This window comes from Pristis pectinata, chromosome 4 (assembly GCF_009764475.1).
Source record: "Pristis pectinata isolate sPriPec2 chromosome 4, sPriPec2.1.pri, whole genome shotgun sequence".
In the NCBI taxonomy this organism is placed as follows: domain Eukaryota; kingdom Metazoa; phylum Chordata; class Chondrichthyes; order Rhinopristiformes; family Pristidae; genus Pristis; species Pristis pectinata.
Window position 1 is genome coordinate 94,083,153 of NC_067408.1, and position 232,965 is coordinate 94,316,117.

At 40.4% G+C, this 232,965-nt stretch overlaps 3 protein-coding genes and 1 non-coding gene across 5 annotated transcripts; all 4 read right to left on the reverse strand.

Moving 5' to 3' along the window:
• Positions 1–1,008: 1,008 nt before the first annotated feature.
• lrrc58b (leucine rich repeat containing 58b) lies at positions 1,009–40,553 on the reverse strand. Of its 2 annotated transcripts, XR_007956157.1 has the most exons (5): positions 39,853–40,553; positions 9,431–9,559; positions 8,244–8,521; positions 4,292–6,697; positions 1,009–3,597 (listed from the first exon to the last, which is right to left on the reverse strand). XR_007956157.1 is itself a non-coding variant. In XM_052013486.1 (4 exons), exons 1-4 carry the CDS (start codon positions 40,326–40,328, stop codon positions 6,504–6,506), a joined length of 1,077 nt encoding a protein of 358 aa, XP_051869446.1. In that variant the 5' UTR covers positions 40,329–40,553; the 3' UTR covers positions 1,009–6,503. The 2 variants fall into 2 exon arrangements, 1 of the variants encoding a protein (XP_051869446.1); XM_052013486.1 differs by having other exon boundaries at positions 1,009–6,697.
• A 12,064-nt stretch (positions 40,554–52,617) lies between these two features.
• fstl1b (follistatin-like 1b) lies at positions 52,618–150,775 on the reverse strand. The gene is made up of 11 exons (XM_052014024.1): positions 150,471–150,775; positions 150,320–150,376; positions 84,195–84,296; positions 70,857–70,986; positions 70,737–70,772; positions 69,005–69,135; positions 62,345–62,463; positions 59,937–60,049; positions 57,495–57,605; positions 56,197–56,300; positions 52,618–55,233 (listed from the first exon to the last, which is right to left on the reverse strand). Exons 1-11 carry the CDS (start codon positions 150,471–150,473, stop codon positions 55,189–55,191), a joined length of 951 nt encoding a protein of 316 aa, XP_051869984.1. The 5' UTR covers positions 150,474–150,775; the 3' UTR covers positions 52,618–55,188.
• Positions 150,776–178,139: 27,364 nt separating this feature from the next.
• On the reverse strand, positions 178,140–209,513 carry pla1a (phospholipase A1 member A). Its single transcript, XM_052014467.1, is given in 13 exon segments — positions 178,140–178,572; positions 186,333–186,500; positions 188,141–188,255; positions 194,262–194,351; positions 197,273–197,440; positions 200,209–200,301; positions 200,801–200,902; positions 202,170–202,214; positions 202,217–202,277; positions 203,276–203,419; positions 203,811–203,865; positions 205,713–205,917; positions 209,379–209,513. Coding segments are annotated over 13 exon segments (1,386 nt in total). The 5' UTR covers positions 209,446–209,513; the 3' UTR covers positions 178,140–178,499.
• On the reverse strand, positions 189,515–189,620 carry LOC127570098 (U6 spliceosomal RNA). Its single transcript, XR_007956301.1, has one exon. It is a non-coding gene; the product is annotated as a U6 spliceosomal RNA (small nuclear RNA).
• Positions 209,514–232,965: the final 23,452 nt, after the last annotated feature.

Here is a 232,965-nt window from a genome sequence, read left to right on the forward strand (position 1 = left end):
GGTGTGCAGGTTGGTTGATTAGTTGGCCACTGTGAATGGCCTCTGGTGCGTAGATAGAATCTGGGGGAGTTGATGGGAATGTGGGAGAGTAATCAAAAGGGATTAATGTGGGATTGATGGTTGATAATTGGCATGGTCTTGGTGGGCCTGTTTCTGTGCTGAATCTCTATAATAGGTGGAGAGAAGGAGGGTGAGGAATGTTGGGCAGACGGAGCCTGGGGAGGTGGGGGAAGGGTGGAATTGGGAGACAGATAGGTGGAAGCAGACAAAGGAGAAAAAAAAAGAGAACAGCAGATGGAACCAGTGGGAGAAGAGGGTGGTGAAGGTGGAGACAGAGGCTGGAGGGTGATGAGCGGGGACACAAAGGCTACAAGTGCTGGAATCTGATAATTAAGGAAGGTGATAAAGGGAACCATTTAAGGGAAAGATGAAAGGCAGATGGAACCAGATGGGGGAGGGATCTGGTGGGTGAATTGTATGGGGAGTAGGTGGATGGAACCAGGGTGGGGAGAGGGGTGCAAAAGGGTGAAGGGGGGGGGGGGTGCTGGAGGACGTGGTATGGAAAAGGGAACAAAAATGGGAGGACTAGGGGTGGATCAGAAGGAGAGTGGAAAATAGGGGTTAAGGGTTACCTGAAACTGTAAAATACAATGTTCATACCACTGGGTTGTAGACTACCCTGGTGGAATATGAGATGTTGTTCATCTTGTTTGTGTCTGGCCTCACCCTGGCGGTGAAGAAGGCCGAGGATGGACAGATTGGCGTGGGGAGTGGGAAGGCGAGATGAAATGGCTTGCAACTGGGAGCTCAGGATGGCCATTCAGGAACACTCAATGCAGCAGGTGAGGTTGATGGAGGTGCAATTGAATCTTTGTCTCACCTGGAAGGGCTGTATAGGTACCTGGATGGTAGTGAGGGAAATGGCATAGGAACAAATATTGCACATTCTACAGTTTAATGATACAATTCATAACAAATTACAGTGGTCATTTAGGTTTACAACTTGCATTTAAACTTGCTGGCCCTGTTTTAGACATCTTGAGGGTAAATGGAAAACTCTAGAAAAGAAACTTCGATATAGCAAATTGCACCTACCATGCTAAAAAAAACCTGCCACTTTATCTGTGGATGTATCATGAAATGAAAGTTGAATAAAAATTTGTTGTTTCATTCGCCCTTATTGATTTAATTCTTCTCCCCCCACCACCACCCCCCATAAATTCCATAAGATCAAATTTTATTCTGTATTTTAGATTTTTGGGTAGTGATATGTAAATTTGATAAGGCTGAATTTCTGTAACCCGAATTGCCGTAACGGGGGGGGGGGGGGGGGGGGGGGGGTCACCTGTAATGATGCAGCACTGGGGTAGGCAAAAGATCCAGTTTGAGCTGATGACTTGCCTGCTAGGTGTCCCTAGTCTTGTGCTGCAATAGAAAAACCTGATATTCCTGGGAGTGTAGACTGATGATTGCTTTTGATCAATTACTGACCAAGTCCTGTGCAACACACCAAACACACAGTGCTGATCTGATAGGCAGCTGCATTCAAGGAAGCTAGTTTGGCAATTTTGATGGATTGTTTGGTGATTATGAGCTGGGTAGGGAATTGCTTGAGCGAGAATGGTTTTAAGGGTTAAGTGTTTATTTAATGAAGCTGATTCTCAGTGCTGGTCCACACAGGCTGGGACATGCACTGGGGACAAGTGTTACTAAAGTGGCATATAGATGAATGTTATACATTGTTAAACCCTAATATGCTTGTCTGGATGCCTGTGCATTAGTATTCCATACACCAAGAGGACCCAGAGGAAAATCATAGACTTTGGTGACAGAATTCAGGGATTTGGTGGAGTATTCCAAAGAAACAGAATATATAAATATATGTAAACACAAATATTTGACTTACATATGTTCTATATCTAATGTTGGTTTGCAGTTCAAATTGCACCTTGTGCCTGCAGGCAAGTGATAGAATCTGAAGAGGAGTTGATGGGGATACAGGGAGATTAAAGTTAATGGATGGGTGCCTTGTGGCTGGTGCAGATTTGGTATGATGAAGAGCCTCTTTCATGCTATATGACTGACTTTATTACAAATTCCCTCCCAATGAAAACAACAATTACATTCTGTAGAAAATGTGGTAATACAATCCATTAAAATTAAAGTTTGTTTACCTGCAAAATACTTATTTCTAATACCTAACACATGAACCGAAACCCGAGAGATATGTAGAAGAAAATTGGAAGTTTCTTGCAATAATGTTAAAATGCCAGTCCATGAAAATCTACTCAACTTGTTCAATACAACTAGGATATTCCATACCTAGAAATAAGACCCTGTTGCCTGATTGATTGGTTTCCAGACCTCATATGCGACTGTAGTCTTGAAGAGGATTCGTTGGATGGCTATGTAATTGTGAATTTCTCGCATTAACTCTATTCCAGTTCCTAAATGCCCACTTTCAGATTTAATTAAATGGTATTTGAATGTTTTAATAAACTTGAAATTAGTGCAGGAAGGTGGTTATTGATTGCCATGTATTAAGGAGAATTTTACAGAGAATATTATTTACATTTATTCTGTCTATTATGGGTTTCCTGTAAAAGTCACATTCCTTGTCTTCTTCCTGAAAATACTGGTGTGCTGGGGTATTTTGTTGTAGGCAGAAGCAATCATGCCAGAGGTCAAAAGTAGTTATTGATCACAAAAAAACATGGCATGCAGCCAGTAATTTTTTACCCCAAAATGCATCTTTAGCAAGCATTAGTTCTCACGAAGAGGCTCAAGCATTGGATTAACCTTTAAAATTTAATCGATAATAAAGTTGCCCAATTTTGCAGACACTTTGACCTGTATTGAAATATGGAGATTTTATAAATATACACGAAGCCCAGGGATCTGATTATCTAGCAGAGTAGCACAATAAAATTACTGGCAAGACCAAAGCAGAAATCCCAAACGTAACAGGATTAATTCATCACTAACAGGAAAGGTTTGTTTTCCTAATTTTGATTAAACAGCTGCCTACTCATCAGATTTTTGGATATTCAGGAACCAAGGGATATGGGACAGTACAGGAAAGAGGTGCTGAGCTAAAAGGTTAACCATGACTAAAGTGACTGGCAGAGCAGACACAGGAGGACAATGGCCTCCTCCTGTTTTTTCATACATTTTGTGCTCAATTGCCCACATATGCATAGCTGAATGCTCCAAATTCTTCTATACCTAGTAAAAACAAAACATTGTGTTGTACAATAGCAATTATAATGTTGGATTATAATTTGGTGATGCCAGTCAGAAACGTAAATCATGGTGATAATCAAGGTGATGTAATTTTCCATTTGAAAAAACTGCAACAATGCTGCAGGCTTCTTTATTATTAGGCAATTGAATTGTTCAATGGAAAATGATTCATTAGGTTTACATCACTGATACTTGTGTAGAATAAACACCAACATAATAGAATGTTCCAGAGATAATTCAACAATCCTGTAATCCCATTTTAGTTAAATGCTGACAAACAGCCAAACCAGTGAGATAAAAACCACAGTACAGGAGCTCTTTTTCCAACTTCCAGTTTCTGAGACTATCTCCCTGCTGAGAGAAAAAAGATCAGAGAATTACCCCATTATGGATTAAAAAGTATTATTCATGATTTTTATTCAGGTCTACAATGAACAACACAAAAAACTATTAGTGATCCTTCCAAATGCAGAGCTTGCAGTCAAACAGATTTCTGTTCAATAATACTTTTTACTTTGCTGATTCACAGCTAAAAATATGGTGATGAATCTCTTGAGTCCTTTCAGCTCATTCACATTTTCAATGCACATATGGTTAGTATTTTCTTGTTGGTGTTTTCAATCAAACAGAATAAAAGAATTAGTATCAAAGAAGCCCCTGAATTCCCAATAAATTTGTCTATACTGTGCAATTTACTGAAGGTTTCACCCTCCTAAAATTTGACTAATGAATAGCTTGCATTAGTATCCAGTGTTACTTAATAAACTGGCTTTACATTAGAATAAACCTGTTTAATATCTCATTTACATATACTTTGCTGATGTAGATTGTTCCATCACAAAGTCCCATTTATTCCTTTCAATAGCATAATTCTAGCATAAAAATAATGAAACATCAGCCTATACAAAACTAGGGGACAGGATGCAATTCATTTTAACAGCACTGGATGAAATGAAAGGTAAGTATCCTGTTTTTGAAAGAAAGAAGCTCCAAATGTTCCAAGTAAAACTATAATACACAATAAATTCCACAAGATATTTGAGCTCACAGTGGGGAACATTCTTCTTCCAGTTTTGCATGTAAAATGGGATGCCTGTCTCTTCCCCAACATCCAGCCATCCATCAATAGAAGTATTCAGGGATTGTCAGACATAAAATCAGTGTAATTGTAGGGATCCATGAAACATTCCTGCTTCCTGTAACTTAACTAAACTGCACAAAACAATACAAATTCTCCACATGAATAAATAATGAACATCAGGAAAGGAAGCTTAAGATGTACACTGACAAATGTGCAATACCTCCTAAGTGGATTGTAATCATTTCCTTTAGCCTAAGGATTTCATTGCAGACATTTTTTTTTATATATACTACCATGTCATTTAATTTGTGACTATTTGTATTTTTTTTAAATTTTGGTCTGGTTTATTCAATAGCAAATAGAGATAAAAATGAGCAGAAATTGACTACAAGGCCCCTCAAGCCTGCCCCACCAGTCAATATGATCATGGCTGATCTATGTTGGCCTCAACTTCTCTTCTGCACCAGTTCCCCATAACCCTCACTTCCTTAATCTTTCAACTATTTATCCATCTCCACCTCAAATATATCTGACCTCTACCATCCTCTGGGGCATAGAATTCCAGAGTTTCATTACCCTCAGAGAAGAAAATTTCTGGACATCACATTTTAAAATATCCAGCCCCTTATTTTGCAGCTGTGTCCCCTTCTTCGTGACTCGCCTATTAGTGAGAACATCAACATCTACCCTAACTAGCTGCCTTAGAATTTTATATGTTTGTACAAGGTCATCCCTCATTCTTCTAAACTCCAAAGAATACACATTCAAACTGTTTCGTCTCTCTTGATAGGACAACTCTCTCATCCCAAGAATTAGTCTGGTAAATCTCATTTGGACTGCTTCCAATACTACTATATCCTTTTTTTAGGCAAGGGGACCATAACTGTGCACAGTATTCTGGGTGTGGCCTTGCCAACCTGTACAGCTCTCTATTCTTAAACTCCAACCCCTTTGCAATAAAGTCCAAAATACCATTTGCCTGCTTAAGTACATGTTGGATCTGCCTGCTAATGCAATAGCACACTTCAATCTCTCTGAATTTCACTCATTTGCAGTCTCTCTCCATTTAGATAATAATCTACCTTTTAATTCCTCTTAGTGAAGTGCATGACCTTGCACTTCTCATTAAAACTCTATTGGTCAGGTTTTCACCCAATTACTGAATCTATTTTCCATTGGAGAATCACAATGTCCTCATCACAACATACCCTCCCACCTATTTTCACACAGTGACACACCTAGTATAGCTGCTTCCTCACAGCTCTTGTGACCTGGGGTCAATCCTGACCTTCAATGCTGTCCATGTTAAACTCGCTGTTGAGTCCCTTGTGACTATACAAGTTTCCTGCAGGCAATCTGGTTTCATCAAACAAAACAAAGACGAGCAGGTTGCTAGCTTAATTGGTCACAGTAAACTGCCCCTAATGTGCAGATGAGTGGCAAAATCTGGGGGTGGCGTATTGATGGGAATGTGGAGAGAGAAGGTTACAGGGAAAATTAGAAGGGAATGAGATCGGTCTGTGAGCTGCCATTGAATTGATTGGCCAAAATGGCCTCCTTTTATGACAGAAGAAAATGGCACATGATAGAAGTGTGGAAGGGTGGGCGTCCTTTATCCAAATAATCAAGGATCTCTATTCATCCATAGGCTGCCACTGAAGCAATAATTCCAGCAAAGAACATGACTCCACTATCTAATCCAGTCCGTCAATAATCAAAAAAAATGAATTGCTGCTTGGTATATTCTAACTTTACAAACAGGATCTCCTTATAAGGAAAACTGGTTATAAGGAAAAATGTAAAGGTTAGCATTTCAAATGGAAGATTACAAGTTTGATAATTTTTTTTACATATTAAAGCTGTGCTTCACATAATATTTTAGACTATTGTTATTTAAAATAGCTCTTTGCATGTCCATTAAAGAATACCAGAACATTTCAAAATTACTGGCATAAAAATATAATCCTTTAATACAAATACTTAAAGAGTCTGTGATAATACTTCAAAGATTAAGAATACTGTGCAAACCAATGAACTACAAATCTGATGTGAAGTTTTGAATGTTAGTGTAGTTGTTTTCATGATTGGATTCAACAAAACCCTGACACATTGCATTAGATGGGTTCAAGTCATCCAGGACTACAGAAATCCAAATCTTCACGTCTCTATAAATGAGCAGTTAACCAAGGAGAACTTTCTGCATCCGGTGTTGGGGGACGTTGAATTCATCATCAGAATCACAGTCGCTCTGAGAGTTTGAGCTGCAGGGCGAGTAGCATTGTGGTGAACACAGGTAGTGCATGAGTGGCAGGCGGTACTTGCCACAGAAGTCGACAAACTTGATATGACGAACACAAGAGTCAAAGTAAACTCCTAGGAAGGAAGAAAATATGTAAAACAGTATTACTGAATGAAGATAATTTTCATTTCTGCCACTGAGATCTCACTTCCTTCTTCAGTGAAGGGGCCCAAGGTTGTGAAAAATCGCTGAAAGTACTACCTTAAAACTGACTGATTTGTGATTCATTCTTTCCAAAACTAAGGTCTTAAATATAAACAATGGAAAATACAAAAGGTACAAGAAGTGTGTTGGTTAGGATACTATCCTACCTCATTCATTGGTTCTCCATTATTGATTCTGCAATTACATCCTCAAAAACTTTCAGTAGGTTCACAGATCCACATTGACTATTTTCTGAAGGCAGATATTGGGACTGAGCACTATCTCCTCAACAATCAACTAGTCACATGAGACAAGTGGTTGAAACAAGTATAGAAATATGGACTTGGGAGGCTGCAGAGGGTATTGACTGGAAATTACAGGGACCCATCTCTCAATTGTTTATTCTATGGGACTCGGGGTTCTTGCGGATTACAACTTCAGTCTGGATGCAGTCCTTTGAAAGAGGAATTTTAGTCTCTCATGTTCATTGACAGAGAACCAATGTCAGTTATGCTTGTAGTTTTCAAAATGTCCAAATGGTTTTCCTTCATGCTTCAGAATTCCTCAACATGCAGTAGAGGAGGCTTTCACCATCTCACATCTGATGGATTTATGACGAGAAGGGAAACAGCTCCAGGGACGAGCGCTTTAGTCCACACTATTAACATGCAGGATAGGGAGTCATCCCCTGAACGTGTATCCCTTTTGTCAAAATTTTCATGCAAGACCCTATTAGGTATTTGGCCTCTCCATCTGTCAAATATGATACAGCTGAGGCTGGAGATGAAAGATGTCATAAGGTATTATTCAACAGCCAGATATGCCAGCATGCAATCATTTGGTTCAATGGGCTTCAAGGAGAATAATTTGCAGAAGTGAAGTAGAATGTGTGCCTGTGTGTGTGTGTGTGCCTGTGTGTGTGTGTGTGTGACTGAGGGTAAATTTCTAGATGTCAAAGTTAAAACTAACTTCTAAATTACAGCAAACATTGGGATGTGAATGTTTTCCACCAGGGAGCAATGTTTGGAGGTTTTTGTATATTGTCAAGTGTCAATAAAGAAACTGTCCATTGCAGCTCAACATTGCTCACTGTTCTAGGGCACTCAAAGCAGGGGAAAATCTAGTAATTGGTAAATTATTGTCACAGACAGTGAAAAACTTTGTTTTGCATGCCATCCATACAGATAGCTTAACAACATCAGAATATCAAGGTAGTACAAGTCAATAGCACTAACAGAATGCAGAATATAGTTTTACAGTTACAGAGAAAGTGCAGTGCAGGCAGACAATAAGGTGCAAGGCCATGGGGAAGTAGATTGTGAGGTCAAGAGTCCATCTTATCAATAGACAGCCATACTGATCCCAATAAGAAAACATTTTCCTGAAAGATATGAATAAAAATTAATTGCAACCCAAGCATTATTCTTCCTCCCTTTCCACTGCCCTCTAAAAGCTATGTGAACCACAAGTTATTACCTGCGCACTTGGGATTTGGGCACTTGCTGGCTGAATCCAAGTAGCTGACCAAGTTTCCAGGCATGTCTTTGTGAGTATACTGAAAGTTGCGGGATTTCACAATCCGACCAGCCAGTTCAAGTAGTGATGGGGGGTTGTAGATTAGATCTTTTACAAACCGCACAACAAGAGGGTTGCCACGTAGACTGAGCTCCTGCAGGTGGACCAGGTTGAGGATTTCTTGAGGAAGATATGTAAGTAAATTATTGTGAAGACTGAGTGACCGTAGGGAATTCAGCCTGGAAGGTCAGAAATGACTGCAGTCAGTAGTTTGGAAGGGCAATTTTTGTCATTATTAAATGAAGCCTGTTAAATAGAACATTCTGGCAAGCTAAAGTAGCATTTCTTTTTATTTAGACATAAACTTTCAAGCCTTTTCTACCATTCAATATTATGACTGATTGGAATCCCACTCCATATCCTTTAATACTAATAGTTACCACGAATCTTTTAACCTCAGATTTAACACTACCTTGTTATTCCTCTTTTGCACTATTTATTTTTGAAACTTATTTGTTATCTTTATGTCTTTATGTCTTGCACTGTACTGCTGCCACAAAACAAATTTCACGACATATGTCAATGATAATCAACCTGATTCTGAGTCAAAAAGACAGATTCACAACCCTGAGTGAAAGTGCTGCATAACTTCACTCCTGGAAGGCCTAACTATATACTGCAGTCCTAGTTCCCCCAAATGCGTGAAGATCTCTTCATCTAATTTATAAGTCCCCCTTAGTATCTTGAAAACATCAATCCAAATCATCCTAAATTTTCTGAATTCCAGGGAATGCAATATGTGTAATGCATCCTCATAATTTAGTCCTTAGAGTGAGATGTCATTACAGTCAATCTTTGTTGCACACTCTGTCCATGGACACACACCTTCTTGACGTTTGGTGCTCAGAATGGCTTCCAGGTGTGGTCTAAATAGAGTTTTGATTAGCTGTGGCATAACTTTCTTACAGCCAGCCTTCTATAGCTATAAAAGCCTAGATATAAATATACATCTAGAGACACAAAAAGCCAGAGGAAATCAGCAGGTCAGACAGCATCTATGGAGGGAAATGGACAGTTGACGTTTCAGGTTGAAACCCTTCATCTCGACTCACTTACAAATGTAAGTATACATTTATTCTATTACTTACTGTGCAAGCTGTGGTGGAAGACCTTGAATGCGGTTGTCACACAGTCCCAGATAGCTTAGGTATGGTAGGTTTGCAAGTTCTGGAGGGATTGATAGAATTCCATTTCCACCTAGGTACAACAGTTCTAAGCTGAAGAGGGATAGAAAGCAAACATGTTAAATACTACACAGCTAAGTAGTAAAACATGCAGCAGAATTGTTACAGCACAGAAGGTTGCTGATCAGATCGTTGAGCCCAGCTTGGTACTCTGCGGAACAGTCCAGTCAGTCCCATGCCCTAGTTGTTCTCCAATAGCCCTGCAGCTTTTTTTTCTCCCTAACGTATCAATGCTTTCAAAAGTGACGACTGAATCCCTCTCTGCCACCCTTTCAGGCAGAGAGTTCCAGATCATTTCCAGTTATTGTGTGCGAGTTTTCTTTATGTCACCTCTGGTTCTTCTACTAATCACATTAAAATGTTTCTGATTTGCAATGTTCACTGGTAGATATAAAGTGATCAAAATAAATTGATTCTTGAAACATTTCCATAATTTGAACATTTTGATGGGGGTTTCAGTATTTCTAGTAATTTTTAATTACATACTTTCAAAAGCATTCACAGTATTTTGACAACTGGCTAAACCAGAGGCAAGGCCTAGCCATCCAGCAATTTTATTCCTCAGCTGTTTGAGAGTGTGGCTTTTTCTGACAGCAACACTCTCATCACATGATGCAGCAATGTCACCAGGACTTCATGGCTGAGGATTTTGGATGGCTTGGGGAAGAAAATTCTCAGTAGGGTCTCCACACAAGTCAAGTGAACACATGATGCAGGCAGCTTGTTGCTGACTGGAAAATCTAGGCCAAATGTGTTTTTCTGTTTACTAATGTGCATGATTTGTTAAAAACAAAACTTGGATTTGCCTGTTAATCATGCAAGTTAAATGCAATTAATCAGCAATTCTACTGCAGCCATTATATCACAGACCAGTTTTGTCTTCACTCAATAGTTACAAATGCAAACTCTTTTTTGCACAGATCGTTGGATCAAGAGGACAATTCACCAAATGATAATGCTACATCAAGTGGGAATGGAATAAATTATCACCTACCCAACATAGTAGGCTATGACATAACAAGCCTGAAAAATAACATTAATACAATCATTGCATCATAGAGTGATTACTGCACAGGAGGAGACCATTCATCACATCATATCTGTGCTAGCTCTCTACCAGAGCAACTCCCTCACTCCAGCAAGCAGCCCTTTTCTCCATTACATATTTCCTCTTGAAGGACACAATGGAACCTGCCTTTATCACATCTGCATACAGTGCATTCCAGATTCCAAATACACACTGTGTACAAATGTTTTTTTCCTCATATCACTTGTAATTCTCTTCCCCTCTAAATTATACCCTACTTTATTTCTGAACAAGTGAGTAATATTTTCAACTTTGCATGCAGCAGTCGTACCAGAGGAATGTAAAGAGGTCAGAAAGACTATGGTCAACATCTGTGATTTCCTCCCGTGCTCTCCTCAAATTACAAGGAAGCAGCCCATCCAGCCCTGGTGATTTACCTATTCTAAGTTTAGACAATCTTTCACGCGCCTCAGTGTTATCAATTTTTAACATATCTGGTGTCTCATCCATCTCCTCTTCTACTCTTCTCTCCTCTTCCATCAGGTAGAAGATACAGGTGCCTGAGGGCATGTACCACCAGACTTAAGGACAGCTTCTACCCCACTGCGATAAGGCTATTGAACGGTTCCCTTATATAATATGGACTATGACCTCACGATCTACCTTGTTCTGACCTTGCACCTTATTGCACTGCACTCTCTCTGTAGCTGTGACACTTTACTCTGTACTGTTATTGTTTTTACCTGTACTACATCAATGCACTCTGTACTAACTCAATGTAACTGCACTGTGCAATGAATTGACCTGTACGATCGGTTTGTAAGACAAGCTTTTCACTGTACCTCAATACAAGTGACAATAATAAACCAATACCAATTACTTTGGAAGCACCATCTTCCCTGGCAAAGATGGAGGCAAAGTGGTTATTGAGGCCTTAACAGTGCCCTCAACAGCCATGTGCAAGTTCCCATTTTCATCCTTATAGGCCCATCTTCCACGTACAGGTTTTCCCAAGTTTGCGAATGTCCAACTTGTGTACAGGCTATTTATATGAATGAGTGTTTGGGAGATCAGCGGGATGGATCTGCCATCTGCTGTGGGTCTGCAGGCACCTCCTGCCAGGTGGGAACTTGGTTTGCAGCTGTATTTCCAACCTGCGAACTGTCCGGGTTACAATCAGTTCTCGGAAATGGAACCCTGCCGTAGCATGGGGAGAACATGTACAACAATGATTAATGCTCCTTCCCTCCACCTTTATAAATAAATTGAACTATAAACCGACAAATTCTACTTTCTCTTTGACATTTAGGAGATACCCAAGTAAAAGATTTGCTGAATCTCAACCAGATACTTGGCGAATTTGGTTCAATGGCAAAAAAAAAATTGATCCCACAACAATGAAAGGCACAAAAATGGCCTCACTCACTAATGAGAGGCACAAAACTGGCACAAGCATAAAGGCAGTTGTTCCACAGTGATTGACTATGGTGTTCTAACTTTTTTCTCCATCTCGAAACAGAAGTAGAAACCGTCTCAGCCAACTCACAAACACAATTGTTGACAGAAGTAACCTCAATGACCTGGGTTCTTCCAAGTCGCACCCAAGATTGTGGATGATAAGCGGGCAATTTCTATGGGCATCATACATTTCAAATTGGTCCAAGATCATTAAATCAATAAAATAGTTTCTTCCAAATCCAGTAATAGAGTATCTTGACATATGTCCATTCTAATATACAGATAATATTGCCAAAATAGAATTTATATTCATTAATCAAGACATTAAATGTGTTTAAAAAGTCATGCTGACATGTACTCAATGTGATCTAAATTAATTAATAGGGATCTAATCAGCAACGACCATAATAGCTTAATGAAATTTGAAGTTGTTGCTCTTTTCTGGCCAAACTGCTGGTTCCACTCCAAGACCATTCTAACATGCAAGGCTAACTACCACTCCCAGCTTCTCCAACCCCACCCCTACCTTTAGAAACATAGAAAACCTGCAGCACAATTCAAGCCCTTCAGCCCACAAAGCTGTGCCGAACATGTCCCTACCTTAGGAATTACTCGGCTTACCCATAGCCCTCTACTTTTCTCAGCTCCATGTACCTATCCAAAAGTCTCTTAAAAGACCCTATCGTATCCGCCTCCACCACCATTGCCGGCAGCCCATTCCACGCACTCACCACTCTGAGTAAAAAACTTACCCCTGACATCTCCTCTATACCTACTCCCCAGCACCTAAACCTATGTCCTCTTGTGGCAACCATTTCAGCCCTGGGGAAAAGCCTCTGACTATCCACACGATCAATGCCTCTCATCATCTTATACACCTCTATCAGGTCCCCCCTCATCCTCCGTTGCTCCAAGGAGAAAAGGCAGAGTTCTCTCAACCTGTTTTCACAAGGCATGCTCCCCAATCCAGGCAGCATCCTTGTAAATCTCCTTTGCACCTGTTCTATGGCTTCCATATCCTTCCTGTAGTGAGGCGACCAGAACTGAGCACAGTACTCTAAGTGGGGTCTGACCAGGGTCCTAAAAAATCCTTTGATCTCTCACTGCCAGCAAGTGCATGGAGTTGATGGACAAACTTGACATTTGAGCCCACTGGTTTAATTACATCTGCTACTTACTTATCCAAAATTGTAATCCCTCCTTATCCCCGACTTTCTCTAGCTTCTCTTGTATCACCTCACACTCTCTTAAAGGTCATCTTTTCTACAAAGTCCACCTCCTTCCTCCATTCCACTAAATTACCTGTTAGTTTAATGGGAATTTTCACTTCCTCGCCCCATGCCAGTGATATTATAAATGGTTTCCCCTCCCTTGATAACGTTCCCCTCATTTCAAATCAGATGTCATCACGTACTCAAGACACCCATCTTGACCCCTTTGTCGATGTAAACTTCCACCCACATCCAACATCCCTTTCCTCCCAAAGTCACCTTCATTGACCTACTTTAAAGTCCAGGTCCATAAAGAAATCAAATTTAAAATTCACCTCATGTTTAAATTCCTTATTGGGTTCAGCCCTCTGCAATCTCTGTAACTCACAGCTGACGAATCAGGTTGAAGTTCTGTAATCCTACCACATCTAGTCATTCATGGTGGTGAACAATTAAACAGCTAGCTAGAGAGGGAGGCAACAAGAACGTCCCCATCCTCAGTGATGGAAGACCCAGAATGTGAATGTTAAAGATGTATCTGGAACCTTATTCAGTCAGTTTTCAATGGATAATCCATCTTGGCTTCCTCCTGAGAACCCTGACATCACAAAAGCCAACTTCTAGCTAAATCGATTCGCTCTATGTAATATTAAGAAATGGCAAAGAGCACCAGATACACGAAAGGTGACCAGGCAACATCCCAATTTTCATAATAAAGGCCTGTGCTCCAAAACTAGCTACACCTCTAGTCGAGCTGTTCCTGTACAGCTGAAACATTGGAACCTAACTAATTACCTAGATTTGTTCTTTCACAGAAAGCACAACTAATCCAATCTGACTAATGATCACCAAATCGCAATCAGCTAAATGCTGGAAACCATTGTTGACAGTGCTCTCAAGCGGCACTTCCTCACAAATAATCTGCTCACCAATGCCCATTTTGGATTTTGCCAGGACCACTCAGCTTCAGGTGTCATCATGTTTGGCTCAAACATAGATCAAAGAGCTGAAATCCAGAGGTGAGGCGAGAGTGACTGTCCTTGATGTTTAGATAGCAATTGCCCGAGTGTGGCATCAATGAGGCCTGGTAAAAAGTGAAGGGCATCAAACAGAGAATGATCCAATAACTGGAGTTATACCAGAGGAAGATGGTTGTGCTTGTTGGAGGTCAATCATTCCAACTCCATCACTGCAGGAGCTCCTCAAAGCACTGTCCTAGGCACAACCATCTTCAGCTGTTCCATCAATGATCATCCTTCTATCCCAAGGTCAGAAGTGGGAATATTTGCTGATGATTGCACAATGTTCAATTTCATTAGCAACACTTCAGCCAATAAACCAGTCTCTGCCTGCATGCAGCAAGACCGGGACAACATTCAAGAACAGCAGGAATAGGCAAATCAGACCCTCAAGCCTGCTCCACCTTTCCGTAAGATCATGTTTGATCCAATATTTGCCTCAACAACGTTTTCCCACTCTCTCTCCATACCATATTGCCCTTCTTCTGATCCTTTCCACAGAGGGTTCACATTGGGAGTTATGCTTAACTAAATTAAACACAAATCCTTAACCAAAAAGAGAAAATACAAAGCATAGTGCTCCATTTTATTGATTAGCAACAGTCACTGGACCCCACAGATGCCAATGTACAGTTTACATTGGTCACACTATCTTGTTGCTTGTACTTTGCTATGTAACTTGGCTCTGCATAACCTGCTCTTTGGTCCATTGGAGAATTCTTTGCAATATGCATAAAGGTCTTCCAGCTGGCAACAGGAATTCCAAAAGACCAACTGTGCTCTTTATAAATTAGACTTGATATTGAACTTGAGCAATGCAATCTGGCCTCAATTTTCTCAAGCTAAACTGGGATCTTACTCTAAAGAATAAATGCTGCACCTTTCACTGACAACAGAGTGACTGCTTAACTTTTCCAGCAATTAACCCTAAATAAGTGGGGGAAATGAACAAAACACACTAATATTGGAAATGCAGCAGCTGACAAACACATTGGAAAGGAGAGTACAAGAACAGGAGCATCAACAACATGCTCCTATTCAATAAGGTTTTGGCTGATCTGATCTTTGGCCTCCACTTCGCTGCTTGATCCTTACAACTCTCAATTTCTTTTACTCAAACAAAAATCTACCTCAACCTTAAATATTCAGCATTCACAGTCCTCCAAGGTACAGAATTCCAAAGATTCACAGCCTCAGAGAAGATATTCCTCTTATCCAAAAAATAAATACCACTGTGTTTGATTGTCTCATGAGGGGAAACACCCTCACAGCACTTATCCTGTCAGGCCCCTTCAAAATCTTGTATGATTCAATAAGATTGCTTCTCATTCTTTGAAGTCCTGAGAGTATAGGCCCAATTTAACTTAAACATTCCTTTTAAGACCCACATTCCAGGAATCAATTTTATAAACTAGCTCTGCACTGCCTCCAAGTACATTATTCCTTAAAGAGGGAGACCAAATCTGTATGCAATGCTCCAAATGTGAGCTCAACAAAACCCTGTACAACAGTGGACTTTCTTCTCTTTTACAAAAGCAGAAAATGCTCAAGCAGCATTTGTGGAAAGAGAAACCAATAAATGTTTTGGGACAGGGACCCTTCCTCCAAACTTCTTTCTGAAGATCCTGCTTGACTGGCTGAGTTCTTTCAGCATTTCCTGTTTCTGTTTCAGATTCCAGCCTCTGCTGTTTTATTTGTTTTCCTTGTCTTGTGTTGTTCCCCATGCAATAATGGACAACGTTCCATCTGACCTCATCATTCCTCCTTGTACCTGTATGCTAACTTGTTTCTTTTCTGAGGATACCCAGATTTCTCTAAACACCAGCATTCATTTATCCTGCACCCATTAAAATAATTTTATCATTTTCTTCTCTTCCTACCGAAGTGGGCAACCTCACATCTTGCCATACCTCTACCCCCAGAGGAAAATCTCTATCAAACACCCCTCAGTCTTTTTTGCTCCAGAGTAAACAATCCTAGCCTATCCATTCTCTCCCCATAATTAGTCCTCTAAACCAGACAACATCCTGATCAATCTCTTCTACAATCTCTCCAGTGCAACCACACCCTTCCTGTGGTGACCAGAACAGCACACAGTAGTTCAAGTGCAGACTAACCAATGTTTTGCTGACCTGAAAACGATCTCACTTCTGTTTTCAGTCACTTAACTAATCTATGCTAACGTATCACTCTTAACACCATTATGCCTCACCTAGTGCACTAATCTTTTTGGTGGCACCCTTTCAAAGCAAACTGCAGGTTGAAATTGGAATTGGTTTATTATTGTCACATGTACTGAGCTACAGTGAAAAACTTGTCTTACATACCGTTCATACAGATCAATTCATTACACAGTGCATTGAGGCAGTACGAGGTTAAATAACAGGATGCAGAATAAAGTGTAACAGCTACAGAGAAAGTGCAGTGCAGGTAGACAATAAAGTGCAAGGTCATAACGAGGTAGATTGAGAGGTCAAGAGTCCATTTTATCATACTAGGAACATTAAAAGACAAAGCAATTCACCAAAACTACACATCATTAAAAGGAATATAACTTCATCTCATGGACTGAGCAAAAAAAAATGAAACAATACCCATCTCCTCCTCAGACTCACCAGGGAATGAGTGTACCATAGTTCATCAATTTTTTTTTGAGTATTGTCACGTATGGATGTTCTTGTGGGTATGTAAGATTAAGACAGGAGGTTGGCTAGGTTTGGAAGTTGAAATGGCAGCACAGCATCAAGTCAGTGTGACATGATGCTGAGGGCCTTTGGTGCCCCACACCTGTAGAAAAACACTAAAACAAGAATGCACCCTGTATAACTCCTGTAAGAAGCATGTGCATACATATCAGTCTCCATTTTCAATCTTTGTGTGGTCACATAGCACATTAATTAAAAAGAACTGTTATCAATTTGCCTTCTAGTAACTCGGTTAATCATTCATACTGAAACCTATACATGAGGCCTTAGCTGCTCTGTAGTTGCAAATAAATATAGTTGGAATAGAATGATAAATATTTTGGGCAAAATTCAGATTGTGTTTAGGGAGAAACCTTGTGTCATATTAACATTGAGTCAATGTATTGCATTGGGGTTTTATATTTTTGAAATAAAACACTAACCGAGGGAGCTGTGTTGCTCGAAATTAAGTGCATGACTCCTACGTAAAATGCAGAAGGTTTATTTGTTTTATAATCTAGAATTTCCAGAGGCCTAAAATGCTGTGTGTGTTAGAACAAACAGTTCGTGGAACTGGAATACAAGAAACTACTGGCTCATGTCCATTGCATTTAACATGCATGGAACTGTGAACTTTTTTGGCACCTGACATCTTTGGCAGTATTTGCCTTGATATCTGCCAGTCACTCCCTGGATTCTATTGCCTTGGAATGCTAACTGACTCCAGCAGGCTTCATGTGATGTAATAAAAAAATTAATTTTTGCTCTAACTTTGAGTGCCTACAACCACTTCTGTCTGATTCAAGCAACTAGAAGTTTAGGTGTTCACAAATGGTATCCTCCCACATCCCAAAGATATGCTGGTTAATAGTTTAATTGGCGACTATAAATGCCCCTGGTGTGTAGATGAGTGGTAGAATCTGGGGGATTTGATGAGAATGTGGGAAGAATAGAAAAGCGTTAGATTACAGATAGAATATACAGAATAGAAAACAGATGCCACAATGCAGGACGCTCATTGTTATTTTGTCTGTATTTTTTTTGTGTGTTGAGTTGTGATGTATTTTTCTGTCAGCTAAGACACTTGGTCATGCAGACTTGGTGGCCAATATTCCTTTCATTAAATCTTTACACATTCATTGCAGTATTTGTTCTAACGACTAAACTAAATGTATTACAATTAAACAAAAGGATATATAATTTTGGCATTGTAGCAATTTTTAACAGAATTTAAACCTTAAAGTTCCAATTGTAATAACAAACAATGTAATTTGACTTAATTATTACTTTGACTTAAATATGAAATTAGTGAAAACAAATAAGCCTGCAGATGCTGGAATCTGGAACAAAAAACTGAAATGCTGGAAGAACTCAGCCAGTCGAGCAGCATTTGCGGAGAGAGAAACCAGTTAATAGTTCAGGTCAATGAGCCTTCTTCAGAACTGAGAGGAGAGTGGTGAGTTTACAGTTTTCAAAGCAGAGCCGGGGGAAGGAGTGATATACAAGGCAAAAGACGATATGAAGCTAGGTTAAGACAGATCAGGTAACAAGAACAGCATTAAATTACAGATAGAATATACAAAATAGAAAACAGATGCCATAATGCAGGATGCTCATTGTTATTTTGTCTGTAATTTTTTTTTGTGTTGAGTTGTGATGTATTTTTCTGTCAGCTAACGGTCACTACTCATGTTCTCGGTTAAAGCAAACACATGGACAGGGACGGGGAGATGAAGGTTTTCGGGGAATCTGGATCAAACACAGGGAAATGGAATTGGTGTTCATGGCCACCTTGGTCAGCATGGACAGATGCTGACTGACCTGCTAATGTTATTGGCAAATTTTGTTTTATCTCATGCCATTAGATTCTGCACACTTATCAAGGACATAAGGACCTTAGTGCTTATGAGGTCAATATCACTGCTGGTCAAGGTGCATCGTTAGTTCCTGAAATCATTTTTCTGTTTCTTCTAGCATACAGCTTTAAGGAAATGTGCTGTATTTTGCGCATTGGAATCATAAATGCATTTATCATTTTTGCAATATTCAGTATCCAGAGACATCATGCAAAAAAAATGGGCACATTGTAAGTTCAATGCTCAGAATTTGTGGGTTATGTATTTACCTTTTTGAAAAACTTTACAAAGTATGTTAGATTATTTTCTTTGCTCCACTCCTAACATTGTTTATTTTCCTTGAAGTCTGACTTCTTTATAAATGTGTCCATTTTTCTTTGCTTGCCCTTTCTCCTTTTAGGGTCTCTCATCAGATCTCTGCAGATTACATTTTACAACAAGTACCAAACTGGTATCATAATTGCTGTTCTCCATTTCTTCCTTATGGAAGAAGGTTGGAAAGCAGGCCAGCCACTGAAAAAATCTTAGTTTGGAGATACAGTCACCAGAACTGAGCTAATTGATAAATGGTGGGGATACAATACCACTGTTCCCTTGATCTCACCTTGTGCTTTTTAAAGGGAACATGGGATCATGGAGTACTTGCATGTTAGTTTCCAGATTAACCTCTTCATGGACTTGTGTGCCTTTCTGATGCTTTCTTGCTCTTGGCTGAAGTTTCAGGACTACACAGGGAGTAGCTGTTGATAGTGATTTGTCACTTAAGTTCTCGTGCTGAAACAAGTTGCTTCCAGAGTGGTCTGGAAGGCTTTGATCAGGCAATTGAACACAACTGGGAGAATAAAGAGGACAAACTGCTTAAAGAATGAGGATAATTGCAGCATGAAAGTGGGTCAACATTGTCTGTGCCTGTCACATTGCTAATTGCTCTTAACTTTTAAGTGTTTCTGGTTTCTTCCAGGGTGTTGCTGAAGATAATTGCAACAGATAAACTGCTGCATAAATGAGGTCACTAAGGCCCTGTACACGTAGAAACAGCTTCATCTTATTCCCTCTTACCAGAGACATGCAGGCAAGGATTTACATAGAACATGGATTTACATTGTACAAGGATTTACATAGAACACAGACTTCCCTTTGAAGGTTTACTTCATTGATTAAAGAGATTTGCTGCATCTCTTGTGAGAACCGAGTAAGTCCATTCTTTCAATGTTCGACTGTTGTGTGGTGATGTTGCAGAAGGCTACTATCAGAGCAGGGGCTACAAACCCTTCATGTTGCAGCAGTCCCATCGGTTAACTTTGCTTCTGTAAATTATCTGGATTTTGTACATACTGTGTCTCAGAACTGCAGTTCACAACTTGTGCACTTGTTCACAGTATTGCAACAATCACTGCACAACACATGATCAACACACTCGAGCAATGCTCCCACTAACTGGGCCACACTGGACGAGCCCTGCAGTTCTCAGCTGAACAGAGATCAAACATCCTACTAACCAGCTGAGGTTTTTTTGTTGCCATCACCCCTCAGGTGAGAAACTAGAATTACAAGGAATGGGAATTAAAAGAATAAGGACTATAACATAGACAGCTCCTTTCTGAGGGATCAAGTAATTCATTAGCAATACCAGAAACTTCAGGCATACTTATACGTCTACCCACAGTCCAGCACTCTGACAGACAAGCAGACCTAAATTTAAAACAACTCAGAATAAAAACAGAAAATGCAGGTCTGGGACCCTTCAAGAGAACTCAAACATTAACTCCATTTCTCATTCCACAGATGTTGCCTAGCCAGTTGGGTGTTTCCACTATTTTCTGTTTTTATTTCAGATTTTCAGCTCCTGCATTTTTTTTTGAGTTTTCACTTAAAAATCATGATCATGCAGCAACAGTCCTGACATTGACTTCCACTATTTCTTCCCACTGCCTCCTAAACATTTATCCAGTGGGTCTCCCAGCTTCTCGGGGGACAAATGTCTTTTCTTTGTACACCTTGCATGGAATTCCAGCCCTCCTCCCAATTCTTGAAACTTCCTTTTAATGAGTCATGGCCGATTAAATTACCATAGCTATTCAAAATACTGTGTCCCCTGCTAATACATGATCAGGAAACATGGCACTGCCTCTAGGCAGCAATCATTCAAACAGCAAACAGCACAAATTCAACAAACTGCATCACAGCAAACAGGCACAGGTTAATCAAATACCATGTTACCCAAGCCCATTTGCAATGATTATCTCATTTAATCTTCACTACTTAGGAACACCACTCAAATTGACCAGCTCAGTGGATTTCTATTTGGAAATGGTAACACACTTGAGCAGAAGAACAAAATTTATGGTTGTTTCAACAAAAAGTGCAATGGGATTTTTTGTTTTGCATAAAAATTGACCATTTGGTATATTTAACCATTTTTACCCCCATGGCAAGATAATTGCTGCAGCCACGTCAATAACGACCTAGAGTGGGGTGTCTGTTGTAGTGGGGAGGGATAGAGGGAGGGAAGGAACAACTGGGCCCACTGGTCTCAGTATGAGTTGAGAAGAACCATGGTGAGTGGTCTATGAGCATGGGATGGGGTGGGGGAAAATCTAGCCACTTCCTTGGATTTTGAGTAGAAGGGAAATTAGAAGAGGGTCACAGTCAAGAACCAAGGACAGGGTGCCAAAATTGGTAAGGGTGTGGTAATACATGGTGATGATGCTGGGGAGATGAGTGTGGTGTTGGGAAAGTGACATTTTTGGAGACTGAGGCACTCATAGGACTCTGGGTGGGAAGGTTGGGTGGAAGGAGGAGTCTGGAGATCAGCGACACCAGGAGCAGTGGATAGGTTCAAAGATTTGTTAGGATGTTCTTGTATCAGGAGAAACCAATGGTAATCATTCCTGGTACAATTTGGTCCAAATTCCCCATACTTCTACAAAAAAAAAGTAAAATATGGGAAATTACATCAGGAAAACATATGACACACAGACAGAAGTGCCCAGGTGAATTCTCTTCTCCACCGACAAAATAACCTGGAAATGGTTATCACATTGCCCTCCAGAAAAAGAATCAAATTTCATATACATTAACAGAAAAAAAATAACAATAATACAATTTCTAGGCCAGAACATTTTGTGTAGAAAGTAACAGTACTGAACTGAAAATCATTCCTCTGTGCATTTGTGGCAATTGATGGGTGAGAGACAATAGAGAACATTGGCTGAATTGATGTGAGGTTCAAGGAAACTGGGTACATATGACAAAGTCAAGTTCAGCAAATATGCAGAAAGAGTCAGTAAGTATTTTGTTTTAAAACAGCCAAAGTTTATAAGTGGGAAGAATGCCACCGGAGTAAGAGTTAAATTCAAACTACCATCAAAGAACTTGGCTTAAAATCTGCTGACTGGAATATCTTGTGCCAATAATCCAGCACGGCAAGTCAGGTCACACCACCCAACCCACTTATTGGCAGATTTTACTGGCTCACTTAGTTTCCACTGACAGATAAGCTTTATGTTAAAGAAGAAAAAAATGCATCTGAGTGCAAAATTTCTTTAAACTTAGGACAGCTGGATTTTTGAAGAAATTGGGATAAAAGCATCTTTACAAACTTAACTTTGATCCAGTTTGCTGAACACTTGTCTAGAAATAATGATTTTAAAGTTTACGTAAAAGACAAAGTTAATACAGACTTTTAAAGTAGACACAATTACAACATCAGTACATTAAAATTCAAATAAACTAGTTAGTGCCCCCACCTCTGTCTTAATGATACCCAAATATGATGAAATGATCAAGTGACATCACGGAAACAATATGTAAGATCTATGGGAAACATAAGAAATCCAGATAGCAAGTTTCACAATGAAGTCCATGCGCAAGAAAATAGAACAGAGTTGATAACATGCAGATAATCTGCTTGTGCCAATTGGCAGCCATAGCCAAAATGAAAATGCACGCCCATCCATAGGAAATTCTTGTAGACAATGAGTTCCCAACTCATCAATGAGTAACAGCAATGCAACAGTGGCAGTAGGATGCTGCTTAGAAATCACAGATCAAAATAGATGAACTACATAAGTGAACCAATCTAATACAGACAAGTGTAAATAATTGTATAGATGAAGGAAAATTGAACATCACACATATTCCATAAATAGTTATCAAAAGGCTGTTGGAGACGAAGAAGAGATTTAATGAAGAATTTTTTAAAAAATTGTTTTTAAATGGGCTTCCCTCCACAAGGCACCTCCACTAGTTGGGGAATAAGTAGAAAGAGACCGAGTGCAGAGCAATTTCAGTGAAACCAACAATATAATGAATTATAAATAAAATTACAGAATTCACTTCAGAAGAAGTCATGATCAAGCTGCACTGATTAAAAGAAATAAAATGGAACATGATATGAAAACAGCAAAGAATGTGTAAGTATTACTGTTAATTGGTGAACAGCGCAATATTCGAGTTGGAAACAGGAACATAAAATGCTGGAGTAATTGGTAAAATATTGGAGTAAGATGCTCTTGTAGAATATGAAAGCAGGCCACGTACCTTCTACCTTAAATTAATCCTATTTCAAAAATCATCCATATATTTATACTCTCATCAATACACTAAATTGTATTTCTTTTGTCTTTCTGATCATGTAAATTGGGCTGCTTATTTATATTTTCAAATATTGTTCACTGTTTAATTAAAATCTACTGCATCACACTGAAATCTACACTTGTCAATACATTTCTTTACCAGGTTAAAATACATTCCATATTTCATATTTCTGGAACTTTGTGCTTTAAAATATTTCACATCAAGTTGATGTTTGCCAGGTTGGTAATCCTAATCCCGAAAAGAAAATCAAAATCAACAGGTTCCAAAAAAAAGAGAAACAAGATAAATTGATTCGCGAGTAACTTTGCAAACTTGGTAAATGGTTAAATTCATTTATTATTGTCACATACACCAAGGTACAGTGAAAAACTTTGTTTTGCATGCCACCCACATAGATCATTCCATTAAAACAGTGCGTTGAGGTAGTACAAGGGAAAGGAATAATTGAATGCAGAATAAAGTGTTACAGTTGCAGATAAAGTACAATGCAGGCAGACAAGGTGCAAGGTAGATTGCAAGGTCAGGAGTCCATCTTATCCTACTAGGGGAATAGAGGCTGACAAGTACTTTGGAAAATTCTAAGGTTGTAAAAGACAATATGGAAGTGCACATTCTTCAGCCTTTAGTTACACTTCATGTAGGAACCTTCCCTTCATTTCTTCTATTGTGCATATACTATGAACTTTTATTACTATGAACTTTTCATTAAAGTAAGTTGTTTTCATTATTTACTCTGACGAACTGTCCTTTGTATGTACACAAACTGGTTATTGTATCCTAAGAGAGAAAAGCTCTGACCTTGATTCAAGTATGAACAAATATTTGTTAAATCATGAAGTTTGTGAGATAAACAGTGCAAGGGTGTTTAACTGTGTGTGGGGGAGGTGGTAGCTGAGTACAGGTCCTCCCCAGGTTACAAATGCCTAACTTATGGACAGCCCATAAATACTAACAAGCACTTGGGAGACTGGCAGGATGGATGGGGAGCATGGATGTGCCAGCTGCTGGAGGCATCTTCTGCGGAGTGGAAATGGGACATTTCTGCATGTCTTCTCTCTCCCCAACATCCCCCTCCCCTTACCCGGGGCTGCAACAGTGGGGGGCTGGGTCAGGCTCTGCAGAGTCTGGGAACAGTGACCAGACTCACTTGTTCACTCGGTGATGCTGGCTGATGGCCATTTTCCTGTCACAGCTGTTTCTACAATCCTCTCCCACACACTGCTGTTCCTTTCCAACTTACAAACAGTTCTCACGAAAGGTACCCTGTCCTAACCTGGGGGCTCATTGTATTCTTAATTTTTTTCCAGAAAACAATTACTTAGCTTACCTGTGAGGATTAGAGGAATAGCTACATATATATTTCATTTTTTAGATATCCAATAACTAGTTAGCCCATTAAAATTCTTGTCATAAAGTTCAAAATCAGGAACTATTTCCCAGTATGCAGCAAAAAAAAAATGAGAAAAGGGAACTGGCTGATCAATGGGATCTCTCATGCATTTGTGCATGATCATTGATACATCTTAAAGAGCACCAAAATGAAAGGATTCGCAAGGCAAAGCCTACCAGGCTGAGCTGATGAAAGAGCGCTAATATTGATTATCCCCAGGCTGAACCTGCCGTTTCTTTCATCTATACCTCGATGTTGATAAATGTCAAAATTTACTTTCAGAAATATCTTAAGACTTACATTTGTGTTTCACCCTTCAATGAATAAACTGCCTTGTAATAATTTTGAAGTTGTAATGCTTCATTCAACTCCAATATTATTGCCTGTGGAGAGTGATAATATCAAGCAGCAAGTAATAAAATTTACATTACCATTTGAAGCAAATTCTATTTAATAGTACATACTCCCAAATGCTGTGCATTTTTTTTCCCCCCAGAAACAGCTTATTTTCAGTTTTGGCAGGAGGTGATGACACCTTCTTAGGCAGTCCCTTTCGGCAAGCATAATTTGCATCTGCCTCTTGTTCTGTGGGTAACACGGAACTACAGACACTGCCACAGACGCGGCAGAAGTTGCTTGATGAGAAAAGAGAGCGGGTGGTTTGTACTCATCTCTCTAACAAATGTTGGTTATGATAAGACCACTGTGTAAGAAGAACTCCATTGAAGTTAGCTTTCCCAACTCCCTCCTTGTTAATTAAGCTTTTCCAAAGACATGTGGCCTTTCCAACTCTGGCATCAAAATCACTCAGGATGATCAGTTTTGTCTCTCTCTCGCTGAGAAAGGGACAGGAATTTAAAATAAAATGGTTGAAGTATGCCTTCCTTGGCCTCATCTGAGATGGGGAATGTACACTGAGGCGCATTCACTGATGACTGTTTCATGCTTGTTCCACATTACAGTGAGTCAGTGGGTCATGAGATATTCACATATCTCACATGTGAAGTCTCCGAGATACCGCACTAGTTTATTCTTGATGGTAAGACCCACTCCATGAAGGTGGCTTTCAGTTTTCCTCAGTCAGTGCTTATCGTATTCTACATTCACCCCTCCCCTCCCATAGTTCTCAAGTAAATGCAGGACAAAATGTTGGGATATGACTATGGACAGCAGTAGCCATCAGAAATGCCACTCCTGTCAGGCTAGATAGCAAGTAACAGATTAATATATTGCACAATTAAGGCCAGCTTTAACTGAAAATACATTAATAACTCACATAGGAATAGTGATTAGGAGTGCAAACTGGGGCTGATTATTTTCTACCTTTTAGACTTGGCATCCCAAGACCTGTTGAGATCAACAAATCAGGAATTAAATTTGGAATGTTTCTGAGCAAGAAGCACTGTTTATTTGGGATGTCTCAGGTTCCACAATTTAAACCCATTGCTTAAGTAACCTGAAAGCAGACATTTTACACAAACAATTTCTGGAATGATACCATAAAAGTCTGTACCACTTCTACAATGGGAGATCCTGGGCTCAGTTACATCTTTCATATTTTTACTGAAAAAATAATTTGCTGCCTTATTTAAGGATGAAATTGATTCTGAATTGATCCTAAACCTTTAAAGCCAGTTAAAAGGGAGGAAGCAAAAGTTACAAGTCCTTTGCAAGTTTTAGGATTGTAAAGGAAAACTAATTTACAAGTGCTACTCAATAGTAAGATTCATGGGGAAGAGAAAATCATCACTGATCCCACATAAGCATGTTTGAGAGTACCAGCTGGTTATTCAGTTTCACTGAGGTCAGCAGAAATGGCATGGATTCAATTCGGTGAACAATCCGATCACAGAGTTCTTTTGTCAAACACCTGTTCTAAGTCCACACACAGTATCAACTCCATTACTGTCATCCACTCTCTCTGACTTTTCTTCAAAGTCGTTCAAATTAGTCAAACATAATAGGATTTCAAGAATACTTAATACAAAAAGACAACACATTAGTGTACTTCTAATCAATGGCCTTTGCATTAAAGGAACTAAAATTCAAGTGAGAAAGTGCTGTTTTCATTATACAGGGGTGAAATCAGCAAAAACATCTTCACAAAATATTTGTAAGTATGCGATGGATGCTGATTTAAATACATTTTAAGACAAGAGGTTAATGCTCTTTTGTTTAGCAGGATAATCAAGAAATTAGGAATAAAAGTGGGCAAATAAAACTGAACAAGAGTTGGTAATATTTAATAATGACCACAAATGATAGAAGGGCTTAATCACCTGTTCCTGGGAATTTAGGAGGGGTCGTTATCAAATTAGACAGACAGATGATTTTGCTCTTAGAAGGGACAGGGTGGGACAAAACAGGCGAATCATCAATTTAACAAGAAAAATGACACTGTAGGCAGCTGGAGAAAAGCAAAGACCCTGGCTTTTTTGTTAAAGAAAAGCATACAGGTAATCTACAAGAAGGAAACTGCAGGGAACTGATATTCATTTATGGGCCACAAATCAGAGAATGCCAAAGATCTCTAGTGGTTCAAGAAGGTGGCTCACCAAACCTTCTCAAGGTCAATTAGAGACAGGCAATGAATGCTGGTCTTGTGACCAACAGCCATATCCCAAAAATGAATAAACTGCTCACTTGGCATGGGATAATATATTTTGTTAGTTTCCATTTTTAAACAAAAGTTAATACAGTTCAGCTAAATAAACCTGTCCATATTCTATGCACCATCATTGTCCTTACAGTGAACTATTTATTGATGAAGCAGAAACTACTTCCTTGATGCTAATTCAGCAATAAAAAGCTCTCAACAGAAATCAATCTAATTGCGTAGAATTATATTGAATTTTACAACCAAACAAAAATGGGCCATTCGAACCAATTGGCCATGCCTATGTTCATGTTGCCTACAAGCTCCCATTAAAACTACATCCAATCTATCTATACATCTTTACATAGAACATTACAGCACAGTAAAGGTCCTTCGGCTCACAACATTGTGCCAATATTTTATCCTGCTTCAAGATCTATCTAACCCTTCCCTCCCACATAACCCTCCATTTCTCTGTCATTCATGTGTCTACCTGAGTCTCTCTTAAATGTCCCTAATGTACCTGCCCCCACAACCTCTGCTGGCAGTGCGTTCCATGTACCCACCACTCTCTGTGTAAAAAACTTACCCCTGACATCCCCCTTATATCTTCCTCAAATCACCTTAAAATTATGCCCCCCGTGTTAGCCATTGTCACCCTGGGAAAAAGTGTCTGACTGTCCACTCGATCTGTGCTTCTAATCATCTTGTACACCTCTATCAAGTCACCTCTCATCCTCCTTCTCTCCAAAGAGAAAAGCCCTAGCTCATTCAACCGATCTTTCTATAGCTTTCTTCCATGTGAACTCATCTAGTTTAAATTTAGTTCCTTTATTTGCCAAATATGGTTCAGATATTGTGCATCAGCAGCCGACAAATAACACGCAACCCTGTGTTATGGGAAGGGGGTTGTGTTCTTAGAAAATGGTCTGCATCGCGATTTTCTGTAACACAAAGCTATGTCAGCTGTGCATGCATGAAGAAATGAGTTGAAAAGAAATAATTTTGTATTTGTTTATTTACCTTTTATCTCCATATAAATTCCATGAGAACAAACAGTCACAAACTGGGTGCCTGTAATGCTCTGTCATTAGAGATATATTAGTGGTTCAAGAAGGTGGCTCACAAAACCTTCTTAAGGCCAATTAGAGATGGGCGACAAATGCTGGTCTTGTAACTGACAGTCACATCTCAAAATGTATTAAAGTGATTTAATATGATTATGAGCATTTAGAGAATCATGGACTGATTAGGGATATGGCTTTGTGAAGGGAAGATCATGTCTCACGCCTGATAGGGTTCTTTGAGGAGGTGACCAGGAAGATTGATGAGGGTAGTGTGGTAGATGTGGTCTACATGGATTTTAGCAAAGCCTTTGACAAGGTTCCACATGGTAGGCTTCTTCAGAAGGTCAGAGGGCATGGGATCCAGGGAAGCTTGGCCGTGTGGATTCAGAATTGGCTTGCTTGTAGAAAGCAGAGGGTTATGGTGGAGGGACTGCATTCGGATTGGAGGGCTGTGACTAGTGGTTTCCCACAAGGATCGGTTCTGGGACCTCTACTTTTCATGATTTTTATTAATGACTTGGGTGAGGGGGTAGAAGGGTGGGTTAGCAAGTTTGCAGATGACACAAAGATCGGTGGTGTTGTGGATACTGTGGAGGACTGTCGAAGCTTGCAGAGGGATATTGATAGGATGCAGAGCTGGGCTGACAAGTGGCAGATGGAGTTCAATCTGGAGAAGTGTGAGGTGGTACACTTTGGAAGGACAAACTCCAAGGCAGAGTACAAGGTTAATGGCAGGATTCTGGGTAGTGTGGAGGAGCAGAGGGATCTGGGGGTTCATACCCACAGATCACTGAAAGTCGCCTCACAGGTGGATAGGGTAGTTAAGAAAGCTTATGGGAGGTTAGCTTTCATAAGTCGTGGGATCGAGTTTAAGAGCCGTGAGGTAATGATGCAGCTCTACAAAACTCTGGTTAGACCACACTTGGAGTACTGTGTCTGGTTCTGGTCACCTCATTATAGGAAGCATGTGGAAGCATTGGAAAGGGTGCAGAGAAGATGTACCAGGATGCTGCCTGGATTGGAGTGTATGGATTATGAGGAGGGAATAAAGGAGCTAGGGTTTTACTCATTGGAGAGAAGAAGGAGGATGAGGGGAGACATGATAGAGGTATACAAAATATTAAGAGGAATAGATAGCATAGACAGCCGGCGCCTCTTTCCCAGGGCACCAATGCTAAATACAAGAGGGCATGGCTTTAAAGTAATGGGTGGAAAGTTCAAGGCAGATATCAGAGGGAGGTTTTTTTTTTGCCCAGAGTCGTTGGTGCATGGAATGTGCTGCCTGGGGTAGTGGTGGAGACAGATACGTTGGTCAAGTTCAAGAGATTGTTAGATAAGCATACAGAGGAATTTAAAATAGGGGGATATGTGGGAGGCAGGGGTTTGATAGTCTTAGGCGTGGTTTAAAGGTTGGCATAACATGGTGGGCCAAAGGGCCTGTATTGTTCTATGGTTCTGTTTTTTTTAAAAGCAGTTTTCAACACATGGGAATATAATGCTGTCAACCTGCACTAAAAGGCATTTGCTGGCTTGTTTTACTGAGGCAGGCCAGCTGACTAAAACAGCTGACACTTGCAAGTCCAAAGTTTAACACTAACTGGATGGAGCTGGGATAGAATGGGATTGTGCAGACTTCTGTTGCTTTGTTTGCTGGAGGTTAAAAAAAAATCAGGATTAAGAGGGAATGATTGGGTTGTTACTAAGCTTTTGTTTGTCTGTCCCAAAATCTTTATGTGACTTTGTATCAAATATTAATTAAAACAGAAAATACTGGAAACCATCAGAGGAAGGTCAGACAGCATCCATGAAAAAAGAAACAATTGACAAATGGAAACAAGTAGACAGGAGTTGGGGAGCATTTTTTTTTAAAAACTGAACTTTTAAAGTTACTTACATCACTATAATTTCAATTGATTTGTATTATTTTATAAAATATTTCAAACCTCAATTTATATTCAGTAAAGAATGCACCTATTTCATTGGCTCCTGGTCACCTACTGAAGTGAAAATATAGAGCAAAGTTCGAAGTCGCTTACAAGGAAAAGGATTTAGAGCAGTGGTCAGGAGTCACAACAATGTCAGTTACTAAAAGACAACCAGATCATTAAAATGAACTGAGGTACACAGATATAGAGCTGAGTGAAGAATTCAGAACAAAGATCATGGAGATAATGCCATATGCAAGACAACATCAACATTAAAGACAATAAAATTTGTATTGATGCAGGTGAAGCTTTTAATAGTGAAAAGAAAATTAATAATATGTAGAATCTACAAGGACAATCTCAGTAGAACAATAAATTGAAAGCACTCAAATGATTTGTGTATATGTTATTCATTCATTCATCAGGATGTGGTCATTATGTGGTCATTTGCTGATTCCAAATTGCCCAAGAAATTATCGGTGAGGCATCTACTTGATAAGGCTGCAGTCCTCCTGGTAATATTACTCCTATAATTCTGAATTTTCCAGGATTTAGACCAGTAATGATGAAGGAACAGCAGTTTCACATGGAACTTAGAGGGGAACTGGTCACACATTTGGAAGGCGATTTGAGAGTTGCTTAGCTGAGTAACTGCATATATTATCAAAGCTTGAAGTTACACTCATTCAGGTAAATGGAGGGTATTCCACACAATCCTGGTTTATGCGTTGTAGATGGTGAAAAGGCTTTGTACTGTTTGGAAGTAAATCAGTCATTGCAGGATATCCAGCATCTGACTATAGTATTTTTCTGGCTGGACCACTTGAGTTTTTTTAGTTAAGAGTTACCCTATCCTTGTATGATGATGATGATGACGACAGAGGCATAGTGTAATTACATGGTAATATACACATCAAGCTTTTGCAAGGTGCTTTTTACAAGAAGACATGTCTAGAAATTCGACTGCATGATATTTACTTAGCACTATGCAGTTTCCTCCCGAGTGAAGTACAACAATGACCATTTCCAAGTTATTTTGTGTTATGATGATAACTGCGCACTTCCTGGTGGATGTTAGCCATATGCTCCTGAAATAATTTTGGAGCACTGCCAGGGAATTTGACCACATTGTCCCAAGAATGACCATCGTTGGACACTGCCAGCACAACATTGTTACCAGTGCAGTGCTGGACTACAATGCATCCATCAGGTACCTGCAATGAACTGCACCATTCAATCTGCATCTTCCTGTACCAGAGTACCAATCTCTGATCTATTGTTCCCTGGTCCTGCAAGTACAACCACCGAGGCTGCTGGTCCTAATTCTGCATCACACCTCCATGAATTTGGTAGTCCCAAAATCCAACTACTGGTTTCAATTCACTCACATTGCCCACTCAACTGATGGCCCCAACTCCACTTCCAATCCTCAAACACTGAATCTTGATTCATCTACCACTCCTGCCAATCAACATGGTGGCACTCCAATGAACCAATCACTGCTCACATCTAGTGGGCTCCCCCTCCCTCCATTCCTCAAACATCCAAATTACCATTCCCAATTCATTTCCACCTCCCAATTAAAACTGTGGCGCTCCAATGCCCCACACCCACCCACCACTTCACGAAAGAACAGCCACAATTGACCCTATAGCACAGATCATCCAGCTCCTAGCAGTGCATCAGAGTGCATTTCACAGTGCCTTGGTAGCTACTAGTTTCTACACTCAGTCCTGTGATCAAAAGAGTCATTGGCACGCCGCTCTTCCAGCCTTCCAGTGCACTTTCTAAAGAGTGCTAGAATTTCTAAACAGCAATTTCTCTATTTCTACATATTTACTTTGATCCTAACTGAAGAATAAATCTAATAATAACACTTGTGAACATAGACTTGCAGAAATTCACAGCCATCTCCAAGTGAATAAGCAACTACAAGGATGATGCAATATACTCTCCATTGCATGAGACTTCTGGCTTTCACCCAATTATCTGAGTGAAAACTTGGCACTCCTAAGAGCAGGTTAAATGTAGCCTTCTGCTCAGCCTATTTAGAACTTCTTATGGGGCCTAACTGGGCAGTGCAGACACTGCAAACTTTTCAGTACTTTTGCTGGGTAGTAGCTCAACCTGCTGCAATATAATGTGGCATTTCCATCAGACCAATTGAAAGGAATAGGAAAAAAGCAGCTATGGAGACAATAGGAAGCTGAAGTTAATTTCCTTTCTGTTTGATTTCACTCAGTTGATTTGAACAGTTTATGTTTATAACTATGTGCAAGTGATATTTTACTGATTTCATTTTTTAAAAATAATTTTTAATTGCTTTAACAGTAATTTTGTTTTTCCATTGTGCCCGAGTACAATTGGAGGTTTGTGATGGTTAAGTTAATCAACAGCTTTGACAGCCAGTAAAGTTGAGAGAAGGGCCTGCCACTGACACTCAGAGAGAGCCAGCATTGCGCTGGGCCTCTCTGATCAGTTGGAATCTTGGCCACACCGTGGAATTCTGACCCCGGGGGTCATACTGCAAGAAGGAGTGTACTCCAAGGGAAAGCAGCTGGCGAGGTTAGGCAGCTCACCAGGCAGTGGCAGATCCTTCCCTTTAGATTAAGAAATTTGCTTGCTGTACCAGATATTACATCTGAAAGTTTTACTTACTCGGCTAGTAAAGTTGAACTTTCCAAATGAGGTGAAGCTGTCAAATTATCAGGCCTACTGGATGTTGTCATCATTTATTACTTGCTGGTTTTTCAATAATAAATTATTCAAGTCATCCTGTTCAAATGCAAAAGCAGATCGTTTCCCTATTTACAAAGCCCAATATCCCATACACTTCTCAAAAACCTGCTCGGCCACCTTCAAAGATACATGAAGATACACCCCAGCTTGCTGATTGTGTACGATTGCCAAAGTATCATTTAAATTAGATTGCTTCTCAATGCTTTTTCTTTCAATTTGCATCGCTTTACACATTTGTATTAAATACATTCAGCATGTGTCTACCATTTCCTTCCGAACTTTGATACTTTCATGTTCAGTATTTACTTCACGTATTCCCCTTCTCTAACTTGAGACTGTAACAGAATGCCTTCTTTAAAAAGAAGTAGTGATGAAGAGAAACAGCTGGTTAAGCTTGAACACTTGTTGAAAAACTCTTACAACAGGTGTGAGGTGTCACAACAGGCACTTTGCACGTCATATTGCTAAATGATAAATTTACAAGAGTTTCAGATACAGCAACATATACTACATGGTCAAAAACCAGAAGCAATCCTAATGTTCATGAGTTCATCTATTATCAACAGAATAAATAAATTAGTTTTGAAATGATGCCTATGAAAGAATGCATGCACATCAGCATTCTGCAATAATCTCAATCTACTTTAAGCTTTAACTACAATTGACTGCAACTATCGTCTTTCACAAATACATGCTGTTCTGACATTCATTAACATGCAATGCAATAATATGTACTATTGAACAAATCTTAAGACATTGTTGAAGCAAATGTAAAGCATGGCTCTTCCCCCTCCCCAAAAAGTTTCAGATGGTTTCTGAAAGTAAAATTGGTAATATTTAAATCCCTCAAATTGTAGAAGAGAGCTTGAGAAAAATAAGGTTTGCTATTCACTCTCAAGGCAAGAGGGATCTTGATTTTGACCAGCCACACACAGAAACCTATCATAAGTTTTTCCCAAACATGATATTAGGAAATACACACTCATAATATTCCTGCCTGTGTGATAGTGAATACATGATCTTGTGGTTATCTCATGCTTACTTAAGTCTAGGCAGTATATTTGCTGCCTGGTAGAGCTTAGGGATCCTCTTGATGTGTGCAAGGCTATTACTGGAATCTAACCACTAAAACCATGCAACTTACCAGAAGAGAGTACAGGTAGGCTTCCTGCTGCTTGTCCAGCCAAGATCACCAAACAAGTTAGGATACTTGCTTGCTGGTTATCTGGAGCTGAGATTCCAGCCCCAGTAATGGGTCTACTTGTGTCATGCTGACTGGTCAATCAGGAGCAGCGTCCTCGAGTACTGCAGACCTATGTGCGTACTGAGTACTGAGTCTGCCATGGAGGGTTGACATGGTTCTGAACTGCTATAACCAGGCATGTCATCTTGGAGCCATCTTGACCCTAAGGAGGCCTGTTTGACAAAGAAACACAAACAATTCTGATTCTATGGTTTACATAGAATTTTATTTTGAACGGCTCTCACATATTTAGTGTCTTGTAATTATTATAGGCAAATAGGCTACATCTTTCTTTTCTTTTCACTCATGGAATGTTGGAATACTGGCAAGACCAGCTTTTACAGCCCAGCCCCATCTTCGTTTAGAAGTTGAGTTAAGACGCCTTCTTGAACAGCTGCAGCTTTTGTGATGAAAATACTCCCACAGTTCTGTTGTATAAGGACACAGAATTCTGTTCTAACAACGTTCAAGTAAAGATAACGCATTTCCAAACCAGATTAGAAAGGAATCTGGAGGTGGTGAAATTACCACGTGACTGACGCACTTGTCCTTGACGGTATAGATCAGAAGATTAATAGGTTTTATTGAAGAGGCCTTGCCAAGTTGTTGCAGTGCATCTTGCAACTGGTACACACTGTAACCAGGATGTATTGGTGGGGAATGCAGTGAATGTTTAGGCTGTTGGCTTATCCCGGATGGTACTGAATTCCTTAAGTGTTGTTGGAGATCCACGCATCCAGTCAAGATGATGGAAAGAATTTGGGTGGCGCGTAGCAGGTTACTTGATGCAGAATACCCAGCCTCTACTCTTATTGCCACTATATATATTTGATATCATGCTTACTTTTTGGTTAACTGTTGTCAGAATGTTGATGATGGAGGACTCAAAGAGGGCAATACTATTGAATGTCAAGGGGTGGTGGTTAAACTCACTCTAGTTGAAGTTATTCACAACTTGATATATGTACAATGTGAATGTTTCTTGATAGTACCTAGTCAAGCCTGAACAGTCAAGCTCTTGACGCATACAGGCTGCTTCATTGTCTGAGGAGTTGCAAATGAAAATGACCACTGAAATCATCAGCAAACATCCCCACTTCTGACTTTACAATAGAATGAAGGCCAATGTTGAAACAACTACCCTGAGCAAATGCCACAGCAACACAGCAATCCTGCAGCTGGGATTGTAATCTGTAATAACTACAACCATTTTCCTTTGTGTTAGATATGACTCCAGCCACTGTAAGGGTTTGTCACTGATTTGCATTGATATCAATTTTACCAAGGCTCCTCGATGCAACACTTGCTTAACTGCCGTCTCAAGGGCAGTCCATCTCATTGCACCTCTGGACTCATGTCTCTTTGTCCATGTCTGACCCAAGGCCATTAAGAGGTTGGGACCAGAGTGATCCCACAAAACCCAAACTAAATGCAACTTGACCAAAAGTTTGATGACTTCTTCCATCACTTTATTGATAGTTGATGGAACAATTAGCCAGATTGGATTTGCCTTACTTTTTTTTAAAAATGGGAAGAATTAAACTGTACTTATATCTCAATTATACTGCAATGAAGCAGTTTGACTGGAGGTGAACCTGTGCCTCCAATCTTCATTGGTACTTGGATGCTTTTGGGGCCCATAGACTCTGCTGTATCCAGTTAATTCAATCATCTCTAGATATTACATGGAGTGATTAATTAATTACCTGAATGCTGGCTTTCTGATGGCAAGAACCTCAAGAGCTGGCAGGAATTGGATCCTTACTTAAATAATTCATGGACCATCGATGTCTCCAGAATTGTCCATCCTGAACTGCCCTTGCACAGAATGGTGGTCAACTGGAGTCTCTTATCACCAATACACCAGACCAGTTAAGGATGGCAATTTCCTTTCTTGAGGGACCTTAGGGAACCAGATGGATTTTTAAACAACAATCAAAAAATTTCTCCTTTACTAATACTAGCTCTTCATTCCAGATTTATCCAATTACTTGCATTTAAATTTTCCAGCTATTTTGGTGGAATTCAAACACATCTCCAGATCAATAAACCAGATCTTTGGATAATCCTCAACTTGGTTTTCTCCAGGAAGATGGTTGCAAACACTTTGGCCTCAGTGGAAATTGATTCCAAGCATGATAGGGTTGACCAATGAAGAAGAGTTTGAAGAAAATTGGCCAGTAATTGGTGGACTTAGAAGAACGAGAAGCAGTTTTATTGAAACATAACATTCGATAAATAATGACAAGCCTAAGTTGGAGAGTGTAGAACTGGAAGCTATGGTCTCAGGAAAAGAGGCCACCAATTTAGGACTAAGATGAGAAGAAATTCCATTATGCAAATAGTTGTAAATTTTTAGAATTCCCTAAATTGGAAGGCTGAGGGTGCTCAGTTATTGAGTATAGATCAATCGATTGGGAGTTTTGGACAAAGGTCATTGGAGGACGTGGGGATCTGCTAGCAGAAGAGAATTAAGGTGCAGGATCAGACATGCTCTTAATGAACGGAGAAGCAGGCTTGAGTGGTATTACGGCCCAGACCTGTTTCTATTTCTTTGTTCACAACATCTAGCCTAATGGTATTGATATAAAAGCAGTGGAATAAGGGGAGTAAGTTCTCTTTAGATCACAAAACTTTCATGCAGTTGTAACAGAACATTTTTTCCTACCTGATAGTTTAATTTGATGTAAGTATTTGAAGCTATGCTACGAATGAGACCAACTTTGAGAACAGATTTAAGAGCAGTACTACAGATGGCTTACAGAATAAGATAAAAATACTAGTTCTCTATTGAACCATGAAAAATGCAATCCTCCCGAGCATTTTAAACACCAGACTGAAATTGCCTGGGGTGACCAATTTCATAAATGAACTACTTTTCTTTAAACTCATACTTCGCTGAAAAAATGTACTAGTTACTCTTGAAATGGACTGTTCCACAAAGCTTGTTCAACAGGAATATTTGCATTTATATAGCTTAATTAACCCACTTATAGCATTTTATTGGAGCAAAAGCAAATAAAGTTTGAGATCGAGTCTCAAAAGGAAAATATTAGCACAAATGACAAAAAGGTTGATCAAAGAGGTAGGTTTTAAATGGTATGTTAATATTAGTAAAGAAGGTTACAAAAGCAGAAAGGCAGAGGGAAGTGAATTCCAGAACTGGGGGTCTCAATAAACTTAAGCATGGTTGTTGAAGACAAAGCACTTAAAATCAGAAACACAAGAACAAAGAACTGGGATTTACAGATAACTTGGTGGATTGTATGATGAGAAGTGAGAAAGATAGGGAGGGGGGTGGTGAGGAAAAGATTTGAAAATGACATTGCTCAGCCAAGTGAGTAAACATCTGGGCGACTTGGTGTGTGGGGGTAGGGGATCAGAACTTAAGGCAAATAAGGATACAGGTCCTCCTCAGGTTACAACAGGGTTCCAGTCCTGAGCACTGTTCATCACACAAACAATTTGAAAGTCAAAAATATATTTAAATATAGGCCAACCAAGGGCAACATGTAGTTAAACCACGGCCTTTAGCTCAACCATTCAGATACTGCCACGGACCAAGCTCCCACACAGCAGAAGATGCTTGCAGCCCCACAGCAGCCAGCAAATCTATCCCACCAATCTCTCAAATGCTCAATTGGATGTACAGGCTGTACATAGGTCAGGCAATCGTAACCTGAAGACCTGTAGCAGCAGAGTTTTGGATTGCAAAGGCAAGATCATGTGGATATATGGTCACATGCATTTGGGTATCAAATTTGTGGCAGGGCCTTAAGGTAAAGACTTTGGTCTTCTTAATACCTATTTGGAGGAAATTTCTGCTGATCCAGCATTGGATGTCAGATATGCACTCTTATAATTAAGAGATGAAGGAGAGATAGATCCGAGTATCACCAGCATACACGTGCAAACTGACAGGTTTTTTTTGGTTCCTGTGGCCAAGGGGCAGCATATAAACACAAAGTAGCAAAGAACAAAGGTAACTATTCAGGAGTGCAATGACGTGATCATTACTGACTACAGGCAATACGTTCCAAGGGTTGTGATAAAAGCAGAGTTCACCTAAGGTCCATATAAGTTTCAAGACCTAGATTACATCAGTGAAACAAATACATATATAGTTAAATTAAATAAATTGAAGGGATCCATTTCCCCAATTATAGCACTGCTACAGGCTATGAAGGTCATAAGGAACCAATGCAATTAGTCAGAGTCATACGGCATGGAAACAGGCCCTATGGCCCAATTCGTCCATGCTGACCAAGGTTCCTTCCTGAGCTAGTCCCATTTGCCTGCATTTGGGCCATATCTCTTTAAACCTTTTCTATCCATGAACCGTCTAAATGTCTTTTAAGTGTTGTAATTGTACCTGCCCCTACTACTACAATTGGCAGCTTGTTCCATATACCCATCTTTAAATCTTTCCCGTCACTTTAAATCTACACCCTCTAGCTTTAGACTCCCCTATCCTGGGAGACAGACTGTGACCATCCACCTTATCCACAGCCCTTATGATTTTATAAATCCCTCAGCTTCCTTCATTCCAGGACAAACAGTCCCAGCCTATTCAGTCTCTCCTCATAACTCAAGCCCTCCAGTGCTGGCAACATCCCTGTGAATTTTCTCTGCACCGTCTCTGGCTTAATTACAGTGTGGTAACCAGAAGTGAACACAATATTCCAGGTGCAGTCTCTGCTGTATAATGACATCCCAACTATTTGACTCAATCCCCCATTCAATGAAGGCAAGCATGCCATACACCTTCTTCACCACCCTCTATGCCTGTGTCGCCACTTACAGGGAACTATATACCTTTACCCCTTGGTCTCTCTACTTCACACCCACTTCCCAGGGCTCATCATTTATTGTGCCACACAGTCTTGACCTAGTTTAACTTCCAAAAATGCATCACTTCACACTTGTCCAAGTTAAATTCTTTCTGCTATTCTTGAGATCACTTTCCCAGTTGATTAAGATCCTGTTGTAAATTTTGGTGTCATTCGCAGATTCACTAATCTCAGTTGCAGCACACCACTGGTCACAGGCCTCTAATCAGACAAGCAACCCTCCACTACCACTCTCTGATGCCTTCCACCAAGCCAATTCCATCTAAAACTCATAGTTGAAAGATTAGAAAAAAAAATGATGCCACGAAAGGACAAACAGGGTAAATTATAGAACTGCAAATTATTGAAATTGTTACTTACTAACATACGATCTAGTACAATGCTGCCTATTTATGAATATTATCTCAGACTATCATTTTAGGATTTGCTTATTCAAAAAAGGCCAACCAATATTACATCAAACAATGCATCCTGATACTGTCGACTGTATCCTTTTCAAAATTGGATGGATGGCTTCGTAATTTCAACACAGCTAGCACGATTATCAATTAACTTATTGAAAACGCAATGCAAGTTGTATACCACTTAAGGTGCTGACAAGTACGCGGTTTCTCATAATATTAAACCCAGAAGAAAAAAAATGCAATCATTTAGTGTTTTACCTGGTTAAGTTCTCTATTTCTGGTGGAATCGTTTTAAGTCTGTTTCCCCCAAGTGAAAGAGATTTGAGTCTTTGCAATTCTAGGAGCTGAGAAGGTACCTCCTCAAAACGATTGCCGCTGAAATTGACAACCTCCAAACTCATCTTTCCAAAATCTTTGGGCAGCGAGAACTCATCCATTCTGTTGTTTTTGGCTATCAAAGTCTTAAGTTTGGTAAGTTCCAAGATTTGATCGCAGATGTGGGCCAGCCCATTGGAACTAATGTCTAGGAACAACAGATTCCTTAAATGCGCGATATTTCCAGGGAAAACGGTAAATCTGTTGTGTGTCAACAGTAACTGACGAGTCTCGCTTTTCTTTTCTTCACTGATGTCTTCCAAAGCCACCGTATCCAGATTCATCCTGGACAAGTTTAGCACATTGTCCCCTTCCATATTTTCCAAAACATCCATAGCGGATCCTGGCAAAGCAAACATTTTAAATTTGGACAGGAAAACCGAATTTAATTTGCAGGGGAAGGTACTTCAGCGATTACCGAAGTCTGGCAGCAGATACAACACACAAACTTCTGCCTCAGCTTTCAATGGAACAGCGTCCTTGCTGGCCAAACCATGAAAATTGGTGCCCCGGAATCGTAATTGTCAATAATCCACCTCGAATTCGGATATGCTTAAATACGACTGCGCAGTTTACGGGGCTCATTTAGGAAGCGGTTGTCAATCAAATGAAGAAGGATCACGCGGGTGAAGGTCGTTGTGCCGAGGGTTACGTAATTGTCATTGTGGGTTGCGTAATGACGCACGAACGTCGGGTAAATCAGGCCAGAGAGCACACGGAGGAGGGGGATGTTGTTGAGTTTGGTAATTAAGTGAAATTCGTAGTCAAAACAAAAAAAAATTCATAAGTTCAAGTAAGTGTTGTGGTTTGCTTAAAAAATATATAACCTTGATAGTTGTCATTAAGCCTTTCATTTTGCGCCAACACTTTGCCAACAAAAGCCCGTCAATAGCATTTTAGAGAAAATAAGTGGTTGTTCAGGGCTTGAAACAAGTTTATCTCAGGCTTCTGAGACAATAAAACATAGAAACACGTTCAAGGGTCAAAATTACAAAGCAAAGCCTGATGGGGATCAAATAGGTAACTTTTGTGAGGAGATGAAATTAATGAATGCTTTGCGAGTGACTCCACAAAAGAAGGGGGATGATCCAAATATAAGACTTGAGAAAGAGCAATGTGGAACATTGGACGAGATAAACATTGAGTGGTTGAGCAGTTTTGAATCTTTTGAAGGCAGATAAATCACCCAAGTGCGATGAAAGGTATCCCAACAGTGGGGTCAGTAATTAGCAAAAGAGCATAACATGGGGAAGGATTAGAGGGGAATTGAAAAAAATGTTTCAATCGAAATTGTGAAGGGAGTCTGGAACTCACTGCCCAAAAGTTGGTTGAGGTAAACCAGCATCATGTTTGAAATGTAGTTGGATGAGTTCTTGAAGTACTGTAACCTAAAAGGTGATGGAGCAAGAGCTGGGAAGTGGGATAGGACTTTTTCAACATGTATGGACTGACCTTCTGCAACTTTCTATAATTCTACAAAAAATGGTGCATTCATTGATTTATGAACATTTGTGGGGACTTCAGAGTGAAATTTGGATCAGAGCAACAGAGCTATTACCCATCTTCCCCCTCTACTATCTTCTTAAAGCTGAATAAAGTAAATGCATTGGGCATGAATAGTCTACAGTAGTTTGGGACACTATTAAAACGTATGAAAGAAAACAAGCAATGGCAAACATTTAATGAACTAAAACAAAATAAAAAACATTAAGTATTGTGTTCAGTTTTGGTCGCCCTGCTATAGGAAAGATGTTACTAAACTGGAAAGAGTGCAGAAAAGATTTACAAGGATGCTGCCAGGACTTGAGGGACTGAGTTATAGGGAGAGGTTGGATAGGCTAGGACTTTATTCGTTAGAGTGTAGATACGGACAGTTGATCTCAAAGAGGTGTATAAAATTATAAGGGGCATAGATAAGGTGAATGCACTCAGTCTTTTTCCCAGAGTTGGGGAATCAAGAACCACAGGGCATAGGTTTAAGGTGAGAGGGGAAAGATTTAATAGGAACTTGAGGAGCAACTTTTTTTTACACAAGGAGTGGTATCTGTAGAACATAGAACAGTACAGGCCCTTTGGTCCACGATGTTGTGCCGACCTTTTCACCTACTCTAAGATCAATCTAACGATTCCCTCCCACATACCCCTCCATTTTTCTATCATCTATGTGCCTATCTAAGAGTCTGTTAAATGTCCCTAATGTATCTGCCTCTACCAGCACCCCTGGCAGCGCATTCCACGCACCCACCACTCTCTGTATAAAAAGACTAGCCTCTGATATACCCCCTGTACTTTCCTCCAATCACATTGAAATTATGCCCCCTCGTGTTAGCCTTTTCCGCCCTGGGAAAAAGTCTCTGGCTATGCCTCTTATCATCTTGTACACCTCTATCAGGTGGAATGAGTTGCCAGAGGAAATGGTTGAGGCAGGTACAATAACAACTCTTAACAGACGATTGGTCAGGTACATGGATTGGAAAGGTTTAGAAGGCCAAACACTGGCAAATGGGACTAGCTTGGATGGGGCATCTTGGTCAACATGGACCAGTTGGACCAAAGGGCCTGTTTCTGTGCTCTATGATTCTAAATGGATAAAGATAGTTGGAGTGAAGATACTAATTTGGGGTAAGGCTGATTTCAATAGACTGAGAAGTCATTTGGAAATGTGATCTGAAAGCAGAAGTTTGAAGGTAAATCCATGTGATAACAATGGGAGACCTTCAAGAAGGGAATTTGTGGGGGTTCAGGGTAAACGTTAACACAAAGGGAAAGGGCGTGATTGCCAAATCCAGAATCCCTTAACTGACAAGGTGCATGGAGGGTAAGATTAAGCAAAAACAAAATTAGCCTACAACAGAGTTTAATACAGTAGAAAGCCCAGAACAGTATTGAAAGTGTAAGAGTGAAATTAAAAAAAAGAAAGTAAGGCAAAGAGAAGGCATCAAAAGTACTGGCAAATAAAGTTTTAAAAAATATGTAAATACATAAAAAGTAGAGAATTACTAAGGAAAGAGTAGGGTGGTATGTGGATGTTCTGAATGCATACTTTGAGTCTGTTTTCACAAAACGGGGCATGTTATCAGCATAGTTATTAAGCTGAAATATTGGATAGAATAAATATAGTAAAGGAGGAAATATTAAAGGCATCTTTTCCGTCACTAACTCACCAGGCTTCAATGAAAAGTAGGGGGTGGAATTGAAGGGGCGGCTGTGTCCATCAATTTTCAATCTGGTACCATTGTTTAAAATGGGAAGAAGTTATAAATTATAGGTCAGTTAGTTTAACATTAGTGGTGGGCAAATAATTGGAATCAATTCTAAGGGCCAGTGTAAACTTTCATGTAGAAATGCACAGATAATTAAGGACAATCAAGACACATACATTAAGACAAGATTTGAATCTTTTGAGGGGGTACAAGGAGGGTTGATGAGGGTTTGATTATAGTCTACTGGGGTTTTAACAATACTTTTCACAAGGTTCGATGGAGCAGGCTGGTCAAATAGTAAAAGCCCATGGGGTCCAAGGGAGAGTGTTAAAATTAGTTTTTTTTTAAATTTTATTTACAGCGTGGTAACAGGCCCTTCTGGCCCAACAAGTCTGCGCCGCCCATGTTAAACCCAAATTAACCTACCCGTACGGCTTTGCAATGTGGGAGGAAACCGGAGCACCCGGAGGAAACCCACGCAGACACGGGAGAACGTACAAACTCCTTACAGACAGCGGGAATCGAACCCCGATCACTGGCGCTGTAATAGTGTTGCGCTAACCGCTACACTACCGTGCCGCAGTGGCAGGAAGTAAAGGGCAATGGTTATTTTTCTGGAAGGCTGTTACTAGAAGGCTTCCACAGGACTCAAAATCAGTCCTTTATAGTTTGTGGTACATGTTAAAAACTAAAACTTAAGTTTAGGTGACAAGGTAAAAAAGTTTAGAGATTATACAAAAATTGGTTGTGTGGTTGATAAGGCAGAAATTGTCGGGGGGATGCATGTGGTCTAGTGATTTGGGCAGAAATTGGAAAATGGAATTTAAACTGGAGAAGCATGAGGAAATGTGATTGTGGAGTGCAACAAGGCAAGGGAATATACAAAAGGGAAGGTACTGAGAGATGCACAGAACCACAGGGTCCTTGAAATGTCTGTCCAAAGATCCCTAAGAATAGGAGGACAGTCTAATTAAGTGCTTATAAAGGGGTTCTTTTATTATCCAAGGCATAGAATATAAAAGCAGGGCGTGGAATTGGCAGCACTAATTAGGGCTCAGCTTGAGTGCTATGTACAATTCTGATCACTATATTATAGAAAAGATGTGATTGTATTAGAGGGGATGCAGAAGAGACTTTTCATGACATTACCAGGAGTGAAACATTTTAGTGAAAAGGAAAATTGGACAGGCTGGAATTGTTTTCTTTGGAGGTTGTGGAGAGGGGGTTAAAATTATAAGAGGGCCAAGGTAGTTTAAATGGGAAGGACCTATTTCCCTTAGCAGTCAGGTCAAAAATCAGGGGTCATAGATTTAATGTAATTGGTAGAAGTATTAGAAGGCAGATGAAGTTTTTTGTTTGCCTGAAGGGTAATAGGGGTCAAGAATTCATTGCCAAATTGGATCATAGAAGCAGAAAACATCATAATATTAAAAAAAGCTCAGAATATGCTTGAAGAGCTGATCTGCTAGTCAGTCTTTTCCACATTCTGCCGAATAGCCCTTTTCGGTGTTGTATTTTTTAAAAAATTGTATATTCCAATAAGTGGTTTTCAAGGAGCACCTGGGGTCACACACAAGGCACATTGGGTAAGGTTGCAGATTCCTTTCCTCAAAAGGGATTAGTGAATCAGACAGGCTTTCATTTGGCCGGCTATCCAGTCTTGATAGCCTCATCACCCAAATGTGTCATATTACACTCACTCACAGATATTTCTCTCTCCTAGGATCATGTGGCATACGACAGGGCACAGCCAAAGTAAAACTAGAAGGTACATGCATGGCATTTCTCAGCTCCATGAAGGCCATCATTAGGATGCCCTTATCAGTTATGGCTAGAGGCAGGGGAGGGAACCATGTAAAATGACAGTATCATTGTACCTAATCTCTCACATCCTAATATCCACAGTTTGGAAGTGAAGGTCCTCAACAGTTGGCAGTAAATGTTTACTTGAATGATCCAGGGGTTTCACTGTGTGTTTCGATGTACATGTGACTAATAAAGATATCTTGTCTTGTCTTGTCTTGTTCAGCTATAAAGTTATGTTGAAGAAGTTGAGTTCTCCTTGGAGCAAAAAAGGTGGAGAAGACATTTGATGGAGTTATGCAAGATCATGACTGATTTAGATAGGTAAATAGAGAGAAACTGTTATCATCAGCAGGTAGATTAAGGACCAGCGAACACAGATTTAAGGTGATGGCCAAATGATACTGGGGATGTGAGGAAAAATACATTTCCTCACACAGAGAATGATCATGATTTGTAGAAATGGAGTCAGTGATTTCAGTGGAGAATTGGACAGGTACGATAGGGAAAGAATGGTGGAATGGGACTGACTCTAGTTTGCTGTACTCTCGGATATAGGCGTGATGGACTGAATGGCACTTAAAACATAGCAACAGCTGGAGAAACTGAATCAGCCACCAACTTATCCCTTTAAATGATACTCTTGTGGATCCCTTGTGCGATTGAACTTGTGTTCAGCTAATTTTATTTTAGAGAGGATGTTGTCTGGAGCTTTGAGTTCCAAAACAGCACTGGCTTCAAATCAGTTTTGAATTTAAATAGAATTTTTAGATAACTTTTATGATCTCTTAGTCTGCACATTGCCTGTGAGTATTCAGTTATGCTGATGTCCTCATCAATATGATGTCCAGTTCAGCACCATAAATGTGTGTGCATATGCTGAAATGCTAATTTGGTGCTCAAGTGTCATTGTAAGATTCCAGCATCTGCATAGTCTCTTGTGTTTCCTTCAGTGAATTTCCCTTCTTTTGGGATTTGGTTAGTTGTGTCCCTCTAAAATGGCATTTTTGTTATAAGTTTTGGTTTAATAACACGTGGGCAGTGCTTATCATTTAATTAAAAAAATAATTTTCACAAGAGCTTCCAAAAGGGTTATGAGTAACATTGGTTGGATCACATTGCTCCATGCGTTCCACACTCTGGTTCTACTGATTACAGCCCGTGTGTATGTGAGATGAAAGAATATATTCAGTAAGGCTCTGCTGCTAGTATTATGACCAGAAAATTGTTGACTTCAGGAACAGGAAGGAGGGTGAACATGTGCCAGTCTACATGGGGGGATCGGCGATGGAGAAAGTCAGCAGCTTTAAATTCTTGGGCATTAACATATCGGATAGCCTGTCCTGGGCGTAGAACATTGATGGAATCATAAGGAAAGCACGCCAGCATCTTAACTTTCTTAGGAGGTTTGGCTTATCACCAAACACTCTTACAAACTTCTATAGATGTACTGTTGAAAGTATCCTGACTGGTTGCATTATGGTCTGGCACAGCAATTTGAATGCACAGGAATGTAAGAAGCTGCAGAGAGTAGTGGAATCTGTCCAATACATCGCGGGCACATCCCTCCCCACCACTGGTAGTACCTACAGGAGGCTTGCAGCAAGAAGGCAACATCTATCATCAAAGATCCCCACCATCCGGGCCATGCCATCTTTCCGCAGCTACCATCAGGCAGGAAGTACAGAAGCCTAAAGTCCCACACCACCAGGTTCAAGAACAGCTACTTCCCTTCAATCAACCAGCAGAACTCTAATCACTACAGTTTAGCAACACTGTGACCACTTCGCCCTAAAATGGACTTGGATTTTTTTTGTTCTAATTGTGTTCTTTCTTGTAAAAATTGTGTATAATTTATGTTTATATATTTCTTGTGAATGCTGCTTATATGATGCTGCAAGTAAGCTTTTCATTGCACCAATGCATACATGTACTTGTGCTTATGACAATAAACTTGACTTTGACCAAGATGCCCCATCCAAGCTAGTCCCATTTGCCAGCATTTGGCCCATGACCTTCTAAGCCTTTCCAATCCATGTACCTGTCCAAATGCCTTTTAGAAATTGTTATTGTGTCTGCCTCAACTGCTTCCTCTGGCAGCTCATTCCACATAGGTACCACTCCTTGTGTAAAAAAAAAAGTTGCCCCTCAAGTTCCTATTAAATCTTTCGCCTCTCACCTTAAACCTGTGCCCTTTAGTTCTTGATTCCCCAACCCTGGGAAAAAGACTGAGTGCATTTTACCTACCTATGCCCCTCATGATTTTATACACCTGTATAACATCACATCTCAGTCTTCTCTGCTCTAAGGAATAAAGTCCTAGCCTGTCCAACCTCTCCCTATAACTCAGTCCCTCAAGTCCAGGCAACATTCTTGGAAATCTCTTCTGCACTCTTTCCATTTTAATAACGTCTTTCCTATAGCAGGGCAACCATAACTGAACACAATACTCCCAAGTACTCACAAGGGTCCCGTACAACCCTACCATGACCTCCCAACTTGTATACTCAATGCCCTGACTTATGAAGGCCAGCTTGCCGAAAGCCTTCTTCACCACCCTGTCTTCCTGTGACTCCACTTACAGTGAACCATGTACTTGTACTCCAAGGTCCCTCTGTTCTGCAACACTTCCCAGGGCCCTGCCATTCACTGTGAAAGTCCTACTTAGATTTGACTTTCCAAAATGCAACACCTTTCCAAAATTAAACTCCATTTGCCATTCCTCGGCCCACTTAGCTGATCAAGATCCTCCTGTAGTTTTTGATAACTGTCATTGTCCACTATACCACCTATTTCAGTGTGGTATAGTTGTGTTATAATATATGAAGAGGTCTTGAATTAGACTGTTGATTTCCATTTCATTCCTCTGAGTTAGGAATAGAGACTTCAAATATTTTCACGCAGAATTTTTAATTTGTTTTTGGCATGGGGCACAGCCATTGGTGCTGCTGCTTCACATCTCCAGTGAAACAGGTTCAATCCTGAACTCAGGTGGTGTCTGTGTGAAGTTTGCACATTTTCTCTGTGATCACATGGGCTTCCTTCGATTGCTTGGGTTTCCTCTTAAATCCCAAAGGTGTGCTGATATGTTAATTGACTGTTGTAAATTACCTCTTAGCATACTTTAATGGCAAAAAGATTCAAAGGCGATTTAATAGGCATGTGCGAGAATGAATACGTAACAAGGTTATAGGAAGATAAGTGGGGACTGATGGGATTGCTCTGCCGTGAGCTGGCATAGCTCCAAGGGGCTGAATGGCCTATGTCACCAATATATGATTTTGGTCATGTTCTTAAGCATTGAAAGGGTACAGTTTTTAAAGAATAACTAACTAACTGTAATGCTACATCTGATACAAAGGCACTTCTCATGAATGGGTTGTCTTGAAGGTTACAGCAGAAAAGGTCAAATTTGTGAGTGGATCTGTGATGTGTTTCATATATAAGTGCAGTATTTGGGTCATTTCTGTGGAATTGGTCAGGTGACTCTATTGTTTCCAACTCTGGTTCCTCTGAATGAAGTCCAGTAAAGGACCCCACTCCTCCAGTACTTCAGTGATGAATCCTAGATATTATTTACAACAGTTTGTGGCTATACCTAATACTCAGAGTTTGCAGAATGTGATGGCAGTGGAGAGATGAAACCATTGCTGGTAGTGTTCGCTCACCAGAAGACCATAGGATATGGGAGCAGAATTAAGCCATTCACCCCATCTAGTGTGCTCTTCCATTCGAGCATGGCTGATTTTTTTTTTCCCAACCTCATTCTCCTGTCTTCTCCCCGTAACCCTCTACCAATCAAGAACCTATCAATCTCTGCCTTAAATACACCCAGTGAATTGGTCTGCACAGCCCTCTGTTGCAATGTCTGTTCCACAGATTCACTACCCTCTGGCTGAAGAAATTCCTCCACAACCTCAGAATAAAGGGACATCTCTTTATTCTGAGGCTGCGCCCTGAGATCTGAGACTCTCCTGCTAATGGAAACATCCTCTCCATGTCCACTCTATCCAGGCCTTTCAGTATCCAGTAGGTCACTAGTGGTAGATGTGCAAGAATGTTCATTTTGAGAGGTATAAATTCAATGGGAGTATGAAACGTATTACCAGCCTCATACAGCAACAATATGCTGAAGTGTTGAGGCTCTACTCTATGACACTGTTAGAGAAATTTGCAATATTTAAAGCCAAAGAAACGCCAAGGCAGAATGGAGGTCAGCTTCAAAACTTTGGTGAAAAATCCAGACAGATTCATATTTGAAGTTTCATGGAAATACATAAAACCTTTGGAAAATGTGCAACGTGTGGAGAGAACAGACGATTTACAATGAAGTGAAATTAAATAATTAATTTTTACAATGGAAATACTCAGCAGGGCAAGCGTATCACTGACCTCTTTTGCTCTTTCTGTCCCAAGAGCAGGGTGGGGGAAGCAGCCCATTGATCTGAAATTAAGCTGGATCTGCTGAAAAAATACTGGGGTTACAAGAGCGTATCAGAAGCTGAGTATTCTTTGGCATGTGCTTTCTCTTTGATGCCTCAAAATTTACCACCCTCTGCGAAGCACAAGTCAAGAATGTGGCGCAATATTTTTCACTTGTTTGGATGAGTATAACTCCAATGATATTCAAGAAGCTCAACACTATGCAGGACAAAACAGTCTAGTAGTACTCAGTTCACCACTCTAAGCATTCACTCTATTCACCAATAGCTACAGTACATTCCAGCTACAAAATGCACACTAGTTACTCATGTAGACTATTCAACAGCACCTTCCATTCCTGGGACCTCAACCACCAAGATTGACAAAGGCAGCAGGCATGTGGAAATATCACCAGCTGCAGGTTCCCCCCTAAGTTACACACCATCCTTACTTGGAAATGTACTGCTGTTCCTTCGTTGCTCTCAATCCTGAATCTTCCTACAGTTCTATGAGACTACCTTCACAAGAAGGATTGCAGCAGTTCACCACTGCCATCTTGGTGTTACATGGGAATCTGAAGGTACCGTTTGTACAATGTTGAATTTTCCTAATGTTGTTAATAAGTATATTGACCCCCCTGTTGAAGTGTTACATCAATAAACTGCAGCGTTCACACTCATGCAAGTTAGCAAGTAGTACAAAGCATTGAGGCATCAAGTGAGGGCTATTCCTCTGTCATGATCCCTGTCTTGGGGCCGATCCAATGTTTTTTTTCTCTGTGAAGAAGTGAGGCACAGGCTGCACTTTGTTATCAGTACATGGTGTCTGAGTAATCAGGTGATTAGGCCGGTTGTTTTGCCAAGAAATGTTTTCTTGCTCCCTCTATATGTAATATAGTGAACCAGCAGACCCAGAATTACTCTGTTAATTTGTTATATGCTTAGAACATAAGACAACTCATGGTTCTGCCTATTATTTGAAACATGGCATGGTAGCTCAGCAGTTAGCTCTGCCTACTCTCAGCTTCAGAGACACGTTTAATCTTGACTTTGGATGCTATTATGTGGAGTTTGGATCTTCTTCCCATGATCGTTTGAGTTTTTGACAGATGCTCTGGTAGGTTAAATGACCAGGGAAAGTTGCAGGGCTCAGGGAAATAAGAGAAGTGGGACTAATGGGATTGCTTTGCTGGGAGGTAGCGTGGACTCAATGGGCTGATTAGCTATCTTCTGTGTTCTAACCTTCTCCTTACATTTGAAACAGCCTTTATATACTAGCATTTGTGGATGTTTCCCAACTATTAGCTACATCTAGGGTAATCCCACTCCCACCCAGGTTTTCTTTCCCTCTGTTGATCTTTTCCATCCCTCACTCCTCGTTACCAAGACTCTTCACCTTCCCCACCTAGTTCCATCTACTCATCACCCACATACCTATCCACATGGGTTTCTTTAATCTCCCTTGGTTCACCATTCCTTTTTCTCCTCGTTCCTTCTGGCCATCATTCCTCCCTTATCAAGTTCCATCTATCACCTACCAGCCTCTGTCTCTACCCTCTCCCACCCAGTTCCATCTGCCCAATTGTTTTTCCCTTATCTGTTTCCATCTAAGATATCTTTATTAGTCCCATCTGCATTGAAACACACAGTGAAATGATTCTTTTGCGTAGTGTTCTGGGGGCAGCCCGCAAGTGTCGCCACACTTCCAGCACCAACATAGCATGCCCACAACTTCCTAACTTGTACGTCTTTGGAATGTGGGAGGAAACTGGAGCATACCCACGCAGACACGGGGAGATCACCTTTGAGTCAATTTCTCAACACTTCCCTCTGCTCCTCCCTCACCTGACTCTATCAGCCCATCATTCCCCCCTTGTCATCTGGTTCCACATCACCTACCAGCCTCTTTCTCACTCCTCCCGCTCACTTCTATACCCTAGTTACCTTCTCTCTACACCCTCAGTCTTGATGCAGGGTCTTGGCCCGAAACATCAACCATCCTTTTGACCCCACAAAATCCAACATTATACTTGACCTACTGGGTTCTTCCAGCAGTTTGTTTTTGTTCCAGGTTCCAGCATCTGCAGTCTCTTGTATCTTCACTAAAGGGATGTTGCATTAATAAATATCAACTGTTTGAAAGTATGGTTTTATCATACATATCTGTTCCTAGTTGCTGCTTTCTGTAATTTGTAACAAATTGAGCAAAGCAAATACTTGCAAGTTGCACAATCAAGCAGAAATACCACAATTTTCTAGAGCTGTATTTGTGGTCTTCACTCACCCATTTCCATTGTAGCTGTGGAGTGTGCTGACTGACACACAGTGGCGTGATTCAGAACAGCTTGGAAACTGAGCAGAGGGAACATAATTTCCTGTCCTTAGCATTAGAGGTCCCAGCAGAGGAAGTCTAGAGAAGGAAATGTGCACTCACTGCATCTGCAGGAGGGAAGGAGCCCATCTGTTATTATTTTTTTCATATTTCCTTAGGACAGAGAAAGAGGCCATTTCACCCAGCAAGTCCATGCAAGCACTTGAAACATTCCCCTGTTGATGCTCTGTCAGGCTTGAGATACATCTGTAGACCAAGAGATCTCTGGCAAAACAGCTTTACAAAGCACCTCTTACATTTGTACCTGGCTAGCACATACATACAACTGTGGGCTTGGGTACATGAGTCCTTGCCCACTGCCTCCCTCCAAGCTCCCACCACCTTTTTGCCGACACTCCAGCCTTTGCCGTGGCTGCTAGCTCAGCCTACTGGGCCCCATTCACTGTCTGTGGTTCCAGTTATGCCCAAGGATTGGGGCATATACACTCATGACTTTAGCATGATTCTGTGTTTTCGTGAGCCAAAGGCTCTTAAGGCTGTTATTGTGATGCCCGACTTGCTCATTTTTGACAGCAAAGATCACTGTGAAGACGATGCTGCTTTTCCAGTTGAGTGCATTTTACTCCCCTCTCAACATTCACTTCCACTGAAGCCAGTAAAATAGAATGTTGGGATAATGGGCAGCTGTTGCTCCAGCAATCGTTTAGTGCAACTGGCCTGTGATATTTACAGCAGTATTAATTTTTATCAACTAAGCTTTCCTAGTAATGGTTGTTTCATACTCCTCAAGGGAAATAAAGACAACCAAGTATGTTTCACAAGAAGATTAAGCTTAAAGTATAAGAAAATGTCACTTTAGTTTTTAATAACAAAGTTAGCAAGTTTAAAATTTTGTTGGAAAATTTATTGACATTAAATCCAAAAATGGTGGTAAGTACAAAAAAACTATGATAAATGAAACCCTATTATGATAGTTCAGTGATGGGTATACATGGTTCCACATGTGTTTTCAATAAAGTAGTAGTTCAAGAGAAGGTAGAAGAAATACAGTCTAAGCCTATAACAATAACAACAGTGAGAATAAGAAACACACTATGCAAACAACTGGGCAAGTTAATACTTCATAATGTTGGGGTGCAGAAAGTGATTAAATATTTCATTTGGGTTTGATCTTTATTTCTTTGATCAAGTTTGGGGAGGGGTGATTTGCCTGGTTTATATTCAATCAGATTAATTAACATGGTGAACCAGTTTCAGAGGATAATATCAAAAACAAACTGTATCATACTTTTATCAGTTTAATCTGTGAACCCAAACATGAAATATGACATTCCTCACTTTAAGCATCCTCCTAATTATGGGTCATGATTCTTTGAGATTCCCTCAAAGGTTCTCCTACATGAAGAAATTGATCTGATCCCCTTGAATCTGATTTTAGCTTGAGTAACCTGGATATTACTTATAAGAATTTTTGGAATTGTCCTCAGCTACCTCGTTTGCTTTTTCTTTCACCACTGTAATTTTTGCATGGTGTACTCTACGGCAATTCAAGTCACTGACATGCCTGTTGTTAATTATTTGGATGGAGTGGTTTTATTCTTGATACTAGAAGAGAGATCAGAAAAATTAACCCTTTGTTAACAAATATTCAATTCAAACGTGGAATATATTTGGAATGACATTGATTCATATTATGTTAAATATGTCATTGCTTCCCACCAATAATAAAACTTACATTGAACTCTTTATTCTAATCAGTTTAAGGTTTTATATAATGCTGAATACTCTCTTCCAAATGCTGAGGAAATAACAGTTTTTACTGACATACAATTTCCCTTTTATAGGTTTATCAATAAGTGGATTTCAGCAGCTCCAAATCATATTCATATAAAGCAGTTTCATCCTGCTGTCACACACTATAGTCTGCCACCACCAACTTGTACAGGATTTTCAATCTATCCTCAGGTAATCAAACCTATGTTCAACAATGTAGATTTTCTTTTTGACATGTTTAAATAAAAATAAGACACTCCAGAGGTTATAAAAAAGCTGCATGTATCATAAAATTCATATATAAAATAAAAGGAAAGAAGGAATGTAGCACCTTTTTGAAATGTCAGTTGAGTGCTTGTAAACCTTTTGGGGGCGGGGGGTGCAATGGCTGTAGTTATGTTTCCTCTGCATGACCTACAGACAGTTTGGGTGGATCTAACTCTGAGTAACATCTTCTGGTGACACTAATTCTAATCCCAACTAATAGTGCCAGATACCAAAGACCACAACCAAAAACATCCAGCTGGAGGCAAATGTTGCAGTAATGATAAAATTTTGTCATGTGTCATCACTAGCATGACAGCACTAACTGCTGGTAATGTCAGGATGTTACTTGTATCAAGTTTTGCTTGGGATGGTAGAAGTCTTTAAAATATTAAAAATGGCTCATGCTGGGGAATGGCTGAGAGGCGATTGATGCCACTCTACATGTTAAATAGATTTTCTCTGCATGGAGTACGATGGTCCCTTTAGACTGCAATAGGACTCAGAAACTTGCAGTGGCTGATTTCTCTTCATCACCCTGTGCTCCATGGCACAGACAGAGGCCCTCTTAAAGATTGACCTCACAAAGTTTGCTTGAGAGAGAGATTCAATTGTCAGGCAGGTAAAGATTCCTTCCCACTGTGATGATAGATGAACCACCAAAAAAATAAATTGGAAAGTTTCTGAACTGGGACACAGCCACAACCACACAGACATTGCAGTTTTTTCAATCACATTATAAATATGTATTAAACATATTATGAAGACTAATATCTTAGATTATTATTTTTACTTCCAACACCAAATGTTTTCTTCCTAACACCACAATTCTAGGTCTATTGAAGACTTTGGTTATCAAAGAGCACCAAGGAACAATAAAACTTTAGCTCCATGTCCCTAGATTATATTAGATAAAATCACCATAAATCCACAAATTTTGCGTGTTCTAATTTTAAAAACCATTTACCTTATCCTATCATTCTGCTCAAATTGCATACATGTGTTTAGACTTGCTGGAGAGCTTTAATATCTAGAATTTTGATCTGGAGTGCTATCTCAGGGAGACTCCACTTCTAGTTGTATGTGCAAAGCAGAGGAACATAGGTAATTAAAAAAGGAGAGATGTGGAGACGTTTCCCACCATCTTCTATCACAGGACTATATAGCTATTGCAACTGAAACCAACAGTATATAATTTATGGCTAGCTCTTTTTAATGTTACAGTACATTTATAAGAAGTCTTTTGAATAACACCAAGGACTCCCTCCATCCCCAGCAAAAAACCCCAAAATACTGTTTGTAATGTGTATGTATATATTTAGTAGTGATTGTTGAAGTTCCAAGTATTTTCTGGTCGGCTGAATGTAGAGAAACACGTTGAGGGAAAAAAATCAACTTTGTTTCTCTGCCAATCGCTGCATTTTTAGATGTCTTTAACATTTGCCTTCTTAGTCTTCTGAGCAGTCTCCTAAAATGAATTGGAAAAATAAACTCAGTACCATTGTGAGCCACCTGCTCGGAAATACCAAAACATAAATTAACTTTGCATAAAGCAAGTAAGTGGTTTTCAATATAGGTAATATATTATGATAATCACATCAAAAATACAAGTGTGATTATAAATTTCAAACCTAAACTGCTGAATGGCAGACTAATATGCACTACTATGATTACTACTCCTTGGATTTTAAAACTTTATACATGGGCACAGTGGAGACCAACTATTACAAAGGAATCACTATTTTGAGTACACGACTGGCATATAATACAATGGTGATGTAGAAGCAGGAATCTCTCCTTAGCATTTCACATTAAATGCACAATACAGTATTGGCTGTGTGTTGTACTTGAATCCTAAAATTAATTTTCATTCAGATCAATGGAATTGAATTTCAAAGTCAACTACAATGTGAAGCAGCCATGTTAATGCTTGTTTCACACAAACTAATCGATAATGAAGTCTCAGACTTTCAATACATGACATTCAGAGAGAGAATCAAAAGTATCATGCTTTTGATACAGCAGAATCATTTTGACCATTGACATTAATTTAAAGTATTTATTGCTTGCATTGCATTTCACTTTATATAAATAACATTATAGTTTGAAGGTAAAAACTTGCATTGCACTTTAATAATAGAATAAAAATGTCAAATTTTGATCAACTCAAAGCTGAATGTCCTTATTTGATATGATTTGGCAATGTGTACTATTCTGTAATTCTACAGTTTTTCACCTTGATACAGATAAACTGGGAATCACTACAAGGAAAGTTTACGTACAGACCTGGAAATGTATGGTAGAGATGTAACTCAAGCGAGTATGTATGAAACCAGGATTTGAAGTACATGGAGAAGAAACTATTCCTCTGTGAATGCACAACCATCATCACTGAGCTGGTCCTTAAGTCACAGATTGACTTTGCACTAACCTGATGTTTGTTGAGCTCTTGAACATATTTTGTCCATTCCTCTTCAGTCATTTCATCATCTGCAGTTGCGTGTGGCTGCTCCTCAGGGATGTTCTTATTGTTGCCTTCAATGAAAGAGAGAAAAGCAATAGTTACTTGAGACACAGAGAAAAGGAAAACAGAACAGAAATAAATCATTAATACAAAATAAAGAAGCTGACCAAATAAGTAATGGCAATGCAGAGTTAAATATACACATAACCACAGTTTCTTTAAGAAATACGTTCTTTGAAATGGCATAATGATTAGTATCTTGTGGTGAGTTTGTGCCACAACAACTTGTTAATAACAATCAGATCAACCAGTTATTAGTTGTTAGGCCAATGTTAACTTATCACAGACTATTAAAGGATGCTTTGGACTTATATGGAAAAGACCATGGAAGCATTCTGCAGAACAGATTATCCTCTTAAAGTTCTTGAGTGTTAAACAGAAGTTCCCAAACTATGGGGTGTGCAATGAGGATATCAGGATAACTGAAAAGCAGGTAAAACTGGCATTGTACATTATCCCATTGATGACAGTATGACGCTTTCCAAAAATCACATGTCAGTAAACAGTTACAGCTAAACGGCTAATTTCAGTAGTCTTTAGTTTAAATGTGATTCTTTCAGTCAACAAAAAAGTTGTTTGTCTTCTACTCTGTGTCTCAATGTAGCATAAATTTCTCCTTGGCATTCCTTGGGTGTCTGGAGTTCCCAATGCAAAAGAGAAATAATTAAACATCAACCCTTCCAAGATTTATTTCAGAAACTTGTTTAAAAGGTTCTTTGTCCTGAATTCTACAGTACTGTGGAATGTCATTTCTTTTGTTCCTGTATCAAAGTCCTCAGGAGCCTTGGGTCTCCTGACTATTTGAAGGGAATAGATAAGTAGCAGTCCCTGCTTCAAGCTGTTTTTGAAGCTGGAACATTTTTTATTTCTCCGGAGTTTTTGTGAAAGTTAATTCTGTCCTTGGGTTTTCTATTATTACTTGTTTGTGTGAACTTAAACTGAGAATTAACCACTGCATCCATACTCAAGCCCTAAATACTTGCACAAAGCAAGTTAACTTATATTTTATCTCCTCCAGAGCAACATAATGAGTTATTATTCCCTGTTCTAACCACAAATGCCACTGACCACTAACATATTCTCATTCTGTCTGCAGGTGTACATGGAGAAAGGCAGCAAATTGATACCACCCCTCTCTTCAGTCCACTCGGAATTCTAGGTGAGAACTGTATCAGTGTTATTCCTGGGGAAGTATTTTGACTTACCATCACAGGTCATGGCAGTACACACCCAGTTGCCACAGGCACAGACACATCGGTTACATTCCACTGTAGTCTCAGCTCCATCCTCGTAGGTCTCATCTTCCAAGGCACATTCTATAATAGATCAAACAAAAAGATTGTTATTTCAGTGTTATCCCCAGCTCATGTAAAACAAGCTGTCAAAAAGGAGACGAAATTTTGCATTATTCACCTATGACCACACTGCTGAAATAAATAGTACACTTGCGACATAAAATGCAGTTTCTTCCAGGGGGATAAAAAAACTATGAAAGTGGGCACGTGTCCTCAATGTTCTGTACTGTGCAGTATGGTTAGCCTCTGTGGTTCTGTTACTGGAAACAAGAAGCAACACAGCACAAACTGTATTTTACCTCAAGTTATTATAATAGTTGCATCAGGAAACAGAAATAGCAACTTATTAGTAAAAATAAAATGCTTGTTTAAAAAAACACTCAGCACATCAGGCAACCTCTGTGGAAAGAGAAGCAGCATGAACATTTTGGGTCCAAGATTCTTTATAAGTACTGGCATTCACTAAGGTATGGAAGAGGGCACTGTTGATTGTTTGCTTGACTTTAAAGTAAATTTGGAGGATCTTGCAAAGACAGCTTTGTTAATATATTTCCAGTGGCAGTAATGTAACAGTTGTGCTTGGAAGGCTAAAAATGTCTAAGTTACAGACAGCTAGAACAGTAGTTGTTTGGGCATGAACCAGTCAGTTATCTAGCAGGGTAGTCCAGGTCTCAGAGGCATGTAAGGGGGCAGGAACCACTGCTACCCAGTGGATCATGAGTTATGTGCCACGTCTAGGGTCTTGATCTCCAAACACCCTTTTTCCTAAATCGATCAAAGGTTCTACTGGTGCATAGAAGACACTGGTGGATTTCATTGTTGATGTCTGCCTTCAACAAGAGGTGGCTCCCAAGATACAGAAAGTGGCCGACGTTTCCCAGGTCTCACCATAAACATTTATTGTCAGAGGTCAGTGTTGTGCAGTGGGGCAGGTTGGTCTTTATCTTGCAGATGTTGAGCGTAAGGCTTATTCTCATGAGTTGTGGATGACTTGCAGCTCTGCCGCCTAACAAGGCCACATACAATAATGATCAGCCTACTGTCAATACTGAAGTTGGGTGAACTTGGTTCTGGAGTGTAGTCAGTGTAGGTTGAACAGCTTCCCATTACAACTGAAGGATTGGAGCAGCACAGATGGTAAAGTCAATGTTGCTGCCACCTTACAGCTGCAGCAATTCAGGTTCGACATGACCTTGGATGCTGTCTGTATAGAATTTGTATGTTCTCCTTGTGACCCCTTGGGGTTCCTCCCACATCTCAAAGACATGCTGGCTGATGGAATGTGGGTATGTGTGCACCCATGCTTGTCGGTCACTTTTGGAGCAGGTCCAGTTCATTGACTTGCTATCAAAAGCCTGAAGTGTATCCGGTCCATCTTGGGTGAAAGGTTTTCACAAAAAATTTCTGTTTAAAGACTACGTCTTGTAGAATGAATGCTAAGTAGTCATGCTGGAGCAGTGAGCTCCAGCTATATGCCTTTGAATGCACTGTATTGAGATAATATCAGCTAAGGACCATAATAAGATCATATGAATTAGGAGCGTGTAGGACATTTTGCCCCTCATCATCTGCTCTGCCACTCATTGAGATCATGGTTGATCTTTCAGCTCAATCACTGCTTTTGTACACTATCCCCATAGCCTTTGATACTCCCAAATCCCAGAGAAATAGAGAAAGGGCAGGGAGTGGAATAGTGGGGCACCATCTGCCACATAGGAGTGCAATAAATCAGATTGGGACATACAAAACCACTCAAAAGTTTCCTGCAGCAAACCATTCAATATGTCCTTATATCAGTAAAGGTGGAGTACTTGTGAAATACCACAAAATGAAATGTTGGCTTATGCTAAATGAATAACTTCAGTTTTATCAAACAGAAGTATGATTAACTTTCTTGGTTTACAGCTAAAATTTTGTTTTTAAGGATATGACTCTTCTATTCACAGACTGGGTAAATTCATTGTACACAGGTGCTGAATGACTGGAGGCAGAACTGATTCTTGTTCTGTGTTCACTTGGAATAACAATTTGGGGAATGGGAAACTGGCTACAACTTATCTCACCATCCTTTAGCTTCTGAGAGGAGCGAGTTACTACTCTTTAACTTTTACAGTGCTCTTAATTGATGTGAGATATCACATAAGCACAAGATCAGGACTCATTATGAAGTGTAACAATCTCACTGTCCAAACTTTCATATGAAGAATGGCCACCAGAATAACAGCAGGAAATATTACCCAATGTGGAATGAGTGCCAACAGTGGGGAATAAAGGGGGAAATGAAGGGAGGGAGGTAAAAGTATCAAAGACTATTTGGTGTATTTCTGTCCATAAAGTGCAGTTTATACTTACTTTTCTCAGGAGGGACAAAACCAGGATTCAGGCAGTTGAGGAATTCATTGAAGCTGAGTTTCCAGTCAGCGTTCTCATCAGACAGCTCAATCAGTGCATCCACACACAGACCCCTACAAAATATCACATGTTTCACTGCCCAGTCTGTCTGAGCATGCAAGTAATAATAATGTTTACACCCAAAAGCGTCAGGTAAAGAAATTTCCTATCAATATTAACTATCAATATTATATCTCCCAAATAAACCAAATATCTAGGAGCCTTTTATCCTGATAGAAGAGCCAGCACAGCTCATCAGGATTTTCTGCCAGCTGCCCTGAAGGGCATCTAGAATGAGGAAGAGATTCTCATTTCATTTTATATAAATCTAGTGCCATGATAGATATATTTCAATTGAGATCAGTGGTAGGTATTTGTGGTAAAGGCGTCTACTCAACTTTAGCAGTTCACTGACAAGATGCCAGCTGAAGATAATGGTTTTTAAACTCTGCCTTTGTCAGTGGAGTACAGACATGTCTACTTAACTAGCTAACATGCCTGATTTGATACAGTAAAACTCTAATAATCTAGCACCCTCAGGACTTTTGTGGTGCAGGACTAGAAGATTTTACATTCTCCTGGATGTTACTCATATTGATACCCCAACACACTTTTAGTTCACTTTTTTTTATGTTACATAGTAATGTAATAAATGTTCTAGTGACCAGGGTGAGTCAAAGTGAGTGGTGGAATAGGGCCTTGGTGAGTTAAAGGCGAAGCAAATAATTGATCCCAGTAAATCTCAAGTGAGCATGGGAAATGGGGCCCCAGTAGATTTAAAGGGAATGTGGGGAACTGGCCCTAATTTAAAGGGAGCATTGTGAAACAGATGCATGGGATTCACGGTGAATTGGCCATTTGGATTCAGAATTGGCTTATCCATATAACATAGAGGGTAGTGGTCGATGGGACTCATTCTGGCTGGAGGTCTGTGACTAGTGGTGTTCCGCAGGGATCTCTACTGGGACCTCTACTGTTTGTGATATATGTAAATGACGTGGATGAAAATGTAGATGGGTGGGTTAGTAAGTTTGCAGATGATATGAAGATTGGTGGTGTTGTGGTTAGTGTAGAAGACTGGCAAAGGATACAGTGGGATATCGATCAGTTGGGCGGAGAAATGGCAGATGGAGTTTAACCCGGCCAAATGTGAAGTGCTGCACCTTGGGAGATCAAATGTAAAGAGACAGTACACTGATAATAGCAAAATCCTTAACAGTGTTGATGAGCAGAGGGATCTTGGGGTCCAAGTCCATAGCTCCCTCAAAGTGGCTACACAGGTTGATAGGGTGGTAAAGAAGGCGTATGGCATGCTTGCCTTTATTAGTTGAGGCACTGAGTTCAAGAGACAGGAAGTTATGCTGTAGCTTTATAAAACTATAGTTAAGCTGAATCTGGAGTATTGCATTCCGTTCTCGTCACCTCAGTGTAGGAAGGATGTGGAGGCTTTGGAGAGGGTGCAGAAGAGGTTTACCAGGATGCTGCCTGGATTAGAGGGCATGTGCTATAAGGAGAGGTCAGATAAACTTGGGTTGTTTTCTCTGGAGTGGCGGAGGCTAAAGGGAGATCTGATAGAGGTTTATAAGATTATGAGAGGCATTGATAGAGTAGACAGCTGGTATCATTTTCCCAGGGTTGAAATGTCTAATACCAGAGGGCATGCATTTAAAGTGAGAGGGGATAAGTTCAAAGGAGATGTGTGGGGCAAGTTTTTTTTACACAGAGTGGTGGGTGCCTGGAATACGCTGCCTAGGCTGGTGGTGGTGGAGGCAAATACAACAGGGGCGTTTAAGAGGCTCCTAGATAGGCACATGAATGTGCGGGAAATGGAAGGGTATGGACATTGTATAGGCAGAAGGGATTAGTTTAGTTGGGTATTTGATTACTAATTTAATTAGTTTGGCACAACATTGTGGGCTGAAGGGCCTGTTCCTGTGCTGTACTGTTCTATGTTCTAGATGCTGAAAAATTGGAATTTCTGAACAATCGCAAAACAGTAAATAGATTCCTGAGGAAACAATGTACAGAGACTCAGACTCTGTTTCTCTAGGTGTCAATCAAATTCATGGTTTTCCTTCTGCCTTGGAGTTTCTTAATGCCAATTAGTGCAGGAACTTCTGCCATGAATACTGCTGGTGCCTAGCAGTATGTTTTAGTTCAGGGTTTGTACATTAATCCTCAAAGGATTCCAGTTTTAAATTTAGTTTATCTTTAGCCTTTGACTACTTGTGGGCCTGTGGCTACATCAAACTTGGTCCCTTTGTATCTTTTCAGTTGCTACGCTGTCCCACAACTAGTCAAATTACTTAGTTCCACCAAGACCTCGGACAGTGTGTCAACTGCAAAATTCCTCTCGCTTCCCGCCTCACCGAAGAAGTTTGGTTTCGTCTTCCTCAGAGCGCATGGTGATGTTGACAGCAGTCTCGTTGTGCTCAATGAATTTCAGGAACTCATTAGAATCTAGGTAGGAGTCACCATCATCATAATTCTGTCAAAAATAAAATTAAGATTCTTTCAAAATCAGAACATGAACAAACCCAGAAAAGCTAAGAATACTGGGATAGAATTGATGCGAGGGTTCTCCTGATCAACCTCCATAACTCTAGAGATGGGTCATCCATGGATCTGTAAAAATTATGGGAGGTGATCAATAGAATTCCTGTGGAAAAGAATGGTGGGAGAGTCAGTTTCAACCTGTTAAGCCAAGCTTCTATAAACTAGGCACCAGGGTACCAGGGTTTTCACACACCAAACATCTGCAGTCAAGGAGCATAGGCTTAAAGTCAACCTGATCTTCCAGACTCCACTTCTCTGAAATCTGGCTGTACACAGATAATGCTGAACACAAAACCATATTTTAAATCTGCACATCATGTGTTTGTGGAATACCAGCCAGATGAAGTTTTCCCCTCTCCTTAGTGACCAACCCCTGCACCAACACCACAACCCTTGCTAACCCCAATGGAGCTTCCCTGTTGAAACTAAGAAGACTTGAATTCAATTTCATGAAATGCCTGCAGCAGCTGAAAGGGGCTTTGACAATCTTCTGGTTTGAAAGATATGCATTAATTCATTAATGTGCAGGTCATCAATGATCCTTCTAGAACTTACCTACATTGTACATATAAAGTATTTGATTATGTTCTGCAGCTCAGCAACAATTGCTATAATTGCCCAATGCACTGATACATAATATGGGATAAGGAGCAGAGATGAGTTGGGTTAGCAGGAGAAGGAGCTATGGGGGATAGCACCTGGGGTAATGGTTTGAAAATATCTGCAAGAGATGTATGTCTTTGGTCAGCATTAAAACTTCAAATGTAAACATCACACAGTTAATGGCAGGATCCAAAGTGTTGATGTACAGAGGGATCTTGGGGTCCAAGTCCATAGCTCCCCAAAAATGGCTGCATAGGTTGATAGGGTGGCAAAGAAGGCATATGGGATGCTTGCCTTTATTAGTTGAGGCACTGTGTTTAAGAGTCAGGAAGTTATGTTGCAGCTTTATAAATCTCTCGTTAGGCTCCATCTGGAGTACTGTGTTCAATTCTGATCGCCCCATTATAGGAAGGATGTGGAGGCTTTGGAGAGGGTGCAGAAGAGGTTTACCAGGATGCTGCCTGGATTAGAGGGCAGGTACTACAAGGAGAGATTGGACAAACTTGTGTTATTTTCTCTGGAGTGGCAAAGGCTCCTGAGAGAAGTTTATAAGATTATGAGAGGCAAAGACAGAGTAGACAGCTGGTATCTTTTTCCCAGGGTCAAAATGTCTAACACTAGAGGGCATGCATTTAAGGTAAGAGGGGGAAAGTCCAAAGGAGGTGTGTGGGGCAAGTTCTTTTAAACAGTGAGTGGTGGGTGCTTGGAATGCACTGCCAGGGGTGGTAGTGGAAGCAGATACAAGAGAGGCGTTTAAGAGGCGCTTAGATAGGCATATGAATGTGCAGAGAATCAAAGAATATGGACATTGTGTAGGCAGAAGGGATTAGTTTAATTAGGCATTTAATTAGTTCGGCACAACATTGTTCTATGTAAATCTGCAGGTCCAGTCCAAAAGGTGCGACAACCACAGTGGAAGTTTGGCAGAGCATCAAAGTTACAGCTGGTAACCCACAATGTCACCTGTCATCTCCTTGAAAGCATATTAAACCTGACAGTTTAATTCACAAGTATACATTATTTGCTTCAATACCTTTACCTTCCTCTTATTTTCTGATGCCGTAATTTGACAAATATTTTCTGTTTTTGTAGAGTCTTATAGAGTACTTTAGCGTTACAGAAATCATCAGGGAGTGCGAAGAACTTTGACCTGACTTCAAAGCTTTTCCATTAACTGGTTGCTCCCAGACATGGGTGGATTAGTAGACATTCCTCTTGTAGTACAGCATGACGAGGGAGAATGAGCAGACAACACTATGAGCAGGCCAAGATGCTGAAAAAGGGAGGGGGGACAAGGCTCTCAATAGGACGTTAGAGTCATACATCATGGTAAAAGGCCCTTTGGCCCACTGTGTCCACGCTGACTATCAAGCATTCATTTATACATAAATCCTACACTAAATACCACTCACCACTCCATCTTCCCACCATTCCCATCAACTCCTCTCCCCCAGTTCCTACCACAAGTCGTCACAGCACGGGCAATTTACAGTGGCCAATTGATCAACCTATCTGTATGTCTTAAGGATCCTGGAGGAAACTGCAGCACCCAGGGGAAACTCGTACAGTCACAAGGATAACATGAAATGGAGGTCAGGATTGAACCTGGGCTGCTGGAGCTGTTAAGGAGCAGCTCTACTAGCTACATTACTGTGCTGGCCAAATGCTATATCCATTTAGGATGCTCAGGGAATCCTCAGCAAAAGCTGATGCTTGAGATGCCATCACATCTACAGGGATATCGTCACAGTGATCTGTGAGCTACTGTAGCCATGGTTTCATGCTCGGAGCTGGCAAGGATTGCATGGCAATGTCTGTCAGGGTCATTACAGTAATAAACATTCACGTATATGGGTCCTTTTAGGCTGGAAGGAAAAGAGTAAAATTAATGCAGCAACCAAGGTCGGGGAAGCCAGAGGTACATGATTACTCCATCTGCAGCTTGTAAATAAAGTGTCTCAAGGAAATGAAGGAAGTGTTGGTTTGAGGTTACCATCATGATCCTCAATAATGGACCTCTCAATTAGGGTCATTACCGACTCCACTTTGGGAGTGAGGTCCCAGAGGCAGCCTATCACTTCTTGTGAACTCCAGCTGCCTGCAGTTGAACATCACTTTGTTGACCAAAAGTGTGTTAACACAGGTCAACGAGGGAGTCATGGAGAGAGAGTCTTTGCGAAAGGCAGAAAGGGATGGGAAAGGGGCTTGGTGGTGGGGTCCCAATGGAGATTGCAGAAGTGGCGGAGAATGATATGTTGGATACATAGGCTGGTGGCATGAAATGTGATGACAAGGGGGACCCTATCCCTGTGGGTCTGGGAGGGGTGGGGGTGAGAGCGGAGGTGCGGGATATGGCAGAGATACAGGTGCGAGCTCTCTCGACCATAGTCGGGGGGAAGCCCCAGTTAGAAAAGAAGTTGGACATCTCAGATGTCCTGGAGTGGAAAGCCTCATCATGGGAGCAGAGGTAGAGAAATTGAGAAAAAGGGATTGCATCCTTGCAAGAGACAGGGTGGGAGGAGCTGTAATCAAGGTAGCTGTGGGCATCAGTGGGTTTGTAGAGGATGTCAGTGGATAAGGAATCTCCTGAGATAGAGATGGAAAGATCGAGGAAGGAGAAAGAAATGTCAGAGATAGTCCAAGTGAATTGGAGAGCTGGGTGAAAATTTGTGGCGAAAATTATGAAACTGTCAAGTTCCACACGGGTACAAGAGGTGGCACTAATGCAGTCGTAAATATAGTGGAAAAAGAATTGAGGAGTGGGGCTGGACTAGGTTTGAAACAGAGTATAACAGTTGGGGGGTTATGGTGCGGTTGTACAGGACGCTGGTGAGACCACACTTGGATATTGTGTTCAGTTTTGGTCGCCCTGCTATAGGAAGGATGTTATTAAACTGAAAAGAGTGCAGAAGAATTTTACAAGGATGTTGCCAGGACTTGAGGGACTGAGTTATAGGGAGAGGTTGGACAGGCTAGGATCTTATTTGTTGGAGCATAGGAGATGGAGAGGTGATCTTAAAGAGGTGTATAAAATCATAAGGGGCATAGATAAGGTGAATGCACTCAGTCTTTTTCCCAGAGTTGGAGTACCAAGAACTAGAGGGCATAGTTTCTGAGAGGGGAAAGATTTCAGAGGAACTTGAGTGGCAACTTTTTTTTTACACAAAGGGTGGTATCCATGTGGAATGAGCTGCCAGAGGAAGTGGTTGAAGAAGGTACAAATCACAGCTTTTAAAAGACAGTTGGACAAGTACATGGATTGGAAAGGTTTAGAAGGTTATGGGCCAAACGCTGGCAAATATGAGACGAGCTTGGATGGGGCATCTTGGTCAGCATGGACCATTTGGGCCAAAGGGCCTGATTCCCTGCTGTATAACTCTATGACTACAACTACTTACAAATTCTCACCCACATCATCTCCAATACAAGCATCTAGTTTGTGCTGTGTACTGTTCCAGCATGTCATATCTTTAAAATGCAATTTTGTATTGATGACTTTCAAGGCCCTTAGCACCACAGATCATTTTTAGGACTACCTATGTACTTCATGCACACTTACTTTCTGAAATGCACATTATGTGCATTTATTGCCTAGTACATTCTTTCAGCTTCCAAATTTTCAAAATAGTTTTGCAGGTGGGAGACTAAGTGCCAATTTGAGGATCCAGGCAGATGTCATGTTGGAATCTCTCAGAGAGTTTGAGAATTTGACTATCATATGCAGTGAGTGTTAACTAAGCAAAAATCCATACTTTCTTCAGATTCCTGTTGGAAAGAAATCTGTTTTTTTAGACTTGAAAACTTCAAAGCGAAGTAGATGAAGATGCAAATTCTTACAATATTCAACACACTAATGAGTATGTATTATAAAATATTGCCCCATTATTTATTAGGAGCAATGGCACCTGTGTCCATTGTTCACCCTTCTGCCATGTCTGCATTTGTCTTTAAAGTATCTTCAAACTTCTTGCACAAGGTCAGTTCCAATCTGGTGAGGCTCTCTGCAGTGCAGGGACTTCTAGTTATAAATAGCATCATGCACAGGGTGTGAATAATTCCTGTGCACACAGAAAAAAACTTTGAGAACCAGCTCAGCTTTGTCCTTTAACTCAATCAGCTATCAAACATGGTTGAAAGAACTAGTCATTCAAAAAGTATTAGAAAGTATATGAATTGTGAAAGTATATGAAGTGTTTTAGAAATTAAAAAAAACACTTAAAAACAAATTAGAAATTTAGCCTATTTCCCTCCAAGCCATTCTTCTCCAATGAAATGAATGGTGTTGCTGAACAGCTGCTGGCTAATTGCAGGGAATTGGTGCTGGATTCCTTCACCAGATCATAGTCAGGAATACGCCACTCAGCATCTCTAAGGAAGACTGGGACTTCCATTTATATGAGAATCCTGATTTTCCTGACGTATATGGAGGGGAATACTGAAGTTCTGCATGGAAATGTCAGTATTTCTCAGGAAAATTGTCCACGTAACAATCTCTTACAATGAATTAGAACTTCTCTTCTTCACACTGGCTGTAAATTTTTTATGCTTTTCAAACCCACATACAACTGTCATTACTTATGAAATTTACTCCTCACAACTCAAAAAAAAATTCAAAACCACCAAGCACAAACAGAATGGAATTCAGTATTTAAATGTGAAGTCCCAAACTCAAATAGAAAACTTGCCATCTATACTGTTCCAGATAATGACTGATCTGTTGTATATAGGCATTAATTCTTGCTTCTATTTCATGTTTCCAGTGGTCACAGTATAAATACAAGTACATCCAAACTCCTTCACTTAATCCTTTAAGATTTAACATTGTGAATTCCATTGCAGAGTTCACACCCATCAGGTCTTTAATTACAAAACCAGCTCTGACAGATGCATTAGCTGTCCCATGCCAACAGCAGTTTCAAAACGTTGATTGCAGGGCTCTTTCATTGCATAATACCACAAATTAAGAGTAATGAAAGGTGTCTGTAGTATTTTTGAGATAATTATGAGTATTGCCTTTTGGATAATAACACATTGTAACTTTTGCTAAACATAATGCCCACACAATATTTCAGTGAACAGTACAGTATACATTTTAATGTTAGGACAGAGTCTGAAATGAAGAACAGAATCTTCATCATCTTATTATTAGGCAGTCCCTCAGGATTAAGAATGCCTTGCTTTTTCTTCAGTTTTGTGGCCTCTCCTCCTTGCTTCCTTTCCTGAATATCTTCTATCCATGAAATGTTTAGAACTCATTCTTATCATTTTTTTATATTCAAGTCTCTGTTACTGTCACAACATTATAATCACTAGTGGTTAATTGAACCTGGACCTCAATCTTGTTTAATATGTTTTTTGTGTTTACATACATGCAGTGTAAACTTATTTTGGCTCTTTGGTATTTTCTCTTGGCTTGATCCTGAACTAAAGCTTACTATTCCTTCACCTGGTGCCTTTTAACTCTCCTGATTCCCTTTTCTCCTTTTCCATGTTATATTTCTGTGACCATCCCCTAGCCAAGTAAGTTTAAACCTTCTCACACAGCACAAGCTACTCTCCTATTTCTTTACTCACTGATACACAGGATGTGGACTAATCCAGAGATTACTACCTTTAAGTTTCTGCTTCTTAATCTCCTTCCTAAGCAAAATGCCCTCCCAAGAAGTCCAAGAAGGCCTCCCATGTCTCTCTTTATTAGAATAACTAAATTAACAGATTATCTTTCTGATCCAACAGTTTTTATTCTTCATTTACACTCCCTGTGGCTCTGTTCCCTGTGCCCCTTTACTCCTTAACATTTAAAACTCATGCTCATAAGTGATAATACAAATTTCCAACTTTACTTTGTGTTTTACTGAGGCCATGCCTACCTTGAAGTATTTGTTCAGAATGTTTGTGTAGTTGATGCCCTTGGAGAACCACCCATCAGGAACAATTTCTGTCTCTAGCCATTCCATGACATGGCGCCGAAGCTCATCCCGATCTGACTGATAGCAAACAACTAGAGGAGAAAACATTTTACATTGCTCAGTAGGTTTGTTCAGTGAAAAGACCAAGAATTATCCCAGTGGGATGTCTAGAGTACCATAAAATCTACAGTATTACTTCGTATTTCAATCTGATATCAGTAATCTCTATGTGCAGGATTGAATTATAGCACAGTATGTAAAAACAAACTAGATTGTAATATGGACTTTAAAAATTACTGAGAAAACAGTTTCTACACCATCTTGAGGTTCAATTCTAAAGGCCATTAAGGGCAAATGTTAATTTTACTGAAGCACCAGGAAGGTTGATCCCATAAAGCTAGCTACCAGCAGAGTGTTTTGAGGAAGGGCGTAAGCATGATTTTAAAAAATCCCTTTTGTACTTGGGTGGATTTTTTCCACAGACTTGTCACTTGCTCCTAATTCTAATCTGTATTCATAATAATGCAACACTGTAGCTGCTTGTATAATTGCCATAACTTTAATGAAGCATAATTAAGTACTTCAAATGTAACATCATAACAATCATATAATGTTGAGATCAAAACAAAGAAGCCTTCTCATATTTCTTTTTTACTTTGCAAAACAATGAAATAACTGGTGCCACCATATACCTGAGTGACAATAATAATTTAACTTTTTACTTTGTATCCATAACAAACTGCTTAAAGCTTGTTGGAAGTCAACAGAATGTTCTGTGTCAATAAGTATGACTTAAAGTATGAGCTATAATTATTATAACAAGCTTTCTACACAGGGCTCAGCAGGAAGAAATTCTTCTAATATTCACTAACCTAGTCATCATTTCCATAGAAACAACTGATGGGCCTAATCTGTAGCTGGATTTGAAAACCAATCCAGTTGCATAACTACTGGCAAGTCTCAATAGGTTTCTATGGAATCCAATGGGCATAGCTGGGAACTTTCTGGCAGAGCTTGGGACTTCTGCAATGCAGGGGGCCTCATCACCTTTCCTCCACTTACACTGAGATATGCCAGCAGTTTCTTAGAAATCTGGGCCATGTAATGCTCACAAATACAACTGATTTGAATGTTAAGGTAGATTTTTGTATAAACATCACCTGTTGCTGGAAATTGGACGCATCAATAAAACTTATTGAAGCAGTTTTTCATTTTATGCCAATCTGCTGCTCTAGGTGGCTGTATGATCATGCAACTTACACCATCGAGAGACACATGACTGCCAAATACATCCAGCCTTTATATAAGCATTTACTTTTCTTTCTTCCAATGCAGAGGAGGACACTAATGATTATTATCCAACTAGAGAAACAAGGTATCTGAATATTCCAATCTCACTGAACCAAGCACATCTAGGCCATTTCTATGGAAAATATCACTATGGTACAGACATGCTCCAGTGTAATAATTCTATCACTGGATACTGATGCAGTTATTCATATTCTAAGTTTTCAGGTTGGTCCCATGGTAGGTCTTAACTATAGAAAAGTGAGGCAATATTATTATTTTCCTCCCTGCTCACTACAATTAACAGATGCCATAATGTGACTGAAGTCATAGTTCAATGCACAGATAATCATACACGCAGCCATTAAAACCCCACAATAACTGAATTCATTTACTTATCCCGCACCTGGACTGCTGGCCGTTGCTTTGTCATTCTTTTTTTCTGCAAAGAAAACACAAGGAACGTATAAGTAAGTTATCACCAGGAGATATCATATAATATTTTACAAAATGGTCTCAGGTTTACCTTCACAATGCCCATCATGAGAGACCTGAATCTTCATTCCAGTCAGACATGCATCACGATGAAGTTCACAGTGGTTACGATAAGTTTTCCCATTGCTTCCACAAACCACCCTCTTGTGATGTTTGCATTCCTGGAGCAAATAAGAAGGAATATCGGCTGCATGAGAAAGTAGCGGTGGACCTTTCCCCTATGTACGTGGTATTGCTGTGCTCTGATTCATCAAGTTTACTGTGTAACTGCAAGAGAGACCAACATCTAGAAACATAACGGAGATTACAGCACTTTTTAAAAAAGTATATTTCTGAAATAAAAGCAAAATCTTACAGATATTATGTGAGGCAATGTCAGTATTGACAGAAACAGAACCTCTGTTTCATGAAGATCATCTTTCAATTTTAAATTCTTACCTTTGCTTCCTTCTCCAGTGAACCTGTATATTTGTAGCAATTTGTTTATATTTCTGAAATACTCATTTAATCTGCTCCATGATTTAAATTTATGGATAAATTTCTCCTGTTAGTTTAGCTATAATCTACCATGAATTTTAAATACATCAGTTCAGGGGGATTTAGGTGTTCTAGTACATGAATCACAAAAAGTTAGCAGGCTAGTCCAACAAGTACAAAAACAGAATGCTAGAAGAACTCAGCAAATCAAGCAGCAGAGAAACAAAGGACTGCAGATGCTGGAATCCAGATGAAAAAACGATGCTGGAGGAACTCAGCAGGTCAGGCAGTATCCGTGGAGAAAAGCACGGAGATCAGCAGCATCGTGGAGGCAAAAGGTGTAAGTTGATGTTTCGGGTTGAGTCCCTGCATCATTTGTCTCCACAGATGCTGCTTGACCTGCTGAGTTCCTCCAGCGGTCTGTTTTTGTTCTAGATTCCAACATCTGCAGTCTTTTTTGTCTTCAGGTCCAACGAGTTGTTAAGGAGGAAAACATCATAGAACATAGAAAACCTACAGCACAATTCAGGCCCTTCAGCTCACAAAGCTGTGCCAAGCATGTCCCTACCTCAGAAATTACTAGGCTTACCTATAGCTCTCTATTTTTCTCAGCTCCATGTACCTATCCAAAAGTTTCTTAAAAGACCCTATCGTTTCCGCTTCCACCACCGTTGCTGGCAGCCCATTCCACGCACTCACCACTCTCTGAGTAAAAAACGTACCCCTGACATCTCCTCTCTACCTACTCCCCAGCACCTTAAACCTGTGTCCTCTTGTGGCACCCATTTCAGCCCTGGAGAAAAGCCTCTGACTATCTACCCGATCAATGCCTCTCATCATCTTATATACCTCTATCAGGTCCCCACTCATCCTCCGTCACTCCAAGGAGAAAAGGCCGAGTTCCCTCAACCTGATTTCATAAGGCATGCCCTGCAATCCAGGCAGCATCCTTATAAATCTCCTCTGCACCCTCTCTATGGCTTCCACATCCTTCCTGTAGTGAGGCGACCAGAACTGAGCACAGTACTCCAAGTGGGGTACCTCCACACTGCCAAGAGTCCTACCATTAAGACTATACTCTGCCATCATATTTGACCTACCAAAATGAACCACTTCACACTTATCTGGGTTGAACTGCATCTGCCACTTCTCAGCCCAAGTCTGCATCCGATCTATATCCCTCTGTAACCTCTGACAGCCCTCTATACTATCCACTATACTATCCACTTTGTGTCATCCGCAAACTTACTAACCCATCCCTCCACTTCTTCATCCAGGTCGTTTATAAAAATCAAAAAGAGTAAGGGTCCCAGGGCAGATCCCTGAGGTACACCACTGGTCACTGACCTCCATGCAGAATACGACCCTTCAACAACCACTCTTTGCCTTCTGTGGGCCAGCCAGTTCTGGATCCACATTGCAATGTCCCCTTGGATCCCATGCCTCCTTACTTTCTCAATAAGCCTTGCATGGGGTACCTTATCAAATGCCTTGCTGAAATCCATATACACTACATCTACTGCTCTTCCTTCATCGATGTGTTTAGTCACATCCTTAAAAAATTCAATCAGGCTCATAAGGCAGGACCTGCCCTTGACAAAGCCATGTTGACTATTCCTAATCATATTATACCTCTCCAAATGTTCATAAATTCTGCCTCTCAGGATCTTCTTCATCAGCTTACCAACCACTGAGGTAAGACTCACCGGTCTATAATTTCCTGGGCTATCTCTACTCCCTTTCTTGAATAAGGGAACAACATCCGCAACCCTCCAATCTTCTGGGACCTCTCCTGTCTCCATCGATGATGCAAAGATCATCGCCAGAGGCTCTGCAATCTCCTCCCTCACCTCCCACAGCAGCGTGGGGTACATCTCATCCGGTCCCGGCGACTTATCTAACTTGATGCTATCCAAAAGTTTCAGCACCACCTCTTTTCTAATATGCACATGCTCAAGCTTTTCAGCCTGCTGCAAGTCCTCACTACAATCACCCAGATTTTTTTCCGTAGTGAATACTGATGTAAAGTATTCATTAAGTACCTCCGCTATTTCTTCCGGATCCATACACACTTTCCCACTGCTGCACTTGATAGGCCCTATTCTTTCGCATCTTATCCTCTTGCTCTTCACATACTTGTAGAATGCCTTGGGGTTTTCCTTAATCCTGTCCGCCAAGGCATTCTACATTTCTTCCGTACTTTTCCCTGAGAACATTTGTTCCCAATTTAAGCTTCCAATTTCCTGCCTGAGAGCCTCATAATTCCCTTTACTCCAAGTAAACACCTTTCTAGTCCGTCTGCTCCTATCTCTCTCCAATGCTATCGTAAAGGAGATAGAATTATAATCACTATCTCCAAAATGCTCTCCCACTGAGAGATCTGACACCTAACCAGGTTCATTTCCCAATAACAAATCAAGCACAGCCTCTCCTCTTGTAGGCTTATCTACATATTGTGTCAAGAATCCTTCCTGAACACACTTAACAAACCCCATCTACACCCCTCACTGTATGGAGATGCCAATCAATGGTTGGGAAATTAAAATCTCCCATCACAACAACTCTGTAATTATCACATCTTTCTAGGATCTGCTTCCCTATTTGCTCCTCGATATCCCTGTTACTATTGGGCGGCCTATAATAAACACCCAGTAAAAGTTATTGACCCCTTCCTGTTCATAACCTCCACCCACAGAGACTCCATAGACAGCCCCTCCATGACATCCACCTTTTCCGCAGCCGTGACACTATCTGTGATCAACAGTGCCACTCCCCCACCTCTTTTGCCTCCCTCCCTGTCCTTTCTGAAACATCTAAAACCCAGCACTTGAAGTAACCATTCCAGTCCCTGAGCCATCCAAGTCTCTGTAATGGCCACCACATCGTACCTCCAAGTATTAATCCAAGCTCTAAGCTCATCTGCCTTGTTCACAGTACTCCTTGCGTTAAAATAGACACACCTCAAACCGGTCTGAGCATGTCCCTTCTCTGTCACCTGCCTATCCTCCCTCACGTACCTACTACTAGCTTTCTCCATTTGAGAGCCAAACATCTCTTCCCCAGTCTCTCCATTTCGGATCCCACTCCCCAACAGTTCTAGTTTAAACTCCCCGCAGTAGCCTTAGCAAACCTCCCTGCCAGGATATTGGTTCCCCTGGGATTCAAGTGCAACCCATCCTCTTTGAACAGGTCATACTTGCCCCAAAAGAGGCCCCAATAATCCAGAAATCTGAATCCCTGCCCTTACTCCAATCCCTCAGCCACGCATTTAACCTCCACGTCATTCTATTCCTATACTCACTGTCACGTGGCACAGGCAGTAATCCTGAAATTACTACCTTTGAGGTCCTGTTTCTCAACTTCCTTCCTAACTCCCTATGGTCTTTTTTCAGGACCTCATCCCTCTTCCTACCTATGTCGTTGGTACCGATATGTACCACAACATGTGGCTGTTCTCCCTTCCCCTGCAGTATATCTTGGACGCGATCTGAAACATCCTGGACCCTGGCACCTGGGAGGCAAAATACCTTCCGAGTTTCTTTCCTGTGTCCACAGAATCGCCTGTCTGACCACCTAACTATAGAGTCCCCTATCACTACTGCCCTCCTCTCTCCTTCCCTACCCTTCTGAGCCACAGGGCCGGACTCTGTGCCAGAGACACTGCCACTGTTGCTTCCCCCAGGTAGGCTGGCTCCCCCAACAGTACTCAAGCAGGAGTACTTATTGTCAAGGGGTACAGCCACAGGGGTACTCTCTGGTACCTGACTCTTCCCCTTCCCCCTCCTGACTGTGACCCACTTGCCTGACTCCCATGGCCCCAGTATGACCACCTGCCTATAACTCCTTTCTATCACCTCCTCATTCTCCCCGATCAGACGAAGGTCATTGAGCTGCATCTCCAGTTCCCCAACACAGTCCCTCAGGAGCTGCAGCTCGACACACTGAGTGCAGATGTAGCCTTCCCGGAGGCAGGGAGACTCTGACACCGAGTACAGGAAACTGCACTGATACTCCTTCCTTTACTCAAGTCACCTACCTCGCCTCACCCCTTTACGCTGAAGCCCCTTGAGCCAAAGCCCAAATCACTCTGCTCCCTTCACTCCGCTGCCCGCTCCAACACTGCCCGCTGGATATGGCGGTTTGCTTTTTAAACTGCCCGCGCTTTACCTGCTGACGTCACGTGCCTGCGCAGTCCTGCCCCCACTATTCCCGATGAGAACTTATATAAAAAAAACTTATAAAAAAGAACCTTATAAAACAAAACCTTATAATAAAAAGCCTTAAATAAAAAAAGGAAAATCTTATCTGTTCCGAAGTCCCGACGCCTGCTGAAGCGAAACCCACGAAACCTCTGAAATTTTTTTTACCCGCTTTTTAAACTGCCCGCGCTTTACCTGCTGACGTCATGCGCCTGTGCAGCCTTTCATTGCTAAAGGTTCAGCATGTTGCCCTTCACTGTTAAAGGTTCAGAGTTTAAGAATAGGGAGGTTTTGTTACAATTGTACATGGTGTTGGTGAGGCCGCACCTGGAATACGGCATCTGGTTCTTGTCCCCTTATCTAAAAAAATATACTAGCATTCGAGACAGTCTAAAGGAGATTCACGACACTAATTCCTGCGATGAGAGGGTTGTCATGTCAAGAGAGGCAAGATAGTTTGGGTTTGTGTTCCTTGGAATTTAGAAGAATGAGGCATGACCTTATTCAAACATAAAGGACCCTAAGGTAGATGTTGAAATGTTTCCACTGGCAACAGAATACTGTGGACCATCTCTTGCACTACCATGGACTTGTCCGTGATTGTGTCTTTTTTGCACTAATGTCTTGTTTTTTCTCCCTCTCATTACCATCTTGTATAATTTACGTTGTGTGTATTGTCTGTACTTACATGCCTGTGGTGCAGCTGCAAGCAAGTTTTTCACTGCACCGTACGTCACTGTACTTGTGCACATGACAATAAACTTGACTTGAATTTGTGCTGCCACTGATTCATCCTTCAGTTGCTGCTTCCTCTCCAGCTGTTCACTGCCTGTGGGGCGGAGGTGCCCGCAGCAGTTGTGCTGGTAGATTTGCCATTGCTCTTGAGAGCCGTGTAAACCAGGGCGAAATCAGAGAATCGTAGAACTGTTACAGGACAGGCAGAGGCCATTCAGCCCATCCAGTCAATGCTGGCTTCCAGCTGAACCATCCTCTCAGTCCGATGGTCTGTTCTTAGACTCATTCGAAAATGGAAACATTAAACACCAGAGGATGTGCTTTTAAGGTTAGAGAGGGAAATCTTTTTTTAATGCAGAGAGTGGTAGGTGACTGGAATGGGTTGCCGGGGTAGTAGTGGAAGCATGCAGTTTTGTGGAATTTAAGAGGCTTTTAGATAGACACATGAATATGAAGGGAATGGAGGGAAATGGATGATACATTGGAGGAGGACATTTAGTATAAATTGGCATCGAGATTGGCACAACTTTGTGGGCCGAATGCCTGTCCTGTGCTCTACTGTTCTATGTTCCAGTGGGAGAGCAACAAACAAGAGAACATAGCTGCAAAGTAAGGGACCAATCATTTAAAATTGAGGTACGTAGACATTTCTTAGAGAGTACTGAATCTCTGGAGTTGTCTGCTTGTAAGGGTGGTGAGGCCAGATTATTCGACATACTTAGGGTGGAGAAAGATAAATATATGAAACATCAAGGAGTTAAGTGTTATGAGTATCTGGCATAGGAGTTGAGGCCAGCATTGATCAGCCATGATTATATTGAATGGCGGGACTGGCTTCAGGTGGCCTACCCCGCTCCTATTTTTTGGTGTTCTTGCTTTCAGTATGAGCTACTCTTGATATTCCTCCTTTGACCTCTTAAAATACGATGTTCCCAATTCCAGACATCCCCACCAGGGGAAGCATCCTCATAGCATAAACCTTCATGTCTCCTCAGAATCCAAACATGTTTCACCTCTCATTCTTCCAAACTCCAATGAATATAGGCCCACTCTGTCCAGTTATTCTTCATAACACAACCCAATCATCCAAAGAATCTATCTATTGTACTTCTGCTGCATTGCCCCCAAGAAGTATCAATCCTTAAATAAAGTGACCATAGGTGATAGTACTCCATATCTCGTTGTGGCAAGATTTCCTTAATATTTACTCATTTCCTCTGGCAATGCAGGGCAAAATTCAATCTGTCTTCCAAATAATTTGTTAAGCCTCAATACTACCTTTGTGTGGGTCTCTCTCTCTCTCTCTCTCTGAGTACTAACATTTAATGTTTTCTCCTCACTTAAAGAATAACCTTTTTTTATTCTTCTGACCAAAATCCAGAACTCACATTTCCCCAAATTATATGTCATCTGCCATAATTTTGCTCATCATTTAACCCACCCCAAATTATATGCCATCTGCCATAATTTTGCTCATCATTTAACCCATTTATATCTGTCAGGGTCTGTGCATTACCATATTTATAGCTCACCCCTAAGTGCACATGGGAAGAAGTAGTGAGCCATTTTTCTGAGCTGCTGCAGTCCTTCTGGAGAAGTTACACACACAGTGCTGTCAAGCAGAGAATCCCAGAACCTTGACCCATTGGTAATGAAGGATAGGGATTTATTTATAAGTCTGTATGGGGTGAACTGGAGGGAACCTGCACATGAAGGTGAGACTACATCTGGAGCACTGTACACACCAGTAACAGGACTGGACAGCCTAGGCTTGCACTTGCTGGAGTTTAGGTAAGTGAGAGGGGATGATAGAAATATACAAGATTCCAGAGGGCTTGGAGGGTTACTGTTTTCTCGTGGGAGAACCTCGAACTAGGGCTCACCGTTTAAAAATAAGAGGATACCCATTTAAGACAGATAAAACAGAATTTCATTTCAGGTCATGAATCTTTGAAACTCTCATCATTCAAAGGGTGGTGAATGCAGAGTTCTTTGCATATTTTTTTTAAGGCAGAGGTAGGTAAATACTGGGTAACTAAGGAGATGAAAGGGTTCTGCAGGCCCGCATAATTGAGGTTACAATTAGGTCAGCCATGATCTCTTCAAATGGTGGAACAGGCTAGAGGGGCCGAGTGGCCTGTTCCTGCTCCTGTCTTGTATGTCCACTTACTGCCCTCGTCCTTCTTAGTTGTAGACTTACTGGAGGAATGCCCAAGGCAATGTCCTTGGGTTGGGATGATTAACTTCCAGAAGCCATACCCATTTTCCTTTGTGCGGCCATTGGACCATTTTCCACATGGTGCTCATTGATTTTAGTTTTACTACAGCACCTTGATATTACGTTTGGTCTCAAACTACCTTGGTGTCAGCGGCAGTTAGTCATATCTCTGGAATTCAGTTCTTTGGTCCATGTTGTTAACCAAGGCTACAGTGTGATCTGAAGTTGGCTAATCTTGGCAAAACCCATCCTTGAAATCAGTGAAGAATTTGTTGAATAAGATTGCTTGGCTGGTGATTGAAAGTAGACTTATTAGGCCAGATTGGATTGGTCCTGTTTTTTTATGGCATCATTTTGCTGTGCTGATTGCAAACTGTATTTCCTGTGCAGTACAAATGTAGTCTTTTGTTGCAGCTTCACTTCAATTTTCAGCACATTTGGTGCTGCTCCCAGCATGTCCTTCTGTACTCCTCATAGAACGAGGTTATAAATATCAGTATGTATACTGAGTGACTCTGCTATGCCTGAATTCAGTGCCTAGGCCAATGCTGTATTGCTCATCGGATTTTATCCCTCTTCTGCTTTAACCTAGTGACTATGAGTTGTTTGTAAAGCAATTTTATAGGCCACAAAAGTCAACCAGATTGCTTTGGTCTAGAGTCACAATACATTTATTTTTGTGATTTATAGTAATTTTATGTCTTTGCACTGTACTGCTGCCACAAAACAACAAATTTCACGTCATACAAGTCAGTGATAATAAATCTGATTCTGAATTAACTAGATAAGTTATTTCATTATTACCAAAGATTACTCGTTTTCTTCAGAATTCCAGATTATTAAATAATTTAAATTCCATAGTTGTTATGTGGGATTTGAACTCGCATTTCTGGCTTGTTAGTCTGGGTTACTACGCTGGTAATTTAGTCACTGTACCACTATTCTTCCATAAATTCATGCTCACAACTTATTTTCCCACCTGTCTGAATCATCAGTAAACCAGGAATGCATTACACTCAGTCTTTTCATCTAAGTGATAAGTACAGATTGTAACTCATTTACCCCTGCTCTGCTTTCTGTCAGTTAATGAATTCTCTTTCCAAACCACTTCATTAATCTCAACACCATGACACCCTGTCTTGTACAGTAGCTTTTTATGTAGCATTTTATCAAATGTCTTTTGGAAATCTAAACAGACTTTAAGCCACCAGTTCCCTGTTAGTTATATCCACAAAGAATTCCAATACATTTAACAAATATAGTTTTTCTTTCATAAAACCATTGACTCTGCCTTAATTGTACTATGACTTTCTAAGTACTCTGTTATTACCTCCTTACTAAGGATAAGTAGGCAGAATAATGCCATGCAAATTAGTTATCTGCTGGTTTAGCAATAATTTCCCAAGTGTCTGTTACACATCAGATTTTCCACTACAGGTTTTCCATAACTTATGTACAAATCACACCCGACTGGACACTAAAGCAGAAAAATGACCCTTTAAAATAACACATAATATGTCAGGCATGCTGTCCTCTTAAAAAATAAAGAATATAGATCTCGTTTGTTTTTTTCTGATGCCTAATCTAATCATTACTTGTTCAATCCTTTGAAGTGCTGGTAAATGGAATTTTAATAAACCCCTCCACGGGACATTATGATCTTCAAAACCATGAGTCACTTGTTTGGTCCCTAAGGGCTGCCAGGCAGAACACTTATCATCACATTTATGATACACTTTATGAAAGAAGCTGTTTGTGCTTCTGAATTTTTAAACATACTTTGAAAATAAAACAGTGTAAACGAATGCTCTTTTATTTCTGATTCAATGTCACTTTAAAATTACAATTTGGAGAAATTAGTAGGTGATAAAGGACTGAAATGATGAATTTCTAGGGAGGTTTAACCCTTTTTTTTATTTCTATAAAATGTCAGCTGCACTTCATTTTGTATTGCTTTCACTTCTGAGTAAGAGGTAGTACAATCAAATGCTACTCCACAGACAAGACTGAGGGAGAGCTGCACTGCCAGAGATACCGCCTTTCAGACAACTTGCTGAATTCATTCAAGTGAACACAAAAGATCCCTTAGTTACTTGCTCAAACACCTCTAATCAGAAAGAAAAAAAACTTTAATGTGAACGGTACCTGGCACAATATAGTTGAATAAAGAAATAAAAAGCCGGTATCAATAAAAAGACCAATGAAGCTACCGGACTGTTGTAAAGTCCCAACTGGTTCAGAATAGGAATGAAATCTAATGTTTTTACCTCATCCAGCCTGCATTTGATTTTATTCCTATGCCAATGTAGAGGCCCAGCAAATTGCATGGATATATCAAAGCAGAGCAACTGGAGATGAACCAATAAATGGCAGCCTTCATGGTGTTTTATGCAAGGTTCCCTGTGTACCATTCATGGACTCTCCTTGACTTATCTATGTGCTCATTCAAATAATTAAAGACCAAGACCAACAGAAATACACTTCCAAAACCTAAACTGAGACAAAAGGAAACTTTAATATGCATTTCTGAAACTTGATTAGAGATGTCAATCATATAAACAGTCAAACAAAGCCAAAAGTATGTTTGCAGTTGAATTGAATGCCTTCAGTTTTTTTCCTTTAACACCTATTGCATATATGGTGGCCAAATTTTATTCCACAATGTTTCAACCTTAGACTCAGTAAATTCCAAACTTTTAGCCATTACTTTCTGATCATTAGTATTGTGCATGCATGGCAGAATAAATGTGAGGCACAATGAGTGGCCTTCAATATTCTGTCTACATATGACAGAAAAAAAGTCAAATTTGTAGACAAAGTATCATTCATTTTTGTTTTTTTGTAGAATATTTTTTGTTATTGCCTGAATCAGGAAAATGGTTAAGAACTAGATTTAAATCCCACCAATTAGATCTAGTGGTAAGAGCACTCAATACTCTGCAGCATAATTATTTACAGCATGAGGTATAGATTTGGATAAATCATGGAAAGGCAAGAGAAGGCCTGCTTTAGCCTGCCCACTGAGAAGGAAGGAGTTAAAAATCACCCATGGACTCAACTAACACAGAGTCATAGAGCATTGAAACAGGCCCTTCAGCCCAACTTGTCCATGCCAACTATGTTGCACAGCAAGATGGTCCCATCTGCCCGTGTTTGGCCCATAGCCCTCTAAACCTCTCCTATGTACTTCTTTAGATGGCTTTTAAACCTTGCCAAAGTGCCTGCTTCAACCACTATTTCTGGCAGCTCATTCCAAATAAACACCACCCTTTGCGTCAAGAAGCTGCCCCTGATGTCCCTTTTAAATCTCTCGCCTCTGATCTTAAACCTATGCCCTCTTGTTTTTAGCACCCCCTCCCTGGGAAAAAGACTATGTGCTTTCACCCTGTCTATGCCCCTAATCATCTTATATACTATCAGGTCACCTCTCATTCTCCTACATTCCAGGGAATAAAGTCCTAGTCTATGCAACCTCTCCTTGTAACTCAGGCCCCTAAGTCCAGGCAACATTCTGGTAAATCTTTTCTGCACACTTTTCAGTTTAATAACATCTAATGTTATTTAAAGCAGGCCTTCTCATGCCTTTTCATGAATTATCTATACTGCATGCTGTAAATAATTATGCTACAGAGTATTGAGCATGACACCGTCCAAACTTAACTGAAAAGGTAAAAACTGAATATGCTGAAAATCTGAAATAAAAGCAGAAAATGCTGGAGATACTCAGAAGATCAGGCAGCATCTCTGGAAAAAGAGGAAACAGAGTTAATGTTCCAATTACTTTACCTCAGACCTGAGTGTCCTTGTACCCCAGGTAATGAAAGTATGCATGTAGGCACAGCAAGTGGTTAAGAAGGCAAATGGCATGTCGGCCTTCATAGCAAATGGAATTGATAACCAGAGCAGGGTTGTCTTACTACAATAGCATTGGGCATTGGTAAGACCACATCTTGAGCGTTGTGTGCTGTTTTGGTCTCGGTATCTGAGGTATGTTATTGCTATTGGAGGGGTCCAGGGAAAGTTCACCAGACTTATTCCTGGGATGGAAGGACTGACGTATGAAGGGAGATTGGCACAATTAGGCTAATATCACTAGAATAAGAAGGAACCTCACTGAAACTTCTAAAATCTAGATGAACTTGGACAGAATAGATACAGGAAAGATGTTCCCAATGGTGGAAAAATCCAGATCCAGGTGTCACAACCCAAGTAAAGGAGTTATACTATTTGGGACTGAGTGAGGAAAAATGTAGTAATCAAAATAGTGGTGAACCTCTGGAATTCTGTAAACATAGAAGGTAGCTGATGCCAAATCATTAGATATATTCAAGAAAGAGTTAGATATGATGCTGAAGAGATCAATGGATATTGGGGAGAAAGCAGGAACAGGTTACTGAATGTGAATGATCAGACTTATTTCCTTATGATGTAGAAGGGGGCCATTTGGCCTGAATCTATGCTAGCTAGTTTCTCCTATAATTTATTCTCCTCACATTCCTATCACTTCTACCATGAGAGTCATAAATTAAACAAAAAACCCACATATCTTCAGGATGTGGGAGGAAAACCGGAACCCAGGGGAAGAAAACACGTATTTTATGCAGACAGCACCCGAGGTCACGATTGAAATGGAGTTGTTAGAGCTGTGCTGCCATAATCATATTGAATGGCAGAGCAGGATTGAAGAGTTGAATGGCCAACTGCTACACCTTCTGTGTTTCTAATAATAAGGCCCTCAACAAACTGTGATAGACATGTTTATGATAGAGACATGATGTGAGTTACAAGCAGTGACTGCAACTGGCCACCTCTTCAGTTGAATCCCGTTCTACAGCAAATAATGAAATATAGCATCATGATGCCCTTTGCTGGTTGAGAAGAGCTTTAACGTGATACAGTTTTTATGACCACTTCTTTTATATAAATTCTTGTTTATTTTTGTCTTAATGACAGTGATACTAGAGAAACACAGGACTGCAGATGCTGGAATCTGGATGAAAAAACAACAAGATGCAAGAGGAACTCAGCAGGCCAGGCAGCATCCATGGAGAAAAACAGTCAATGTTTTGGGTCAGGACCCTTCCTCAGGACTGAAGATAGGAAAAGGGGAAGCCCAGTATATAGGTGGGGGGGGAGGAAAAAACAGAGCAGTGATAGGTGGACAAAAGAGGGGAGGTGGGGTGTGCACAAGATGGTGATAGGTAGATGCAGGCAAGCAATAGTGATCGGCAAGTGCAGGGGAGGAGGGGAGAGCAGATCTACCAGGGGATGGGTCAAAAAGTACGGAGGGGAGGGGAGGAAAAGGAGAGAGAAAAAAAATCAGCAAGGAGAAAACAGAGATAGTTTAGGAAAGGGAAGAATAGGAAAGAAGAGGCATGGTGGGGGGTTGGTTTACTTAAAGTGGGAGAATTTGCTATTTGATGTTCATGCCGTTTGGCTGTAAGGTCCCAAGACAGAAAATGAGGTGTTGTTCCTCCAGCTTGCGTTTGGACTTCTCCTGGCATTGTGACCTGAACGTTGATCTTGTTTTTCTCCACGGATGCTGCCTAGCCTGCCGAGTCCCTCAGGCATCTTGTTGTTTTTTCGTTAATGACACCGATGTCAGTCTGAGCTAAGTGTACTTAAGGGAACCAGAAAATATGCATTTTGGGTAAAGATCAATATTATACCTGGGCACCTAACAATTGAGAATTAATTTTAGATTCTACAGATCGGACAGTTTAAAAAAAATTGAACTTACTGCAATGCACAGGCATGTGGGTTCACCCTTCTCTGTCACGGCACATTCCCTCCCAGCACCACAAAACACATTGGCACAAATCTTGGACTTGCTTCTCATTTCCTGTAATAAAAAATAAACAACCAATCTGTGAGTTACAGTAATTTGGCAAAGTTCGGACAACATTATATTTTAATGTGTTAAACATGGATTTCCACCAGTTTAATTCAGCACTATATACAGATATTTTCAAGCTAAATGCACTTAAAATAGGGTATCAGAAAACTAAAGTAGGGAGATCTTCAATACCATTGTTCTAAATTCCACAGATCAGTTGTGCTTCTGTTATGCCAATGGAAAACATTGGATCACCTGATGAATTGGAATGATGTAGTCGATGGTATTTTGAAGATCAGCTCAGTTTCTCACTCATTGGAATAATTGTCCACATAAAAAGAAACAAAATATCTTGCATTTGTACAACATCTTTCTCATTTTGTCACAAAGGACTTTATTGGCAATCAAATATTTCAGAAGTGTAATATAGACAACAGTTATTACACTTAAATTTTGAATTGGTAGCAAAAATGATCCAGGAAATTACAAACCAGTGAGTTTAACTCCGTTGTGAATAAAGTTATGGAAGCCATTTTTAAAAATTAGATCATGGAGTTTGCAGATAAAAATAACATTAAAGAAAGCCAATATGTGTTCATGAAGGAGATATTCTGGCTAACTAATTTCTTTCATGGTTGGATGGGTGAGGCATAGGAGATAGCATATCTAAGTTCAGTCAGACTTTGAAACAGTTCCTCTGGAAGAATAGTACTAAAAATAGAGCAGGAATGAGTGAAACAAATTTTACAGTGAATACAAACTTGTCGGGTTGACAGAACCTAGGGATTAATAGTACAGGTTTATCATCAATTTGAGAGAATGTTACCCCTGGGCTTCCCAAATATTACATCACTTCCAGCACTTTGTGGTTTTCCTTGAGCCACATTTGTGACTGCTGCAAATTATTTAATGGAGATTGATCATTTCTCAACAACTCAATTCCTAATGTACCATGCGACTGTGAGAAGGTAGAAAGCGATCTAGCTGAATGTTTGACTTCCATATCCTCTTCAAAGAAACACAACATTGGGTATGTGAAGAAACAATCCTAGCAAACTGATCAGATGTGTCATGTGGAGGGAGGTGGAAATAGCAGAGTGCCAAGCCTGTTAACCTAGGACTGGCTGTAGTCTAATCTGTTTTCTCTAAGGGATATCAGTATCTGATTGCATCCATCAGAGTAGTGAACCTGATGATCAGTCCTGAGGGGTGAAGGCGAGGCACAGGCCAAGCCCATTGAAATCATGTGAATTAATGAAGTTGACAGGAATTTTTTAAGTTTATTCCAGGTTCAGTCAGCTTCTAGCTCCCGAACTGTCAATCAAAATCATAACATAATGGTAGTACAAACGTTAACAAACAGTGACACCTAGAGTCTCTGATGATCAGAAAATGCTAATCCTGATAAAATGTGCTGCTGCCCTTCATAATGTCAATTAATCTTCTAACTGATTAGAACTTGGATTGCTCTGTCAGACATCATGCCTTAGATCATAGCAGCAGTCTGATGCATCAATGCAAAGTGTGATGTGGTAATGTTGGCATTATGAGGCACAGAAGACAGAATTCATTTAACACTAGCAAACTCAGAAAAACAATTCACCTCTAATTGTAATTGAAGAATAAAGCAAGAAGAATATAAGAAAATTTTGTAATCTTTATCTGGCATGGTCACCTCAAGCTAGTGTTTTCAGATACTTCTGTGAATTTGTCTAAAATGTGTTATTAAGTGATTTCATTGCTTGGTATAAGCATTGACAAGTTGGCTGTGGAGCTTGTAGTAACTTAAATCTATGCAAAACGTATCTGATTTTCCACTTTACAAGTGTTCAGTAAATATGGACTTTAGATCATTTAAAATCCATTAGCCAATATGCGCTAGGCTTTGTACTTTGATTTTATACTGATAATATTTTACTGCAAGAAGTGTGGATGTTTGCTCGAAATAACACCAGCAAAGAGTTTGGATCTAATATGAATGGCACCTGTTGTATTTCATTATTGATCAACAATGTGGTGGGTAAAGATTAAAGCTAGAATTGGGTATAGAAAACAAAATAGTGGAGATTTCTGAATGTAGTGTTCTTAGAACCTTAATGCTCAGTAGTGTTAAGAATCCTGCTGTGAATACTGAAATATTCATTTAACAATGTCACTTATAGACTGAATAAGTCATTATTTCTCACCACTGAGCAGTCCCATCACCCTCACAGTGATGACTGTTTGACTTGAGAACATTTGAGGCAGCGTTTGGTACAGTCAAATTCTGCTGCCTGTTTATTACACAGAAGTTGGACAGTGAGGAGTTCTGTCCTTCTGGTGTCATTCACCTCACAGAGCCATGTTGGTACGCCTGATGACCTCCACATCAATTACTGACACCCAGTCATGCCAGCTCATTTTTGTTTGCTTTATTGTTTGTCAAATCAGAGCTCACAAAGAGGTTACACACAGTTCCAGATAAATCAGTTTACTTTGTATCTTCCTCAATGTGCATGATGCTATATTATCTGTTCATGATAAAAAAATGGTTAGATTGTGTAACTTCATTCGTTTTTTCCCCCAAGTTTCAGTATGATTATGACTTCATTTGTGAACATATTTGGGCAATTCTTAAATTATTACTCTTAAACTATTCTTGATCTTAAGTTTTGGTTACGGGAGTATAGATAATCAATTCAAGTTTATTACTGCATTGAGCATGGAAATATTAGGAAGAAGCTCCAATTGTTACAGCAAAACTTGGAAGCTGATGGACTGGAGTTACCTCCTGAACAATAAAACATTGAAAATCACATGTCTGTATCAACATCTTAAATATTCTGATTAAATCAAGATAAGCACCAAGAAATGGTAGTCATTCCATGAATAGTAAATCATTGGCTTATAACATACAGGCCGGGTAGCAACTGTTGTACAATGGAGAAACTGATGCTTGCTCCAGAAAGGATTACCGACTTGTATCCTCAGTAATCAAGGAACATCATTTAACATTGCAGCATTGTGTTTTTGTGATATGTAATAATGAGGAGCAACTATGCTGGTGGTGAGATGTTTATACTTTCCCTCCCTCCTATTTTTCACATTTGCATAGAGCTGCCAGAGCTTGAACTGCCTTCAGGGAACCAGGAGTTTCAAACAAAATACACAATTGTAATTGCTGTATAAGGGCAGGGACTGAAAGACTTTTTACAAAAGAAACTGTGTCTTCGATGTCTTGTAGTCTTCTTCATTGTAATTTAGGCCCCAGTTTTTGACTTAATAGACAGTTTTGCGCCTGTTAATGAGGATCTGCAAAATACAGAGGGACTGTAACTTAAAAGACTCTATAATTAAATGAAGAACAGATGGACAATGAGAATCCTTTTGATTTTACATATTATACCATTCCATCTAATGATTACCCATCACTGAAATAGAGCATCCATACTTTTGGTGAATCTGAAGCACATATTCTACTGAGTGAGAAGACAGACCATTTGGAACATGAGATCAAAATTACAAGCAGCTTCCTTGTTGTTCTCATTTTTGCTATTTCTCAACCTCAGCCTTTCAGCTCAGCTCAGTCTTCCACCACACATTAACGCATCGCTCAAGACATGCTCTGTGGCTTTTGTCAGAGTCATTTGGCCATTTAGCCCACCATAAGGTACTTTTATAAGGGTTGTAAAAGTTTTAAGTGGTAGAGTGGGGGCTGGACTGCACAGGCGCGGCGCGGGCAGTTTAAAAAGTGGGGACAGAAAAAAGAAAAAAAACTTCGGCGGCTTCGTGGGCTTCGCTTCGGAGGACGTCGGAGCAGATAAGTTTTTCTTTATCTTTTTATTAGGGTTTTAAGTATAAGGCTTAGTTTTTAATAGGGTTGTAATTTATTAGGGTTAGTGTTTTTATAAGGTACTTTTATAAGGGTTGTAAAAGTTTTAAGTGGTAGAGTGGGGGCTGGACTGCTCAGGCGCGGCGCGGGCAGTTTAAAAAGCCAACCGCCATATCCAGCGGGCAGCGTCGGAGCGGGCAGCGGAGTGAGAGGGAGCAGAGTGTCCTGGGCTTTGGCTCAAGGGGCTTCAGCATAAAGGGGCGAGGAAAGGTAGGTGACTTGAGTTAAGGAAGGAGTACGAGTGCGGTATCCTGTACTCAGTGTCGGATGTGGGAGTTCCCAGAGTCTCTCTGCCTCCGGGAAGGCTACATCTGCGCCCAGTGTGTTGAGCTACAGCTTCTGAGGGACCGTGTTAGGGAACTGGAGATGCAGCTCGATGACCTTCATCTGGTCAGGGAGAGTGAGGAGGTGATAGAGAGGAGTTATAGGCAGGTCGTCACGCCGGGACCATCAGAACCAGGCAATTGGGTCACAGTCAGGAGGGGGAAGGGGAAGAGTCAGGTATCAGAGAGTACCCCTGTGGCTGTATCCCTTGACAATAAGTACTCCTGCTTGAGTACTGTTGGGGGAGCCGGCCTACCTGGGGGAAGCAACAGTGGCAGTGTCTCTGGCACAGAGTCCGGCCCTGTGGCTCAGATGGGTAGGGAAGGAGTGAGGAGGGCACTAGTGATAGGGGACTCTATAGTTAGGTGGGCAGTCAAGCGATTCTGTGGACGCAGGAAAGAAACTCGGAAGGTAGTTTGCCTCCCAGGTGCCAGGGTCTGGGATGTTTCTGATTGCGTCCAAGATATCCTGAAGGGGGAGGGAGAACAGCCAGAGGTCGTGGTACATATTGGTACCAACGACATTGGTAGGGAAAGGAATGAGGTCCTGAAAAGAGACTATAGAGAATTAGGAAGGAAGTTGAGAAGCAGGACCACAAAGGTAGTAATTTCCGGATTACTGCCTGTGCTAAGTGACGGTGGGTATAGGAACAGAATGAGGAGGAGGTTAAATGCGTGGTTGAGGGATTGGAGTAAGGAGCAGGGATTCAGTTTTCTGGATCATTGGGGCCTCTTTTGGGGCCTCTTTTGGGGCAGGTATGACCTGTTCAAAGAGGACGGGTTGCACTTGAATCCCAGGGGGACCAACATACTGGCGGGGAGGTTTGCCAAGGCTACTGGGGAGAGTTTAAATTAGAATTGTTGGGGGGTGGGATCCGTATTGGAGAGACTGGGGAAGAGGTGTTTGGCTCTCAAATAGAGGAGGCTAGGAGTAAGTACCATAGGCAGATGATAGAGAAGGGACGTGTTCAGACAGGCTTGAGATGTGTCTATTTTAACGCAAGGAGTGTTGTGAACAAGGCGGATGAGCTTAGAGCTTGGATTGATACTTGGAGCTATGATGTGGTGGCCATTACGGAGACTTGGATGGCTCCGGGGCTGGAACGGTTACTTCAAGTGCCGGGTTTTAGATGTTTCAGGAAGGACGGGGAGGGAGGCAAGAGAGGTGGGGGAGTGGCACTGTTGATCAGAGATAGTGTCACGGCTGTGGAAAAGGTGGATGTTGTGGAGGGATTGTCTACGGAGTCTCTGTGGGTGGAGGTTAGGAACAGGAAGGAGTCGATAACGGTGCTGGGTGTTTTTTATAGGCCACCCAATAGTGACAGGGTTATTGAGGAGCAGAGAGGGAAGCAGATCCTAGAAAGGTGTGAGAATAACAGAGTTGTTGTGATGGGGGATTTTAATTTCTCAAACATCGATCGGCATCTCCAGACAGTGAGGGGATTAGATGGGGTGGAGTTTGTTAGGTGTGTTCAGGAAGGGTTCTTGACACAGTATGTAGATAGGCCTACAAGAGGAAAGGCTGTGCTTGATTTGATATTGGGTAATGAACCTGGTCAGGTGTCAGATCTCCCAGTGGGTGAACATTTTGGTGATAGTGATCATAATTCTATTTCCTTTACGTTAGCACTAGAGAGGGATAGGAACAGACAGGCTAGCAAGGTGTTTACTTGGAGTAAAAGGAATTATGAGGCTCTCAGGCAGGAAATTGGAAGATTAAATTGAGAACAGATGTTCTCTGGGAAAAGTACGGAAGATATGTGGCAAATATTCAGGGGATATTTGTGTGGAGCTCTGCACAGACATGTTCCGATGAGACGGGGAGTCATGATAGGATACAGGAACCGTGGTGTACGAAGGTTATAATAAATCTAGTCAAAAGGAAAAGAAAAGCTTACAAAAAGTACAGGGAGCTAGGTAATGTCAGAGATCTGGAGGAGTACAAGGCTAAAAGGAAGGAACTTAAGAAAGAGATTAGGAGAGCCAGAAGGGGACATGAGAAGGCCTTGGCGGGCAGGATTAAGGAAAACCCCAAGGCGTTCTACAAGTATGTGAAGAGTAAGAGGATGATATGCGAAAGGATAGGGCCTATCAAGTGCAGCAGGGAAAGTGTGTATGGATCCGTAAGAAATAGCAGAGGTACTTAATGAATACTTTATGTCAGTATTCACCATGGAAAAAGATCTGGGGGATTGTAGTGGGGACTTGGTGGCCTGAAAAGCTTGAGCATGTAGATATTAGAAAAGAGGTGGTGCTGAAACTTTTGGAAAGCATCAAGTTAGATAAGTTGCCGGGACTGGATGAGATGTACCCCAGGTTGCTGTGGGAGGCGAGGGAGGAGATTGCGGAGCCTCTAGCGATGATCTTTGTATCGTCCATGGAGACGGGAGAGGTTCCGCAAGATTGGAGGGTTGTGGATGTTGTTCCCTTATTCAAGAAGGGGAGTAGGGATAGCCCAGGAGATTATAGACCAGTGAGTCTTACCTCAGTGGTTGGTAAGCTGATGGAGAAGATCCTGAGAGGCAGGATTTATGAACATTTGGGAAGATATAATATGATTAGGAATAGTCAGCATGGCTTCGTTAAGGGCAGGTCCTGCCTTACGAGCCTGATTGAATTTTTTGAGGATGTGACTAAACACATCGATGAAGGGAGAGCAGTAGATGTAGTGTATATGGATTTCAGCAAGGTGTTTGATAAGGTACCCCAAGCAAGGCTTATGGAGAAGGTGAGGAGACATGCGATCCAAGGGGACATTGCAGTGTGGATCCAGAACTGGCTGGCCCACAGAAGGCAAAGAGTGGTTGTTGAAGGGTCGTATTCTGAGTGGAGGTCAGTGACCAGTGGTGTACCTCAGGGATCTGTACTGGGACCCTTACTATTTGTGAGTTTTATAAATGACCTGGATGAGGAAGTGGAGGGGTGGGTTAGTAAGTTTGTGGATGACACGAAGGTTGGGGGTGTCGTGGATAGTTTGGAGGGCTGTCAGAGGTTACAGAGGGACATAGATAGGATGCAGAGTTGGGCTGAGAAGTGGCAGATGCAGTTCAACCCAGATAAGTGTGAAGTGGTTCATTTTGGTAGGTCAAATATGTTGGCGGAATATAGTATTAATGGTAGGACTCTTGGCAGTGTGGAGGATCAGAGGGATCTTGGGGTCCGAGTCCATAGGACGCTCAAAGTGGCTGCGCAGCTTGACTCTGTGGTTAAGAAGGCATATGGTGTATTGTCCTTCATCAATCGGGGAATTGAATTTAGGAGCTGTGAGGTATTGTTGCAGCTATATAGGTCCCTGGTCAGACCCCACTTGGAGTATTGTGCTCAGTTCTGGTCGCCTCACTGCAGGAAGGATGTGGAAGCCATAGAGAGGGTGCAGAGGAGATTTACAAGGATGCTGCCTGGAATGCGAAGCATACCTTATGAAAGCAGGTTGAGGGAACTCGGCCTTTTCTCCTTGGAGAGACGGACGATGAGGGGGGACCTGATAGAGGTGTATAAGATGATGAGAGGTATTGATAGGGTAGATAGTCAGAGGCTTTTCTCCAGGGCTGAATTGATGGCCACAAGAGGACATAGGTTTAAGGTGCTGGGGAATAGATACAGAGGAGATGTCAGGGGTAAGCTTTTTACTCAGAGAGTGGTGAGTGCGTGGAATGGGCTGCCTGAAATGGTGGTGGAGGCTGATACGATAGGGTCTTTCAAGAGACTGTTAGATAGGTATATGGAGCTGGGTAAAATAGAGGGCTATGGGTAAGCCTAGTAATTTCTAGGGTAGGGACATGTTCGGTACAGCTTTGTGGGCTGAATGGCCTGAATTGTGCTGTAATCGTTCTATGTTCTATGTTCATGCTGACCTTTTTGCCCATCTACATTACTCCCATTTGCCTGCATTAGGACCTCCTATGCATTGCCTATTTAAGTGTCTGTCTGTGCGTTTTAAACATAGTAATTGTATCAGATTCCACCACCTCCTATGGCAGCACATTCCAGATATTAACCATTCTCTTTATAAAAAAAACTTTCCCCTCAAATCCCTTTAAAACTCCTTCCACACTCCTTAAACTTGTGCCTTCTTGTTTTTGATACCCCTGCCACAGGAAAAAGATTTTGACTATCTACCCTATCTTTGCCTCTCATAATCTTATATACTTTTATCAGATCACCCCTCAGCCTCCCTCCTTCCAGAGAAATCCAGTCCTCAAATCCAGGCCACATCCTGGTAAATCTCCTTTGCATTCTTTCTGGCATAACCACGTCCTTTCCTATAGTGTGGCAACCAGAACTGCACACAATACTCCCAAGTGCAGCCCAACCTGTGTTTTGTAACATTGCTACATGATGTCCCAACTCTTCTATTTGTGCCTTGACCTATGAAGGCAAACATGCCATATGCCTTCTTCACCACCCTCTGTTGTCACTTTCAGGGAACTATGTACTTAGACTCCTCGATCTATCTGTTCTTCAACATTCCTTACAGAATACGTCTTACCCCTATTTGACTTCCCAAAATGCATCACCTTAAATTCCATCTGCCAATGCTCTGCCCAACTTTCCATCTTGACCTAAATCTTACTGTAGCCTTAGACAACCTTCCTTGCTATCCATGACACCATAAATCTTTGTGTCATCTGCAAATCTAAAAATCCTATCTTCTATATTCACGTTCATGTCATTAATATGTACCAGGAACAGCAAAGATCCGAGCACCGATGCCTACAGTACACCACTAGTCATATTCTTCTGATCAGAAAAAAACATTCTTCCACCGCCACACTCTGCCTCCTATCATCAAGCCAATATTAGAACCAATTCACCTGTTTGCCTTGGATCCCATTTGACTTTACCTTCTGGACCAGCCTACCATTGGGACCTTGCCAAATACTTCACTAAAGTCCACAGAGACAACACCACCACCCTGCCTACATCAATCTCCTTTGTTACCTCAATAAAGTTAGGGAGACAGGATTTCCCCACACAAAGCCATGCTGGTTGTTCCTAATCAATCTCTGCCTTTCCAAATGTAGATAAATCCTGTCCCTTAGAATTTCTCCAATAATTTCCCAACAAGCAATGTAGGCTGACTGGCCTGTAAGTACCTGGCTTATCCCTGCTGCCCTTCTCAAATAAAAGAACTACAATAGCTATGCTCCAGACTTTCTGGTACCTTGCCTTTGACTTACAAAGATGCAAAAACCTCTGTAAGGGGCACAGCAATCCTCTTTCTTGTTTCCTACGGCATCTTGGGGTAGATCTCAACCAGCCTTGGGGATTTATCCACCCGTATGCATTCTAAGACATCTAAGATCGTCACCATCTTAATACTGACATGCTCGAGAGTATCAGCATATCCCTCTCTGAAATCACAATCCTTCATTCCACGTGTAACAGTGCAGTTTCAGCTGCATGCCTTCCCCGGAGGTATGGAAAGTTCCACACTGAAGCTGAATTTTACCCACTCACCGTGAAGCCTGTAAAACAAAACAAAAAGGTGCCTTCCACTGCAATCACGATCAACTCTCATCCCATAAATTGCCCATAGATTTAAAAGATCCATCTCATAGAGTGCTTCAGTAAAGGAGATGTTGGGGAGGTATGACAATAAGAAATGTTTTGTATTAGCTAAAAAATTTATTTTGGAATATTTTGTTACTGCTCACATCAGTGGTCAGAATCCTTTTGCTGGAGATGCTGTGATGCCCAAGTTATCCTTGCTTAACAAACTAGAGTGACATCACTTACTTAAAAATCAGCAGATTCACATTCCATAAAATACAGCTTGGTACTTTCCATGTCAAGAAATGTAGAATGTTGATGAAACAAATAACATTTTCTTGGAGAAATGTAGACATTTTCCCTAAGTTATTTGTCATAAATTCCAAACTTTATGTTCATCCATCTGCATGGTGAAGCTGTAGGGCTAAGATGATCTGTGATTCAATGCCAGTAATAAGTTTGATGTATTAGATTTCATTCTGCATTAGGTACTTTCTCAAGGCTACTGAGCTACTCACCTTTAGAGATAACCTTATAAGATCATTTTTGGCAATCCCTAATTGAGCCAAGTTCAAAGCATGAACTTTCATCTGGATTCCACAAAGATTTGTTTCACCAAACTAACTCAGTATATTAAGGCTTAGTATCTTATCATACCAATTTACTAAAAGCTTTTCTGTGCGCAATCTAATTGTTTGTAAATTTTCTTGATTATCAAGTCTGCCACACAGATTCTGTGGCAGATGGCGCTATTACACACCAGCTGCAGATTTGAGACTTTTCTTCACAGAAACAGGCAGGTGGCAGTACTGACTTGAAACACCATCCACACCACTCTGTTCATGCAGAGCTCAGAGCTCACAAACTCAAATGGGCAAATTTTATTTTATCCGAGCCAAATTTTTAATGTAAACTAAGAGCCAACAGACACTCAGCCCTTTGTTGACAGTATAAAGGTAGTTTTGAAAAAGTTCACATTAGTCATGGCTTCATTTCTCATACTCCAGAACACTTTGCATTGATACCAAAACCACTTCTCTTGCTTCCCAAATGTGTGGCTTAACAGAAAGCCAGGAAGTTCTACAAACCCAGGGAATTTTGAAATTAAGGAAAATAAAGGGTTAGGTAAAAAGTGATAAATTTTCCATTTTTGTGGTAAGATAAGATTTCTTTATTAGTCACACGTACATCGAAACACACAGTGAAATGCATCTTTGCGTAGAATGTTCTGGGGGCAACCCACAAGTGTTGCCATGTTTCCGGTGCCAACATAGCATGCCCACAACTTCCTAACCCATACGTCTTTGGAATGTGGGAGAAAACCGAAGCACCCAAGGAAACCCACGCAGACACGGGGAGAACATATAAGCTCCTTACAGACAGTGATGGGAATTGAACCCAGGTTGCTGGTGCTGTAATAGCTTCATGCTAACTGCTACACTACCATGCCTGCCAGTTGTTGTCCCTCCTGTATACATACAATATCACCACACAATTTGGTAGAATCAAAAAAAAAACTAAGATTCTAATTAATTCTCTCTTGTTACAAAGCGCTTTTCTATCTTAAAATTCTGAAACAATTTTCAGCTTAAAGGATAGCAAGAATGAAATGAAATTGGTCTCATAATGTGTAAACCAATCTCAAATAATACCTGACATGAAGTCTATTATAAATGTTCACCAAACATTTTGGGAAATAAGTGAATGCTGTGAATTAATTTTACTGCCCATTGTTCACTATTAAGCTATAAAACAAAACCTTTCAGCGATAGCACCTCTCAGTTCACACCTGAAGCATCAATCCTGCCAGAAGTTTCTGGTGTACAAAATGTTGCAGCCAATGTGGAGGTTGAATTGTCATAAATAAATGCAAAGGCCAGATGATACATTTCCCATCATTTTCTTCAATTAGCAGGAGAATTTCAGAGCAATCAAAGGAATTGGTCAAGGTGACAAATTCGAAAGGAAAAACATTCTGGATGTTCATTTTGCCTTGCTAACTATGTTACTTGATTGGGAGGTCACCATTAGGACTTTGGGGCTCTTGCCATTGCAAGTATCAGCTTATTGACAAGAAGATTCATGAAGCAAGTAATACGATTTCTTCAAATACAGAATTCTGCCAGACATTATTTCCTAAAGCTAAAGCACCATTCTTGCTTTGTCAGAAAAATCAGCGTTATTATTTTCTATAATGGTATATAGTTTCCCATAGAGACATTGGGCATTATTTAATGTAGAACTGGAATGGAAAGTCTAGTGCTGACATCACCATCTCTCCTGCCAAGCAAATATTTAACAGATGCCAAAATTTAATTAAATGGGTACTCCTGGGACTCTAATTGGACCATTCAGTGTGGAATTGAATCATACAGACCAGAGTGGCCCCTTGTTCACTAAGTGATCTATGCCAAGTTACAAATCTCAGTTGGGGCATTTTACATGAGCTGGTATCTTTATTCCATGAAAGTATTTTATCTCCTATTACTAACCGAGGGAACTGCTAGAAATACTCACACTTGGCCATCAGCTGAACACAGAAACAGACTTGGGTGCATTGTCTCCCATGATAGAAAAGCCCACTAACATTCACTGTCTGATTCAGACAAGAAGAATGAACACTCTAGCATGAGTCACTCTTCAGGAAAAGAAGAAAATTAAGGGCAAGGAAGTGGTCACGGAGAAGTATTCCACTTAAAATCAGAACTTTTGCTTGTGACTCAAATAGGCTGAATTTAATTTATTCTGGAGACATTTAACTCCCTGCTTCACAAGCCACAATTTAATCTCCATCACATTTGGCATTTGCTTCATTATGTGTAACTCAAAAAGTACAACACATAATGTGAATATTGTGCCACCAGCAGTAACTTTCCCACACCTTGCAAACGCAAACACACAAATGGACAAAGGCTTTCCTTCTAAGTGCTTAAACAAGTTACGGCACACCAGTGAACAGTTGGATAAATATACCCTGAAAATAACTACATCATTGCCTCTTTTAAATAATTTACTGCCCAATGTTTAGCCACTTGAACAGCAATAGTGAAAGAAAATGGACTTAGTCAAATGGTGTCTTTAGCCAAAAGTGTCTGAAAGAGTTGACTTTGTGAAGTAACCATCTTAGATGCTATGTTATTTTGTTTGCAAGAGGGTAGTCACCCTCAGTAGCATGAGGTGAGAATTCTGATAATGAAGGCAGGCAGGCACGGTAGTGTAGCAGTTAGCACAATGCTATTACAGCGCCAGCGATCCGGGTTCAATTCCCGCCACTGTCTGTAAGGAGTTTGTATGTTCTCCCTGTGTCTGCATGGGTTTCCTCTGGGTGCTCCGGTCTTCTCCCACATTCCAAAGATGTACAGGTTAGGAAGTTGTGGACATGCTATGTTGGCACCGGAAGCAGGGCGACACTTGCGGGCTGCCCCCAGAACACTCTTCACAAAAGATGCATTTCACTCTGTGTTTCGATGTACATGTGACTAATAAAGATATCTTAAGTCCCACTCAAGGTAGTGTTACGAGCCAGGTTGCTATTTGGTGAATGTCCCTTTAAGACCTGGACAGTAGAGTTGTGTGTGGTGTCATCACAACAGCAAGATTACAACGTGCTTACGTTTTTTGCTCAGTGAGTAGGAAAAGAGAGAGAGAGAGAGACACTGACTGCTGGTCTCTGTAACAATGGACGAAGAACAATAGCTGTGTCTGTCACTACAATCCATGTATGGATTTTTGGAGCAATCAAGTGGAGTCCACTTTGTCGTTAACCCGTAGAGGGAAACACGTATTTGTGTGGATGGCCACGCCTCGAATGCCTTCGGGGTGGCAGATACTTTGGAACAAAGCAATGGTGATCATCAGTGATTGAGGTGTCGTTTGGGTTCCATCGTGGAACATTTGGATTTCGTAATTTCTCTCTATATTCTCTCTCTACATTTTGTCTTCAGTCAACGGTGGTTTTGCAAAAGCCTTTGCTCACGTTTCACCTTATGACTTGCTGAACGGAACTTTGAGACCTATTCCTGGACTTGGATTTTGGGAATTTGCCACACACACACACTTTAAGTTTAGTTTTGGGGATTATATTTGATATCTAACATTTTTACTTTTCTTATCATTACAAGTAGTTATTAATAAAATAATTTTTAACACTTGTACATGACTCAGTGTGTTTCTATTGTTGCTGGTACGTTACAGTAGTTTTATCAATGCATAGATAGTCCACACATAATGAAATGAGCCTATTCCAAGAAAAAAAAATTAAAAAGGTATTGGTTGAAATGACAGATGGCTAGGCTTGAACTATTTTCCACTGACTGTAGTGTAAGAATTAATTCTCTCATTTTAAAATGTAAATGTTACAGTTTGCACAAAAGATCCAACTTTGAAGAACCTTTTTTTTTAAATGTTTGATTGGACAACTTTCTTGAGTCTTAGTTCAAAATAACTATTCCACAAATAAAAAAGTTAAAAGAAAACTTCAACTAAAATGTTACTCTCAGTGTCTAGGATGTAGTCCAGCAACTGTAGCTCCAACAGGTCACAGAATTTCTCAGGCGTACTAATGGCCACAGTGTGCTCCCTCTCCAGGGATGAACATAACCTTGGAAGAACTGATTTAAAGCAACTGGCTCCAGTGACTTCACAGCTTCTTGAGTGAAAATTCAACAATTTCAGCTCACCAGTCTTTCCTGTTTTTATATGAACTGTCTGACTGATATGTTGGGCATTTCCAGCATTTTCTTTTATTTCAGATTTATAGAAACTGGAGTTTTTAGCATCTCACTGTCCTAGCACTGCTTTTTTCACTCCCCCCTCCATCTTCTTACATCTCCTCCAATCAGATCAGCTGCAATTAACAAACCTTCTCTTAATTGTGAACACCACCATGTGTGTCATTCTCTTGGTCTCCACCATGCCATAGATATTCTCTTTATTCTCCCCATCCCTCCTCCTCCTCAGCAACTTAAAACTTCTTTGATTTCCAATTTTTACTAGTTCTGCCTAAAGGTCATTGACTGAAACATTAACTCTGTTTCCATCTCCATACTTGGTGCCTGACCTGCTGAGTATTGCCAGCATTTTCTGATTTTATTTCAACACTGTGATAATAAGAAAAATTATTAGAAAACATAACTGGAAATCAAATACAAACAAGAAACACCCAATAGATCAGACAGTATCTGAGAAATGAGAAACAAAGCTAACATTTCAAGTCAATGACCATTCATTAGCTTTATTAGTTTTTAAGATGAAAAGAAATATCTGAAGACTCAATTTTCTTCTCATTTTTAATCACCATAATTATTATTGCCAATATTTGATCTTTAATTTTAATTTTGTGTTGCACTGTAGTTGAGTGCCCGAATAATCAACTCTGTAATTTAACACTCTTATTCTTATACTTGAATTACTACAAGATCTTGTTTATACCTGTTTCTCCTGTCTTATTCTGTGTCTGTCTTAAAGGTATACAGTAGATTCCACTTGAAACATCAGCAGGTATTTTATACATGGAATAGAAATGCATCAAATATTTAACTCTTGACCTCACAATCTACCTAATTATAAACTTGCACCTCAATGTCTATCTGCACTGCACTTTCTCTGTAGCTGTGACATACTCTACATTCTGTATTGTTTCACCTTGTACTTCCACAATGCACTGTGTAATGAATTGATCTGTATGAACAGTATGCAAGACAAGTTTTTCACTGTACCTCAGTACATGTGAAAAAAATAAACCAACTCCAAAAAAATCATTTCTTTCAAAGTGACACCATGGATAATTACCACAGTTATAGCCAATTATTCTGTTAACAAATAAGAAAACTTTGAAACACGTCTTTTAGATACGTGTAGTGTACTTTTAAATGAGATTATTATTGAAAAACTGCTCAGCCTCACAATGTTTTTCTTTTTCTAATGCCCATTTTTGATTTGAGTGCCACTGGTAAGTTTTAGAGAATATGAAAAGGTTTCAGGATGGCACAGCCCAGTAGTTTTGAAAAAAATCATTACACAACAACTTCTCGTACAGCAAGAAACAATTAAAAATGAAAAAGCTGCCTGATGATTTGACTAACAAAATTTATAATTTAAAGACTGCAATTCATTTTGGCCAAACAGCTTGTTCTTGCACTATAGGTTCCACACTGCTGCTGCAAGTGGTTCTTTGTATGGTTTGTTCCATTCTGCCTACCTCACCTATTCTGCAGAACATCAGGATAATTAAGTGCATTTTTTTTCTTCCTTCATCCAACACTATCTGGACAATAAATAAAAGTGATATAATCAACAAAACTGCTTCTGGAAATTTTAAATGGAAGTGATGTTTGGCCTAATTTTACATAACCTTCTGGTATTTCTTGTCTCTGGCATGTTCTCTGTTTTGCTTTCTTATTTCAACAAGCATATTTTCTGTCCACCCATCTGTAATTTTTTTTGCTTTCTGCTGCACACCTAATCTCTAGTTTCATCTTCAGGTGGACAGAGCCTTACTTTGATTATTCCTCTCATAAACCTCTCCCAACATTAACTGAAGGCTTTAGGCATTGGTTTTCCAGAGGATTAGGAGGAGGAGGAGAATGTAAAAGAATAAAAGATGGTATATTTTTATTCAACCAAGCATAACTTTTTCAAATTATAAATTGACAAAGTTTACTTTTTAGTAATCGTCACTAACCGTCACTGCCTTCAGACTACCAGGAGACATATGCTCGTAGAGTTTTGAGAAAGTATAGCTTCCAAGCATTATTCAGAGGTGTATAATTTACATCAGGCTTCATTCCAACTATTAACAGTTTAAGATTGGTATTCCTATCCACAACTTTAAGAATACTTTTGCATGCAGGTATTTGAGGCTTACATGCAAGTACAGAAAAATTCTGATAATACTGTACCCTCTGGGCTTTGGTAGTGCCAGACTTTTCGGACTATTGGATGTTATTCCTATTAATACCCCAGCACATTTTTAATTCACTTTTTAAAAAAAAGATGTTACACAGTATAATAAGAAATTTTCCAATCAATCATGCAAATTTAAATGAGGCACAGAAAACTGGGCCTCGATGAGTTTAAAGGAGTACAGGAAACAAGGCTACAGTATATTTAAAGGGAGTGTAAGACACAGAGCCCCTGTAAGTTAAAAGACTCACTGGAAATGGGGCCCCAGTGTGCTTAAAGGGAATGCAGGAAACAGCAGGTACTGAACCATTGAGATTTCCAAACAACAGATTATCAAATTATTAGAGTTTTACTATAATTCTAGAATTCTCATGGTTGGAGAACTGGAGTCTTAATTTATGATTTAAAACGAACATCCATGAATATGAAATCAATAATGAAAACCAGTTTCAGAAATGGATCTGACCAACTCAGTGAGACAAGTGCAGTTCTTCTGATCACCCAGTCTTTATTTGTTTATTTATTTATTTGCCTTGCTATGGGTACTCATTCACATTTCCCTGTCACGTCCATACTTTTAGTCCCTACTATTGCCAGACATCCATAATTGTAAGTAATGGAAAATATTCCTAGCCTGGAGCCTTAGATAATGATTGTACTAGCATACCACCTTCTCTATTGAGACTTGTTTCAAGACATGGAAGAGGTGAAATTCTGATGATGAAACATTATTTTCTGTGCTGTAGAAGAGATTTCATTTCTACTTATGGAATAAGATGTACCCCAGTCAGAAATGGTGAAGCTTTTATCCATAAAATGTTACAAATACATTGTCTTAAACCAAATCCCAGTGGAGAAGATAAAGTTACTTGCTGTTCAACTCCATCTTATTCAGTGGCATTGAATGTGCTGGAAGTACAAAATATGCAAGCCGCATTTCCACAGCTGAGTGCTAAATGGACTGCAATAAGTATAAAATCTAACCAAAACCAAATGAAAACAAACAGAATGAATAAAAAGCTATTTGGAAACTTAAAACACTTAGCATTTAGCTGACCCTGGCTTTGGGCACACTGGCAACCTTGACAGAGGGAGCTACGTGCGCAGTACTAATACCAAGGACACTGGAAGACACAGGCATTGTTCTTGGGAATGAACTCTGGGACACCCCAAAGTTCCTGGAGTCTTGGTAAATTATCACTGACCCTGGGTGAAGTCCAGATAATTCCGTGTTATGTTTAGGTGTTGTTTTTCATGACCTTGAACATCCTAAAGCACTATACAATTACATACTTCTGAAAATAATCTGTTGTACTATAGAAAATGGGCCACCAATGATTTGTTTTTATGGTCTGTCCCCTGCCATTCTTTGCCATAATATTGTGGGATCTTTTACATGCAACCTCACCATTCTCTTAAAACGTTACATTCAATGAGACCTGCTGCTGTAAAATGTGATTGTCATCAAGAGTATTGGGGCCACAAAAGGATCTGGACCCTGCTTCTCGAACACACTACTGGACATTGTAGTTAGTGGTGGAAATGGGCACAAAATGCAAGGATCAGAGGAGATGAGCCTTACGCCAAGAAGATAGAAAGCCTTACCAGCAAAATACAGATATATCTAGCCTGTTAGAGAGTTCATAGTTATCCTGCTCTTCTACAGCAGTACAAGCAAGTACTATCCCTTTAAGTAAAGCTGAAGCTAGCCGTGTCCTACCATTAAGGTCTGTTTTCCTAATAAAAGCCAAATTTCAGCAATGGATCTGAATCAACAGCAAAATATAAAGTCCAATTGTGCTGCCTGCCAACCTAATATTCTTTATGAGCAACAGCAATGTCAAATGTGGGGACATCAAATGATGTCACCACTGTATGTCCAGTGACATTTGTGCAATTCTAATCCCCTATGGTGCTTAAGGTACATGCTCGAACACGGTTAATTCTTTTCAACCAAAGACTCCAATCCTGAACATCACTGTTACTTCCAGTTCTCTTGGTGGAGAGGGTTATAGGAATAAGAAACAAATTCTCATCCCCAGTCTTAAAAGTCAAGGAGATGAGTAACTTCTCCATAGAACACTACAGCACAGAAAACAGGCCATTCGGCCCTTCTAGTCTGTGCCAAAACTTTATTCCGCTAGTCCCATTGACCTGCACCCAGTCCATACACCTCCAGACCTCTCCCGTCCATGTATCTATCCAATTTATTCTTAAAACTTAAGAGTGAACCCGCATTTACCACATCAGATGGCAGCCCGTTCCATACTCCCACCACTCTTTGAGTGAAGAAGTTCCCTCAAACCTTTCCCCTTTCACCCTAAAGCCATGTCCTCTTGTACTTAACTCTCCTAATCTAGGTGGAAAGAGCCTACTTGCATTAACTCTGTCTATACCCCTCATAATTTTGTAAACCTCTATCAAATCTCCCCTCATTCTTCTACACTCCAAGGAATAAAGTCCTAACCTGTTCAATCTTTCCCTGTAACTCAACTCCTGAAGACCCAGCAACATTCTAGTAAATCTTCTCTGCACTCTCTCAATCTTACTGATATCTTTCCTGCAGTTAGGTGACCAGAACTGCACACAATACTCTGAATTTGGCCTCACCAATGTCTTATACAACCTCACCATAACATCCCAACTCCTATACTCAATACTTTGATTCATGAATGCCAGGATGCCAAAAGCCTTCTTCACAACCCTGTCTACCTGTGACACCACTTTCAGGGAATTATGTATCTGAACTCTCAGATCCCTTTGTTCCTCCACACTCCTCAATGCCCTACCATTTATTGTGTATGTCCTACTTTGATTTGTCCTTCCAAAATGCAACACCTCAGACTTGTCTGCATTAAATTCCATCTGCTATTTTCTGGCCCATTTTTCCAGTTGGTTCAGATCCCTCCGCAAGTTTTGAAAGCCTTCCTCACTGTCCACTACGCCTCCAATCTTAGTGTCATCAGCAAACTTGCTGATCCAATTTACCACATTATCATCTAGATCATTGATACAGACAACAAACAACAATGGTCCCAGCACAGATCCCTGAGGCACACCACTAGTCACAGGCCTCCAGTCTTAGAAACAATCATCTACTACCACTCTCTGTCTTCTCCCACACAGCCAATTTTGAATCCATTTTACAACTTTTGGAAATAGAAAACAATGGAAATAGAAAAATATTTACAGATTCCCTCAAGGAATTCATACTGCTCTCATGTTCCTTCTTTCACAGTGCAGTTACAGATTTCCAAGATTTGGTCACCTGCCCTTTCACTGAAAGGGAAATATCCTGGATGGCTGAGTGAAAAAACAGGGGGGAACTAAATTTATCCCTTAAAATTCTGATTCTTCAAAACATATTTGAATGCTCATTATTTAAATCAATAATCAAATTTTCACCTTCAGTGGTTTTGTCAATGCAACCGATCTTGAGTGATATCTGTCACTATTCCTTTGTAAATTATGTTGATGCTACATGCTTTGATAACCATCGCTAGTCCTGTAACCTACATTATCCTACCATGTTGCCATAGCACAGTATCAATTGAGTAACTTTTCCCGTCATGTTCTGTTAAGAGTGATGAGGACTGGAGAGAGATTCTGCTATAATTTTTCATATTAAGAACTGTATGGGCTATTATTGGTCTTGGTTTATTATTGTTACTTGTACCAAGGTACAGTGAAAAACTTGTCTTGCATACCGATCGTACAGGTCAATTCATTACACAGTGCAGTTACATTGAGTTAGTACAGAGTGCATTGCTGTAGTACAGGTACAAACAATAACAGTACAGAGTAAAGCGTCACAGCTACAGAGAAAGTGCAGTGCAATAAGGTGCAAGGTCACAACAAGGTAGATTGTGAGGTCAGAGTCCATCTCATCATATAAGGGAACCGTCCAATAGTCTTATCATAGTGGGGTAGAAGCTATCCTTAAGTCTGGTGGTACGTGCCCTCAGGCTCCTGTATCTTCTACCCAATGGAAGAGAGAAGAGAGAATGACCCGGGTGGGTGGGGTCTTTGATTATGCTGGCTGCTTCACCAAGACAGCGAGAGGTAAAGACAGAGTGCAAGGAGGGGAGGTTGGTGTCCGGGATGCGCTGGGCTGTGTCCACAACTCTCTGCAGTTTCTTGTGGTCCTGGGCAGAGCAGTTGCCATACCAAGCTGTGATACATCCAGATAGGATGCTTTCTATGGTGCATCGATAAAAGTTGGTGAGTGTCAAAGGGGACAAACTGCATTTCTTTAGCCTCCTGAGGAAATAGAGGCGCTGGTGAGCTTTCTTGGCCGTGGCATCAACGTGATTTGACCAGGACAGGCTGTTGGTGATGTTCACTCCCAGGAACTTGACGTTCTCAACCCTCTCGACCTCAGCACCGTTGATGTAGACAGGTGCATGTACACCGCCCCCTTTCCTGAAGTCAATGACCAGCTCTTTTGTTTTGTTGACATTGAGGGAAAGGTTGTTGTCATGACAGGACAGGAGGAGTACAAGGTACCAAACTTTTTCCACAGTCAGGATTGGCAGTGCCAAGATTAACAATTGTACAGCTTTTATATTCAAAGGCGCTATTAAAAAATCATATAATACCATCTCAATGCCATTATCACAGAGAAGATGCAGTTTAGCAGTTGAAATAATGAAAATTGGTCTAATTTAGACATTTATCAGTTGAATTAACGATGTCAAATATATATGCACAATGCAGGTTTGCAATACACAGTATGTTTAAATGTGTCAGGACATAAATAAATAATCAAAAACACTACAGATGCTGGAAATATGCAGTAAAATCAGAAAATACAGGAAATAAATCTCCTGGTGCTGCTTTGAACACCCAGAGATGCATAATCTTTTAACCACCACGTCCTATTCACCGATCCAGAACATCACCTTGATGCAACACTCAACTCTTGACCTCACAATCTACCTCATTATGACCTTGCACCTTACTGTCTACCTGCACTGCACTTTCTCTGTAGCTGTGACAATTTATTCTGCATTCTGTATTGTACTACCTTGTACTACCTCAATGCACTGTGTAATGAATTGATCTGGATAAACAGTATGTATGATAAGTTTTTCACTGTACCTCAGTACAAGTGCCAATAATAAACCAGTATCACTCCCACTCTCCTCTCCCTCTACCCCCCACCCCCAACCCCAACCCCCTCAACCCCGAGCTGTGTCTGCAGCTCACACAAATTGGGATCCTTCATGGAGTGGAGGGGATGGCTGGTTGTCAGGGCACAATCAAGAGATTAGGTACTGGGGAGAATGGAGCTTGAGACAGTGAAGGAAAGATAACCCACTGTGTGTGGAGCATTTAGGAGAGAAAGGAATGGGGTATGGTCAGGTGGGATGCCCAGGAGCTCAAGTTTCTCTGCAGAGCTGGGAGCAGGAATGCAAAATTGGTGAGTAGCTGTGCTGATGAGACAGAGGCATCCAGGAAAGGAACAAACAAAGCTGGTTTATTGTGCATTAATCATGAAAAAATGTTTTCTTTGGTGTGTGAATGGGGAAAAGCAGGTAAAGAAAAGCAATAAAGTAATGTGATTGCTTAATATTCAACTAGAAGATCATATGCTTCACTTCTTACCTACTCTTGCTCCTAATTCTTATAATCTTAATGACTGGCATTCATTCAAACACACTGACCCTAAACATGGAGGCAAAAGAAACTGCAGATGCTGGAATCTGGAGTAAAAAACAAACTGCTGGAGGAACTGGAACTTAGTGGGTCAGGCAGTATCTGCAGAGGGAAATGGTCGTCTGACATTTTGGGTCGAGACCTTTCATCTGGACTGGGTTTGATTTTTGGTCCTAAACATACTTACCTTATGCTGTAGAGAATAGCTAGTGAGGTGCTTGCAATGGTTCAGCTTGGCTTATCTCAAACTTCTGTGCTTGTGCATTGCAACATTGGAGTCAGGTGAGATGGAGGTTGATTGCCAACTTACCTCAGGCTGGTGTATGTATTTGAATGGGGCTACCAACTTTGACTGAAGTGTTTTTTTTAAAACAAAGATTATAAATAATTTTTATTACTTAAATCAGAGACATTTAAAGGTAATTCAAATGGCTTGGCAGGGAAAGTACAGGGAGTGGACCAAAGTGAACATGACGCAGTCCAATTACATTGGTTCCATGTCTCAGTGGACGGATTGCCATCCAGCTTTTGTCCGATCCCAAAGGGACTAGGATTTTGTTAAAAAAAAGATTCACAAACCTTTGCGGTGGGCAAGGAAAGAAATTCAAGTGATGCAAAGATTTCACTGAAATAATTTCAATAATGAGTCTGAGAGTAATAAAAATTGCATTTTTAAACTATGACTGGGCTTTTTAAATTCTGTGGGTTTTTTTAATGTCTGTAATTGTTGGAAAGTACAACTACAAGCCAGAACAATGCTACTTTAATCATTTTTGCTGGGAAAATTCCGTACAAAACAAAGGAAATACAAGTTTACTGGAACACATGCCAAAATTTATTTTTAACTATTACTGCTTGTGTCCCCTCCTCAGTCAATTGGCCTCAGAGCTGAGGTTTAAGTAACTGGATCTCCAATTCCTGCCACCTACCCAACCAATGTCCAACCTCCAACAACTCTCCAAATGTGGATGTGGGAGGCATGACAGTAAGTTCGCAGATGACACCAAGATTGGTGGAGTAGTTGATAGTGTGGAAGGTAATCTTAAACTGCAGAGACATATCGATGTGTCTGTGAAATAGGCTAAAAAACAGCAGATGGAGTTTCATCCAGATAAATCTGAGGTAAAGCATTTTGGGAGCACTATTGAGGCTAGGACACACAATGAATTATAGGGTCTTAGGGAGTACTGAGGAACCTTGGAGTACAATCTACTGATCTTCGAAGGTAGCAACACAGGAAGATAACATGGTTAAGAAGGCATATGGGATACTGGCTCATTAGTTGGGCACTGAATACAGAAGTAGGGAGGCTAAACTTCAACTTTATGTTGTGCTCCAGCTGAAGTCTGAGCAAGGTTTCATACAGTTCTAGTCAGCAAGGTGTACAAGAATGTGATAGCACAGAGAGGGTGCAGAGGAGATTCACCAAGTTGTTGCCTGGAATGGAACAGTTCAGTCATGAGGAGAGACTGGAGAAGCTGGATCAGTTCTCCCTGGAGTGGAGGAAGTTAAGAGGGATCATGGTTGAACTATATAAAATTATGAGAGGGATAGATAGAATAGATTGCAGGAAACTTTTCCCCATTTCAGAGGTAGAAAAAACTAGAGAAGATAGGGTTAGGGTTGGGGGGTGGGGTGGAGAGATGGGGTCCTTCTTCACCTAGAGAGTGGTACATATCTGGAATGCACTGCCTGAGAGAGAAGTTGAAGCTGGGTCACTGACAGAATTTAAGAAGTGTCTAAACAAGTAATTGAATGGCCAAGGCAAACAGGGCTGTGGACCAAGCGTTGGGTGATGGGATTAATACGGAATGGTGCCCACTGGTCAACATGGATGAGTTGGGCCAAATGGTCTGTTCCATGCTTTATGATTCCATGCCAACATAAATAGTTTACGTGGATGTAACATGCTTCTGGAGATGAGATTAGAAAAAAAAATTCATGCAAATAAAGTAGTTTTTTTTAATTTCAGAATTCCCATACAGTGTAAACCATTGAAATGGAGGGGTCTAATGGTTACATGTGAAATTGTGTAATTCATTCTGGTTTTCCAGTACTCAGCCAGTTGCCATGACAACTAAAAGAAAAATCGTGTGAACATAATTTAGATCGAAAGTGCCAGGGATTATTTACTGTGATAAATTCTTTTGAGTCTGCACTCTTATGTTTCAGACAACTTCAATCTATAACAATGTAACTGACCCTCTGTGGTACTTCTGACCCCACGTCAGTTTCCACGATATATAGAAGGTGCCCTTCACCAAATGAGACACAATGACTGAACTACAGTCCTTACAGCTACAGAATTGTTTTTAAAGGTTACTTGAAGCTACAACCATTTTATTTAGAAACTCACAGTCCAAACACTTCAACCCTTTCTTACTGACAATGCTAAAATCAGTCATCTTTCAATTATTCATATGTGAATAAATTCCAAAACAGTGGGGACAATTTGAACATTCCCTGTACAGTGAAACCAAGTGCGTGAGCAGTTAAAAACGACAAAATTACTCTCGCACCCTGGAGTTTTTGAAAGCTTTCAGTCTCGACTGTACTGTCACCAAGGTACCTGCCCCAAGTCAGTGACATCCTTCTCATGAACGAGATCATGATGACGTCATCAGCACCCAATTCTGGTTTTTACTGGACAGCTTGAAAAAGATGCAGCTCTGTGTGTCCTTCCAACTCAATGGCAAAAGGGACTGGGCCCAGAAGTATTATGTTTAAAAATTCTCCACCTTCCCTGTGGAGCGTGGGGAACCACCCTGCTGTGGGCTCCACAAAGAAACCATAGGCCTCCCTTCCACACATCTGTCCTTCCCAATCCACTTCCCTGGATGACCAGCTGGCTATTACCACTATATCTTTTTTGGTGGGTTGCACGATTCTTCCAACACCACCTACTCAGTCAATGAAGCAGGAATGTGAATCGCTGGGACTGTTTTCCTCCAGAACTCTACTGGCATCCAACATCCAGCCCATTACAATTTCTTTAATTTGTGTTCATGATATTGAACATACAACTTGCTCTCAATGTTTATAAAATGCAGTATTTTCATCATTTGTATATGTTTCTTGCAAATATTGCCACTGAGTACACTGTGTTCACCACATCCTGTGAACATTGGCAGTTCTACAGGAAAGCCACTGGGTAATATAGACCAAGCTAAACAATATGTTTTATTTATTCATTGAAAATAGTTTGAAAATCCAGTTTCAAAGAATCTGTTGTTTGTGGGCATCACTATAAAGTGTTTTTATTAGTTGACATTTTTTGGGCCCAATGTTCCTCCAGTTTGCTTTGCCAAATGGAGGGCTGCAACAGCAGCATTCCAGAATGTAATCCTGTGTACTGGAGCTGAGCACCAACTGTAATTATCGTCACAATACATTTGAGGGAATTTGTATACTGATCCAGTGGTTGGGTACATCAGATTATTCTCTGTAAAATCAGAGTTGAGATGAAATCTTTTTGTTAAGACAGATAGAAAATTCTTGCTGGTGACAGCATGGCCTTTCTTTGCATAAACTCTGAAGGATCTGATCCAACGTGCAAAGGATATTGTTGAAGGGGACCTCACAAAAACTGGCAGAGACCCCAAGACACATTAATAACAAACACACCCGATTTTCAAAAGAGACAAAACAAGAAAAAATGACAGTGCTGCATTTACTGAAGTTTCTTTTTTTAACCCCCTACCCTTTTTTCCACTTTTTTCCCCTAATAGAAACAGACTTTCATAAAGAGATGTTTTCTTTGTGTGACACAAAGTTTTCAGTTTACAAAAATGTAGTGTAGCTGCAGTCTCAACTTTAGAGACCCTTATTTGGAGACTAAATAATCCAGGTAGTTTAGGCAATGAACTGGAAAAAACAGCATTGGGTCTAGCCAAAAGGAAACTGCCAAATACTGTTTCTGAAAGAGGCCCTGCTTCAATGTTAGTCTAAAAACCTGACCACAGCACAGGAAGCTCCTGAGGAAATGTCTAACATCTGGGGGGTGGGGGGGGGGGGTGTCTTTATTTTAATTAAGATGATATACCCTCCACCACAACATAGTTATTGTTTGCAAGAACATTTGATCTGTCACCATTTACTCATGATGTTATGTTCAGAAAAACTTTTTCTAATAAAGTCAGGTTTTCAAACATGAATAATAAAAGACACAAATTATCACACATACAGAACAGCTAATACTTAAATAACAGACAAGGACAACAAAATTATTTACATTTGACTGGCACCTTTCCTGCAATGACTAAGCCAAGGTATCGCGTGGATATGCGTCAGGAATAAAAACACCGAGTCAGGGAAAAACCTCAAAAGAGTAACCAAAGGCTTGGACCAACAGATGAAACAGTTAAGGCAAGGCTAGAGAAGAATTTAGGCTTGAAATTCTGGGGAGCAAGATTTAGCAGGCTGTAAGTTGTACAGCCCATGGTGGGTAAGGAAAAGTCCAACAGTCAGAGTTACATACAATTTATGGAATCACGGGAGAGCTTGAGATTGGAGGAGATGAGAAATATATTAATGACAGCAGAGTGAAAAGTTAAGAAGATTTTTGAGAACTTGGTGCCTCCCAATAGTAAACCAAGGAACACAGAGAATAGAAAGGTTGCAAACATACAAGAAATGTGCATTATTTAGATATAGAGAGGGATATAACATGGAAACCGGCTCTTCAGCCCACTGAGTCTGCACCAACATCAACCACCCTCAATTGCACCAACATCAACCACGGCCAAGAAAGCTCACCAGCGCTTCTACTTCCTCAGGAGGCTAAAGGAATTTGGCATATCCCCCTTGACACTCACCAACTTTTATTGATGCACCATAGAAAGCATCCTATCTGGATGCATCACGGCTTGGCATGGCAATTGCTCTGCCCGGGACCACAAGAAACTGCAGAGAGTTGTGGACACAGCACATCATGGAAACCAGCCTCCCCTCCATGGACTCTGTCTATACTTCTCACTGCCTCAGTAAAGCAGCCAGCATAATCAAAGACCCCACCCACCCTGGATATTCTCTCTTCACCCCCACCCCAAATCAGGCAGAAGAAACAAAAGCCTGAAAGCACATACCACCAAGCTAAAGGACAGCTTCTATCCTGCCTTTATAGGACTATTGAACGGTTCCCTAGTTCGATAAGGTAGACTCTTGACCTCACAATCTACCTCGTTATGACCTTGCACCTTATTGTCTACCTGCGCTGCACTTTCTCTGTAGCTGTTACACTTTACGCTGCATTCTGTATTGTTTTACCTTGTACTACCTCAATGCACTGTGTAATGAAGACACATTTTTCACTGTACCTCAGCACAAGTGACAATAATAAACCAATTCCAATTCCATCCATTTACACCAATCCTACATGAATCCCCATGTATTATTCTCATCAATTCCTCACATATTCTACCACTCACCTACATACCAGGGGCAAAATACAGTGGCCAATTAATACCTGTAAATCTTTGGGATATAGGAGGAAAACCAAAGCACCAAGAAGAAACTTGTGGTCACATGGGGAACATGCAATCTCCACACAGACAGCACCCACGGTCAGGATTGAACCTGCATCTCTGGTGCTGTGAGGTAGCAACTCTACTAGCTGCATTGCTATTGCCATTCACAATATGTATAAAATGCTTAAAGTATTCCACACAGACCGCACCCAAGGTCAGGATTGAGCCCACGTCTCTGATATTGTGAGGTAGCAGCTCTACCAGCCGCACCACTATCCCTTCCACAATATGTATGAAATGCTTGAAGTATTCCAGTGATGACATGAAATCGAACAACACTTTCGTTTATTTGCATATAAGGCATAATTTTCATTAAGAATGTATTCAAAACGATAATGCAGGACTAGCATAAGATGCAGGACGTTTGAAGGATGGTTCACTTTCATGTGGCTGTGAAATCCTTCAGCATCATTCTACAAAGAATGATACATGAGGGAAGGATGCCATTTGTCCTACTGGGCTTGTGCCAAGTCTTTGAAAGAACAATACAATTACTCACATTTATCTACTTTTTTCTGCATAGTCTTCTAACTTATGTCCCTTGGACTATTTATTCATTTTCCTTCTGAGTTACTTCTAAATTTGCTTCTACCACCTTTCAGGCAATGCTTTCCAGATCATTATAGCTGACTGAATAAAAGATTTCCCAATTTCACCTCTGGTTATTTTCTCAATAACCTTAAATGTATGCCCTGTAGGTGCCAACCCATTTTCCACTTATCATGAATTTGAACACTTCTGACATTTAGATTTAACCTTTCAAGTCCCTTTTCGGAGGTCCCGAAGTGCCTTACAGCTAATGAAGTATTATTATTATTGTCACTTGTAGCAAGGTACAGTGAAAAACTTGTCCTGCATACTGTTCATACAGATCAATTCATTACACAGTGCTTGGAGGTAGCACAAAGTACAACAATAACAGAATTCAGAGTAAAGTGTCACAGCTAGAGACAAGGTGCAGTGCAGATAGACAATAAGGTGCAAGGTCATAACGAGGTAGATTGTGAGGTCAAGAGTACTGTTTTAATGCATCAAATCTTGTTTCAACTTTCACTGCTGCAAGAAAATCAGTAGCATGATGATATAGCAGTTAGACTACTGCTCATGGCTCCAGAATTCAGGTCTAATCCTGAGCCCAGGTGCTGTCCATGTGGGCTTCGTATGTTCTCCTTATGAACATACGAGTTTCCGCCCATACCATATGTGCTGGTAGGTTAACTGACTACTGTAAATTATCCTTTAATGTAGGTAACTGGCAAAAACAATCAAAGAGGATGTGAGAGAAAAATCTGTTTCACGGAAATAAGGGAGGGGGAATGTGACTGATAGGATTGCTCCACTGGAAGTCAGCATGGACCCAATGGGTTGAATGGTCTCCCCTGTGTCATAATAAGTAAAAACCCTGGCATCCAGGTCCAAGGGGCATAATCTCAGGATAAGTACAGGAAGAAGAGACTTCAGAATTCATTAACCTAATGGGATGGATGATGAGCTATTTGTGCATTCAAAGCTGAAACCAATAGATTTTGGACCCTAAGAGAACCAAGGGATATGAAAATCAAATGTAAATGTGGCCTTGAACTAGAAGTCCAGCCATGATCTTACTGAATGGCAAAGGTTGGTTAAGCTACTACACTTTCTGTTTATCTTCAAAATAACACGTTCATCAGTCTTTTCATACCACTGAAGTCCTGTAATCCTTGCATAAGAAGGTTGCATCAAAGGTTACCAGAGAACCATAGAACAGTACAGCACAATACAGGCCCTTCGGCCCACCATGTTGTGTCGACCTTTAAACCTTGCCTAAGACTATCTAACCCCTTCCTCCCACATATCCCTCTATTTTAAATTCCTCCATATGCTTATCTAACAATCTCTTGAACTTGACCAACGTATCAGCCTCCACCACCACCCCAGGCAGTGCATTCCATGCACCAACCACTCTCTGGGTGAAAAACCTCCCTCTGATATCTCCCTTGAACTCCCCACCCATTACCTTAAAGCCATGTCCCCTTGTTTTGAGCATTGGTGCCCTGGGAAAGAGGCACTGGCTGTCCACTCTATCTATTCGTCTTAATATTTTGTATACCTCTATCCTGTCTCCCCTCATCCTCCTTCTCTCCAATCAGTAAAGCCCTAGGTTATTGCAGAAAAGTACAGGGTATAGGAGGGAACATAGTAGTACGGATAGAAGATTGGCTGGTTAAGAGGGAATGGTCTTTGGAATTCTCTTGCTTAAGGGTAGTGGAACAGAGTTTGAATATTTTTAAGGCAGAAATAAATAGATATTTGATAAACAAGGTGATGAAAAAGCTACTGCAGGTAGACGGGAATGTAGAGATGAGGTGACAATCAGACCAGCTATGATCTTATTACATGGCAGAGCAGGCTGGGAAGGGCCAAGTGGCCAACTCCTGCTCTTAATTTGTAGGTTCATACATACATATATTCATAAATCTCTGTTTCTCTTATTCTAAGGAATTCACATCTTTGCTAAGGTACAAATCCAGAGTTGAAGACGCTACTCCAGCTAAGAACTAATCAGTTTGTCATAAAAGTTCAGCATCAGTTCTTTGTATTTGTACTCTTTTCTCCACTTACTTCCACTCCAGTTATATGGGTTGTCAGTTAACTGATAAGATCAATCTGGAATCTGGAGACTCTGCTACAAGTGTAGCAGAAGGTGCTTGACAGGAAAATATCTTCTCAGAGCTCCCAGAGATGTTCAAGATTCACAATCCTCTTTGGGATGCTCATTCATTTTGTTTCGTCATGTGTCAGAGAGTCTGTGAGGATGTTACACTTTAAGGAGTCTGAGAACCTGCTTGAATAATTTCCTCTGTCCATCTGATAATCTCTTGCTGTAATGGAGCTCAGACCAGCATGACTGTTTTGGGAGTCTGGCATCGAACATCCAAACACTGTGGCCTGGACACTAGAGTCAACCGGGTGTAATTAGAGCCTTAATGCTGGGATGTCAGCTTGAAGATAATGCTGGTATTGATTTGCTTATCCTGCCAGTGGATTTGGAGGTGCCTGCTGTAGGTAGTCTACGTCTCTGAAGCATATAGGAGGGCAGGGATCACTGCTGCCATGCAAACCACAAGCATTATACTAGGTTAGAGCTCGATCTCCAAACACTCCTTTCCTCAGATACCCCAAGGCAATGCTTGCACACTGGAGGTAATGATTTCCATCAATGTGTGATTGTTGAGAGATGGCTTCCAAGGTATAGGAAGCGATCCACTTTTGCAGAGTTGTTGTGGACCTATACTATTTGGGGTGTTGATGTGGAGAGGTGGCCAGATTGTTAGAAGAACTTTGTTTTGCCCCGATAACCATGTTAACAATGACTTAGAGCTCAGCCTCTGAATATGTACTGAAACAAGCACAGTCTCTGTTCTGCAGCTCAGTGGTTGAGATTGGAGTGATCTTGTTTTGGAGTAGAGGCGACATAGGTTGAGCAGTTTCCCTTTCATTCTTCCAGCAAAAAGATTTTTGGATCTAAGGTCAATGTTATGGTGCAAAAGATTGAAACGAAGTTGGCATAGCCTTACCTGACCTCAGTTTGCTCTGGGACTGGGTCTGTTGTGAACTCTTGGGTTGGAATCATGGATTGCATACTCTCAAGTAACAGTTATAGAATGGAAACAAGATTTTGAGGGCTGCCAAATTTGAGGAGACTCCTTCATGGTCCCTCTGAGTTACAGAATCAAAGACATTTCTGAGATCAAAGGAGGCCATGTATGGTGGTTGATGCTGATCTCCGCATTTTTCTTGGGAGTTGCCACATGGTGAAGATCTTGCTCATTGTACCTCTTGAGAGATGGAATCCATACTGCAATTCACAATCTGCTCTTTGACTAAGGGAAGACACAGCTGGGGAGAGCCCTTGGGATGGCTCCATTACAATCTGCACAAGTGCTAGTCCAATTTTGTAGCCACCCAGATAAACAAGTGAATGAAATACAAAAAGCCTTCTGGAGCAGACAGTATTCCAGGTGATGATCTAATACTTTGTGGAAACAAACTTCTTACACATTCATTTCCCAGAGAGACTCACCAGAGGACCTCATAAATGTTATAATTCTGATCATCTTCAAGTGGTGATTGTGGTTACTACAGAGGGATCTTCCTGTGGTCCGTCACAGCAAAGTGGTCAAACATCCACTCTGAAAGTACAGACCAGGCTGGAGGTTTCTCCAAAAGATGGAATAAATATAACTGCGCAATCAATTTCAAATTTCCACACTGTGTGAAAAATTGCTTCTGGCTTCTATTTGAAATGGCATAGCTTTAATTTCAGCATTTTGCCCTAAAGGAAGAAGAATTTCTCTGCTCTCCTAATGAATGTACTTAATTAAAGATCAAACTCAGAAACACTTACTCAAGATGCAACAATGTACACATAATAAATAGTCTTATGATAAAAATCAGAATATTAAAATAGAAGTAATTTTATTTGAAGGTTCTTTTTCTCCCATTTTTTCATCAGGGCAACCATGGTCCTGATGAAGGGCCTTGGCCAGAAACATCAACTGTTTATTTCCCTCTAAAGATGCTGCCTGACCTGCTGAGTTCCTCCAGCACTTTTTGTGCATTGCTCCAGATTCCAGCATCTGCAGAATTTCGTGTGTCTTAGAAGTTTGGAAATAACCTTTGATATTTTTTCTTACCTTGGTCTCAAAAATGCATATAATGGTTGCAGAGAAAAATGTACTAGTACAAGGGAAGGTGTTATTCAAAGCCTGCCCCTGTCTCTCTGTGGGAGAGGGGTGGGGGAGGAGGATATTGATTTTCTTTCATTTCCAAATTTTATATCTTTCCTTCCCTTTCAAAGATGATACCAGCAACCCCCAAGTACTCTGCCAAATCAGAATCTACTTGATTTCACAACCCTAGCAACACATTGAGCATACTGTATCTGGAGCACACAGCAACTGCCATGGGTGAGCAACTCACACTGAACAGGCAAATGATTAATTGATAAATGCAAATGTCAGCAACACTATTCTGATGTGCAAAAAATGAGAAAGGTCTAAAGATTCTGCCATGTCAGGAATATCATTAAACTACATTTTTCCTGCCCATGATAATGTGGTTAATTTTAAAGTGAGCATATTATGGGTCAGAAGGTTGATGGACCAAGCTTGCTTTCTGTCCAAAAAAAGCAGTTGAAGCTTGAATCATTTTGCAAACAGGCTTCATTTAAATTCCATCAAGGAACTTCTTAACTGTTTGGAGAAGCTGGCAGTAGAAAATCTTATAGCAGTGTCACATGGATCACTTGTCCCAGGTGAAAGAAAGTGATTCGACAAGAGGACTGCTAAATTTTTAGGAAGCAGCTAATTGTACCACTTGCTTCTGGACTGTTCTGGACTGGACTGTTCATTTCAAAATCTCCACCAAAGTGCCAGTGGCCTGGTTGCCACTGCCATTTTCATTGCAGTGTGACTCATTGCTTCCCACTAATGAGACAAGAACAATATGCACCACTCTTTGCCAAACTTTTCATTCAACTGTCAGCTGTACTTGGGATTGTTTCAGCCAATACAAGCTTTTCCTGTGCTGGTAGTAAAGAGAAGCACTCCCATCTCAAACCTAAGTGTTGACCAGCCTGGCTGCCGGTGGAGGTGGGCCCCATAGGCCAGCTCAAGGTCACTTTTGCTGTTCTCATTAAATTCAATTTTCCAGTCCATGGCTTGACAACATCAAGAGTCAGTTCTTTCCAATCCATTCATCTTGTATTGAGGAAAAGGGAAGAAACCTACACATTAATGTCACAAGGGTTAGAGACAAGGAATCAACCTAATATACTCCCTGTGATAAAGGCATTATGCTACTTCATGTTTACTGACCTCTTTCATTATCTATACACTTCAGTTTACACTTTGGGAAACATGCTTGTAGAGTCCGTAGATCCCTCTCTCGCCATTTATTAGAGATCCAAAAAATTCAAGGTCAGAGTTTCTAGCTAAACATCATTTATTGATGGCTAACAACACCCAACCCACATCAGTGGGTTAATGCAATGTATCTGAACTCATATGGCATATATTTACCATATTTCCATATGAAGGAGGCCATTCGGCTCATCAAGTCAATGTCAGTTCTTAAGAGTAATCCCATCAAACCTGTTCCCCCACCCATTTCCTTGTAACCAATTCTCTTACATATGTCCTGAATCATATGCCTTGATTCTCTGACCATCTCTCAACTCTAGGGGCAATTCACAGTTGCCAATTAACCTAACAAGTCTTTGAGATGAGAGAGGAAACCAGAGCACCAGGGGAAACTCAAGCCATCACAGGGAGAACATGCACATCCCACACAGACAGCATCCAAGATCAGAATCAGACCCAGGTTGCTAGATAGCTGTGAGACAGCTGTATTGCCACTGTGCCAACCTTTTGATCACATGGTACACACAGTCCTTAAAAGTATAACACACAATATAACTACAGTGCTGACAAACATTTCTTGATGTGGCTTATTGAGAGGAGAATTAAAAGAATCTTGAAAGATTCTCATTTGGGAAGGGAAGGCCAAAGTTATCCCAATGGGTACAGAGCGTGAATTATACCCATGACTCTTCGGGGTCTGATTCCTTTCAGTCCTGAGGTAGCCTATTGCAAATGCTGCAGATATCATAAAATTGTATGTTAGTCCTGATAATTTCTTCAAGAGCTGACATTCATTTGTACAGTAGGACCCTGCTGGCTCTATGTGACTGTCCTTGCCACCTGCTTGGGAAAACATGTTAAAATTGTAGACATCAGTGTCTTAGTAGTTCCAGGTTAGAAAAGTAACCTAGAGTATTTTAAATACATGTCCATCTGGTTTATACTGGTGGGTTGGGTTCATATTCCATCATCCCCCTCCTCCCGGCTTTTCTCTCATTTTATAACTCAACGCCATACCACAGCTAATACAATGCTCAAGTTGTGATTCTTTGGGGGCTGTAATCAACATATGTTATCCTACCAGACTGATGTGAAACAGATGTAGAGTTTAACAGTACATTCCAATATAATGACAATAAGCTCAGATTACACACCATCGGAAACAGACACGTTCCTAACTCTTCACAAGACAAACATTTTAACATCGAGTAAAACGTGTGCTCAGTAGACAGAATGTCTGTGAGCAGGCTCATGACATGTACGTAAGAATTTAAACTGCAAACTTAAAAACAGTGATTATCCTAGGAGTGTGCACATCTGCAGCACAGAACAAGAAACTATAATAATGACATCATTTATATGGAGCAGCAGATTGCTTGGATCAACTTTCAACTTCAACCACTCCCCACAGCTGCTGTCACCTCATTGTGAATCTCATAAACAAGGCTATCTATTAAAACCACTGTGTCTGGATTTGTCAATAATTATTTGCAGGTTAAAGCCTTTTCCTGACATTTCCTGCAGGTCTATCACAGAGTGTCAAAGCCTTTTTGTTCCCACTTTTCATTACTTCTTTCCACCTCACTTGTTTTCTCCTGAAGGCAGTAACTTATACCTTAATATGGTTCCATATTTGCCTTCAAGTAGCTGTTAATGCACAAACCTTGATGGTTTTGGAAACTACTGGACTGAGGCTTAACACAGCCAATCCCAATATGGACTTACCTGAGGGGATACAGAGTGGTAACCTCTACCATCAGGATAACTGAGTACCCCACTGCCAACCTAACAAAAATCAGTGCATAAATTTGATACTTTGCAGTTCCTTGTGGACAAGTACTAAAACTAATGCTGCATTATTTGACTGAATGTCTGTGCTTCATTCTTGAGGGGGTAGTTTTAACCAAGTGCACTCCTGATTCAATTGAGAATAAAGGCAGATTCACCATGATTTTCCATCCATTGTCTGTATTACTACATAAAATTGCAATTAAGCATTTCAACCAAGGTCAATCTGCATATTTGAAAGGTAACTGGCAATTCAATCTCAAAAAGCAAGGCATAAATGAAGAAGTTCAGAGGAACTCCTTCCAGATAATGGAGTTAAATTCTGACTTATTGTTCCCGATTCCAGGATTTTGATTAGCATTTTTGGATTACATTCTCCAATTTACTCGTTCATTGAGAACAACGAAATCCAATGGCTGAATGTTTATTTGAATGCCTACCATCCCCTTTTGGAAAGGATGTTATCACATGCCACCATTCACATGGCGGATTACTCTCAGTGTTCTCTGTCAGTGGGGGTTACTCTTAGTGGATTCATTCACTACCCAGTCCTGATGCAGGGTCCTAGCCTGAAATGTCGATTATTCCTTTGCCTCCACAGATGCTGACCAACCTGCCGAGTCCCTCGAGCAGTTTGTTTATTGCTCCAGATTCAAGCATCTGCAGTCTCTTCTGTCTTCGTTCACTACTCAGTTGCTTGCTGTTCCTCTTTGCTTCTGACTACCATTCACTTTGCCTCATGTGTGAGAGAGCACAGGAAGAGTTTCAACTCCTCTCCCTTGAATATCATTTAGAGTGACTTGTGGGTGTGATTTGATGACAGCAGTAACTGTGAGGACAGTACACAGTGATGTTTGCCTTAAGGCTTTGTCAGGTAAACACACCAGTCACTCATATCATGAAGGATTAATTGTAACTGTCTATACTAAGGTTCTTGCAAAGTGCTGGTTGAATACCATGGAGCTGAGGACAGCAGCACCATGAGAATTTCAACACTGGGTTTCAATATTCCTTGCCCTGTGGGAACAAGATGGATGAGCAACAAATTTCCATTGTGGATTTATCAATGTCCATTCTGGGTCCTGGGCTCTATTTAACTTGTACTGAAACGCTTGGGGAGGTGATTTAGCCTCCTGGCCAAAGTCAGCAGCTACCTTCTTTAAGTATGCAGCTTTAGGTCTTATGACATCGTCAAACCTCAGTTGCAACTTTAACCCTGGTCTGAGCAGGCAGGTTGCTAAGGAAAGTAATGTTTATATTGTGCCTCTGACATACTGAAACAACAAGGCTCTCCACAGAAGTGTAAGCAGATGAAATTGAACACAGAATTAAAATCACTAGAAATGCACTACCTGATAAGACAAATCGAGGCAGAGTCAACTCTAGCTTTCAGGAATAGTATCATATTTGTAAGAATGAAAATTGCAAGGCTAGGGGAATGGGCAGGAAATGGGACTAACTGCATTGCTCTTGCAGACACCTTGAATGAAGATGGCCAGAAATCTTCCTCTATGTTCTTACCAAACAATGCAGTTTCTTTTAAAATATATAAAAGAGAGGTGGTGGAGAAACTGATGCCTAAAATGTCATTTCAAGTCAGTAGCTCTAAATATTCTGTCTAGAGGCATTGGTGCAATGTACTCTGTTGAATTTCTGAAGCAATAGGCAACACACATTACCTAACACTTTTGGATAGGTACATGGAGCTTAGAAAAATAGAGGGCTATGGGTAAGCCTAGTATTTTCTAAGGTAGGGACATGTTCAGCACGACTTTGTGGGCCGAATGGCCTGTATTGTGCTGTAGGTTTTCTATGTTTCTATTATGTGCTACTGACTGACTACGAATTACTAGGCATGAGAGGTTTAGGAGCAGAGTTACAGAACTAAGGACCTAAACTGCAGATAGTATGGCCATCATTCATGTGGGTGAAGGACATTAGAAATGCACAAGAGGCCAGGATTGGAGAAGTGCCGAATAGTCAAAGGGTCATTAGACCAGAGGGTAGAAAAAGGGAGGTGTGTGATCAATAAAGGATGTGAACTAAGGGAACAGGAATTTTAAATTTGAGGCACTAGTGAATAGAGAGCCATTGCTCTGCATTGGCAAGGTTTCTCGATGGACTTCCTCCTCTTTCTTGGCCAAATCCATGCCAAGTTGATCATGAAACATGATGCTCCAGACATATGCTCCAGACATTTTCTTCTCTGGTCTTGTTCTTGTTAATATTTCTCAGCTAGGCCAAATGCCAGGAGAGCCCTAAAATCAACATCCATCTGGATAACCTTTGTCAGCAGAAATTCAATGAAATTGTTCATGGGTGGTGTGGTTTCTCAAACTCCGGAATTCTGAACAGAAATGCTCTAATTGTGATGTTCAATTTTATGTGATGCTTAGGAGTGCATGGTATTTTGACAATGAAAGAGGAGTTTTGCTTACTGGAGTAATTATACTTACAACTTCCACAATGAACTTTTTCTCTAACTAACAACAGTGACTGCATGTCAAAAATTACCTTATTGGCTTTGTAAATGGCTTTGGGGCTTCTGGCGGTCCAATAAATCTAGGCTTTAAGTGAAGCCAAAGTTGGTATTCTCATTACTGTACACACTTACACTGCCATTGTTTACCAGAAATCTAATCATTATTACCAAAGTTTAATTCTAGGCTAAATTTTAAACAAGATTATTAGAATTTTTCTTTAATGAAAATCAGTTGGAGCAGAACTTTTAACACGAATACAACTGTAAAGGAAATGTGGCAGAGGATGTAATTAGTTTGGAGATGGGCTGGAATTGCTGCAGAACTGCAATTAGCAAGCAGAATATCTGCCTGCATTTATGTGTTACAGTAACTTTGCCAAATGCCATCAAATTACTTCAGTCACATTAAAAATGTATGTTCTGTTTATAATCAGCCAAGATTTATAATCATCTGTTATTCTGACTTCTTGAATATGAGCCAACTGAGGTGCCAAGATGCAGAAAGGTGGATTTTTACTTTCATGCAGCTGTCTGTGGTACATTATTTACTTCATTGGATTAAGCTGGGGTCCTATATTGTGGGAATCCAAATATATATGGTCGGAAAATAAAAATAACCCACTGTGTTCGGAAATCAAAAGGTGAGGTTTGGTCTTTGATGTAAAAGGTTTCTGATGAACCAAGTTCACTTCAAATGCAATGTTCCCACCCATTTGACCTTATGCCTTTCTGACCAGCTGTGCATGGCAGAACACTGACTCACCCCCAATGAGAAGATTTCACCGCTTGAAAAAGCAGAAACTGAATCATGTGAGTAAGCACTTTGCTTATATGTGCTTAAAATGTAGGAAATTGACCTAAATCTGTCAGGCCTGGACAATTTATATGGTCTCCTGTATTGCTACCCCTACAAAACAATTCACTGGCAATACCAATGTAAAATTACATCAGCTTGGTCCTTCAACAGTCAAAGGCTATTCCATCCTCAGAGGACAATTGCTGATAACGAAGAACTTTAAGTCATTTGAGTACTTCTTTGTAATGTCAAAACTCTAATCATTATTAGTGACTTTTAGAAGATGTAATTTATTCATTTCCTATAAGTGCTCCAGGATATTCAGTTCTAAAAATTAATCAGTGATCGTCAGATCTACAAATGTATGAAAAGGATCATTTCTGAAAAAAAATCTTTCATTCTCCAGTGCAGGTAATGCACCCTTCACAAGCGATTCCATCATTTAGTATAAATATAAACTAAGACTCCTAATGTGCAGCTGCATGGTAAAGTAAGCACAGTGGGGGAGAAGTTAAATTGTTGTAGATGATTATGTACTTCAAACCTCATGGTAAGGCTTTAGATCAATTTATGCCTGTCTATTCAATGACTAACGTCACTGAACAGCAAAACAAAAGTGAAGGACGTTTGCACAAAGAGACAGGATTTATTTGAAATTCAGTTCAAAGTACTCTCAACAACTTCAAGCATCTGGCTGCCAGTCCCACTGAGTAACAAGTATCACAGACTCTCCTAAAGAGGAAACCCTAAATAGAACAAAGCAGTCACAAAACCTTCAACAAATCACACAGCTAATCTGAAATATGTGAGAATGTTAGGTGGCTGGCAGTTGGGGAAAAAAGTGGGGCATTGACCAAACAATTTAGAATGATGGCTAATAGTTTAATCATAGACAATGGATTTACACCCCTTTCTACTCAGGTAAGACGACTTCATATGCAAAGACCCAGCACCTTTGTGCATTCACACTAGCGGTTATTTAGTTTCTTCTTCACTAATAAAGAACACTTGGTTCCTGTCCCATTCACACAGTATAGATTCAGTTCCATTTCTGACTGCACAGTACATGCATGGGAAAAGTCATTTGTTCCATGCTAAATCATCCCACTCAGAACAACAAACAATATCCCAGTCGAACTATTTATTTGTTTCAGTTTTAGAGTTCTAATTCCCACTACTCTCCATGCTGGCCCAAATTCAGTCACTCAATAGAAAGAGGATTTCTGGACAGTGGGTCTTATTTCATCTTTGAAAAACAATCTTGCTACCTCTTATATCATGGATTAATTTGCAAGAAACAAAGTTGTTAATTTGCTGTTGGCTATTTATTCTTGGAGGAGTTTTTTTAAAAAAAAGCAATTGGAGCAAAACTGCAGAAATTGTTGCACGTCATCTTCACATCACTATTTAATCCTCATTATATAATTGACAGTGCCCCTATCTGGCTTATCACGAATATGCAGTTCAAAAGATCCCTCCTTTTTTGAAGTCATCAACACCACTTTATACAAAATGGAATGTACAAGGACTGAGAAGTAATTGGTTTTCAGGAGTTTCTGCTCAATTCATAAGGAGTTTTAGAGATGATAAGTAAGTTGTAGTTTGTAGAATTTCATACAAGATGGGAAAATTACAAGTTAGCATGTTGCCCCTTTAAGTGAAACAATTTGGTCCTTTGCTGCAAGAATGCATAGCTAAGCAGGACTGTCTAGACAACTAACATTTCCCCAAGGCTGTGAAACAGCACAGGAAGCATTCCCAGTTGCCTTGCTGTAACACAAATAAGAGATGCATTTCTTTCTGCCAATTCTTTAAAAATCTGGGAACAGGCCAATTCAGTGATATTGATCTTGGCTCATTTGCTCATAGTGTACATAGGACACTAAAGTATTCAGAATTCACTAGTGCTTGGAATTGTGGAAAATATTGCAGCTCCTCTTTAACTTAAAAACTCCACCCTGCTTCTTTATTCAACATGCACCTTCATTTTAGAGTGCCTGAAAACTCTGCATTCCAACAAACAGTGTTGCAATTTAGAACTAAAATGTTTTGTGTCAAGTACTACATTCAACGCCTGGTCTATTCTCATGTAGCTGATATCAAGTTGGCTGATGCTAGGTTGGGGTACCACAGCTGGCCTCAGCACCCACGGCCAAGCGAAGAACTGAATCTGCTACTCACTTATCCAATGAACACTGTTGCAAAGTGCACAAATGATCTTGGTTATGGACCTTATCCTTGACTGTAATGCACCATTAGTCAATCAGCATGATGATGCCAACTGGTTGGTTTCAGGTAAGGGATGGTTACATGGGCAACATGCTGAAGGACAGCTACTGCCCATAGAGCTTTTCCATGGGTCATCAATTTCCAGAAGATGGCAAACTGTTGGTAGATAGTAAAATCTATATAGTCTGAGGGAGAAACAAAAATTCCTCTCATGACATTATACCTAAAAGTCAGCTATCCCTTAATTAGAAATGCCCTATCCATGTGTTGTAGAAACAATTCGGTTAAGCAATTCCTCAATTTTAAGATGTTCATCTTTGTTTCAAAATCTCTTTGTGGTCTTATCCCTCCCTATCCCTTCAATCTTCTATAGCCCTGAGATTTATGCACTTCTTCAATTCTGCCCATTTGAGCATCCTGAAATTCAATTGATTTAGCCACTGGTAGCTGTACCTTCAGCTACCAAGGCCACAAGATCTGGAATTCCCTCCTTAATCCTCTGTACCTCTCTTACCTCCTATAAGGTGCTGACACTGTTTTGAACAAGCATTTGGTCATCTGCCCTCAAACTTCATGATGTGGTACAGTACCGTGTTAAAAGGTGCTACACAAACAGCATCTTTGGTGTTGTGTTCATCACGGTTAAAACAGATGAAATGTACAAAACTACCGGTTTCAGTAACAGCATAGTTTCTTTCCACAATACACTGGAAAATGCCTTAACCTTGCTGTCACTGGGCATGTTCCGCCAATATCTTTCCACTTTTACACCAATTTGTGTTTGAGAAATCCAACTGCATTTTTATTTTAACAATTATTGTCCTATTGCAGTAATTTTATGGATGGATCTTATCATGCTTTCAAGTTTTCACAAATTGCTACTGAATTATTATAGTTACAAAATCCTGTACTTACTTTGTACAATTTCAACTCTTTTCTTAACTCCAGTGATGATTTACAACTAAATTCCATTCTTACTCCTGATGCAATTTTGTTTTAAATGACTGTTTCAAACTTTTGCAAACAAGTCATTTCAGTGCAACTTCATAGAAGTACTTGAAATGAAGGAGTAAATGAAATGTATATTTGCTTCTAAACTATTTTTTATATTTAAAATTATTAGGTAATTAATTTTTTCCCCAAGTATCTCTAAATTTACAGAAGTAGTTTTAAAACTGTTACATTTGCCACATTCTAAATTAAATGCTTAAGAAGAGATCAGGAATGTATGTAACAATGGGCTTTTTGATATTCAGTGTAAAATTTACAACCACTTCACTAATTTATCTATAACTTCAAGCACTTACAAATAGCTGGATTCCAATGTGGTTTTAAAGTAAATGACCATGTTGGCATTGGAATAGCATAACCAAGCTTGAACCCAAGCCATCCATGAGTGAGTTTGTGACAATGTCTAATGCAGTGGCTGCACAATAATGAGCAGCCCAACTTGTGAACACTGAGATGTGACCAATTTGAGAAAAGCTCTATTGATCTAAAAGCTCTACTGGTGCAGTGCGATAGAGCGCCCAAGGATCAAAGGCAAGTCAGGGACTTCTCTCACAGGGGGGCTGATTCAACATCCCATTACTAAGTGTGGCTGTACCAGGGATGGTTGTCAGTACTTTTTTCCCCAGAACCACTCAGTACAAGTTTCCCCATGATGCTCCAAATCAAACACTGCTCTGGAACCAACATCATCTCATGCATGGGTGGCACCAGTAGCGTAGCGGTTAGCGTTACGCTATTACAGCGCCAGTGATTGGGGTTCAACTCCCGCCGCTGTCTGTAAGGAGTTTGTATGTTCTCCCCATGTTTGTGTGTGTTTCCCCTGGGTGTTCTGGTTTCCTCCCACATTCCAAAGACGTATGGGTTAGTAGGTTAACATGGGTGTAATTGGGCGGCGCAGGCTCATTGGGCCAAAGGGACTGTTACCGTGCTATATAAATAAGGTTTTAAAGTTTTATGACTGCAAGGATGATTCATTCCACATCGTGCCCAATCAAATTTCTGGAGTGATGTAAAATGAGCCAGAAATACTTATTATTTAGTTTTATGCAGAGAGGAAGGAGTGTCTTTAAGGAAATTGCTTTTTGATTGCATTAAAGTGAAAAAAGTTCATGTGATTGAACTTCTAGATCAAAGTACCTCATTTGTGGATGCAAAGGATTTAATGCCTGACTCAGGTATGTGCAAAGAATACCTCTTATTTGCTTTTGCCCAATGTGACTGTCCACTTCTTGCTGGAATTGTGTGCACAGTTCTTTTCTGATGAATTGGGAACTTTGTAATTGTAAAGACAGTCACAGACCAGTCTCTCTAGGCCAGTCAGGTATTACAAGTTCTTGGTGGTGCAGATTAAAAAGGATAAAATTAAGCACGGTTTTAACAACAAAAATGCAACATTCAAGTCTCTAACATGTACTTAGACATCACCAAAAATATTTTGGTTCCAAAACGGCATTGAAATGAGCATACATCTAGTGTGATTCATGCTGAATGCCACATTAGTGAGGACACTGGAACATGTGACACTAACTGGATTTTGGCAAATCTTAACGCCTAGTGGTGCTAGTTTAGAGCTGAGTATCTCAGTTAACACTCTCTCTTAATCACACATAGGTGAGCGCATGTTCATTAACTGACAGCAGGTTAATTCTGGTTGATCTTTGCCTCTTCTTATTCCAATTCTACAAGTGTACCATTTTCTCTAAAGCTCTTTAAGGTTTCTAAAGTTTACATTGTGGCGACCCACCTTCGATGCAAGCGAACCGGCTCCGAAATCGGCGCACGCGTCAGCAGACAGGCCAGCCACAAAATGGAGCTGGGCCTTCTTCAACAGCGAGGGGAGAAAGCCTGCGCGCGGGAAGAGGTTCGGTTGGCGCACCTTTGAGGTCATCGCTGTGCGTTGAGCGCGGGAACTTAACTGCTTAAAAGCCAGTGCGGCAAGATTTGAATAAACCAGTCTCAAGTTCAACCCACCGACTATGTGTCGTTATTCCTAGCTCAGTGTGTAGCCCATCACTACATTGGTGACCCCGACGGTCCAAATGGGATTTGTACCGAAGATGATCGACTTCATCCGTTCACGCAGTTTCACTGAAACTGCCACCCTTCTGGATGCTGCGACCACGCCTGTGGTTTGACCAAGCAGAGGCCCAGTTCCAGATTCGGCAGATATCTTCTGATTCCACGGGTTACTATTACGTGGTGAGTTCCCTTGACCAGGATACAGCCACCCAGGTTGAGGATTTCATACATTCGCCCCCGGAGGAAGGCAAGTATGCAGCATTCAAAGCGCTGCTCATATGGACTTTCAGCCTCTCATGACAGGAGCGCGGTGCCCGCTTGCTGCACCTGGACGGTTTGGGGGATCAGCCGCCGTCAGCATTAATGAATGAGATGCTGGCCCTGGCTGACGGACACAAGCCCTACCTCATGTTCGAGCAGGTGTTCCTAGAGCAACTGCCCGATGACATACATCTGCTACTAGCCGACGCCAATTTCAGTGACCCCCGGAAGGTAGCGGCCCGGGCAGACGTGCTGTGGAAGACCAAGAAGGAAAGCAGGGCGATCGTCGGCCAGATTACCAAGCCACGTGCCTAATGCCTGGACAGACCAGGCCCAGCAACGGAGCACACACAACCCAAAGGCAGGAGTGAGGAGGCCACTGTACAGTGGTGTTTCTACCACCAGCGGTGGGGCACAGAAGCCCGCCAGTGTCGCCTGCCCTGCGAGTTCTTGGGAAACGCCAAGGCCAGCCGCCGCTAATGGCTACGGCGGCTGGCCACCAGGACAGCCTCTTGTACGTCTGGGACAAACAGTCGGGACGCCGCTTCTTGGTCGACACCAGAGCGGAAATTAGCGTCTTACCCCCGACGGGGTACAACACCCGCAACAGGGAGCTGGGACCCACCCTGAGGGCTGCAAACGGCAGCACGATACGCACCTATGGCATCCGCACAGTGCAGCTGCAGTTCGGTGCCAGCCGGTTCACGTGGGACTTCACACTGGCCGCCGTGGCCCAACCATTCCTGGGGGCGGACTTCTTGCGAGCTCACAGCCTACTGGTCGACTTGCATGGGGGAAGGCTGGTCCATGCCAGGACTTTACAGAGGTTCTCTTTGGCCGAAGCCAATTTGCTGGCCCCACACCTGGACTCCGTCACACTGTCGGACAACGAATTCACCAGAATCCTGGCGGACTTCCTATCGGTTCTGGCACCACAGTTCACGGCAGCCATACCCAGACATAGAGTACAGCACCACATTCCGACCAAGGGACCACCCCTCCACGCCCGCGCACGACAGCTTCCCCTGGACAAGCTCCGCCTGGCGAAGGAGGAGTTCAAGAGGATGGAGGAATTGGGGATCGTACGGAGGTCAGACAGCCCATGGGCATCCCCCCCACACATGGTGCCCAAAGCAGCCGGGGGCCGGAGACCATGCGGTGACTACCGTCGACTGAATGAGGCTACAACCCCAGACCGCTACCGCTGCACATACACGACTTTGCAGCAAACCTGCACGGGGCAAGCGTCTTTTCCAAGGTGGATCTCGTCCAGGGATACCATCAAATCCTGGTACATCCTGAAGATATCCCCAAGACAGCACTCATTACCCCATTCAGCCTGTTCCGAGTTCCTCCGAATGCCGTTCGGCCTGAAGAATGCCGCACAGACGTTCCAGTGGCTAATGGATGCGGTGGGACGCGACCTGGACTTCGCGTTCATCTATTTGGACGACATCCTCATAGCCAGCAGAAATCGTCAGGAGCATCTGTCTCACCTCCGCCAGCTCTACTCCCGCCTGAGTTATTTTGGCCTCACGATCAACCCGGCCAAATGCCAGTTCGGACTCGACACCATCGACTTCCTGGGCCACAGGATTACCAAAGACGGGGCAACGCCCCTGCCCGCCAAGGTAGATGCAATCCGCCACTTCGCCCGGCCCAACATAGTCAAAGGTTTGCAGGAGTTCGTGGGTATGGTCAACTTCTACCGCCATTTCCTCCCCTCAGCAGCCTGTGTCATGTGCCCTTTGTTCACCCTGATGTCAGGTAAAGGCAAGAACATTACTTGGGATGAAGAGGCCACGGCCACTTTCGTCAAAGCCAAGGAAGCCTTGGCAGATGCCACGATGCTGGTGCACCCCAGAACGGACGTTCCAACCGCCCTCACAGTGGACGCATCCAACACAGCAGTCAGTGGGGTGCTGGAGCAACTCATCGAGGGGTGCTGGCAACCCCTGGCGTTCTTCAGCAGGCACCTGTGGCAACCTGAACTCAAATACAGTGTTTTCGATCGGGAGCTGTTAGCACTATATCTGGCCATCCGACATTTCAGGTATTTCTTAGAGGGCAGGACGTTCACGGACCACAAACCGTTGACCTTCGCATTCACGAAGGTGTCCGATCCCTGGTCGGCCCGCCAGCAGCGACATCTGTTCTACATCTCCGAGTACACGATGGACATCCAGCATGTCTCGGAGAGGACAACGTCGTGGCGGACGCACTCTCCAGACAAGCTATCCAGGCCCTGTCCCAGGGGGTGGACTATGCAGCACTAGTGGAGGCGCAGCAGGCAGACAACGAGTTGCCCAGCTACAGGACCGCAGTCTCGGGTTTGCAGCTGCAGGACTTCCTAGTAGGCCCAGGTGGGAGGACCCTCCTGTGTGACGTGGCTACCGGCCAACCTCGCCCCATCGTCCCGGCAGCCTGGCAGCAGCGAGTTTTCAACTCCATACACAGTTTGTCACACCCATCCATCAGGACAACCATCCAGATAGTCTCCAGCAAGTTCGTGTGGCATGGCCTTTGCAGACAGGTCGATGAATGGGCCAAAACATGCGTGCAGTGTCAAGCAGCCAAGGTGCAGCGGCACACCAAAGCCCCACCACAGCAGTTCGAACCCATCCGCCGGAGGTTCGACCACATTCACATGGATATCATGGGGCCCCTGCCAGTGTCACGAGGAGCGCAGTACCTCCTAACTATGGTAGACCGGTTCACGAGATGGCCAGAGGCGGCCCTGCTCACTGACACCTCCGCCAACTCCTGCGCCCGAGCGCTGATGGCAACCTGGGTAGCATGCTTCAAGGCACCGGCCCACATTACCTCCGACAGAGGCGCCCAGTTCACCTCCAGCCTGTGGTCGGCCACGGCTAGCCTGTTGGGAGCACGGTTACACCACACTACTGCCTACCACCCACAGTCGAATGGACTAGTGACACGTTTCCACCGTCACTTGGAATCGGCTCGCATGGCCTGCCTGAAAGGGCCTAACTGGGTGGATGAGCTCCCCTGGGTCCTGCTCGGAATCCGCACAGCACCCAAAGAGGACCTGCACACCTTGTCAGCCGAGCTGGTGTACAGCGCACCCCTGGTTACACCCATCGCTACAACATGAAGAATTATGTCAGTGCTGAAGTACTTTAATCAGATTTTGTGGCCCCTTCTAGACATGGAATTCCCTTAAAATACAGAATTGGAGAGTGAACGGAAGCAACACTGCAGTACTGCCTGATAAAAGAGGGAAGCAGACAGGGCAAGGAGCGCTCTGCAAGAGGCTGTCTCTGTTCAAGGAGTATTTGTCCAATCAGAACTTCATTAAAGAACAGCATACAAGACATCAGCACTTCAGTACGAATGTTCTCACTGAAATTTGCTATCTTAATGCAGTCATGAAGTAGGTCCAATTTAAGAGATGCAGGATGAATATAAGAAAAAGTACAGGAATAGGCCACATGGTCCCTCAAGGTTCTCTGCAATTTGGTAAGATCATGGCTGATCTTATCCTTGCCATAAGCACATCTTCCTGTCTGTTTAGCGCTCCCCTTGAATCCTCCACATTGCAAATTTCTATCTCAACCCTGAACATATCCAATAACTCAGCCTCCACAATTCGAAAAATTCATGGCCCTCAAAGAAGAAATTCCCCCTTGTCTCCACATTAAATGGGCAATCTGTCATTCTGAATCTGTGCTCCTAAGTGCTGGATTCTCCAATGAGGGAGAATATCCTCTCAGCGTACAACTTGTCAAGCATCCTCAGTTATGTTTTAAGACCATATTCTCTCATTCTTCAGAACTGCAATGAATTTGGGTCTGAGCCACTCAGCTGTTTCTCATTAAAAAACCTTCATCCCAAAAATCAAGCTGGTGAACCTTCTCTGAACTGGCTGCCATTCAAGTATACATGCCCCTACATAAGGAGGCCAAACTTGTATGCAGAGCTCTAGCCACCTCTTCAATAAATGCCTATATTCCATTTGTCTTCCTAATTACCTGGTAAACCTGCGTGCTAACATTAAAATTCATATGTAAAGACACCAGATTCATCTATGTACAATGTTCTGTAACTGCTCTCCATTTAAACAATATTCTGATTTTTTATTCATCATAAAGAGACTGTGTGAGTTCCATTTTCAATAGAATTGGATAGAACATAATAGCAGAGTGCTTTCAACACAATCTGGGACCAACATTGTCTGGATGTGAAGTGCTGCCTCTATTGATTGCATTTTGTTGCTGAATCCACTTGTAATGGAGCTTCTCTTCCCCCACAAAAACCCGGCTTGATTTTACTTGTCTTTATAGGCTTCGACTTCTCTGATTAGAATCCATATGAGTTTTGGAAATGTTACTTTATGTAGTTTGGAAGTCTAAAATTGGCCTCCAATTTGCAAAGTCTCACAACAGCACAGTTGAGGACAATCAGTTAATCTATATTTGTGAATGATTTTGAGGATTGCTCTGCTCTGATAAATTTCTGTGAGGTGTTTTACAGTTATTTGCCTGTGTACAATAACCAATACTGAGGCAAGCAACAGTTGTACTTGCTGCTTCCTTGTGTGAATGATCTTGGGTAGCCCGGGTGGATTTGGATACACATGTCCAAGGATGTGGGTAGTGCATAAAGAAGCCAAACTGGGGACCCAGGAGGGTTGGGCTGTAGGGTGAAGTGGGATGAGTTGGCTACTAGTGGGTCAGATTTGGGAAGTGGAGTGGCAGAAATGACTAGCTGACTGGCATCTATAATAAAGAGGTGTGGTGTCATTTACACCAATTGAAAGGGAGGCAGTTCACAAGGGAAATGAAATTATAAGAGGTACTTAGGATGTTCTACCTCGGAAAACACAGTGGCAGAAAACTACAGTGGCAGGCAACGTTAGGACACTCAGTTTTGAAAGCAGATTTCAAAGAGGTAATGGTTCAATATGATTAATTTTAAATGTATTGTTGCAATGCGCACCTTTCCAAAATAAAGGAGGCACTGACCTACCTATATTAGCCATCACAGATTGGTATATAGAATGGTTTGATTGCATGAGATGATTAATATAAACACTTCTTCCATTAGCAGACCAAGTTAAAAGCAGATGCATGGAAGGATCAGACCATTTAGCAGGATTAGAGAGTATGGATTATGAGGAGAGACTAAAGGAGCTAGGGCTTCTCTCATTGGAGAGAAGGAGGATGAGGGGAGACATGATAGAGGTATACCAAATATTAAGAGAATGGATAGAGTGGACAGTTAGTGTCTCTTTCCCAGGGCACCAATGCTCAATACGAGAGGGCATGGCTTTAAGGTAATGGGGGGGGGGGGGAAGGCGGGGAGGAAGTTCAAGGGAGACGTCAGAGGGAGGTTTTTCACCCAGAGAGTGGTTGGTGCATGGAATGCACTGCCTGGGGTGGGGTGGAGGCTGATACGTTGGTCAAGTTCAAGAGATTGTTAGATAAGCATATGGAGGAATTTAAGATAGAGGGTTATGTGGGAGGAAGGGGTTAGATAGTCTTAGGAGTGGTTTGAAGGTCGGCACAACATGATGGGCCGAAGGGCCTGTATTGTGCTGTATTGTTCTATGGTTCTATAACTTCACATAATGCCTTATTTGCCAAACACTTGCCCAACTTACTTGACTTATCTGTATCTGGGCTCTTAGAACTTGCTGTCCCACTTCTCTTTGTATCATTATCAAATTCGTCTTCAATGCAGTCCCTTCATCTAAGCCATTAGTGTGCATCACAAATCATTGAGGTCCCAAAACTAACCTCTGTGGCACCCCATTAGTTATTGCAATGTCAACTTCAAATGATCTATTTATCCCAAAACTCTCTTTTCTGTCGGGAATTTATGTTAATATATTACCCCAAATGCCAAGAACTCTTTATGCAGTAACCATTCACATGGCACCTTACCAGTTTATTAAATGCTCCTTTGGAAATCTAAGTGTATTATGTCTACTAGTTCGGCTGTGTACACCCAGCTCACGACATCCTCAAAGAACTCTCAAAATGTGCCAAACAGGATTTCTCTTTTGTAAAACTATGTTGACTCTGCTTAATTGCATTATGATTTTATACACGTCCCACAACAATTTCCTTATTAATCAATTCCAGTATTTTTTCCCAGTGATAGACGTCAGGCTAAATGGTCTATAGTTTCCTGCCTTCTAATTCCCTCCTTTCTTCAACGGGGATGTTACATTATATAGTTTTCAAATTCTCTGGGGAACCTTTGCAGAATATAGGGTATTCAGGAAGATTACAAATAATGCATCTACCATTTTCTGCATACAGATTCTGGATATGTGCATAATTCCTGTCATTCTTTGGTCCTATTGGTTTGCCTGATACTTGACCCTCTAGTGATAAGATTTAAGATCTTGATCCAGATTTAAGCTCTTTACTCCCTTTTGTTCTCTGATTTTCCACTATTATTGACAAGTTTTTTTGTATTTTACCATGAAGACTGAACAAATATTTTGTATCCAATTATCTGCCACTTTCTACTTCCTATTAAAAAAAAATTCTGGAAATAATCACCAGGTCACACAACAGTTGCAGATGAGAAAACTATTTCACCCTACATTCTTACTACCTGACATGCTAAGTTTTGCCAACATTGAACTGAATTTATACTGTGCGAGCATGTTAAGCAGTACCAACCAGGATTGAAATGGATGATAGATACCTTTACCTAGAGATGTGAATTTGTGACCCTAATTTAAACTGCAGAGTTTAAACAGGAAATTAAGTACAAATTGCAGAAGGTGTATTAGACCAAGTTAATGTTCTGCCGACTGCTGTTCTTCAAATAATTTTTAAAAAAGACCAAATTTCAAACTCTGGAGGTAATTGTATCTACTGAATGTTTTTTAAAAGCTCTTTGTTTGTAGGTATGAAAGACAATTTTGATATTAATTAAATAATGTAGCTTGTGTTCCATATTCTTTAAAAACTTAATTAAACTAAAATACAAGCAATGTACAGAGAGGCAGGAATATAAAAAAACATACCCTTTATTTAATGTTGAAACTCACTGAGCCATCTTACCTGTGTTTTATTGACAAAGAAGGCTAACCTAACAACATAAGATAGAGATTCTAATGTTTAGATGCTTCTCATAGAAATGCTTTCTTTATTTCACATTACCTTCCCAACTAGACAAGCAACTGAATTGTGAAGCCAACTGATTCTGCCCAGCTGTGTTTCATTAACAGACAGTTAATGCTAATCACTTACACCTGGGAGACAAATGGTGTCCTAGAGGAGAGAAGTTGTTGGGAGACAAACAACTATGGTAAGAATGGGATAAAGTGTTAAATGTTAAATGTGAGCAAAGTGACAACAAAAAGGGGGAGGATTTAGGAGATATGATAGTAATAAAAGAAATTTTGGGAAGATGGGTGTCTGCCTTTTTCTAAAAAAAGGTTAAAGGTAGACTAACCAAACAAAATAAAGACAGATAAGTCAGTAACCATATTCTCTGACTGACTATTTGAAATATTATAGGAAGTTGACTGGTTTAATGTAAAGTAGTGGATGGAATTTGCTACTCTCTCATTAAATAATCTTTATTATCATTTTATGACTGCACAACAGAGTGTGAAATTTAAGAAATACCACGGGTCTATATTTAGCTTGTGTCTAATCTGCCTTCAATCTAACTATGCAATGTTCTGGTGCATTGTACTGACTGTACATCTTCCCCCAGTGCTAGTTTATTCAAGGTGGTTGTAATTTAAGTCTTGGTTAACCTTAACCATTTTAGTATTGAGGCTTTTCTTCAGAAGTAGAATTTTTCATTGTTGTTGATATAAAATGATGGCTGGTAGCTGTTTTGGTAAAGCTATAAGCTATTTATTAGTCACGCGTACATTGAAACAAACAGTGAAATGAGTCTTTTTGCTTTACTGAGAATGTGTTGGGGGCAGCTCGCAAATGTCACCACTCTACCGGCACCTACATAGCATACCCACAGCTCCTAACCTGTACGTCTTTGGAATGTGGGAGGAAACCGGAGTACCCGGAGGAAACCCACGCAGACACGGAGAATGTACAAACTCCTTACAGACAGCGGCGGGAATTGAACCCAGGTCGCTGGTACTGTAATAGCATTATGCTAACCAAAGAATATCTGGGATCCCAAAACATATTGCAGATTCAACATCATCCTGTTTCGTACATCTGGCATTGACCAAGTTCATTCCTTTTATTTCTTGTTAGCTTTGATGCATGTCTGCTGAAATGAATGAAAGCTAAATGAATTTCATTTACACAGAAAATCAAAGTATATTTGAATATATTTCAAGGTCTGATCTGTGATGCTGAGATGAACTTGCCAAATTCTACACTTAAATACCAGTTAATTACCAGGAGTAACTAGTTCACAGGATGTGGAATTCAGTCTGTAGATTAGTCATCCTACTCTTGTCAAGCACACTACTGGTATTTTATGCACCTAAAAGAATATCTAATTCTCTGGGAAATAACAATGAAAGCAGAAATGTAAAGTCAAAAGAGTGGATTCTTTAGAATTTGTATCTAGGCAATTAACTGGGTTGATGACTTGATAAGACAACTCTTTGGAGATCTGCTGGCATGTACCATTTTGAACCTTGCCTAATAACTTTTGTTAATTCTGTTATATTAAATAACATTGTAATTATATTTGCATCTTGTGAGTAAGTAAATGTTGTGTTGTATAATACTACAACAGTGTACAAGAGGGACAGGTTGGACCCATATTGGAGGGGGAACCAATATCCTGGCAGGTATATTTACGAGTGCTACCCAGAAGGGTTCAAACTAGTTTGGCAGGCACCAAAGCAGTAGTGTAGCAGATGAGAAAATTGAGGTAAATATAGAAGTTAAAGTGAACATATTCAGTAGGCAGGACAGGGAGCAAGTAAGGTCTGATAGGATAAAATGCATTTATTTTAATACAAGAAGCCGGACGGATACGGCAGATGAACTCGGGGCAATGGATAGATACATGGGACTGGGCTAATACAGAAATGTGGTTGAGGGAATGGGCAAGACTGGCAACACAACATTTGGAGGTACAGATGCCACAGGTGTGATAGAGGTAAGACGGGGGTTGGGGGGTGGGGGAAAGAGCTGGGTTTCTGATTGGGGAGAACATCACAGCAGTACATGGAGAACGTTCCTGGGAGAATGTCAGGTGAGGCTGTATAGAAGAAATTCAGAAATAAGAAGGAGCTGATCACGTTAAGATCATATGACAGCGACCCCCTCACCCGTGGCCCCCCCCCAAAGGAAATAGAGGAGCAAATATAGTGAGATTGCAGAATCCTAAGAATAATAAGGTTGTAATAGTAGGCAATTTTAACTTGGACTTAAGCAAGGCCTTTGACAAGTTCCCACATGGTAGGCTGGTCCAGGAGGTTAGATCACATGAGATTCAGGGTGAGCTAGCCGACTGGATACAAAATTTGGCTTGTTTGGAAGCAGAGGATGGGAATTGAGAGTAGTTTTTCAGACTGGAGGCCTGTTACCAGTAGGGATTAGTACTGGGTCCACTGTCGTTCGTCATTTATATTAATGATTTGGATAAGAATGTAGTTGGCATGATTCATATGTTTGCGGATAACACCAAAATTTGAGGTATAGCGGACAATGAAGAAGTTACTTAAGATTACAATGGGATCTAGAACTACTGGGAAGTGTTGCATCTTGGGAAGTTAAACCAGGGCAGGGCTTTGGAGAGTGCTGCAGAACTGAGACATAAGCATAAAAGTGCTTAGATTCCTGAAAGTGTCAACACAAGTAGACGGGGTGGAGAATAAGGCATTTGGGATGCTTGCCTTCAGTCAAGGTGCTGAGTGCAAGAGTTAGGTCATTATGTTACAACTGTACAAGACATTGGTGAGACTTCGTTTGGAGTATTGTGTGCAGCTCTGGTTGCTGAGCTATAGGAAGGAAGTCAATAAATTGGAAAAGGTGTAGAATAAATTCTTAAGGATGTTCCTGGGACTGAAAGGCTTGAGTTATAAGAAGAGACTGGATAGGCTAGGGTTTTCTTCCCAGAAGCACAGGAGGTTGAGGGGTAACCTTATGGAGGTAAAATCATCAGGGACATAGGATGAATGGTCAGTCTTTTTCCCAGGGTAGGGAAGTCTAAAACTGCAGATTTGAGAGAGGAAAAATTTTAAGGGGACATGAGGGACAACTATTTCACACAGAGGATGGCAAGTATGTGGAACAAGTTGGTAGAGATGGGTACAATTACAATGTTTAAAAAGCATTTAGATGGGTACATGGATTGGAAAGGTTTAGATGAATAAAGGCCAAATGCAGGCAAATGAGTTTAGCTTAGGTAGGCAACTTCGTTGACGTGGACTAGTTGGGCCGAAGGGCCTGGTTTCATGCTGTATAATTGTATGACAGTACGTAGAATATAGATCAGTACAGCACAGGACCAGGCCATTTGGCCCACAATATTTGTGCTGACCATCATGCTAATCCAAATTAATCCAATCTGCCTCCACGTGTTCTATATCCCTCCTTTCCCTTCCTGTTATTGTACCTGTTTAAATGCTTCTTAAACATGGTTATCATATCTGCTTCCACCTCCTCCCCTGGCAGCATCTACCTCTATGTAAAATAAAACTTGCCTCGTAAATCTTTAATCTTTCCCACTCTCACCTTAAAGCCATGACCTCTAGTCATTAGTCTATTGGACCTTGAGACATTTCCACCTTGGGAAAAGACTCTATCTACCCTATCTATGACTCTCATCATTTCACATACTTCTACCAGGTTGCCCATCAGCCTCCAGCACTCCAGAGAAAATAATCCAAGTTTGTCCAACATCTCCTTTATAGCTAATGCTCTCTAATCCCAACAACATTCTGGTGAACCTCTTCTGCACTTTCTCCAAAGCCTTCACATCCTTCCTGTAATGCAGCCACCAGAAGTGCATGCAATACTCCACATGTGGCCTAACCAGTTTTATACAGCTGCAACACCACTTCCTGATTTTTTTAAAAATATCTATTTATTTATATATTATAAACACACACACGCACACACACCCTGATCGATGAAGGCAAGTATGCTGTACAACTTCTTTACCACCCTATCTACTTGTGTTGCCACTTCCAGAGAGCTATGGACTTGCACCCCAAGATCCCTCTGTACATCAATGCTCCCAAGGTTCCTGCCAATTACTGCATACTTTCCTCTTGTATTTGACCTCCCAAAGTGCAACACCTCTCATTTGTCTGGATTAACCTCAATCTGTCATTTCTTTGCCCACCTCTCCAACTGGTCTATATCCTGCTGAATCCTTTGACAACTTTCCTCACTATACAAAACTCAGCCAGTCTTTGTGCCATCTGCACACTTAATAATCCACCCACCCACGATTTTGTCCAAATCATTTATATATTACAAATATCACAACAGAGGTCCCAGCACTGATCCTTGCAGAACATCACTGATCACAGACCTCCAGTCAGAGTAACACCCCTCCACCACTACCCTCTGTCTTCTATGGCCAAGCTAATTTTGAATCCAATCTACCAAGTCTCTGGATTCCATGTGGCTTAATTTCCTGGATCGACCTTTGCATGAGAGACCTTGTTGAATGCTTTATTGAAGTCCATGTATACAACAACCACTGCCCTACCCCCATCAATCATCCTTGTTATCTCCTCAGAAAAACTCAATCAAATTTGTAAGATGTGACCTCCCCCACATAAACCCATGCTGACTATCCCTAATAAGTCAATGCTTTTCCAGATGCTAGTAGATCCCATCCCTAAGAATCTTCTCCAGTAATTTTCATAACACTGATGTAAGGTTCACCAGCCTATAATTTCCTGGTTTATCTCTCTTGCCCTCCTTAAACAGAGGAAAAACATTGGCTATTTTCCAGTCCTCAGGGACCTTGCCTGTGGCTGAAGAGGATATAAAGATCTCTGTCAAGGCCCCAGCAATCTCCTCTCTTGCTTCTCTCAATAACTTGGGATATATCCCATCAGGCCCTGGGGACTTCAAGAACCCCAACCCCACCATCTCACGTGCCCTAGAATATTAGCACATCCCTTCCTGATCTCCCTTTAGTCCTTGACTAAACTGATTTTAAAGTAAACTGGAAATGTTGCCTGCCAATTGAAAGAATTTTAAACTTTAAAATGAAAGAAATATTGTGAAAGAAATCAACTTCAAGAAATTCATTATCCTAGTATAGACTTCAAATGTAATATTTCAGATGTGCTAGTTCTTGTCCCCTTTTATTGACAATGGTAGCTAACTATCAGGAGAATGGCTTATTTTTCACTAATCACATATTACTAATTTTATTTAAAAGCTGAAGGCAGTTAGTTGTGAAATTCAATTAGACAGTATGGCCTTGTCAAAAGTAACACTTCCTGTACAGCAAAAAAAACTGATTGTATGATAAAAGCAAATGGGTCAGATCTCTGGTCGACTTGAACCTTTAAATTTCAAATACCTTTTGGTGGCTGAGAGCAAAATGTCAGTCCCTCAGTTTTATCATGTCGATAAAAGAACACTTGCAGTACAGGGTAGATTCTCAGTTTTGCACTGTACCCTACTTTCTACAATTATCTGGAGATATTACATGTTTTAGAGATTTATCAAATGTGTAGGTTTTAGGCAGCTGGAACACCAAAGTATAAACACTGTTATATTTAAACCATTCTTTCTGTCATCACCTCCAACCTTCCCCTTGGTAGTGAGAATTAAGTAATATTTTTCCAGTAACAGCATGTCTGAAGGGTACAGAGGCATCATGTTAATTACACACTAATCCAACAACTTGTTCAACCAACAAATTTCCCTGTGAATGCACTTTTTAAATCCTTGATGTCACCAAAAATTAAGCAATTTATACTACTAGTGGCATGTCACATGTCTCTTCCTACAGTGACAATGGTTCTTCTTTTAAAATAAAAACTAATGAAAGCAAAGAATACTGAAAACACTCAGCACTTCAGGTGGCACGTGGAAAGAAAAACAATGTTAAAGTTTCAGGCCATTGACCCCTCATGAGAAAAACTAGAAGTCTGATGGGGTGGAGACAAGGAGAAACAGAATGGCGCAAGTGAAGGGGCTGCTGATTGCAAGGGGGTGGTAGAGGCTTGTTAATTGCAGATGATCAATCTGAAGACAGTGTACATAGGAGGAAATGGAATGAAAACAGGAGAAGGGAGAGGGAAAAGAAGCAAAAAACCACTGCTGGGACAGAGTTGCAAATTGAAAAACCAATATCCAACCCCAATATAACATACCCCCAAATATTAAGAATGGTGTCTGCCAGACATGGTCCATTACATCTACATGATGCTGTTATACACTTCTTCCATCTAAGATCCTTACACCAGTATGCATGTTTTGTATCAGTCTTCACAGTGCAGTTTTTTAAGCTTTCATACTGTCATCCAAACTACTGAGAACAGCTGAAGTAGAACCAAGATCCTTAAAATGATCTCTGCAGAAATCGGTCTATAATTGCTCAAGGAGAGCCAATTCAATTTCCTTCCATCTATATCAATGCAGCCCAAAATAATCTTATTTAGTGAGTTACATCAAATTCAGTATACATGATGCAACCAAATAACAATTTATAGACCAGTAATGTTCTCCAAATTGAAGCAGGTGAATAAGAAACCAAATTGAGGTTGGAACTTTTGTCCATTTGGCTCATTCACTTGAATCTGCAACCACTCAATGTTCAGGAAATGCATTCTAGATCATCATCATCATTATATTTAAAACATTTATCCTCCACAATCCCTCCCGATCGTCTGGCAATCACTTTAAATCTATTAAAAGGAGTGTGGGGAAACTGAATGCCAGTGAAGTAAAAAAGAGCATAGTAAAGAATTCCAATGGGTGAAAGGAGCATGTGAAACAAAAGAGTTTAAATAAGCATTTGGTTTAGACAAAGATGAGGGGAATTGAAATTGTTCCTTCATGTTAGGGAAAAAAAAGGTAATCTAATGGACATAGTATTAAATGCATATTCTCTATTCGTTGAATTAATCTAATAAATAGATGCTTGGTACCACACCTCAGATTCATGGAATGCACCTCCTGCACCATATGGGAACTCCAGGGAATTTCCTGTATTCTGGAGAACCACATTGTAGAAAGTGTTATCATCTGGAGTTTGAGCAACAGCTGATGGCACTGCAGTCCACCAGTATTCTTACGGAGAGCATGTTTCAGGAAGTGGTCGACCCACAGCTTGAGAATGTTGGCAACAAGGGACTGGTTGATTTCAGACAAAAAAGATAAGAGAGTAATTCAAGAAACCCCTGAGAGTACCTTGCTCTCCAACCAGCATACAGTTCTGAGAGATGATGGGGGAAGGGGTTTCCTCTCTAGAATCAGCCAAAGCCAGGACCACAGTGCCATGAGAGTTGAATTATATGCAGAGAGTGGAAAATGGTCAAAACAGTAAAAATAATAGAGAAGTCAGAGATTTCTGTTGTTGCAATAGTGATTCCAGGATGGTATACTGCCTCCCTGGTTTTATGGTTAAGAATACCACTGGATTGTTGCAGTGAATTCTAGCGTGGCAGGACGAACAGCCAGAGGCCATGATCCATATTCATACTAATAGCCTAGGAATAAGACAGATTTTACAGAGTTAGGAAACAGATTAAGAAACAGAAGCTGAAAGAGTAGTTTCCTGTCCCACATACCAGTGAATATAGAAATAGGACAGCAGCCCGGATAAGTACGTGGTTAGAGGTACAGGACGGTAAACCTTAGGTTCCTGGGGCATTGAGACCAGATCTGTGGGAAGGTGGGATCTGCACTGCCCAGATTGATTGCACTTCAAAGGAACTGGGAAGATTTGTTATTGTTTGTGTTGGGGGGGGGGGGGGTGGTAAACTAAATTGGCAGGAGATTAGCACAGGAAGGCAAGATTGAGCAGAAGAAAGGAGATGCAAACAGATAAATAACACCAGAATGAGAGAGAGAAAGTTTTTAAGATAGGACCAGCGTAATAGTGTGCTAGGAGATCCAGGATAGATTTACATACATGCACTCTAAACCTAAGAAGCATGTTAAACAGGGATGGTAAAATACAAGTGCAATTAGCCATGTTGGATTATGACGACATTGCCAATAATACTGACCTGACTTAAAAACAGTAGGAATAGGTTTTAAGTATTCCTGGATATGAGGTTCTAGGACATGAGCCATGGAATGTAGAAAGAATATTAATGGGGAGGGGGATATCTAGAAAACAGCAATTATAATATAAGGTTTAGAAGGATGAAAAAGAATGTAAATCACTTTAAGGTGAAAATAGTCAATTTAAAAAGTCAATTTCAATGGGATAAGAACAGCTCTGTCTGGGTAAACTGGAATCAATGCTTGGCAGGCAAAACTGTAATTGAGCAATGGGAGGCCTTTAAAATGGAGACGTTTCTGCTACAGTCTAGGTGCATTTCCATGCAGAAGGGAGGAAAACTTAAAGCCAGAGCCTGAACGGATGGAGTAAAATGGAGAAAGATAAAGGATTCCACTTTGATATCACAAGTGTGACAACATTCAAAGTTCAGTGTGGAAATGAAACAAAGGGAAATAAGAGTGGCAAATGGAGGGAATAAGTAAAGACACACAAAAGGGGTTCCAAAAATATTACGTAAGCATGTGAACAGGAAAGGAGTTTTGAGAGAAAATGGATCAATAAGACTGAAAAGGAAATTTATTTAAGCTGTGGTATTAATACTTTACACTGGTTTTCATGAAGAAAGAAGATGGAAGATGTAATTGAGATTCTGCTTGGGTTAAAGAGAAGGTGCCAGAAAATTTGATCACATTTAGTGGGAGAGTCAAGGTGGGATGGATCCTGTTGCTGAAAGGGAGGAAATTGCAGAAACTCTGGCCATAATCTTTGAAACCTTTGTATGTTCAGGGGTGGTGCATGATGACTGGAAAATTGCAGATATTACATTACACCTTTGTACAAAAAAGGGCATGGGGATAAACCCAGTAATTGGAAACTTCAGTGGTGGGGAAAGATCTAGAGATATTAGAGAAACAAAGGACTGCAGGTGCTACAAATAATAATGGATAAAATTAGGAGTTATCTGGAGAAGTGTGGATTACTTAGAAAAAGCCAGCATGAATTGTTAAAGGCAATTTTTGTCTAACTAGATTGCTAAGTTTTTGATGCAGTAATAAAGAAGATCAATGCAGGAAATGTGGTTGACTTGCATATATGGACTTGCAAAAGGCATTTGATAAGATGCCACATTAAAAACTTGTCAGCAAGATTGAAAGCCATGGAAGAAATGGGGCTGTAGCAGCATGGCTAGAGAATTGGCTGAGTAACAGGAACAGAAGGCTAGTGAAAGGCTGTTTGCTCAAATGGAGGGAACTGCGCAGTGGACTTCACTGGGTGTTGGAACTCAGGCTACTACTTATATATGTTAATGAGTTAGACTGGGCTGTGTAGGACACAATTTCCAAGTCTGCAGATGACAAAACCTGGAGGCTAGTGAGCCATAAGAAGCACAGAATTTGACTTCAAGGAGATATAGACAGATGGATGGAATAGGCAGATGGGTGGCAGCTGAAATTTAATACTGTGAAATACATAGTGTTATATTTTGATAGGAATAATAAGAAGCTATATAAAATAAAGGGCACAGCTCTAAAAGGGGTACATGAACAGAGATTTGGAGGTATATGTGCGTAGTTCATTAAAAAGAGCAGGTTCAGAAAATGGATAAAAAAGTACATATGTTTTATAAGAAAGGGCAAGGAACTCGTGATGAACTTTTAATAGACCCTGGAATGACCATGGTATTGTTCTCAGGAGCAACATGAAGGCTTTGGAGAGGGTAGAAAAGAATGATGAGCAACTTTTGTTAAGTGGATAAATTAGGATACACTGGGTTGCCTGGAAATGTGAGAGAAAGATTCAAAATCATGAAGGGTATAGACAAAGCAGATAGAGAAGAGGGGTCAAGTACTAGGAAATGTAGAGTGAGAGTGATTAGCAAATGAATCAAAGGTGACAGAACCACTTTTTTTTACACAGCGATTTAATTAGGGTGTGGTATTGGTTTATTATTATCACTTGTACCGAGGTACAGTGAAAAGCTTGTCTTACAAACCGATCGTACAGGTCAATTCATTACACAGTGCAGTTACATTGAGTTAGTACAGAGTGCATTGATGTAGTACAGGTAAAAACAATAACAGTACAGAGTAAAGTGTCACAGCTACAGAGAGAATGCAGTGCAATAAGGTGCAAGGTCGCAATAAGGTGCAAGGTCACAACAAGGTAGATCGTGAGGTCATAGTCCATCTCATTGTATAAGGGAACCGTTCAATAGTCTTATCACAGTGGGGTAGAAGCTGTCCTTAAGTCTAGTGGTACGTTCCCTCGGTCTCCTGTATCTTCTACCCGATGGAAGAGGAGAGAAGAGAGAATGTCCCGGGTGGGTGGGGTCTTTGATTATGCTGGCTGCTTCACCAAGACAACAAGAGGTAAAGACAGAGTCCAAGGAGGGGAGGCTGGTGTCCGTGATGCGCTGGGCTATGTCCACAACTCTCTGCAGCTTCTTGCAGTCTTGGGCAGAGCAGTTGCCATACCAAGCTGGATGCTTTCTATGATGCATCGGTAAAAGTTGGTGAGAATCAAAGGGGACAAACCAAATTTCTTTAGCCTCCTGAGGAAGTAGAGGCACTGGTGAGCTTTCCTGGCCGTGGCATCTACATGATTTGTGTGGATCTACGTGTGGAGTGCACTACCTGGAGTAATAGTAGAGGCAGACTTAATTGCAGCATTCAAAAGGGAGGTGAATAGTGTCTGAAAGGAAAGAATCTGCAAGACTCTGGGGAGAGGGTGGGGGAGTGGCTGTGGTTAGATTGCTCTTGCATAGCGTGAGTAGGGACTCCCACAAGCTGAAGGGCTTCCTTCAATGCTGTAACCATTCTGTGGTTGTATATCCTCTTATTTTTCTGCCCTCTGTAAATTGGGTAGACAGAAAGAAGCTAACCCTATCTAAACCATCCATCAAATCATCCCAACTTTTTCTTCCAAGGAGAACAGCCACAGATTCTCTTGTCTATCGCTGTTACTGAAATCCCTCCACTAGTAGGATTACTAGCTTCTCTAAGATTCCCATCTATGTCAACATGGTTGTACAGGGTAAATCTAATGACCCTCTTCCACCATGCTGCTGAGGTTTAATTAATATGCTTGTAAATTCTCAGTTATGATTTGTCCTTTTAAATATTGGCATCTAGCCTAAGGGAGTGACTGCAGACTTCAGAGTGGCCACAATTACTTCAAATGACATGAGGAATTGTCAACAACTTGCTATTGTTTTGAGATATCAAGGCAATGCCCATATTCATGTAGGTAATTTCAAATTTAGCAATGTATCAGCCTAGTATGTGGTGGAGATAAACATAAAGAAGTGACTTAAAAAAATGTTCCACCAACAACAGAATCTATCCATAATGATCCCAGACATTAGCTAAAATGGATCTTGTAACTCTAATCTTTTCTTTGAAAAAGTTTTTGTCAATACTCAGAACACTGAAGATGGTGTTTCATTGTTCTACTTGCTTTCCAAATCTGTCTGACATTGTCTATACTGGAACTTGTTGTTATGGCATTAATTATGTTACATTGTGAGAATAATAAACTGGCTTTTACCAGATATGCATCAATTAATGCATGCATAAAAGGTGCAGCTGCAGAGTAAGTGTAATCCAGAGAATGAGCCAATATGGTATCACTGATATAAAGTAAAATGAAGGAAATAATTACATTTCTGTACTTATTCCAAAATTGCTGTTTGTTTCAAATTATATAAGATCTGCAGCGATTATGAAGGAGCAACTGCAGATATTGAAGAAAGTGTAAAAATTATGGGGAGCAACATTTCAGGCCACGTCTCCCTGCCTCAGACAAAAGCAGTGGGTTCATATTCTACTTGGATTTCATTTTCCACTTTTATTTTTAAAAAGGAGCATGAATTCTCTGGTAGTTGATTCTTTGTTTCTTGACAAATGAGCCACTTCATTTCAAAAGTTTCAGTCTGGTGCCTGAAATATGTGCAAACTGATTATTATGTATATGGAAAGTTGATTCAGGTTTGAATCCAGCAGAGTCTAGACATGAGGTCATTTTTATTTTGTGAATCAGGGAAGAAGAAAGTTTTCTAACATAACTTGATAGCCAAATGCAAGTTTTTGACCAAAAATTCAAATTGCAAATCCAGCCAATATACCAGTTATTAATGATTATACATTATGTAATTGTAATTGAATCTAACTGGGTTAATTAGAAAACCCATAAATCAGAAAGCAAGCATCAAATTGGACAAGGAATAAGGCATTCAGTCTCTCAATTTGTTCTGCCACTTATTTAAGGCATAGCTGGTCAGTATCTCCTCCATTTGCCTTTGTTCCAGATCACCTGATTGTTATAATCAACAACAATCCAACATTGTGTTGGAAATGTCAAAAGACCTGGCATCCACAAACTGTTGAAAGAATGAATTCCAGATTTCCACTATCCTTTGTTCTCAATAACAGCTTCCTTATTTAATTTAGCGTTTGTTTTTATTAATTCATGGGATCTGGACATTCATTGGGTATTCCCAATTTACTCTAAGTCAACAAAGTCAGTAGATGAGTTCAGCAAGTTTCTTTCCCTAGATGATGCAAATTAACAATTCAGTAGTTGTATGATTTTAATTCTAGGGAATTTTCTCCACCAGCCTTGGTGGGATTTGAATTCCAGTCTCTGAATCAATGACCCAGGCTTCTAGATGCTTGTCCATAACTTAACCACTGTTATTTTACTCCCAACCCAAAATTTTGTAACCTTTTTCACTGTATTTACCCTATTGAAATATATTATAATTTTAAACACCTCAATAAGATCAACTCTCAAACTTCTAAACACAAAGTAATACACCCAAGCCTTTGAAAACTGTTCTCATAATTTTTTTTAAAATCTGGTGAATCACTGCTGGTCTTCCTCAAAGACTAACACACACTGTATATGCCAAAATGTGGTGAGTGAAGCTGAAGATGGAGTCTGATCAACATTCTTTTCCAATTAAACATCACCTTCTCACTTCTGTACTCCAGCTCCTGTAAGATTATTCTTTTGGTATGAGGAAGATATTGTGGCGTAGCTTGCTCTAATCCGCCGCTTCCCACTTCTTGCCATAGTTTGCCCACTTAGACCAATAGGATTAGAAATTCATCCCCGGCTGCCTGTGCTTAATTTGCAATATACCAGTGGTACCCCACTTCTAAAATTCATTTCTACTGATTTCAAGCAGAAAGCAATGTTCACCTATTTCTATATTATATGGTTTGCATGTGACCATGGATGAATTTTCATCCAGAATCTTTCAATATCCCTTTCATGGTAACTAGTTATCATCCACAATTCTTTCAATATCATGTCATCTGCAAACACTGACATCGAACTCTCTGAACCTCCATCCCAGTCAAAATAATGAAATTAAGGCCACAGTACAGACTGCTGGAAAACACCAAATATCATATCCCACTATCTGGAGATAAACCCTTTCAACTTGATCTTTGCTTCCCCTCTCCCATTCTATTAACAAATCACATCATAAAGTTCTAGCACATACAATGAATTTGAAAGACTAAACAAATGTTAATAGGGATTATATCAATAATTCAATTGTATTCAACTGACATGGGAATTTTTAATCTGAAACTGGCATTTTCAAATCAACAGAAACTATTATATGAAACTGGAGTAAAATCAGTATGCTAATGGCAATAAGATTTTGCACTTGGATTATTTAGGTGAATCATCAATTCTTTTTGATGTTAAATGTTCTCAAACTGAAAGACTGGTGTATCATTATTGTGTTAACTTCTGGTAATAATCATGCACTACAACCCATTTTATAGACCAGTTGGTGAACTCTTGTTGGAAAGCTTAATCTTATGGATTTAAATAACAAACTTTGGACAGTGGTGAGCACTGGAAATGCTTTTTATGGGTAAAACTGAAAAATGTGAGCAATCCTTTTGATACAGTATGCACAAGTGAAGTCTCACGCCAATGAAAATTGGAAATACATGAAACTAAGACACGTAAAGGGGACGTTGTGTAGTGGAATTTTTGCCTCTCAAATTTGCTCTTTTTCGTTAACTGGGTGGGGGAGGTTCGCACTAGCACGAGAACTTCATCCTTCATCAGACTGAGATGTGAGATTTCATCCTTTCGTCCTATTTTTAAAGAGATTGTAGAGATATAGTTGGAAGTTTCCAGTAAGTCGTGTATGTGCTCCCTAAATTTCCAGTGGCCGCGCATGCAGCAAATTTCCCCTTTTATTGTCGGCACATTCTCTCAGCCAGCCCCAAGCTACTCACCAGCTTTCGGCTCCTTCCTGATTTTTCCAAAAATATTAACTCATCATAAACAAAACCTTCTTCCAGCGTGCCTTCGTGACCTTGCTCAAGATGCAGCTCAAACAGATCAGCAACAAGCAATGCAAATTTTACCCTCCCCATCCACAAAGAGCTTTAATGATCCACATTTACTTGCTGCCACATTTAAAGCACGAACAAATTATTTGTAACTGTCTAAAGTCCCGCAAGACGGACAGGTTCAGGGTCGGTTTACCATGACAAAGCCCAAGCCCGATAACGCCTAAAACTTGCAAACGCAAAATCGTTCCCCTTTCAGCCAAAGGCAGGGATTGAGTGAAAGGGAGGGCGGGCGAGAGAGAGAGAGATCAAACTTACTTCAGCATTTATCAAGACGATGGCCAGAAGGACAAAAAACGGAATACTTTTGAATACCTGTTTAAAACAAAACATACACTGTAAATGCGATCGCTGGATGAGGGAACGGCAGATGAAAGTCAGATCAAAGGCAGCCAAACCTGGTTCTTACCATTTCGGGAGGATCGCAGCTGGAGCAGCAGAGAGGGTGGCGGAGAGGAATGCAATCTACCAGAGCCGGAGAGGGGGATTTGGAGGAAATATGATCAGCACTTCGAGATTTAAAGAAGGACCACACCCCTCCTCCGCGGCTCGGAACAAACACCGAAACAGCCGACCTGCGAGAGCTGATCAAACTGTGGCGGAGCGCCGGCGGAGCGGAGGGCACGCCCTTCACAAGGTGCAACGTCTCCAGCGACCATGTAGCCAATATCAGCCGATCTTTGCTTTTCTTCGATCACACGGGCCGGGGGTAAGTGACATTGAGGGAACAGCTGCAGGAATTTGCAGTTGTTATTGGAGGAACCCAGGTCACATGATCGTTTGAAGATGCGAACATTGGCAAGCGGAAACATTATCCTACATGTCACAAATCACTGCGGACAGTTAGATAGCGGAAACCGGAGAAAGTTTGCAGGACCATGGAGCCTTCGACCCGGAGTACTTTCTCATCATGTGCGATAAATGCTGCCCTGCAGATGTTTTTTTCTTTAATAATTTCACGTATCCATATATAACTTGACGTACCCTGAACATCTGAATCTGAGGCGTTTCGTGGCTCTGGAAAGCGAGAAAAGATCTACCATTTACTTCTGTCTCTGTATTATTCCGGTTTAGAAGTTAGATTCCTCATATGACAGTAGATTTGATGTAATTTAATGCATTTAAATGCATCATTTTAGAATTGAAAAGAATGACGTTTCATTATTCGTCCTATTTTCTTTTCCTGGTCATTGAGGATTCTTTGGTAATAATTTGGACAAAATCAGGAGAGGCTAATATTTTTCGTTCAATAATGTTGCTGAAAGGATGTTGTCCGTGAAACTGGGCTGTGAAGCACCAGCTTTTTCTGCGCTGCTGGTACTGTTTTACTTCCAATTTCATTCACAAATTGTGAATGCTCATATTTAGCAAGATTCTCAATCCTTGGCCAGTTGGATAGTATGGAAGTGCATAGAAAGTATACAGAGTGGAAAGCTGGTGACACTGGTTCTTGTCCAATGTTGATTTGATGCCAGCTCTGCAACGTTGGGCCATGGCATTCTAGTTAACTTCACATCTTAAGGATGCCCGGGAAACCCTATTTACCTGTGCTAATTTAAAGAGAACTTCAATAACTCGTGGGTTTGTTGAAGATTGAATTGCAGTTCTGGTTGTTCAGGAGAACTGAAGTTACATATAAGTGAAATGATAATGTTCCAATAGCTCCAAAGAATGCTGCAGCTATAGTTGATTTTGGAATTTAGTTAGTAATCTATCTTTACCATGAGAAAAGACTGTTTCTCTAACCCTCCAACAGGAGGTGAAGAAGCCTGCAGAATTCCTAACTTCTCAGAAAAGGCGGGAGGAGGAGGAGGAGGTGGTGGAAGAGAAGGAAAAGGACTCTGGACCAGAGGACACATCCAGCAAGAGTGCTCCAAAAACATATATATTGTGTGGACTTGATTAAGAAGCAAGTGTCTTTGAAGACTCCACTTTTCCAAAATGGTTGTGATGGTGATTTGTCATATACTCAGCTGTCAACAGAAGAATCTGTGGCTCTTCCTGGCAGCATGCCTAACTACATTGTCTGCTACTGCACTTGGAAGGTGACAACAAGAGAAATGAATTCATTTGCTCCTTGGGCAGAGAGCAGAGATGATGTTCAGGCTTTCTGGTGCTGGGGGGCGGGCAGGGTGGGGGGGGGGTGGAAAGCAGCATCTACATTACCCTGATGGCCCAAAGAAGATGAAACTATACCAGATGTCACTGGATGTTACACTTCCTGTATGTTTGGGTAGTCTGTGACCACACCCAGAAAATTGGTCAATGTCAAGCACCTGTGGATATCCACATACCTTCATCATCTTGAGCCAGTTAGCTGTGTCCACTATCAGCTATGTTCCCAGATCAATTGGTGACTGCTTGTGGTCAAGGGTTGTTCCTGTATACCTAGACACAGACTCCAATGAATCTGACCTGAATATTAGGACAAAATGTAGTCTCCTGGAATATCATGGAACACAAGATTCATGTCTCACAAATCTTTTAGGGTTCTTTGAAGAAGTAACCAAAAGGATAGATGAGGGTAGGACAGTAGATGTCCATTTGGACTTTAGCAAGGCCTTCAACAAGGTCCCACATGGCAGGCTAGTCTGGAAGATTAGGTCCCATGGAATCCAGGGAGAGCTAGTTAGGTGGATTCAAAATTGGCTCAGAGGTAGGAGGCAGAAGGTGGTGGTTAAAGGTTGTTTCTTGGAATGGAGACTAGTGACTAGTGGTGTGCCACAGGGGTTGTTGTTGGGACCTGTGTTATTTGTTATTTATATAAATGATCTGGATGCAAATGCATAAGGCTTGTTCGGCAAGTTTGCAGATGATGCAAAATTAGGAGGTGTTGTTGATAGTGAAGAAGGTTATCATAGATTACAGGGGAATCTCGATCAGTTGGGGAAGTGGGCCGAGGACTGGCAAGTGGATTTCAATACAGATAAGTGTGAGGTGATGCATTTGGAAAGTCAAACCAGAGTAGGGCTTATACTATGAATGGTAGGGCATTAGGGAGCATAATGGAATAGAGGGACCTAGGAGTACAAGTGCATAGTTCATTTAAAGAAGCATCACAGGTAGACAGGGTGGTGAAAAAGGCATTTAGCACGCTAGCCTTCATTGGTCAGGGGATTGAGTATAGGAGTTGGGACATTATGTTGCAGTTGTGTAAGTCGTTGGTGAGGCCGTACTTGGCGTACTGTGTACAGGTTTTGTCACTATTATAGAAAAGGGTTAAACTGGAAAAAAATGCATGGAAGATTTCTGAGGATGTTGGCAGGACTAGAGGGCCTGAGTTCTAGGGAGAGGTTGTCCAGGCTAGGTCTTTATTCCTTGGAATGTAGGAGAATGAGGGGTGACCTTATAGAAATGTTTAAAATTATGAGAGGCATAGATAAGGTGGATGGTAACAGTCTTTTCCCCAGGGTAGGGGAGTCCAAAACTAGGGGGCATAGATTTAAGGTGAGAGGAGAAAGATTTAAGAGGGGACCTGAGGGGCAACTTTTTAATGCAGGGTGTGGGGAGTATGGAATGAGCTGCCAGAGGAAGTGGTTGAGGCAGGAACAATAGCATCAGTTAAGCAGCACTTGGATGGGTACATGGAGGGGTGTGGCTTAGAGGGATATGGGCCAAATGCAGGAAATTGGGACAAGCTGGGTGGGTACTATGGTTGGCATGGACTAGTTGGGCTGAAGGGCCTGTATCCGTGCTGTATTGCTCTATGACTGTATGACATCATAACAATGAGCCAACAAGTCTACCGCCAGAACTGCTTTAAAGGTGTATGCAGTGCGCTCCAAAACGAATGTCTTGATATGTATATCATGCTATATTTTTTACACTGTTCATGTACACTGTCCTTTGCTGTACCTGTGCAGCAACAGGAAGAAGAAGAAAGCAGCTGGTTTGGATAAGAGACCTATTCTCACTGAATCAATGGGGTAGAAAACTTGACAATAGTCTTGGTCCCCAGAAAATGTTACAGTTCACTGTCAAACTTTGTCTTACAAAAAATAGTAGAATACATCTAAATAATAGCTCAGAATTGGGCCAATACTTTAGTGAGTGTTTATAGGGTTGGGAGCAGTGAAAATTGCCAATCATAAGCCCCATTTGAAGGGAGAAAGATTTCAGGAGCCTTTCAACCACTGGCCCAGTGACTGTTGTCTTTCCCTGAGGTCATTGGAATCAGCTGTAAAAGATGGGGAATAGGGTGGCTTGCTGGGTCCTACTTTCCACTTTCCAACAGCAGTAGGAGAAAGGGTAGCCAGTAGCCTTACTAGCTGATAGTTGGAACATAATATCCTTGTTGGCTAATTTGCTGATGGCAGATTAAATGCAAGTTGGTGAAATGTTGAAAAACATTTTCTTTGCACTATATTGACATTACAAACACATTAGTACTACAATGAAAAGGTTAATTAATGTGTAATTTAACATATGCAGATTTAAAAGGCTCAATACACAGGAATTATAATCCTTTATTTACCAAGAGATCCATTGAAATTATGTGCGATAATAAACTATCTTTTCTGACTTGGTTTGTGTCTGTATTTCCATATTTCCTTATGACGTATTCATCCCCTCAAATCTATGCCAGCTCATGGAGTAATCCTATGTTCCCATTTTCTCAGTAATCTATTATTATTTCAATTTACATCACAAGTATGATATTAAAAATGATAATGGTTGTGATCTGAACCACATTGGTATGTTCTTCTCTGTTACAGGCACTATTTAAATACAATTTATGTTGTGTTTTGTCATTTTATATATTTTGATGCCATTGCTACCTTCAGAAACATTTGGTAAATAATTTCCTATTTTTCCATTATATTTGAAGACTTTTCCCATACCATTTTCTTTGAGTATTACCAAGTTTTCATCAGAGATTGCACGGAAAGTCGTCATATTTCTGAGAAATTGTAATCAACCCCAAAGTAAATAACCATTTTGGCTTGGAATTGATTTCATATCCAAGCAGAGTCATAGAAATAATTCTTCCAAAAGCTACCTCACATTGTTTGGAACAGCTATTGACTTGTCCAATACCCTTGTCAACACAAACTTCATGAAATATTATTTCCAGGGGCAAATCCATTATTATTTGCCAAGATTCGTCTCAGCTCTCTCATTTGATAGAGGTGCTTACTCCTTGCATGGCTCAGTTTGATTTTATTCAATTGCTTTAGCAGTGTAGTAAATAGAATCAAAGGATAAATATTCAGGCTGCGGGTTATATGCACCAGAGTCAGTGATCTCAACTTCCTCAATGGATTCTCTCTTTATCCCACTTCCCTGCAGCACATTTCAGCTTTCTCAGTTGCATCTGTTGTTTTGTCGCAATATTCATGGAAGCATTGTGGGACTTCCTAGGCTGGTAAGGACTCAATGGGCTGAGTGACCTCCTTATGTACTGTAACCATTTTGAGATTCTGTGAACAGAGTCAGAGTATTGCATGAGGATAACTGTCATCCCATCTCCCCCTAACAGTAGTTCCTTCAGGGATGCAAAGGTGACTCGTGCCAGATAATGCTAAATGACCAGGATTTCACAGGCCTACTTAGCTCAGATGACATCAAAATCCTCCAGCAGCCTGCCATCAGTTGGCATTGGCCCTTTTGTTCTCAGAGATTGAATGGGAAAATCCTAGAATCTACAATATTTATCCTGTACCTATATTCTGTCGTTTCAGTACCTTCAGTAACACTGAGCAAAGCACTTCATCCAGCATTAGTTACGACATTCCCTTTCTGAATTGGGTGAGAAACCTTCACCATTGAGGAGTTTTGTGACTCAAAATCTCTTCCCTTGTGCTGTGTGAAATGACTGCTGGGTCTTTAATTTCTGTCAGATGTGAGCACTGGGAATGTCCCCAAGGATAGGAACTTTCACAGACAGGGTAAATAATAACTCCCACATTCCTGGGGTCAGGAGAGGCAAAATCACTACCCAAGGGGGAAATTTGGGACAGGACATGTGATCAAGGCAAGGTGTGGTTGTGTCCGTCTCCCATTAACTTTTCCTTTTAAAATTTTAAATAAACATTACAGAGAGATAAAAGATTGGTGATTGTTTTCATTATTGTAGATAATGACTCAAAGTGAAACAATATTTTCAAAAATATGATTTAAACCACTTATTAAGGATCTACCAGGTTAAAACTAATGCAAATATAAAAGGGAAATATAAAAAAAAATCTCCGAAAGCATTATTCTGAACAGGAAGCAATATGGGCTACAAGGGGCTTTTGTGGAGTCTTTTTCAAATACCATCAGCTACCAAGTGCTTGAAAATGGGATCTGACATACTTGTGTGCTCTACTGATGGGACGTGTGCAAGATGTTATCTTGGCAAAGGTGTTAAAGTGTACAGACTTAATCATCACCAGTGTATGGAGCATATAGACAGATCACAACATTAATCAGTGTGTAATGCTGATGCCAGTGCTGCCATTTTCAAACTGTATATTCCAGCCTACACTCCTTTGCAGAGCTGAAAATTATGTTGCATGGATTGAAGGATCCTTCCCCACTCCTACTCTCCCATCCCCAACCCTAGCTCTTCAATAGTGCTATTTTAAAGGGATCATGAAATACTTGCAGTTTAATTGCTGGATTACTTCTTCTGGCTGTTGGTGCATTGTACATATCTTAGGAGGTTTCTTGTACTTGGCTATGGTTTGAATGATCTACAGGGAGTTATCTGGCTGCTGTTAAAGTATTTTTCTGTTTGTCTAACAACTTAAATAACAGTTTGCTTCCAGATCTAAGTGGCCTGGTGAGCCTTCCTCCAGGAATTGAGTGTGATTATGAAATGAGGGAAAGCCACAGGGAGCAGGAGAAGTAGGGGACCAAATCCTTGTGTTTTCTCTTGGGATAATTCTATTTTCTCGATTTCATTGCAGACCTTGCTTCACGAAAATGTTTGTGACTGAAACCTACCAGCTGCTGTAGCTTCATTGTAGAGCACAGTCTGCTTTACCTGTGGCCATGTAGCAGTTTGAGGCTGTTAATTTTTATGCATGTGGATTTTTCAAGGTTGTTGGTGATATTAAGGAAAAAACACGCTCCCTGCTTTTTGCTGGTCACCAAAGTTCTCTATGCACAGAGGCAACTTTTGTTTCCATTTGCTGGAGACAAGCATTGTGCAGCTATCCAATTATGCAGGGTGTCTTTGACTGCAGCATACTGCCTGTCGTGCTCTGCATGTGAACCTGATTGATTTTGTGAACCAAAGATGTGCAGCTGTTGTGCAGCCACAGGCAGTGAACATGCCATGCAGGTGAATGCCCTTAAGCTTGTCAACACTCACAACTCTTTCATCCTTTGTCAGTCCTTTTGTCCCACATGTATTGGACTCACCATGCCAAGTTCAAAGTTGGCTACTGGCTGATGACAATTACCCCCTCTTCATGTAGCTCTCAACCCAGGACCATCACCCATATGTATGTGCACAGCAGAAGAGCAATGAAAGCAATTCAGCCATAGGGAACTTTATGTAGAACACCTTTGGCATTTTCAAGCAGCAATTTTACTGCCTGAATTAAATTAGCACAACTCATTCTGTGCTTAGCTTCAGGCATTCAAGGTTTGTAATAGATTTCTACTAGTTGCAGAGACTGGCTGTTAAAGGAACAGCCCTGATCATCACATGAATAACCAAAAGAGCAGGAGTATGAGCAACTGGAGGGAAGTGGATGAAAAGCAGCAGGGAGGGCAAACTAGGCGACAATAAAATGATCCCTCTTGCCTGAATTTATGATCAAATAACTTCAACCTTGCATTGCTGTTACTCAATAATCCCACACTCTCACCTTTCCACTTATCACTGACCATCATGTTATCCTTCTAACACAAAAATGAAAATGAGCTGAAATGTAGCCTCCAATCCACTTAGGTAATGGAATTATTACTTAATTCTTGTCTTTTAAAAAAAATCAAACTAATCACCCTTCTGTATTAGTCCCAATCCTCCAGTGCTTTTCCCTGTCCTATTGCTCCAACAAGGTGTTTCCTGCTGGCTGGTGGAAATCTGCTGACCTCCAATTGTGAATGCTGTAGTTGACCTCTGAAGGTGACCTAAAGCAGCTCAGGGCTTAGAAGGTGTAATGTCAGACTGCAATCTGCTGGCCTGGGCTGAAGCAGTCTGAGTTGACAGGTTGCCAAGGAAACACTGAGGGCTCTGCCAGAGTGTCATTGGCAGAAGTACAAATGCTGTCATTCATGGAGCCATGGTTACCTGAAGGACGGGTCAAACCTGTGAAATCCAGGGAGCCCCCTTAACCAGCAACATCCAGAGCCACAAAGGTAGACATCATAGTGTGCAAGGTAGCAGCATGATTTTCAACTAGAACATTTGAAAGCTGCTGATGCTGTATTGCAAGAGGTAGTACGAGTCCAACATGGCATCATGGTCAGGTTTCCAGTGTGCTGAATGGAGGTGTTGACCTGCTCCATGTTGGATGGAATGAGTTCCAAGTCCTTAAGGGCATATGCCAATATCAAGATTCCTCTGTACTCCTTGACATGGTGCATGGCAAAAATCTGCTGAATCCCGAAGTCTAAGTATTTGGCTATGTACACCTTTGCTTTCTGTCGCTTCACCCACCAGAGTCCTCATCTGTCTCCCCTGCAGTAGAATCAGTGTAGGTTTCGAGCTCACTTTCTGCAAGTTGGCATTGTGCTATCCATTGCCTTCCCTCCTCTCCCCACCACTGCCCTGATTCCTGTGCACTGATTGAAGTTTAACCACTTCAGCCTCTGAAATCTATGCAACTTTAGTCTGCAACCTTCTGTCACGAACCAGCAACAAAAGAAACACACTGAGCATGATTCAGTGTTAAAAACTATTTTATTAATCACTACTTATGATAATATGTAAAATAAAAGTAAAAAAAAAGTTAGTATGTTAGAATTCAAAAATGTTAAACCTCGAACGTTAACCCCAAAACTAAACTCTTTGTGTGTGTGTGTGACAAAGTCCAAAACTCCCAGTTCCGGAATGGTTCTTAAAGTTCAGTTCCGCAAGCCATAAGGTGAAACATGAACAAGGGCTCCTTCAACAACCACCGTTGTCTGAAGATAAGACGTAGATGTAGAAAAACAGAGAGAGAGTACATACGAAATCCAAATGTTCCACGATGGAACCCAAACGACACTCCAGTGTTTACTCGGTAGTGACTTCCTCACCCCGAAAAGCATCCGAACCGTGGTCGTCCACACACAAATACCTGTTTCCTTCTACAGGTCAGCAACAAAGTGAACTCCACCGGATTACTTCCAACTTCCATACATGGATTTCAGTGGCAAACACAGTTATTGTTTCTCATCCATCGATAGAGAAAACAAGCAGGCTGGTGTCTCTCTCCCTTCTCTCTCTCTCTCTCCCTCTCTTTCTTCTTCTTCAACAACGTCATTACGTCCTTTATCTTCTATTGACGTAAGCACGCCCCACACACACAAACACACACACTCTCTATCTTAAAGGGACTTTCACTGAGTCCGTAACACCTCCCACCTAAAAAAAAATTTTCCCAAGAAAAATTTAACCGCGCATACAGTTAGTAATGTTAATAATTATCCTGCTACACAACTACAGACTATCAGATTAGTACAGATACATGTTTCCCATTTAACATCGAGAAAGACAATCAGCAATCACATTATCTTTGCCTTTAATGTGAGTTATCCTGAGATCAAACTCTTGCAAAATTAAACTCCAGTTTAACAGCCTTCTGTTCTTGTTTTTGACTCGGCTCAGAAACACCAGTGGGTTATGATCTGTATATACAGTCAATGGTTTCTGAGCGGTGCAAACATATACACTGAAATGTTGCAAGGCTAAAACAAGCGACAGTAATTCTTTCTCTATAGTGGAATAATTCTTTTGATGCTCATTAAATTTCTTTGAAAAGTAAGCTACAGGATGGTCAATATCATCAAGGTCACCCTTCTGCAACAACACAGCTCCTGCAGCTTCATCACTGGCATCTACTGCTAATGAAAATGGCTTTTCAAAGTCAGGTGTTTTGAGCACAGGATGGTAGCATAAAATGGCTTTCAGCTTCTCAAATGCTTCTTGACAAGAATCTGTCCAAACAAACTTTACTCCCTTCTTCAGAAGATTAGTTAGGGGAAGAGCAATATCAGCAAAATTTTTATAAAATTTTCGATAATATCCAACCATTCCCAAAAATCTTCTAACAGTCCTCGTACCTGTGGGAATAGGGAACTCAGATATTGCTTGAACTTTTGCCTGAACAGGAGCTTGCTTGCCTTGACCTACAACATAACCAAGATACGTCACAGTGGCATGGCCAAATTCACTTTTAGCCAAGTTAACTGTAAGGTTAGCCTTGGAAAGTCTTTCAAACAACCTTTCTAACGCAGAGATGTGATCCTCCCATGTATCATTCCCGGTCACTAAGTCGTCAATGTAGGCATCTGTATGTTTTAACCCATGAATCACTGAATTAATCATTCTTTGAAATGTTGCTGGAGCATTTTTCATTCCAAATGGCAAAACATTGTATTCATACAATCCAGAAGGGGTTACAAAGGCAGAAATCTCCCTTCCTCTATCTGTTAATGGAACACACCAGTACCCTTTTAATAGGTCAATCTTTGTAAGAAATTTTGCCTTTCCCACTCTGTCTATGCAATCATCCACCCTAGGAATGGGGTAAGCATCTGACTTCGTTACAGCATTCACTTTCCTGTAATCTGTGCAAAATCTAACAGTTCCATCAGGTTTAGGTACAATAACACAGGGCGAACTCCAATTTGAAGTAGAATGTCTAATAATATCATTTTCCAACATGTATTTTATTTCCTGATCAACAAGTTTACTTTTTTCCACATTCATTCGATATGGGTGTTGTTTGATTGGTTTTGCATCCCCAACATCAACATCATGGGTGATTATCGATGTTCTGTTTGGAACATCTGGGAACAGATTTTTAAATTTTAAAATTAATTCTCTCATCTGTTGTTTTTGTGAAACTTGTAAATGGTCCAACTTCGTTTCAAGGTTCTCCATGATATTTTGGTTTTTTAGTTTCGATGGAACAATATTTGGTCTAAATTGGCCTTCCTCAACATCAACATCAGGCATTCTAGAAACAACCTTTACACCATCCACCAAGGCCACAACTGAATCCCTCTCATAATAAGGTTTTAGCATATTTACATGACAGAGTTGTGTTTTCTTGCGTCTATCTGGTGTTTTGATTATATATGTTAGATCAGTCACTCGAGATTCAATAACATAGGGTCCAGAAAAACGAGACTGCAAGGGATTATTTTGGCTAGGGAAAAATACCAACACCTTTTGCCCCACTGCGAGTGTCCTAGGCCGAGCACGTCTATCAAAATATGTCTTCATTCTTATCTGGCTTGTTTTCAAATTCTCTCTCGCTAGCTGGCAGACTCTCTCCAACCAAGTTTTAAATTTTTGGACATAGTCCAACAGACTCAAGTGAACTTCCTCATTAACCCATTGCTCTCTTAACAACTCCAAAGGTCCTCTCACCCTATGTCCAAATACAAGCTCAAACGGACTAAATCCTATTGACTCCTGGATTGATTCTCTAACGGCAAACAAAAGTAAATGAATATCTTCATCCCAATCCTTTGTGTTTTCAAAGCAATAAGTCTTCAGCATATTTTTGAGAGTAGAATGAAATCTCTCCAGAGCTCCTTGAGATTCTGGGTGATATGCAGATGATACAATCTGCTTTGCTCCCAGCTCATAGACTATTTGTTGAAAAATTTTTGACATAAAATTACTACCTTGATCAGATTGGATTTCTTTTGGCAAACCAAACAAGGTAAAAAATTTTACAAGAGCCTTTGACACCGTCTTGGCCTTAATATTTCTAAGGGGTATTGCCTCTGGAAATCTAGAAGTGGCACACATGATGGTTAACAAATACTGATTTCCAGTCTTAGACTTTGGTAAGGGGCCAACACAGTCCACAATCACCTTCGAAAAGGGTTCACTAAAAGCAGGAATTGGCTTCAAAGGAGCCACAGGGGGTTTTTGATTTGGTTTACCTACCATCTGACATGTGTGGCAGGTTCGACAAAACATCACCACATCTTTTCTCAAACCAGGCCAATAGAATTGTTTCAAGATCTTCCCTACAGTTTTGTTCACACCAAAATGACCACCCAAAGGCATACTGTGGGCCAGGTTTAAAATCTCATCCCTATAAACTTTTGGAACAACAACCTGATGAATAACTTCCCATTCCTCAGTAACAGGAACATGAGGAGGTCTCATTTCCTCATTAACACTCCATTTTTGACATAGTATCCAGTTGGCACTTTTCCAATCTCCTCACATGAGAGTGCTTTTTCTTTCAATTCTGTCAACTCAGGGTCCTTTGTCTGTTCCACCATAAAATCCTTCCTCGACAAAGACAAATCTTTAAATTCAGGCTCACTATAAGGATGTTGATCCTCCAGTGAAGACAGAAAAGTCTCAGATAAGGCATCATAATTTTCTTCCTGTTTAGGACTGTCACAAGGAACCACATCAGACTGCATCGGACTGTCTGTCTTGGCTAATTCTCTAGCTCTAGCTCGAGTCACTGCACATGATGGGTAAACATCTGGATCATTCTCAGACTCATCAATCCTTGGTTTGGTCGTTAACCGTACCACAGGAACAATTTCTCCATCTGCAAGGTCATTTCCCAATAACAAAGAAACTCCTTCCACTGGCAAACTAGGTCTTATCCCTATCTCGACTGGTCCTTCTACGAACTTTGACTTTAAAATCACCCTGTGAAAAGGGACAGACATGGTCTCACCTGTAACGCCTCGTACTAGATTTACTTCACCAGTGTCACTTTCTTCTCCAAAATTTAAAACACTGTCCAGCAAGAGAGATTGACTAGCCCCAGTATCTCTAAGAATTTTCACTGGCACCTGGGGTGACTCATCATTCAGTGAAACAAAACCCTCTGATACATACGAACGGAATTCCTTTCTCACCTCCTCCAACTTTTCTGCTTTTACCTCTTGCAAGGACTGATCTTTAACAGCATCTCCTAAACCTTTTTGATTTTTAATTGCCTGAAAGCAAGCATTGGGCACAGCTTCCTTCTTTTTCTTCAAAAGGGCACAATTAGATATCACATGGCCAGGTTTCCTACAGTAATAACAAGTACGCTCAACAGGTTTCTCCAGCCCTGGCTTCTTTTCATCTTTTCCTTTTTGATTACCTCCCAATTTAATCTCCGGTTTACCTGGATTGTCTTTGTAACTCTTTTGAAAGGTTTTAGGTTGTCCCCATTTGGATTTATGGGTTAAAGCATAATCATCTGCCAACCTAACAGTTTCTTGTAAAGTTTCCACTGCCTTTTCATTTAAATATGTTGTTAATTCAGCTGGAACACATCTTTTAAAGTCTTCCACTAGTATCAATTCTGTCAATTTATCATAATCCCCATCTACATTTTTAGCCAGGCACCATCGTTCAAAACATATTCTCTTTCCATTGGCAAATTCCATATAAGTCTGATCTGCAGATTTCCTCAAATCTCTGAATTTTTGTCTATAAGCCTCAGGGACCAATTCATAGGCCTTCAATATAGCTTGTTTTACCTTGGTATAATCAGCTGCATCCTCAGCAATTCCATCTGCTTCATTGCTAGATCAGCCTCTATCTTCATCTGAGTTAGCTTTTGTTCAGTCTCTAATTTCTTTTGTTCGGCCTCTAATCTCTTTTCCTCTTGTTCGGCCTCTAATCTCTTTTGCTCTCGTTCAGCCTCTATCTTTAACTGGGTTTGCTCTCGTTCGGCCTCTATCTTTGCCAGCTGCACCTGTGCCTCAGAAATTGCTATTTCACTGCCAGGAAACTGTTTTAACACTTCCTTCTCAAACACCTTCTTTTCCACATAATGGCCAGCTATCAGTCTCTGAATATCTGCCTTTCTCATAGACTGCTTTACTTCTGTAAGGTTTAACCTTGTAGCAATCTTTATCAGATCATCCTTTTTCGCCACCTCCAATCCCTTTTGGGTTGGTGACTCCAAAAATGCCTTAATATCCATTGCTGCTGGTTTCCACACACACAAGCCAATTAAAAAGAATTTATCAGACCTCCCTCAAAAATCTTTGGATTGGATCCCGGACGAATCTCGTTAACCTTGGGAACTATCCCGGACGAGCCCCCAATTTTGTCACGAACCAGCAACAAAAGAAACACACTGAGCATGATTCAGTGTTAAAAACTATTTTATTAATCACTACTTATGATAATACATAAAATAAAAGTAAAAAAAAATGTTAGTATGTTAGAATTCAAAAATGTTAAACCTCGAACGTTAACCCCAAAACTAAACTCTTCGTGTGTGTGTGTGTGTGTGTGGCAAAGTCCAAAACTCCCAGTTCCGGAATGGTTCTTAAAGTTCAGTTCCGCAAGCCATAAGGTGAAACATGAACAAGGGCTCCTTCAACAACCACCGTTGTCTGAAGATAAGACGTAGATGTAGAAAAACAGAGAGAGAGTACATACGAAATCCAAATGTTCCACGATGGAACCCAAATGACACTCCAGTGTTTACTCGGTAGTGACTTCCTCACCCCGAAAAGCATCCGAACCGTGGTCGTCCACACACAAATACCTGTTTCCTTCTACAGGTCAGCAACAAAGTGAACTCCACCGGATTACTTCCAACTTCCATACATGGATTTCAGTGGCAAACACAGTTATTGTTTCTCATCCATCGATAGAGAAAACAAGCAGGCTGGTGTCTCTCTCCCTTCTCTCTCTCTCTCCCTCTCTTTCTTCTTCTTCAACAACGTCATTACGTCCTTTATCTTCTATTGACGTAAGCACGCCCCACACACACAAACACACACACTCTCTATCTTAAAGGGACTTTCACTGAGTCCGTAACACTTCTGACTTTGAACATCAGATCATGCAATAGTATCTGTCCATCTTCAGTGCATATTTCCTCTTCACTCCCTGCTCCCCCCCTCCCCCACCTCCGCCTGCCCTGAACCCTCCCCTCATAATTACCGGGAAGGTTCCAGTTCACATTGCTGAAACTTGTTGGTGTGCTTGTTTGTCTCCTTTACTTTACCTGGTATACTTTTGCAAGATGAATAAAAAGAACGTGTAAGTATCCAACAGTATAAATTTTCAGTATCTTCTATGGTCAGCCATTTCTTAGTGCCTTGATTAACTTTTCAGGAAACTCTCATTACATCTCACACCAAAAGTGCACTTCCACTTTAGGTGCAGTTAGTTATTCTTGACATCAGTCTCTATGTTGATCCATGTATTCAAGGAATAGCACTGGCATGTAGTTGATGCACTGAATGACCTCCTGTTCCATATTGATTCTAAGCAACATGAAATAATTATTTAACACTGCAAAGAGCTCATTTTTTTTGACAGCTTGCATGTGCACAGGGTAATGACAATGCGACCTGTTTTGGGGACTAAGCTAATTCAAACCCTCATCTTTTATCATTAAGACTTGTAATGTGGAAATTCTGCATGGAATGCAAATTGGGACAAGTGTTATTATGCAGGATGAGCTGTGAAGGGCTCTGGTGAGTAGATTTGAGTTAGGGGAAAACTTCCCAAAAAGCTGTGAATTTGCAGATTTTAAACTGCTTCTGACAATTGAGCACGGCTGTTTGGAATTTATTTTTATACATATTAATCTGCTGCATACTTATACATTTTAATTTGTTGCATCCTAGTGGTGACTTTAACATTATAATGAAAATGATGTTATTTTATCAAATGTTTTGGAAGTCTGTAGAAGGGTTTACGTGCAACTTGCCAAAAAACCTGACCTTTTAAATATAGTTTTTCGCTCAGGAGGCACAAGACCCTAACTTGCTAATGATCATTTGCCAGCAACCAATGCTTCAGAAACTACCCATCTAATTACCGTGGTGACCTTGTCTTTGAGGAGATGCTTTATGCATCATTTAGGATCATGCCTCTTGCATTGGTAGGCTGGGAGGTAATTGTCTTGGCCATCTGGATATTTACTTACAAAGGACGTGTCAAAGATGTTACAGCTGTTGCCTGACGATCTGGGTGTTTCATGTTCTGAAAAGGGTGCTTTTTATATTTGCAAACAAAGACGATATAAATCTCACTGAAATGTATCATTATGAAGCTTTATTTTCCCTCAGTATCTATGAGAACAAGCTGATCTTTTATTATTGTGGGATATGGTGGATATTAAGAGGGACCAATTAACTTTTGGGTGAAAATCTTTTGCTAAAACAGAGGTGCTGAGGGAACAACTGCAGTTATGCAGGTGCCATTTGCTTTACGATCATATTTAATTTTACTTTTTTTAATTAGTAATTACTGCATATGGCCCCACCCTTTCTCTCTTCTCCCTGCATTCTCAGCATCCTAATGGATTCAAATGCTGGGAGACAGATGAGATGAAGTCTCCTTCAAGATGAGACCTTTAGGAAATTAGTTCCCAACAAATGCAGTGAAAGAGCTTTTAATTCATAACAAGTCAGCAGTTTCAGTCATCATTCTCATGGCTTCTTTGTATGAAGAACTGGAAGATATCACAGTGGCATGTATTCAGCACTTGATCATCAGAAGATAGAATGCCATTGGTGGGCACATCACCCATTTGTACACCAACAATTGTGGCAAACTCCTTCATTTCTGATACACACATGCAGCAGGTAGCTCAGACTTCTTGGTGGGAGCATGATTTTACAAGATTTCTTCTTGGATCTCTATCTCAGGATTACCCCACTTCTAATTGGGCTAATAAATATCTGGTGGATTAACAATGACATTGTGTGGTTTTTATTAACATCACAAATATCCAGCAGAGCTGACAAAGAAAAATTAAATAAAGCAATGATTAAGTTGTAACTTTAACAAATTATCCCAATTAATTTGGATTTTTACCCCCCCCCCCCATTAACCTTCATTGATCTATTGGCAATGGCATTGAAATATAATCAAATCACGTAATTATTATTTTTATTTATTCACATTTGTGATGTTATCTTCACTGACAAAGCCAGCATTTATTGTCCCTCCTGAGCTGCCCTTGAGAAAGTAATGATAAACCACTTTTTCTTGAACTGAATCCTTGTACCAAAGTCCTTTGACAGTACTTTCAGATAGACAACACCAGAATTCAGACCCAGAAATGATGAAACTAATGGTGATATATTTTCAAGTCAGATGGCAGGCTGGTCTGGAAGGTTAGGTCCCATGGAATCCAGGGAGTGCTAGTTAGGCGGATTTAAAATTACCTCAGAGGTAGAAAACAGAGGGTGGTGGTTGAAGGTTGTTTCTCGGAATGGAGGCTGGTCACTAACGGTGTGCTGCAGGGATTGTTGTTGGGAACCTTGTTATTCGTTATTTATATAAATGATTTGGATGTGAATGCACAAGGCTTAGTAAATTTGCGGATGACACAAAATTAGCAGGTGTTGTTGATGGTGAAGAAGGTTATCATAGATCACGGGAATCTTAATCAGTTAGGGAAATGGGCCAAGGAGTGGCAAGTAGATTTTAATACAGATAAGTGTGAGGTGATGCATTTTGGAAAGTCAAACCAGCATAGGATTTATACTATGAATGGTAGGACATTAGGGAGTGTAATGAAACAGAGGGACTTAGGAGTACAAGTGCATAGTTCATTGAAAGTGGCATCACAGGTAGACAGGGTGGTGAAAAAGGCATTTTCCACGCTGGCCTCATCAGTCGGAGCATTGAGTATGGGAGTTGGGACATTATGTCGCAGTCGTATAAGTCGTTGGTGAGGCTGTACTTGGAGTACTGTGTACAATTTTGGTCAACCTATTATAGAAAAAATGTGGTTAAACTGGAAAAATTGTAGAGAAGATTTACGAGGATGTTGTCACGACTGGAGGGCCTGAGTTCGAGGGAAAGATTGGCCTGGCTAGGTCTTTATTCCTTGGAATGTAGGAGAATGAGGGGCGACCTTATAGAAATGTTTAAAGTTATGAGAGGCATAAATGAAGTGGATGGTAACAGTCTTTTCCCTAGGGTAGGGGAGTCCAAAATTAGGGGGCATAGGTTTAGGGTGAGAGGGGAAAGATTTAAAAGTGACTTGAGGGGCAACTTTTTCAACAGAGGGTAGTGAGTATACCGAATCAGCTGCCAGAGGAAATGGTTGAGGCAGGTACAATAGTATCATCTAAGAATCACTTGGATAGGTACATGGAGGGGTGGGGCTAGGAGGGATGTGGGTGGAACACAGGAAATTGGGACCAGCTGGGTGGGCACCATGGTCGGCATGGATGCGTTGGGCTGAAGGGCCTGTATCCGTGCTGTATTGCTCTATGACTCAGATAATGTGTGACTTGAAGAGCAACTACAGGTGCTGTTCCCAAGTGCCATTTCCTTGTCCTCTTTGGTGTTAAAGGTCACTGATTTAGGAGGTGCTGTTGGAGTAGTCTTGGTGACTAACTTCAATGTATTTTGTGGAAGGTAAACATTACAGCTAACGTGTATCCTATAGGATTGCCGTTTGATTCTCCTTGCTTGGAAAAGACTTGTTCACTCAAAAATTCAACAGCAAATACAAAGAAAGTTTATTTTTAATGTTATTTGTCCTTATAGTAAATTGAAAAGTACAATATTAATCACATACTTGTAAGGGATTTGCAGAACAAATTGGAATTCAGCTGCTGCTTCTCTTTATCAGTTGTGTAAAACTTCACGTTACCACCATTGGGGAGGAGGTGCAGGAGCCTGAAGACCCACACTCAATGTTTCAGGAACAGCTTCTTCCCCTCCATCAGATTTCTGAATGGTCCACGAACCCATGAATTCTACCTTGTTATTCCTCTTTTGCACTATTTTTAAATTTTTGTAACTTATAGTAATTTTTTATGTCTTGCACGGTACTGCTGCCACAAAACAGCAAATTTCACAACATATGTCAGTGATAATAAACCTGCTTCTGAAAACCTTGAAGGGATTAAGTCATCTGGAAAGAAAAAAAGAGACACTTACATTAAATCAAGAATAAATTCACCATCTTCATGAGGGAAATCAGGGGCAATAAATGCCAGCCTTGCCAATAATGCCCACGTCATGTAAAATTAAAATGAACAAAAGGACTTCACATGACTATTAAAGGGTTCCTCTGAAAATTCCATTGTACATGGCAGAGGTTTAGTTTCTGCCACAGAATATGGGTGTTAAGTTATTGGTGGTCCATTGGAGGGTTGGTGCTAATGCTTAAATTGTTAAAATGGCTGTGATAATCTCTGCAGTTGCTGTTACTAGGATAAACTTTGAGCTTGTTTCACTTGGAGTAGATTTGACAGAGACAAGTTTAGTTTGGGTAAATTGAAACTATTCCCAATTGCAGAGTTGTCAAATAACACAAGATACAGATTTAAAATGACTGTCAAATGATTCAGGGATGATGTGAAGAAAAACCTATTTTATGCAGGGAGTAATTATTATCTGGCATGGACTACCAGAGAGTGAAATGGATTCAGTTTCAATTATGTCTTTCAAAAATGAATTGGATAAATGGGTAAAATAAATTGTAGCACTTCGGGGGAAATGGTGAGGGCAGTGCTGAAGAACGTGTTTTACTGGATTAGTCTGTAGACAGATATTTATTAGTCACATGTACATCAAAACACGGTGAAATGTGTCTTTTTACATTACTGAGAATATGCTGGGAGCAGCCTGCAAGTGTCGCCACTTTTCCGGCTCCAACATAGCATGCCCACAGCTCCTAACCTGTACGTCTTTGGAATGTGGGAGGAAACTGGAGCACCTGGAGGAAATCCATGCAGACACGGGAAGAACGTACAAACTCCTTGCAGAGGTGGAATTAAACCAGGCACTGTAATAGCATTATAATAATCGCTACACTACCGAGCTGCCAAACTCATTGAGCTGAATGGCATTTCTCTGTCTTTGGCAAGTACTGGGTGGGGGAGGTGGAACCATGTCAAATCAATTGTTTTATCACAAGAGCAGGTCAACATGTTCATGTTCAGAACCAAAATGTCCCCCTCCATCAGTGAGCAAGGGACATGTTCCTGTTAATGGCAATGGCATAATAATGCATTAGTTCCTGACAAACACATTCAAAGTCCAGTAAACATTTTCCAAAAAGGTTGGATTTTAATTTTGTCATGGTGATTTTGTGACTAAATAATTGTTTGCAAGTACTGTCCATTTTCCAATGTTGCAAAGCAAGAGAAAGCATATTATCAGCCTCTTGTTAACAATTTTAAAAAAAGGCAACAATTGTATTCAGAGCTTTTATTCTCTGGACTGAGCATCTATTTCTCATGTTCACACATTTAGTATGATATCACAACCAGTGGTAGCGAAGCAAAACACTGTTTTGCACAAACAGCAAAACCTGCAGATGCTGGAAATCTGAAATAAAAACAAAAAATGCTGGAATTTCTCAACAGGTCTGGTAGTATCTGTGGAGAGAGAAACTGAGATAATGTCTCAGGTCAATGACCTTTAATCAGAACTGGAAGTGTGAGAAAACAAGTGTGTCTTTTTGAGTTGCAGAAAGAGTGAGTGAAGAGAGCAAGGGAACTGAAGTGACACAAAAACTTTTGGTGCTTTCTTAAAGAGGAAACTAACGTTTACTAATCCTAGCTGATTTTTCTGGAAAGGTGTAAACACGGAGATGAGTGAGATGGTGAGGTGCAGAAAGCTGCTGCTGTTGGAAATCTGACATAAAAGTGAATGCTGGAAATACTTAGGAAATCAGGGAACATGTAGAGAGAGAGAAAATGTTGTAGGTTAATGACCTTGTCCTGAATTGATTAGTTCTGACGCAAACCGAGAAGGTTGATTATTAGAAACTTGCTGAGTTCAATATCGGTTCCCAAAGACTGCAACCTGATAAGATGGAAAATAAAATGGAAAATTCCCCTCAAGCACACACTGGACTTTGTTAGAACAGTGTGAGAGGCTAAGGCAGAAAGATCAAAGTGGGAGTTAGATGGAAAATTAAAATGACAACAGGGATTGCCTGAATGGAAGTGTTCTGCAAAGCAGCCACCTAATTTGCACATGGTTCCTCACAAGCAGAGGAACACAAATCTTGAGCACTGAATGCAGTAGAGTGGTCGTTCCAGGTCACGACAGGGTTCCATTCCTGAGACCTGTTTGTAACCTGAACAGTTTGTAGGTTTGAAATGCAGCTGCCTTGCAATATATTTAAATAAAACATAAGCCAACTGAGGGCAACGTGTAGTTCAACTGGGGTATTTAACTCAACCATTCAGATTTCTCTGCAAGATGCAATGATATTGCCATGAACCGAGTTATCACACAGCAGGAGAAGCCTGCAGCAGCTGGAAAATCCAACCCACCAGTTTCCCAGATGCTCATTGTATGTCTGAACTGTACATAAGTCAAGCGTTGAGAACCTAGGGAGGAGCTGTACATTCAGTTGAAGGAAGTGCAAGTGAATAGTTGTTTCACCTGGAAGGACTATTTGGGTCCATGGATATTGGGAAAGGAAAAGGCAAAAGGACAGGTGTAGATTGACTGTCATGGTCAGAACTTTGAGTTAATTTATTTCATTTGAATGTTTTTAATTATTTGCCAGTATTTTTAAAGTTTTAGTAAAGTGCTTTTTAAGTCTTTTAAAATATTTTTATTGTTTTAATTTTATCTATTTGCATAGTTTTTGATGTCTCTCTCTCTCTCTCTCTCTCAGAGACACTATAAAACAGTTAAAAAGCCTTTGGCAACATCTGGAAACATTAAGTCTGAGTAGGTGACTCCTTGGTTGGTAGACTTGGACATTGGACCAGGTCCAGCGTGATCAAACCAATGGAACAGCACTGGTGGACACATAGCAAACCATGGGAATTTCATTAGTAAATGGCACGATGTTTTTGAACAACACCGTCAGCAGATTTCAATTTACTTCATCCTGAAATTATTTTAAGGCTTGTAGTTTGTATATAATTTGGAACACATATAATTGGAGCAAGTGCCTGTTATGACAGAGCAAATTCTATTTCCTGGATGCAAAAGACTACACTCTTTAATTTCCAAAGGAATATCTACATTCCGTAAAATAGATGCAACTATAATTAGATCACCAGCATTTTTGACTCATTGAAGACAATTCAATCAACAAAAGTATTACATATAACAAAGGAATTATGGGAAAAAAAAGGATCATGGAAGTTTACATCACAGAGGGGTGACTTGACCCAATGTTTCTTTGGCAGTTAGAGGAATCTTAAACCAAACTTACTGATCTGCTCTCTCTGCACAGCGTTGATTTTTACTTTGCCTCAAATATTTTTCATTATCCACACAGACACACACATCCCTACTTAATGTTCATTAATTCATCTTTGGGCAGCTGAAATTTATCTTTCTGTTGTACTTTGTACATATGGAAAAAATCCCCATGAGGTAGTACAGTCACAAGGGAAAACAGGCGCTGAGCTAGACATTAGGAGATGCATCCAAAACAAAAGGGTTGAAGAAAAAGTATTAAAGGAAGCAAGGGAGGGTGGTGTTGGGTAAATGGATGAGGAGGAGGGCCCTGAATTGTTGAAGACACAGCAGCCAATGGTGATGCAAATGGGGAGAAGATTTGCAAGAAGCTGAAATTAAATGAACGATGATCTGCAGAAGGGTTGTGGAACTAGAGGAAATAATTAAATAGGATGGTGCAAAGCTACAAAAGAATACTAAACCAAGATCCTCAGCTGGTCAGTGTTTTCTGAATGATATTGATCATTTTGATTTTTCACCCAAAATAAAGTGATTTGGTCCATAGATCAAAGAATTTTAGTGATTCATTTTCCCTCTGTTCCGTTTCAGCAATGAGTGACTGAGTTTCCCAGGCCTAAGAAAAGACAGGGACTAAAAGGAGAGGAAGACTGCTACTTGGAATGGTGAGTGCTTAACCAGCTCTGCTTGTAAACTACTACGAGGTGTAGAAGTGCCTGTCCTCCAGCCCATGAAGTTAACCTCATCAAAGATCAGAACTCCACCCAACTATCCAGTGTGCTCCTGATCCCTTACGTCGACCTTGACCAGAAATCCCACAATCCTCTTCTGCTATTCTCCAGCCCTTTATTAGAGATTCCTCCTCCTTTTGATCCTTTCTGGCACCCTATGTATGTCTCATTTATTCCACCCCCCCAGTTTGTGTTCCTTCCTCTCCATTACCCAGCTGCCACATTCTGCTACTGGTTTACCCACCAAACTGCCATCCAGCCTCTTAAATTAAGATTTCTGACTGCAAGACTGCTCTCACCATAGGCAGCATGGTAGTGCAGCAGTTAGTGTAACATTTTACAGCACCAGTGACCCAGGTTCAATTCTGGCCATTGTCTGTAAGGAGTTTGTACGTTCTCCCCGTGTCTGCATGGGTTTCCTCTGGGTGCTCTGGTTTCTTCCCACATTCTTAGGAAGTTTTGGGCATGCTATGTTGGCACTGGAAGCGTGGCGACACTTGCGGGCTGTCCCCCCGACCACTACGCAAAAAGATGTATTTCACTGTGTGTTTCAATGTACATGTGACTAATAAAGAAATCTGATCTTATCTTACCTATGATCAAGAAATAAAATAAAACCAATAGATAATGCTGACTGGGCAAATAGAACATCAATACTAGTTGCAACCTGTACCAGAGTAACTTCATGTGTTATATTGGCTGCTGGTGATCACCTATTTGTTACTTTTTGTATTGTAACACAAACTAATGTGATGATAACTAGAAAGAGAAGATATTGGTTGGCGTGACAGAAGGTTGGTACTGCCCCCTAAATGAAGCGAATAGATGTAGAAATGGTATTCATTTTAAAAAGAACAAATGCAGTAAAACTCTGATAACCTGCTACCCGGTGATTTGGAAATCCTGATGGTTTGGTACCTGGCTCACTGGGACCCCTGTCCCACACTGGGCTCTAGTTCCTGCGCTTCCTTCCCATTCACGAGGCCCCACTTTCCATGCACCCTTTTACTTCCTGGGTTCACTGTAAAGCTTATTATTCTATTCTGTAACATCTTTTTTTAAACAGGTGAGTTAAAAGTGTATTGGAGTATTTATAGAATAACATAAGGTAGTCTGGAAAATCTGTTAATCTGTCACCAATAAAGTCCTGGGCATGCCAGATTAACAGTTCTGTGTTTGTGTATTTAGCATTAGTATTCTCATAGGGATGTCCAAAGAATCATTGCTGATTCGGATTTGAGGAAGAGATGTTGTCAGCATTACATCAAGTTATTTCAGAAACTAAGCATTTGGCCCTACTGTAGAAATACAGTGAATTATGAACTCATTTCAACAGGTTTGGACTGTTCTAATTTAATGGACCACCCATTTAATTCCCCTATATTTAGGTTTACAATGATTAAAAGGCATGTATAAATAAATTGAGTTGCTTTATAACTTAGTTTTCTCGCAATATAATTAGATTCTGTGTTCTTTTTAACTTTTATAGAAGATGGGCAATGGAAAACTTTGATAAAGGAAAATACAACATTAATGCATCTAAATCATGAGCAGATCTCTACTGGTGAATATGAGGTCCTGCTACTGGGAAGTCAGAGGCTATCTGGTTGTCAGAATTATAGGGTTTTTGAGTGCAGGAGGTTGCTTGCTTCCACACTGTTTTGTGAACTTTCCTCAGATGTATGCTTGGAAAATAAATTATTTGTGCAGTCCTTGTTTATTTGCTGTAGATGGATACTGCAACTACACCTATTGCCTACATATAGGGGAATGTCAGCAAATGCAAATGTAAACATAAAGATTAAACTTTAGGTTTCAATCCAACGGTATCTATGAATTATAATATATTCACCTGAAGCAAAATCTTTTTTTATCTGAAACTACCTCTAAGCTTGGTGATCATACAGTGTCTTCAACTCTGACCCAATGTCTCTTAAAGCTGATGGTGATGAGAGTGAACAGGTAAAGGTCAGTCATCAATACTTGGCATGGCATGAGTGACCTGGACATCTCTGCAATCTGGTGCTCGGACAATGGCAGATACGTACCGGTGTTTGCCATTACATCTTGTATTCTTCTCTCTGATGAAACTATGTGTTTGTAACAATAAAGCTGCGATCTAAGCATTTTCCAGAAGATCCCCGTTGTCTTCTGTACTCTTTCCTTGCTGATCATACCTTCCCAGAGGGTCACATCCCATCTTATCCTGGTATCGAAGTCATCTCCGAGGATTCCTTTGTGGTGATTATCCTCATCGTAAAATTGTTATGCAAGCGCCACCTCCTGGCATTTTTAAGAATAGCTGTCATTTTAGTTCCTCGTTCACTGCTCTTGGCAGGGAAGCTTCGGTTGAAGGGTACATGAGTCAAAGGTAGTGCTCCAATTCTGTGCTATTCCTTATTAGAAGGATGAGAATATGCAATAAGTTTTTTTTATAAATAACAAAAAAAGAAGTGGAATCAATTGAGGGGGACTAACATCAGCAATACTGCAGTTTCCAAATATGGAAGCACTTTATTTGATTGCAATTTTAAACTGAGGACACAATCAGATTAGTTGAAATAAAAATAATGCTTTTTGAATTTGCTGGGAATTGATTAAAAATACAGTTTATATCCCAGAAGTGAACTGTCTGAATGAAGGTTGGAAACTAAAAAAGAAATTAAAAAATAAAAGATTTTGAAAGGTTAGGGAGAGGTGAAAAGTACATATGCCTTATTGCCATTATAAGGTAATGAGAAGCTATCAACAGGAAAAAAGGAAATATAAACAGAAAATGGGAGAAGTACTCAGCAGGTTAGGTATTATCTGTGGAGAGAGAATTAGATAACATTTTTGGGTCAATGATCTTTCATCAGCCTGAGCTATATTCCTGAAAGGCCTCTTAGACCTGCACTGCTAGGATGTTGGAGTGGACATGTGGTCAAAGGTGAACATTTAAGCATATTTCTATTGGGGAAAATAGAGTTTCACTGCAGTGCAGTGGAAGCCTTGGCATTTTGTTATCTTACTGCTGTGAGCACCTGCTTCTTGAATTTGTCCATGCAAAACCGAGTGGCCAGAGTGGGACCTTTCAATTACAAGGCTGGTTAAAGGAATGGTGTTCGGGTTGTCTTTTGTATGTCCTTTTTGGGGGGGGGGGTGGGGGAAGGAAAATTTTTTCTTGCCTTTTCTTGACTGAAAAAGATTTGAGCATAAATATTGCTCCATCCAATGCTTTTCACTATTACAAAGGACATTTGTGAGTTTGTTTCACTTTGAACCACACTGGCACTCGACATTGTACTTCTGCATTTGTTACCTTTCCTTCCTCTAATGCTTGACTTTTTTAACTTCAGACCATGAATGAAGTAACTTTTTAGAAAGTTTTATTTGTTGCAAAAAATGATTTTTACTATCAGCATATTATTAAAAATCATTTCCCCAAAGGTACGGATATTGACAATCCTTTATTATGGAACTATAATTCTATACTTTCTACCTGTTCAGATCTGCAACTATGATGACCTGGGCACACAAAATACAGAACACAATATATTTCACATAAAGAGGGATTAATGAGGTGTTAACTATTATTCTTCTAGAAGCAGATTCTTTTACTAGGTATAATCTTTATTCTGAAAAGCTATAGAAAGAAAAGCATCCTTCTCTATCAAACATGACACTGAAAAGGGGAACTAGTAATAGCTGGAGATCTGAAGCAGAAACATAAAGTGCACATTAGACAAGTCAACAACAAAGGAAAACAGCCTATCAGATTTCAGTTGTGTCTGCTTCATCAGATACTGATGAAAAATATCCATTGAATCTGCATTTTTCCTTCATGGCAACAAACAATCTGCTGGAAGATCCTGATGCAGGTTTTCGACCTGAAACATCAACACTTCCTTTCCTCCCACAGATGCTGCTCGACTCATTGAGTTCCTCCAGCAGATTGTTTGTTGCTCCAGGTTCCAGCATCTGCAGCCTCTCGGGTCATCTTCCTTCATAAGTCTGACTATCTTGTGATATATCTCAAGCTTTTTTTCTGACCAATGTATTAATGTTTTTTCCATCTCCAAATGACCTGTGGCTTTTTTCCCTTTGCCTTTATCCTTTCTTCAGCCATTTGTCTAACCTGTTTTTGAAATGTGATGGTCTCTGAGTCAGTCAGTAATCTACTGGTGCATTCAACTGCCTCTCAAAAAAGTTTTAAAAACAAAACCTTCCCCTGCTCTGTTTTAAATTGCTTACATTTAATCTTTTATTGATGTTCTCCCTGCTAGCCTCTTCAACCAATGAAAACTGTCATTTCTATTGATGCAGCCCCATTCCATTCTAATGTTAACCTCACTTTCAGATCAACTAGATAGCTCCTCAACCAAAACCAGCCCCAGGTTTTCAAATGCTTGCTATCTTTATTTCCATATCTAAATCTCGTCTGCATCGGGTGGGGTAGGGCTAGGTGAAGGGGGACCGAGATTGTGTTCAGGAAGTTGTTGCTCAAAATCTGTTCCCCTAGCCCCTATATTACATCACAAAAAAGTACGAGTGAAAAAAACGTTTTGATTTTCCATTCTGCCCAATTGCTTTCTGGTCTCTGGATGCCCTCTTACTGAAGGCAGGAAATCTGAGATTTTTTTAAAGTTAACTTGCAACGCTATTCTCCAAAATGTCCTTTCTCTGCAAAATCTTAAAGTGATGCAATTGCCTTTTTCATCTAGAGCTAATATGTGCTAACAAATTCAGAAATGCAGATAAAAACAGATGTTAAAAAGTTTAAGATTAGAACATAACAAATAAAGTAAGAGTAAAGCATGGTGCGTGTGCCTGATCCACCAATCTGAGAGATAGTGGCTGACCAAACTGCCTACAGTCCCACTTGCTGTCCAATCCAAAGTGAGTTTGTTCCTCGTAAATAAGTTGCTTGTTAATTTTGGCTGATTTTTATATTTAGGATTTATCTAAAATGATGAACACTGCCATTCCTTATTTAAGAGTGGCAGGATTTGGTAAAAATATGTCCAGTTTGTAATTTTCAAATGATTATGTTAACAAATCCCTCCATGGATGGGTGGGGTTATTTAAGAAAGTAGAAATAAAATTAAATAGTAAATTAAATGAAGCTTAATGATAATTCACACAAGTTTTAATTTATTTTAATGGTGGGAGCCACAATACAACTGTATACATGTTTGTTTTGTTGTTATCCATTCTAATTGTACATCCACTACATGATTAACTATATCTGCTGCAGATGCATGCTTGGTTTATATTTATGTATACTATGTATTAACCAGTCATAACAAACTTTCACATGCAATGCAACTAATCAAGTTCAGTATATTTCTTCTTCATAATATAAATTTCTACAGTAAGGCATGTTAAATTTCACTTTGTTTCCCTAGGAAAGAACATTTGAAGTCTTCCTGATTTGTTAATGAGAGGATTGTCTGGCAGTTTTGTTCTTGAAGCAATAGACATTCAGGCATTTTGCTCAACAGTTATCAAATTGTTCAAATAAGACTTTATCTATCACCATGTTGTAGATGCAGCGAGATTGTCTCTCTCTTTAAAAAAAAGAAAATTAGAGTTAGATTGGGTAACAACTTGGATAACATTGTATTCTAGAAATATTTATGGATTTGCAGATTAAACCACAAAATAGCACACTAATTTTAAAATATACAGTCTAGTGTTTTCTTAAATATTCATTATATCTTTTTTTCCTGCTTGCCATCTTCTTCTGCTTTGTCATTTAACCCCAAAGTGATATGACTCACCAACTTCCCTAATTGGAAATTATTTACTTATGTATAAACATGTAGTTCCCCACACTTATGGCATGTAGAATTGGTCCATTTATGATGTATTTTCTTGCTGCTATTACTGATTATCTAAGCAGAATACTTCTGCCAGTAACATCATCTTGCAATTGTACTTTTAGTTTCAAGTGGTGTGATTAAACAATATTTGACAAAGAGCCACATAAGACATAAGAGCCAAAGAACGAAGATGTGGTGAAAGAGATGGGTTTAAAGGACCACGTTAAAGGTGAAGGGGTATAGAGGTTTAAAATGGGAAATCCCGAGATTGCAGCAGAGGAAGCTGAAGGTATGCCCACAGATGATGGAGTGGTTAAAAATGGAATGTACAAGAGGCTGGAATTAGAAGAGTGCTGATATTCTGGAAGTTATAGAGACTGAGAAGCAAGAGATTATGTAGAGTCATTGTGGACAGGAAGCCAGTGTAGGTTATCAAGCACGGGGTCAGGGTGTGAATACAGCTTGCTACAAGTTAATGTGTAGGCAGGAAGGCTTTGGATAGAGCTGTCACAAACCAGCAACAAAAGAAACACACTGAGCATGATTCAGTGTTAAAAACTATTTTATTAATCACTACTTATGGTAATACGTAAAATAAAAGTTAAAAAAAAAATGTTAGTATGTTAGAATTCAAAAATGTTAAACCTCGAACGTTAACCCCAAAACTAAACTCTTCGTGTGTGTGTGTGACAAAGTCCAAAACTCCCAGTTCCGGAATGGTTCTTAAAGTTCAGTTCCGCAAGCCATAAGGTGAAACATGAGCAAGGGCTTCTTCAACAACCACCGTTGTCTGAAGATAAGATGTAGATGTAGAAAAACATGGAGAGAGTACATACGAAATCCAGATGTTCCACGATGGAACCCAAACGACACTTCAGTGTTTACTCGGTAGTGACTTCCTCACCCCGAAAAGCATCCGAACCGTGGTCGTCCACACACAAATACCTGTTTCCTTCTACAGGTCAGCAACAAAGTGAACTCCACCGGATTACTTCCAACTTCCATACATGGATTTCAGTGGTAAACACAGTTATTGTTTCTCATCCATCGATAGAGAAAACAAGCAGGCTGGTGTCTCTCTCCCTTCTCTCTCTCTCTTCTTCTTCTTCTTCAACAACGTCATTACGTCCTTTATCTTCTATTGACGTAAGCACGCCCCACACACACATACACACACTCTCTATCTTAAAGGGACTTTCACTGAGTCCATAACACCTCCCACCTAAAAAAAAAATTTTCCCAAGAAAATTTTAACCGCGCATACAGTTAGTAATGTTAATAATTATCACGCTACACAACTACAGACTATCAGATTAGTACAGATACACGTTTCCCATTTAACATCGGGAAAGACAATCAGCAATCACATTATCTTTGCCTTTAATGTGAGTTATCATGAGATCAAACTCTTGCAAAATTAAACTCCAGTTTAACAGCCTTCTGTTCTTGTTTTTGACTCGGCTCAGAAACACCAATGGGTTATGATCTGTATACACAGTCAATGGTTTCTGAGCGGTGCAAACATATACACTGAAATGTTGCAAGGCTAAAACAAGCGACAGTAATTCTTTCTCTATGGTGGAATAATTCTTTTGATGCTCATTAAATTTCTTTGAAAAGTAAGCTACAGGATGGTCAATATCATCAAGGTCACCCTTCTGCAACAACACAACTCCTGCAGCTTCATCACTGGCATCTACTGCTAATGAAAATGGCTTTTCAAAGTCAGGTGTTCTGAGCACAGGATGGTAGCATAAAATGGCTTTCAGCTTCTCAAATGCTTCTTGACAAGAATCTGTCCAAACAAACTTTACCCCTTCTTCTGAAGATTAGTTAGGGGAAGAGCAATATCAGCAAAATTTTTACAAAATTTTCGATAATATCCAACCATTCCCAAAAACCTTCTAACAGTCCTCGTACCTGTGGGAATAGGGAACTCAGATATCACTTGAACTTTTGCCTGAACAGGAGCTTGCTTGCCTTGACCTACAACATAACCAAGATACGTCACAGTGGCATGGCCAAATTCACTTTTAGCCAAGTTAACTGTAAGGTTAGCCTTGGAAAGTCTTTCAAACAACCTTTCTAACGCAGAGATGTGATCTTCCCAAGTATCATTCCCAGTCACTAAGTCGTCAATGTAGGCATCTGTATGTTTTAACCCATGAATCACTGAATTAATCATTCTTTGAAATGTTGCCGGAGCATTTTTCATTCCAAATGGCAAAACATTGTATTCATACAATCCAGAAGGGGTTACAAAGGCTGAAATCTCCCGTCCTCTATCTGTTAATGGAACACACCAGTACCCTTTTAATAGGTCAATCTTTGTAAGAAATTTTGCCTTTCCCACTCTGTCTATGCAATCATCCACCCTAGGAATAGGGTAAGCATCTGACTTTGTTACAGCATTCACTTTCCCGTAATCTGTGCAAAATCTAACAGTTCCATCAGGTTTAGGTACAATAACACAGGGCGAACTCCAATTTGAAGTAGAATGTCTAATAATATCATTTTCCAACATGTATTTTATTTCTGATCAACAAGTTTACTTTTTCCACATTCATTCGATATGGGTGTTGTTTGATTGGTTTTGCATCCCCAACATCAACATCATGGGTAATTATCGATGTTCTGTTTGGAACATCTGGGAACAGATTTTTAAATTTTAAATTAATTCTCTCATCTGTTGTTTTTGTGAAACTTGTAAATGGTCCAACTTCGTTTCAAGGTTCTCCATGATATTTTGGTTTTTCAGTTTCGATGGAACAATATTTGGTCTAAATTGGCCTTCCTCAACATCAACATCAGGCATTCTAGAAACAACCTTTACACCATCCACCACGGCCACAACTGAATCCCTCTCATAATAAGGTTTTAGCATGTTTACATGACAGAGGTTGTGTTTTCTTGCGTCTATCTGGTGTTTTGATTATATATGTTAGATCAGTCACTCGAGATTCAATAACATAGGGTCCAGAAAAACGAGCTTGCAAGGGATTATTTTGGCTAGGGAAAAATACCAGACCTTTTGCCCCACTGCGAATGTCCTAGGCCGAGCACGTCTATCAAAATATGTCTTCATTCTTATCTGGCTTGTTTTCAGATTCTCTCTCGCTAGCTGGCAGACTCTCTCCAACGAGTTTAAATTTTTGGACATAGTCCAACAGACTCAAGTGAACTTCCTCATTAATCCATTGCTCTCTTAACAACTCCAAAGGTCCTCTCACCCTATGTCCAAATACAAGCTCAAACGGACTAAATCCGATTGACTCCTGGATCGATTCTCTAACGGCAAACAAAAGTAAATGGATACCTTCGTCCCAATCCTTGGTGTTTTCAAAGCAATAAGTCTTCAGCATATTTTTGAGAGTAGAATGAAATCTCTCCAGAGCTCCTTGAGATTCTGGGTGATATGCAGATGATACAATCTGCTTTGCTCCAGCTCATAGACTATTTGTTGAAAAATTTTTGACATAAAATTACTACCTTGATCAGATTGGATTTCTTTTGGCAAACCAAACAAGGTAAAAAATTTTACAAGAGCCTTTGACACCGTCTTGGCCTTAATATTTCTAAGGGGTATTGCCTCTGGAAATCTAGAAGTGGCACACAGGATGGTTAACAAATACTGATTTCCAGTCTTAGACTTTGGTAAGGGGCCAACACAGTCCACAATCACCTTCGAAAAGGGTTCACCAAAAGCAGGAATTGGTTTCAAAGGAGCCACAGGGGGTTTTTGATTTGGTTTACCTACCATCTGACATGTGTGGCAGGTTCGACAAAACATCACCACATCTTTTCTCAAACCAGGCCAATAGAATTGTTTCAAGATCTTCCCTACAGTTTTATTCACACCAAAATGACCACCCAAAGGCATACTGTGGGCCAGGTTTAAAATCTCATCCCTATAAACTTTTGGAACAACAACCTGATGAATAACTTCCCATTCCTCAGTAACAGGAACATGAGGAGGTCTCCATTTCCTCATTAACACTCCATTTTTGACATAGTATCCAGTTGGCACTTTCTCAATCTCCTCACATGAGAGTGCTTTTTCTTTCAATTCTGTCAACTCAGGGTCCTTTGTCTGTTCCACCATAAAATCCTTCCTCGACAAAGACAAATCTTTAAATTCAAGCTCACTGTAAGGATGTTGATCCTCCAGTGAAGACAGAAAAGTCTCAGATAAGGCATCAAAATTTTCTTCCTGTTTAGGACTGTCACAAGGAACCACATCAGACTGCACCGGACTGTCTGTCTTGGCTAATTCTTTAGCTCTAGCTCGAGTCACCGCACATGATGGGTAAACATCTGGATCATCCTCAGACTCATCAATCCTTGGTTTGGTTGTTAACCGTACCACAGGATCACTTTCTCCATTTGCAAGGTCATTTCCCAATAACAAAGAAACTCCTTCCACTGGCAAACTAGGTCTTATCCCTATCTCGACTGGTCCTTCTACGAACTTTGACTTTAAAATCACCCTGTGAAAAGGGACAGACATGGTCTCACCTGTAACGCCTCGTACTAGATTTACTTCACCAGTGTCACTTTCTTCACCAAAATTTAAAACACTGTCCAGCAAGAGAGATTGACTAGCCCCAGTATCTCTAAGAATTTTCACTGGCACCTGGGGTGACTCATCATTCAGTGAAACAAAACCCTCTGATACATACGAACGGAATTCCTTTCTCACCTCCTCCAACTTTTCCGCTTTTCCCTCTTGCAAGGACTGATCTTTAACAGCATCTCCTAAACCTTTTTGATTTTTAATTGCCTGAAAACAAGCATTGGGCCCAGCTTCCTTCTTTTTCTTCAAAAGGGCACAATTAGATATCACGTGGCCAGGTTTCCTACAGTAATAGCAAGTACGCTCAACAGGTTTCTCCAGCCCTGGCTTCTTTTCATCCTTTCCTTTTTGATTACCTCCTAATTTAATCTCTGGTTTACCTGGATTGTCCTTGTAACTCTTTTGAAAGGTTTTAGGTTGTCCCCATTTGGATTTATGGGTTAAAGCATAATCATCTGCCAACCTAGCAGTTTCTTGTAAAGTTTCCACTGCCTTTTCATTTAAATATGTTGTTAATTCAGCTGGAACACATCTTTTAAAGTCTTCCACCAGTATCAATTCTGTCAATTTATCATAATCCCCATCTACATTTTAGCCAGGCACCATCGTTCAAAACATATTCTCTTTCCATTGGCAAATTCCATATAAGTCTGATCTGCAGATTTCCTCAAGTCTCTGAATTTTTGTCTATAAGCCTCAGGGACCAATTCATAGGCCTTCAAAATAGCTTGTTTTACCTTGGTATAATCAGCTGCATCCTCAACAGACAAAGCAGAATAAGCTTTTTGAGCTTTACCTTTAATCACACTCTGTACCATAAGAGCCCATCCTTTCCTTGGCCAGTTTGAACTCACAGCAACCTTTTCAAAATGTTGGAAATACTGATCAACCTGATCTTCTTCAAACGGAGGGACTAATCGAACCTCCCTGCTGGCTGAAAAACCATCATCAGAATCAGATTCCGAACTCCTACGCTTCATTTGTAACTCATGCTGCCTCTGTTTCTCCTTCTCCTCACTATCCAGCTCCATCCTCTTCAATTCCATCTGCTTCATTGCTAGATCAGCCTCTATCTTCATCTGAGTTAGCTTTTGTTCAGTCTCTAATTTCTTTTGTTCAGCCTCTAATTTCTTTTCCTCTTGTTCGGCCTCTATCTTTAACTGGGTTTGTTCTCGTTCAGCCTCTATCTTTGCCAGCTGCACCTGTGCCTCAGAAATTGCTATTTCACTGCCAGGAAACTGTTTTAACACTTCCTTCTCAAACACTTTCTTTTCCACATAATGGCCAGCTATCAATCTCTGAATATCTGCCTTTCTCATAGACTGCTTTACTTCTGTAAGGTTTAGCCTTGTAGCAATCTTTATCAGATCATCCTTTTTTGCCACCTCCAATCCCTTTTGGGTTGGTGACTCCAAAAATGCCTTAATATCCATTGCTGCTGGTTTCCACACACACAAGCCAATTAAAAAGAATTTATCAGACCTCCCTCAAAAATCTTTGGATTGAATCTCGAACAAATCTCGTCAATCTGGGGTACAATCCCAGACGACACTCGTTAACCTTGGGAACTATCCCGGACCAGCCCCCAATTTTGTCACAAACCAGCAACAAAAGAAACACACTGAGCATGATTCAGTGTTAAAAACTATTTTATTAATCACTACTTATGGTAATACGTAAAATAAAAGTTAAAAAAAAAATGTTAGTATGTTAGAATTCAAAAATGTTAAACCTCGAACGTTAACCCCAAAACTAAACTCTTCGTGTGTGTGTGTGACAAAGTCCAAACTCCCAGTTCCGGAATGGTTCTTAAAGTTCAGTTCCGCAAGCCATAAGGTGAAACATGAGCAAGGGCTTCTTCAACAACCACCGTTGTCTGAAGATAAGATGTAGATGTAGAAAAACATGGAGAGAGTACATACGAAATCCAGATGTTCCACGATGGAACCCAAACGACACTTCAGTGTTTACTCGGTAGTGACTTCCTCACCCCGAAAAGCATCCGAACCGTGGTCGTCCACACACAAATACCTGTTTCCTTCTACAGGTCAGCAACAAAGTGAACTCCACCGGATTACTTCCAACTTCCATACATGGATTTCAGTGGTAAACACAGTTATTGTTTTCTCATCCATCGATAGAGAAAACAAGCAGGCTGGTGTCTCTCTCCCTTCTCTCTCTCTCTTCTTCTTCTTCTTCAACAACGTCATTACGTCCTTTATCTTCTATTGACGTAAGCACGCCCCACACACACATACACACACTCTCTATCTTAAAGGGACTTTCACTGAGTCCATAACAGAGCTAAGTTTATGGAGAGTGAAAGATGGAAGCCCAGCTTGCAGGCCATATGGACAATATGGAGGAGTGCTTTCAGCAGCAGGTGATCCGAGATAGGGACAGTAAATAGTGGAAGTATATGCTTTTGGTAATGAAATGTAGTCAGAAGCTCATGTTGTGGGTTGAAAATGAGTGATTCCAATCATCAGCAATCTCTCAATGCATAGTTCCATAAAATCATCCCTTGGGAACAACTATGCCAGCCAGAAAGAACAGCATTGGGTTTGTGGGAAATTCACTGTACCAGGAAGATTAAGTTCTTTATTTGTGCAGATTTTTCTCCATTAGACTGGTGCCCTTGGACGAGGGAGAAGAAAAGTCAACCAAGTTCCCATTCAAGATTAGTGTCCGATAACCCCCCGCAAGGAAACTACATGGATGTAGATGGCAGAGGATTGAACTTTGAAAATTAAATCCACTTTGATCGAAGAGACCACTGATTTTCACATCAGAAGTGTGCCAGTTGTTTGAGAGCTACCAGTACATGTAGAATTGTACTGAGGGATAAATCAACACATTTGGGGGAAAGAAAAGAAAACCAACTTCAGAGAAACAGTGATTTATAATACCTTGAACATGAGAAATCATTTACCTGTCATTCAAAGGGAGCTCTGTAAAGCGCAACTTCTCAATATGAATTGGGTGTTTTTTTCTACGCCAGGTAGACAACAGCTTAATAGTGATAGCTGTCATGTTCCCAAAGCTTGGATCATATGACATCACTTTTTTCATTATTCTTGTATTTGAATGCTTATTAGGTCTATAAGGAAAGTATATATTAAGTGATTTAATAACATGTTGAATTGCCTTGAGCACACCCCAATCCATCCACATGATATCTCTGCTGTTGCACTGCCTTTTGTGTATGTGTGGTTCCCAACAACCTTGGACCTTGCTGCCATGACCATCCCACAAAATGGAGGTCTGTAAGTGGCAACTAGACTTCAGGCAGTGGATCCTGAGGCCCTGGCCCCAGACAACCCAGATGACCTGTTAACAAATTGCATTGTCAAAGGTTTCTTGAGGTCAGATATTATATCTGATCTTAAGAAATCTTTGATTAAATTGGGGGGTGGGGAAAGGTGGGTGTTGTGGCCTGATATGGAATATCTGGCCCGTCAGCTCAGGTTGTTCAGAAACCTCTCATGGACTCGGATGTGTCAGTGTCTGATCTTGAGCACTTCTGTGCTGAATCTATGATCTATGAAAAGCATCTTACTGGTGGCTCTCTTCTGAGTCACCGGGAAAAGATAAGTACATTTTGGACTAATGTAATGAATGTTTCAACTCTATTTTTCCAGTCTTTCTGTGTGGTTACTCATGTTGGTTATGAGAAGGTAAGAGGAAATGCATAACATTTCTTTGGATTTTTTTCTGTTTGGCCTTTGTATGTATTGGCGGGAAGGGAGCAGTGCTATGTTGAATTGGTCCACTTACAATATATTTTCTTGCTACTATTACTGATGATATAATCCGCATGCTTCTAGCAGTATCATCATTTTGCATTTGTACTTTTGGTTCCAAGAGGTGTCATCAAACAATATTTGACAATGAGCCACGTAAGATATTAGAGCCAATGAACAAAGACTTGGTTAATGAGATGGGTTTAAAGGACCATGTTAAGGGAGGAGGGTACTGATGTTTGGAATTCCATAGATTGGTATTGGATTATTATTGTCAGGTGTAACGAGATACAGTGAAAAGCTTTTGTTTTGCTTGCCGTCCAGACAGATCATACCATACATAGTTACTTTGAGGTATTAAAAAGAGAACAAATGCAGAATCTAGTGTTGCAGTTACAGAGAGAGTGCAGTGCAGGTAGACAAATAAATTGCAAGGGCCACGATGAGGTAGATTGAGAGAGATCTAGAGTTCACCTTTTAGCGTATGAGTCGTCCATTCAAGACTCTGATAACAGTGGGATAGAAGTTGTCCTTGAATCTGGTGGTCTGTGCTCTCAGGCTTTTGTATCTTCTGCCCAGCGAGGGAGGGGAGAAAAGAGAAATGACAAGGGTGGGAGAGGTCCTTGATTATGTTAGCTGCTTTCCCAAGGCAGCAAGATGTGTGGACAGGGTCAATGGAGGGGAGGTTGGTTCCATACTTGCGCATTCCTTATCATACACTTTGGCCACCGTGTTATGTTTCATTTCCAACTTGACAACTATGAAAGGACCACAATAACCAGCCCATCATATGAGCTTGCAGTGAATTTAATTAAGTGGTTCATATATTGTTCATACTTTTATCATGAATAATCACTTTTGAATTGATCTGTTGTGTCGAGTAATTTGAATATCCAATCATTGTATGTGAACATTTCTTTTACAAGCAGGGTTTACGGATAAACCAAGCTTCTGTCGCTTTCCAGCAGCCAAGAAAAAAGTCAAATGAAGTACTTACATTAATAGGTGCAGTTTTGACGTTTGGTTGTAGTTATTACTCAGAAATGTTATTTCAACATGCTGATCGTGAATTCCAACATTTCCCAAATACAGTTCTACCAGAAAATGTTTGACTGGTTGGAGAAAATACCAGAAAAATATTTAGGCAAATATGATTTGCATTATCTCTTGTTTCACTGCCATTTTTGCCCACCTCTTTCCCTTAGGCAGTTCCTCAGAACTGTAGAAGTGCACTAAAAGGCAGTTTTTATTTTCCACATTTGAATCTTGTTTCTACTTTTTCTTAATGTTAGTGCTCTGATGATTGCCATTGGATCTTTTACTATGTTGTTTCAATCAGTTTTACAGCATGTTCACTTTTGCACTATTGTGGATCTCCCCACAGGGACCACACCTCTTTTTAGATTATTTAAGTTCGACAGCATGAGGAATCAAGAGGGTGAACTGGAGGGACTGTAGGTGTGGGGGCATCACAAGGGAGCTCTCTACCACATATGGACATCAACACAGTTGGGAAGTAAGAAGATCTTAAAGGTCTCTGCTGTACAACACAACAAGCACTTGCAAAACAGCAATGTGAAAATGACTAGAAAATCTTTTTTTTTGTGATGTGACTGAAGGATAAATGTTGGCACGTTAGGGCTAACTAGCCTGCTGCTCTTCAAAATTTTGCCATTTGGGTCTTTTACATTTAGCTGAGAGGGTTGCTGGGGTTTTGTTTTTGTTTTGACTCAGCTGAAAGAAGACATCACAGACAATCCTATGCTCTGATATCATTCGATGGATACAGTAAACACAAGGAGGACCACACAGAGCCAGAAGTGGGAGTAACTTAAATAGCACAATTTTTGGTCAAAATGTGCCAAATAGTCCCCTCCTGTGCTATAAATTTCTGATTCTGTACTGCACTAGAATGTCAGCCTAGAGTTTCGTGCATGTCTTTATAGCTAGTCTTGAACCCACAACCTCTGATACAGAGAGGAGAATGATATCAAATGAGCCATAGTTGTTATTTACACACCCCTCTACTTTTAACAACTTACAGCATCTTCACATCTAGCTGTTTTCTCCTGTCAATCCCCTTAAGACTGTTCAAGTTTCACTGTCATCGTCCAACTCCCAAAAGCTGCAAACATACACTGAAGTTAATTTGGGACTCCGTGGTCAAACTATGTTTACTCAAAGATGGCAGAAAATCCAGTCGTCCTATTATGAATGCTTCTTAATGTTCTTTGTTCAAGCTAGTTATTTTCTCTTGCTACCAAGACAGATGGGTGGCTAGGAAAATTCCCTGGAGGCTAGTATGGCCGAAGGAAGGGATCTGCAGCAGGAATGATACCCAGATTTCTCAGGCCCCGGTTTGTGTGTTTTTATGACTTTTCAGCATTTCATGAGTTTGCATGTGATATTTATGCAAGGACCACATTTATCTTCTCTGCATTGTTACGATTTTAGTGTATGTGCAAGCCCATGTACACCACTGATCGTTAAATCATAACAAAAAATGTTGGTGGTAATTGCACAGTATGAAAGGAAGACTCCCAAGGTTTGAGGTTTCCAAAGGCTTCTCTTGCTTAGTGATACACAGGATGATGTAATGCGCTTTCCCAGTAATGAATGTTTATAAGATGCTGCTGGATGAGGATGTATCACCCATCTTTTTGGCTTGGAAGTACAGGTCCTCCCCAGGTTACAAATGCCCATCTTTCGTACGGCTCATACATTGGAGCAAGCATTTGGGACACTTGTAGGATGGATTTGCGTGCTGCTGCGGGGCTGCAGGCATCTTCTGCTGTGTGGGGACTCACTTCACAGTAATATCGTTGCATCTTGCAGAGAAACTGAGTGGTTGAGTTAAGTGTCCTGGTTTATCTACTTGTTGCCCTTGGTTGGTCCATGTTTTTATTTAAAAATATTGCCGAGCTGCCGCATTTCTGACTTGCAAACTATTCAGGTTCTGAACAGTTCTCAGGAATGGAACCTTGTTGTAACCCGGGGAGGACCTGTAGTATGATAATTCAAGGAAGAAGAACATTAAAAAGGGTGCTCAAGGGAAAGTTGTAGACGTGCCCTGTAACAGGCAAAGCACGTCCCCAAGATCTAGTAGACGCATGTCCTGTTACAGGAGGGTTGATAATTCTACAGCAGCCTTGAGAAAATTGATTCCTTGATCCTCTGCTAGTTGGACAGATTCAAGAAAGTGACTGCTGCCTCTCAAACACTTTAAGCTGGTAGCACAGTTTTCATCTGTTGGCTTCTAATTGGCTCTTTATCACATTGAAAATAACAGTATTAGTAAGCAGAGAGAATTTACAGAGGATAAGAGAGTGAAAAAGAACGAAGCCAGAAACTCCCCTGGCTCTCTGTGTGGCAGAATTTCACTCCAATCTTCTGAATCAGTTGCCTGAAGATAAACATTCCTAAGGCCCTGGTTTGGATTTCTCAGGTAACATGTTAAAATGATGTTGCCTTCTAACTTTATTCACGTACTCAATTTTGTATGTGTTAATGGGGCCCATTCACCTCTCTGGTGGGCATCTCAACTAGCACCAAATAACTCCATGGTTAAAATGGCAGCTGGCAGGAACGCAACAGAAAGGGATTGTAAAGTGTGCTGGGCAGCCTTAACTACCCATCTGTCTTGGATCTGTGGTCTCTACGGATAAGCAAAATCAATCACGTTTATAAATAGAATGCTGAAGGTGCAAGTTATGTTCTGGCTCAGAAATAACATTACAGAGGGAAATTAGAATAACGTTGTTCAAGTGAGTCATTAATGTGTCCTCACTGTTTTGTCTTATAATATGGACCAGTTGTTCAGATTGTAAAACTGTAAATGATTACAATCATTTTTGTTGCTGCTGACCTGCTGAGTTCCTCCAGCATTTTTTGTGTATTACAGTCATAACTGATGTTTTGTTTGTTCATATGCTGTTAAGCAAAAATAGTTAAATTATTCATATCTGCTGCTTCTTAACAAGTATCCTTTATTAACAATTATTCTTTCATCCACCTCTGAAACAACAGTAGCACATGCAAAAATTCACATTTCCAGATCCGATCTCTAGCACTGTTACATGCCTCATTGTGCTATTCTACAGTTAGGTATTAGGAATTACAAGCACATTTGTAAATGCAAAAATGTTGAATGAATGAATGACATGCCAAGGTGTGCTTGTAAAATCCTTTGTAACATTTACACATAACTGTTTTAAAAATAAATATTTTGGTGTAATGTATGTTATTTATTAAATTGGGAACATATTAATCTTCAACAAATTCCTGGAGACTTTGATTCCCTAAATGTCTGAAAACGGAGATTTTAACCAAGGGTCTAATAAGTATAGGACAACTTGCCCATTATAATGTCGTATGAATCAATGAGTCACTACAGTCTGAGTTATAAGAATCAGAATCAGATTTATTATCATTGACGTGTCATGAAATTTGTTGTTTTGCGGCAGCAGTACAGTGCAAGACAAAAATTACTATAAGTAACATTAATAAATAGAGCAAAAATGGAATAATGAGGTAGTGTTCATGGATCATTCAGAAATCTGATTGCGGAGGGGAAGAAGCTATTCCTAAAACATTGGGGCTTCAGGCTCCTGTACCACCTCCCCAATAGTAGTAATGCGAAGAGGGCATGTCCTGGATGGTAAAGGTCCTTGGTGATGAATGCTGCCTTCTTGAGGAACCATCTGTTGAAGATGTCCTCGATGGCAGGGAGGGTTGTGCCAGAGATGGAGCTGGCTGAGTCTACAACCCTCTGCAGGCAACCAGTAAGAATGCTCTCCACTGTACATCTGTAGAACTTTGCAAGAGTCTTCAGTGACATACCAAATGTCTTCAAACTCCTAATAAAGTAGAACCACTAGCGTGCATTCTTCATGATTGCATCAATGTATTGGGCCCAAGATAGATCCTCTGAGATGCCCAGGAACTTGAAGCTGCCCACTGCTGACCCCTCAATGAGGACTGGTGTGTGTTCTCCCAACTTCCCTCCTGAAGTCCACAAACAATTCCTTGGTCTTGCTGACGTTGAGTGCGAGATTGGTTGTGTGGTGTCGTAACAACAGTCGATTTATCTCACTACTGTATGCCTCCTCATCACCATCTGAAATTCTGTCAACAACAGTAGTATCATCAGCGAATTTATAGATAGCATTTGAGCTGTGCCTAGCCACACAGTCATGAGTGTAGAGAGAGTAGAGCAGTGGGCTAAGTGCGTATCCTTGAGGTGCACTTGTGTTGATTATCAGCGAGGAGGAGATTTTACTACCGATCTGCACTGACTATGGTGTCCTGATAAGGAAGTCGAGGATCCAGTTGCAGAGGGAGGTACAGAGGCCCAGGGTTTGAAGCTTGTTGGTTAGTACTGAGGGGATGATGGTGTTGAACGCCAAGCTGTAATCGATAAACAGCAGCCTGACATATGTTTTGCTGTTTTCTAGATGCTCCAAAGCCAAGTGGTGAGCCAGTGAGATTGCATCCGCTGTAGACCTGTTGTGGTGGTAGGCAAATTGCAGCGGGTCCAGGTCCTTGCTCAGGCAGGAGTTAATTCTAGCCGTAACCAACCACTCGAAGCATTTCATCACAGCAGATGTGAGTGCTAGCGGGCAATAGTATTGAGGCAGCTCACCCTGCTCTTCTTGGGCACCAGTACGATTGATGCCCTTTTGAAGTGGGTGGGAACCTCTGACTACAGCAGTGAGAGGTTGAAGGTGTCCTTGAACACTCCAGCCAGTTGGTCAGCAAAGAGTTTCAGTACCCTGCCAGGTACACTGTTGGGGACTGACACCTTGCAGGGGTTCACCCTCTTGAAGGATGACATCAGCCTCCGAGACAGAGGTAACAGGGTCACCAGATGCTGTGGGGATTCGCATAGATGTAGTGTTATTCTCCCTTTCAAAGCATGCACAAAAGACATTGAGCCCATTGGGCAGTGAAGCATATTACTACCATTTATGCTGTTAGGTTTCGCCTTTTAGGAAGTAATGACTGCCACAGCTGCCATGCGTCTGATTGTGGCTCTAACTTCCCTCAGAATTGCCTTTTCGCTCTCATGATGGCCTTCTGTAGGTCGTACCTGGACTTCTTGTAGGGTTCTGGATCACCAGTCTTGAACGCCACAGATCTAGCACTCAGCAGACTGTGAATCTCCTGGTTCATCCAGGGCTTCTGGTTTGGAAAGACGGCACACACTCATCCACTGAGGGCTTGATGAAGTTGGTGACGGCTGTGGCATATTCATTCAGATCTGAAGATAAATCCTTGAATATGGTCCAGTCCACTGATTCGAAGCAGTCCTGTAAATGCTCCTCCACCTCCCTTGACCATACCTTTGCGGTCCTTACCACCGGTGCTGAGGTCCTCAGTCTCTGCCTATATGCCAGGAGTAGAAGTACAGCCAGGTGATCGGACCCGCCAAAGTGCGGGTGTGGGATGGCACGGTAAGTGTTCTTGATGGTGGTGTAACAGTGACTGAGTGTGTTGGTTCTGCAGGTGACATGTTGGTGGTAGTTTGTCAGAGATTTCTTCAAGCTGGCCTGGTTGAAGTCCCCTGCGATGATCGGGAAGGCATCAGGGTGCGCCGTCTTGTGACTGTTGATCACAGTGCTCAGCTCCAGTGCCGGCTTGACATTTGCCAGGGGTGGAATGGACACCGCTACCAGGATGACAGTGGAGAACTCCCTCGGCAGATAAAACGGATGACACTTGACCGCCAGATGTTCCAGTTCGGGGGAGAGAGCAGGACAGAGATAGAACCACCACATCTGTTCACCACGATAAGTTAGTCATGAAGCAAACACCACCACCTCTGCCTTTACCTTTTTAACTAATTCAGATCTCCAGATCTTCAGTTTTTTACTTTTCAAAATCTGAGTTAAATATGAATCAATACATTGCTGGGACTATGTTACAATGTTGTAACACAATCAGGAGTTCAAAAGCACCATAAATCATGCAAGGAAAGATTATTGAGCTTATACTGGCTCCAAGGCAATCTGGCACCATAATGGCCTCTGTGATGCACCATTCATCCATCATTTTAAAGGATTTATGTTTAGAAAGACAGAACAATTATATGTATCAATGTGGAGCAACAGTACACTCACCACAGTAAGGAACATGACTTGATGTCATCAGGAATGCTTTAACTTCCCTTGGTTGTATAACTGCACGCAAACCCGCATGCTCCAAAAGTCCTAAATGATTGTGAAAACATGTTAATGTTATTTACCTTTCCCAAGTTTCTTTTAGATCTGATTTTCAGAAATAGATCAAGGGATAGACTTAGACTTTGTAAGATTGGTGACAGTGAATTGGCAGTCTGATTTTGTTTTTGCATATTTGGGTTAATGTTTAAAAACTTTGGTTGAGGAGTAAATCAAGCTACCACGTCAGTATTGTGCATTTCCCATTATCACATATCCAAGTCAACATCTTACTCCAACCTTTCAGCTGTATTTATTACAGCAAGTACATTATTATCTCCCAAGGTAACAAAATTAGTATTATTGTCATAAGTGTTACTAATGTAATTCACTAAGGTTAAAAATATAATTATTCTGGTTGCCATGTTTCAAGAACCAGCAATTGTGCTTCACCATGAGCAAAGATCCCACATTGACAGGAAAAGTAAAAAGTAATCTGAATTTGAGTTGATTAAGGTTTATGTTCTAACAGCAGATCCAGACAGAGCTCAGGTCGCACATGGTTAATGTTTTTGAAATATAACTTAACAATGGTTTTTAGCTTGGTTGTATAAATTATCAAAGTATAACAAAATTTATTAGGAAGGAAGAGCTATTGCAAAGATACTTTTATTGTTTGTATTAGCTTCCAATTATTGGGCATTGCTACAATGGAGTAGGTGTTACTTGTTCAATTAATGTCACTATTTATGAATATAATATATTCTTGCAGTACAGTGCCTAAATTCATTATTCCCATGGGATAGAATCTCATAGTTTTGTTCTTTTTAATTCAGATGCTAACTTGTTTTTTAAGTAAATACATGTTCCTGTCAAGGAAGCTCTGACTGCAATGGCGTCCTGAGCTTCTGGTTGCATTCTATTTCAACTCCCCTTCCCATTCCCCCACCAACCTGTCTGCCCGTGGCCTTCCCCAAGGCCAGGGCAAGGCCAAACATGAACTAGATGAACAAAACCTCATCTACTGGTTCCACCTGCCCTTCATTACTTCCTTATCTAATTCGACTTATCATGTTCCTTATCAGATTCCAGCATCTGTAGCCGCTTGTCTCCATTTATCACCTTCCAGCCTATGTCTCTATCTCCACCCTCCTGTCCCCCACCTGGCTCCATCTACCCCTTCTGTTTCTCCTTATCTATTTCTACCTCATCCAACAGCTGCTGTCTCCCAACCCCCCCCCCCCCCCCCCCATCACCTACCAGCTCCTCTCTCACCCCTCCCTCTCACTTCTATGTACTGGCTATCTCACCTCTACACTCTCAGTCCTGATGCACGGCCTCGACCTGAAACGTCGACCATCCTTCTGCCTCCACAAATGCTGCCTGACCTTGCTCCAGAATACAGCATCTGTAATCTCTTGTGTGACCAAGGATAAAACATCACATGGACATGAGAGATTGAAGAGCTCCTGTGTCAAAAACCTCAGTGTGGTTTTGTACGTATTTGCAAGGGAACTATGAATGGTCAATAATATTAAAGCATGTTGCAATATTTTTAATGTGCGTTACCACAACAACCAATCCTAGAAAGAGGACACTACAGTCAAGGCATTATTAATACTGTTGGTGACAGCCCATTTACTTCACAGCTAAGGCCTGTGTAAGCTGATCACAAACAAAATATCAAGATGGCATTTAAACAAAACTAAAATTACTCTCCAATAAACCAGTAAATCATGCGGAACTTCTACGGGCAGCATAACGGTACAGTAGTTAGTGCTTTTGCTTCACAGCTCCATAGATCCCGGTTTGATTCTGACCTCAGGTGCTGTCTGTGTAAAATTCACACATTTTCCCTGTGACCAGTTTGGAACATATTGAGTGCACTGGTTTCCTCCCACAGCTCAAAGGCATGCTGTTAAGTTTGGAGACACAAGACAGCAGATGCTGGAAACCTGATGCAGGGTTTTGACCCGAAACATTGACAATTCCTTTCCCCTCACCCATATCGCTCAATCCCCTGAGATCCTCCAGCAGATCTTTGATGCTTTTAAGTTTATTGGCTACTGTAAGTTACCTCCCAATATAGGTCAGTGGCAAAATGATTCAAAAGGAGGAAGTTGATGGACGTATGTGGAGGGAAGTAATGGACGTGAATAGGATTAACAGGATTGCTTCGTGAGAGCCAACATGGACTCAATTGACCGGATGGCATCCTCCATTGTTATATGTATAGGATAAGATGCCAAAAGGTTACATAGCTCAGTTGGCACCTAGTTTACGCTTACTCTACAGAAGGAACGGATGGTTCCATTATGCAGTTGCATATAACAGTTCAAGAGGTCTGTAGCTTTGGTTATGGGAAATAAATTAATTTTACCTGGGGTATTGCATCATCGGCGCACAAGAAACCAAAGATTCAATTCACATTATCTACTCTCATGAAGGGAAGACACCTACTATTAACAGGAAGATTTAGTGCTCTCTCATGTAGAAGATATGTAAACATTGAAAGGTCAGATAAACTACAAAAGTGCATCTTCATGGATCCTCAGACCAAGCAGGGATAGATGCAGAGCCTGAGGCAGAGTTGTCCCATTAATGTTATGATTTGGCTTTTGCCAAATATAGCCAGAGCAAAATGACGCAGGAGGAACTCTTGCAGCTGCCCTGCCCAATTTGTGTAAGACCTCTGAGCTGGACTGGCTATACATCTCATTGACCAATCCCATCAGGGGATTTTATAAGTTATGAAGGACTTTCAATCATTTTCCAGGTCCTAACAAATAGAATGTGACCCATTATGGTTCACTTATTAATACTGGGGAAGAGCAACTTAACCAACAGTCCTTAAATGGAATTCCAACGGCAACTATTAAAAGGTCAGTTAAACATTTGAAATGATTCATGTGTGTCACAAGACCATTGTTAGTAGTAAATATGTTAAGTAAAATATATCCATATTTCTGTACCTATGCGAGGACAATGCCTCAGGGAGTGGTAATGGCAATCCACACATTGCCCAGTGATAAATTGCTCGTATGTCTGACAAGGGAAAGCCACCAATGGACAATGATTCTTGATGGAACTGATGTACAGATAAACTGCTCTCATGTGGTCACAGATTAGAAATCTGTACACTGGGGCGAAAAAGAGAAATTTGTAAGTAGTGGCACAATTCTTTTGCATTTCATTATCTTGAAGCTTGAACTGCTTGATAAATTCATCACACTCTTTCAATTATGTATGTTGCATTTATCCAGAAGAAATTTACACCAAACTTGTCAAAAATTAAAGATATTTGATAAAATTTATTTGAACTGTAAAATGTACTAAAATAGAAATCATAGTATATCTTCCATTTTATTGCCTATTGAATTATTACCTATAAAATTACAGAAATACTACCTCCTCAAACTCCTCCAAATTCACTGGTGAACCAACATCAATGTCCTTTCCAAGGCCAACATCCCCAGTATCGAGGCCCTGATTACAACCAGCAAGCAACGTTGGGCGGACCCAATTCTGGACTCCCAAAACAGACACTTCATTTTGAGCTCTTTCAGTGGAATAGATTACCAAGCTGGACCAGTGGAAAGATTAAAGGATGTGCTCAAAGTTTCCATGAAGAAATGTAACATCCTCACCAACTCCCAGAAGCCTCTGGTCCATGACACTCAGAGTGGAGAAGGAATATTCAGGATGATATTGAGAACCTTGGCCATGCATTGGAGCACAGAAACCATCCACCCCTCCCCCTTCCCTCTACCATATACCCACCACCTCGTGTGAACAACTTGCCCCACAGAACACTTTAACTCTGTCACCTCTCACCTTAAACCTATGCCCTTTAGTTTTAGACTCCCCTCCCAGGGGAAAAGACTGACTATCTACCCTATTTATGGTCTTCAATTTTATAAACCACCATAAGGTCACCCCTTAGCCTCCTTTGCTCCAGAGAAAACTGTCCCAGCCTATTCAAGCTCTTCTTATAACTGAATACCTCCAGTCCAGGCACCATCCCTGTGAACCTTTCGGTACCGTCTCTAGTTTAATTATATCCTTCCTAAAGCATGGTCACCAGAACTGCACACAATACTCCAAGTGCAGTCTAACCAATGTTTTAAACAACTTTAATATAACATCCCAACTCTTGTACTCAATGCCACAGCTGAAGGCAAGCATGCCATACACTGCCTTCACCACCTTGTCTTCCTGTGTTGCCATTTTTAGGGAGCTATGTACCCCTAGGTCTCTGTCCTACAACACTCCCCAAAGCCCTGTTCATTCACTGTGTATGTTTTGGCCTGGCTTAACTTCCCAAAATGCATCATCTTGCACTTGTCTGAGTTAAATTCCATCTGCCATTCCTTTGTGCATTTACCCGGTTGATCAATATCCTGATGTAACCTTCGACAACTTTCTTCACTGTCCACTATACTACCAATTTTGGTGTCATCCACAAACTTGCTACTCATGCTACCTACATTCTCATCTATAACAAACAAAAGAGGATCCAGCACTGATCCCTGCAGCACACCACTAGTCACATTTCCAAATTGGAAAAACAGCCCTCCACAACCATCTTCTGCCTCCTACCACCAAGCCAATTTTCTATCACCCTGGATCGCATGTGTTCTAACCTTCTGGACCACCTACATTGTTGGACCTTGTCAAGGATCTTGTCAAAGGCCTTGTTAAAGTCCACATAGACAAAGTTTATCACCCTGCCCTTGTCAATCCTTTTGGTTACCTTCTCAAAAAAAAACTTGTGAGACATGATTTCCCACGCACAATCTATGCTGACTATCCCTAATCAGTCCTTGCCTTTTCAAATGCAAATAAATCCTGTTTCTTAGAATCCCTTCTAGTAACTTTCCCACCACTGATGTTAGGCTCACTGGCCTGTAGTTCCCTAGCTTGTCCTTGCAGCCATAAAGGCAGAACATTAGCCATTCTCCAATTATTCAGTACCTCACCCATGCCTAACAAAGGTAGCTAACTCTGCCAGGGCACCAGCAAATTCTTCCCTTTCTTCCCATAACGTCCTAGGATGCATCTGCTCAGGTCCTGGGGATTTATCCACTTTTATGCCCTTCAATGCCACTAACATCTCCTCTTCTGTAATGTCGATATGTTTCTGGATATCAATGTTCTCTTCCCTGAACTTATTAGCTTCCCTGTCCTTCTCCACGGTAAATACGGTGAGAAGTATTCATTTAAGATCTTGCCTATCTCCTGTGGCTCCACACATAGATTACCACACTGATCCTTAAGGGGACCTACTCATTTCTTAGTTACCCTTTTGGTCTCAATTTATTTATAAAATCTTTTAGGATTCTCTTTTACCTTATCCGCCAGGGATATGGATGTCCCCCTCTTTGCCCTTCTAATTTCCTTGTCAAGTGTACTCCTACATCACTTCTACTCCTTAACGAACTTGCATGATCCCAATTGCCTAATCCTGACAATGCCTCCATTTTCCTGACCAGAACCTCAATAAGATTATGACAATTATCAGAAATATAATGCAATCTTTTGCTTTTTTTGTGGGAAGGAGCAAAGTAAAACTTTTAAATGATATTTTCCTTGGGGAATAAAAGTATTTAGTATATATTGCAATAAATAACTTTTTAAGTCTGATAGCTTTTCCCTTCCATGCTTTCTTATGTTCCAGTTAAACTGAATTGAGAGAATCCCTAGGATAATGTTTAGGATCATATTGTAGAATCTCAGAAAATTGTATCTTAAAAATTGTAACATTTAGTAATATTGCATTATAATCCAATGATCTTAAGTAAGTAACATCTGTCAGGAATGTTTTTTTTTCACCTTGTTGAGCCAGCTATGTCAGTGAGGCCAAGCTATGGATGTTTAGGAATGTAAATACAGCTAACTGAAATGTTACCTGAGAGTGAAGAAGATCGTGCACAACCAGGTTGGTCCTTTCCATCATTTATGTAGAAATCAATATGGCCAACTGGTTGTGAAATTCCAAAGTCTGTAAATGACCAGAATATTACATTGGTTAGCTAGCAGCTAGAAAAGTAGGTGCAGAAAATACACCCAGACTGTAATGGAAGATAGTAACAGAATCTAAAGTTACCAATCCTATACCTTGCAGCTCAGGCATTCCAAAAGTACAACTCACTGTAAAGTCTACACATGAGTTAATAGAAATTATTTTATTCCACTTTAAGAAATGTTTTTAAAGCAGCTATCTTTTCAATTAAGTTTCCAATGCTATTCAAATGAATGGGGTTGCAGCCATGTGGTGCATCTCGCCACGTGGTTCAGGACATTTACATTGTACGCATGGACTTGGTGCTGAGTCCAGCAGCTGAGAGGATCTGACCTCCAGCTCCTGACTTCCACAATGCAAAGCACAGATGTGGAAGCCAGGAATGAGTTGACCCACACACTGCAGCTAGCTAGCCACTGGCTGAAGCACATTATGATGTAGATAACAGAGAAAGGAGATGAATGGTTTTCACACTTACAGTCAGAGTCACTATGAATAGCTTCAACAAACACTGCATCGCCAGGATCAAGGCGTTTGTCAACAGCTGTCTTTGAAAATTTAGGCCCAGCAGGATCTAAACCTGAAAAATGGAGACAACGAGATAAAAATGAGCTTGTTTATAAAAATCTGTAACTATTGCTTCTTCAGATTGACATGGAAAGGAAAAATATTTTAATTATGTAGTGTCACACTGCAACAGACCGTGTCCTATGTTTGTTTTACGTGATCTTCTGTCCTAACATCTTCATCTACTTTGCCATTAACATAACTCTTCCTTCTTTTTAGCTTCCTTTTAAATGCACCTCAACTGCTCACTAGTGATAATTCTCCTTCTGCACAAGTTCCATATTCTAACCATTCCCTAGATAAAAAAATCCATAGATTTGTATTGGACCAATTTAGCTGCCATCTCGTATTAAAGGCCTCTTGGTTCTGGTGAAAGCATCTTCCCTGTGTCTAGATTAAGAGTCCAACCTTAGGCATTCTCTTCTCTGGAGGAAAATGCCTTGGCCTCATCACCTACCTCACAACTCAAAGAACTGATGGAACTTGGTCATCCTCTACCCCAAGGGGCTATCTTAGGAGAGGAAAGCTAATGTTCTTCTGGTAGTGTGTAGGCTGAAGTGACAGGCAGGTAGTTTACTGCCCCACATACTGTGGAGATAAAATAGAGGTGTTTTTTTTATGCATGTCTGAAGCAAGTGTTATGTGCATTGCACATCTCCATTGCGCAACCATCACCCATCAGAGGTTACCCTCAGGGAAATCTGTCCTTAGAGCTGTCGGCAACAAGGAAAGCAGTTACTTATCTGATCACGAAGCCAATGGCAGTAGCTTGGCCCCACAAAACAGCAGTCGAGTGCTGCCACCTGCAGTCACTTCTGCCTCATGGGCCATGATTTTCCCCAGTCCTGACATCCACATTGCTTTGCAGCTCCTGATGTTTGTGTACTCTGAAACTGACTGTTGTAACTACTGTTATCAAACCCCAAGAATCTTTGGTACTGATCCTGATAAAACCCCTGCCCTCGCTGTACTGACTCCCAATATCCTTGACACTGACTTTTGTGATTTTGATCTTCCTGATTGCCATCCCAAGCATCACTGTGACCATACCTGCACCCTGCTGCCATTGTTTATACTACAGCAGTGACTATTCTTCAGACCTATTTAATGCCACAAAGATGGAAACACACAAATTCAAGGTTTGTTTTGGATTGAAACTTGTGCAGTAATCTTAAACAAATAAAAATAATTATAATTACATATTTAATCATGAGTGAAGCCCTTCTCATCAGAAATATGAAAGAGACCTTTCACATTGTGGAAGTACCCATTATTATTACCTGTTATTCTTCCTAGTTTTCCATCAAACATGCGACCCACAAATCAGCCACATGTGCTCCCAGACTGATTCCAATCAAATGGAATGATTCTTTTGTGCTTCCGCGTGACTGAAAATATAACCATAGTTAACTCTACTATTAGTAATAAATATGTTTCCAAGCTAGGTTAGCAAAGATCTTTCAGAGCTACCTGAAGGTTGACAGCAGCTTTTATTTAATGTAGAAAATATCACAGACTTTCCATATGAGGGAAAATACTGTAAGGAAGTATGGAACGAGTGATCAAAAATTTGGTTGAACAGCTAGGTTGTGATGCAGAGGACAATGTTTCAAACAGTAGGACTGAAGGCTCTGTTGCTGATATTGGACTCAAAGAAGATGGCATTTTTAGAAAGCTTGAATTTGTGGAACAGTAGGCAAAGAAACTGACAGACGTTTGGATGAAGCTGCAGAGCTGAGATAGCGACGAATATGATTGGTGAAATGAGGAACAGGGAAATAGAATTTTTATTTCCATAGAAAAGAACAGTTGCCAGTGTTTAAGTTGCCCATGTTGAGTCAAGAGGTAACTAAAAGTGATTGGTGGATGTAGGCTAATATAGGCTGGTTTTATTATTAGGATTTGATATATAACTTATAGATAACTGGAAAGAAAAGCAGCAAGCACAAAACATTGTAACTCCAAGCAAAACAGTTCACTCTTGGGTAGATTTAAATATAAAAGTGCATTATTAGTACTAATAAGTATTCCAGGTGCATCAGAAGATAGTTAATCTCTGTATAAAGTCACCTGTTGTGCTGTATATTGGTACAAATTATTTTCTTTAACTGAATAATGTAGACATGCAGATAGAAGAAGCAAGACAGCATGCCGAGGATTTCCACCTCCTCTATTTTCACTTGCCTGATTTAAGACACAGAGGACTGGGTGTCTATTGTAAATAGTGGTGTCAGAGAACAATGATGTTATTGGAGCAGACAAACTCTTATTACAACAAATCCACACCCTTCCCAATAGAACATGGTTTTAATTTGGGATTCAGCGTTAGCAAAGCTACTTAGCTTGGTAATTATAGTTTAATTGAGCCCATTGTTCAGATACTTACAATAAAGCTTTGTATAAGGGTACCAATCTCCTCTCCTAGCTCATCCAAATTTTTCACTGCACTGGAATATAAAGCTGTTGCACCAATAATCCAGTCAACAATAACAACATTCACGTCCATTGCATTAATCAATTCTTTCGCCAGCTGTCAATCCAAGAAGGTTTTGCTCCCTGTCAATCTCAAAAGATAATCGACAAGATATTTTAAAGTGTAAGATACCAAGAATCATTACATGCAGACCCAAATTGTTCGATGAACATTTAATGAATCAGTCAAATTGGCTGTTTCTGCTTTTGGTAGTCAACTGTGGTAAAACTTTTTCAGGGAGACATTTTCTGGTCAAAGTGCATTCATTGTGCAGTTTTGGAGCCACAGAGTCCTTTCCTCAATGATTTCCACTTTCTATCTAATCATAGACCATAATTTGCTGTCAGATTAACAATGTTAATGACAATCTCCCTCATTTAATTGCAAATAGTACAGTAACTTCAGGCAAAGGAGAATATGCAGTTAAACTCAAATATCCACAAATTACCCTGTAAGTGTCTGCTTCATTGTTAGCTTCTCGAAAAGGCATCTTGCTCTCTGCCCTACCATTGATGCAGCAAATGGGATGAAATTAGTATATTTGCAGGGTAGATACACCTAAACTTATCACAGGAAGCAGAGTCTCATCCATTTCAGTCCAAGCATTCAGTTAGTGATCTAACATGTTAATTATTATCTGTCAATCTCTCAAAAAGAACTTTTACAACAGCGATGTCTTAATCCTTCAGCTTTTAATAGCTGGAGATTTAATTATTTTAAATGTAAAATTTGATTCTACTTTTGTATTTTATTTCTCCCATCCAATCTTCCTCTCTGTTATTTTTTTCTGTACCCATTTTAACATTGAAAATACCCATTCTAGAGACTCTGCTTTCTACTCAGTCCCGGCAGTTATTTTGACAATCCTTCAGTCTGATTTGCTGAAGAGGATGCTTCTTTCACAGGCCCCAGATGTCCTCACTGAGAAAGTATCAGCTAACACTTTTAGCAACTTGCTATACAAAACATGAAAAAGCCTAAACGTGCCAAGATAATTTGAATGAATGACAAAAGCTAGTTGATGCCATGCCAGATCAAGTGGCCCTTCAATTTGGTAGAGGGGTCCTATTCTTCTTCCCATAGGTACCTCATGCCTAACCAAAAACAAATGGAGTAGTTTGAATCCATGATATTAGCAATCTCTTCTTGCTGAGGCTGTGCTCCTCATTTCTGTATGCAAAACCAGGCATAGAACTCACCAGTCACCAGCAGACTTTAAATACAAACCTATTTGCAATTCAAAACTCACGGCCTGAATATGTTACATACCAAGTGACAGGATGATCAAATTCCAGCAAATTTTCACTGCAAGATCTTTTAATATTTACTTGAGAAAACATACAAGGCACCAGTTTATCATTTCATCCAAAAGACACCATTTCCAACAGTGCAGTACACCTTCAGTACTACTTTGGACAGTTGGCCAGATTCTGTTTCCAAATCCTCGGACTGACATTTTGAGAAAAGGCATAAAGGACGCTCAGCTAAAACTTTTTAGGTCCCTTTGCATATTTGCACATCTGGTATTTATTATGGCAGTAGGATTCAACTTCAGTTTTAGCTGTCCAGACTTGAGAAACCTTGATACCTTACCCAACAGTGAAGTCAGCAGTAAGATGACTGGTTGAGAAGTGTCCAAAAAGTGTTTGAATAAACTTTCCCTGTAACGTTGGAGGGGCAGGATTGTCATTTGAAATTTCAAAATGAAGGCCTTTCCTGCCATGACCCCATTTTGCTGAAGCAAAACCCTTGGGAGACAACCCCCAAAGCCATTCGCAATTGCCCATCTTTGTGTCAATGGGCAAATTCTACTCTCTGAATTTTCCAATTCTTCCCACTTTTATCTCAGCCATAAAAAGTTTATGGGAGACATAGAATATTACAATGCTGGGCCATTTGTTTTGGAAGAGAAGCTATACTTCCAGCTCTCGTTACCCAATGGCGGTGGTAAAGCCTTTGTACCGGCAGGCACAGTAGTGTAGCAGTTAGCGTACGCTATTCAAGCGCCAGCGCCTGGGTCAATTCCAGCCGTTGTCTGTAAGGAGTTTGCATGTTCTCCCCGTGTCTGCGTGGGTTTCCTCCCACGTTCCAAAGATGTACGAGTTAGGAAGTTGTGGGCATGCTGTGTTGGCACCGGAAGCGTGTCGACACTTGCAGGCTGACCTCAGAACACTCTACGCAAAAAGATGCATTTCACTGTGTGTTTCAATGTACATGTGACTAATAAAGATATCTTATCTAAAAATAATTCCTAAGACTATTTTTTTTTGATTTTGTACATCGTCACACAAACATGAACTTTCTAGTTTGCTCATAATTGTACTCAAAAATGGTAAAGTTTTCTCATTACCTGAATCCATGCATTATTAGTTTGGTGGGAAGACTCCCATTGAAGTTTGAATTCTCAATGTCATTGTCGTCATTAATAACCTGTGCACAAGCGGCATTCCTGCGGGTAAGTAGCATGAACTGGACATTGAGTTTTGACCTTTTTAAAATATTCCTCCATGAATAAGATTGGAAATCACTGCAGTTCTGTGAAACGTTTGCATTAACTGTAATATGACAGAATTTTCCCTTGAATGATTTTTTAATAATCTTTTTTTCAGTAATATGCTTTGAATGGTGTGTGTGTGTTTGCAAAAGCATTAAAGGGCTTTTTGGGAAGCAATATATTGAAAGAAATAAGACAATTGTTCGAATTTTAATCAATTCTGTTTTAAAGAATAAATAATGCTCTAACCTGTCATTTTACTCCGTTGTTACTTGATTAGTGCAACCAGCCAAATCAAGTTCTCAAAACTGGCTGTTAGCATAAATTGACTAATGACACAGGCGAGGTTAGAATATAAATAGGCTCTGCCAAAACCTGATATTAACTCAGCATGCTTTCTCATGTTCATTCATGTTGAGGTACCCTTCTTCAATTTGAGGAAGCCTCCTTCAGAAGAATGGTTGATAAAGGAGTCATGCTTAGAAATTGAAATTGAACCTACTGTAAATCTACTGTAAAATGTCTAGTGCAATCCACTTTTAAGGAGCAATGCAGCAAAGGAACGCCGAGTAAACCTAAATGATTAAAAAGAAGTCCTTAGAGTCATAGTTATAGAGGACGGAAACAGATCCTTCGGCCCAACTTGTCCATGCTGACCAAGCTGTCCATGAGCTAATCCCATTTTCCTGCATTTGGCCGATATCCCTCTAACCTTTCCTATCCACGTACCTGTCTAAATTTCTTTTAAATGTTGTAACTTTACATACCTACAACATTTCCTCTGGCAGCTTATTCCCAATACGCACCACCCTCTGAGTGAAGAAGTTTCCCCTCAGGTCCCTTTAATCTTACCCCTTTTACTTTAAGCCTATGCCTTCTAGTCTTTGCTTCTCTTTGCTGGGAAAAAGACTGTGTGCATTCACCTATCTATGTGCCTCAAGACTTCATTCACCTCTATAAGATTTAATGTTGCAGGTTTTGCATTCTTGTATATCCGCCTTGGACAGCCCGCACAGAAAGGGCTTTTTAGGGTGCCTCTTCCCTTCCTCTTGTTCATCCCCACAATGCTGCCACTTTGCTGCATACCTGTATCCCACAATGGGAGGTTGCGCAGTACACAACAGACCACCACCAATCTTGACTAGTGCTCTCCCGAAAACCGTATGGCTGCTCCAAGAACAGTCCAGGCAACAGAAGTATTGCTTTTTGCGAATCATGTTTTATTTAGTAGCATACATTTCATTGTACACATGCTACCTATACGTACATGCATACATTGGCCATGCCATCAGCAATAGCATTTGATGCAAAATAGCCATTATTGGTTTACCACTTCCTCTGGCAACTCATTCCATTTAACCAAGACCCTCTGCTGGAAAAAGTTTCCCCTCAGGTCCCCTTTAAATCTTCCCCTCCTGCCTTAAACCAATGCTCTCAAGTTTTAGTCTCCCCTACCCTGGGAAAATTCACCTTATCTATGCCCCTCATGATTTTATTAACCTCTATAAGGTCACCCTCCAGCCTCCTACGCTTCAGAGAAACAAGTCCTAGCCTTTCCATTCTCTCCTGGGTCATGGCAAGACTGGCACTTATTGTCTGTCTCTAGTAATCTTAAAGCATTAATGGGCATTCTTCTCGAACCACTGCAGGACAGTAGTTTAATACAACTAAGAGTCAATCATGTCACTGTGGGGCAGGAGTCACAAAATAAAGGGCCAGAATTAATTAATTAGGTCGGCTGGCTTTCTTCCTTAAAAGGGTAAGCAATTTATGACCACAATCTATTATTCTCTTTGGAAAGCTTTCTTTTTAGATAGCAGGGCCTAATATTCAGCTGATGTGGAGCTGTAGGTTGATTTTTGGGGATCAGGGGTTGCCCTCTGAAGGAAGTGTGAGTAAGACTGACTTATTGTTGCTGGAGTTTAGAAGTATGAGAGGTGATCTGATTGAGACACATGAGATTCTGAGAAGAATCGACAGAGTAGACACCTAGATGCTGTTTCCTATATCTGAAAGTCCAGGATAAGCAACGTGGTCCCAGTATAAGCGGTGATCCATTTAGACCTGAGATAAGGAGCAACCTTTTTTAGCAGAGGGTTGTAAAACTTTGAAATTCTCCATCTTGTGATAGCTATATTGCTGAGTACTTTCAAGACAGTTAAGAGTGTTTCTAATAACAAAACTGAAATGCTGGAAACATTCAGCAGGTCAAGAAGCATCTGTGGATGGAGAAATAGAGTTAACGTTTCAGGTCCGAGATGTTTCTCACAAACGTCCTGAACTTGAGCTTTCAAAGTCAAAGTTGAGTTTATTGTCATATGCACAAGTACATGTATGCACAGGTGCAATGAAAAACTTACTTCCAGCAGCATCACAGGCAAATAGCATCATGTAAGCAGCATTCACAAGAAAAACATAAATCAAACATAAGCTACACACAAGTTTTACAATAAAGAACACAATTAGAACAAAAAAAACAGTCCATTTTAGTGCAAAGTGATCAAAGTGCTCATAGTGTTACTGAACTGTAGTGTTTAGGGTTTTGCTGGTTGGTTCAAGAACTGAAGGGAAGTAGCTGTTCTTGAACCTGGCGGTGTGGGACTTCAGGCTTGTGTACCTCCTGCCCGATGGTAGCTGCAAGAAGATGCATGGCCCGGATGGTGGGGATCTTTGATTATAGATGTCGCTTTCTTGAGGTAGCGCCCCCTGAAGATACTGCCGATGGTGGGGTGGGATATGTCTGTGATGTATCGAGTAGAATCCATTTTGTTTCTCTTTCCACAGATGCTCACTGACCTGCTGAGTGTTTCCTGCATTTTGTTTTGTTTGAGATTTCCAGCATCTGAAGTAATTTTTGATTTTCATCTATTGAAAAGTATTCACAAATTGGGTGACAATGTGAAGTATAAGACCAGTAATTACTATAGAATGGTGGATGAGATTTGAGGAGCTGTAAGATCTAAACCTGCTTCCAGTTCTTACGTAGGACAATCTGAAGAAAGGCATCTTTTCCTTACTTCTGCTCTTCCTGTTCTGCAGTGCACAGTGATTCTAACACAATGCCTCCCTCGTGTTCAGTTTCTCTATTCCCTGAATGGACATACAGACCAACCTCACATTTTGGGGAGTGGGAGGGTGGTTTGCATTCCTAGATAACGACCCTACTGCAACTTTCCATAACATGAGACCATGTCATCTGTGCATGCGTCAAGAAACGTGAATTGAAAAAAAATATTTTGTGTTTATTTACTTTTTCTCACATGAATTCCACAAGAGTAAAATTGGTTCTGGATCTCAAAATTTTGAGTAGTGATGTGAATTCTATAAGAGCAAATTTCCACAACAGAAACAGTCGCCTGTAATTTGTCTTTTAAGTTGCTTCTGGGAGGTTAGATGGTAGGTACTGTAATACTTAAGATTAGTCAATTGATATTTGTGCAAATATACCCTCATTCATTGCTAAATTACTGTAAAGTTATTTAACAACAAAAATTAATTAAGTCATAGAAGTATATAAATTACCTCCTGTGAAGCATAATGGAATGATCAGTATTCCCAGTAATGAAACTTTGTTCCAGTGGTCAGCCATTGTACCAATAGATGCTTATTCATTTATCCTCTACAGCTGCTTGTTTATATCTCCCAAAGCAAGTATACATTCCACCACACACACAAACACATTTAGCAATCTGCAACTCTGTTAATAATTATTCTTTTACCCTATCCTTTCCAACAATATCAATGAAATTTCAACATTTACTCATTTTTCATTTTGCAATATTTTACTGGGTTTATAGATTTTAACTGCAGTTCCACTGGTTTAATTAGAATTTATGAAATAATTATGATGCTGATAGTTCTTTAAATCTGATCAGCATGCAAGAAAAAAATCCTTAGATGTAAATCATTAATTGCCCAGCAGATAAGAGTCACAAGGTAGAATTTTCCCCAAGGCTAACCCTATTGGGCAAACTGTGCAAACATGTATTGAGGATGTTTTTGTGTGTAATTTAGTTTTAACAGCAGCTTTGCCACTGAAAATAGCTCCAAACATGCATTGGGAATGTGCTTGCTTGTAGTTCAGTTTTAACAGCAGCATTGCCATTGAAAATAGCTCCAATAAGGACATCTGTATGGATTCAAAGTGAAAAGGAGCAGCCTTCCTGCAGCAGACTGCAGCTACAGAGAGTGTCAGTCAATGTACTGGATAAACATTTAACTATCTTGTAAAATATATGTACAGAGTTCGAAACCCACATAGAAGTTAGTGAAACAGGAAATACATGAGGGCATGTAATTTTATTGAAAAATATTAGGATCTTTGAAGTTTGTATGATTTTTTTTCCCAAATGATCTTTAGTATAATAGCATTATGCTTCTTCGTTTAGGGGAAATAACATCCTTTGTGCAAAGGTATGTGACACCAATGTGTCAGCTGCTGGCATTGTTGTAGTCCCTGCCATGCCTCTCATGGGAAGGCCATTAGTGGTGTCAGTACTGAGGTACCATGGAATGAATATCTCAGTTGAAAAAAGCCCTCCATGTCAAGTTAAGCATGACCTGGAAGGCGTTTGAGCAGCCTGCAGTGAGTTCTGAAGCTGCTGAGTTGTTTTCCAGTATCTGCACAGATTTCCTTTAAATGCATAAATGCAACAGAATTGGACAGTTTTTGCGCAATGTTGTACTAAGAATGTTTGGTGAAAGTAACAAACGTTCCAGTTTATTTCAGCAAGCAAGGAAATGCACTGTGTGTGACTTGTGACGTGACTGGGTGCACGAGGGACACTGGGCAAATGTCAGTCAGACTAAGCTGAATTGCAAACAAAAGTGCCTGGGCTAATTTCCCAATGGGTACAATTTCACCCAGAAATGATCACCTGCACAATCCACCCCCGTCAGTTCATTTTATGTGCCATTTGTGCATGAAAAGTGGGAGCTCATGGATCCATTTTAAAGGTTGAGATTTCCTTGTAACACACTGTAAATTAACCCTTCTTAGTCATTTCTGCAAACATTTACCAAGTCAAAAGCTCATGGGGGAAGACTACGCCTTGTGTGCTATGAGTATTGAGGCATGAAACTTGTTTATGAAGAATGTGGTTATAATTGCTTCCCCTCTCTGATGGAAACCAAAGATATCAGCCTCTCATCATAGCAGGTGTGTTCATCTTGCTGGGAACAGTGCAAACACTATAGCTAGGCTGAAACGAATTAGCAGCAGCTGAAACCTATGTGTTCACCACCACCAGCCCCTCAAATCTAGTTCTAGGCCTCAGCCGTTTACATTCCAGGCACTAATCATCAGGACTACGCAAAATTTCTTCTATTTATTTTAAGCCACATTTTTGTAAATCTGGTAAAAATCTGGTCTCCTGTGCCATAAGTATCTATGATCCCATGAAACATGAGATTTGCGTTCTGGTTATGAAAGCACCTTTACGTTTGCCCCAGAAAGCTGCTGTACTCTTTAATTAATGACGTTTGCTTGTCTTTAAATCTTTCATGTAATAATTCCCAACCCAATTTGCTTAATTTCAATTTATGCCTGGTTAATCAGTTAATGTACTGGATAAATATTTAACTACCTTGTTAAATCTATGTACATTCAGTCCAAAAGAGGATGCAGCTTTGTACTTCAATATGATTTGAGCTCAGTTGCAAACTGATCTGAGTTGATTGCAGTACTGTACTCATTTTGAATCTGTATTGAATTTGAATTTTACCCTTATAGAATCATAGAATAATGCTGCACAGCACAGCCCTTTCAACCCAGCTTGTCCATGCTGACCATGATGCATGTCTATGCTAATCCCATTTGCCTGCATGAGGCCTGCATCACTTTACACCTTACTCATCCATGTTCTTGTCCAAATGTCTTTTAAACATTGCAGCTATCTTGCATCTTTAACCTTGAGAAATTTTCTTTCTTAGTCTATCTGATGCAGACGGAAATGGAAGTTATTTGGGAAAATGATTTGCTGTTGGACCTCCAGTTCAAACCCATCTTTTCACCCAACATATCATAGGTTGCTGACAATTACCAACTTCCTAGCCTTGGGCTTTCCATTCGATACAAAACATGTAGAACTGTTGATTTGTATCATACTTCCATTTTTACAACACTTACCATTATTGAAACTCCCACTGTCTACCATTTCAGTTGTTTACTTCTCTGCTCCCATCTTTAATCCTTCAAGCTCGAGAATGGTAATTATAATTGAATTGGTTTACAACTGTGAACCCACTTATTAGCAGATCTGCCTGACTATATTGAAGTCTGCTGCTTCATTCTCTCCCATCAAAACCATCCACTACTCTTGTTCCAAGATTATTATCACTGTTGACACTTGAGGAATTTATGGACTTCCATTGCTATGATTGTGGTTAAATATAATCCAACCATTTCTTCATCATCCTTCCCTGACTATCATCTCTGAATCACCACTATCACCCCCAATTCATCAACATGATCTCTTTTGGAAAATTCTATGACCCTTGTGGTCAATTACCATAATTGCTTCAAGATTTAATGCTTCTTAGTCCTCTCCCCATCACCATCTCCCACAATCCTTTTGTAATCTCTGAACCTCTCCATCTTGCACCTTTTTCCCAACAACCAGCCTCAACCATATTCTGCTCTGAATCATGAGATCTTGCTTAAAGCAGCAATATTTTCTATCTACTGCTCATGACAGGAAAATCAAGCCAATTCGTGTTCTTTGTAGCATAATCCCCACCCCAAAAGAACTACTTTAACAGTACTAATATTACACAGTTCCTCAGGAATTTTCAGACTAATTAGAATCTGCTTTCTCCTTGTCTGACCTTCAGCTATGCCTTGTCTTCTTTGTCTCTAAAATTTTAATTGCCATCCATAGGAAGGAACTCAAAGTCAGTGGATTTTGGCACTATCCTCTTCAGACACTGCTGTTTCCTCCTCTTCTGTGCACTGCACATCTTAAGAGATTCCCATGAAAACAATCCAAATGTGCCAAGCTACCATCAGCTGGGTAACGAAATGCAAAGGTCACTTTCTCTCGTTGGGCTGGTTCACCTTCACACTATTTAGTGACTTTCCAGCTTGTCCCATTTTGTGTTGAGACACCACTGCTCAAAATGATCTGGGCCACTCATTTCTGTATCCAATGCTCCTTCTCTGTTTTCCTCACTTAATCCAATACTTTTATGCTTCTGATTTAACTCTAATTCACTCCCCAACACCCTTATTTCTATTTTTTCCTTAATTTTCTAGTTAAGAGATAGAAAATTGGGCAATGGCTGCACTATTTGCACTATTTATTTATGTAACTTATAGTAATTTTATGTCTTTGTCTTGCACTGTACTGCTGCTGCAAAACAACAAATTTCACGACATATGTCAGTGATAGTAAACCTGATTCTGATTCTGACCAAAGCCCCTAGTGACCTATTGCCCTTGCTCTGTTATTACAAGTTCCTACTTCCAGTGCAGCAAAGACGTTTCAAGATGAAGGATAAGGGGTAAAAGTCTAATGCAAGGGAAAACATTAGAACATGAGAAATAAGAACAGTAGGGCATTTTGCCCTTCCAAAGACTGACCACCCTGTCAGTGAAAAAATTACCTCACATGTTTTGCGCTGAAACAACTACATTTTGGTGGCAATGAGAACGAAATTGTTGAATCTTGTAATCACTGAATGAATCATTGAATAATACACCACAATAAGAGGCAATTCAGCTCATCATGCCTGCATTGGTTGCATAGGAGCTAAAAAAAATGATTTTAATCTCAAAGGACGGTGAAAAACAAAATGAAGCAGTAAGCCAGGTGAGAGCTGAAGAGAAACAAAGACAAAATACTGGATTTTCTTTAAATTGCTGATCACTCAACACAATATGTACCACTGAATTTAAGTTAACAATTTCAGAAACTTTTTCAATCTTATTGGTGAGGTGATTTATACAAATTCATGGTGATCTTAACTCTTACCTAAAGTGTGATCATTTTGGAATTGTGGTGCAATGTCAGTGCTGATAAACAAACGCTTTCAGTTAACTGCATTGATAATTCATGCAGACGTTTCCAGTTCAGATTCATGGGGGTGTTTCCTTGCAAATCTGGTGCATCTCCACCTCAGCTCCTGCTCCCACTCACCTGAATATCTTTTGTGTTTTATCTTTCTCAGAATAGTGAATTTGTTTTCTCAGTGACCTAAAGTCACTGGGGGCTCCATGTTCAGAAATAATTATGACATTGTATTTAAGAATTTGTTTAGGTTTTAGATTACTCACATGTAGTCTCTGTTTTTTACCTGAATTTTCCTACCAGAAAAGTGACTTTTTAAAAAAAAATTATTAAAGACAGAAGAGAATTCTGAGGGAGAGCTGGCTAATTGGATACAGAATTAGCTTGATGGTAGGAAGCAAAAGGTGATGGTGGAAGGTTGTTTCTCCGATGGAAGCCTGTGACTGGTGATGTGCCTCGGGGGTCGGGCTGGGCCCATTGTTTTTTGTCATCTTTATCAATGATTTGAATGAGAATGTACAGGGCATGGTAGTAAGTTTGCAGATGACATTAAAATAGGTTGTACCATAAACAGTGAAGAAGGTTATCAAGAATTACATTGGGATCTTAATCAGTTGGATAAGTGGGCCAAGGAATATCAAATGGAGTTTAATTCAGATAAATGTGAAGAGTTGCCATTTGGAAAGTCAAATCAAGGTAGGACTTTCACAGTAAGAGGAAGGGCCCTGGGGAGAGTTGTAGAACAGAGGGACCTTGAAGTACAGCTACATGGTTCACTGAAAGTGGAGTCACAGGGAGACAGGGTGGTGAAGAAGGCTTTTGGCACGCTGGCCTTCATAAGTCAGGGTATTGAGTATAGAAGTTGGGAGGTTATGTTGAAGTTGCACAAGATGTTGGTGGGGCTGCATTTGGAATATTTTGTTCAGTTTTGGTCACTCTGCTACAGGAAAGATGTTATTAAACTGGAAAGAGTGCAGAAAAGATTTATGAGGATGTTGCCAGGACTCGAGGGACTGAGTTATAGGGAGACGTTGGACAGACTAGGACTTTTCTCCTTGGAGCATAGGAGATTGAGGAGTGATTTTATAAAGGTGTATAAAGTCATGAGGGGCATAGATAGGATCAATGGGCACAGTCTTTTTCCCTGGGTTGTGGAATCAAGAACTAAACGTTTAAGGTGAGGAGGAAAATATTTAAAAGGAACTTGAAGGGCAACTTTCTTTTTACACAGAGGGTGGTGAGTATATGGAATAAGCTGCCAGATGAAGTGGTTGAGGTAGGTACAATGACAATTTTTAAAAGACATTTAGATGTACATGGATTGGAAAGGTTTAGAAGGATATGGGCCAAATGCAGGTAAATGGGACTAGCTTGGATGGGCATCTTGGTCGGCATGGACCAGTTGGGCCAAAGGGCCTGTCTCCCTGCTGTATGACACTATGACTCCTATGGCAGAACTTGATTGAGGTGAATGACCCAGAACTACATGTGGATTTGATAAGTTCTGGTTGAATAGACTGAGCCTTGTTTATTTTGGTTGGTCCCACACTTGTTCCTTTAACTACTAGTGAGATTTTATCACAAAAAAGTCACAAATGCAGAAATATCAGAATTGAGAGCTTCATCTTGTATAGTTTGACACAATAGCACAACACTACACTGAAGAGGTCAAAAGTAACTGGCAACAAGTTCTGCTTGGCTTATTTTGAACGTTCATATTAATTTTGGAAACTTGAAATCAATTCACTGACCTTCTGTCAAAGCTGGGTTTTAAAACTTGCTAAGTGATGCAGATTCAATGGAAGTTGCCGAGTTTGGAAGTAATAGTTGAGTCACATTTTGTCTGAGATAGTTGACATTTTGCTGAGTTTAGGAGATGAATGAGTATTGTGTTGGAAATGAGTCTGGATTGGACAAATTTGGATCAGGGTTTTAACAGCAATAGGACTGATGTATAAGGAGAGATTGTGGGGTTAGAAATTATTCCTTGGTCACTATGCCAATGGTCACGATAATATTAACAGCCTGCATCCATTACAAGCCCACAGACTAGCACAGCTATCTTGACTATACTTCCTTCCACTCTGCCTCCTGTTAAGACACAAATAACATTCTTCTAGTTCCTCCATCTCTGTCATATCTACTCCAATAAAAAGCTTTTTCCATGTAAGCATCTTGAGATGTCTTCCTTCTTCCTAAGTGCTAGCTTCTCCTCTTCCAAAGTTGGCTAACTGGGAAATGTGTTGTTGGTGGAATCTAAGACTTTGTTTCCAAGTCAGCAAAAAACCCTAATAAATTTCCTTTGACTCTGTTCAATGATCATATGTTAACAGAACCATGGAAAATATCTTAGTTGCACAAGAGATGGTATTTTACCATTTTTCACATTAGTAAAAATTGATGTTGAATTAAAAGGCAGTTTTTACTGAAGCCTTTACTTCATTTGAAGCTGGACTGAGGTTATCCAAACTAAACACCACCAACACCCACAAAGCACAGACTTTCATTCAACTATTTGACCTAAATTTGAAATCGTATGCAGCAATGCAATACCTAACCCACTGGGCCCATTCAGTTCAGAAAATTTTACTGCCAATTAAGGGCTATCGACACTTTTGGTTAGTTGTCTATGTTAAGATTTAACTGAGATTTTGATGTTAGCAAACAGCTGTGTACTCAAAGTCAGCATGTCTGCAGCATTGAGGAGATGTCAGATGTAGCATCATATTGATATGGCTACTTTGTTTACTAACATTAGTATTAGTCAATGTTACCGATAGAAGTTCATAACCAGATTACAAACTATTTTTAAAGTTGACCATAGAGACATAAAATATTTTCCTTTGCATGTGAATCACAATCTGCTGTACCAATCAGTTGTCATGGCATTAAATGTACAAGGGTTAAAGCACCATGGAAAATCTAAACATGTCTTTACAATCACTTTTTTTTTAACTTAATAAAAATAAATGACATCTGAGGGAATAGTTTCGAGTCCCTGACAATAATTCAGTTCTTAATTACCTTTACACAGTATATCCAATCCTGATTAGGCAATTTGTTGTCCAAATTTCCATATAGGAATGCTTCTTAAAAGCCATGAGACCTGTTGTAACATTAAACAATATTTAACCCCATTTCTGATAAATATTTGAAGTGGAATGAATAGTTTCACAGGGTGATATGTCTGCCTAATCTAAATCTGTGGCTCTCAAAGAATGCTTCTGAATGCTGAGAAGATTTAGCTTATAAACACATCTTTTATAGGGAACTATTTTCAAAAATTCAAATATTTTGTTTCACGGAATCATGGAAAATAACTTGCAGAGAGCAGCCATTTGGCCCACTGTATTGACGCAAGTTGAAAAAGAGCTATCCTGCCTAATCCTATCTTTGAGCACCTGATCTGAGGCCCAGTAGGTCACAGATCTTCAAGAACACATCCAAATACTTTTTAAATGTGCTGGAGATTTCTACCTTTAACAGTTATTTCCAGACCCTCATCTATCTCTGGGTGAAAAATCTTCTCATCATCTTCCCAATCTTTCTACCATTTCATTTAAGTCTTTGACCCCTGGTTTTGAACCCCTCAGCTAAGAGAAATAAGCTCTTCTGGTGTACTCTATCCAGGACCCTCATATTTTGAGACATGTCAGTTAAGTCTTCCACCAGTCTCCTCCATTCCAGAGAAAGTAACCCCAGCCCATCCAAGCTTTCCTTGATGCTACAATTTCCTGACTCTGGCAACATCCTCATACATCTCCTCTGTACCCTTTCCTGTATAATCACATGGTAATCAGAACTGTGTACAATCCTCAAGCTGTGGCTAAACAAGCATTGGATATAGTGCTAGCATAAAACCCCTGCTCTTACATTACATCTTGGTTAATAGAGGCAAGCCACCCATTGGCCACATCTACTTGTCCTGTTATCTTAAGGATCTACACTCCAAGGTCCTTTATTCCTCCACGTCTCAATATCCTCTCATTTATTGTGTAATCCCTTGCTTTCTTCACCTTCCCAACTGCATTACCTCAAACTTTTTCGGATTAACTTCAATTTCCCATTTTGTTTTTACCAAGACTATCTACGTCCTCTGGAAGTCGAAATAACTTCCTTCTCCTAGCAACCACATGGCCCAATTTTTGGTATTATCTGCAAACTTTTTTGTCTTTCCCCCTACATTTACATCTAAATTATTAATATATATTAATAAAAAAACAAGGAACTGAGTAATAAGCCTAGTGGAACACCCACTAGTGATAGTCTTCCAGTCACTAAAAACACCTGTTCATTATTATCTTCTGCATCTCGCCACTGAGCCAGTTTGGAGAGCCAACTTATCACTCTCCCTTGCATTCCATGTGTCCATTACTTATTGTGCAGAGTGGCATGTGTGACCTTTCAGAAGTCTTGCTGTAATTCATGCATTGGCCTCATTAACCCTCTTTGCCCCCTCAAAAATTAGTCAGACGTGAATTTCCAGAAATTATTAATATACATAATATAATGCAAGGGACTGAGAAATGAGTCTTGTGGGTAGCACATGGTAGCACAGGCAATGCAGCTTTCTCACAGTTCCAGGGACTGGGTTCGATTCTGACCTCTGGCACTGAGTGTGTAGAGTTTATTCATCCTCCCTGTGACCACATGAGTTTTGCCCTGGTGCTCCAGTTTCCACCCACATCTTCTAGATGTGCTGGTTGTTAGGTTAATTGGTTACTTTGAATTGCCCCTAGTGTAGGTGACTATTGGAAGAAACAGAATGGAGTTGTTGGGCATTGAGACAGAATAACTTACAGGGGAATAAATGTGGAAATAGGATTGATGGGAAGGCTCTGAGAGCTGGCACAGACTCATTGAGCTGAAAGACCTTCTCTGTTATAAGGAAATATGAAGTTTCTACTGATTGCCCTTGATTAATCTGTGGCTTTCTAAATGAAAGGTTTAATCTATCTTTCAGAATTGATTTTAAGAACTGCTCTACAGTTACATGATGTATCCATTCCTATCTTCAACTAGTAACTAGTAATAATGACCAATAAACCACCAGATTGTCATAAAAATCCACCAGGTTCAGTAAGATCGTCTAGGGAAGAAATCTGCCATCCTTTCCTGTTCTGGCTTATATGTGACTCCAAACAGACCAATCTAGTTGACTCTTAAAATTGCTCTCTGAAAATATCTGGTAAGCAACACAGTTGTACCATAATGACGAGGTTGAAACAGAGAGAGTCAAACTGGATAAATGATCCAACATCAACCTAGACTCTGAATTTGAATGTGGAAACTTGTTCCATTCAGTCAACCTTGGAAAGTCCTCTTCAGAGACATCTGGAGAGTGGTCCCACACACTGGTCAAACATCCGTCTGACAAAGTTGTCTTCAGGATGTTATACCTTACAGACAACATGCCTAACCCCTCCATTATAATCGTTGGGTACACCCTTTTCCACTGGCAGGACAGACTCGCCAGAGGAGGCAGTGTTATGGTGTACAGGTGGGTGAGAAAAACCCCTATAAGTCTTTAACATTTAACTCCAGACATTGACTACCCTGCTGTCTTCCTTGAAGTTGTTTATCAGCTGCACTGGTGGAGTAGATCAGGACAACTGAGAAACATCATCAAGGTTTTCCCTGTCGATCCCTTGGGAGGCAGGACATATTTAAAAGCTATAAGAAACTTTATCTTGCAGCCTCCAGGGTGAATCTTCAGCAGTGAAGAAGAAACCCTTATCTGAATGTCTCATCATTACTGTAACTTAACAGAAGCAGCACAGAGATGTTCTCGTGTTGAATATGAATAGTCTGGGATATTGAAGCTGATTCTAATCTCCTGCATTCCTGTATATGGCGTCAGCATACCAAATAAAATAAACTTGAATTTTCTGGAGATGTCATTTAGAAGTTATTTTGTCAAATTAGATATAAAAAATCATTGAAATGAAAATTAAGTTCAACATTTTGTATTCATGCATATTATAAGCAAGATTTTTGCTTTGCAGCAGCTAACATTAGTGGAGCAATTTAAAAGTCTGTGCTCCTGATGGAAAGTGTTTCCAGCTGAGGTAAAATAACATTTGTTTATTATTATATAAAGCTTGAGGTTTCTGTACCCAATTTTCTGCGTATCATTTGAGCAATCTCATCTGTTGTGCGTTTAGTTATGTAGTGATTTGTGGCAGTTGCAACAGACCCAGAATGACATTGTGAAGAAGAAAGACGTTGACAAAATCTCAAGCTGAATCTTTAGTGAGCAAGTGTTCTAGGGCCAATAGCAAATACAGATTGCTGTTGCTGGCCTCTAATTATGGGCACGTGCACCAAATCATGCTTGGTCACTGAGGTCAAGGTTACCTCAGTAAGAGAACTGCTCTATAGCCACTTTACCTCCAGTAAATTGCACCCACTGGTCATTGTTACTTTATTTCTTTCATTATTTTGTGGTTTATGTTCCATCCACTCTGCCCGATGCCGTTATTTAAGCTCCTGAGCTTCAGCTGAAACTGCTGAGGGATAGAACAGTTTCTTGATTTATTAAGTTTCCATTCTTCAACATGCTAAGTAAAAAAACAAAATTCTAAACTGGGAGAGATTCTGTTCCACCACACTCTTCCAATGGTTTGTGTTTGTTTAGAATTGAAAGAATATAACAAGGTTTGTTCTTAAGCATTCTGAAAGAGGAACATATCAGTGACAGAAATAAAACTAAAATATTGGTTGAGCTGCATAAAAGGAGTTGTGTAGCTCATTAGTTTGTGTGACTTTCTTTCAGTTGTTCTGATCTATCATGATAGCAGACCTACTGTCATGCACATTGCCTATTTCTCCCTTTTATTTTTCTCTTTCAAATTATTTATCCCTATTAATGGATCTGGTGATATTGTCCTTAAGGTTCTTAGGAAGTCAAGAATGAGGCACAAATCTTACTGTTACAGCCATTTTATTAGATGTTCATCATAGTACAGGTCAGACAGTGTCAGCTTGGAACAACAGGGCAAGTAATAAAGCACTAGAGACCCCATGTTCTTTCTTTATACATCAAACTAGATGAAGCTGGGTAGATAAGGGAGTCTTCTCTGATAGGAACAACAAGGACAGTCTTGACTTATGCTGCCATGATATCTCAAGCTCACAGACAAAGAAACTTAAAAATCTACTAAAAATTTACAGACAAACAAATGCAAACATATAAGCAAGCACAAAGGAAGTTAAACTACAAGAAAAATAACAAATGAAGTCACAATTTAGACCCTAAGCCAACACCATCTATTCTTTTTACCTAATGGCCTAAGCTATAGATTACTGAACGGGTACTGTTGATAGGGCATCATGATATCTAGGCAGGAAGTATGATATGAGCAGGATGATCAGTGCAATACCGATTTTTTTTTTCTTTTATCTAAGTTGGAGTACATTACATTTGGGGGGGGAGGGCAGAGTTATTCCCCATTGTGCAAAAGCAATATTGGAAGACTAAATGGCAATTTGCCCTTTCTCAACAGAAAAGAATTGTCTTTGATTACTTGTCGATTACTCGTTTATGAAGACTGGTAGCATATGGAATTGCAAGTAGTATAGGTTGGTAGATGATTCAGAGTTGGGAGGTATAGAGTAATGAAAAAAGTGTTTGTTCTCTTAATGTTAGGATGAGACAAATGCTGCTCCCCAGGTATCTGAAATGCACTTTTAAGTTTTCAGCATTTACGTTAGATAACTTAGACCATTTTGCATCCATAGAGTGTGTTCCATTCTCCTGTAGCAACATCCTTTGAACTAATGAAAAAAAATCTATTTTTTTTTGCAAGTGCAGCTAAATCCCAGGAGTCCCTCTCATGGCCGCTTATCCTTTCCCAACAGAAAAAAATACACTTCTTCGATATCCTGAATTACAGTAATTGTCTCTTCACTTATAACATCATAATTCTGTTATAAAGGAAATAGAGGACTGAGACAATAATTGCCAATTACATCATTAACCCCACTCAAAAGAGAATGCTGCACTTAAAAAAAAACTCAAGTCTAAAAAAAATGAATGCATAAAGCTTTTTTGATGTAATATAATTCACCTAACATCCAAAGATGGAAGTTTCATTGAGAAATTTATGGAATACTTTGAATTAGGGTGATTTTTGGTTTAATTCAAAAAATCCCATGACACAATAACAATTTCTGCAGCAATGTTTCACTAAATGTTGATGCCTAATGATGTCACTAACTGTAATTTCATGAATGGAACCACAGAATGTGTCAAAAACATGTCACAGCTACCATGTGGGTGATCTGTGTAGGTGTTATTCCATTGACTTTGTCCAGGTATTTGTATGTTTAAGGTTCCTGGTGAATTTATAATGGATGTATAACCATAAATGAAATCATTTTTCATAACACAATCATGATTACAGTGTGTTGCATTCTAAGTAGTTCTTGTTTGTTCTTGAATGTGACATTACATTTTATGTAAAAAATGGTATTTCCTAAAATATTAATCACAAAAATGCAATGTTTTCAATAGTGAGAGGTTTAGTTACATCAATGTGAAAACTACAATACCTCAAAAAAAGGTTCATTTTGTTAATGTTACCAGAATGATATTATTGATTTTTGTTAAATTATTCAAAACTAAGTTTTGATTAGTGTTTTGATCATAACACAGTCTTCAAGTCTGACAGGACAGCAACTTTCAGCTGAACTCATCTTGCAGTGGATTAATTTAGTGCAGAGCAAGAACTCAACTTTCTTATATCTCACTGCACTGGTGCACAAATGCCTTACAAAATGTCTACTGCAGATAAGAAAGATTACACTTCGTTATATTAGTACCTCTCACAATCTCAGGATGAACTGAAGTGCTTTGTGGCCTATCAATTAATTTTAAAACCTAATCATTCTTTATTGTCAATATGGCTTTGAGAGATGACAATGATTTGAATTGATCTCTTATTTCCTCCATGTTCAACTTTAGTATTCAACAGTACTTTAATCCTGTCATATCCAATTTGTAATACCCGCCTCTCTTAGGTTACTTTGATTTTTAAATTTCATAGTGTATTTTGGCCAGTAACGTATCATGATATATCCATCTGTTTTTCTGTAACAATATGGTTGATTGGATAGAGTTGTTATCACCTGGCTTATTTATCAGATGCAAATAAGAGGTGGAAGGGTAGAGGGAGATTGGGTGCCTGTTGGGGATGCAGGAATGTTGGGGAAGCAACTGGGGGCTCTCATGACCTCAGTAATAATGGTAGCTGGAGCAAGTGGCATGAAAAATCTTTAAAGTGGGAGCTACTAAAAGAAGACTGACTTCTCAGGTTCAGTGACTGAAAGCTGGTGTCGTTTATGCACTGCAGAAGTGGGTGTTAACCCTCATTAAGAAACCAACTTCAGTGCAGATAGCTTGTGTTTTCATAGGGTCTCAGGTCTGCATGTGATATCAAAATGTGCAATTTTGATGTCTCGTGCGCTTTGCAACGTGGATGCAAAGAATCCGATTGCATTTTGCTGCCATTTTAAATTAAGCTTCATTTTATTGCACTTTGCAAAGGAATTCCTGGTCCAAGATTTACTGAGGTGATGCAAAAATACATGGCAGAAGTTAGTCCAGTTCCACCCTGTCTGTGTGGAGTCTGAACACTCTTTCTATAATTGGGTGGGTTTTCTCCCACATCCCAAAGATGTGTAATTGTCTCCTGTAAATTATCCCTTCTGTAGGTGGTGGTAGGAGAATCGGGGGAGTTGATGGGCATGTGTGAGAGAATAGGTTGCGGGGAGATGAATGGGAGAATGGAACTGGTGGTGTGCTTTGAAATCTAGCATTGACTCAATGGGTTGTATGGCCGCCTCCTACGTTGTAAGAATATATAGAAGATATGAGGTCAGTTGTTTCACATGATCGAGCCGGAGGGGAGAAGAAACCTTCCTGACTGGATTCACTAATGAGCAGTGCGACCCCTGCAGTACTATTTCTTTTCAACTAAGTTGGAGTTCATTGCTTGTCTGACAGAACTTACTAATGAAAATAAAATTACAAGGATAATTCCTCTAATGCCATTTTAGCACTAGAGTTGAGGAGTCAGTTTTGAAATACGAGTGACTGATTAACCTACTCTGACCATCCCTGCAGCTTAAAACCTTGTTTAAATTTGGCACCAAGCAGACAACCTAATGCAGCTCATGGAATCGAGTCCTTTAGGTCAAGCGTGGGTGATGGCCAGTTAAGAAAGCTCAGCCTTTTGGTTGCTTTTTTTTTACAAACATTCTTAAAATTCTTATTCCATGCAAAGCTGCATGGGGTATATTTACCCAAATTACCAATAAACAGTGGAACACAGTTCTGTAAACAGAGGTGAACCTGCATATGCAACAATATTGTGCAATCACTGCATGCAACTGAGAATGAATTCTCTTTCCTTCAGTAAAATTATAATATTACAACAGCTCTACAATGTCATAGTTCCCTCACTTGTTATGTTTGGCTAAAGGATGAAATGCCATTGACCTGAAACATTAACTCCATTTCCGTCTCTACAGATGTGGGATGGCCTGCTGAGTATTTATACGATCTTGTATTTATTTTTCATTTAGTTATGCCTTTAATTTTTAAATTATATTCCCATTTCAAGATTTCCAGTCAACAGAAATAAATTATTTTCACTGGCCCAATTTGTTTTACATAATATCCTGAAAATGTCAATCGTATGCCCCCACCCCTCTCTAAATTCCAGAGAATGTGAGATTACAAAACTAAATTGCAAAATCACTCCCTGCAATTTAACTCATGCCTAAAAGTTGTGCCCAATATTATGTGTTTTTCGTCCGTTGATTGCACATTTAAAAAAAAACAGAATGCACCTGTTTATCTTAGCGCATATTTCCCGAGGATGTCCTGGCCATGGAGAAATTTGATCAGTCATTTCCTGTCTCAGATCTCCCAAGCCTAGGGTTCACTTCTATCGAGTCTCCTGCTTATGGCGACATCATCAACGGTTGTGGTTCACAGCATTTTAATTTCATAATAGAAGGAAGAAGGGCTAAAAGTAATAAATCCAGCTGGGATAGAGGTAGCATATTTCATAAATCACTCACCACTTCCCCCATGAATTTTATCGTACTAAAAATGTCCATCACCAAATGCGCGAGGTGAGATCCTGGCCACCACCACCCCCCCCCCCCCCACCCCCCGGGGTGATCCATCCAATTCCCGGGGGTTGATTCCAGCCAGTCCCCCGTGAGCCAATCAAAGCTGATCCTGGGCCTCTCACTCCTTCCCTAACCCCACCCTGATCACAGCTGATTCCAGGCCCTGTTTCCTATCATCTAACCCCCTCGATTTCCCCTCTCCAGCCTGATTCCCTTCCCTCCTGGGCTGTATCCTGCACATAAGCCTGTTCTCCCCACCTTCATTCTCCTGTCCATGGCTGCCTGAGACTGCCCTGGGGAGGTCCTTCCAACTGCCCACAGATTAGGATGCGATAGTGTTGCTGATGAGAACCCTATGAAATAGACAGACCGAGCATTAATGTCTCTTAAATATCTGAACAAACCATAATAATGATTTCTGAAGGCAAGGACATCCTAATGTTATGATTTTTTTTTACTAACCTTTAATTTGGAATTAGTGCTATAACCAGCACCCACTGACAGCACCAAAAATTGCCTTAAGTGCAATTTCTTTGTGCTATAGTCTAGACAATGTTTTCGTAAATCCAGCCTAACACTCGTGACCAATATTGTGATGCCTTAGAACTATTTACAAGCATGCTTTTAACCTGGACTTCCATTAATGTGACAAAGTCCAATCTAGAGGTCTAGAAAATACATATTTTGTAATAGAGACCATAAGTATCTTTGAACCCACTGTTTTAGCTTTCCACGATTTAGAAAGTTCCCTGTTCTATCCTCACCAGATACAAGGAGGATGATTTGCCATTGTTAAATGCATTTGTCACATGTATTAATAGCTCATGTCTCAGTTCAGCCTTTCATCTGCAATGCCACCCATCTTTGTGACAAGAGACTTTATATCCAGCTTTCCAAAATATTTATGTATGGCAAACTTTTGTAGTCTCAATGCAGATTGTTGTGGACAATACTAGTTATATTCTGCCAATGGGATAGCAGCCATTATCCTTACACCCATTATCCTTGTATTCTATCTCCTGCCAGCCAGGTGAACAATTTTCTTTTAAATCCATGAGCTGCAATTTCAATTAACAATCCCTCATGAGGGGTCTTATAAAATGCCCTCTTGATATCCCTAATAGTGGGATCCATAAATTTTCTCCCATGCTCTAGTCAAGTGTTTGGAATAAAATAATCAGACAGAAACTACCCTTAACATTCACACTGGCCTTCTTTGATCAGCTGAAAAATTTGCAAGGTGTGTTCAGGCATCATCTTTAATGATGGATTCTGGATACTCCCTGACAACTGATGTTAAACTAACTGGTCTATATTTCCCTGGTTTCCCTCTCTCACCTTAAAAAAAAATGGAGTGACGTGATGAATTTTCTCATTTAAAGGAATGGTTTCATGGATCAAGAAACTTGGGAAAGGTGTAGTTAGGGCATTTACTTTAGATCCAAGGATCCACCTTTACACACAACACTAGTGTGCCTGTCTATTTCTGCAGAGGCAGTATCCATCTGCTGCTGCTCAGTGCATTAACTAGGTCACGTGGTGTCTAGTGGGGCATGAAGTAATTGAACATCTTCATGGCTTCCAGAAGAGTAACATTTAACACTTTATTAATGTAAGGGAAATACAACTTTTTATCTGCAGGTTTCCAAGAGTTTGAAGCATTATAGAAAGAAACTGCCTGCACAGAGAAATTGAAATGAAAATTACTGTTGTCACGAACCAGCAACAAGAGAAACACACTGAGCCTGATTCAGTGTTAAAAACTATTTTATTAATCACTACTTATGATAATACGTAAAATAAAAGTAAAAATGTTAGTATGTTAGAATTCAAAAATGTTAAACTTTGAATGTTAACCCCAAAAACTAAACTCTTCACGTGTGTGTGGCAAAGTCCCAAACTCCAAGTTCAGGAATGGTTCTTAAAGTTCAGTTCTGCAAGCCATAAGGTGAAACATGAGCAAGGGCTTCTTCAACAACCACCGTTGTCTGAAGATAAGACGTAGACGTAGAGAAACATAGAGAGAGTAAATACGAACTCCAAATCGTCCACGATGGAACCCAAACAACACTTAAGTGTTTACTCGGTAGTGACTTCCTCACCCCGAAAAGCATCCGAATCGTGGTCATCCACACACAAATACCTGTTTCCTTCTACAGGTCAGCAACAAAGTGAACTCCACCGGATTACTTCCAACTTCCATACATGGATTTCAGTGGCAAACACAGTTATTGTTTCTCATCCATTGATAGAGAAAACTAGCAGGCTGGTGTCTCTCTCTTCTTCTGACTTCTACAACGTCATTACGTCCTTTATCTTCTATTGACGTAAGCACGCCCCACACACACATACACACACACTCTCTATCTTAAAGGGACATTCACTGAGTCCGTAACACCGTGTAAATATATATTCAAATCCAAAATACTGCAGTTCCTGGAATTCTGAAATCAAAACAAAAAATATTGGAAATGTTTAGCAGGTCAGGCAGCATCTGTGGAGAGAGAAAGACTTACCGTTTCACATACAGTAGATGACCTTGTATCACATTACCCACAAAGAACAATGTAGTAATGTTTAAGTAATTTCTTTTAGGTGATGTTAATGAGGAACAAATGTTGAGCGGGATACTAGGGCTAATTCCCTTCCTCTGCAAAACAGAGTAGGAGAAAGATGTGCTGCCTGTGAATCACAGCAGCCAGGAGAGGGTCAAGGTCAACCAGCAGACTGTGTTCAGTGTGGGAAACTGGTTGTTGGGGGTGGAGGGGGGGAGGCAGAGGTGGGGAGTACCATGCCAAGCTCAAACATGTGTAGATGTGGCAATGTTCTTGCTTCCAATAACATGTTAAATTTAGTAGGGCTGACTTTTCATTTTCACTGCCAAGTTTCATCTTTGGCCTTTGGGCTGGCTTGTCAGCATTTCTTGGGATTCTTTGCATTTGATCAAAGCCTCTGATATTTTGCAAAAATTAGCAGGGATCTGGAAAATTACTGGTGAACTCCGGTGCTGGGTGTACCATGTCACCTGACATTTTTCCATGACTTCTTCTCCCACAGGCCTGATGGCAGGTGCTCTGCCCGCTTTAAACCAGCAACACACCTGTCACCACTCTCTGAGCACGTGTTACCTTCAAGTATTTTGTAGATTGAAAAATATTGTGTTTCAGTGCTTTTACTTATAGTTTATGCGCTTTCCTTTTACATTCCTGATTAATAAAGGTGGTAGCTGTGGAAATAATAAATGCATTGGTTTTCATTTTCCAGAATTTTATAATTTCTATTGAATAGTTCCCACAGATTGGAGGGTGATAAATGTGATCCCACTATTTAAATAAAGGAGGGAGTGGGAAAACACAAAACTACAGACTGGATTAGACTGACATCCATAATGGGGAAATTCCTGGAGGCTTTTATAAAGAATAACAAAAGAAACAACACATGGAAAACATCAACAGGATTAGACAGAGGCAACATAGACTTCTGAAAGAAAATTATGTTTAACAATTAACAATTAATGGTAGCGTAGTGGTTAGCGCGACGCTATTACAGCACCAGCGATCGGTGTTCGATTCCCGTCACTGTCTGGAAGGAGTTTGTACATCCTCCCGTGTCTTCGTGGGTTTCCTCCGGGTGCTCTGGTTTCCTCCCACATTGCAAAAAGACATACGGGTAGGTTAATTTGGGTTTAAAATGGGTGGTGTGGACTTGTTGGGCTGGAAGGGCCTGTTACCACGCTGTAAATAAAGCTTTAAAAAAATTTAAAAGTACTGGAGTTTTTTTTGAGGATGTAACTGGTAGAATAGATAAGGGGAAACCAGTGGACCCGGTGTACTTGGATTTTCAGAAAGCCTTTGAGAAAGTCCCATGTTAAAAGAAAGTGTGCAACTTTAAAGTGCATGGTATTGGGGGTAATGTACTGACCCCAAATGAAAATTGATTGATGGACAAAAAAACAGGAATAAATGGGTCTTTATCAAGGTGTCAGGAGTTATTAGTGAGATGCTACGGGGAGTAGTGCTTGAGCCTCAGCTATTCATATGATATCAATGATTTGATGGGACAAAATGTAATATTTCAAAGTTTTCCCAAGGCGTTAAACTAGGTGGGATTTTGAATTGTGAGGGAAAATGGAAGAAAGCTTCAAGGCATCTTACACAAAAGTAGGAAGTGGGCAAAAACTTGGCAGATGCAGTAAATGCAAATGAATATGTGGTTATCCACTTTGGTTGGAAAAACAGAAAGGCGGAGTATCCATTAAATGGTGTTAGAGAGACTTGGGTATCCTTCTGCACTGGTCACACAAAGCAAATGTGCAGGTGAAGCAAGCATTTAAGGCAGTAAATGGTATGTTGATTTTCTTAGCAAGCAATTGAAGTACATGAGCAAAGATGTCTTGCTGTAACTACACAGAAAACTGAGAGGGGATCTAAATAAAACTCACAAAATTATGACAAGGCTAAACTGACATCTCCCTCCTTTATACAACATATGTCACTCGCACTCACATTTACTTAACCCTCATATAACCCCTTACAGCCTTTTCCAATCTCCTTGCAGTTTAATTTCTCACTTAGCTTGGTATTGTCAGCAAAGCTGGCTACAATGCACTTAGTTCCTTCAACTAAGTCTTTAATTTGGATTATAAATAGCTGAAAAACACTGATCCCTGTGCACCCCACTGCTAACTGTTCACTGGCAACCTGAAGTGGAGCCTTTTTTCTACCCTTTCTATCATTTAACCAATCCTCTATCCATGCTAACATATTTGTTCAACTGATAAGTTCTTGTCTTGTCCAACAATCTTTCATGCAGCATCTTAAGTATCTTTTAAAAACCTGATGTCCTGCATCCTCTAGTTCCTCTATATTCATCTTTCTAGTTCTATTCTCAAAAATCCAGAAGGTTTGGCAAATGTAATTTCTCTGTCATAAAATTATTAACTCTGTAAAAACAAAAAAATTGCATTTTTCTAAGTATCCCAGGGTCTCCTCCCCATTTTTTTTTAACAGTAGTGTTACAATTGCTAAATTTCAGTTCACTAATATTTGTTTCAGCATCTCAAAGGAATGTTGGACAATGTCAGTTTTAGCATAGTGTTTGCAAGGAGGAAACCGATAACATAGCTCTTTTGACCTGACAGCTGATGGTCTTGCTCTATTTGCAACTTTCAGGGTTTCAATGTGACCCCCTCTCAACCTGTATCCATGCTGTATAACTCGATGACTGGATGCGAGGAGGATGTTTCCTATGGCTGAGGTGTCTAGAACAAGTGGTCACAGTCTTGGAATATTCAGTAAGACATTTAGGACTGAGAAGAGGTGATATTTCTTCATGAAGAAGATGCTGCACATGTGAAAATCTCTACCACTAAGGCTGCAGAAGTCAAGCCACTGATTATTTTTAAGAAGGGAGTGGATACATTTCTAGACATAATAAGTATTAAATGGGTATGGGGAGAGAGTGGGAGAAGGATACTGAGATAGAGGATCAGCCACGTTCGTGTTAAGTGGCAGAACAGGCTCAAAGGACTGAATGGCCTACTCCCAGTCCTATTTTCTTTATTAAGCATTTTAAGAATCTTTAAAAATATAGCACTTAAGCTATTTAAAATGGAAAATCCATTGACTTCATTGAACTGAACATGCAGGGGCGAACATAACTGGATATTTTCTCTTTTGATTATATCTTGCAAATGAAACTGAATCTAACCTACCTGTCTTGGGTGGAAGGTTACCACAGCAGGATTTATTTAAAAGGAATTCAGAAATCAAGGATTTACTCGGAAAGCATGTAATCACAGCTCCAAGAAACAGTGCTCTGGTTTTTGTCAGCGTTACACATCTGAAAATCATATTTTCAATTGACACTGTTCCTTGTGCAATGTCTTCTGGGAGTAGTGCCAGGAAAGTAGTGTGTGTTGTTGCAAGGGGCATCTGTTATTGGAATAACTAGGTTTTAATAATGCGGCTTGGGACTGGGAACCCATTCAATGAAGTCCCATCACTTACCTCGCCTCCCTTCAGTGCCCTCCCACATCCTCACCCCATGGTACCTAAACACCCACCCATTGATCTCACCGCTGAACCGTCAATCAGTATAGGCCTTGGTTCCCAATCACCCAATTCGTTTTCCTTTCTTTCCTCCGTCATACACTCAAACCCTGGTCCAGACCAGTCCTTTGTTGTCCAATTGTCAGAGAAATTAGAAGCAGTGGAAAAGCCTTCCCACAAGACAAAATTGTCCGAAGGTCATTTGGGTGGTTTGTAGGCCAGGCCTTCATTTGTAACACCTCCAGCCAGCAGGGTGTTATGAACTATGCATCCACAAATTGTGAATGTGACCAAGAGCACCCTACAAGAAGTAAGCTCAAGTTGTGGCTGAATGCTGTACCATCTGGTCCATTGGCAAAGCTCAGCATCAAAGAAAAGTGAGGTCTTTGCTTTGAGTTCACCCTCAAATGCAAAGAGGTATCAGTGGGAGGGAAGATGCACTGCCTACATTTGCTAACCTGCAGAACATACAAGATATCATCAAAGAGCTAGCTTTATGCTCCACAAAGTGGCAGTATTGCTGTCTGATCCAAGACTAGGTTGGAGTCCTTTTCTAATGGTTTTCTGCCATTTGATAAATTAGTGGAACTGGAGTGATCTTTTTAGTTTTGTTTAAGTTAATACAGAACAAGAAAATTGGAGTAGAGGTCCTTATTACAAGTCTGTCTGAAAATTCATATTTCAGAGTGTAATATGCTTGTCTGATATTATTGTGGCTTGAAGAATGAGGACATTGATTTGCTTTCTGATCAAAGAGTCGCAGGACTTATGTTGGAAGAGGACGGGTGGTAATCTGACAAAATAATGGAATAATTCATTCATTGTTTGCAGTTCTTTACTAAATCTCTTGGTTTAAATATTAAAATGCAAACTACACATTGACTTATAAGCCTACCTAGAAGGATGTGGGCCAAACACAGGTAAATGAGACTTGCTGGGATCGACATCATGGTTGCATGACTGAGTTGGACTGAAGGGCCTGTTTCTGTGCTGCATAGCTCTTTGACTTTATATTGACAAAGGAGGTAATGATTTGTGTGCAGAAGAAATGTGGGTGTGTAATTGTGAAGAGATCTATCAAATCAAATAGTCAGCAGAAGATTTATTTCCTTAAATAGTTAAATGATTGCCTGTCTCATTGAGATAATCCACAGCCTAGTGTTATTGCCTGTACAAGGCTAGAAGGCAGCCTCTAAATGTAAATGTCAACAAGTCGGGAAACTAGGCAGAGTCACTGGGCTCCTCTGTAATAGGCAGATCTGCTCTAGCAGTAACCAAGTCATAGAATCATACAATACAGAAACAGGCACTTTGGCCCAGCTCTCCCATGCTGACTGAGATGCCTATCTACACTAATTCCATTTTCTTGTATTTGGTTTCTTTTTATTACTTTCCTATCTATGTACCTGTCCAAATGCTTTCTAAACATTGTGTTTGTACCTGCCTCTACCACCTCTTCTGGTAGCTTGTTCCATACACCCACAGTCCTCTGTGTGGAAAAACTTGTCCCTCAGATCTCCTTTAAATATTTCCCCTATTACCTTAAGCCAATGTCCCATAGTTTTAGACTCCCCTACCCTTGAAATAGGATTGTGACTATCACCCTATTTACGCCCCTCATAATTTTATAAACCTAATTAAGATCACCCCTCAGCCTCCTTTAGTCCAGGTGAAGGATCTGAACCCGAAACATTGACTATCCATTTCCCTCTACGATGCTGCCTAACCTGCTAAGTTCCTCCAGCAGTTTGCTTTTACCCAGATTAGTCCTATCTTTCATCACCTTCTTTCTGTAATCCTGCAGAGTTTGATACATGATTTTCCAGTACATGTCCAAGGTCCAAGTATTTTTTAAGTGTGAAAAGCGATTTTTGCTTCTATCATCCTTCAAGCAATGAGTTCCAGATTCTC

What these genes read in the sequence shown, in the direction of transcription:
- lrrc58b (XM_052013486.1), bottom strand. Translation starts at nt 40,328, where the DNA reads ATGTTTGCTTTGCCAGGATCCGCTATGGATGTTTTGGAAAATATGGAA. An exon ending in GAAATAGAGAACTTAACCAG is followed by an intron (nt 9,560 to 39,852) that starts GTAAAACACTAA and finishes ATCCCTCTTCAG; the next exon opens with CTTAGAACTGTTGTACCTAG. An exon ending in CTTCCACCACAGCTTGCACA is followed by an intron (nt 8,522 to 9,430) that starts GTAAGTAATAGA and finishes CTGACCTTCCAG; the next exon opens with GCTGAATTCCCTACGGTCAC.
- fstl1b (XM_052014024.1), bottom strand. An exon ending in AGCAACGGCCAGCAGTCCAG is followed by an intron (nt 69,136 to 70,736) that starts GTGCGGGATAAG and finishes TTTCTCCTCTAG; the next exon opens with TTGTTTGCTATCAGTCAGAT. An exon ending in AAGAGCTCAACAAACATCAG is followed by an intron (nt 55,234 to 56,196) that starts GTTAGTGCAAAG and finishes AATTCATTTTAG; the next exon opens with GAGACTGCTCAGAAGACTAA.